We start from the raw sequence: 288,358 nt of genomic DNA, 5'->3' as shown, positions 1-288,358 counted from the left end.
CATACATTAAATGAATCTGGATTAAATAGTATTTTAGCAATCTTACTGTTTTCATTAATATGCAGATTTAATGAATTTAATAAAATCTCTCTGTTGAATTAGTTGTTAATTGAATGAATTAGTTTTTAATCATTTAAATGTTTTATAAGTTTTTTCAGCCAGTAATTAAGTAAATCGATCCGTCACTGAACTCTTGTATACAGTAGATATTAAATAAAGAAATGTCAAAAACTAAAATAATCGCACATTCCGTACGTGTTGTCACCACGAATAAATTGTAGTAGAGTACATTTGAATAGCGTCATCACATAAGTACAAAATTTTTTCAGATCGACATCTTTCTAAAAGGCAATATCAAAGTTCAATAATTAAAATAAAAGATGCAAATGATCATCAGGTTTATACAACGAATGAAAACGAATGGGGGAATCCAAACTGACCTTCAGTGCTAAAATTAGGAAATTAAAAGTTCACATTCCAGACTTAAGGTCATAACCTTAATTTGCATATAAAAAATAAATACATATTTTCTTTTTAAAAAAAACGTAAATAAATAAAAGCATATGTTGCATTCAATATATTGGTGAAATCAAATTCGCTGTAATTACTTAACATTAATGAAATAACACAAATAAGTTAAAGAGTAATCAAGGGAACCAAGGTTATAGCCGTAATTAAAAAAATGTAATCCTGGGACAAAGACCAGACATGGAAAACAGACATACACAACAAAGGACATAAAGTAACTAAAATCATACACAACAAAGAACATAGAGTAACTAAAATCATACACACAAAGTAACAAATTAATGGGATAATCCAAACTGACCTTCTGTGCTAACATTAGGAAATTACAAGTTCACATTCCAGGCTTAAGGTCATAACATTAACTTGTATATATGTTAATGCATAGTGGGAAATATAATATGTCTTTGACCAATGATGTTGTAAATCTTCACCTTGACGCAACATTATGTATGCATCGCTTCTAATACAGTTGGTACATTACAAACGGTCAAGATGAGTTGACATCGCTCTTCTTCGCTGACTGTTGTCATACAATGCAATACGCCATTTAGTATCTTTAGTTGGTTGCACTGCTTAATACGTGGCTTGGTGTTGCGCTTGCAATAGTCCACAATTCTATTTATAGCTGGATTTTCTTCAGTACACGGTATTCACAATTCCATTTCCTCGTAAATCAAGATCTTCTAATAATACCTCTGGTTACATGGTCAAACTGTAAATATAGGTGTTTTGTGTTGCCTGAATGGAAACACTGTCGAAGCTGAAAATGCCTAATGCAGCAAGTTATCGGTGTTCTGTTGCGTCTGACTTTGCTGTTTTATGTACGTATGTGATCAAATTATTATCAGTATGTACTGTAAAGTTTGACCATTGATATATTTTTTCTAATTATCACACACTGCCCATTGCTTTGCATGTGCTGAACATTAAATTTGTTACTCGTGTTCCTTTCCATCTGCACTAGTGGCTTCGGTACTATTTGTTTCGGTATTAAATGGTTGGGTGGTGTTCGTTATCTTGTATTTTTTTTATATCCAAACACTAAAACCGTAAACTAAAAATCAAAAACGAGCAACGTACTTCCAACGCAGTCTGTGTTCAAACTTAGTACCAAAACTCGAGCTAAACAAAGTATATATATATATATCAATATTTATACAACGAAATAAATGTAAAGTTCTTTAAACACTTACAAAATTAAAATTAATACAGAAAAAATCTTCAATGCAATAATGGAAAACTACAATGAATTCAATGAATATGAATATACTAACGGTTATGTTAAGTGTAATTACGTACCTTTCAGAGAACCAAAAGGACCAACAGAATCTGCTAGATGCAAATGCCGTTGGAAAAAACAAGCCAAAAATCAGCAATATACAATCTGAAATTAACGAAATATAAGGATTATCTCCACTGAAACAGACACAAAAACTTAATTTGAAATAGAAAAATGAATGGATTATCACCCTGTAAATAGACACAAAACCTGTATATATATATATATATATATATATATATATAAGGGTCTGAAAAATTCCCAACGATGTTAGAACTGTCAAATTTGCGAAGCAAATGTTTGGTTGTTCCCTCTGCGGGACTCGAACTCGTACCGCTGTGACATCTATGGCAACACCGCCTGCACTAAGTCCAGCGCCCTAGACCACTCGGCCAGTTAGGCTATATAAAAATATAGCTTTCGCTGGCCGGGTCATTTCTCCTTGTAGGATTAATCTAGGGCTGTAATTTAGTACACGATGTATGGTAGTACGGGACAAATTTGTTTTTGTTTCTGTTTTTTTTTTTTTTGAAAGATTTACATCTTGATTACGCAATGTTTACGTATTGTTTACGCATAGATGTCAGAATTTCAATTCAGACTATGTGCTTCAATCATTTATCATTAACTGTAAAAAGTATATAAAAAACAAAATGATTTTAAACAAAAAAGATAAAATAGTACGACAGTTGCTCGTGCCTTTATTACAATGTAAATATGATAATTGTTGAATGCGTCTGCCAATCAAGGTTATCTATATGGTCCTGATCAATATATAAACAACTGGTCTAAGGTAAATGTATAACAATCAGCGAATCACAACTTTCAAGAAAAAATTCAGTTGTTATTCTAATGCAAAATGGTTAGAATTTCTTTAATTATAAGAGACTGTATGAATTGATGACCGATACAAACATTAAATACACATTTGCGTGCAAATGACGTTTCCAATATGCATCAATCATTATTTTGTTACAGAGAAAACCTATAATCTACTTTCTATAACTTTTGTCAGATATTTGGTCTTTTGTTACCTGTTTGATATTTTAACGCCATTGCTTGGTTTCCATCATTAACTGATTGTTTTAAGTGTAAGTATTAGAAAAATCATAAAAAAAACATGTCAAAACCCCACTGGTCTGACAATAAAATATCACTGACGGATGCTTTCTCTATTTGAAAAGATCATTATCTCTGCATCATTGGATTTAGTCGGAAATTAGCAAAAGAATCGTAAAAAAATGAGGTTTTGGACAGAGTTATCTGCCCTTGAAACGTTATTATTCAGTACATTTTAAATGAAATTGTACATCAGTAAACAGAATGGCATGGAACATCCTGTCTGTCTTCCTTGATTGAAGTTGATGGTGCAAATAGTCAAATTACACTACAAATGATGTTTGTTATACCATGTTTCAGCTACTGCCTGATACTACAGGGACTGACACTTAATCCTTCCGCTTCTAATCAACAAATTGCTGTTATTTCAATATACTTTATACAAATTATTACACGACTATCACGTGATTTTTGTTTCTATTTTATCACTAAATTAAATTGTTTGATACCAAATTAATTTAGAAAGATTTATCAAGGGAACCAAGATTTCAGCGAAAATCATATGAGTGTAATCCAGGAATAAATACCAGACATGAAAAACAGACAAACACAACAAAGAACATAATATAACCAAAATATTAGTACAAAGTAACAAAAGTAAATGAGCAACTCGGACTCCACTAAAACTTAGAGCATGGACCAGGTGCATCGGTATGGTAAGTGTCCTCTGCTTTTCTATAAACACCCGCCGAGTTTCTCATAAAAAGTCAAGTCCAGGGTAGACGTAAGAGGAACGGACAATTATGACACGTTGAACTAATCAGTGTTCATGGTGCAGATGGAGTTCATGATGACCACCATAAATCTTCTGTAGTGATGTCTTCAATCTTGCAGCAACATCACCCTGTGCCAGAAGCCTAACTGTAAAAAGCGATACAAAAATCTAGTCATACTAGTACATTTACATGTTACCGTACATTTTCCGAAACATTTACCAGCTTAAGCTATCCATATATGCCGGGTTGGATCGCACTTAACCGCGTTTGTCAGTTTCCGGTATATTCTGGGTTCTACTAATTAAAAATATCAAACGCTATACAATGGACATAAAAATAAAAGTTGATTTAAGTTTGTCTTCAAATTTTGAAAAAGGATGAAATGCTGGACAAAATGATGAAACTTAATCTGAGACTTGTTCGGAGAATGATCTGCCTAACTCACCTTTTTGTTTTGTATAATATACAATAATTTCTATACTAACAGTATTCAATATTTTGTAATTTGAATCAGTGCATTTATATTCTTGATAGTGACATTTGTTGAAATTTAATAAAGAAAAGACTTTTAGGTGTATTTTCATTTAATTTCGACACGGTCGTGGTAGGACTCGAGACTTTCTTCGACAGCTGTGATAATAGAAAGTAAAAGTTTTGAAAGAGGATTAATGGTGCATTTTGCAGATCTAGCTAGGTAGCGTAGTTTGTATGGAACTCTTGTGGAGTTTTGGAATTCAGTATATAGACGGCAGATCAAAATTTTCATTGTCTTTGGTAGAGAGACCAAAAGCGGTTAGCACAGATGTATGGTTTCATTGGAGAGTGTGTTATCAGTATAGGTCTTATTTCTGCTTTTATTTTCTACGTCTACCTTAGATGATAGACATTGAATGTAATATGTTGTCAAGGGTTGTGTCTACTTGAACTACAACATAGGTTTGGTGTATAGTAGATTATGTTATTGCTACATCCGGGTCTTTGAAAATTGACATAAAAAACTTTATAGTTATAATCCTTATTTATTTATTGGGCATGGCTCGTTGCACTTGGGACCTTTAGAATGTACTTTACGGAGAGATTCGTTCTCGATGATATATAAAACTTAAGATAAACGCTTCAAATCTAACTATACGACCATGACGACCATGAATTAATGTATAAAGATAAGATAAACAATTACATGTACATATTTTACAAATAAAAACAAACAGATTACGGTATTACTTTCATGGACTAGTTGGTGTATTTTACAAACAAGTATTATCAAAAATACATAATTTGTATGCTCTTTTTTATCCCTCTGGAGAGGGGGTTGGGGGGTGCTGTTTCCATAGATATGGTAGTAGGACGTGCTGCTGGAATTGGTACATGTACCATTTCAAACTTTCAAAAGTGTGAATGGATGGAAGGTATCAACATATGACAAGGCAATAAAAGTTTACACTATGAATTATATAAATACTCAAAAAACCTTGTCCTATCATCTATCATTATTGTCGCATTTATAGAGTAATTGCATGATGAATATTGTTGTCATATGTCCTAGTGTATCTTTTTTTTTTTCAGACGAGATGTTTAAAAAGGATCTTCATATTTGTTAAAAACAAAATATATCAATAGGGTTAGGCTACATTATCCGAGGAACACACACTATCAAAGAAGTGCTGTGTTGGATCAATAGTTTTTTTTCAATATCTTACTTACATTCACATTGCCTTCCAAAAACTTCATATTCACAGACACAAAGTGGATCCTGGTTCTTTACAATACAATTCCGCCATGTTGACATATAAATGCATCACATATATTTTATGATAATAATAGTGATAATGATTATGAAGAAAACAACTGAAACAAAATATATATTAACAACATTATTATTTAATGGTGAATTAATTTTGAATGCTAAACATTGTTCAGATGGATATGATTTGTCTCAATTCCTAATCGTTTATGTTGTATAACATTACATAATAAGTCTTTATATTGTGTAAAATACTATGAAGTATGGATACTAACGCATGATATTTATAAAGTGTAAACAAAAATTATCGAGAAAAAGATTAATAATTTGAAAGTAAAAACCATAACACAAACATCGTGGGCTCAAGAATGAATGTTATTTGAACGCAGAAATTCTAACAACATAAAACCAGGAAAGGTGTGGTATATATAATTCAAAATGACAATAACCCCACCAGGGTGAACATGTTGGCCCAAGGCTATCAGTTGGTTTCAATAAACGACGAGGAAACTCTACAGCTGGCCCCTAAACAGCATATTATCCACAGGTACAGCGAAAGAGTTGCCCCTAGTAAATGCTCCAGTAATACAAAAATAAAGGTAAAATCGAAACAAGACATACAGTACAGCGGCTAGAAATTCATGACTTGGGACAGGCGCAATAAAATGCGGCGGATTTAGATTTTACTCTAATACGATTCCAAATATTCCCAAAAGTGCTTTTATCATTATTTAGTCGATAATGTATGTGTTAAGCAAACAATGTGAGTATTCCATATCACCTTTTAGTGGAAAATACAGATAGGTAAAGAATATAAGTCTAGAGAATCATAATTTGAATACAGTTGCGTATCAACAAAATCCGAAAATGGGGGAAGGAATGCTGATTGCTTTGAGTGACCCTTTCCAAAGAATCATGTTTTCTTTCTAACTGTATTAGTATAAACAGCTCCTGCCCTCTCTTATTGATCAGCCTATCAAACGGTATCGAATAACCAGCAGAAAAAAGACACACGCGACATAGAAAAATGAAATAACCCAACTATAACGTGCTTAAAAACAGAAGTAAAACAACATGACCGGACTCATAGCCGCAATACAATGCAAGTAATAAATCCTAAATCAATTAGTCAAATTTAAGTAACTTAATTGATTCATCAAGATTTGATCAACCTCCAAAATAATGTGACTTACTATTGTTATAATTGTTTTGATGAATACGAAGGACAGAAAATCCTACAGCAAACCGAACTGATATCACTGCTAAAACGAAAGATAAAACTTTCTATTTTGTCCCTTCCTGAATACAGGTTTTACACTTTTGCGTAGATTTTGCTTTATGAAGACGTTTCATTCCAAAGTGCGCATTTCTCAAAACACTATCAGAATGTGGAGTTGTAGCAGCATCTAGTTAGGGAGTTATATTGTCTGACGAGATATATTCATAATTCATACTTTTTATCATCTTTAGTTTTGTATGCATTGCTCCGTTCGAAGGCAAGGTGCATATAGTTATTTCATTTGCGAAGTTCACAAAACACAGTGTCGGTCATTCTCTGTTTCTCCAATCGAGTTTTTTTTAAGTCAAACTGCAAATACCAGATTGTCTAATACACAAATGTACACATGTATTTAAAAGAAATGCAAATAAAAAATGTATCTTTTTGTATCTGTATCTACGTTAACAACATAAAAATCTAATTAATTATAAACGATTTTTATTAGAAAATACTTCCCTGTGGAGTATGAACTGTTTGCTTTACTTAATAACCTAGAAATTATAATATTTCTTATAAATTGATGTATGATTATTCTGCGATTGGTAAATCAATTTTATGTTCTTATAACGCCATTGAACAATTGACAGTCGTATACCTTAATCATGTTAATAAAGTCACAAACGTCCTTTAAAAACGTAAATTGAATTCAAAATGCGTTTTATCTCTTGTCTTGAACATTTAAGTTGATCTACGAGTTAATTTGCAAATTAACTACTGAACTTTCAACGTAACAACTGATTATAAACAATTATAAAATAACACATCTTAATACATTTGTATGCCTCAAAACATTCGTCCATTTATTTAATTATGTTTATCATTTAGAACTTAGTCGCTGTTGAAAGAACATGTGGTAAAACGTATGGGCAAAACCCAACTAAAGATAATCATATTTAGTTAAAAAGTACAGAATAGATGTACGTCACAAAATGTGGTAAAGTATAGGAAAAATATCATGATATGTTTTTGTCGATTGTTGCTGTTATATGTTCAACCCTTTTGGCAAGTCAGTGTTGTCTTGTCTTTAAGTTGCATAGTTAGTATTGGTATTTATCATAGCCTAACTGGCCGAGTAGTCTATGGCGCTGGACTTTGTGCAGGCGGTGTTACCACAGATGTCACAGCGGTACGAATTGTTCGAGTCCCGCGGAGAGAACGACCAAAAAGTTGCTTTGCACATTCGACATTTCTAACATCGTTGGAAATTTTTCAGACCCTTCTATACTTACATTCTCTTCCCTGTATCAATTTGGTCCGATGGAGCAGTGTAGAGAATAGAGTCTTCACATTGTACACCGCAACTCTAGAATCGATGTAAGGTTGCAAATTTGTGATGCAAAGCCGGATTCGAAACTCTTCTCTTTTCTGACATCCATGGCAACACCGCCTGCACTACGTCCAACGCTCTAGACCACTCGGCCAACTAAGCTTTATCAAAATATATAGCTTTCGTTATCCGAGTAAGTAAATATAGAGTGCAAACATTAGCACATGATGTAAGACAACCTCTGATGGTATCGAATAAGACAAGATTTTGTCATGCTTGCATTTTTTTTAAAACGGGGGTATATCTGTTAATGAAATTCAGGAAAAGGTGATTGAAAAGTTGTGATCTACAATGTTGACCCTGGTAATGTTTGCAACAAGACATCTTTATGAGTTACTGTATACTTTGTTTCACTGTTCAGATTTGCTTCTTTTTTTTAAATTAAGGCAGGCCAGATATGGTTGTTTTCGATTAACTTGACGTTACAAATAAGTCTTAGGTAATCATGATAAGAACACACCTAATGCATTCACGTTTAATGTGAATGAATTGCCACAAAATTATTTTGGCCTGGTCACAATTTAACTAGTTTGATCACAATTTAACTAATTTGACAGAAGATGTTTATAGTTAATAAATAACGTTTTACATTTTAAACTATTCATGTAAACAAGGAAGAAAATTGTCCTTTTAATAGACATGTGGTTATGACGTGGTTACACCCGAAATGTCCTATGTAAACTAGGAAGTACCCAATGATCGTCATTGTACATACATATTAATTCTGCTTTAGTTGAAGGTGAGTGAATTGCGCATTTATCATCTGTCCAATATTATACTACATTCCCTCTTTCTTTTGATGTCGAATGTTCTCATTTGTTCGTATTTATAAAAGCAGTTACTTTAGATTGATCGTAATGGTCAAGATGGTTCGATATGATTAACAGAATATTCAAATGTTTTCTATCTTTTCAAATTAAACTTTTTTTTTTTTTCACGGGCATTTGTGTTTTCTTGCTTCTTTTACATTCTTGTCTTTTAAGTCAGAGTCCTTATAATTTGAATAACGTGGAAATAAACAATCATTCTAATGAATATTTTTCTGTTCAGTAATGTTATGAATACTTCATATTTCATACTGTTTATCTTGTTCTGTCTTAGTTTGTGTTTGTAATTTCACCTATGATTGATAGTACGATGATAACTTATTGAGTACATAATAAAATTCATTATTACTAGTGCTAAACAAGGCAAAGATAAAATGAATCTGCAGAACTTTTATACTTGCTCATCCTAAACGTTATATTGTTAACATTTACTTGTAAACTGTCCGCAGCGTTGATGATTTTAGGGAATCGCAAATAAGAAGTGTGAATTTGATGAGAAGGATCTTCGGAAAAAAAAAAATATTTGCCACTTCCTATTAAAATCTCTATATGTTTAAACACTTTTTATTCGAACAGAACAGTTTCTATTTTTTCATATCTTGACCTACACTTAGAGTATTTTTTATACATTGCATCTACCTCAAAATAACTTTAGATTAATGATACTACAGACACTGTGAAGTCAGCCTCAAATCTGGTCCTACACTTAGTGATTGACAGTAAATGAAAACATTTGACTAAACTCTACGACAAACGGGATGACTTTCATTTCGTATTGTCACTTTCTCTTTCATCTATGGCAACATCAGTTTGGGGATTTCATATCACAGCTCATACGTTATGTCAGGGCTTGCCGTAATTAGGCAGACTTTTTGTACCACGCTAGACCTCTTACGATTAGGCTTTTAGAACAGGGCTGTATTGCTGCAAGATTGAAGTTATCACTACAGAAGTTTTATTGTCGTCATCATGATCCTTCTGGATCCTTACGGTGTATCCATTCAACCTTGAAAACTTATTTGTTCAACGTGTCGTAGTTTTCCTTTCCTTTTTCGTTTACCCAAAGTTCGGCATTTTTTTAGCAACTCAACAGTTGTTTCAAGAAAAGCAGAGGACGCTTACACTACCGGCGCTCTTGGTCCAAACTACCAGTTTTTTAATGGAGTCAGACATTAGATTTACTTCTGTTGTTTTGTACATATTTTTTTTGGCTATTTCAAGTTCTCTGTTGTTTGTGTGTGTTTCCCATGTGTGATCTATTTCCCTGGAATACATTCTTTTGATTTACGCTAGAAAAAACTTGGTTTCCTTGTTTACTCTTTCATCGTTCAATGTTCTTTCGGAGATGATAAGTTTGATTTAGAAGAATGACAGATAAATGTACATGCAAGGTAATACCCTACAGATGCCTCAAGTTTCAATATTTCGTTTTTACAGATTACCCGGCTTTATTTAGTAAAATTAATAATAAAAGATCAAACTTGTTGTTTGGTACTTGACCATGTGTTCACAGATTTTTCTTATTGAAAGGAGTGTTTAAAGCGTGTATACATGTTTTATAGGTCATCCGAAAAAGATCATTGTCCCTACAAGATTTAGTTTTATTTTTTATTCCAGCGTATTATTCTTTAGAAATACATACTGGTGCATGAACTTTTTTCTCACGTAAACATTAACAGAAAAAAAGATATCTTATAGTTTGAACTCAATTGGTAATACCATACCCACTTATCCATCGTCTTGTTTTAACCTGCCTGATACTTTAAAAATCCTACTGCGGCAGTTAACTTACGTCCCACCACCAAAAAGTTGTCTTGAAACTGATAGAGTTTTCTATTTAGGTTAATAGTTATAACATTTTATCACAAAATAAAAAAAGATATATTACATTTTCATGGGTCTTTTGTATGTGCACATTATAAAAATCACCGGCAAATTTGGCCAATTTGCTTATGTGTATATCTATTTCGTTGACGTGAACAATCGAGAGCGACATATATGATTCACACTTGACCGTTTCATAAATGTGTTCTTTAAAATTACGTTTAATTCCAGATATATTCTTGCGTTTTATGCTTTTATATCAATACTTAGTGTATCCATTAATTCAGACGTTTTTGAAATGTTCATGATAATCATTTAACAGTAAATCTCTATTGTGTATACAACAATAAAATTGTTCGTGCAAATATTTTATTTGACAGCTTTGATCTAAATCTACACATATTATATTCAAATGGAAATGCATTTATCATTATTTCGAAGATAACAAATCGAAGCAAGCTATTCAGTATGCCGAACCAGGAAAGATATGGCTTGTTGATAGAAGGCAGAAAAACCACAGGTATATCCTTATAATAAATTATTTTAAATTTAAATTGTATCTATACATAAAGCGATGGATTTCATTTTGGCACATTGGAACATCGCCAACTGTATTAAGCACATAAATATTAATCTACACAGTTGCACGCAGAAACTTTATCATAGGGATTGTCCGAATAAAGCTTGTGTCATTAATTTTATTTAAGCACATTTCAGAAATTTTAGGCTTCCATTGTGGTGAATGTATATACAGTCGCTGTATGGGATAAACTTCCCACTTGCCCCATACCCCATTGCCCCATCCCAATCCCCCATTCCCAATAACCCCATTCCCCATAGCCCCATCCGGCATTGCCCCATCCCCAATAGCCCAATTTCCATTGCTCGATCCCCATTGCATCGACTTGTTTCGAATAAAAAATTAATTAATGTTTTATCAAAGATATATAATGAAAAATGTAATATTAGGATGCAAAAAGTTTTGTGCAATCAATATTGATTTTAGAATCTCGCCGCTGAGTTCGAGATTTACCGAATACGCGATATTTGCATTGCTTACATGTATTAACGCCACTCCGAGCTGCATGAGAATTAGTCATCCAAAATATTCTTAACAATATAGACATATAGATATAAATTGCACGTGAATTTATTTTTAAAAATGATTCTTAAACATTGATATTCTTGTTTTATTTCAAATTTAAAATAGGGAAATAGTATAGTATATTCAGTCCCAATTCAAAAAAATAATGTATATCTGTAAATTATATGGGTGCAAACAAATTCAATTTCAATGTTGGACTGATATTACTGTTTCAAATGTAAAAAATGTAAAAGTAAGCATCATACGTGCGGATGTGACACATTAATTTTAGTAAAATTTCTCAAAAATGACATATTTCTAAAGATTGTAAGGATGTGAACAATTTTAATTTCAATAATAGTCCAAAATTATTGTTTAAATATCAAAAATGGAAATATTAGTATCCAGTTGGTGGTTGCGACACTCATATTTCAGTCAAAAATTTTCAAAATGACATATTTTTTGCAAAGTGCATGTTTGCGAACACTTTTAATATACCTATTAGTCCATAAATCAAATTCTGGAAAATGAGATACGTTTGCAAATAACATTAGATAGAACACTTGAAATTACCTTTATGATCTGATATGATTGTTTCAAATGTAAAAAAAAAGATCAAAATAAGCATCATATGTTGGGCTGTTACACATTGAATACAGTCAAAAATGACAAATTTCTGTAGATTGTAAGAGTGCCAACAAGTTTAATTTCAATAGTGGTCCTAAATTATTGTTTAAAATATTAAAAATGGCAATATTAGTATACGGTTAGTAGTTGCGACACTCATATTTCAGTTAAAAATCTTCAAAATGACCTATATTTGCAAAGTGTATGTGTGCGAACACATTTAATGTCCCTATTTGTTTAAAAATATTGTAAAAAATGTTCAAATTGTCTATATAAGTATTATGTTAATGGTTGTAATACAGATATTTCAAATCAAATTTTTGAAAATGAGATATTTTTGCAAATTAAATGAGTGAGATCACTTGAAATTATCTTTATGGTCTGATATTATTGTTTAAAATGGCAAAATTGTCAATATAAACGTCATATATGTGGCTGTGACACATTAATTTCACTCCATTTTCTCAAAAATTACATATTTCTGCAGATTGTAAGGATGCGAACAATTTTAATTTCAATAATGGTCCAAAATTATTGCGACAAATGACATATTTCTGCCAATTGATATTAGTTCAATCCAAATTTGAAAAAAATGACATATGTTTAAAAATCGTATGGGCACGAACATTTTCAATCTATAATGAGTGGACATTAAATGTAAATATTTAAGAAATGTCAATGAATAATGCACCGTGATCATTAAATCATACTCTGAAAAAAAGAAATTGTTGTCATAGAATTATTATAGCTATGTTGCTTGCGGAAAAAGGAAAAACAATTATTTTTGATTGACCAATCAGAATTATTCTCTCGCCCCATTGCCCTATTTATATACCCAATTCCCAATGCCCCATTCCCCATTCCACATTGTCCATGCCCCATTGCCCCATACCCTATAGAATGGGAAGTTCATCCCATACAGGTACTATATACATTGAATCAGTATCCATGAACAATGAATATAGTATGATTGAGTGTCGAAGCATGTATACGTGTGTAATGGAGTCTGCATTATTACATTTAGGATGATTTGGTGCATTGCAAATATTACATTGATATATCGGAGACACCCTGTCCCCAAACCCCTTTGTCCAATTCAAATGCATTTTAAATGGGACGTTTAATCCATACAGGTATAGCACATATTTGATCTATATTACAGTTCCTTTAAGGCAATCAAATGTTGAAGTTACAATACAAGGTTTCATTGCCAGTGTTAAAACAACTCTCGTGTATAGAAACGAGACGTCAGATGCTTTAAAAACCACTTACTGTTTCCCAATGAACGAAATGTCAGCTGTGTACAAATTTGAAGCGCATGTTAACAAGAAGTACGTTGTGGCTGAGTGCCAGGAAAAGGAAGAGGTAAATGTTTTCAATATAGATATATCGATGATCAAAATGGAAGGACAATACAGAGATATAAAAATCCATGGATATGACAAAACGTAAAAAAAAACAAAAAAAAAAAACAGAAAGCAGATAATCTAAAGCTACATACTCAATGTAGCGTTCCGAATAAGGTATAATTACATACAAAAACTGGAGATAAGCAATACGAACAAGAAACATCACACAAAAAACTGAAACACTATAAATAGCTCTTGGCTATGCGAGATATGTTTTTGTCATTCAATGAAACTAATCGATTTGCCTATACCATATATTGATATTCCTCATAATCTTTTGTTTTTTTTACCATAATTAATTCAATTAAAGTAAATCTACAAATTGGTTTTCGGTTTGTGACGGAGCAACTCCGAATATGTACTTACTGGCTTTATTTCATATGTGAATTATCGAAATTGATTACACTAGAAACATTCAATAAGGAGATATATATATATATATATATATATAAAGCAAATTACACACTTCATTGTCCAATTACTTATTTACTTATGACCTTACGTGTGTGAAACGGTGATTTACAATATAATACATAGTTGATAATCATATGATATTTAACTTATGATAGTCATACGATTATCACATGATTATCACATGTAAATTTGTGCTTGAAAACATATGGTAATCATTCGATAATAATTTGGTAACTGAAACATATAATTATTTTTTTGTGCTCGATACACGTGATAATCATGCGATGCAAACCAGAAAATTATCAAGTATGACACATTTGCCTGTGTACATCCTTTGCACTATACACGACCTAAATCTGTGTGTTAGACACACACGAAGGCCTTCATAAACAAAATGTTATAGGTGAAAATAATGAATGTATCAGACATAATAAATCCTGCTTGGGCGATGTGTGAACTCTTTTTAGGCAAAACAGACATATAAAGGTGCCATTGATCATGGCCACACAGCAATTTTTCTTTCTGAATATGATAAGGCAGCTGACATTTTCAAATGTTCCCTTGGCAACTTACAAGCTGGAGAGAAGGCAGTGTTGACAATGTCATATGTTATAGAACTGAGTGTCTCAAACGAGGGCAAAATAAGATTTAAGTTACCCACTGTTTTGAATCCTGGATATTATGAAGGTATGTCAAGGTTGTTTGTTTAAACTTTTCTACTACTTTTTCTTTGCAGTTGCGTAATTGTTTTAAAGCTTGAACTTAAAAAAAAAAACTAAATATATGGCAGAAAATAAAAAAAAAACCAAAAAGCGGGCAATTCGAAAAAAAATCTATTCTTCTTTTTTTTTTATAATTTCCTAGAGTGTTTCAGTGTGTCAAGCTTAAACATATATTATGGTGATTTTTTTTTTTTTCAGACGAACAAAATAATTGCAGTATTAGACAAATATGTATACAAACAAAATAATGAAAAGAAAAACAAATAAAATAAAATAAGATATAACTGAAATAAAGTGATTGACATTTATTCAAAATGATATGATCACAATTAAATGTGTTGGTCATTAAACTTCCAGTAGTATTGTTATATTAAAATATATCAGATGCGTCGGCAAACCAAAATTGCGACTTTCAAGTCCAGTTATTTATTTGATCAATTATTTCCATTTTCTGCAGGAAATTTTATACAAATGTAAAATTCAAATACTTGCACAAATTGCAATGCATTATTTTGAAATAACGTCTATGCACGTTTAAAGCATTTGTGCAAAATGCACTGATATTTGCGACTTTTTTTTCTAATTGAACGTTTAAACTATTGCAGGATTTAAAAGTAACACTCCTAAGTACTACTAAAACTGATATTAGAATACTCAGTTGTTATTGACTATTTACTACCTCCTTTTATCCATCGATTGCTTTATAGATCCAGAGCATGATCCATCACTTGGTCGAGATCAATTGCAAAATTTACTAACTTTAAGCGCCACGGTTCAGGATCATCGTACAATTGATACCATTACAAGTCCAATCGATGCAATGACTGTTGACTTTGGGATGGACAAACGAACTGCTTCAGTAAGTTACTGTAGAAAAAAAAATATTTTGGTCGTTAAATTACATGTGGCGACCTTATTAATACCATATTTTCTGATGCTTTTTTGGGGTAAGTTCAAATATCTTCCTTCTTGTAGATAAAGTTTGCAGAGAATTTAAACCTCCAAAACAATATCAGTTTTGATGTTCGATATGACCACATGGATTATCCAGAAGTATTGTTAGAGCTTGGCAACAAGGAAAAGGGTGAGGTTCCTTAAATGCTCCTTTATCTTCACTGTTCGCATAACTTGGAGAAGTTACTAATATTTTAGTTTAAGTTTATTTCAAATTTCTTTTGTATCTTAAAAAAAGTTTACTTTCAGCTTTTTACTCTGTCATTCTTACTTAAGTCTTTCATTTTGCAATCAATCTTAGTGACATTTTAGTTACATAGAGAGGTGAGATTCAGATCAATCATAATAGATGGAATTATTTTCCTGCTGAAATACATTCGGGAAAGAGGCTTAGGTATATATTTATAAACATCAAATTGACAAAAAAAAAGAAAAAAAAATATATTACAGTCATTTATGCAATTTAAGTATCAATATTTTACGGATGTATCAAACAGGTTGATAGCGTTGCCGCCTATTGAAATAAAGATTTTTTTTTATTTTATCCTCTCAAAAAGTGTAACTAAGCAAATTTAAAATTTAATAGATGGTTTGTTAAAAGAAGATTTGTTGATGCTGAGTTTTGTTCCTGATTTTAAACCAGGCAGAGAGATAGAAGACTGCAAATATGAATTTATATTGGTTATTGATAGATCAGGTATCAATGTTATATGAAATAGAAGAAAAAATGCATTTCTTTTTTATTGATCCTAATAAGTGTCAATTCCTTGCGACAGAATTTCTTTGTAAAAGGCAGAATCTGCTGACTACAAAACCCTATTTAGTTTGGCTGATTTTATCGCACATGCATGTTAATGATGATTTCAATTTGTGCTTGTTTTTAAATGAGTAAACCAGGAGTCGATAAAGGTTTTGGGAGAGCGTATAAGAGCCTAGGGTGTGCTCATCGAGTCTTTTTCATTTAATTCTTTACATTTTATTTACCCCGACACACGAAGTTGTGTGTCCGTCCGTCGTTTTGTCTGCCAATCTGTCCTCCACGGATCAATGCATATCTCCTAAACTTTATTAATAAAAGACAGTCTAAGTTTAATTTTCAGCATAATTCAAGACATGTAGTTTAGTTAATGAAAAGTTTGTAATCCCACCTTTTCCGATATTTCGTGACGTGATATTGATTAATTGCTCCATTAATGCCATATTTTGTATTCTATCTAATAGGCAGCATGTTAGGTGAAAGAATGCAGAAAGCCAAAGAAACTTTACTGCTCTTGTTGAAAAGCCTACCAGTTGGTTGTCTTTTCAACGTTGTGTCTTTTGGAAGCAAGTGTAGTAGTTTGTTTGAAAAGTATGTTAATTACAAATGCTTGTTCGTATGGGTTAGAAAGATTCATATTTACAGTAGCTTTCCTACAACCATGGCACTCTTTAGTTACCAATCTGCTGATCAATACGAAGGATTGAGAAATCTATTGGGACGTTTAAACTGACCAGTTGTTATTAAAAGAGTTGATGAATACTTACCTATGAATCGTTTCATGGCTTGTCCTAGTTATACAAAATGAAAACCGTTTGAGGTTCACGTGAATTATATTTTTTTTAAATAGTGCTTTGAGTTTATTTTATTCAATTTTGAGTATGAGTAAGCTTAAAAGTGAATTAAGTGCTTAATATATTGTGAAGGATTTCCATTGGAATTAAGATGTTCCAGATTAAGTGCGCAGGTTTTCATAGTTTAGGATTTTTAGTGCATTGAGTTTGATAGAAATTATAATTATAAGAGCAATGATTTTCAATGACATTTAAAATTTGGAATAAGTGTTATTTACACTTGAACTTCTTTGGATAGTGCAGTTCATTGAATTTATAGCTCTGGATTTAAATGCTACTTTCCTTGAAACTTGTGTGGATTTTTAAAGTGCAATGATTTCCATTCAAATGTAATAATTTGGGATTTAGTGCATTTCCTTAGAGTGCAATGATTTTCATTACCGTAAAATGTAGTTTGGGACCTAGCGCAATGTTTTTTTTTTGAAATTAAAGATTTGGATTATTTTTTTTTCATTGGAAGTACAGCTTGGGATTACCTGCAATGATGTACATGTAACTGGAATTTTATGGAGAATATCTTAGTTACAGCTCTGATTTGAGTGTTTTATGTGAAAAATGATTTTATTGGAATTATACTTATGGCAGAAGTGCATTACATTTCATCAGCACTATATGTACTTTTTGTACATGCATATTTTAAATAATATGAAAACATGTGCAAGAAATTCATTAGAATCCGAACTATTGTTAAAGTAGATACTTTAAAGGAGAATATGTCAATGCATATATTTTAATGGATTCAGCTTTGCGATGGGACGATTCAAATAAGTAGTAGCATAACATTGTAACTTTCAAGTTATTGTTCATTCCATGAAAATGTTACAATTTAATTTACCAGATTGGTAAGAAAACAGTGTCATGGCTGTAGGAACGTCACTGTAAGACGTTTGATTTTGGATGAAAATACCCACGGTACAATGAACCATGCAATAAACAACACTAATGAAATTTTTAATTTAAATTTTGAAACAACGCAAAGTGTAATGTGATGTGAATTAATTTTTTATTTGTTATGTTTTGTTGCGACTGGTTTTGATAGTTTTATTTAGAAGTACGATTTATTTCGTTGTGGTTCAATTCCGATTATAAAAAAAATCAAAATATTTTTAGTAGAAATATCGACAGGTAAAAGATTTGATTTTTCAACATTGGGCTGAAAATATTACTAAAATGAAAAAAAATAATATGACGAGTTCACGATAAGGAAATATATTTTGACATGAAATTTATTGTTTTAGTAGGAAAAAGAATAACATTTAAAAACATAATGATACGATTCTCTAATTTAAAAATACACAATGAAGATGGAGTAATCAAAGATTCTAGCGGAAATGAAAAGAACGCAATCCAGGGACAAATACCGGACAGATAAAACAGATACACGCAACAAAGAATATTTGAAAACTTGTCGAATTGATCAGGTGCACCGGTAGGGTAAGCGTCCTCTACATTTCTATAAACAACGGCCGAGTTGCTCATAAAAAGGGTAGATATTGTACTAAATATTGATTAAGCTAGACGTTAATTTCTCTATTTCTCACCAGGAGTAGGGAATATTCAGAAGAAACTTTAAAGGAAGCCATAAAGTTGCAGAAAAATATGAATGCTGATATGGGAGGTACTGAAATTCTGAACACACTTAAATATATATACAGTCAAAGCTGCATAAATGGATATCCTCGACAGGTAATTAACATATTTCACCTAGATTATTACATTTTTAACAGTTGTGTTTGTCTTTCAATTTATCTTGCATAGCTTAACCTATATCTGACAAACTTTGTTTGGAGAAAGTAGGCATGGAGAGAATATCCCTTAAAAGTACCCAAGAGTAATCAAGGGAACCAAGGTTATAGCGGTAATCAAAAGAATGTAATCAAGGGACAAAGAGCAGACATGGAATACAGACATACACAACGAAAAAACACGAAGTAACTAAAATCAAACATACAAAGTAACAAAAGCAAATTAGCAACTCGAACTCCACCAAAAACTGGGATAATGAACTAGGTGCACCGGTAGGGTAAGCGTCCGCTGTGTTTCTAAAAACACCCGCCAAGTTGCTCATAAAAAATGAAGTCCGGGGTAGACAAACGAGGAAAGGAAAACTATGACCCGTTGAATAAATCAGTTTTCATGATGCAGATGGATTCACCATAACGATCCATCAGTTCATGATGACGCCCATAAAACGTCTGTCGTGATGACTTCAATTTTGTAGAAACATAACCCTGTTCCTGAAACCTATTTGTTAGAAGTCAAGCGCGATACAAAAAAATCTGCGTAGTTTCGGCAAGCTTTGGCATAACGTAGGTGCACCGGTAGGGTAAGCGTCCTCTGCTTTTCTAGAAATACCGATTTATATAAGAAACGAAGACTTAGCGGGTATAACCATTTTCTAAAGACATTTCCCTAAAACTTCTTCAATGTTAAGAACATATTTGATATACTTCCTATTAATTTCAAAGGAGAACTAGTGTGATTTCATGGATTTTTTGCCGGAAGGCTGTTTTTCAAATATGTGTCTGATTTGCCAATAAAAATATCCGGTATAACGCATCTACCATGCTTAGCATTGCAATATTTCGGCTGTCATAATTCATAATGTTTATCAAGCATCCAGTATGACCTAAATTTTTACCTTTTATGACTAGGTTTGTTAAACATTTTATGTACTTACCGTGAAAACATACAAATGTGGGGTTTGGTGGCCACTGAAAAATTCAAACGAGCATCGACTTGCGCGGTCAAACAAATTTGACAACATGGCTACATTAACAGACCAACAATGCCAGATAGGACACAACTGGAGAAAACCCAATGACAGTATCCTTTAAATTATGAGAGTAAAATGACACTAATTACACTTCCAAATATGACGACTTGTTTTTAGCATTACACTAAGCAGGTATTGCCATTATATAAAATAATTTATAAGTACAAGTGTTTTTGCATGCTTTAGATTTTTCTTTTAACTGATGGTGGTGTTGGAAAAACTGCAGAGGTTGTTAACTTGGTCTTCGAAAACAAGAAAAACACAAGGTATTTTAGCATCACCATGACCATTAGTACCTGTCATTGTTAGTTATAATAGGTCATAATGCTGTGAAGAAAATACATATAAACGAACTAAATGGCAACAAGTATTTTCTGCTGTCATTTGTTATTTTTAGTTATTAATGATTTATTGATTGATTGTTGGGGTTTAACATCCGAGCAGCAATATTTCAGCTATACTCAGACGATGAACATGCAATGGATGATAAAATGAACATGAAATGATGATGAAATGATAAAAAGGATGGGACACAAGGATAACATGTTCGACAACTTGATTGCCTCTTGAAAAAATGGAGGGAAGGATAGGGTCGGGCAATACAGCCTCCTGTGGCGGCGCGCAAAGGTTCCTACTCCTATCGAATATCACAGTAAGGTTCTTTAACGTGCAAGGAACGTGGCATCTTTCCCAACATGATGCACCCCTATGGTTTGTGGTCAGGTTTTCCGTATTATAGCCTGACAATCTCAGCATGTAACACGCCAGTGGTATCCCATTCCACCACCTGGGGCACATATCCCACTTGCTCTGTGGGCAGAGCTCCTGGCCCCCGGCTAGGTTTCTGAGTACTATTTAGTCGCCTTTTACGACAAACTTAGTGCTGCTGCAAGCCTATTCTTTTAACACCTTGACCTGCACGGGGCTTTAGTTATTGAACGCTAGCAAAGGTTCATCAAAGATACAATAGCATTGTAATTTAGATTGTATGAAGTCGTGGCCCTGTAGTCGTACCATATACTATTGAACAGCTCAGATATTATCAAAGACACAGGCAAGATACACAAATAAATAATTCATAACGAACAGATTATAAACATGCATGAAGTGAGCCTATTGCGATGAGATAGTTCGTGATATTTTTCCATTTTAGCCATAGCGTTGAAATGATGAATACACATATTTGACATAATTTGTTTCATATAAGTTTTGGTGTCATAAATTGATTTTTGTATAAAATAATTGTGAATGAATGAAAATCGACAAAATGTATCCACATTGTATCAACAAAAGATTAAAAAAAATAATAAAAAAAATAAACACGACGGTTTTCAAAAGCAAATAAACCATCAGCTACTACGATCATCTACTTGCTCTTGTTGAACTCATGTCGAAATGTAGTTAATACAAAGTAATTACAGGACAGTTTAAATGTGTTTTCCCCACTTTCAGGGTGTTTTCATTTGGGATCGGGCAAGACATATCCACCAAACTGATAACAAATGTTGCCCAAGCGAGCAACGGCAAGGCAGTATTTATAAAAGATAATGACAATATGCAATCCAAGGTAGGTGATAAGGGAATGAGTATATGATTCGCTTGTCAATGCATTACATAAGCTGTCAACAGCATCACTATTGACAAGCGTGCTTTGGGCATTGTTGTTCCCTGTATTTTTTATTTAAACACTGTGTCTATATTACTCTACTTATACAGTAACTATGTAGTCTATCATAATCAAATATCCATTGAAACACTGGTTTCAATTGAACTAAACTTGTTTTTACATGTTCACTGTTTTACAATTTTCAGGTAATAAGTGTATTGAAAAGTTCCTTAGAAGTGTGCCTCTCTGAAGTCTGCTTAGATTGGAATATCTCGGGTTGTGCTTCCGTCTTTAATATACCACAACAGCCTCCATGTATTTACAATGGAGAAAGAGTGATACTGTTTGCACTTATTAAGTCTTCTGAGACAAAGGTTTGTGTCAACCTACGACTGTTTGTTACACTGTTTGTTAATTACATAACGCTTATTACTATCGTGCTCCAGGTATTAGAATAACAGGCAGAGGTTATTAACCTAAAGAACGACTTATAATTAAAAATTCAAAAGTGAACAGATACCTTTTTATGGATAAGCTATATCACATATAATTGAAATTTCTCTAATGGTGTTGATAATGATAAAATGTTGTGATGAAATCTTATATACCATGTACATGTTTTGAACACTGAACACACTATTCATTCAAATTTTTTTTTATTAATGTTAGTAAACTTTAGCTGTAGTCCCGTTACTGATTCTCCTAGCTATTTAGAACTATCTTTACTATATTTTGTTTTCTGTTGTAAATTGTGTCTTCTTATTTTTATGGAAGGCTCAATCAGGAGAACTCAGGCTCAATGGTATTTTAGGAGGTAAACAGGTTTCGTACAATGTAAAGATAAGTCCTCAAGACCGTTTAGACCAAGAATTACCGTTGCATCGGGTTGCAGCTAAATACCAAATCAAGGACTTAGAATGTGATGATGAAGGTAAATATATTCTCTGATCTATCGCTGTTCCATAAAACCTGAGTAGCCATGACAGTATGCTGTACTTCCACATAATTTTTAATTAAAGTGGAATTCTCGGATATTTGCGAAGATGTAAAAAAGATGAAGTTTGAATTATCATTGCACAAGTCATGCATAATAATATTTTATGCCCTTATTTAAGCAAAAAAGTGTTTATTTTTTTCCATATAACCTACTAATATTTTTGTTAAATACATTGTTATCTCTGCAAAAAAAATAATAAAAACAGACGCCAGTCCACTTAAAACATATATGAATTTCTACATCCTACCGGTCTCACAAATCTGTTGTAATTGTGTATGTACAAAAATTATAGATTTATAGGTACATTGACAGCAAGTCAGGATGAACTTAAAAGGAAAAATGTAATTTGAAGGTGAAAATTAATTCATATACATATGTTAAATATAAAAAAAGTTCAATATTTAGAGGTATATACTGTTAATGGATAAAATGGAATTCAACTTATAAATTATATGTGTTCATTCACCCGATCTGGTTCAGAAGTGTAGTCCGGAAAACAGTTTGAAGTTGGGTGTTTGTTTCTTCCACATGTTTCTTAATGTGAACTAAGATGACAATTTGAATTTGTTCGCGATGAACTGTCGTTCTAGTTCGAGTTGTAAGTTTGTCCTATATACGAGTAAATTATATCACATCCACTACAATGGTTAACATATAAGAGTTTTTATATTGCTACGCACAATAAATATGGCATCTGACCTGTATTGCTATGTGTTTCCCTGTATTAATTTGAAGCATTTATTCCACAATTCGGTCGCCAACAATGCTTGTTTCCATTTTTGTGTGGAATGCTTGTAGATGTTGAAAAATATTCAATAATTAAGGTTGTCGTTTATTTTTTGTTTTAGGGTTGTAGGTAAAAAAGATAAGGTTTTACCCGTTGTTTGGTGGTTCAACGTTTATTTATTAAAGTCTGTAAAGTGGGTAATGCCTTGAAATCAGTACAAATTCAAATAACCGGGTATCATTTACTGAGCTTTTTTACACTAAAGTGCAAATTATATTTTTTCTGAACTTAACGGAATGTGTCATGTCTGTGTTGGATGATGAATTAAAATGTTAGCATTTCTTTTAATCCGTTTCTTTCCAATATATTTCTGGTTTCAATATTTGTGCCAATTTTATAAATCAATATTTCAATGAATGGTATTTTCTCCGTATTGTAATTCATTGTGAATTGAATATAGTTATTTGTTATTCAAGCTATTTATGAGGTTCTGAAATTCATAATGCCTGTCCAGGTTATATCTCGATATAATGACGCAAATATCAAGATCTTTTTCCCAATTTTCTAGTACGTAATTTCCATCATTGCTGCCGTATCTAAAACTACATAATTCTGCTGTATCTTTAAAGTTCGCACATGTTAATGTCATTTTGTTGTTCTAATGGCATTTTCCGGTCTGGAAGTTAATTTGGATATTTTCCAAGCCAATATTAAACTGCTTTTGTTCTAATTCATGAGTGATCAAAGTGTGAACTGGTACTTACAAAATGGCGAAAAACACCTTTTTTTGAGGTTGAAGGGTCTAAACAAAATCCAAAATGTGTATCACCAAAGTTGACGGAAATGAAATTGCACGAATATAATGTTAACATTTTTTTGTTTGTTGTTATCTGTCAAATTTGTCGAACCGTGTTAAGTTAGGTTTTACCCTAGTTTCGTCTTGTGGTCTTTAACAGAACTATATGATTTATTGAATATTTACAGAAGACTACCGCGGAGCAGGTGGACAAAACAAAAGTAAAATTGTATTGCTCAGCAAATCTGCAAATATTATCTCGAAATACACAGCCTTTGTTGGAGTAGAAAAAGAATCTAAAATTATGGTGTCTATAGTTGATAGAGGTCTTGCTGGTTATACAAGAAACTTCAGGGAACTTTTGTTAGCCCGGATGTCACGTTCATCTCCTGTGGTAAATTTAAAAAAAAAAGATCATAGTCGTAAATACTTTGTACTTTTAGCAGTATTTTAGGATAAAATGCTTCCTTGTTATTACCAATTGCTTACTCTGGATTTGTTCAGAATTCGAATTATATATTTTAATTGTTATCAATGCCTCGTACATAGAGCAAGTTGTTCCGTGATCAAACGTAAGGTTGCCTTAAAACAAAACCATTATTATGTGTATGCTTACTTTATTTTGTAGGTTCCTGTACATAGACTGACATATGGACAAAATGTAACAATTAAACAAAGACGAAGTAATATTTTGATCTTTAAGTGATAAAAATACTTTTTTGTACTAGAAAAAACAAAACAAATCATTCCTCCATCTGAAACAATCGAGTTCGAATTCCCTTTACTCAAAACAACACTCTCATTTCCTATTACTTAACCTTCTCCACATGCCCTTTTTTCATTATTTCCCAATCTATATTATGATTCCATTATTCATACCAGAAAATTTGTTTTATAAACATTCCCATGACGTATTAGTTATTTTCCATTTGCGTTTTTTTCTTCTAATTTCCCGTTGCCTTTTCCGTAACAATTTTTTCTTGTATTTTAAAACCCTGATTTCTTTATTCCTAGCCTTATTCCCGATTTTCCTATTCCTAATCCATTGCCACATTTTCCATTCATCTTTTCTCCAGATCCTACATATGTATTACTCATCCAAATCCCTAGTTTCCGTCCTATCGTCAGAAGCATGATGTACTTATTCTCCGTGAATCTCCATAATCATTTTTTTCGACATGTTAGCAAAGCATGAAGATCACAAATTAAAAGATCTGTGCATTCAACATGTTTTCAAACTGGAAAACTACGTGTGTAAATTGTATGAAATTATGTGTAATTGCTATGTTTTATTTCCATTTTTTTATTTACCGAAGGCATTTCTTACATTCTAAGTTAACAAAGGTAATACCTGTAACACGGAGCCTTTCTTTCTATCATTTTGTAAAAATTACCAGTTTTTTTTATAGTATGCGTAATAGTGAAATTCCTAACAAATGTCGCTCACTTTACTCTAAAACAAATTTGTTGACGTATGTTTTTTTAAATTTAAATTTTAATTATGTTTATCAGAGAGTAATCAAGGGAACCAAGGTTATAGCGATAATCAAAAGAATGCAATCCAGGGACAAAGACCAGACATGGAAAACATACAAACACAACAAAGAACACAAAGTAACTAAAATCATAAACACAAAGCAAAAAAAGCAAATGACTCCAATAAAAACTGGGAGAATGGACCAGGTGCACCGGAAAGGAAAGGTAAACGGCCTCTTCTTTTCTTGAAACACCCTCCAAGTTGCCCGTAAAAAGTCAAGTCCAAGATAGACAAACGAAGAAAGGAAAACTATGACACGTTGAATAAATCAGTTTTCATGGTGCAGATGGATACACCATAACGATCCACGAGTTCATGATGACGAACATACAACTTCTGTAGTGATGACTTCAATCTTGGCAAGCTCTGGTAAAACGTATGATTTGTGATATGAACACTCCATAAGCATGTCTGAAGGGATGTTGCCAGAGATGAAAGGGAAGTTGACAATTCTGAATAAAAAGTCCTCACGTTTGTCGTAAAGTTTGGTCAATAGTTTTCCTTTACCATATATGTCTAATTGTAGGTCAAGATATGAGGCTGATTTCACAGTGCCTGTAGTATCCTTTATCTCAAGTTCTTTGGGTAGATGCGATGTATCAAATCCCCGAAATTAGGATTGTTTAAAGATAATACGTCATCTTTATAGCGGAAACTGAGATTAAAGGATCTAGCCAAACGATAGTCTTTCTATCGGATAAGATCAGCTATAAAGTCAACCCCATAAGAGTGAAGGAATAGGTCAGCAAGTAGAGGATGCCATCTTTGCGAAATACCAGGATAATGTCTATATTAGAAAAAAAACAAGATATGATCTTCCTTTTTGTACATAAAGTACGTATTTGTCTTCAGGTGCATGTCCTGTATCACAGTGTTTTGAACAAGGAGTGGATATATGGTAAGTTACTTGAAAAAAAAAAAAATTTTGTCTAAATTAGTGCAAAATGAATCGCCCCCACCTTAATCTAATGAAGATGTTATGAAGACACTTAAATAGAATGACTAAATACTACCCTATAACAGTTGAAATAAAATTAATTTGCTTGACAACTTTATTCTGTATGGTATTAAAAGTGAAACTTTTAGCATTTTATGAATTGCCTGAACAAATGAAGGCCAGTTCCGTTGTGCGATGATAATTTTGTATAAACAATCAATGTGAAAGTATATTGGGGTACCAACGTTTGCGGTTTTCGTTGGTTTTGTTAATCACAAAATTTAAATTTAATACCCAAAAGAAAAGGGAATTTCCCTTTCGTTTGTATTAGAGTTGTCAATTCCTGAATTCAATAATCGACGAACTGAGCATTTTCCCTTAATCCACGAAAAATGGTTCCGACGAATAAAAGTACATTCACAGTTAATGACAACATTGTGCGTATGTTCCTCCGTAATTAGTATCGTTTATATTTTTTTTAATATCAGGGGATTTTCAATTTTCCTTAATGAAACCCTGTTTCCGTATACTTGTTATTTAAACGTTTTGAAAGATACTGGTGTCATTATGAAGACTTTCTATAAAGTAAGGCTCATGTCTTGCACAAAACAGGAAGTACTTGCACTTAAGAGCAACTAATGTTATCCTATTTCCATAGGACAATACCTATAAAAACTGAAAATTAGTAATCCGTAAAAATTGTGGATTTTTATTTTTTTGTTTTATTATTTTTCATTTAACCGTCTTGGACATTGTTTTAATCTATCGACTTAAAAAAATGGAGTTGCTTTTATAAAAAAATAAAATGAAGATTACCAAGACAGGTAAGCGATTCAGTTTGATAATATGTTAAAATCACACTTATTAAAAAAATCTAATTGTTTTCATTGAAATCATAACTGTCTTCTCGATGATGCATGCAATCAATAAAATATTGAAGGGTACCCTTGTAATATTTGTAACACTAAGCGGTTACCTAGGATTAAAGGGATCTTTGAATGGATTATGAAACGTATTATTTTGCCATGTCAGTCATTTTACTGATAATGACTGGTGGCATATCTTATCCGTTACCGTTCATACACTACTGAATGGAATTGTATGAAACTTTCACAGAATCATCATTACATTACATCCAACTACTCTTTGAGAAGTTGATCAAAATCGGTTTTTTGGGTTTCACAAAGCATAATTTCCCACAGATGACATAGAATAAACATATTGTGAACTTAAGTGTAAAAACATACGTCAACAAATCTTATAAACAATGAAGTGAGCATAAATAAGGCCAATTTGTAGGAATTTCAATGTTACGCATAATTGTCATTTGTGAATATGGGGACATTTGGGGACCAAATTTGTTTCCGTTACTCCTGCACCACTGAGTGTAATCGTTATTGTTCCCATTGTGCACCTCCAATTTAGATTTTGATCTAAATCTTAATGGAGGTTAAAAAGTGTATGTTATCAGATGGGGGAGTTTGGGGTATCAGATGGGGTAGTGTGGTGTATCACATTTTTTTTCTAGTTTATTTAGCCTTTCTTATACATTTTTATATTTGTTCAAAACACAATATAATGATATATGGTGTACCTATAAAATCAAAGGAATAAAACTTATAAGACTTCTCGTCTGTCCTGATATATGAGATGTTTTTTTTAAAATCAATATGATTTTTCAAAACATATTTCTATTTGGTAGCAATAACGCGACATTGAAGTGTAATGAGATCAGAGCTCACCATTCAATAGAACATGTATATAATTGTCGTGGTACGGAGGTTGACAACAAGAGACCTTCCGACAGTGAAGGAGAAAGTCCTTACAACCAGCTTAATAGATCAGAAATGATAAGACTCATCTCTCTTCAACATTTCGACGGATCATGGTCTCCTTCGAGAGAATTAGAGAAAATACTCAAGCTAACAAAGGATGAACTCGTTATGAAAAATCAGGTGTGTAATTACCTTGTAGGGAAATGATTTGAAAACAATCATGTTTGGTCTGGTTTATACATATGGTCAGGTTTTGTAACTGTTTTGGCAATAGGTGAGTACAGGTTACAGTAGAAAAGCTACCCAAATTTGTTTTTGTAATTTGTTTTATTTTCACAAGAAACTGACGACAGAGTTTCGAATTCTTGTCGTGTTAGATGTTACTACAAATCATTTCTTAATGTTCATATGTAAGCTGGATATTGCGTATTTCTCAACTGAGAATTTTTTAACATTTACGATCAGTCAAGACTGTTTTGCAATGAAATTTATAATGCCAAACTACATAATTTATTTTATTTAATGAACCCTTAAAGTCTTTGTTTTTAAATAAATAAATAAACTGTTATTGATGAATGTTTGAGTTTTGAATTGGTTTATACACAACTTATGATATGGAAATAAACCCTGAATAGAGAATAGAAATGTTGACAAATTGCTGTTCTGATCTTTGATATAGTTAAAGAGTAATCAAGGGAACCAAGGTTATAGCGGTAATCAAACGAATGTAATCCAGGGACAAAGACCGGACATGGAAAACAGACAAACACAACAAAGAACATATAGTAACTAAAATCATACATACAAAGTAACAAAAGCAAATGAGCAACTCGAACCCCACCAAAAACTGGGAGCATGGACCAGGTGCACCGGTAGGGTAGGCGTTTAAAAAGATTATACCAATTTCTACTTATAGAGATTAGCAAAGAAATGCTTTTCCACGTTCATATTCTTTTGACTCTATGACGTACATGTATCTTTGTGTTATATTTGTAATAAGGTGGAGTAGTTTTTTTTTTTTTTTTTTTTTTCATTTATGATTTTGGCATTTGTTTTTATGTACTTTAATACAGAACATTAAGATTGCATGGATGATTGAAACATATATTTCAAATACAAACCCCTTGAAAAACTCGATGGGCATTGTAGTCAATTGTTCTTATTGTAATACCCATATAATTAATTCTTTTACAGATTCATACAATTTGTTCCGAAAACTTGAGTTCAACACATAATCATTTTTTTCGTAGATTGTATTTTCAAGGAAAGTCATATCTACAGTATTTAATCTTCAGTTTCGTATTGTTTCTGTTGTGTTCCTTATTTGCTACTTTGACTAACTCATGTTATGCATTGTTACTTAGGGTAATATCTGGTGTACGGCTGTTTCGGTTGTCTACCTGGAAAAGAACTTTTCTACTTATAAAATGGAATGGGAAATGATAGTCAATAAATCTATTAAATGGATCACCTCAAGTAACAGAGGCGGAATAAGTGTCGAAGATATTCTACAGCAAGCTTCAGAGTTTCTAGTGGCGTAGGCCATTCTGTTATTAATTAGATTTGTTTGATAAAGGATAAAAAAAACAACGAATTATCAAGTTCTTCGTGTCACACGATTTTTTTTTAATATTAATATGCGTTTGATTTTTGTTAAAGTACAGTGAATACAACATTCATCTCTACTTTATGTATAAACCTATTATAAACTATCACATAGAGATTGCTTTACATTTATGAATATACTTATTGTTGTTGCCAGAAAGTCAAATTGTAATATTTTGTAAGGTCAGTCTCCTTCCACACTAGTAAAATGCTTTTTGGAAGCTTGATTAAACCTGTCAAAACAAGAGATAACGTTCAGTTTAGAAGCAACCGCGGATGAATGACAAAACAAAGGCGGGTTTCCAGGTCAGTTTGTTAGCTGTTGCATTAATTCGAAAGAAATAATATCAAGATTATTAACAGTATACAATATCATTAAAACCTGTTATTTTTTCAACTCTTTATACTTCTATTCCCCATACCAAGATCAAATCCCGACTCCAAAACATTATTTATGGTCGTTACTCCAAAAAACAGAGTGCACCTAGATACAAATACATGTATGTAGTTCTTGGTAGGGATTCCTCATACTGTGATCACAAATCATTTTGTTAATATACTGAAGAAGATGTTTTAAAATGCTGGAATTGTTTATCGACAGCATATTTGTCCTGTGTGGAGGATGCGTTTTCAACAAGCCATTGGCATTTCGATGGGCAGAAATTGTGCTCTTCTACTTGCTGACCTTTTCCGTCAACTCTATGAGGCTGACTTTATAGCTGATCTGATCTAAAAGAAGGAATATCGTTTAGTTAGATTATTTAATCCCAGTTTCCGCTGTATAGATAACGTAGTATCGTTAAACAATCCGGGCATTTGATACATTGCAAAAAACTTGAGATAGGAATACTACAAACACTGTTAACTCAGCTTAGTATCTTTTCCTACACTTTAAGATGGATGGTTAAGGAAAACTATTGATTAAACTGTACATGAACTCGTGGATCGTTATGGTTTATCTATCTGCAGCATGAACACTGGTTTGTTCAACGTGTCATAGTTTTCTTACCTCTATCGTCTAACCCAGACTTGAATATTCATGAGTAACTCAGATAGTGTTTCTAGAAAAGCTTACCCTACCGGTGCATCTGGTCTACGTTTTTTCTGGAGTCCGAGTTGCTCATTTACTTGTGGTACTTTGTATGTATTATATTGGTTATGTTTTGTTTTTGTTGTGTGTTTGTCTGTTTTCCAAGTCTTGTCTTTGTCCCTTGATTACATTCCTATGATTTCCGCTAGAATATTGGTCCCCCTGATTACTCTTTCTAATAATGTGGCAGACACAACTTTAGTTTAAAATGCATCCTATATTTATATAGCATATTCAGCATAACACAAAGGTATAAAGTATTACCTCAAATATCAGTAATCGTTTTAGTAATGCAAAAAAAAAAGAAGAGAACCAGAATGGTAACGAAATAATAAAAACATATAACTTTATTACAAGGACAACGAACAGACAAGGGCAGTAGACACACATAGCAGAAGCATGAAATATCAAAAAAAAACATCACGTAAGAAGAAACAAAAAAAAAATGAGTAATCCGAATCGGGATCATAAACTAGCTTCATCGGTATGGTTAGCAAAGGTAAGCATCCTATGCTATTCTAGGAACATCCTCTTAGTTTCTCATAAATTGCACCTCCCCGGTAGATGAAAGAGAAAAAGAGCATTTGACAAAGTGGTTGGCTTCATTTTATTGATGCATCATAACGATCAACGAAGTCGTTATTAAGGCCATAAAACGTATAAAGTGACTATCTTTATCTTTAAGCAACACTGTCTAGAATTATTTTTTAAAGAAATCCAGCAAGGTACAAAAAAAACGCATAATTAAGGCAAGTTTTGGCATTATATTTTAGTGGAAATATTAAACGCTGGTACTGAAGGGCTGTTTTTAATTCACAAAGAATTATCTTTTGTCATCAATGGCGTTCAAAAACATTTTTTTTTCAATTTTGCTTTGAGATAGTGTAGTGTTTTGTACAGGAAAAAAACTTTGTGAACGCATGAAGAACCAAGCTTGCTTTGCTTAGATGTCATGTTCAGTCTAGAAGGTCGAAATTTCATTTTTCTTCTTACCAACTTTGTCACGGTCAATTGACGTTTCGTTGTTATTGGAAATATGTCGAATGTTTTTTATTACAAAGACGGGAGATTGAAAAAAAAAAGATTATGGCAGAGGACAATGAAAAAAGTGATAAAGGAAGAGGAGCGATAAAGGCTATCATTTATCCAAAATAAAACTGAAAAATAATCATAAAAATTGAATGATTTAATCATAAATTGGGAGACTTGAATCTATCACAAAAGAAAAACACCAATATTCTTATAATAATTGGATTAAAGGGAAAAATAATTATTTGACATTTACAAAATATCATGTCAATTTTGTCAATCATAATCTGGGAAGGAAATAGTGTCCACAGCCAAGAGACAACTTCATGTGAATAATGAAGACATTCATATTACATTACATGGTTTATTTGTCCAGTGTGGTGGATACGTGTTTCAACAAACAGTCGGTATTCCAATGGAAACAAATTGTGCTCCTTTACTTGCTGACCTTTTCCTTCATTTTTAGGAGGCTGATTTTATTGCTCATCAGATCCGAAAGAAAGAATATCGCTTAGCTAGATCCTTTAATCTCAATTTCCGCTATAAAGATGACATATTATCTATAAACAATCCTAATGTTGGAGATTTGATATATCGCATCTACCCCAGAAGAAATTGAGATAAAGGATACTACAGACACTGTAAAGTCAGCCTCATATCTTGACCTACACCTACAACCTAGAAATCGACGGCAAAGGAAAACTATCTTCAAAACTCTACGACAAACGCTATGACTTTTCATTCAGAATTGTCAACTTTCCTTTCATCTGTGGCAACATCCCTTCAGCACCTGCGTATGGAGTGTTCATATCACAACTCATACGTTATGCAAGAGCTTGCCAAAACTACGCAGACTTTTAGTTTCGCAATTTAATTCTCTCAAATAGGCTTTTGGAACAGGTTTATGATGCTACAGGAGTAAAGTCATCACTATCAAAGTTTTCTGGTCGTCATCATGAATCGTTCTGGTGTATCCATCTGCGCTATGAAAACTGATTTGTTCAACATGTCATAGTTTTCTCTTTCGACTACCCCGGACTTAACTTTTTATGAGTAACTCGGCGGTTGTTTCTAGAAAAGCAGATAACGCTTACCCTACCGACGACCTGGTCCATGCTCCCAGTTTTTAGTGGAGTCCGAGTTGCTCATTTGCTTTTGTTACTTTGTATGTATAATTTTAGTTACTTTATATTCTTTGTTGTGTATGTTTGTTTTCCATGTCTGGTCTTTGTCCCTGGATTACATTCTTTTGATTACCGGTATAACCTTGGTTTCTTTGGTTACTCTCTCTAACAAGACAACAGACCAATAATGTTACCTCCTGTGGCTCCAATGCTTAAAACACTAGGTTCAATCTTTAGTTTAACCCAAAGAAGACTATATATCACCTAAGAGCTTCATGTTTAAACTAATAAGTCTAAAAAACTTTTGGAATAACTAACATGCATGGCAGCATTGGCTCATAGATGATAACGTGATAAAAAAAGAGGAGTTCCATTTAATATATGATGCACATTGTGATATGTTGTATGCGTAATTCTAAAAGTAACCTCTTATTAGCAGCAATAGAACAAATATATATGAAGATCTAAATCCAAAATTAAATTGTATACAAGATGTACTCAAAACCAAGACCATCAAAAAAGTCAGATACTCTCAGGTCAGCCTCATATCTTGAAATTCACTGAAAGACCGATGGAATAGGAAAACCATTGTCCAAACTATACGACAAATATTGATAACTTTTTACTCCATAATAATTTTATTTCAGCTATTACAATTCCCTTCAGCGTCAATACTAGGGCTGTCGTAACTACGCAGATCTTTGTACCAGACTACACTTCATACAATTATGCTTCTTAGAACATTGTTTCATCGCTTCAAAATTGTTGCTATCACTACAGAAATTTTATGATCTTCATCATGAACTGTTGGGTCGTTATGGTGTACTCATCTGAACAATAAGAACCGACATGTTCACTTTTATGAGCAGCTATTTCGGTATTTTGTGAAATGGAGAGGGAGCTTAGCCTACCAATGCACCTGGTTGATTCTCTCAGTTTTCAGTAGAGTCATACTTGCTCATTTCCTTTTGTTTCTTTGTTTGTGTTGTGTCATATTATTTGCTGTGTGAGTGCATTGTCTTTATCAAGTCTTCATACTTGATTTTCATTCTTCCAATTAGAAACATTGGTTCCTTGATTACTCTTGTCAAATATCGGGGTGTTCAAATATTGTTGTCCGTTTTTAAGCTAGCCAATTTAGCAAAATACTCACTCCAATACGACAGCAATGTGCGAAAAATAACATTCTTATCAGTGCATTGTTCACTTGATGATGTTTGCACGCACATTTGTGTCGCTAAGTATATATGCAAGTTAACGGGACTACCTTATTTTTACTTAGTTAAAGTACAGTTTGAAATCTCGATTAACGTGGTACTTTGATGTTAATAGGTCCTTGATTAGAGTTAATGATGCAAAATACTAGCATTGGCGTGTTTTTCTTTATCAAAGATGCAATGGTATTAGTTTAAAGCTTAAAGTTGTGTTTGTGTGTGTGCGTTTTGTTTTTGTGTTGTTTTGTTTTTGTTTTTTTTTTTCTTGTTTTTTGTCCAACTTAATCGTATTCGTAAAAATAAATACTCGAACAGTCTTAATATCTATTATGCAGAATGGATCATCGCACTTTAACAAAAAATATATTTACTAGTTCCCTCTCCTGGCTCCCTTGATTACTCTTTCATATGTTTTTTTTTTATTCTAAGAAGACTAAAAAGAGAGCTACTGTAATTTCAATTAATGATTTGTCAATTATTTTTTATATGCGACCTTCACGGTTTACTATCTGAACAAAATGTGGACTAGTCATCAATTGAACGATATGTAGACAACATACATAACCCTTTGCGCCCAACTGTCGTAGTTCGTGCTCTTATGATCATTATGCACTGAAACGGATTCTAATGTAAAACTCCATAAAGTTCGTCATGCGCACATCGTTTTACAGTATAAAAACGACGCGCACATTTTTTAAAATTTTGTTAACTTAGCCGTGCGTTAACTAGTTGGTACAACTTTTTGAATATATCTATTACATCATATGTTTTTTCGTAAGCTTGATATGGCAGTATTTTAAGTAATACATATAAGGAAAACAGGATCATAGAAATATTTACAATATATTCTTTGTTTACACATTATATGTGCAGTACTTGTAGCAGTACCAAACCGATCTTATCGAAAGTTATCGGTGAAAAACAATAAAGTCTGCTTATGATCTTCCTTCAGATTGAAGAGTTCTGCAAGAATGCTATCCACATATATTTCAAAGATTTCGAATTTTACAGAAGCACATGATTCTTAAAAGTTTATTTATTTATTTATTTATTTATTTATTTATTTATTTTTTGTTTTGTTTTTACATGGGTATGTTTGATCGTAAGAGTCTAATCTAATTCAAAGGTGACTTTTCCTTTATAATACAAACAAGGGAAATGAAATCATTTGAAAGTATAAACAAGACAAGTTTTACGAAGAAAAAAGACAGCGGTGATCTCACGTATACATCCAAACTGAAACGTCAACATAACTGACCGCAAAATTCAGAATAAAAGAAATATATGAGATAGGCTTAGGTTAAACATATTTCGGAGTAAAAACATATATTGAATAAAAATGTTATCCATAATTAAACAGGAAATTTATAATATTGTCGTGGATAATTGGTTATTTTCTTTATTTGTATATGCCATTTTAATCCCTGTAAAAATGATGATATATGTATGAGGACAAGGAGTGCCGGGTATTTATGCCAAAAATATATAATATGATACATTTGAGTCTTTTGATGTGTAGTAAGCATGTACATTTGTGAGTTTTGACGTATGGTACACACATGTACATAAATATAAACGTCATTTTTGTACAATTTAAACTGCACCTTCCATTTTCATATATTCTTTTATTCATATTTTTAAAGAAATCGGCAAAATGAATTGCACGTCAGAATATGGTTTGATAAAGCAGTGTTAATTCTTATTGAATCACATGTAATAGTTTTCTATAACGATTTTCTGTCAGTGTATAAATGTCCCGATGGATGGTCTTTACACTCTCGTAAATGTTACATCATCCCAAATGATGCATGCACTTGGTACAAGGCAAGGATAAGGCACCCAGAACGCAATAAATAGATCGATTTGCAAAATACATTCAAACTTGATTTTCGCAAACATTTCAACGTAAGTATTTTAAATTATCTTTGTTTCTTATCTGAATAGAAATTAGTTAATCTACGCAAGAGTGTTAATGTTTTTTTCATCATTTCAATTAACATTTGATGTTGAATGCATATATGATTTTTAATCAGCTTTAATTTAGTTCAAACTGATCAATTTTACTCATTTCCACGTTCTAACGTTAGTATTGTGATGTGAAAATATGCTGACATATTTATTTACAAACACCACTGTCAGGAGCGCATCACGTGATCATCATAGGCACAACGCCTTCGGTAACAAAAAAATCCAAAAGTCCAGGTGGAAGCCGACACTTGATCTTCCTGATATTTTGTATGAGTTGAGATACTTATGCGACATATCTGAAAAGTGCTGCGCCCAATTTTTTTATGAAACATTTTTACAAGAAATTATTTTTTAAAGTCACGTTTCAGTGCAATTTAGCACATTTGCAGAGTTTAGACCAGATAAACTCTGCTTACATCGAAAAAAAAAACTTAGCGCAGCACTTTTCAAATAAACTGACTTATCCTCTATCGATATCACCTTAAATGAAGTAGGTCTAGATAGGTCTACCACCTTGACTTTCAATTTTTAAACTAGTTGTGTCGTTTTATCATTTTATAAATGAATGGCCGACGTAAATAAAAACGTTTGAATGAAGTGAACTACATATACTTCGCATCGTATACGGAAGGCGACACGAAAAAAAAAAACTAATCCGTATTCCTTTTCGGAGGGAAACCAGAAGTTGTTGAAGCGGGAAAACATTGAATTGTCGTTATCATGATAATAATGCAAGAACGATTAAAAAATATTTCCCTACTTTTATTTCTAATCCATACTGGCAAGCCTTACACAAGAAGAGTAAAATAAAAATAAAACAGTGAAAGCTTGGTATAGTTTACTTTCCGTGTAAGATATTAGATAAAATTTCACGTCTGTATTTATAGTTTTGCATACACTTAACGTATTTTAATGCGGACAATTTAAATATGAAGATTATAACGACGAATTTCATCTTATTTTTCTTGATCGGCAGTTTACTTTCCAATTGTGAACACCCCAAATTTTCAACTCATCCACTTCCTTTTTGCTAGAAGATTTAATCGAGTAGGTTGAATATTTTACTTGTCCATGCATTTTACCCATTACCCCAATTAAGTACCCGCTGACATTGAAAATTTTAAATTTAACCAACCCTTTGTGTGTAGTGATTCCATTCCATTTTTATAACAGTAACACTTATCTTCCTTTGGTTTCATCTTATCTTTCAAAACTTTTTTACCTGCTCCCCCTTTTTTTGTCATTCTAACAAGATACTTTTTGTATACAAGACAATACCTGTTTTTTGTAGTGTCTCAAAACTATTATCCAAATCACTGTTTTGATACCAATGTGTTCCCCTGTCTTTTTACATTAGTACCTGTATTCTATTGCCAGGTAATATTTCTTTGATCTGCACTGGTTTGCCATGTGCAGTCAAGCATGTCTTGACTAAATCTAAATATTCCAAAACATGTCTACATCAGTCCCCTATAATTTCCATAGTAAACTGAATATTGTTCTAAACAGAACCAACTCCAAAACTTCACAGTGAAACCTTTACAGTTAGTAGCTTTGTCCCAAAACTCAAGTTGACTGTTCATTAAACCACTAGGCCAGAACAAAATGTTTATATTACAATTATACATAGAATGCTCCAATAATCAGATTGTATATAGTATACCTTTTTTTGGCTTTTTATCAAAATATATTTCTTCACAACCAAGCCATATTTTAAACATAATAAACATTTTGTTGAAGATAAATAAAAACAAAACAAAGGTTGAATAACTCATATAGCAATGTAAAATAATGATAATGATTTGTTAATGTAATAAGTACAAATCACTATACAACTTTGAGACACTGCCTATAAAAAAACGATTCATGATGAATAGAAACCCATCAAACAAAGACTGCTTTTTCAGTATATATATATATATATATATATATAGAAAGGTCTGAAAAATTCCCAACGATGTTAGAACTGTCAAATGTGCGATGCAGTTCATTTAGATGTTATTATGTAGGATAGAGGATCAAATTAATGATGCATATCACAACAAATCAATGTTATACAAACGTCTCAGAATGTGAAGACTCTATTCACTACACTGCTCCATCGGATCATATTGTGTAAACTTATAGAAAGGTCTAAAAATTTCCCAACAACTTTAGCACTGTCAAATTTGCGATGGAAATTTTTGGTCTTTTATACATTAAGTTTTTAGTTTAAAGTTTTCTCATTATTTGCAAGGTTTGAGTGGGTTTGTTTTATTGTTATTAATTTTAATATTTTGTTTTTATTTTGATGTTATTGTTCTAGTAATTTATTTCGTGTTTTGTGGTTGTTCGTTTGTTTTAGATCGTTTTGCATTATTTACTGAATGTCTGATATTTATTGGTATAGATAATTCTCATTCTACTTTCTGGTTGTGTAATCAATACCAATGTGTCGTTTAATGTAAACTAAACAAAAGTAAAGAAACCAAGTGTCGTCCTCTGGTCTGTCATCAGATATCGTCCTCTTGTCTGCCATCATATCGTCCTCTTGTCTGTCATCGGTTATTGTCCTCTTGTTTGTCATCGGTTATCGTCCACTTGTCTGACTTTTTTTTTCTTTTTTTTTTTTTGGCTGGATGTTTGAAACATATATTCGTTCTTAATTGCATTTTAATTTGTTATAATCTCACTGTTGGATGTGACGGATCTTCGTAATACCCTGTAAGAGAAACGTCTAAGAATGCCAGGAAACCTCACCATTCAATTCCTACACTGCTACCACTCTCTCCAAAGAAGAGATGGTGGAAAACCATAAATCTGTGCTATCCTCTTTTGGTCTCTCTACCAAGGACGATGATTGTGATTTACCGTCTATGTGCTGGATTCCTAAACTTCACAAGAATCCATAGAAACAACGTTTCATAGCTGGATTTGCAAAATATACCACCAAACCTCTTTCAAAACTTCTATATTCACAACTGTCAAAGAGGGTCTGCAGTCCTACCACAACACTTGTTACTCCCGTAGTGGTATTAATTCAATGTGGATCCTGAAAAATTCGAAAGATCTTTTGGACAACCAGTTCAAGGCTATTATCTGAATATAATAGCATTAAAACCTACGAGTTTTCAACATTGTATACTTCTATTTCCCATACTCAGTTAAAATCCCGACTTAAAAACATTATACATCGTTGTTTGTCCAAAAAAAATATGGTACACCTAGACACAAATATATAGTTCTTGGGAGAGATTCCTCATACTGTGTAAGAAATAATGCCAAATCATCTTCCAAATATACAAAGGAAGATGTTTACAAAGTGCTGGAATTTTTAATCGACAACATATTTGTCCAGTGTGGTGGACGTGTTTTTCAACAAACGGTCTGCATTCCAATGGGAACAAATTGTGCTCCTTTACTTGCTGACCTATTCCTTCACTCTTATGAGGCTGACTTTATAGCTGATCTGATAAGAAAGAAAGAATATCCTTTGGCTAGATCATTCAATCTCAGTTTCCGCTATATAGATGACGTATTATCTTGAAACAATCCTAATTTCGGGGATTTGATACATCGCATCTACCCAAAAGAACTTGAGATAAAGGATACTACAGACACTGTGAAGCTAGCCTCATATCTTGACCTACTCTTAGAAATCGATGGTAAAGGAAAACTATTGACCAAACTTTACGACAAACCTGATGACCTTTCATTCAGAATTGTTAACTTTACTTTCATTTGTGGCAACATCCCTTCGGCTCCTGCGTATGGAGTGTTCATATCACAACTCATACGTTATGTCAGAGCTTGCCGAAACTACGCAGACTTTTTGTATCGCGCTAGAAATCGAACAAATAGGCTTCTAGAACAGGGTTATGTTGCTACAAGATTGAGATCATTACTACAGAAGTTTTATGGTCGTCATCACTCGTGGATCGTTATGGTGTATCCATCAGCACCATGAAAACTGATGTATTCAACGGGTCATGGTTTTCCTTTCCTCGTTTGTCTACCCCGGACTTGACTTTTTATGAGCAACTCGGCGGGTGTTTCTAGAAAAGCAGAGGACGCCTACCCTACCGGTGCACCTGGTCCATGCTCCCAGTTTTTAGTGGAGTTGCTCATTTACTTTTGTTTCTTTGTATGTATGATTTTAGTTACTTTATGTTCTTTGTTGTGAATGTCTGTTTTCCATGTCTGGTCTTTGTCCCTGGATTACATTCTTTTGATTACCGCTATAACCTTGGTTTCCTTGATTACTCTTAGTACTATTGTTCAAAACTATAAAGCTTTTATTTAAGGGTATGATATTACTAATTAATTAAACTTTTACTGATCATATCATACTGATCACGCAGTGTGTATCGAAAGGTTCAATCAAACTCATAAATACAATCTGGAAACACAAATTTTATTCAAATACAATCACATTAAATTTAAACTGGAACAATAAAAATTATAATTGACGAATATCTAACATGGGTATCTTTTTTTTCTGGTAATGTCAAAGGGCACCTTATGAGTACATTTAATTATACAAAAATTAATACACTATGCATCAAAAATGCAGAATATAAGTTTGAATCAATACTGCATTTTTTTGTCTTTATTATCATGATAAGGAGAATTTAAAAAATCATTTTTTCTATTTCTTTATAATGAACTGCAAATAGTATAACGCATCCACATAGCGTCTTTCTTGTTATCTCTTGTAATTGATATGTTAAACACAAGAAAATATGTAATTTGTGATAGTTTTATCAAATTAATCATGAGAGAGGGGGGAGATAAAGAATTTATTTTCAATCGGTAATTAATATGCAGGACAATACAAATGAGTAAGGAATGAGTGAGGAATATTTCAGAAGTAAATTTAAGGATTCACGAACGCAAATGGGCTCATTGGACAAATTTCCATGTTGACAATGGCTGGATACCAATAAAACGTTACTAGTTCCGCGATCCTAACACAATTTAAAATCAACATGTCTAAGATATGATGTCTTCCCGTAATCAAATGTTTAGAAACGAAAATAATATCAAACCAGAGAACAGACGCGTAGCATTGGTATTTCGAAAAGCAAAAAAATCTTATGCGTTTCCATTAATCAATTAAGCAACAACAATTAAAAAAACTTCCTAGATTGGAAAAAAACGTATATATAAGCGAACAATATAGTAAACTTATGTATTACTTATCACATTTTTGACAATATCGCACGTCAAATTGTCGTCACATCAATGAAATTGGTCGATGTTAAGATATTTGGGAACAATGCAGGGAATAGCTGAAAAAATCAAATGATTTAAATGATACAAAATGATCACCGATAGTTGATAAAGTAAATATGTCATAAATTATGTATTTCATACAACATTAAAAATAGATTTTACATTATACTAGATTTATGGATTGGTGGAACAGACAGTGCAAATGAATCACATTGGATATTGGCAACAAGTCAAATTCTGATTCCAACATCGCTAAAATACTGGCTTTCCTGTGAACCTGACAATAACAATGGACAACAGCACTGCCTGCTCATGGTTATTCGCTTTAGCTTTGTTTGGAGATATACTGTTTGCTCAAGAATTAAAAGTCTAATAAGTGAAACGGAACTATGTGATCCTTATGACTTTCTTGAATTATTACACATCCAAAAAAGAAATTTTCTGTCCTGCAAAAAATTAATTTAAATTGGCATTCAATGTACATCAAAATTTATTTTCATTTAAACTTGTTTCGTGCCTGTATTCAATTTGTTTGTGTGTGTTTATTTATTTATTTTTGTATGAAGTATACGTCCTTAGTTGACACCACTCATCTCCACGGAAATAACAGCTGAATCAAGTAAAATTTGACTTCATTTGAACAACAATGTTCACTAATAAAAATAACTTTTATGTTGAACACGACAGATTTATCACTAAATTTCAAACCTTCGTTGCATTGTTGAATGGAGTAACATATAATCGGTTATTTTAGGAATTTAAGAATAGTTAAGCAACGTGTAAATGCCTACCATCAATGACATGTATAAACAGGTTTTCATTTCCGTTTGACTTAGTAACTAAAAACCGTACGCTATGTTCTCCCAGCAAAATCATGTTGTACAAAACACAGATATAGTTTGTCAAAATTGAGAACGGCTGCCATCTACATCTGCGCATCCCTTCAAGCAAAGTAAATTTGCTTAATCAATGATAAAAGTTCCCCGTTTAGATCAATACAATTTTATGTTTAAGAGTAATCAAGGGAACCAAGATTATAGCGGTAGTCAAAAGAATGCAATCCAGAGACAAAGTACAGACATGGAAAACAGACATACACAACAAGATATTTAGGAGCATTCCTTCCACTTTGTATTTGATATTTTTTTTCTCAAGCGAAATTAAGTGGAAAATGCTGCTTTTTTTGTTTTGAACGTGGCTGCAGCAACGTTAAACTGTGACCCCAGAAACACTAAGAGCCTGATGTCAGTCTGACAGGAAGTTAACTTGCAATACCAATGGTTATTTTTACTAAACCTAAAGGCCCATTGCTGTATGCTTCGTTATTTATATATTGACGAGTAAGTAAATGAATTTTTCTATTAGGGAATATCCAACTTAAAAATGTCCTTGCTTGTTACTTGTCAAATCCTTCCAATTTTGTGGGTTGAGGGAATGGGTGAAATATATCGTGTTCGTATTAGAACAAAAAAATCCTTCCAATATCAGAAATAACTGATAAAGAAAAGGGCTTTAAGTACTTCTCTGTCTAAGAATCAGGCAAAATGTGTAAAAGAGTAATCAAGGGAACTAACAGATGTGGCACATGAAAAAAAAACGCAGAGTTTTTATTGCATGATCTAGATATTTGTATATCATAACTTCCAGAAATTACTGCCAACGTTTGCATTTTAAAAATATTGATAGGTCAAATTCAGTTAAAATGTACTATGGAAACATGGCTGGAAAATCTTTCGCACACATTTCCTATATAAGAAGTAAAAATAACAAAGTAAGATGCTTCAGAATAAATTCAAATTGTTTTTTCAATTGTTTTACAGATGCATTTTATAAGTTTGAGGTAGAACAAAAGACCAAATTGCGACAAATGATGTGACACTTATTGCCTGCTTCTTAGAAAACATGGTACTAAAGACATAATCATTATATTGATTTGATTCTCACTTTTACTTTACATGAATGATTTTTTATCCTGCTGCAATTTGGATTTTTACAGGCGTAACAATGATTTTTATCAGCTAGTTTGAAAGGGATTCCACTCACAAAATTTGCCGAATCATTTGTATAAATTTCAAAACTCATTATCAGTAAAATCAAATGTTTGATTAATATGTTTAGTATCAAGTATTTGCATTTGCATAATGCACTCAAAAGTGTTGAATGGGTCGCCAAGTATCAACAATATACACAAGCAATATTTAAAATAAACTTAAGCCTTGAATACACAATAAAAGAATCATGATTTTCTTCGATTCGCGACAAAAAAAAAGTAAATAAATAAATTAAAAAAAAAAACGCTTTTAAAATATCTTATTAACTTCTCAGACATCACGCATGTATAAGTTATTCATGAGTAACAAAGACTATTCACGAAGTTTTTAATTACTTTTATTGACCCAGTAGAAGAATCTGAAACTCATATGAATCAATTCTAACAATGTGGAATTGCGAAATTTGTTGTAGAAACAATGTGTCTAAAAAAAAGTGCCTAGATTTTAACTGTATTTTTTTATTACCTATTATATTGCCACAAGACCAAAATCATCACTTAAAAGGTTTACAGTTGACATTATGAAGTCATTGATGATTATGTAAACGTATAAGTGTATATACATGTAAACTAGTTTTTAGATCTGTTGCATACAAAATATTTTAGTCTATATACCAGAAAGAACATGATACATACTACATCCATAATTGTTCTTATTCAGAAAGACATGTAGTCACATACTACATCACGTAACCAGTCCTAGTTTGTAATTCAAAGTATATGAGCAACTCGGACTTTGTTTGGTTTTAAGCTTTCTGCAAATTAACTGTTTAATCTTTCATATCATCCATTATTTTAATGTTCTGAAAATCTATATGAAATCACAACTGTTACGATGTCCTATCATCGAATTACTAAAACAAAGTACGTGAATCATTTAACACCACGTAAAATGACTAAACAGTATGAATTTCTCATCCACAAAAATGACACACTATTATATTTTTGACTCGCATGTGGAGGTCATTCGTTCTGATATGAGCTATACCTTCCTACCCACTTATTTTCTTATATTCATAGGTTCACATGATATATACAAATCTCACGAAATCAAATCAGACAAGGCTATTCTAAAGAAAGGTTGGCAAATTTGAAAATATCTCATATTAAGGTTGTAAGAAGCTTTACACTTTTTAATTATATTTCTTTCACAGTAAAGGGAAATTCTTTGGCTTACCTGAAAAAGATAATAAAATTAAACAAAATGAAAAATAAAAAATAAAAAATAAAACATTGACTAATGTTTTCATGGCAACGCTGTTCTGCCTTTTTCTACAAGTGAAAATTGTGCATGTGGTTGTTAAGCTTTGTCTTTTACAAGAAACTACATGTATTTGCTAGAGATTAGTCTTAATATTTTTTTATCAAATTTAATTTCAATTCTTTTTTTCAAAGCTGCATTATTATGAAGATAAAAAGGCTGTAATGCATACTAATTATTTTGACTATGTTCTGACTTTTGATATTTCCTGCTGTTATTCAGACTACCACAACCGTAAGAAAGAATTTGCCATAAACTCAATGGATGGACTGGAGATCCAATTGTATAGCACACTATATCAAAAAAGCATTAGTAAAAGTTTCACAAACTATCTTAGTTAATTCAGTTTTGCCGTGTTTAATTTTAATGTTTTTGCATAATGTAATCAGGAAGGTTGATTGGGTTATTTAGTAAACACGAGCAGCCTCTCAAAAGTGATTTTGGGTATGAATAATTATACACATAACAGGAATCATGACGTTCCTTGATTCGCTAAATAAATCGTTTTTAAAATATTCCACTTTTAAACACACTGGTATAAGTTGTTTAAAAAAAATATACCTTTCAGTGGATTATTATTATTATTATTATTCATACTAGTTAATGGAAGATCTGAAACAAATATGAGTCAATTTAAAAATTGGACGAGTGCTTAATTTAATGTTGCAAAACAACTGTCTACAAAAAATTAAAGTGCACATTCCCTGATTCAAGACTGCAATCCTTTACATATTTCCAGTGTCTGTAACAACATTCCTTCAGCATTTTCCAATTGTGTGTTCATATCAAACACTCATATGTTTGCCAAAGTCCGCTGATGATACGCGGATTGAAATACCCTAGCTTAATTTCTTACAACTTTTCCTCTTGGAATAAAGTTATATATCTAGAAGATCAAAGTCCTCACTCAATCTGCAATATGTATGATATGTTTGTATTAAAAATAAGGACAGGAAATTATGAACTTATCGTTATAAAATAGCTATCACAGCGTTAAAAAAAATAAGAACACTCTCCAGATACATTAATTCCTGCTCATATAATTATGTTTTGTCCATTTTCCTTAATTATCCTTTAGCTATTGAATATGCATGTTTTCGTCTTATTCATGTTTGACACAGTTGCCTTGTATTATTAACAACAAACATATCGATTGTCTTAAATAAACTTGAACTATTAAAAAAAAGTAAAAGAGACAAAATTTTCTTTGATCATCCACAGAAATCGCTTTTAAATCATGTTATTTGTCTTTAATCATCCATGTATAGTTTATTCAAGATTATCAGAGACATTTAAATAAATGTTTTAGCTATTTCTATTTATATACATAATGAATCTTTCAATGTGCATCAATCAATTTATAATTATTTTTAAACAAGTATACAAAGTAATAAAGTAAACTCAAAACGAAGCTCTTATTTCAAGGTTTTGATGAATATTAGAATAAACGATCTTAACCGAAATGACTCAATTCAAACATTGTGGTGTACATTTTAATGCATGCTTAGATACAGTAATAATCCACTTTAACAAGTTTATGTAATGCACATGCCCTGATTCGGATCTGCTATCCGGTAAAATTTTCTATTAGTCCGTGACAACTTCTGATGGTGTTTTTATATCACAACTCATACAAAGTCTGCTGATGCTTCATGTATTAAAGTTTAACAAATAAGATTTTAGCACAAGGTTTCATTGCGACAAGACTTTTCCATTCTATTGTCTCATTAAAATCAATCTATGAAGTTGGCCTGTGGTGGAAACGTTTTCAAGAAGAGATACTACTGACATTAATCAATGCCGAAATCAAAACGTGTTCCTGGTATTGATGTTATCCTGACCGAATTGACTATATTGTTTACTCGTATGCAATGTCCTAAATAATAATTTGGAAGTTGTTAAAAAAAATATTCCAAATCGGCAATATTAGATTAAGGTAATAAAAATCATTTACAAAATACGGTGTTATTTTTAACCACAGGAATTTGATATTAGACTTTATACCAGAAAGCGATTATTCATGGAATAAAACAAAACATCATGCCAAACATTTCAGAAGAAACTAAATGTATTTCTCACTCAACGCACTAACACGGTATACAACGTGTCCGAATAATAGATAAAATGAGATTAATCGGAAATATCAGTATTTATTTTAGCCGGATGTGCGTATGGATATTCGTGTTTCCTCGAATACACGATTTTTTTAGAACATTTTACATAATAATGTATAGAAAAAAAACCCTAATTAAACAGCATTTGAAAATCCAAAGCTATGTATATTGAAGTGTGCAATGATTTAAAAAAAAAATCTATATAAAACATCTACTTCCGATAAAGGATAAAATAAATCTTATCTCTCCAGGCGTGTAAACTTCAATAGAAACAATTTTATAATGCCAACGCACTTGGATTGTTCATGATCACAGACAATACATTATTTTTTTATAACGGAAACTAAAATTGGAGGATTGGGCTACTCGATTCTCTTGTTTCTGAGAATTTTGTGCTTCGTATCAAAGTTTCCCTTTCCTCTTTCGTCTAGCCCAGAATTCACATTTGATGAGCAACCCGGTGGATGTTTCGAATATAAGTAGAGGAAGCTTACCTCACATGGGCCCCTGGTTCATTTTCTATCCATCAGGCTTCAGTCTTTGTTTAACATTTGCAATTTTGGATTTGGTTTCCTGTTTCGATATTATTTGTTTTCAACATATACTGTTTACCATATGTTTTTGATGTTGAACTGTCTAAGTATTTGGTTATAATGCTTTGATGAGAATTTAACCATTGCAACGTCCGAAAAAGCAAAGAATATACCGCATTATGCGATTTAAATATTGAAGGTATTTTTAGATTCCATGAAAAAAAATGTACTACATAAAATTACTTACCATGTTTAACCTGTACCGGTTTATAGTCGCATACATTAATTCCTTTATAAAAGTTTATATTTTAAGACAAATGATTCATGTTATTCAAATTCCTGTCAATATAATGAAATACGCATAAGAACCCGGCGTGCCGGACCTTTTTTTTTCGAACTACTTTAATAAGATAACATTTGGTGCACAGTTTGTAATTGAAATGTACAATGTATATATGTATAAAATTATTCATACATAGAAAAACATGAAAATGTCTTCTGATTATTAGTTTGTCATTTCACAAAAGCCTTTTGTTTATAAATTTTCAAGTTTGTATATCCCTAGATAAAACGATACAAAAATGCACATAATATTGTTAGATGAGGAAATAATTTTAATTTAATTCAGTCACGTGTCTTCAATTTCTAAAACGGTTTTTCTTTCAGTAAATCAACATCTCGTTTGATGGTCTGTACATTCTGATAAAGGTTTCGTTATCCCAATCTACGCAGTAACTTGGGAAAATGAAAACTGTAACTTTGTTATTCATATTTTTAAGTGCAAGTTTTTGTAAAAATCAGGCAAAATGGAAAAAAAAATAAGAAACATCCATATCATAACCCCACTGATCTGAAAATGTAATGTCACTCAAGGTTGCCGTCTTTATTAAAAAAAAAAAACAATTCGCTTCAAGTGCATTGCAATGAAATTGCAACTCACTTGTCCAACATGATATTGAAAATTTGTGTTTGTCTTCTTAATTCTGATGGTGCAAATTGTCAAGTTACACTATCAAAATTATGTTGTTTTTTTTTCATACCATGTTTCACAGAATGGCTGATTCTTACAGGGACTGACACTTAATTGTTTAATAAAACCTGGGACAATCTAATGAACGACATTTGTAGCACAGGAACAAATACTTAAAAGCAAATAAATCAGTCCATACAAAAATATTATAAGGCATTTAATAAAAAAACAAAAACAAAAAGTAGCAAGTCAGGAAAGAGCGGGTCCAAAAAGATAGATATGAGCAAAAAGTCCAAAGGTAAACCAGTCCTTCTGAAGTTATGTTTGCACCACTGACATGAGCTAGTTCGTGCATTGTTATATTGTGATAGACACTTTTGAAAGCTAATGTTCTACACAATATATCAACTTTGGCATCAACCATGGCTTATAGCATTGTCGATAGCCAATATCTTATGAATACATATATTTGTTTAATTTTTCGAGACTAGTCATAACCTTACACACAAGTACAATCATTCTAGTTGAAGCAGATTTAGACCAACTTTCAAATCATTCCCGCAAAGGTTTCTGAGAAAACATTTTTTATAGTAAAGAAAATTTACAGGATATTGATATTCCAGCAAAGGAAATTATAATACATTTACATGTAGGACAAACAATGCAGTGATTAAGATAAGAATGGGGATTTATAATATACACGCAACTCAATCAAGAAGACGTTAAGAGTTTCATATGGTAATAAGGAACGCTCACAACAAATGGTTGGATTTTTATGTCCCATTACCTATTTTGCAGTGCATTGTAATCGCATATATTATACATGTACACTTTGTGCATTTAGCAGGAGTGTATAATGGCCTTCATAAATTTTTTTTGTAACAAGTTCACTGCTTGTATAAATTGTACATTGTAGAGTCTATAAAAGTGTAGGTGTCTGTTAAAGTTGTAAACGAAGAAAAAACTATAAAGACAATATTGAAATTTTGAAGACAAGCAAAGTGGCAAAAATTGTATAAAATATGAATGAAAGTCAAACGTTATAATACATTATAAAGGTAAAGTTACAATACATGTATAAAGGTAAAGTTATAATACATGTATAAAGGTAACGTTATAATACATGTATAAAGGTATTCAGTTGGGTTTGACATGTTGTTAGTTTTCCTTCTTGTAAAAGTAATCAAGGGAACCAAGGTTATAGCGGTAATCAAAAGAATGTAATCCAGGGACAAAGACCAGACATGGAAAACAGATATACACAACAAAAAACATAAAGTAACTAAAATCATACATACAAGGTAACAAAAGTAAATGAGCAACTCGGACTCCACTAAAAACTGGGAGCATGGACCAGGTGCACCGGTAGGGTAAGCGTTCTCTGCTTTTCTAGAAACACCCGCCGAAAGCATTTGAAAATAATTTAAAGTATTACTTTGCTATTTCACTAACACAGTTGGTGTCTTTGAGTTCAAACATGCATTCACACAGGAAAATAAAATGTTATTGTACTAAACTATGCGAATTGACAAAGAATTGTAAAATTTGATTTGAATAAGCTATTATCAATATCTGAAATATTTTTTTCCTTCAGTAAATACATGTCCTGTTGGTTGGTCTGAACACTCTTAAATGTTACTTTATACCAAAAAACATCTCAGTAACTTGGGACCGAGCAAAGGTATGGCATCTCAATTACATTAATAGATCTATCCACAAAAAATTTAAACATGTCTTTTTCGTACACATTTAACTGTAAGGGTGCACCATACTTTTAAACTAAATATTAATGAGTTTTTAACAGCTAAATTAGTGAAGACTTTTAATTTCACATATCAAACAAAATGCTTGTTTTTTTATAGATTGAATCCTCGTTATTACTAAACATATGTTTTTTATAGAGGTTATTTCGAAATTGTCCTTGCGAGTATAACCCTTCGTATAACTCGATTGTATGTCAACGTTAAAACACAACATATAAAACACATTACAATCGGAAGTCATTTTGTCAAGGTTTCTTTTTGTTGAATTCATACAAGTATGTTATTTAATGAAATCTGTTTGAATACATTATCTTATTTTTTCCTAAATTTTAATCCCCATAACACATTAAGGCATACTGTACACAAAAAAAAAGGTGGAATCTTGCAGAACGTGTGAATGATGCCCAAAACACCTTTATAAAGACACTTGTGAGAAATAAAGGAAGAAGTGGGTATTATAATTAATATACTGGGAAGAAATAAAAGAGCATGTAGGTAAACTTAACATATAATTTATGGTAAAGCTATTTTATGATAAACTATTACGCAAACATATTTTTGAGAGGAAACACTACCGAAGGCCTAAACGATTAGGTTATTAGTTGGAATGTGAAAGTTATGTCTAGTATTTCACTTCCAATCATTTGAATAAGTACGAAAAACTTCCTACTACATAGACGATGTCTTTTGGGTGTTCTCCGATGAAGAACATAATTTGATGTCTTTCATCAGATTGTTTTGTTTTTTTGTTGTTTTTTTTTTTTGGTATTTTTTTTTCATCCAGCCATCAAATATACCTTTAACATCACCCAGGACAGCCTTTCGTTCCTTGACATCAATTTCAAAATCCAAAATGGAAAAAATTCAAGTACAGTTTTTTTATCAAACCCGTGGATGAACATTGTTACGCAAATTATCAGTTCTGTCATCCTCACTCATGCAAAACTGCCATTCCTGATTCGCAATTTTTGATACTTCGCCGTATTTGCAACAATGGCCAATATTTCAAGGCTCAATGTGACACGATGAAATTTTTGTCAAAGGAGGCTATCCCAAAAAAGTTTATGTTAGTTTCTCAATTTAGAAATGTGAGTCTATGAACAAGTGAAAAAAACAAGGGACCGTGTTCCTTTGGTCTTGAGATATCATCCTCATAACGTTGAATCCAGATATCCTGATTTGCAACCCTAAATCCGTAGTTCCCAGTGAATCCCTAGATTTCAACTGTTCGCATCCAATTACTGCCTATAGAAAAGTAAATAGTCTGAAAGCGCACCTTGTTTCAAGAGCGCCACTAGACGCTACCCTGCCATATAAAAACGCACATGGTACTGTAATCGACCAATGTTTGAAATGTCCTTTTACTTTGGAAACCGACGACTAACGTCTTAAAGTCATAAAATGGTTTCACCTGTACCACAGAAATCGTCGTTTACGCTGTGGTTTGCAATTGCTGCAAAGTGGTTATTATTTAGATACCATAACATAGTTTTCATTTGCTTTTCGCCAGCTCAATAACAATTTTACAATTTTTTAATCTTGACGCATAGTGTACATTGATTAAGATCAATTTTGAAGGGAATCTTTGTTTCTGAGGTAGGGATAGACAGTTGTTAGTTTACGCCTCAATACGTTTTTACACCTTATCATGACGGAGGCTGGAAGGCTGAAAATTTCGGCTCATATTCTATAATTTTTTTGTTACTTTTTATTTATATTGTATTTGTATGTATTTCGTTTTTTACTTTTTAAACTTGACTATTATTCACCAATTCATTCGTTATTCTTTTGTTCTACCAAAACCAGCATTTCTGGTTTGTCTTAATGGTTGTTAGATATATATTGCCTCTTAAGGGAGGGTTAAAAATTAAAAAAAACTTTGAATCAACCTTTGAGTGATTTTGCAATTGTAAAAATCATAGGGCAACAAGGCATTCAAATGCGCTCGATGACGTTTTTATTTGGTGCCACACATTGTCATTTCATCTTTAATAGCCCAAGACAACCCAAAAGAAATAATGCAAATGATTAAAGATTCTCGCTTTAAAAAATTCAACTTTAAAGAATGAGTACAACTAAATAACTTAGTATCGTCAATGGCAGGGATATGTACGTTTACTGTGTTTATGCATCACTTATAACTTAAGAGGTACTTCTCTGTCTAAAAATCAGGATAATGCGTATAAGATGTTGCACATAAAGATAAGAAACGCAGGGAATTTCTTGCATTGTCGCCGTATTTGTACCGCATAACTCCCATAATTTAAAAAAAACAACAGACTCCCAGGTGCCTGAACCGCTCACCTGCCTAAATGTTTTGCCTTTCAAGGGCAATACCTCTAATAAGGAGTTGTCCTACAATTTCGACTCAACGAAGTCTTTGGTATGACTGATCATTTCATCAATTGAAAGTTTCTTTTCTTCTTTTATAGTTTTCAAAATATTGGCTGAAAATTGCTTAAACATTATGTTTTCGCCTTTAATGGACAATAAGTCCAACAAAGAGTTGTCCGACAACTTTGATATCCGCACACTTTTGTAGCCTCATCATAAGCATTATTTCAGTGATTCAAAGTTTCTTTCTTTCTGTAGTATGTTCAGGCTATTGGCTGAAAACTGTAAAAAACCAACACAATTTTCTCCTTTCAAGCACGATAACTCTAACAAGGAGTCATCTGACAACTGTAAGTTTTATAATGAGGATCATTTCGACAATTGATAGAATTCGACTACACCCAACCTTTTTGAGATAGATGTTAAAAACTTTTGTCCAACCCTTATTCTCTATTTCAAGTTACCGCGACCATGTTTTTCAACATATCAAAAACCCAATGTCAGTTCTATGTAGAATACCATAAGGAACATTCATACTAAGTATGGTTTTGATTGGTCTAGAAGTTTCTGGGTAGAAGTTTTTGAAAGAAATAACATTGAAAATGAGGGAAAAACTTCGATAAAGGTCAATAACTCCAACATGGCTTAACAGATTAAACACAAATTTGATAGGAGATAGATCACATCATGCTGAACACTTTACAATAAACCTACTGATTTTGGCGATATGTGAAAATATTCTGTGTAACCCTTATGTTCTATTTTTAGTAACGGCGGCCATGCTTTTTGACGGATGAAATATCAGATCTACGCAAAATACATTAAGAAACATTCATTCCAATTTGGTTCAATTTGGTCGTGTAGTTTCAGGGGAAGAGATTTTAGAAAAATTATTAACAACGACGACGACGGAAGCCATGAGAAACCAAGGTTATAGCTGTAATCAAAAGAATGCAATCCAGGGACAAAGACAAGACATGGAAAACAGACATACACAATAAAGAACACAAAGTAACTAAAATCATACGCACAAACCAACAAAAGCAAATGAGTAACTCGGACTTCCTAAAAACTGGGAGCATAGACCAGGTGCACCGGTTGGATGAAAAGTTTTTGACAAGTGATTGCAATAGCCAACATGGTCTATGGCCAGGTGAGCCAATACAAATATTTTTTTTTCTTCTTAGATATTGATAGGTACATTATAAGTTAGTTTAAATGTACCGTGTAAAAAAATACAGGAAAAATATTATTACACTTTTCACTATATATGCAGTAAAATATATCTATGTAACATATACTGCAGGATGAGTTTTGTTTTTTTTTAATATTCCTATTTAGAGAGGAATAAAAGATTTGTATATGACCAACATTGTACAATCGAATTAGTAATGACTAAGAATGAATGAACATGAAATCTGTCAATACATTAGAAGACATACGTTCGCTTGTTTATTTATTTAACCTTATCAAACCAATAAGCAAATGTGGACAAAAAACATGAACGGAGAGGGTCGGCTATAAACTTGATTAAGCGTAGAAAAAATGTTTTAAAAAACATTTAGCAGCGAATAACGAATGTACAATTAATATTTAGAACATAAAAATGAGTTATAATTTAGTGATAAATGTAAAATAAAAAAAATCAGAATCAAACTATTAAGGTTAAAACAAATTAGAACAAAGATGCACAAACGAAAGAAGAGTATATGGTTAGTAACCAAACAATTATAATGAAGTCGAACATTGCATGTGTACGGTTGCTAGAGTTGACTATGCTTGGAATTATTCTACTTGTTCAAGACTTTAAATGGTATTGTGCGAAAGAGAAATTTGGTTCGCCTCTTGACTTCTACATCAGCAGTACTTGACATATTTTTGCATAACGTAAAGTACAATGGAAGGCCAATGTACCTTTGAAGGCATTTATATTTAGACTTGTTTTGACCCTTGAATAAGTTTGTGTTTTATTTGTACGCGTTTGTGTTATTTTAGTGTTTTACCTATAATTTATTACTTACTTTTACAAATGCATACATGTTTTGCAGGCACTTGGAAGTAATCCTATTCAATTAACACTATCTCATTCATTTCACCAAAAACACATCTGAATCACGTACATTAGTACAACACAGTTTATCAAAGGAGACGTGACACAAAAGGATTTATTTGATTTATTACACCTATTATATATAATCAAAACGCCCTTTGTAGTCACTTACGCCGGTTAATTGAGGATAAATTGATTCAAAATCGACGATGAAAATGCGTGGGGCTTCTGAATATATAGTTTCAATTGCATTAATTTGAACAACGTCAAAAAGAAAATGATAAACAATTACATGTATGAAGTCTAGACTATCCACAGACAGACAACACCATTTCCTTTCGAAAATTACACAGAAATATTTTATTACGCGCGGTCATTTAAGATTGAAATTTTAACTTTTTTCATGAGCAACTCGGCGGGTATTTCAAGAAAAGCAGAGGACGCTTACCATAACGGTACACCTAGTTCATGCTTCCAGTTACTGACACGAGTACCAGTACCAAAAAGTGTAATATACATCACTGCAAATACAACGGATAATACGAACATTTTTTATTGTTATTTTTTCTTAATAATTTATTTAGGTGCTAAAGCTTTCTCGAGTTCAAAAAAAATTGTTAAAATTAGCTGACCTTTAAAAATATTGTTAGTACAAGAAAATCTCCCTTAAAATCGTTAAGGGTCACCTATTAGATCCTGTATCTTGTGCCAAATTCTCCATGTAAATTGTTTTACTTCAAAATCGGTAAGAAAAAAAGAAATTCAATTATTATCTAAGTCATACACAAGTCTTACAGATCGCTGAACCATGTAAAGATAAAAGAAGACACGCTATTTATTGGTCATAATTGAGTCTACTGGGCTTGTTTGTTAATATAACCTATCGCAAAGTGACAGAGCGTCACTATTGTAGCTGTACCTTCCTGTTCAAGTCATAAAAATAGTGTATAAAGTAGATGTGTATTCACCACGCAGAGATGTTCGCCTAACAAAAATGAAAAGCTGACAGAAAACGAGAAGAACTTTATTGCTCTTGCTTTCCAAACACGATTATAGCACCCTTAAACAGATCAGTGGACCACTTTGCATCTTATACAAAATCTAATTTCGAAGATCTATTTTGGGGGGGGGGCACCTGAACAAATTTTCAATGTACCCAAATTGGAAATTGCTTACATTTGTCGTAGTATTTCCATATATGTTAATTGAGCGTTACTTCCGTTTTTTTATGCATATTGTTTTGGTCGTCGAGAAAACACAAATAAATCATTCTAACTTTATTAATTGTTAAGCTGATGAGAAAACGTGTGTTACACTCGTATCTAAACATACTTTAGTTTTATAGATAAAAACGTTTATAAAATGATATTTTTGTGTCATGTGTATTAAAAACGATAGAATTTAAGTTTAAACTTATTGCATTGTTCAGATAAGTGACCAATGCTCAATTTATTTGAGCACAGTTATGAAAAGGTGATTGATAACGCAATGAAATAACAGGAAATGAAAAAGATAAATAAATGATTGGTATGCATGGCATTAAAACATGTTCATTCCTGTTTGACTCTCTAATCATACACAATACGCCTCTGCCTAATCTCCTCGTCCATTAAAGCCCCGACGTCCGTAGCACATGCAAAATGGATGGTGTAACTTCATAATTTTACCAAGTTCAACACAGCTTCCATCTACATCTCTGCATCCTATCAAGAAAGGTTAATTTGTCTCATCAGCGAAAAAAAGTTTCACCCGTTTAAATCGACAAAAGATACCGTTCTTAGTTAATCACATTACTTGCCGTAGGACCATTAAAATTAATAAGGGTGCTTTTAATTCTGTGTGTGTTTTTTTTTTTTTTTTTGGCCCTGTCAAATGACTGTTATTGTGTTATTATTTGTACCATATGATGTGTTTCAGACGGTTTTCCAGACGAACCGGAGATAAAATTAATGAAAGTCGGTTCGAAAGAGTAAATGGAAAAAAAAACATCTTGTTCATGAATTCCCATTAAGAATACAAACGACATCTACTTGTTAAGAGAAATATCATTTGGTAATGGAAAGCATATAATCTGTAATCATCTTATCTGTCGATGCTTTTTGCTCATCCTTTAGATGTACAATTATGAGAAATAGATATATTGCGATTATAAATTTATCATTACTTTAAGTACTTACGTAAGGTCCATGCTCCCAGTTTTTAGTGGAATCCGAGCTGCTGATTTACTTTTGTTACTTTGTATGTATGATTTTAGTTACTTTATGTTCTTTGTTGTGTGTGTCTGTTTTCCATGTCTGGTCTTTGTCCCTGGATTATATTCTTTTGATTACCGCTATAACCTTGGTTCCCTTGATTACTCTTTGATTACCGCTATAACCTTGGTTCCCTTGATTACTCTTTCATATAGATGATATGATCGTAATATCTATTTTGTTTTTAAGCTGCGGACGGGATGTTTCACATGAACAAATATGAACATTATATCAAAATTTGCAATATTTATTTGATATTTTTTATTATTTAAAAATTATTTATTTTTATTTAGTATTGAACAATTTCTACTTCATGTATATGTGAACAATTATTGCTGGTTGGTTATAATATCATCCTCATCTAAAATAATATTTAAGTTGGAACGCAAAATAACTTACCTAATTTGACATTATGTATGTATCTATACCCAATCTCTTTATAAACGATACATTTTAAAGTGTTGCAAGCGTCAGTAGACCACTCTTCAAGGTCACTCCTGCAGATTTCACCATCAAAACAGCCTTCACATTCAGTATTATGACAATCTTCATCTTCACAGTCACCATCTGGGAAGAATTACACATACTGAACACGATTTAATTGATAAGGTTTGCTAATGTTTCTTTTGTTGTTGGTGGTTTTGTAGTTTTTCTATAAAATTGTCTGCATTTCATTTTTTTTTTTATTTTTTACTTCAAACTGATTTGTTTAACCTTACGCTATGACATATGAAGGAAGTTCCTAAATTCATTTAAGTCATTTTCATGAAGTTTCAAACAATTAGTCATATCATACTTACTATTTTGGGGCAATGGATTGACTTTAAAGCAAGTCATCAGCAATATTGAAAGAAAAACTATGGTCTGTCTCTGTCCCATATGCATATTATCTGAAATGGGATGATTTTGTGTATGGCGAAGGTCAGTGTGGATTTAAATCGGGTCAAAATGACGTTATGATGACTAAATCCCGAACTTGCACACTTTTGTTTTTTTTGTATTTTTTTTGTATTTTTTTTTTTTTTTTAGGGGGGGGGGGCATTTTTTACCATATCTCAGCTAATTTAAAACATTAGTCAATAAACCTTAATTTTGTTACATGTTATTTTGTATTGTTTCGCTAGTATTAATATTCACCAATGTAATACTAAGTAGTGTCAGTAGATACATTTTACATATCTATTAAATATTGAGCTAGTTCAGATATCGATCAAAATAATGTTGTTAACAAGAGCAATGTACTTTTTACTTCCTGTTTTCATTCAGCTTAGTTTTTTAATACAAAATGTATTGCTCATAACTTAGTCTCCGTCGTATAGTTTCAGCAACAACAAAAATGCATTCCAATTGGTTGATATTCTGACATTTTGAATAGGTGGATAACTTTTGTATTGATTTCTGACAGCAATGCATAAACATCGAATTCAACTTCTCAACTTTCATTTTTTTTTCAAAAATGAACCATCTTTCCGAAACAAGAATATGATGCAAAGTTATTTTTTCTTGTCTGTGCTATTGAAATAAACAAGTGTATATTCATAAACATATGGTTATAGCCCTTATTGTGTGAAAAGCATCATGTCTAAGGCGGTTGGGGAACGAATGGTTGCAGCAAATAAATATCTTTAACAATTGCAGTATTGAAGGAGTAATCAAGGGAACCAAGGTTATAGCAGTAATCAAAAGAATGTAATCCAGGGACAAAGACCAGACATGGAAAACAGACACACACAACAAAGAACATAAAGTAACTAAAATCATACATACAAAGTAACAAAAGTAAATGAGCAACTCGGACTCCACTAAAAACTGGGAGCATGGACCAGGTGCACCGGTAGGGTAAGCGTCCTCTGTTTTTCTAGAAACACCCCCGAGTTGCTCATAAAAAGTCAAGTCCGGGGTGGACAAACGAGGAAAGGCAAACTATGACCCGTTGAATAAATCAGTTTTCATTGGTGCTGATGGATACATCATAATGATCCACGAGTTCATGATGACGACCATAAAACTTCTGTAGTGATGACTTCAATCTTGTAACAACATAACCCTGTTCCAGAAGCCTATTTGTTAGACTTCTAGCGCAATACAAAAAGTCTACGTAGTTTCGGCAAGCTCTGGCATGGCGTATGAGTTGTGATATGAACACTCCATACGCAGGAGCCGGAGGGATGTTGCCACAGATGAAAGGAAAGTTAACAATTCTGAATGAAAAGTCATCACGTTTGTCGTAAAGTTTGGTCAATAGTTTTCCTTTACCATCGATTTCTAAGTGTAGGTCAAGATATGAGGCTGACTTCACAGTATCTGTAATACCCTTTATCTCAGGTTCTTTTGGGTAGATGCGATGTTTCAACTCCCCGAAATTAGGATTGTTTAAAGATAATACGTCATCTATATAGCGGAAACTGAGATTGAATGATCTAGCCAAACGATATTCTTTCTTTCTGATCAAATCAGCTATAAAGTCAGCCTCATAAGAGTGAAGAAATAGGTCAGCAAGTAAAGGAGCACAATTTGTTCCCATTGGAATGCCGACCGTTTGTTTAAAAACACGTCCAACAAACTGGACAAATATGTTGTCGATTAAAAATTCCAGCATTTTGTAAACACCTTCCTTTGTTGATTTGGAATTATTTCTTACAAAGTATGAGGAATCTCTACCAAGAACTACATATTTGTATCTAGGTGTACCATCTTTTTTGGAAAAACAACGATGTATAATGTTTTTAAGTCGAGATGTTAATTGAGTATGGGGAATAGAAGTATACAGTGTTGAAAAATCATAGGTTCATATAATAGTCTTGAACTGATTGTCTCCAAAAGATCTTTCGAATTTTTCAGTATCCACATTGAATTAATACCACTATGGGAGTAACAAGTGTTGTGGTAGGACTGCAGACCCTCTTTGACAGTTGTGAGTATAGAAGTTAAAAGTTTTGAAAGAGGTTTGGTGGTACATTTTGCAGATCTAACTATGAAACGTTGTTTGTATGGATTCTTGTGAAGTTTAGGAATCCAGTACATAGACGGTAAATCTCAATCATCGTCATTGGTAGAGAGACCAAAAGAGGATAGCACAGATTTATGGTTTTTCTTCTTTAGAGAGAGTGGTAGCAGTGTAGGTCTTATCACTGTTATTATTTTCTACGTCTGCCTCTGATAATAAAAATTGGATATAAAACGTTTTGCAGACAAAAACAATGTTGTTTTGGGCTTTGTCTGCTGGTACGACAACATATTTGTCATGTATAGTAGACAATGTTTTTGCCACATCAGGGTCTTTGAAAACTGATTTAGCTTTGGCACTCATTGACCTATTTAAAACTTTCATTCACTTCAGAATTAAAGACCTCACGGCCTTTAACGGAGGTATAGAATAAAGTTTGGTTCTAATGTGATGAAGTCCAAGAGGTTTTTGTATGAAAGGAAGGAGACCATCTATGGGGACATCATGTAACTTAGGTGACGTATAGTGGCGATGGCCATGACTCCTTTCCCGTCTTGGATTTTTGTCAAATAAATTCATCATATTCATGCTATTGTTATATTGGCTTGAAAGGTTTCCTATACTTTTGATGTTGTCATTGCATCCGTAAGGTACTGCAGTACCTAGTCTGCGTATCCAATACTCCTCTCTTTCCCTACGATAGTTTTTACTTAGAACGGGAATGTTCGTAGGATGGTAATTTTTTTTTCTAAAATACGAACTTTCATGGAGAGGATTGAATGATCTTGTTGATTAAAGTGTTGATAAACTGTCGGGAATTTGGTGGTGTTAATTCCAGAACGATGACCGCACATTTTTTTATTTAATCGTTCTTGCGTTTCTCCGACATATATTAAACCACATAAGTTGCATTCTAATCCATATATTAAGTTTGTTGATTTGCAACTTAAATCATCGTGACTTCTTGTATGGAAGGTTTTGTTTGTAAGGGAACTGGAGATGTAAGGGTCGGTTATAAGAATGTTGCATGTTTTGCAATTTTTAATACCATATTTTGATATGGTACAATGTGGTTCGTCATCGTTGTAGTCAAATATATCGTTTAAAGTGATGGAACATGGTTTGATTATTTTAAAATAGTCAGAATTTTTGTACTGGAATAGATGGTCTGCAGACTGAACGTGTGATTAGGTACTTTTAGTTGAATTGGTCGGGGCACTTTCCATATCAGATGTGAGTGTGCTAAGATTCCCATCTGGGGACACCACATACTTACAACAGAGTGTCCGATCTGCTGTCAGGTTCGGACCTTTTTATACTGGGCGACGTCCGAGCCAGTTTTTCTTTCATTCCTCTTGTTAAAACTATTAATTTAAAAAATTGTATTACTCGGTTGATGATACCCTCGGGGACAAAATCCACCAGCAGAGGTATCGACCCAGTGTTGTGAAAGAGTAATCAAGGGAACCAAGGTTATAGCGGTAATCAAAAGAATGTAATCCAGGGACAAAGACCAGACATGGAAAACAGACACACACAACAAAGAACATAATGAAACCTGCAATAATATCTTATTATATCTGCTCTTTGAAAATTGAGTCAAAATTGAAATATTGAAAAAAGCAAAACATGACATACATGGGAATAATTAGTACAATGTTCCAAAAACAAAAAAAAAGAAAACAGTAAACCAGTAAGAATGTACCAAAGTCGTACTCGAAACAGTAAAGGGATCTTTAACAGATACATGAAACTAATTTAGACAACGGACCCTACATTTGAAGATTTTTTTTTACTTAAATGCATCAGCTGTGTACGTCTACGATAAAATATTAACCTTATTGCTCAGCTAGACGATGTGAAATGAATGTTTGAGTGGAAACGGAACAATGGTTATTGAACACAAAATCAATTATAAAATCAAACATTACCCAAACGCATATCACAAAAAAGCTTTTTTTATAAATTAAAACAATTTCGGTTTCATATCACCCATATTTATCAAAATTATCTTGCTTTTACACTCGTATTCTACGAATATCATTCTGTTGTGCTGGCAAATAACATTAAATACTGTATTGTTTACATGGTAAATTTAAAAGAAAAAAATAAATCTACGCCCTTTTTCATATCATTCGTGTGTGTTGACTAGTAGTTTGAGATCAAATACTGTCCATTCTTTTTTGACAAAATAGTCATGTTACATTACTAATCTTTTTAATATTTTGCATAAATTCACATTTTTCTTCCTATTAAACAATATTCCAACCCCTACCTATCCGTTGTTTTCAGTTGTCGACAACCCAATTACCCAGAGTACGAACTTCCTTTGCCTTATTTCATAGCATTATAATACTATACTTATATTGACGCTATCAATTTTGTTATGGATTATTCATCTAGATCTTTTTTCAAAGATCTAATTACTTGTACGAAACTGTACTCCCTATCCCCTTTCCTGATTCCTATAAAACACACAACGGCAATCGATAGACCAAAAAAAAAAAATACCAGGCTTTGGATTGAAAATCAAGACTGATTAAAAGAAAAGAATGGTGGTTGCCCAGATTAAAGGTAATATCTCTTACAAAGCATTGGTACGTAGTGCGACTATAAAGTTCGCGGTGCGAGACATTAACAAATAATCAAATTCGAATAGCTTAGTGCCTGGTTCTTGTTGTTGTATTGACCATTATGTTCTAAGACCAGTCATTTACACATATAAACAAATATAAAAAAGCATGTGTTTTTGTTTGTTTTTGTTTTTTTTTCTGTTTTTTGTTTTGTTTTTTTTTTTTTTTTTGAAAGTGCACGTGTTTATAATATTCAATTACACCATCTTGAAATGCACAAAACATATCATTCTTAACTACAAAATTGTATCTGTATTTAATAGGAAATCTTTTAACGGTAAAATACATGAATAACAGTATATATTTTGTTCAGTACTTACATGATATTTGAGCTCTTACATTCAAGGGTAATATTTCGAAGGTATGAACAGCAAACTACAACGTATGGCTTTATCCCAGTGTTGTATAGCTTAAAGGTCAAAAACATTTTAAAATCATTATCTAAATCAAACTTTACTTTTGTAGTTTTTACGTGTATGAAATAGACATAATTATTTTATTAATTTTATCATATTATATATAATTGCAACTACTTATGCACGTTATTTTATGGAATGAGAATAATTATGGGTCTTTTCATTTATATAATAATATTATTGTATAAGGTTTTCCATATTGGCTGAGTTATTGCTCCGAGGCTAGTCATATTGGTCTTACGCCAATATTGATCTTAACCAGGCCAATATTACGTTTTGGAAGGGTAAAAGCTATTTTCGACGGCTAAATCTCGTGTTGGCAGACCTTTTATATTGTATGTTATTGGCAGTTTGATCATATTCAGGCTAATATTCGAACGTAAGTATAGTATTATTGCGTAAGATTTTCCACATTTTGCGTAGTTATTTGTCCTAAGCTATCAAATATGGCAGGCCAGTAATTAAGACAATATGGAAAACATTACGTGATGATACATTAATTGACTTACCAGTCAAATACGTCATATTGGCGAAGGCTAGTGTGGATTTAAATCGGGTCAAAATGACGTTATGATGACTAACTCCCGTACTTGCACACATTTGTTTTTTGCATTCTTTTGGCATTTTTTACCATATCTCAGCTAATTTAAAACATTAGTCAATAAACCTTAATTTTGTTACATGTTATTTTGTATTGTTTCGCTAGTATTAATATTCACCAATGTAATACTAAGTAGTGTCAGTAGATACATTTTACATATCTATTAAATATTGAGCTAGTTCAGATATCGATCAAAATAATGTTGTTAACAAGAGCAATGTACTTTTTACTTCCTGTTTTCATTCAGTTTAGTTTTTTAATACAAAATGTATTGCTCATCGATGCTTATTTTAACCTAGTCTCCGTCGTATAGTTTCACCAACAACAAAAAAATGCATTCCAATTGGTTGATATTCTGCCATTTTGATTTGGTTGATATTCTGTCATTTGACTAGAGGGATAACTTGCCATTTGTATTGATTTCTGACAGCAATGCATAAACATCGAATTCGAATTCAATTTCTGAACTTTCATTTTTTTTTCAAAAGTGACCATCTTTCCGATACAAGGATATGATGCAAAATTATTTTTGCTTGTCTGTGCTATTGAAATAAACAAGTGTATATTCATAAACATATGGTTATAGTCCGTATTGTGTGATAAGCATCATGTCTAAGGCGGAAGGGGAACGGATGGTTGCAGCAAATAAAAATCTGTAACAATTGCAGTATTGAAACCTGCAATATCTTATTATATCTGCTTTGGAAATTGAGTCAAAAATGTATGTTGAAAAGAGTAAAACATGCCATACATGAAATAACGAAAACAAAAAATAGCAGTAAACAAAAAAATGTACCAAAGTCGTACTCGAAACAATAAAAGGTTATTTAACAGATACATGATACTAATTTAGACAACAGACCCTACATTTGATGATTTTTTTTTTATTTTTACTTAAATGCATCAACTGTGTACGTCTACGATAAAATATTAACCTTATTGCTCAGCTAGACGATGTGAAATGAATGTTTGAGTGGATACGGAACAATGGTTATTGAACACAAAATCAATTATGAAATCAAACATTACCCAAGCTCATATCACAAAAAAGCTTCTTATACATTAAAACAACTTCGGTTTTACATCACTCATAATTATCAAAGTTATCTTGCTTTTACACTCGTATTCTATCAATATCATTCTGTTGCACAGGCAAATATCATAAAATACTGCTTTGTTTTCATGTTAAATTTAAAAAAAAAATTGAATTTTTCATATCATTCGTGTGTGTTGACTAGTAGTTTGAGATCAAATACTGTCCACTCCTTTTTTGACAAAATAGTTATGTTATATAACTAACTTGTTTTTGATATTTGGCATAATTCCACATTTTTTCTTCCCATTAAGGTTTAATGAATTCAATTTGAAAACATCATGTCTTCTTAAAAATAGATTATTTTTACTCATTACCAATTTACGACATCATGTAATACAACGGTTATGGTAGTTATTCTTATTTTGTTGAACAGAATATGAAAAACCTGATAGTTTTGTTATGATACATGTAAAATGTTGATAGTCGTCGGTTTTCTATTCACTTTTCATTCCATTTGTGCAGACTTGAAGTCGGGTATTATTTATATAAACAAATTCAACGATATTCCAAAACTACAAACAATAGACAAAATAGGATTTAAGTCATGTGCACGTCGCTGTATATACCATAAGTTTTGCTACGCATTTAACTATTGGTCAAAGCTTTTGATTTGTGACCTTTTTGCTGATGAGGGATTGACAATGTTCCGAAATATCGCTTATGCCGACTTCTCTAATATTTCATCTTGGACACTGGTAAGCACTTTTTACCGACTTCTCTGTAATCTCTACTTGGACACAGGTAGGTATTTGTTAGATTCATATATTCAATTCTCTCTATTTTATTTTTTATTTGGTTAAAATAATATATTAAACTCGCAACTATTTTCATAGAATAATTGACGGCAACATCCCTTCAGCACCTGCGAATGGAGTTTTCATATCACAAATCATTCATTTTGCCAGAAGTTTTTGTACCGCGCTAGACATCTTACAGTTTGGCTTCTTGAAAGGGTTATGCTGCTACATCGACTCTTGAATTAGAACATATAATAAAAACAATTCAATGATGCGTCATGTAACTAATGACCACTGATTGTCATGATTTGTGATACGGTACCCTCAAAATTTAACATTTGCATCACATTGGTGCAGCGATGTAACAGTGGAAGGTTGGCATACCACAAAATTAATTTGTTAACATATGGTGTGCATTATTTTAAAATACAGTGGTGAGTTTTGGTGAAATGGTGAAAATAAGACACTCCCGTGCATGTTGTAAGTTTAAAGCCCAAAGGCTCTGGTTACTATCCATATGCTTTGTTTTATTTTAAAATAATTTTTTTATAGTAACTAGTTTACAAGATTAAAATCATCTACAAACTCGTAATAGCATCATGGTTTTTCCATATAAGAATGTAGCAAATCTTAATTGTGGCTTTCGAAAAGTATACCGTATTGATTTATAACACCATTTTAAGGATAAATGTTAAAGAGATTTGTGATTGTTAATATTGTACTTGTACCTAATTTCTTTTGTTTTTGTTTAAAAATATTGTTTACAGTAACGGTTTCAAGTACAAATTTGCCGGTCGTAGCAAAGTCAATATAAAACCTAATTGTATTGGCCTCTCCAAAAAAGGATCTTTATGCTGGTATTTGGTGCATGGTTTTTTGCAAACTGACCTTACAATTTCATGTATCAAGTCAGTTTGCCGATCCAAGCATTATCAGCAAGTACAATTTACAGGAATTTTGTTCGAATTAATATAAGAAAAAAGATAATGTGGTATGCAAGAATATGGATATCATTAACTATAAGGGGGGTCGAGGAGTGATGAGGAATTTTCACAATAAAAGGTTATTTAGTCGGTAATTGCTTGGTGCATACCATTATTTAATATTATGTTTTTTTTGTTTTGTTTTTTTTAAAAATTGTTACGGTTTGTCAGTAATAAGTTTTCGTCGAAGACACCCATGTATTTCAAAAATAAAAAAAAATAACATTCTTTTACTCAGAACAGTTATAAATTATTATTTCAGACTGAGATTTGTGACGAGTAATATCTTATTATTATTTTTGTAGTCAGCGGTTTGCTTAAAACAAAACGGTCGAGATAGATTTTGCTCCCATTTCCCATCACTACTACATCTGCTACAGGTTGTTTTTCAGGTGTAGATTCATCATCAGAGATATGGCATGTACTCATCATCTTGGAAATTTCAATTTCATTCCGAATAACGTGTCCAGTGTCTGATAAGTCATATACATATATTTTACCATCTACCATAAAAGTTGACTTGATTTTCTTCCTACTCACTAACTGCCGTCTAGGTTTAGCTTTCCCTGTACGATGACTAATCATTATGTCATTTGGCTGCATAACAACACTTAATTAAGTGGCGATTTCTACAATTCTTGTATTGGTATTTTCGCCCATAGTATACGGCACTCCGCTAAGCCTTACTCATTGCTTTTTTGATATCTTCTCCATTGGAGAATTCTAATTCAGTTTGTTTCGGCTAGTTCAACGAAAATAGGCCTCTGTTGTTCTTCAATAAGGGTTTTGAACTCGTCAGTCACAATTTGTTTAACTGCTATAGCTATAAGCAGCTAAAAGTTGTGTGAATGGGTTAGAGTCAGCAAAAATGCGTCATTCTCCTTTGTACATAAAAAAATGACTTGTACCTAAGCCAACGGATCCCTTTGAGTGGAACATTTTACAAACTGTTCAATGTTCTTAAATGATACAGGCATGGGTCTGTTAGTTCATTTCATAGCTCCAACTAGATGTGTTCTCTTGAAAAAATAAATATTGTGATGTATAGAATTGATCGGTATATATTCTGTAACACTGATGGTAGAGGTTTTTGCAGAGCTTCATCAGAACAGTTTTGCCAAGCCTTTACTTTTCATGCATATATTGTCCTTTTTTGCTTAAAAACGACGAATGAGTATGGGTTACCTGAAATCGCATCAGCCAAAACCCATAACTTGATTCAAATTTGTCTTGGCTTATCAAGAATGAATCGTCCAATGCCTGAATGCTGTTGTTTGGAAGATAGCAATCTATAGCTTCATATGGGTGGTATAGATTTTTGGAGGTCTCCAACACATGGTTCAGAATCGGCAGAATTCTGGTTAATTTGTTGTCTGAAAAATGAAAGTAAAGGTATAAAGAAAGATGAGTTCTATTTATGAACATCTTAATAAAAGTGTTCAATATCATTGCTAGTTCATTGAAGACAACTGGTTTCATGAAGATTTTAGCTGCTGATATGTAAAATAAACATAGTATCATAAATCGATTCTTATATCTTCAGTTTATGTTATAATATTTTGGATATAGCCTGGATAGTTTTTGCATTCTGGAAGTTGAAATGTATTCCATTTTATTACAATTTATATAATTGGACTTGATGGTATGAATCTTTTACATAGACTGTAATACATGTATTAAGGAAAACAATGCGTAACAAATCATGCCTTGTAATATCACTTTTCAATACTGAATTCAAAAAAATTAATTAATGGTGAATTGAATAATAAATTATGTTTAATCCTTGATTTCCATAAATTATGCTTTTGATTTGTAAACTTCGGTTTTATTAAAACCGACATTTAAAGGACTCTCAGCTAGAGCTAATGCAGTGTCGTCAAGAATATGAATTCATTGCATGAGTGTGGCTTACACAAAATTCAATATGACATAAATGTAACAATATACTTTATTATATTTTTAACCTAAGTTAGTATTGAATCCAAGTTGAAGGCCAGGTTTCCTCCCTGTTTTAAATGAAAGAGTCCTTAGATCACTCATGTCATCATCATGATATTGTTCGTCCCTCCAGTATATTGTTGTTGCTAAAGTATCTGGAGATGATAAGGTGCTGAAGGACGACTGTGAATCAACTGATCTGTAATTACACATGAAAATAGAATAAAACTGATAAAGAAATAAAGAGTAAATCAATTACAGTGTATTTTATCATTATTTGGAGAGTCACAATGATATGTTACTATGTGAAATTGGGATGTTTTTTGACTGTAGGAAGCTGGTTTATTCAATGAAATATTTCGTTACGGTATACATCTGGTAGCATTATTTTCTTCCTTAATTGTTACATGTGTTGAATAAATGCTGTTTATTGTATACATTATTTTAAGAAATTGTATGTATCTTTAAAACTTCAATAGTTTTAACTCGTTTTTGAAAATGTAATTACAGATGTATAACATAATGATCAAATTGTTGATTATACTGTAAACATGTACAATGTAGGAAACAAATTTTAGTATCACCCTACATAAGATCAGGAAAGTTAAGGTATGGTAGTCTAACTTATTATTTTGGTCATTTGTGATACAGATCTAAGGTATATACGGGTACCCACATGCATTTACTGTAAACAATATACATCTTAACATAGACATAGAGTACGTTTATTGTCTGAAGTATGGTGGAAATTGTACATGTATACAATATTTTTAATATAAATGTGAAATTCACACACAATCAAAATATATACAAGGCTATTGATTGTGAGTTTAGCCTAGAAACACTAAGGATGGCCATGACCGTTATTTTCTCTAAATTCAAACATATTTCTTTTTTCTTTTTTTTTTTTTTTTTTTTTTTTTTTTTTTTTTGACTATCCGCTTTTTTTTGGCTACCGAAAGCTTAAAATATTAAGGGAGACAATATCAAATGTTTTCCACCTCCATATTTACAACAAATTACCCGTGAAATGCTTGACTTGCAAGGGTTGGTTGAAATCATTCTCCGTTTCGTGCTCAACTAGTTGGCTATTTAACACCATATCTAAATAATCTTCCTCGTCCTCTGACATTATTCTTTTTGAAGATACAACAGTCGAAATAATCAAGAAAAGAAGGAAACATTTATTCAACGGGTCATAGTTTGCCTTTCCTCGTTTGTCTACCCCGGACTTGACTGTTAATGAGCAACTCGGCGGGTGTTTCTAGAAAAGCAGAGGACGCTTACCCTACTGGTGCACCTGGCCCATGTTCCCAGTTTTTAGTGGAGTCCGAGTTGCTCATTTGCTTTTGTTACTTTGTATGTATGATTTTAGTTACTTTATGTTCTTTGTTGTGTATGTCTGTTTTCCATGTCTGGTCTTTGTCCCTGGATTACATTCTTTTGATTACCGCTATAACCTTGGTTCCCTTGATTACTCCTACTGTTCTTGTACCCTTTTGAGGTAAATTCGTCCGGACACTCTGATTAGACAAATTGTGTGGAAATTCAAAATGATTATTAAGTCAAATCTTACATTGTTTTACTTTAAAGAAATGCATTATGTTTTTTGTAAACAATTTTAAAAGAAATATTATGATTTCTTTTAATTTGTGTGCCTTCCGCAGAACAAGGGGGAATTTCGACAACAAAAATCATCAAGAATCGAGATTTGTTTACTCCTTGATAGACATTTAGACACAGTTCTAAGATATTTCACAAAATATGCTTTCTTGTTTTAATGAAATGGTTTTATTGTTGCATACAACGCGTCTTAATTTGCATATATTTTTCAGGTCAATGATCCATGTTATTCTAATCCCTGTAAAACGTTTGAAATATGCATGAGGACAAGGAGCGCTGGGTATTTCTGTCGAAAAGATGGTAAATAGGATATTTTCTGAATTATTTTCATGCCATACAAATGCATGAAATATCATTATTCTTTTTTTAAGTATGCATATCTATAGTGAAATGAAAACAAAATATTAACACAGTTTGAGCTCAGCAATCAATCAGAAATCCAATCGTATTACCGGTTATCAGCTTTTAAAAATACTTTATTTCAGTGAATATGTGTCCTGTTGGATGGTCTGAAAACTCTGATAAATGTTACTGGATCCCCAGAACCTCAAGAACATGGCACAGGGCTAAGGTATGGCCTCCAAAATCGTACTACAAATCATTTAAACAAGTGCTGTATATCCTTTAATATCATCTGTAAGCATTCACTTGAACCATACTTTTAATTTCAATGACAAAAAGCTAGACCAAATTAAACCATAGCTTAATCAGTCAAACCGTAGCATAGTTGAGCTTTGCAGTAGTATTTTGTATGTACAGTGTGCAAGCCGTATAACAAATTTGTTCAAAGGGGGCAACCCATCATTACACGTCAATCTGGTTGGCGGTTTCATTGGAGAAAGTAATCAATATACATTTTTTTCTTTGAATAAAATAAAGTAATTCAAATTATGTATGTGCCTTGATGAATTTAAATAAGTCACTTAACGTATACATGGACTTACAACAGCTACAAGTAATACGTACAATCGGACTTTAAACCAGTCTCTCGGGTTGGAGAGTTACTTAATTTTAAAGAAAAAAGTTTAAAGAAAACGAAGTCAATGTCGGGAAATGATTGAGGTCTATTCAAATAATTTTTCGTCTGTAAATAGTATATTTGCATGTAATTTATTCATTCATTTCAATTAATTAAAGTCGACACAGTAGTCATGAATGGAAACCTACTACTTGGACAGAAATTCCACACCATGGCACGTTGGAGACACGTCTGAAAAAAAGACAAAAACACATAACAAGGAAAATCTATATAGTAACTGCGGTTTATAAGAATATAATCCAATGATAAAAGCCATGAAAGGAAAAAATACACAACAAAAACATAAAAAAACTAAATCAACACATACAAAGAAGCAAACGTAAATGAGCTTTGCAACTCGGACTCAAACCAATAAACCTTAAAAAAATAGGCATTATATTGAAAATCTTTGAATACATTATTTTATTCAATTCTTAAAATATATAGTGTTTAATGTTTGATTTGTTCATAGACATTTTGTGCACTAAAAGGTGGAAAACTTGCCGAACCTGTAAATGATGCCCAAAACACCTTTATAAAAACACTGGCGAAATCTACGAGATGCTCTTGTAAGTATTACAATCGATATATTTGGTGCGAGTATTTATAAGGACACCTACGAGAAAAATATAAAACGTATGTGAGTATTCATAAAGACACCGACAAGAAAAAAGGAAACATACAGAAGCAACTCATAAGTGGTTAATACATATCTTATTCACTAAACCTTTTTTTTTTTACAGGTAACCTTTTAGAAGGTTTAGTAGACAGACATTTTTATACCATTTTACACTATGGCTAGTCGAAAATCATACAACATATCATATCTAGAAATGTTATTTGAAAGGCTTATTTGGTGCATCTAGAATACTTATGGTGTTATATCAAATTATTTTGTAACCAAATCACCCTTTTTGCATGATTTTGCCGGATTGTCCTTAATTTGACATTTTTGCCAAACTGTTTTGGACATTTGTGTATACATATTCAAAGGCAATTTTCAAAAAAAAATCAATATTCATATACATGGTTTTGTAGAACGATTTGTTAAGTGATCAGTATTAAAACTTAAAAATAACTTTTACACATGGATGCAATCAAGGGTCCAATATCCTGGTTTACTGAGAAAATTTGCAAAGAATTGAAGATGAAAAATTCATTTTTTTTTTGTTTTGTTTTGTTTTTGTTTTTGTTTTTGTTTTTTTGGGTTTGTTTTGTGTTGGCTGAACAATTTGTTTCATTGGTTTGAAACCTGAAAGTGTTAATATATATTTTTACATGTATCAAAGTTTTATCAGTCAAAAAATCTCCTTCGAAACTTTCCTCTCCGTGCCTCACTTGTTAATAACAAAATTGACAATACAAATTGGTATAATAAAACATCGGGATATATGCTGCTCGACTTTTACTGTCTCATTTAATCAGGTCTGTTACCATATTTTATCTAGTATACATGTAGAGATACTCAAGTCAAAGTTACATTAGCATATTGTCTCTCTAGGATTAGGAATACATTAATTGAGATAAAATAGATTAGAACTTATGCACTCATACCCATGCTTCACTTACATCTTGTTATTTATTTTATTCACCTACGCTAGTCAATCAGTTGTTTTATAAATGGCTTAACCATTTTGCCTAATTAAATGTGGGTTTTATATCATTCCAGATGTGTGGATTGGTGGAACAGACATTCCAGTTGAATCACATTGGATGTGGGCAACAAGTAATATTCCGTTTTCAGTATCACAAACATACTGGGTATTAGGACAACCAGACAATTATAATGGATCCGAACACTGTTTAGGCATGGTTGCTCGCAGAGGATATGCCTGGATGGATTTTAAGTGTGAACGTTACACACCATTTTTATGTGAAAGGGAAAAATGGTATAAATCTTGATTATCTAAATCAAAAGGTCATGAATAAATTTCATTCATAACTTAATTTTCAAAAAGGGTTCAATGTACCTTACATTTACACTTATACTTTTGTGTCTGAGCTTTGCGTTTCTTCTTCTGTGTGTTTAAATGTGTATTTTCATGTCATTTTAAATAACCATGATCTTTGATATTTTTTTCTTTTTTATCTATAATTAAAAAAAAACAATACCGGTAAATATCTACGCAATGCTTAAATGGTTAAAACCGGTAAGTTGGAAACCAACATATCTAAAATTAAAGCGTTATTTTTCTAGTTGTGATTAATACCCTATCAATCTATTCCAGATAACCGAATGTGTAGTTATTTTTGTTACATCGTCTTAATGATGTGAACATAAACTACGTCGGAATCAAATTGAAATCATTTGTACAACACGCTTCGTAAAACAGTGCAAATTTTGACTGCCTAACCTTGTATTTTCGCTCTTCAGTTTTTCATCAATTTTTGCCGCCAACAAGGGAGGAAGCCGTCGTGTTCACCAGGTGAACTCGGATTACATGATATTGAATGAAAATATTCTAGTTTTGTTGAAACAGCTACGTACTTCAATCAATAGACTTTCATGAAGAGATAATTAGGAAAAAAATCAAACCCCAAAATTAATTTTTGTTTTCATCCTGTATTTAATACACTTCATGTCAGTTCAAGTTCATATATCACAGGAACAAATTGCTCCCAGTTTTTGGTAACAATTAATTTTTGCCATATTTGTAATGGAACCTGTATTATGTCCGCAAGTGTTTTATCTGTTCTTTTTATTCTAAAAGAGAGATTTATTAGACTCATATTTGTTGAACATAACAAGAATGAACTTGTTGAATATGTCGGAGAGATAATAACTCAATCAGAGTCAACAGATCAGCCAGAGGAGGCCATTTGATCTTCAATGTATTTCTAGGACACTCATGATAGCCTCAGAAGCCTATGTGACATACATTGTTACATTTAAAAATAAAAAAAAACTATCCCAATTTTTCGAACCTTTTCATTAGCAAAACTAAAGGACCACAACGCCACATCTTCTTTTTTGCTTTGTCATATAACTTACAATTACATTTTGTAAAACACTTTAGTCGGTGAATTGTTACAAAACTTTATTAAAGACAAAGAGCGGGATAAAGTTTAAAAGCAATAAGGATGATATGCAGAAACAAAACAATAATACCATTTAACTACCTCACCGCTGACAAATCTACCGCACAAATGTTGACAGAAAAACAATCGGTTCAAACGAGGAAAGACTATTTTACAAACAAAAGTTGAAACGAAAAATTGCAACCTATTATGAAAAAAAACGTAGAACAAAAATCACTGGAAGCGGTTCAAATGGACAGTAAGTTTCAATAATTGAAATTTCAATGAAACAAAATTGCATCGATATCAATCAAGACAATGCTTTATAATAAGCTTTTTCAGTAGAACAAACTTTGTCTTAATACAAGACAACACCAAACGTGTTTATATAGTATAAATTATAGCAGGCATTGCATTATATCTAAATCCCTTGAAAGACAATACTTTACAATTATAGCAGCACAGTACATTGTGTATGTTAAAAATGTCCGTATGTGTAATATAAGGAACATTGAACACATTTTCTTATGACTAAAATACCAAACTTTTATAAAGTATTAATATTATATACGCTGTTTGACGTAATAAAGCTTTTTCAACTAATGCGATACCATATTATTTATCTAAAAAAGAAAAGTATTCCATTTTTGATATAAAAATGTCAATTTGTAGATCAACTCGAGAAAGGGCATGAGAACTATTATCATCACTTGGCGTTTGTCTTCCTCTTACTCTATGTGAACCAAACTTGGTATGAATATTCCTTTGGCCATCCAGCATATAATTTATGTAAGTAATTTTGATCCATTTTGGACCAAAAATGCACTTCCGGTTATCCAACTGCTGTTAAGAATGTAAACTTTTGATTAAATTATTTCGCATCACAATATCCTCTTGTAGTTTAGGAAAATCTAGATGTTTTCACGAGAATTATAACATTATACACGATTATCTTATGTACGTTTACTATATTGGTCGCTTATATATACGTTTTTTTTTTCCTTTCCTCGTTTGTCTACCCCGGTATTGATTTTGTATGAGCAACTCGGCGGGTGTTTCTAGAAAAGCAGAGGAGGCTTACCATACCGGTGCACCTGGTCCATGTTCCCAGATTTTAGTGGAGTCGAAGTTGCTCATTTACTTTTGTTACTTTGTATGTATGATTTTAGTTATTCTATGTTCTGTGTTGTGTATGTCTGTCTTCCATGTCTGGTCTTTGTCCTTTGATTACATTCTTTTGATTACCGCTATAATCTTTGTTCCCTTGATTACTCATCCAATCTTAGAATTTTTCTCTTTTTTTTTATTGTTGTTGCTTTATGATTTTAAAGAAGAGAAGTATGATGTTGTTGCGTTTCGAAATTCCAATGTTATGCGTCCGTTCTCTGGTTTAAAATTGTTTTCGTTCCTGAATATTTAATCACGTAAAGGCATTATATCATATATTCATATAACATATTTTGTATATGCATAAGAAGTGTTTGTTTAAAACCTATATTCTACCCTATATCGCATACCCTATATCACACCATAGCCATATATCGCATACCTTATATCGCACCCCTTCTTTACCTGAAGCATAGTTAAAGTATACGGTATAATGAACATGACATGTTAAAATATATATCACATGTGTATCTACCCAAGACTCCTACATCACCCCGCAGGCCGGTGGTCCTTGTGGGTGATATAATAGTCTTGGGTAGATACAGCATGTGATACAGATTTTGACATGTAATATTTAGTATATATCGTAGACCTGTTTGTTGTAAATTGTGTTAAATTAAGGACGCGAAACTAGTAACATTTTATTAGCATCCAACCCTTGTCAACATGGTTATTTGTCGGATATTCCCCTTTTCGTTCATAAATCCTTAAATGTATTTCTTTAATATTCCATATTCATTTGTAATTCTACCTATCAGTTAAACAACCGGATTCAAAAGATAACAAGAAAAACACTATCTGGATGTGTTGTACTATTTGCATTTCATTACAAAGAAATCAAATAATGATTTCTTTTAATTGTATGTATCATGATAATAAAGAACAAAAAATGATTGTTGATTCAAACTAATGTTTTTTTGTTATTTTTTATCCATAGTTTATTCATTTTCATATGATTAAATGTACTCATAAGGTGCCCTTTGACATTTCCAGAAAAAAAGATACCCACGTTAGCTATTGGGCAATTACGATTATAATTGTTTCGGTTGAAAAAAAAAACACGTGTTTACCTTTTGTAATTGTATTTGAATCAAATTTGTACTTCCAGATTGTATTTATGAGTAGGATTAAACATTTCGTAATACTGCGCGTCATAAAGTATATATATAACGTCTCAGAATGTGACGACTCTATTCTCTACACTGCTCCATCGGATCAAATTGATACCGGGAAGATAACGTAAACTTATAGAAGGGTCTGAAAAATTCCCAACGATGTTAGAACTGTCAAATTTGCAAAGCAAATTTTTGTCGTTCCCTCCGCGGGACTCGAACTCGTACCGCTGTGACATCTATGGCAACACCGCCTGCACTAAGTCCAGCGCCCTAGACCACTCGACCAGCTAGGCTATAAAATATAGCGTTAGCTGGCCGAGTGATTCCTCCTCGTAGGATTAATCTAGGAGTGTAACTTAGTACACGATGTATGGTAGTACGGGACAGTTCATCTAGGTTTTATTATGTAGGATGAACCAAACAAACAAAACAAATGACATAAACAATACATGTAACAACGAAAAAAAAATAATTCAAAGAAAACTTTAAAAAATAAAACAACCCCACCCACACTCTGCAAATAATAAAAAAAACTTTTAACTAAAAACTTAATGTATGAATAACATTGAAATTTTTAAATAAAGATGTCTCTGAAAATTAATAGACTAATGCTGGATTTGGTTGAAATTGCAAAAAAAAATAAAATTGTTATTCACGATAAAACGATTAATTTATAATATTTTCGTGGATCATTGATTATCTCCTTCATTTATCCATTTATCAATGATCCAAGAAAATAGTATAAATTAATCGTTTTATCATGAATAAAAACTTTATTCAATATATTTTTTGTATTATTGAACTATTTTTCAACCAAAGCCTAACTCATATCTTTCTTTTCTCTTACATTTTTGCAGTCACGTTTTTGGCTTTTCAGGTTGAATGCCAATGTGAGGTCGAAGCTTTTTTCCTTCGACAAGCGTGTCGTCTTGTATATACTTTTAAAGAATTTCATCTCCCAAGTTTGCATTTTAACTATGTCTTCTTTAATCAATACTCAAATCAGTAATCATAAAAATCAAAATCAAAAATCAAAAAAAAAAAAAAATGAAATACACATGTCTGAAAAATTATAAATTTGGACATAAAATGTTCGCTCATGTTTTGTAAAAGTATTACATTATGTAATATGAAAGCTTAAATGTCTCACTTGTTATTCTAATCAAAGCAAAACTAAATAATTAGTTTAAATAATTCAAACTAAACATTAATGAGACAAATTATTTTTGTTGCTTTGAATATAGAAGCCGTGTTTATCTCCAGCATAACGCCATCGTGTTTAAATAGTAGAACAACACATTATAGTAACATTCTTAGCAAATTTATTGTGCGATTTTAATTCAACATAAGGAATAGATAGAAAAGTTTAAATACTTCAGAGTTTAAAAAAGCACGGCATATTTTGAGCTTTGTATATATATTTTTTAAACATTTTTTTTGTATTTCACAGGCTTTGTATATAAATACTAAAAAAGACACCTTTGAATTGAAAGTAGTTACTCCTTATTCATCATGTTTTAAATAAGCTTAACTTAATCATCAGGAGTTTTCTTAATCAATCATACAAATATATGAAACAGTTTCTTTTCGATTTCCAAAAAAACTCATACTCATACGTTTGTATACAAACAAGCCGGGCTTGAATACAGGCGATTGAAGTCACATAATGCATAATGTACATGTAGTTTGAAATTGCACGTGAATGTTGTCCTAGATTTACAAGTAGAGATATAAGAAAAGTCCGAATTAGCTAGATTTTGGGACATTGTAAATTCCTCAATGAGAATGTCACAAACCAAAATTCCCGAGTAATAGTGCATTGCATAACTTATTATATAAACTACGCGGTACATAGTTGGCTACTTCTCTTCGAAAATCCCCGTAGAATCAGATTAAATATTTCAGTGGACATGTAAACATCATAAATTGTCTACAGAAGTTAAAGAGTAATCAAAGGAACCAAGGTTATAGCGGTAATCAAAAGAATGTAATCCAGGGAAAAGACCAGACATGGAAAACAGACATACACAACAAAGAACATAAAGTAACTAAAATCATACATACACAGTCACAAAAGCAACTGAGCAACTCGGACTCCACTAAAGGTTAACACATAATAAGATCTGCCCTCTTGTAGTTCAAGTGTTGGGTAATCAAAATAATAAGTAATAAATTAACATTATTTTGGGATTAAGATAACGAATATATTTTTGATTTAAACATATCTTATTCAATAATGAATAAAACTGAGCAGCAGGCTAGGTATATTCAAGCTCTCTTCATAGAGTACAATGCACCAAAGCATAAAAACACATGAAAAAATAATACAGATCATTTATACATGGTCATATTGTTTGTATGGTGTCTAAATAAAATCAATGAAAAAAAAAAGAAAACAAAATGAAAACAAAGGATACGATATCTTATAAAAGTAAAGTAAATATTTTGAGAAAACTTTATTTAAATATGAATTGGAATAAATGATTATCAACATATTTAAAGGTATTTTTAAAAGGGGTATACCTAGAGTAAGGGATACAACTTTTACATGTATAAATCCATGGAACGTATGTATTTAGCATTTTACTTCAATATCATGTAAGCATCAAAACAACTTGGATTGATTTCATTCTGTTTCAAATAAAAACTTGATAGGCTTTGGTGGAATTGAATATGATATAAACATATATCTGATTTCAAAAGTTATATCCCTTACACTAGGTCTACCTCCTTGACGACAAAAAGAGAGTAGGGATTATTATTACTAATATCCTTTTTGAATTTAATTACAATAAAGTGATACATGTAGTACAAATGTATTCATTCTGAAAAAAAAACTTCCCGTACAATTTGAGATAGGGAAATTAACGAAAACGAAAAGAACAAGAAAGAAAAAGAAGAAAAAAGTACGTATGAGGATCTGGATAAATGTAATTCACAAAACAGAATTTTTTATAAAATTCGAAATGAACATTGTAAAATTCAAGTTACATGAGGGGACGATTTAAAAATGGTCCTATGACTTAAAGTTCAGTTATAGCTTCCGAAAGGTCATGTAGAATGAAATCACAATATGTCTTGAAATTTAAAAAAAAAACTTTGTGCGTGTACTGCAAATGTTGCGCAGCCTTATACATCTATACTATTATTGTTGTCTTCTTATATACTCGTGAACTTCTTTAACTATACTAACATCTTCATTTAAACTCTGACTAATGTCCCTGAATAATTCCAGATTTACTCTAAACCATGAAAACTTATTTGTTTAACGTGTCATAGTTTTCCTTTACTTTTTCGTGTACACAGGCATGACTTTTTCTGAGTTTCTAGGAAAGCAGAGGACGCTTACCCTATCTGCACACCTGTTCCATGCTCTCAGTTCTTAGTGGAGTCCGCGTTGTTCATTTATTTTTGTTACTTTGTATGTATTATTTTGGTTAACTTATGTTCTTTGTAGTGTTTGTCTGTTTTCCATATCTGGTCCATTTCCCTGGATTACATTCTTTTGATTTCCGCTAGAATTTTGATTCCCTTAATTACTCTTTGTGAAGACAAACGTGAGAAATTCATTCCATTTAAGTCTTTTTACTTCGTGTAGTTAAATGATTTACTTACTCCATTTTTGTTAGTCTTGATACGTCCTTGAGAAAGCTTGCAATTTTCATATTGCCATTTGCCATCTGCCATTCTTCTACGATAGCGACCCCTATTCGTTTAATTCTTGTATTCCGTTTATTGATTTTATGTCCGATAAAGGCCTTCAAATGTTCAATCGGATTCATGTCCGGTGTTATTGCTGGTCATGGTAGTGTTTCAATGGCTTCTGCCTTAAAACATTCCCTCACAAAACCGGCTCGATGAGGTTGAGCATTGTCGTCTTGAAACATCGATATGTCAACAAGAGCATGATTATCAAAATGTGGCCTTATAGTGCTGTGGACAGGTATCAAAAATGCTTTAGTTTTCGATTTTAATGGGCCTAGAGGGTATACGGCTATATCATATGTCAATAAATAGATACATAAATGTAGTTTTTGAATAGCGTACTTTTCAAAGTGAAAAAAAACGGTAAAGTTGTCTGCTATTTTACCTAATTGTAGGTATTGGGGAAACAAGTAACATGTAAAGATCACATGTATAGAATTTCAGAAATGTAAAACAGATCTTTTTCAATAAAAAATTGAATATTTAAGTAGCAGTCTTTATAAAAAAGTAGATGATCATTATTTAAAAATGAACTCAAATATACGTGTTTTTTTATTATTTTAAAGGAGAAAATCAGCTGATTAAAAAACGAGTAGTTTGCATTGAATTATCTCCCCCTGTACAAAAATGACTTAATTTAGGAAAAACAAAATGAATAACAACAAGCAGACGAACATATATTGCAGCTTTAAATACTTTACTAATTCAGTTTGCAGCAATTTAATAGTTTTCCTACTAGTCTAATAGTGGTCCAATCAACCAATGTAACAACAATTTTTCCTTAACTCATGTGATGAACCATCTGAAGAACATCTGATATGTTACCGAGCTGGCTTTTTTTTTCATTTTCAAACCATTATGAAGTTTGCCCATACCACCGCTACACTCTTAGTAAAAGGTGCCGAAAAAACTCTCTTTGTTCCTTCCCACAACATAATGGAAAAATCAAAGCCAGACAGAACCATAAATTTAAAAAAATGATTAAGTTCTTGATGGGTTCAAGGGGACATTTAATTCCGATTGGATCAAGTACGAAATGCTAAATAATTCTAGATATAATTTGTTATGTTTGTATATTCATGGACATCATTTAAGAGGCATAGCATCAAAACATACGAATTAATTCGAGGGGAGGGGGTTAACAAATATTATACTTCTTTCAAAGAAGGTGCTGCTTATATTATGTAACCCCACCCTATTCATACATTTTACTTTTAAAAGAATTAGACCGTTTCATATCTTTTGTCAGAACAAAATAAATGGAATTAGGATTGTTCCCTAGATTATGGTACACCAGGACATACAAATGTACGGGTAAATTAACAATATTAATCATGCATTTATAATACAAATACAAAGAATAATTCTACAAGAGATCAGTTTGATAAGGATATTTTTTTAAAGTTATTCAGATAATTTATAATGTAATGACTTACATGTATTATATAATAATGTTTGGTTTTTTTTTTTTTTTTTTTTTTGGTTTTTTTTTTCACCTTATTATATACATTGTATTGTTTGTAAAGCTGGAAAATGGTACCTATTCCAGCGGCACGTCGCACTACCTTATACATGTATGTAGGAAGTGCCTCCTCCCCCTCAGAGATTTAACCAGGGAAATGTGTTATTGAACTGAAGATGTGCCTTGGCTGTAAAGAATGATTGGCTCTGACAGATGGTACCAAAATAATTCAAATTAGGCATTATTTTTTTCGCCGAAATGAAGAATTTTTATTCATGTACATGTACATGTACAAATGTATATACATTTATTGTATTCCCATTTATTCAAATGGGAAATGGTCAGATATCAGATACATTTAAGTTGACAGTTGGGTCAGAAATACAGGCTCAAGCGTCTTAAACCTCTATTTTTACTCAGGGTTAGATTACAGAATTAGTTGTTACATCTAACAGTAAATCAAAAATGATATTAATGAAACTAAATTTTTACCATTATATCTATGTGAAAAAGTTCACTTTTCTTCCAGTTCCAACTGCGTAACTTAGAAACCCAAAGACATGTTTATGTGTTGCACGAACAAGAGATTAACCTAACAATTCAGAATAACGATAGTGGTGTAAGTACAAAATGTATCATATGTGTACAATATTTGTTAATACATCACTATGTATAATTATATTTTTAACTAGAATTTACATTAATTAAGTAGACAGGCTAGAAGGGCTTTCTTAATCTTTTGATGTATTTGTTGGTTTTATATTTAAAAAAAAAATAACGAAAATAATCAGTTTACACAAAACAAAACGAAGACTCATCTGCACTTCACTTAATCTAAAACATTTCTTGAATTTAATTTCTGATCTTTATCTTACAAAAAAGAAGAATATGGGGTATGCATCAATGAAGAATAGATTTCATGGATGTATTCAAAGAATTGAAAAATGAGGGTCCAGCTTTTATTTGCTCCTTTTTGTATGAAATTTGCAAGAAAGTAGGACAAGAATTTCCAACAAAAATTAGAGGTTTAAACTTTTGATTCCTAGGATCCACTACAAATAAAAATTAAAAACAGAATATGAGCATGATCTTGATACACAACTAAAGTTACATTAGTTGACGCTCTTTGTCTTGAACTTTTCACCTGAATTCATCTCAATTCAAGTTAACCAATTTGATAGATAGTTTGCAGGTACATGTAGTTCTGCTTTCTTTAGTTGACATGTATTATACCAAAAATCATGTTGACTTAGGCAGCTCTATTTTTTAATTGATGAAATTGCTTTCATTTTTATGGCATGTTTTTGCATTTTTATTTCAAAATGCTACAAAAACCATGTGTGTCAACAAATTAACAGAGTAGCATAACTGTATTTTTTATTTGGACAGATAAGACAAAAAACAATTCATCCAAAACAGGACAGTTCATCAGATCGAAGATCAGTAAGTTTAACCCTAAAACATTTTACTTCAAGAAATTCATGTATTGTATTATAAACTTGACTCTTGGGATATGGTGATCATGATTACAGATTAGAGCCAGTTGTAGTGGAGATTGGTGGTCCTCAATAAAATGCGGTGTAACAGGGTGGTCATTGGATGGCATTCTGCAATGAAAATCCAATGATGAATCCATTTTATCCAAAGGGAGAAATAACTATTGGTTAAGTTGTAGTGACTGATCAGTTTAATCATTGTTTGCATGTTAAGTCATACAGTAGACAGTTGCTGAATTCCGCATCCGGACCAGGAAAGTTTATGAAGAGGGGTTACCTAGCATGACAAAGTGTGAAACATAATGTTTAATTTACCCTTCTGGATTTTCTTTTTGCTGTATGGGGAGTTTTTATTCCCCGGAAAATAAAGTTTGTTTTTGTTTGTTTGTTGTTGTTGTTGGTTTTGTTGTTTTTTTTTTTTTTTTTTGTTTTGTTTTTTTTGTTTTTGCTTTTTTTTTTTCTTTTTTTTTGGGGGGGTGGTTTTTGTAAATGTTTTTTTTTTTTTGGTTTTTTTGTTTTTTTTTTGTTTTTGTTGGAGGGGGTTGTTATAAGAATTATCCACCCATATATCTATATGATATATATCTTCTCCTTAACCACTTAAGGGATATTGATAAAATTTCAATAAAAGTTTGGGCATGATATGTAGATGTGCATGGAGAATTACAGTTGAATGTAAATGAGGCTAGACTCAATGATGCAAATAATGGAGCCGGTATACCATTTCTCTTATATTTTTTGGTCTTTTTGTCACCCCCTTTTTTATGCATGTACATGTTTTATTAATACTGTCACATGAAGGCAACAGCTTTTCAAATTTGATATGAAAAATTTTGAAGCAAACTTCAGTAATGAATATATTAGTATAAGAAATTGTTAACATTGTACCACACATAGAAAATAAAAGATGTGTAACATTCCTTTTATCTTTTTTCAGGTGCTCAAGTTCAATCTTAAAAACCATCATTCCGTCGCAAAATGGACATCGAGAAATTGAACCATGCTGTAGTCTTATTCTTTAGTCAGAGTTTCCGTTAAATTAGTACCGCACATATATTATCATCTAGTGTTAATTTATTTCAAAGATGTAGGTTCAGTAAGGACCTGTTTTGGTCTAATAATACGGACATTTTTCTCTCTAAATTTGATTAAAGCTTATTTCTAGGTAGTAGTAGTAGTAATAGTAGTAGTAGTAGTAAAGTAAAATAATGAATACAAGTTAGTTTTGACAAAATTTTGGATGTTTTTCCAGACATGATGGTATGCAATCATGCTTTTACAAAACCCTCAAAATAATCACATCTCTGCCATTTGAAAATGGTTTTTGTGTGCAACAGAAATTGCTGTAAACTGGATACAAATCTCGCGTAAAAACCACCAAATTGCAATATGGTATATAGTGTCATTGCTTTACATGTCACGATAAACATAGCCCTCATATGCTTTAATTGAATCCGTCGGGGTTATTGAAGTAATACACATTATTAGAAATGAAGGAAAACCAAGTATATAGTTAGTGCCACATAACCACAATATACAGCATAACAAAAATACGATAATTTAGGGATGGCTGTTCTTTGTAAACCTTCGTTTCATTCAAGAAACATACTTTCCAATAGAACAAAAAAAAGAGGCTATGTAACAACTGTTAATTTACTACTGAATTTGTTTTCAGATAACATCATTTTGCACTAAAAACATGAAATTGCAGAGCGGAGAAGTTGTCAAAATACCTGAAGTAGTTAGGATTACTTGTCACTCCACACTTGTAACTTTGTATCAGTCTTTTTGTAAAGAATCGGGCTTAATCCCTCTATCAAGATCATCACTGTTCCATGTACTCAGTGGTTGTCCTGCATCTCATCGCACCAACCTTAGGGGTCTTGACAATATTGCAGCTGATGGAAGTATGGCCTTCGATATATTATTGTCGACAATTACAGATATCAAAAGATACATAACAGATGAGAGAATATTAACAGAATTACAGGAGAGTTGAGATAACTTAAGTGCAAACAAGATCTACATGAAGCCCGGCTATAAGTTACATCTGCAGAAAGAAGATAATGTGTTTCCCTCAGTGACAGTGACCTACAGCTGCAATCAACATGCAATCATCAGCACAACATGTTATGTAATAGCTGTGAACTTCTACCTCAAACACTCACAGCTATGAAAAGAATAGTATCTAATCTAAGTAAGTAAAACTTTTTGCATCAACAGCCACAATAGAATAGAACATTATTGTTTATCGTTATCGATCCGTTTTGATAACAGTAAAATTACCCTCAGTAGCATCTATTACCCTCCGCTTTGTCTCCAGCTAATGTGGATAGATAGATTTCAGCATTTACTCGTGTTCATTCAACACAGATATATCTATTTTATTATTAAAAATTTAAGGAAAACCTTGTCCAAATAAAACAGTTCATGATGAAGACATTTAATAAAAATATAGATTTCTTCAAAACAGTGGATACCAACAGCTGTTTATGAATTGCCTAAGCATTCAGTTTATGCTATCTGTTTACAGTATGTTTCCCATTTGTAGGTTTTCTGGACGAATTCATGGATTGATACAAGTAAAGCCCCCGCCACAAAAGTAGTTGAAACCGTATAATAATCAACCTGTCCATCTTTTCAGGCTTTTGGTGTAGGCTTTTAAAATTTAATTTGAGGGTAGATCATTTGAAAGTTATGGGTTGAATTTCGTGGTTAGTTTCATCTGACATTGAAGTTTAACCTCCAGATCATATAATGATTTTATGTGTGGCATTGTAAGGTTTGTTTTCTTTTCATGAGCATGAATATTAAGTGTCTGACACAGGTAATGAATTTGTATTCAATGAAATGAAAAATTTATTCTTAGAAATAATTAAGACTCAAAAACAAGTGAACAAAAGAGTTATGACTGGAAAAAGTACACAGTAAGAACATTTAAGCACAGATCTACAGAGTTGAACAATTTGAAGGATGGAGAGGCTCTACAAATTATGGATTGGGCCATGAAATTTTTGCCCTTTGCATTTCGAGAGAAACCGTCAGACTGGTTTGGCCAGAAGGACATAACTTAGAATGTCATTGTCTGTATCTATAAATGCACAGAAATGAATTTGAAGTTATAATAATATTATTGCTATAATACTTTTATAAAACTTCGGTGAATTATTCATATATAATAAAATAAGCCCCATTTCGGTTTGTTTAAATGTCAAATTTTACGTTTCCGTGTCCGGAAACAGCCAAAGGAATTAATTCGTTGAAAAATCGGACATTTTGTTATGAAGATCGATTAATAAATATAAAAGGTACTTTATAACCTTGTCAGAAAAGTGTGATTTTAACAAGATAGAAATGTATGGGTGAAAAATCAAAACAACAAACTTAGTTTAACTTGAGGTAGCCTTGATAGTCCCAAATGTTTTGTGTATTTTCTTTTTTACTTTCTTTTTTTTTTTTTTTTGATGGGGAGGGGTATTTGATAGGGCTCACAGCAGATCTAGTTGATTCTAATGATATAAATTCATTAAAAGCATAAGGACAAGTTAAAAGAGCAACGGGAGTATCATGTGCTTTAAGCGCAGCTCTTTATTTAATAAAAATGTTGTCTATTCTCTAGAATTTATGCATTGAGCACCCACTTTATATACTGTATATATAATTTTTGATTGGTCTTTTTGAAGGCATTGAAAGATATTGATGCAAGTTGTTTAATCACAATGTATCAAGAAAGTTACATCAAAGTAAAGTTATAGGCAAGTTTAGTTGTTCTATTATGCTTTAGTATTATTTATACAGGAAATTTCAGGATATTTATTTTACACCCGTTTCACAGTGATTGGGGTTAAAATTTTGAGTAAGGGTCATTTTTTATCCATATTCAGAATGAGCTTCAGAATTTTAAAGGGCCATTCATAAACATTCTTTGTAAAAATTTCTGATTTTAATGGGACATTTTCAGCAGGAACGTGATAAAAAAAAACATATGCCCCCTCTAATTCCTATCACTGGTTTCAAAATGAATGCCTATAAAGTACAAGTAGAGTTTGCAAATAATAAAATTTATAAGCTTCTTAAAGTATTAACGTTTCATTAACAGAAAAAAAAACGTGACATTATATTGCCTGTATCTTAACATTCAGTTTGTACACACCTGCAAACAATGTCTGCCTTTTTGTTTGTCACAATTTCTTGTATGTTTAACTCTTCTTAAACTGATCGAGGGGCTTGGTTGAATTTACATAGAAAGATCGAGCATCATATGTGGATGTGCATGAAGGAAGACTATTATTGTCAGAGGATTACAATGTGAAATAATAGTATTGCTGGTTTTCAAATGACAGAAAAAAAATTAAATAAATTGCATTGTCGTAGTTGTTTTCATGTAATAACCTAAATTTTAATCTGTTGATCTTTACATAATATCATAAGAAGATTCTAAACCACAACAAAAAGCGCAGTATTGATTTTAGGGATTATTACCCCAACTGTTTTAGATTTAGTGGTTAAAAAAGAGGCCAAAAAAGCATTTCCCCTATCATTTAACAATACAACTCCAGTAGAGCATAGAAATGTCTATAATAATGTGTCACAATACTATATACCACAATGGTCAGAATGGGATGGAATTTAGGGGTAAAGACTTGGAACATTTTAGAAATTAGAGGTCAAAAATGAGGGGGGTTCAGACAAATGCATTTACTTGATGTCAAGACAATAATTTTACTTCTTGTGAATGGATCTCTTTGAAATTGTATTACAAGGTGCCATACCAACAAAAAGAAAATTAGGATTTGAATTGAGGGTAAAGACCTTTTTGGAATAACGGGCCAAAAAGGGGCATGAAACATACATTGTCCTTATGTTTGAACAATAATTTTAGTAAAAGTGAATGTAAGCAAAATTCCAATGTGTATCAAGAATGAATGTTGTGTCCATACTTGCCTAACCTTTTTAGGGTTCAACCTCTTCAGTCTCATCAAGCTGCGCTGTGTGAAGTATTTATATTGCATTCAATCCATGTTTAATTTCAGTCTGTGGTATGCAGTAAATATATAGTCATTATGAAAAATAGAATTATTAACTAAATATTGGAGCAGTAAAATGAAAACAATGACAGATTAATTTGTAGTGTTCTGAATTGCTGTTTTAGTGTTTTTAGTTTATTATTTCATAATTTATTATCAAAATAAATATCTTTTTTTTTCAGGAATCAACATTGTTAGATAAGAATTAAGTGAAGCCAAAAGTGGGACATCATACTGTGATGTCATGTGCGGGCAAAGATAAGGAAATCTGTTTCATCGGAAATGGATGTTCTAAATGCTAACGAAATGAAAAAAGCAATTGATATGCATGGCGGTGTGTCAGGATGCCAGGTTGCACACATCCAAATAAAAATCCACCTTCTACACAATGCAGCAATTGTTCTATCAAAGGGGTAAGTAAAATGTCAAATGTAAAATTTGAGGAAGATGGAACCTTAACTACATGGAGGGTATTTGAGATTTGTGTTGGGAAGAAAATTTAAATAGTTCCATCAGCATATTTGCCTAATTTTGGGGTTATTACAGATTGTATTGTTCCAGAGAAGTCAGAGGGTCATATCAAAATTCACAATACATGTTTATTATCAGAAATAGATACCATTAGCTGCTCAGAAAGTGGATGCACCAAAGTGTTCGAATCCGAAGCTGATATGCTATCTCAATGTACACTTGATGACCATGAATGTATGCTACAACTCAAAAGCACAAATGTTGAGGTGAAAATGTGATAGAAGAACAATTGCTTCAACTTTTCTGCAGATTTAAACCGTTATAAAACAGAGGCAGAACTAAGTGAAGGAACAGGTGCATTATTAAAGGGATGGACACTACAGACGGACAAAAAGAGTGTAATATTTTCAGATAAAGTCATGGATTAGTTATCTAATTTCTTTACTTCTGGAGAGTTAACTGGGGGGAAAATCCAACGAATGTCTCCAGAAATATGAAGGTGGCAAGGGATGAAAATGGAAAAAAAACTTCCTACTTTTCACACCTTTCTGTTTTGAAGAAAACTCCTACCGTAAGAATAAATATTGAAGAACAATAAATTCAAGCCATACTTGCTGCCATTACCACAGCTGAGACAGTTGCAGAACTTATAGGTTGAATCAGTTACAAGTATACTTTTGCACTTATAACTCATTTTAACATTCAAATTGCGTTGAATCTAAGCACTTGTTTCAAACATGTTTCATCTGCTGTTCGTCAAAATGTTTAACACTAGTCTGGCATTCAATCTCCACCTAGTAGTTTGACAAAAATAGGCCGCGTGCAGGTCCGGATGTCAAAAGAATAGGTCTGCAGCAGAGCTACGCTTGTCGTAAAAGGCGAGTAAATAGTGCTCAGAACCCTAGCCGGGGGCTAGGGCGCTAGGCCCTAGGTTGTTTGCCCCAGATGGTGGAATGGTGTGCACTTGGCGTGTTACATGCTGGGGTTGTCAGACTATAATACGGAAAACCTGATCGCAGACCATAGTGGTGCACCGTGTTGGGAAAGATGCTAAGTTCTTCGCACATTGAAGAACCCTACTGTGAAATTCGATAGGAGTATGAACAGGAGACTAAATGCCCAACCCTTCCAATCCCTCCTTTTTTGTAGTGACAATCGAAATTTGTCGACCCTATTATCCTTGTGTCCCATCCCTTTTACATTTCATGTTCATTTTATCGTCCGTTTCATGTTCATCGCCTGAATATATTTGAGACATCGCTGCTCGGGTAAAATCTGGTTTTAATCAACTCGATTAATATAATCCATTCAGAGCAGCGGTGAATCAAGAAGAGGTGCAGGGGGGAGGAACCCCCCTTTTTATTGGTAAATTTGTCATTTTCATGTGTAAAATTGACCAAAAATGGTTAATTATTTTCAAGCCCACTCCCTCTTCTGAGGAACCACTACTGGCACCCCTCCTTTTCACAGTGTGGATATATACTTCTATGCTAAGGTTAAAGTTCACAGTTCACAAAAAAAATAATAAAAACCTACTCCTTAAATTGAGAATACTGACATCCTATCACATATATACTATCATCAAATAGTTATTTATCGTAGACAACATTCTATTTAACAGTAGTATGTTTTGACAATTTGTGCAAGACGGCAGGAAACATCCATTTAAGTAACAGTCTTTATAAAAACCAGACAGATGGTGATTCATGAATGTCAAACATCCACCAATTTCAGTTTTATTTCTTGTTCAAAAACCGTTATAGATCACAATACCAATATTAGTTTTTCATTGAGGATTTGTGCTTTTATGATAAACTTTATATTGATTGTACATAAAATTAGCATTTTGCAAGAGTTATTGTTCTTGATTTGGTCTGAATTGGTTGAGAGACTAGTGGGAGACTAAATTTAGTTTTCTCGAAAGTACAGATCTAAATACAGAAATTTATTTCATATGTAGACCAAAATAGCATCATCTGATCAATTGGTTTTTCTATACTATGAATCACCTTACCACAGACAGTATCTGAATTTTATATGGACTGGAACTTAAAAGGTGTAAAATTATCACTGATACCTATTATTCAATATTTTATAAATCTCTTAATTACATGTAATTTTGCATTTTTCTTTTTTCAGATTTATGGATTGGTAGAACAGACAGTGCAAATGAAGCACATTGGATATGGGCAACGAGTAAAATTTCGTTTTCAACATCGCTAAAATACTGGAGATTAGTGGAACCAGACAATTACGTGCAATACGAACACTGTCTCTGTATGGTTGTCCGCAGTAATTTTGCTTGGGCGGATAGGCACTGCTCACTAGTTATAAAATTTATATGTGAAAGGGAAATATGGTATACTTGTTGAATCGCTACATCAAAAGGTTATGAAGAAAATTTCATTCATAACAAAATTTCCAATGGGGATTTAATATACCTTACCTTTGCATTAAGATTTAGTGTTTGTTGAGTGCGTTAATGTGTGTATTTGTGTCTCTGTGTGTTTGTTTAATTTTATTTGCTTTTTTTCTTTTTTTTTTTATTTTATATTTTCTTTTTCTATGAAACATTAATAGCCGTATCAGTCTTTTCCAGATAATTGATCCTATACGCTTTTTTTTTTTTTTTTTTTTTTGAAAACATGACCTTATAAATGTTTACACAAACCACGTCCGAATCATATTTGAGTTCATCTGTACAACGCGCTTTAAAAAGGGATTTTTTGTTATACACGACAGTGTCATAACTAAACTTCAAACCCTTGGTTCATTGCCACAAGTGATTGACTAATGCTCAATTTATTTAAGTATGGTTTGGTAGATACAGTACCCACAGTATAATTCTGTTAGATTAGTATTTTAAAGCATAACACCTTTGTAAGGTTTTTTTCAGTTTTTCTAACATATATGATTTTGTTTAATATATTGATAAACCATTATTCAAGGAGTAATCAAAGGGAACCAAGGTTATAGCGGTAATCAAAGAGTAATCAAAGGGAACCAAGGTTATAGCGGTAATCAAAGAGTAATCAAGGGGACCAAGGTTATAGCGGTAATTAAAGAGTAATCAAAGGGATCAAGGTTATAGCGGTAATCAAAGAGTAATCAAGGGGACCAAGGTTATAGCGGTAATCAAAGAGTAATCAAGGGAACGAAGGTTATAGCGGTAATCAAGGAGAAATCAAGGGGACCAAGGTTATAGCGGTTATCGAATGAATGTAATTCGGGGACAAAGAGCAGACATGAAAAACAGACATACACAACAAAGAACCGCCGAGTTGCTCATAAAAAGTCAATTCCGTGGTAGTCGAAAGAGGAAAAGAAAACCATGACACGTTGAACAAATCAGTTGTCATAGCGCAGATGGATAAACACTAACGACCATAAAACTTTTGTAGTGATGACTTCAATCTTGTAGCAACATAACTATGTTCCAGAAACCTATTTGATAGAATTCGAGCGCGATACAAACAGTATACGTAGTTTCGACAAGCTCTGGCATAACGTATGAGTTGTGATATGAACATTTCAGATTATTCAATCTGCTAAGGACAAGTTAAATAAGGTCTTAGCAACCCCCTAAAATTGGAAGGTCAGATAAAATTAGAATGAAAGAACAAAAAATGCACTCAGTGGTACAATCAATTCTTTCCATGAAAGAAATCAACAATCTAAATATGCACAGAATGAGATTAATACTTTTATAGTTCAATGTTATAATTATTGAAAGCCATATCAAAACGTATCAAAAGAGGCGAATTCAACTAAAATACAATCACTACAAGAATGCGCTCAATACATATTCAGTGAAGTGGGTTTAGAGTAGCAACATCAAGCACTAAATGGACAAACTTAATATAAAAAAAAATTGGATCGAATTTATTTTTTGCGAAAAATTTATTTAAATATTTGACAATGATTTGAATGACTTGTCTTTTCGAACTATTCTATTTTTGGCAGTTGATAATTCTATCAGATTTTGTTTGAATTACAAATTACAGATTATAAAACGTAATTATATTCATGAATTTAAGCTGATTTTAAGCAGGAGTACATTCTACAAGTATTATTTCATCAAAAGTCAGCAGTCTTAATAACTTCGAGAGGAGTTTATTCATGCAGGTCAAAATCGCATTGAAATAAATTTCCCTGAATAGGAAAATAGTTACAGACTATATAGCTAGTCTTTGTAATCTTATTGTTGTTACAATTATGAAGTGTGTACATATATTTTGTCACTTGGCAAAAGTTAAGGTTTGTATTGTTTTAAGTTGGAGATGAATGAATGAGTTTATCAAAACAACAGATCTGTTAAGTTTTTGTACATTAAAAGTCCTAGGTCCTGAATTTGGCGTTATGTTTATGAATTTCTGTTTTTATTTAGTACTCCATGCCGTTAGATTTTTTTTCTACATATATACGTTCTAGTCAGAGTTATTGGGCGCAACAAGACGTTCTACAGTTGGCACTATTCATACCATAGTACACAGTTCGATTCCGTATTGATTTATATACTAATATCATACTTATTTTTTATTTTTTTTCATTTTTTTATTAAATGTTCGTCATTTTTCAATTGACATCTTTTTTTTTAATTTGTACGGACTTTACACATACATAATAAGAGATGTGCAGCTGTGAACAAAAAACGCAAAACTCTCCAAAAAATCTTTAATGTGCACGTGAATTCGTACTTTGATTACATGGATTCATGGAAAACTTTTTTTTTCACAATTTCAGCTCTATTACAAAATTCGTGACCTGAACCGGAATGGCGCCAAAGTTGATACCTTTGCTTTTTTGTCCCCCGCCACAACGCGGAGCGGGGACATAGAAATGCTGGTGTCCGTCCTAGCGTCCGTCTATCCGTGCGTCCTAAGCTTGTGGATGCAACTCCTCAGAAACAGCTGAACGGAATTAGACCAAATTTTGTAGGATTGTTTTTCACTATATGTTGTTGATCATACTTAACCGCTATTTTGATTTTTATGGTAGTTATGGGACTTTGTTCATTTTTCACATCATTCGCAATAGCAACACATTGTGGACGCAACAGAAACCACTAAACGGAATTTGTTCAAATTTTGTATGATTGTTTGTCACCATATGTAGTTGACCATGATTAACTGCTATTATGATTTGACAATTTTTATGGGAGTTATTGGACTTTTTTCACGTTCTTTTTTGTGGATTTTTTTCTGTTTTATGAAGAATTCTTAATCTAACTTAATTTGATTCATTAAGATACATTAACCTTGAATCCTCACATGGACTTATGAAAGCACATAAGTTTTGAATCTGCTAATTAAACAAGTGTCAAACATTTGTAATTCAACTCTTTCTACAGCGGCGGGGGACATATGGCTACGCGTACATTCTTGTTTTAAACTTTCAACTTCAACACATGTTTCTCTGCACTCATTGATGGTAGGATGATAGGATGGCTTTCTGACAATGATTGTGCACAATGTAGTACAATATATCAGGTAAAATTGGTGTAAACGTGCCAGGAATTTTATAAAATGTTGCGACAACCTAGTAATAGTTACCTTAATGATAGTTGAACATACAGTATATCATATCATATACTTTGATTTCCGAAATAATGTTAAAAATCATTCTTGTGAAATTAAGATTTCAATGTTTAAGCTGACGGAAATCAACGCTATAAATACAGCATAATTTCAAAATTTACCTCAGTGCAGAGGAGGAAGCATAAAATGGAGTGAAAATGACTGAACTTTGATGATTTTTTGAAGTCGGTACAAATAAAATTTGAAATGAAGAGAACGTTTAAAAAATTATGTCTGTGATTGAACTATTGACACCATGTGTTTCCTTGACCACAACTATGAAATATAAATATAAAAATGATAACAAGCTACTTGGAATATTTTAAACGTATGTAGGCTTTTTGTGATTAGCACATTAGTAGAAATTTAATGAGCGCGAATACAACACGGATGTTGCAATTTTGTTTCGTTAGCTGTAAATACCCTTCATAATTACCTTTTACAATCAGGCAATTCTGCAATAAATGATTAAGTCGAGATAAATAAAAATTCCACACTTGTCTATTTTACTTGTGTAAAGAAGAGTTTTTCTTTTTCATGATGCAATTATTCCCATATAATTTTAATTAGAAAAGTTATTTTCTAGGCATAGCTCTCTGACGATATAATTCGACAATTTTCTAGTCAAATACGATGTTTTATCTATATTTTTTCTTAAATATCCCGCCAAAAATGAGTGTTAAAAATCAAATTACAGAAAAATGCAGAACGTGACCCCTATTTTTATTCCATATTTCAATGTAACTTTAGCAAAATGCAACGAGTTAGAAATGTCTGGATGTAGTCTATTTGGTATCATTTATTTCAGTATGATCAAATCTTGCGGGAAGTTTCACTTTGATCTAAAATTGTCTGTAAACTTTCCCGATTTTATAGTAATTTCTCTTTATCAATTATGCAAACACTTCGATAGACAGAATCTCAATGCCATTATAATCATAAATCGTTCTTTATACTTACTGAAACTTGTAACGAAATATTTGATGGTGCGCACATTTTTTCTAATCATTTTTAAAGCAATTATGTACAATGCTATGACGTAAACGCAAAAAGACGATCTGTTTTCATGGTTTTGTTATCAAGGAAAATAATATTTTGAATCCATTGTTTGTAATAGCTATGCTCTTAGAAACAATTCTAGCGAATCTAACTTGAATTATTACACCACATTTCCGACAGTTTATCAACAAGATCATTCAATTCTCTCTATTAAAGTTAAAAATATACCATCTAAAGAACAGTCCTGTCCTGAATAAAAGCTATCGTATGGAAAGAGAGGAATACTGGATACGCAGACTAGGTTCTGCAATACCTTACGGGAGGAATGACAACATCAAAAGTATAGGAAACCTTTTAACCCAATATAACAAAAGAAGTCATAGCCATCGCCACTACATATAATCTAAGATGCATGGTGTCTCCATAGAAGGTCTTTTTCCTTTCATATAAAAACTTCTCGGACTTCATCCCATTCGAAATAAACTCTTTTCTATACCTCTCACTTAATTACACTGCCTTTACTAAACAAGTTTTGAAACTCCTATTTCTGTCATTATACAGACTTGTGGTTATCATTTTAGATGTAAGTTTCCACATTCTCTTTAAACCAGTTGGTGTCAAAGGTCAAGATGAAGAATAACAATCATTTCTGCCACTTCTTGCCAACAAAGGTATAGGTGTAATTAATGCGGATAAAATTCTCAATCACAAAAACATCACGAACAAAATTCCCCTGTATTTCAAAGACAAATCAATATCGATTATTTCTTATTTCTGTACTTCATCTATTGCATCCATAATTTTCAATTATAAAAGACTACTGCGGGACCTCGAGATTTATCACTGCGAGTCTAAACCATCTGACTATTCTTACAAATTCTCTCCATTCAAATATGGTCCTTCCCGTCACGTCATTAGGAGATATTTAAATACCATTGAAAACAAATCCAACCGTATGGTTCTTCTTTCTAGAGGTCCCAAGTATCGTGAACCACGCTCCATAAATTACAATTATAACTTTAACGTAATTGTTGATGCCATGGAGGATTACGCAAGAAAACGAATAAAGTGAAATTCAAGAGGACATCGATTCTCTGTCAGAGTTGGTAAAGGTTGAAAGGTCTTTAATTTTGAAACGTATGAAAGTTCTAATTAGATCGATGAGTGTCAATGCTACATCAGTGTTTAAAGAATTCGCTGTAGCAAAAACATTGTCTACTATACATGACAGATATGTTATCGTACCAGCAGACAAAGCCCAAAACAACATTGTTTTGTCTGCAAAACGTATTACATCCAATGTTTATTATCAGAGGTAGACGTAGAAAACAATAAAAGCAATAATACCTATACTGCTACCACACTTTCCAAAGAAGAGATAGTCGAAACCATAAATCTATGTTATCCTCCTTTTTTGGTCTCTCCGCCACAGACGGTGATTGTGGTCTGTCAACTATGTCCTAAATTCCTAAACTATACAAGATTCCATAAAACAACGCTAAATAACTGGATCTGTAAAGTATACCACCATACCTGTTTCAAATTTAACTTCTATACTCACAAGTTCAAAGAGTGTGTTCTGAACTACTACGACACTTGTTACTTCCGTCAATGTATTAATTCAATACCCCAAAGAAGTTGAGATAAAGGATACTGTAGACACTTTGAAGTCAGTCTCATATCTTGACCTAGAATTCTTACAATTCTGACAAGAGATTGAAGTCATCACTACAGAAGTTTTATGGTCGTCATCATGAACTCGTGGATCGTTTAGGTGTATCCATCTCCACCATGAAAACTTATTTGTTTTTTATTTCTTCTTCATCTCTTGATTACTTTTTCTGACACGAACTTGTCCTGGTTTTGGTTTGTTACGGCATTAATTGATTTAAACTTACCATTTACACTATATATCATCCCCTCTTTTGCAATTTCCCAATGTCCCCATTTTAACTTAAATAGTAAATTCCAATTCCCATCCCGTAGAATTCCATGGCAGTTTTTTTCTCTTTTTGTATTATTACATTATTAACTTAAGCTATTTAATCTTTCTTCAACATTAAAACCAATGATCTTATTTTACTATTCTTTCATTAAATTATATATTTCAATATTTGTATATATTTTATCACGCTTTTATAATCTTCAAAACCCCAAACGTAGTCCACCTTCCATATTCCACCCACTGAGTCCGTATTATTTTCCAAAATTTCCAAACCCCAAAATACCTCTCATAAATACTGTGTCTTGTACCTTGCTTATTAATTATAATACCATTTTCTGTCGTAAAGAATGATTTAATTACAAATTGTTTTCATGCAATTGTAATTTAAACCCTCTGATGGAACGGTTAAGAACCAAATGTATGGAATATATCATTAAGCCATAGGATGCCTTGTAGAATAAAACAACTTTATTCAATATTTTCGCTGGGTGTTATAAATCTAGTATTTTATTATATAATAATTAAAATGAACTGTCAGAAAGCCATCAATTCCTCATCAATGAATGTATGAACAATTAAAAATGCAACTTGAACACACAAAATGTCATTTGAAGACTAATCATTGTAACTCATTACCTATTCACTCATATATGTTATACATCGTTTATAGCATCCACGTTTGATTCAGTTGAATAAAATACATGACACTTATTATCGAGGTAATGAGAGAAGTGGTGTTGTTCGTTGGTTTTGTATCCATGTTTTGTTACGTTTATTCGGAGTTAGGTGTTATTCAAACAGGAATATTCAATTATATTACAACACTACAAATTATAGATAGAACTGGCATTAAGTCATGTGCACGTCGTTGTCTGTATGACAGATCCTGCTTTGCCTTTAACTACCACTCAAAGATTCTGGTTTGTGATCTTCTTGCTGATGACGGATCAACAATGTTCCGGAGTCAAGCTGATACCTTCTTCTCTTACATATCAAGTTGGACATCGGTGAGTAAATGAAACCTTTTTTTTTCATAAATTTTGAATTGATGTCATTTAAAAACCAATATATATGCTTTCCTTAATTAAATTTCTTAACCTTTAGTATTAATTAAGATGTGGTAATACCAATGGTGATCAAGAGAAGACGTCTACCAATCCATTCGTGTCTTTCAGTAGAGCTAAATACAACATACCAATCATATTTATTGCAAATTGTGATGATGTGCACGTGTTTCAATGAGTAATTTTTCGTCAGCAGCATAATTATAAAATATATAGAAAGATTTAATTCCAAATATTTATTGTCAATAACCGAGGGGTTACACAATAACAATACAAAATCAACCTCACTCATCAAAAGACTGAACTTAACTAAGGCGCTCCGGAAGTGTCTTCAGTACTTTGAATTTATTACTGAAGTTAGAAAATTTCAGAAAAAAACAATGATTGGTTATAAAGTGATCTATAGTGAAGAAACGATGGGAATATTTTGGCTATATTCAAGTTAATCCAACAAAGATATATGAAAAGGAAATTGACACTGTTGCAATTTCCATTTAACAATTTTAGAATCATTGTCTGGTATATGGAAAGGCTTGATATGCACCCTTTTTTACACTTTCCTTTTTTTCAAAGTTTCAAATGAATTCGTAAATGCAGGTAGATACACGACAATATTACATTTTCTGTGAATGATCTGAAAATTGTTAATTTTTGCCGCAAATAAGTCCAATCAAATAATTGTTAGCTTTTATAATTTAACTGTCTATGAAGAAATAACCTCATTCACGTGGTGTAAACTAAATATCCTGCGAAAATGAATGACGGGTATTTAGGTATTAAGGCTAAAAACCACTAATTCCACTTTCCATAGGCTTCTATGCTAATTTCACAATATTCAATGGCTTCTCTGGACTTTACCTTAACTTTAACCTGCAGAGGACTATATATCAGCATGATTCTACATATGTCAGCTCACAATCCTCAGAATGGCATGTGGGGTTAGCAGACTTGCAGTGCAGTACTGGTACCGGAAGTGAAGGGTCTATAAATAGCATGGGAAATCCCAGTGTTTTCACAAGATAGGGGTATATTTAAAAATCATTATGGAGATTAGGCTTCACATCACAAGAAGCAAAATGCACCTATAAAATGTACAGAAATGTTTTTCCTTTCAGAAACTGTTTAAATTTTTTAAATAAGATGAGAACTGTTTTCACAGCACTATGAGGAACAGGGGTAATTTCTGCGTAGGACTATTTTTGCGTACGTTCCAAATGCTCATTGGTTGAATTGGTGGTCTGTAACCTAAAGGGTCACTTTTTGTCTTAGAAAAAATAAATAACTATACAGGTATCTTCCTACACACATACTGAATGCATTTGCAAAGTTTCAGTGAAATGTGACAAGCACTTTTTTAAATATTTGATTTTTAAATATAGGGTAACCAAGTTGTGCGAGCAAAAAAGTGACAATATTCTACCATACTTAAATGTATTAAATATTTGCAAAGAACTTTTTCTGACTTTTCAAATAAAAAATATCAATCACAACTTGTTTTTTAACAATATTAATGAAGAAATAGTTTTAAAAGTAATCATTTTCTGAGAATTTGGTCTTTTTTAAAAAATTATTTCTGACATGCCTCCCCCTTTTTCTTGATCACATGTCAAAAATCCTAAATCTTTAAATTTTCACAAAAGGTGATATATTTGGCTTTAAATTGGTAAATACAGTGTTTTCACATTAAAACATGACCAGTAAAGGGCACCTAAAGCAAAAAAAGTACTCAATAATGGATTTTCCATGTTGCCATAGGGGAATGCTGATATGGCCTTATCCGCAGTAATGAAAGTGAGTTTTTCCTCATTTCTAACCTAATTTTTGCTCAAATCTACACAAAACTTGATTTCAAGTGCTTATTACCACCATATTTAGGTAAATATAGCCCTCAAAGTTTAATATTTGATATTTTTACTAAATTTTCTACACTTTTTACAAGATAGGACATAAAAATCAGCCAAAAAGACCAATTTTCAATAATTTGGACCTATAACTTAAAAAAATGCATATTTTGAAGGATTTTTGTAGTGTATTCCTCTCATGGCAAAGTTAACAAGATCTTCAAGTAGTTTAAAGCTATTTCAAAAAACTTTTCATTTTGCCATGGCTTCTCCTTAAGGCTAAAAACCACTAATTCCACTTTCCATAGGCTTCTATGCTAATTTCACAATATTCAATGGCTTCTCTGGACTTTACCTTAACTTTAACCTGCAGAGGACTATATATCAGCATGATTCTACATATGTCAGCTCACAATCCTCAGAATGGCATGTGGGGTTAGCAGACTTGCAGTGCAGTACTGGTCACCGGAAGTGAAGGGTCTATAAATAGCATGGGAAATCCCAGTGTTTTCACAAGATAGGGGTATATTTAAAAATCATTATGGAGATTAGGCTTCACATCACAAGAAGCAAAATGCACCTATAAAATGTACAGAAATGTTTTTCCTTTCAGAAACTGTTTAAATTTTTTAAATAAGATGAGAACTTTTTTCACAGCACTATGAGGAACAGGGGTAATTTCTGCGTAGGACTATTTTTGCGTACGTTCCAAATGCTCATTGGTTGAATTGGTGGTCTGTAACCTAAAGGGTCACTTTTTGTCTTAGAAAAAATAAATAACTATACAGGTATCTTCCTACACACATACTGAATGCATTTGCAAAGTTTCAGTGAAATGTGACAAGCACTTTTTTAAATATTTGATTTTTAAATATAGGGTAACCAAGTTGTGCGAGCAAAAAAGTGACAATATTCTACCATACTTAAATGTATTAAATATTTGAAAAGAACTTTTTCTGACTTTTCAAATAAAAAATATCAATCACAACTTGTTTTTTAACAATATTAATGAAGAAATAGTTTTAAAAGTAATCATTTTCTGAGAATTTGGTCTTTTTTAAAAAATTATTTCTGACATGCCTCCCCCTTTTTCTTGATCACATGTCAAAAATCCTAAATCTTTAAATTTTCACAAAAGGTGATATATTTGGCTTTAAATTTGTAAATACAGTGTTTTCACATTAAAACATGACCAGTAAAGGGCACCTAAAGCAAAAAAAGTACTCAATAATGGATTTTCCATGTTGCCATAGGGGAATGCTGATATGGCCTTAACCGCAGTAATGAAAGTGAGTTTTTCCTCATTTCTAACCTAATTTTTGCTCAAATCTACACAAAACTTGATTTCAAGTGCTTATTACCACCATATTTAGGTAAATATAGCCCTCAAAGTTTAATATTTGATATTTTTACTAAATTTTCTACACTTTTTACAAGATAGGACATAAAAATCAGCCAAAAAGACCAATTTTCAATAATTTGGACCTATAACTTAAAAAAATGCATATTTTGAAGGATTTTTGTAGTGTATTCCTCTCATGGCAAAGTTAACAAGATCTTCAAGTAGTTTAAAGCTATTTCAAAAAACTTTTCATTTTGCCATGGCTTCTCCTTAAGGCTAAAAACCACTAATTCCACTTTCCATAGGCTTCTATGCTAATTTCACAATATTCAATGGCTTCTCTGGACTTTACCTTAACTTTAACCTGCAGAGGACTATATATCAGCATGATTCTACATATGTCAGCTCACAATCCTCAGAATGGCATGTGGGGTTAGCAGACTTGCAGTGCAGTACTGGTCACCGGAAGTGAAGGGTCTATAAATAGCATGGGAAATCCCAGTGTTTTCACAAGATAGGGGTATATTTAAAAATCATTATGGAGATTAGGCTTCACATCACAAGAAGCAAAATGCACCTATAAAATGTACAGAAATGTTTTTCCTTTCAGAAACTGTTTAAATTTTTTAAATAAGATGAGAACTTTTTTCACAGCACTATGAGGAACAGGGGTAATTTCTGCGTAAGACTATTTTTGCGTACGTTCCAAATGCTCATTGGTTGAATTGGTGGTCTGTAACCTTAAAAATAGACGGATTTTTCCGATTAAATGTTGATGACGTCATATACACATTTCAAAATTCGGTCTATTAGATAATGGACAAAATATATTATCCAATCAGAAAGCTTTTTTTTTTTTAAATTGGATATTCAATAGACTTGTAACGAACATAAATCGCAATATTTATTATGCACCCTGTAAAGCCAAAAACAAAAATAGTTATACGATCAGGGAGGAAAGATATATTGCTAGAATCACAATATATTGCAGAAAGTGACATGGATTGGTATGACGGAATTTGTATTTGTTTTACGGTTGGGTAAATTTGTTTTGAAATTTTATCTCTTTTTGTAGGTGAATGATCCATGTTTTCCGAATCCCTGTTACAATAATGAAATATGCTTGAAAACAAAGAGTGCGGGATATTTCTGTCGGACAACTGGTAACTATTATAATTGGGTGTTCAAAACTTAAAATTTGACGATTTGTTTTGTTTTACCAATATAAACTTATAAGCAATATATTTTTATTATTATTATTTTGGCGTGTTTTTGCGAATATTTTCCATCTTGATTCGGTTTGTGTTGTGGTAGATCATGTTTTCAATCCACTGCAGTGTCATGCCAACAGATAGGTAGTTAATGTTTCCCCAACAGGCACATAAAATGACACGGGGTTTTTTGATAAGTGTCTGCAGGCTACAGATTTTGCAATCTTTCATTTTATAATTTTGTTTGGCGCAGCAGACTAGTACAAATTAAGGTAAAATCAGGTCAAAATTAAGTATAACGAAATATATATTAAATCACTGGAGTAACTGGTACCGCAATGGACCTGACTTTATACATTATCTAAAACGAAATGTTGGGTTAAATCAAGGTTTTACAGCTCGCCAAACCTCCGTCTTCCATTCTGGGGGGAATATACTTTTGATGAATAAATAGCATTTACATGATATTGTGTCAAAAGCGGTAAATCAGTGGTCCTATCAGCACAGAGAATAGTTTACCAAAAGTAATTATTACTCATTTTTTAGAAAAAAAAAACTGAGCATTTTTTTAACCATGAACTGATATTTGAAAAAAAAACTGGTAAAAGAATTATGAGACACATTTTCTCATGCCCATGATTCAGCCTGTTACTCAGATATATATGACCATCAAGTAAATCAGAATAGAACTTGCTGTATCGTAGCAAATTAATTTCGAAATATAAACACAATATGCAAGAGTTGAATGTATTTTTCAGTATAGGTAAGGAAAATATATCGTATGAATACAGAAACAGGTCGACTAGGAGAGGAGCACACACTTCACGTCCAATTGAATGCCAACTTGTTGTTGAAATAGCTCCTTAAAATGTGACAAATATTTTATAAATAAGTGAATCAATCATGCTGCAAGTCTGCTTTTCTGTGTGGCACATTTTACTCTTCTGAGATTTTTACAAGTCAATCCGTTGTTTATCTTTGCGGCTGGATACATATCTATACTACAATCAATCATCTATCTTTTTTCTGGACTACAAAGTTCTAAAAGAATGAAACAGATTTAATATTAAGTACATAGTCCGATTTTCCCACACCAGTCTTGCAAGATCTCCAAAAATATTTGGAAAAGTGTCAGTAAACAATAGTGACGTTCCAAAATACTTAGGAACACTTTAAAAAATCAACAAAATTTTCACTTACTAAAAGCATATTCTTTATGATTATCATTGCATTCACTCATTAGCATAAAGATGCAATGTAATAGACAGTTAACACGAGCATTGCTGACAATTAAATTCAATAACTTAGATATTTTTGGTACTTAAAAATATTTCTATCATTCTGCCCTAACTGCTACCCCTTTTGTGTCTTGTTCATTCTATAACTGCTTCTTGAATTGTTCTCAAACTACTAAGTTTCCTGAAAAGTATAAGCTGGTCTAATTTGAATGAAATTGATTTTAATCCACATAAACAGAAGATGTCGGAAATGAAGTAAAAAAAAATGTAACGCTACTGTTTTACGCTTTTCTTTCAGCAAGACAATGTCCGGTCGGATGGTCTGTTCAATCTGGTAAATGCTACATCATCCCTAACGACGCACGAAGCTGGTTAGAAGCAACGGTAATGAATTCAAAACGGGATTACTCGATAGTTTAGTTCGAAAAAAAGACCAAAACCTACTAGTAACGTTAAACATTTGAAATAGAAATTATTTCATTTCAAGCACCACATGTGTAGCTGTTACAGCTTACTGACTTGTTACTTATGTTATACCCAAGTTATAATCAAACAATAAATCCGTTGACGTATATAGCTCTCTTAATTATGGTTCTAATCTACGTATTTCTTCTTCTTGTAAAAGAATTGTGTAATTATTTTTGTTATTTTTTGGTTTTTTTTATCGTTTTATTTTATTTTATTTGTCTGTACATGCAAGACTTATTGTGCACAAATTGGTGGAAAACTTGCAGAACCTCTCAACGATGACCAGAATAATTTCATAAAGACTGTTCAAACTAATAATGCAGGCAAACGTATGTATTGAAATAGACTAAAATCTTATCATTTTTTTTTTTATTTTTTTTTTTTTGTAATTTTTTGATTTTTAAATGTTATAGTAAACTTAAATTAACATCTGTAAATTTCAAAATTATGGAAAATAACTCTCTAAATGACATTGGAATGCAATAGGAACCGTTAGAGTTTTTTTTCAATAGGGATCATCCAATTAGAGCCGACAGATTGGAGTGAATAATTATATAACATTTCATCATATAGACCTATAAAGCAACATTGTTATACAAATAGAAATGAGTAACCTTTTTGGGGTGAGAATTTGCAGGATTCTTACCTGGAGTGCTACTTGATTCTTAACAGACAATAAAACGCGTCACCTCCAAAACAATTTAGACGGACATTACCATATTACCGAACTTGGGTAAACATTTCTGGGTTTGATTTGTAACGCCACTTTAGTAAATCTTATCTTCATAAATCAATAAAATAACTGATGAAGAAGCACGAGATTTTTTAAAATTACATTACAAACTGTATTCAACCCTCTTGTACGAGTCTTTTTTCATAGCATTGTTAACTTTGAGTCGACGAATTCGCCTCTGAAATTCAAAATACATCAAACAATGGTGAAAGCAAAAAAAAAACGTCCAGTGGAAAACGTCAGCGTTAACATAGGAAGAAAACAACGAAGAGTAAGTCGAAATTGAGTGATAACTAGGGAATTCCAAAATTTGATTTTTAGGTTTGCTTTCTTTTTGTCTTGTTCGAATGGGGGTTTGTTTATGTTTTTTTTTTATAAAAAATGAAAATGATAGCGTTATCAAATAAAATGAAGGTGATAACGTTATCAAATTTGATACAAAGGCAAGAAAAAAAAAAACAAATACAACATCTTTTAAATGAAAACAAAATCCAAAGATTGTAGTGAGTTATAATGTTCAATTTTACAAATTGGTTTATGCATCTAAAATATGGTTTTAACTCAAAACTAGCTTTATGGATTGGTGGAACAGACAGTGCAAATGAGTCAGATTGGATATGGGCAACCAGTACAATTAGGATTTCAACATCGCTTAAATATTGGGCTTCCGGGGAGCCAAATAACTTCAATGGAAACGAAGACTGCCTCAGTATGGGTTCCCTTGGTTGGAATGATAATACTTGCTCCTCCAAATTCATTCAAGTATGTGAAAGAGAAACTTGGTAATATGTGAAAAAGAAAATCGATAATGTGTTAAAGAGAAACTCGGTAATGTATGATAGAGAAAACTCGGACAGCTTGAGCCATTTTATATTACAAATTCCAGGAAGAATAAATGAACTTTAAAGGACGTTCAATGATCCCCAACAAAGTGTTTAACTTTTTACAATTTTGTGTGTGTGTGTGTGTGTGTGTGTGTGTGTTTGTGTGTGTGTGTGTCCATTTTGTGTTTGTAAGCGTTTTTATGAGCTAGAATGTGTTTAATTTTATTTGGTCACTTGATTTCACATTCCTAAACATGCTAATTAGTGAAAAGGAAACCTTTGTAATATTTGAAAGAGAAAGTAGTTTGTCATCGAACTTTATTATAAATATCAGTTGATTTTCTCCCCTTCTCAAGAATTTTCCCGCAAATTATTTCCCTATTAAAAGGGCAAAAATATATATGTCTGTATGATTTTGTAAGATTACAGAAAAGAATAATAAAAAATAGGTCAAAATAGACAAAATAGAATAGACAAAAGTATTTTTCAAGGTAATTCAGAATCCTATCTTACTAAGTTCATTCACTAGAGTATTGCTCTAAAAAGGACAAAATCATTAGCGGAAGACATGAAATAGTTAAAACAAAGAAGAATATCAACAATCACATTCGTCTAAGGCGTCAGTAACGATGTCGATGGTTCGTGTTTTAGTAGGCTTTTTAAACCATGCAGCATTCAGGTAAAAACTAATACGAACATTCATTCATACATTGATGCAACTCATGTTAAACCGGTGATTGTCTTCTAGATTTGGATAAGTACACGATTTAGCAAAAAAGCAACATCAGGTAGTTTAATCCCTCTACTGCATGAAGTGCTTCGATATTCACACAAAACAATTACTTCACTATGACAACACACAAAACAAATTTAAATAATTCAACACTGCAACTTATTTTTCCATATTTTGAAACACGTGATCAACATCTTAATAAAATATTAATGTTTATTTCTTCGGTCCATTAGAACGTGTTATATTATGTTATTGCAAGGATGGGAGAGTTGTTAAATTACAGAATCTTAGGTTAAAGGAAATATGTTGGTATATTCAAATTAAAATCAGTGAGTGACTTTAACAAAACATATCGCCGTCATATACAAATAACTTATTCAATTTCAACTTGAACTAGGTATATTCTTGCACACAGCGTAACAGATGTTCCCTCAATTTCCCGATTGCCACAGTAAAAACATTATTGTTAACTTTGCCTTTTTGACAGTGCATCGCGAATTTGTATTGATTTCAGAGTTTAAATTTGGCTAAAGACTTTCCATGTACATCATTGGAAAAACATTGAATGCTGATCAAAGCTATGTGTGTCTATAGAGTAATGTAATAGAAGTAAGATGGTAGTGTCCAAACATCAAGTTCGAAATTTTATACGTATAGTACTCGGTCTGTCTGTATCTATACAGCATTATGGATCATTTTTCCCGATACTATCAACGGTTGTCCTCTCGAAAACGCTATGAAGTTTTATGGTATGAACATGTCCTCTGAAGATTTCCTTACGAGGAAGCATCAATCAGTAAATAAAAGCGACGCATTATATAGCCTAGATGGCCGAATATTCAAGACAGTAAATGGTGTTGATAAAGATGTCTGAAACCGCGGAGAACGGGATTGAGCCCAGCTGATGGCGCAAATACATTTCCAATACAGAGTTTAGAAAAAAAAAAACCTTTGACTTAGTATAGGCGTTGCAACCATAGATATCAGGAACAATTAGGGTGTTCCAGTCAATGATGATATTTGGTGGGAACTTTCGTACATGTTCATACACGTATTAGTAGAATTAATTCAATATTGTTTTATTATATCAGCGAACTTTGGGGAATGACACTAATTCCTAATAAATCAGACTGTTCCTATCCGCTGACAGTAAATCCTCGAATGTTCTGTAATTCAAACATTTTAAAAAAGAATGGCAATATATTAGAAAAAAAATATATATATACTTCACCATAATGCCCGTGGCATCGTATCAGTGTGCTATTAGTGTAATATATAAAGTTTTGTAACAAGTTTACATAAAACACCTCTGATCAACAGCCTGTTCAAGTGAACTAAAACCTAAAAGTTAGCTTTTGGATTTCCTGGTTTCCGGATCTCTGTCCCAATTAAGTGGAAGCTTTCAACCAAATCATATAACCTTAGTTATGTACTGTAACAGGGCGGGTTCGGACAATATGCTTATCCGTACCCCCTGTGTACTGAATTGGTCTAGAATTGCTTTTTTTTAATACCTGTATATATCTGTCTGAACAAATAGAAAGAAAACCTGTAAAGTATCCTCCTCACTGGAGAACCATCCTCTGGATCCGCCACTCCCGCATTATTATATTTAGTCACTTGCACAATATTTATATAATACCATGTATCCATGTTAGCTTCAGCATTTGAGGATATTGTTATATATGTGGCTTTCAATTTTCCTCACACAAACGGTTAAAACAGTCCGATCTCACAACCAAATACATCTAAATTCCACACGGATGCAAGTTCGTCTATTTTATTAACGCGTGTAAATTTGTAAATGCATTCGGGTGTTTTCCTGATTGATTTCTTGTGAACGAATTGCAAAATTTGCATCCCTCCTTTACGACAAATAAATCGAGAATTCGGTGCAAACTAAAACAAACAAAATGATACAATTTGACTCTATTTATATTCTATGAGTAATCAATATATATAATTATTTTACGAGGAATTATAACTCTGTATAGGGAATGATGGTGTAAAGGTTTGAAAAATCAGAGGTGTTGCTGCTATTATGTGCTAATCTAGCATTGAGGGTTTCCCGAAAATCGTTCGAATTGTTCAGGTTCCACATTTTCATGATAACCAAACTGCAGTGATTAGAGTTGTAGCAAGACTGAAGACAATGCATGACAGCTGTAATTATGGGAGTTAATAATTTCGAAAGAGTCTTGCTAATAAATCTTGCAACTCCAACTATGAACCGTTGTTTGTATGGATTTGTATAGTTCTGGAGTCCAATACATGCACAAAAGATCGCAAAAGTTGCCTGTAGGTAGAGTGATCAAAAGGTGATAGAACGGATTTATGAACTATCTCTGCTTTGGAGAGGTCGTAGTATAAGTCTTGCTACTATTATTATTTTCTACTCTACCTCAGATAATACAAATTAGATGTAGTGCGTGTTGAAAACAAAATCAATGTCGTTTTAGGCGTTTCACCTGGTTCAACAACATATTTGTCTTGTGAAGGAGATAATTTTTTGGCTACATGTTTGAAAACTGTTGTAGTATTGACACTAGTTGATTTACTCAGAACTCTCATATGTATCAAAATAAAAGACTTCACAGCTTTAAGCCACTCTGATAGCGAATCATGGTCTTCTTGATTTCGTTTTATCCATTTTCTGCATATTTTTCTGAATTATTTTAGCGACAGTATGGGTATGCAAATCCGTACGAGTCTGCCAATTCATTTTAAAATAATACATTCGGGAGAAAATGCTTTCTGAATTTGTAACCTAAATATTTTCATAAATGTATATGACTTTAAAAAGTATTTTGAAAAATATTTTCTTTGTAATTCCATGCTGAAAAAGGATTCTTATACAACACTACGGTTGCGGGGCTGAGTTATTCCTTTTTTGCGTAACCGGCGACGCACTTTTCTGAAGCACTTGTGGGCAATGGGCGCTAAAATGAGTTCATAAATTTATGATTTATTTTGAACTTTATATCGTGAAAACCACACATCACAATAGTATAAATGAAAAGGTAACTGTTTTACACCTGGATACAAATGTCGACAAGTCTTGTCAAATGCTTTTACTGTATCATGACGTCACGAAACGAGTCATTCATGCATGGAATTCGGCGGTGGATGCATGTAAACATTAAGATAATGGAAATTCAATGTCGGCGACCAGTCCATGTTAAATTGCGATGCAGCCTCCATTTCACTGTCGAAAGACATTTGTGGACGACTACCGGTCGTCTGCAGTGGAATGCGCAACGAGAAGGATAGACCAGCATAGGGTTAATATACAAAATAACACAAAAAATACTCAGACATCATTTATTTATACATCACATAAAAACAAGTCACGATTTCAATATTCAAACTTTTTATTTCCAATGAGGAGAAATGTTACATGCAGAAAACGTACAAAATGTATGACTGATTTTCTAAGCGTCATCGACACGGAGGCCGCCATATTTTTTACAGTTTCCAAGGCAAAAAGTAGTTCCCACGTTATCCTAAAAATAACTGCCCAATATCGATTTACAATATTGGACAGGCAATATTGGCAGAAAATGCGTCCTTTGCAGGATAAATCGTTGTATAATTGTTACATGTAAAAAGAAGTGTGCATATTTAATTTTTTACATGAAATAACACACACGACATGTTTTATTATTTAATTATCCGATTCGATATTATTTTTTCCTATGTTTTGGTCAATTAAAATGATCAGATTACATCCTGATGTTGTAAATAGTTTGGCATTAACCGCTTAAAAATGATTTGAAGGAAATTTTTCCCTATGAGAACTATATTTCGTGATGCGCTAAAGAAAAGTAAAACACCCTCACTAAAACAGAAACCCAACAAACCTACAAGCAAAAAAGTCAGTATCCCCCTCCCGGAAATCAAATTGTGGAAGCGTATAAAGTGAATTTATTTCTTTCCTATTTGGTTTTATATCTCTAATGTAGAAGTATTTCGATACTTCCGAATACATGTACTCGTTTCGGAATTCTAAGGTCTGTTACTAAACATAAAACATAGCTAAACATTTCGAGAAAACAAAACCTTGGCAAAGCTCCCTCTTTGAAAAAATTTGAGAGCGAAATCTCCCGTTTTAATTATACGAAAAAACTTGCGGTCGTATAATATTATGGCGCAGTCGTCGTAACCAGCTGCGGCGCCGTCGTCCGCGTCGTCGTCGTCGTCGTCGTGTGGGGATACTTCGTTTCCGTGCGATAACTTTAGTTGTGGTTGACGAATTGTTCTGAAATGTTGATATGATTTCACCAACAACTAGGAAGATTCCTATTTAATTTGGACTTTGTTGCCATTGCCGCTTTAGAAAAAGGGGCCAAAAGGGTAAAAATACGTGTTTTATTAAAACGTAGATTGTTTTTTTTTTTGAGATTTTAATTATTCTATTTTAAAAGTGTTCTTTATTTAATTCGAGTAAACAAACGACAGCAGATTTTATGTTTTTTGGAGCGTTTTCAAGTTATAGGGGGTCAAAAAGTTGGGCAACATTTTCATTTATCTTTTTCCTGTTTTCTTTTCAACATTTCTTTCATTATTTTATCAGATTCGCTAAAATCGTTTTTTTTTTTAATTCAGTACATCCACAGTCGTATTAATTCAATCTAGTATCGTAACTACAAGATTGAAGTCATCACTACAGAAGTGTTATGGTCGTCATCATGAACTCGTGGATCGTTATGGTGTATCCATCAGCACTATGAAAACTGATTTATTCAACGGGTCATAGTTTTCCTTTCCTCGTTTGTCTACACCGGATTTGACTTTTTATGAGCAACTCGGCGGGTGTTTCTAGAAAAAGCAGAGGACGCTTACTTTGTATGTATGATTTTAGTTACTTTATGTTCTTTGTTGAGTATGTCTGTTTTCCCTCTCTGGTCATTGTCCCTCGATTACATTCTTTTGATTACCGCTTTAACCATGGTTTCCTTGATTACTCTTTCAATACTTTTTACTGTTTTTAAAATTGACGCTAAAAGAGTTTTTACGTCGCAAAACAGAACGTTACTTTGGAAACGTCAAAAAATGCGCTTTGTGACATTTTTGTTAGACACGGTTTTACATTATATATATATAACCCATTTGTTAAGAAAAAAGTAAAAATGAAGTGATAAAACCTTAAATGAGGATGAATACATTTTTAAGTATATGAAGAAATCGACTCAACACCATTTGCCTTTTTGAACAATTCGTTCGAATTTCGCATGGTGTACGCGTGAATAAATGAAATATACAAATTTTAGATGTTGTGACATTTTGGTTAGACACAGACAAAATGCTGCGCTAAGATACTAAGATACATGTTCAACCAAGTACCATTATTTTTAGAATATACTATCTGCAACATATATACATGTCAAACTCAAAATTTCATAGTTATTAGTTCACTCAAGGCTAACGAAAAAAAGCTTTTGATAAAGACAGGGTAGCACGCAACTTACAGAAAACGTCGGGAAAAAGACAACGTGACATCACGTGCGTATTTATCTACTATTAGACAATAAAACTCATTATTTTTTAGAATAAACATGATATTCTGAATATGTATACAGTCCTTTAAAAAAAGCTGTTCGCATAACTTTAAAAAAAATGTCTTTAACATTTTGTCTTCAAATCGATATCTTTCCATTTTTACAATGTCCACATCAAAGGGGAGATATTTGTGATATTGTAATACGCTTTGATCTTATCATTACGTCATGAAAAATATGACATCGTCTGCATGCAGCACAAACTGCTCTTCCCAAAAAAGTTTGTTTTATCAAAATACCCCAAGAAACAACGTAGATATATTGGTGAAATGGAAAGCAGGCATTTCTTAAAGTTACCCGTCCACAAATGAAAATGGACGTTCTTGTGATCGAATAGTGCTTTCCCTCTGCAATTAATGGCATCTTTCAAATATTTATGATTATAATCCTAAAACAACAACCATTTTCGAACATTTTAATATCTATATTGCCTTTGATAACTCCACATTCCAATAGCAATATTTAAGTTTTCGTAACCAGCTCCGGTTCAGTCGAATGTGACATCAACAACGTACGCAACATCAAAGCAAATACTAGTTTACATGTAACATAATCCTGCTAAAAAGTTGTTTTTCCGACGTAACTATAGAAGTTTGGTCAGTGCTTGTGTTGTAATTAGAAGATATATAATTACTCAATGTACAATATATATGTACGTACAAGAGCAAAAAAAGTGTTCTCTTACATGATTGTAAAAGTCACTATAGGCGCTTCAGCCATGTTAAACAATTTCCTGCTTTACTGCATGTTATTATCATTCTGTTAGTTTATAAGTTTTGCTATAAAAGATCTGAAAAAAATATTAATATGCAATGCAGTCGCTCCCACACGTTTTGCTATTTCTTTTTGTTTTGTCTGTTTGTTTTTGTTTGCTTGTTTGTATTTAATTTTGTTTTTATTATAATTGTTTTCGCGTAGTTTTAATATAGTACAGTATCGACAATGCACTACCGGCGGAAAAAGTAAGTTTGTAAGTTTTATATTGTATGAATTTTCTTTTAAGCCTCGCATAACAAATAAAAGAAATGCGTCCTTATAATGTGATAATATCGTAAGCATCAATATGAAAATAAATGTGATAATATCGTAAGCATCAATATGAAAATAAATAAATTCTGAAGTTACATGGACAAGTTTGTAGAAAAGTCAGTAATTCAAAAGTAATAAAAAAGTGATATTGCATGTATTAGATGCAACCCCTATATTATCGAGGATTATTTCCTAAGTGACGAGACCATTATATATTGTACCGATACGACAGGACATTACGTTATAGAAAACATTTCAGCTGAGTACCTCCTGACAACGATTTGTTAAATTTGACTGAAAAAGATTTTACCTAAATCTGCCATATCCGTAATTGCAATTACATGTATTATTATCAGTTTAATACATGTACTATTGAATATAATATATTTTCGTTTAAATTTAACTTAATAAGCACATACTATATAATGATAAAAAATTATTAAATACTGAGAAGTTGTAATTTGTTTATTTTTGGTTCTTTTAATTGTTTGCTTTTATAATTTAAGGAGTTTATTTTTTTCCAATATTTATAATGTGTATCTATTTATACTTATTGTACATGAACTATTTTCTGCTGTTTATCGTCAGTTTGAGCAAATGCATTTGTTTGAATGTTTCTCAATGTGCAATAAAACTTATATGGTGTTTCTCTTTACCATCTAGACATATTGGCACGTGATAAGGGTATATTTAGACATATTGGCACGTGATAAGGGTATATTTAGACGTATTGGCACGTGATAAGGGTATATTTAAGTGTGAAAACCAAAGAAGATGTAACTAAAACGAATATCTTTGATTTGTGATATTTCAAATGAAGTGTAATCTAATTTTCTCTGACTTCTTTTCTTCTCTAGTTCCCTCCCCCCCCCCCAAAAAAAAAAGGATTTGAAGGTCATGTTTGGGTTTTATGAAAGAAAATTCAAAATAACTGGATTATATTTACACATGAGAATTTTAATGAGGAACACCAGCTTTTTTCTTTTTTTCGGCGGATGTTATCCTACAAAGAAAAAAAACATTTTTTTTTCAAATATGAGTTAACATATTACCATCAATGCTATCCTAAATAGCATTAGGACTTACACTACCAATAGATTGCTGACCATCATAAAAAATGTGCTATCATTTATCCATTTCTCACTGCAAATAAAGGTATTAAGTATAAAAAGTAAAAGGAAATAGTTGTGGCGTTGTTTATAACTTTGCCTACACAGGATGTTTATGTGAATTTCACTTGACTTTATACTGAACCTAGTACATGTTTATTTTTTTTTTTTTTTTTTTTTTTTTTATTTTTTTTTTTTTTTTTTTGGGGGGGGGGTGTTTCTTTGTTCAATCCAATAACAACATGCTGAACGTTTCACCCAGCCAGCCAATAGGCCCTGCAACACACGAAAACAATCGTTATATGCAGATATATGCACAACTTATTATAAATCTGTGAAGCTGTTTACGGTGTACAATAATACTAACTTGCATAAAGAGGCGGGGTTTAGAAACAAAGTGTGGCAGATGTGTCACACCTTTGAAATGGCAAACGCGCAGAAGATTGTTTTCAATCAAGTAAACTCAAAGAGAGACGTTACGACTTTCAAAACATGAAGTGTACAAATATATCACCCTAAGCACACAATGTTGAAGCCAACCAGACATCATTTTTTTTTACGTCAGTTTTTATTTTCAGTTGTAAATTAAGTGTAACATTTTAACTAATTACTCCTCAAGGCCTTGATTTTTCTGTTTCCCAGTCAAAACTTTTGAACATTGATACTAAATAGTAATATTTAAATATCGTTAAAACATTCATATACGGCCATTTAGTCTTTGTTTACAGCGCATCGCTAAGTTGCTATGTGCGAAGTCTCATCTGTGACACTTTCTTCTAGTAAAGCTTAATACATTTCTACACAGCCAATAAATTCCAAATGATTATTAGATAAATAAATGAAAATAAAATCGTATCAAAAAAAAAAAATCCTCGGAATAATAACACTGCTGTTCCAGTTATGACTACAGTACCTAACTAGGCCACTGAGCAGTTGTACAAATTCGCTTTTCTAACTTGCTTTTATAGTATTGCATTTCTTTCATACAGATCTGCCAGTGCAATATCATTATACATGCTGTGGTTTTAGAAACAATCCCATCACTAACACAAGAATTTTTTAGACTCAATTGTAATGTGTAAACGGTAATTTTGGTAAAGGTACATATGCCCTGGTTAATGTTTCAATTTGTGTTTAAAAATTCGACCAAGTGTGATTTTGTTTAGAATTGTTGGACAAAAGGTTTGATAAAACTATGTCAATGTTTATCACGACATATATATTCATTAAAAACATTCAAGTGTGGAAATCCTTACATTACTCTAAGGTAATGAGACGGAAAAACTTGACATTTATGACAATGAAGTATTTATATACTACCCGCAATAGTTTATTGGGACAAATGCGTGTCTATTTCATGAACTTTGTTTCGACATATTTTAAACGTAACTTCTTAATGTTCCAAATGATAACTGACGTAAACCTTTCGGAATTATGAGTATTCAAGGGAACCAAGATTTGAGGCTTAATAAAGTATATATTCAAAGGATAAACACAAGACACATACACACACAATAAAGTACTAGAAGTAACGGAACAACACGAACAAAGAACCAACGTGAATGAACAAGCTGGCCTCCACTAAAAACTGAAAGCATGGACCGGGTACACACGAATGAAAAGAATCCTCTACGTCTCTAAAAGCACACACAGAGTTGTTAATAAAATGTCACGTCTGGGGTAGACGAAAGAGGAAAGAAAAACTACGATATCCATACATTTGTATAGCGGAAACGAAACTGAGATCAAAGGATCTGAGTATCAAAACAATGTTCTTTCTTTTGATAAGTTAGCTTCATAAGAGTGAATAAACAGGGCAGCGAGTATCGGGGAAAAAAGTGTTAATATTGGAATGTTTACTGTTCACCATATACATTTTCTTTCTTTTCAATACATTTTAATCGTAATAGTTTTGTCGAATAAATGCGTAACTTTCATATATATTTTCGCCACCACATTTGAAACATGACTTCCATGTCTTCCTTATAATAACATTTTCAGCTTGAACAAATAAGTACTATGAACACATGTATGTACAGTATAAATTAAAAATTCATTATTAAAATGCGAATACCAGTGTAGCATTATCCTGCTAAAATAGTTCCGAAGGAACAGAACTATGAACAGAGTTAGTGTGTAAAGTAAAAGTACTAGTTGAGATATTATTGCTATACGTACAATGTACATGCAAGTATATGAGCGAATGGAGTTTACTCTTTTAATATAATAACCAATGTCCGGGTTCCTCTGAATACTGGGATTTTTGGGGGGAGGGGGCTGAGCGGCTTACACAAAAGATACTGGGCTGTGATATGCTGAACCTAGATTAAAGGTCGTCACTTAAAATGATCAAGAGTTCGTTTTCAATATTACAAACTAACTCAATATTTCATAGATTAAAGGTCGTTAAAGCTAGAGTACCGGGTTATACTCACTTGCAATATGGCGGGTGCCGATTTGGGAGCAGGACATGCTTACCCTCCGAGGCACCTGATGTTACTCCAGGTCTTTTGTGGGAGTTCACATTGCTAGTGTTTTTGTTTTTCGTGTGACGTCTTGTTTGCCTTATCTTCAGTTTTTTGTGTAATCTTTTTTATTATGTTTGCTACATTATGTATGTAGATCGTCTGTGTTTTATGTGTTCACATTTAGGCCATGTTTTGGGATTTTGACGAATCATCCCCACCACTGCTGACGCTTCGGATTTTTTAACAAAATTTTGGCCGATATTCAGTGTTGCGTTTCCTCCTTATTAATTCATTATTTTAATTTTATTTTTTATATTGTCATTTCAAAAAGTCTTTTGTTTCTGACTCATAAGTTCAATCTTTTCTCTTGTTTTCTTTAAATATTCCAGTTTCTTTTATGTGATCTAGTGCTAATGCTTTCATTGAAAAAATGATTACGCAGATGATCCCCAACTTTTAAAAAACACTACATGCCTGAACTAATCTTTGCTTACGTATTAAAATAATATAAGGCATATGTGTTTTTTCATAACGTATATTATTCACTTAGGTGAACCTTAACTGTCTTTAATTAATTAAACTGTACGTTTTGATTCAAAGCAATTCTCGCAAAAATGGACCACGGAGTTACATTGGAAGATATTGTTGCAGCGAGGAAGAGAATAAAATCGTACATTCATAAAACGAAGACTTTTACGAGCGAGAAATTCAACGAACTGACTAAATGGACTGTATTTTTCAAAGCTGAAAATCTTCAAGCAACTGGTTCGTTTAAGGTCAGGGGAGCCCTGAATTGTGTAAGTTATTATTTTAAATTTATTTCGTTTTATATCAAATACTTCAAATTTGTTTAATCCTTGAAATATATATTTAACTTTTGAAAGAACATCATTCTGAAATTTAGCCCTACTAGATGGGTTAGGTGTGTACACGCTTGGCAATTCTGCCTGAGTTTTATTTACTACCACGATATTAGCTTAGAATAGGACATTTCCTTAAATTAACGTTTTGCTTCTTCTTTGGTAGAAGATATATGTATTTCAAATATAAAGTGAATGCGAACGCGAATGTTTAATAACTTAATGTCCATGTATTGCATACTGGCACTTGTGTATTTGGTTCATGATACTCAGGTTGTATACAAATTGCATACTTTTTCCAGCACAGAAATAGTTCACGGAAGATATTCGTCCCTATCTTGCTTCGGTTTAGGAATTAAATCGTCACGATCGTGAGACTTATATTTATTTGATCTTATTTATTTATTTATTTATTTATTTATTAAAAGTTGGAGAATAGCCGATCTGAATTGTACGAATTTGTATTGAGAAATATAATGTAGGGTTGTTATAGAATGGCTTTTATTTCAATTCCCGTGATGTGCCCGAAGCATTTCGTATTTGGTCTAGGATAGTTGTATTAGGAGACAACGCCGAAATCCCGTATAATGGCTTGTATAAGGACAGTATACTTAGCCAATGTGAAATAAAAACAACTCTATCACACCGTTATTATATGAATAGAGAAAATATAAATCTTGATAGGATTTCATTTTTAGACGATTTCGGTATTGAGCCTATTCTACCGTATTGAGCCTGTTTTTTCAGTATTGAGCAGTGTTTTGTTTGTTGTTGTTGTTGTTGTTGTTTTTTTTGGGGGGGTTTTTTCCGTATTGAGCTTGGATATTTTAGTACTGAGCAGTCATTGTGTTTTTCTTTGTATTGAACTTGTTTTTTTTAGTATTAAGCCGTGTTTCACTATTGAGTTGTTTTTTTTTTTTTCAAGAGCTTGTATTCCCGTTTTGAGTCTGTTTTTTTTATTTTTTTCGTATTGAGTTTGTTTTTCCCGTGTTGAGCTTTTTTTTTATTGAGCCAGTTTTTTTCGGTATTGAGCCAGTTTTTTTTCGGTATTGCGCCTGTTTTTCAGTACTGAGTATTGAGTTAATTTTTCATGATGAATGAATTCATAAATATCTCTAATTGTTAAACTGATTTTCATACCAGGTCAGAAATTGATTTTGTTTCTAATATCGTAAGGTGTTGAAAGTACTGTTCAGATACGGCTTTTCATATTGATAATTTTTTCCAATTACCATTTGTCTTTTTACGACATTGGGGAAAAGATAAATTATATTTTAGTAATTTACTAAACTTAGGTTCAATAATATTAGCATTACGCTAAGTAGGTACTTTAATTTCGATTTAGACACAGAGTGACACATTTGAGACTATTTTCTAATTATTGACAATAAACTCTAAGTGTGTTTAATCCATGGTGCTAATCTGTTATAATCTCATGTTGTCATGCTAATTAACTTTGTAATTTGTCTTTGTGTGTATTTTTTGGTAAGGGAGATTGGATCAGGTATGAATACTGTCCATCTATAATATAAGTATTCCACGCTGAATTCATATTCTTCGCGATACACACAGTCAAAGCATCGCCAGTAAGCATCAGGGAGGGTATGTTAGCAGGCACCGACTAATTATCAGTCACTGTATGTCCATTGTCACCAGTGGTGTGGTCGAGGGCATCACATCAACCTAATAACCACCAGCCATTACTCAGGCTTCCCAGGTTCCACACAAACCAGTACACAGCATCACGATTATATTACAATGTCCCTTCCTTTTTAACATTTAGTTGAAGACAAACATATTGTTTCCATGCTTTAGGAATTACACTTCTATTGAAATACTAAATCTAAGAAAAGTGAAATTAACCATTTCAACAGTAGAAATGGATTTTACGCACAGCTCTTTGGTAACAGTAACACAGACTTGTGAAGTGATTCATTTAACACCTACTGATTTGTTGCAGCATAACATTTTGTCACTTGGAAGTTAATAAAATTCGTATACAAGAAAAGACGTAGGGAAAGATAAATGTAGCTGGTCATCTTTTGCACTGTCAGAACTTCATTTACACTGAATGAAAATTTAACAAAAATTATATGATATGAATGCCATATCCTAAAGTAAGACATTTTCTGTCGGTATTTTACCCACAACAAGAAGAGTAAAATTAACCATGTCAACATTACTAATGCATTTGGTCTCGATTTTCATATTTCCTGCAAAACCTTTTTATTTTTTATTCACTTTAAAGGGGGACACCGGGTCAGCCCATCTATGAATTAGCGCCAGGCCTTATCTTAGAATACACTAATTTTTTTTCATGAGAACGTTTCTACTTTAGTTGTTGTTCGAGTATACAAATGTAACTTGTCAGAAAAGTGTAAATATTCAAATTCTGAACGCATATGTAAATGTGTTTCGTTCTGGCATTTACTATAGAATCTTGGGTTTATTACACTAGGGTGCTGTTTAGGATGTATGAATTATTTATGCACCTACTTAAGTAGCAGTCTTCGTAAGAATCATGCAAAATCTGTAATATGTGATACACCACAAAAAAGGCTGCACATTTTTATTTTTGTTATTTACTTCATAGGCCTATATGATGAAATGTACAATCGTTCATTCCAATCTGTCTGCTCTTAGGATATAATCCACATTTAAAACCCAACAGTTTCTGTTATATTTTAATGTCATTTATAGAGTTATCTCCGTTAATTTTGAATTCTACAGTGCATTCTAACTATCTTTATCTCCTACAATTTGTAAGACCACGTGATATATGAAAAATCAAATGTTAATTTCTGTTTACTACCGTCACAGCAATTTAAACAAAATATAAAAAATAAAAATGTGTTGGCTTTTTACCCATGAATCACATTTTGTCATGATCAGTCGCGTAGCTGCCGTTAGGCAAAAAAGCTTTTGCCTGCACTTAATTTTGCCAATTTCTTGATTTGTACACCTTTTATCCAGACACTTTAATCGAATCAGAAATGTGTTTTTAAAATTATTTCAATTTTTCTTTCAATCTAAAATATGACATGGTTGTGACTTTTTATTTGAGATTTATACACCTTTAACTTCATACAGATACTGTTAATTGATATTTTTTAAATTGTTTTAATTATTATCATTATTTACAGATACTTCTACTGAAAGAAAGAAAGAATGACATCAAAGGCGTGGTAATGTATTTTTGCATTCTTATGTCTTTACTCCAAATAAAATAGACAGGAGATATAAAGCAGATAACTGGATTTTACGGTTTAAAGAACTTTTGCATCGCGTTTGATTTATTTATTTGATTTAACTGAAAACTTTAGATTCACAATGACTCTTCATATGGTACCGTTTTTCAGGAATGGTTTATAAATACTATGGAACAAAGAACGAGTATGGTGAAAGGCAACAAATAAACCTGTAATGGATATAACTTAAATCCAAGTAAATACTTTCGGAAATTCAACAAAACTTTTTTTATGATTAAACTGCACACGTGCAAGTTCGAAAATAGAGAGGTTCAGTTATGAATAACGACTTTTTTTTATTTCTCATTTCGTATTATCGACTTCCCTTTCATCTGTGTCAAAATTTCTTCAGCACCTGCGTATGGCGTATTTTATATCACAACTCATACGTTATGCCAATGCTTATCGAACCTACTTTTTTTACTATGCTAAACTTCTTACACTTAAACATCTGGAAAAGGCTTACATGTATGTTGTTACATGATTTACTACTGAAGTTTTATGGTTGTCAACATGAACTCGAGAATTATTATTGTGAATCCACAAGTACTATGACAACCGATTTTCCTTTCTACTTCTGTCCACCCCGAACGTACATGTACATTGTTTTTTTTGTAACTCGGTGGATGTATTCAGAGTAGCAGAGGATGTTCACCCTACCAGTTCATCTGATTTATGCTTCCAGTTTTAGTGGAGTCCGAGTAGCTCTTTTATTTTCGTTTCTTTGGACGTGTTATTTTGGTTATTTCAGGTCCTTTATTGTGTTCGTTTGTTTGTTTTTGTTTTGTTTTGTGTTTGTTTTTGTTTTGTATAGTCTGTATCCTTGGTATTTTTTTTTTATTTTACTCATGTCTTGGTTTCCTTGGTTACTCTTTCAAGGTGAAGTGTTGTTTCGTTCATTCCAATTTCGCTTTTCTAGATTTTTATTCAGACGTATGTCTACTCATACATGTACTTGTATCTTGCAGGTGACTCACAGTAGCGGTAACCACGGCCAAGCGGTAGCATGGGCAGCCAAAATATCAGGCTTGGATTGTTGTGTTGTTGTACCAAGAACCGCTCCTAGAGTCAAAGCGGAAGCCATTAAAGACTTGGGTGCTGAATTAATTTTTTGTGAACCCAACCCAACTGCAAGGTACATGTATGAACACACTACTACCGAGCTTCTATCAGTTGTGATTATCATAATTACTATACAGGTTAGGTGTTTTAAGTGCGAATCTCTGTAAGAATCAGGCAGTGGGTGAAACATGGTATGAAAAACCCACCATTTTGAAAGTTTAATTTGACTATTTGCACCATCAGAATTAATGGGAAAAGATAAGAAAATCCATGTCATGTTGGTGCTCTAAGTTAAAATTTCATTTAAATGCACTGAAATGAACTTTTCAAGGGCAGATAACTGTGTCAGTCACCTCAGATTTCAAACATTCTATTGAAAACTTTCTGGGAAATGCAGAGATGCAGAAATCAGAGAATGATCCTTTCAAACAGAGAAAGCGCTCTTGAGTGTAATAATATTGTCATATTGGTGGGTTTTTGACGTGCATGTTTCTGATTTTTCCTATTTTGCCTGATTCTTACAAAAAACTGACACTTTAGACCTTATTAGTTAGTGCGATCGAGACGTAACCCGTGTTGAAGGCTAGATAGTGAACTTTATTATTCTTTTTTGTACCTGATTATTCAGGTTGTGGAATCGCAGGTACTCCCTCACCCACATTTTTAACCCAATTTTAACGTTATAACATTTATGATAATTGTGTGAAGCGTGAAGCTTAAATAATACTGAAGTGACTTGTAAGCATTGAAAAAATGTAAGGTTCTTAAATTTTACTTTAACATTTAAAAATAAATGCTGTTTAAGTAAGTAAGTAAGTAGATTATTTATTATAATGACATGTGTAAATTCTATCAATGCCATGTAATACATACAGTGTATATTAAACACGTTTAAGTCACATTCAAAATTTTTTGTTGGTTTTTTTTTTTCAGAAAATTTTTATTTGAAAAATTTGAGCAAAAATATAATTTAGAGTTAAAAAATCTCTGGTTTTCTCTAATTGACATTAAGCTTAGTTGATCCAAACAAAAAATATCACGAAGTTCCTTTGACCGGTTCTACCATACTCTACTCGTAACGGAAGTATACCACTTCTTACCCTGTAGCTGTGCCAGAAGTGATCGTTAAGAATTATTCAAGTGTATATGCGAATGTTGATTTACATATCATTTGTATGTTCCGTTTTAAAGACATACAAACATAAGCTCGATTTAACAACATGTACAAAAGATATTTTTTTATTAATACAATCACAGGTCAAATACATGTGATCAAGTTGTCCAAGAACGAGGGTACGAATTTATTCCATCCTCCGACCATCCCGATGTCATTGCGGGACAGGTAAGTCCGACCATCCCGATGTCCTTGTAGGACAGGTAAGTCTGACCTTCCCGATGTCATTGCAGAACAGGTAAGTCCAGCCATCCTGATGCCATTGCAGGACAGGTATATCCGACCATCCCGACGTCCTTGTAGGACAGGTGAGTCCGACCATCCCGATGTCATTGCGGGACAGGTAAGTCCGGCCATCCTGATGTCCTTGTAGGACAGATAAGTCCGACCATCCCGATGTCATTACGACACAGGTAAGTCCGACCATCCCCATGTTATTGCAGGACAGGTAAGTCCAAACATCTCGATGTCATTGCGGGACAGGTAAGTCCGACCATCCGGATGTCCTTGTAGAACAGGTAATTCGATCATCCCGATTTCATTATATGACAGGTAAGTCCGACCATCCCGATGTCATTATAGGACAGGTAAGTCGATCATCCCGATGTCATCGCTGGACAGGTAAGTCCGACCATACCAATGTCATGGCGGAACGGGTACATACAGCAGAAGTGTATGTTTTGATTGCTTACCAAAACACTGAAACTAATCAAAATTCTTACTTCAGTGAAAACATTACGAGATATTTAGTTAGCGGCCGGAAAGGTCCCAGTGTAAAGAAGGTTTTTAAAAGGTTGGGGGAACAGCTACTGAAATGGTTTTACTTAATAATTTAGTGACATTTTTTGCTGAATTTCACGTGGTGAAAATTGGGTTATATTATGATGAATGTTGTTTGAGCGGGCGGGAAATTATTTTCGCAACACTTTTCTCGGCAACTGCTAATCGCATCCAAATGATATTAAATATCCAGCATCATTAACAAGTCCCATATCGTAGGATCCGATTTCATGGCTGTCGAACATCTACTTCTGTCTTTGACCCATTTGTCTATTCTCTATCCATTTAAATGTATCTCCTTCTGGATCGGAGTCTGGCATCTGTTTTGTATTGTACAATTTTTAATAGGTATTAAATCATTTTTCCGTCATACTCTTCATTATCTTGCACTGGCAGATCCAGAAGGGGTGGTGCAGGGACTGGCACACTCCTTGTCATGTGTAAAATTGACAAGCAATGTCAAATAATGTCTTTGCACTCCCCTTTTTTGAGAAACCTCGGCTGGAACCCCTCTTTTTCAAAGTGTCTGGATCCGCCCACCTTGTATTGCAGCTATATTGTAAATCTTCATATGCAGAGCAAATCAATGTGCATTGATTTTTTATATATATAATAGGGAACTATAGCTCTGGAACTGTTAGAGGAAGTACCAAATTTAGATACTATAATAGTATCTGCTAGTGGTGGAGGCATGATATCTGGCATAGCTATAGCAGCAAAAAGTAAAAATAAGGACATAAAAGGTGGGCATAAAGGGTTATCATGCACAAACTGTATAGATAGAGAAAAAAAAAACAAATGCAATTAACTGCAATGAACGTAGGCTATTATACAAATAAAATTTTATTTCAAAATGTGTCATAATACAACTGGTAAGAAGTTATTATAATAATAGGGGGTGAAAAAAGAGGTCGTTAAGTATATTGTGGACCATTGATTTCAGGTTACGATATCCGAAACGCATGAATATATAAAACAAATATTGTCAATGTGCAATAAAAACTTCTCCACGAAAAAAAAAAATGTTTAAAAAAAGTTTTCATATATAACTACCTGAAAAAGGTATATGTATCGTATATATAAAATTCCTGTATTTCGTTGTTTTCCAGTTTACATGGTTGAACCGGATGGAAAAATGGCAGAAAAATGTATTCGTTCAGGTTGGCTTTTATAATAATGTATGGTATAGGGAAAACCAGTGACCCGGATGGGCAGGTGACCAGGATCTTTAAATGAAATGAAGGTCACTAATTGTAGTTTTAATTGTCAGTATCTGTAAGAATCAGGCAGTCGGTGAAAATGCTATGAAAAAAAACACCATATTGATAGTGCAATTTGACTATTTTCACCATCAGAATAAAAAAAAAACAGTCAAGATTCTCGATATCATACTGGATTATTGAGTTACACTTTCATTGAAATGCATTGAAAATGAACATTGCAAGGGCAGATAACTCTGTCAAAAACCTTATTTTTCTAACATTCTATTGAAAAATTTCTGGGCAAAGCCAGTGATGCAGAGACCAGATAATGGTCTTTTCAAACAGAGAGAGCATCCCTGAGTGATATGTTATAGTCAGATCTGTGAGGTTTGACTTGCATGTTTCTGAGTTTCCTCATTTTGATTGATTCTTACGAACACTTACACTGAATTGTCTAGCTTTTTGTTCCTTAGGAATGATAAAATTGGTCCCCATTCTACCCATGAAGAAGAAAGGGATTATGTGATACCCTACGAAAAGTTGCTTGTCCGTCCGTCCGTTCATGTTTCCAGATGAAAACTAGAGAACGGACCATTTCGTTCACATTTTGAAACTTTGCACAGTCTTTTAGTACCACATTATACAGGTTAAGTTCAATTTTCAGCAAAATCCATAATGTAATTTTCGGCCATGCTTAACATTTTGCCATCCCATTTTTTTCACTATTACAACGTTTTGGGGTATCACTTGACTTTCGATTTATGTCTTATTTCTGAATACTTAGACACTGAACATGAAGGATTTCACTATGTGCAGCTAAGAAATCAGGGTCAATCTTGTAAAATGCTGTCACAGTACCGTTACAAAAACAAGCAACTCGTCTCGTAAAACCCTGGAATATCAAACTTCCTGTTTTTTTTGTTTTTGTTTTTATTTTTATTTTTTTGTTTTTTTTTTCTTGGTTTTGTTTTTGTTTTTTTGTTTTTGTTTATTCTTTGAGATCATTCGTAATTTAACCCAAATTTACACACAGACAAGACTTTTAGTTCTATTCACATGAAGCTTGCGTGAGTCGAGCTTCACTTGAAATTAACATTACATTCTTGTAATTTTCACGTGAAATTCACTTCAACTGGCATACACGTTAACATTAAGCGCCAAAATCATATGTATACTCGAATTCGTCCAACACAAAAATGCACGATTCAAGTGAAAATTGTGTGCTATTAATGTGAAAACCACGTGAGAATAGTTTCCCCTTGTAGTTTCAATTCTGTAATCATTTTAGGCAAACGTTTGTGGCCAAATCCGCCTCAGTTCTTGAACACTATAGCTGATGGTATAATTCTGCAGCAGCTTAGCCATCTGCCGTTTAAAATAATTTGTGATTTGGTGGAAAAGGACGTCATTACAGTGGTAAGTAAAAGTAAAGACTTACCTCTCTACACCGTTTGTGTGGTACATATAAGTGTAGTTCACTAATTGTTTTAATTGAGCATTGAACACTGAATACAAGACTGATATATGATTTTAAAGAACCTTGATTAATACATGCTTAGATGCATTTCAATGATCTCAAGCTACATGTACGCCAGAGTAAAGATATTAAGAATCTGATACCGATGAGACCGAGAAATCTCAGACACCCAAAGGTAAGATTTAAAGTTTTCTGACGGGGCTCAGAAGTCTTAACAAAGGATGTCTGAGATTTCCTTCTTTTGCATTTTATAGCGGTGTTTGATTCTTTTTCCCCACTTTTAAAGTTAATTTGTAATTAGTGCACCAATTCAGAGAACACTGCTTGCCAAAATTGCTTTGAATTTACAGGACGTCATAAACGTCGCGTGTTTTATCTTACCCGTAGGTGAGATAAAGATATCTCACATATCTCAAAAAATAGGATTGTGCTTGTCTCTTTAGTGAGAAAAGAATCTCTAATTCACAGGCTTTCTTTTCTCACGACCCCTCTCATACGATTTTTCAAATGACAATTGCCAAAAGGCGGGGCGGGAGGAGGTGGAAGCCGTCAATGGCTTTCAGTAATTCATATACCAACTAAATATTGCGTGTTACATAGAGCAATTCTAATTAGCAGAATAACGGAGATTGTATTATTTCTATGAGCATTTATAACTGGCACCAGTTCGTAATTTTCTATTTTTCTTCCAACATCATCTTTTCAGAATAATGAAGATATAATCAACGGAATGAGATTCTGTTTCCAACATATGAAGGTAACAAGTATTTGATATGTGGTTTGACAAGTCGTATGTTAATGGAAGGTCTTTGTTTTTTTCTACGGACTGTAGTTTCATGTATATACAGTAACCGACTTTCAAATTTTAATATAAAAGTCTTTCATTCAATGGAGAGAAGATCTAAACTATCCCCAGAGTATCTTCGTCGCATCTTGAAAACACTCATCCACACTCACCCACCACTCCACCCCACATACACACACTAAACATGTCATTCGATTTGAATAGTTTAGTCGATAAGAATGTTAAATATGACCAAAAGCCATAAAAGTGACACTGGTAACCATGATATTTCATGTGTCCCCATGCTGGTAATAAATGTATGGCACCATGAACAGATTAGAAATATTGTTCATCTACTTGTAGCTGGTTATAGAGGGTGCAGCAGGGGCCACGGTTGCAGCAGCAATGTCAAAAAGATTTCAGAAAATAGCGCCATCAGTGAAAAATCTCGGTGTTATTTTATGTGGAGGAAATGTGGATCTAGACAAATTACCATGGATTCTTCAAAATTGATACGCTCCTGCATGATAGTCGAATTTATTGTAAGCTTGAATGACTTTTTTTTTGTCAGGAGTGATTGCATACCATAATCGTTGATAGATTTAGGTGTCAGTCTCTGTAAGAATCAGGCAATGGGTGAAACATGATATAATAAACACCATTTTGAAGGTTCAGTTTTTATATTTGAACAATCAGAGTAAAAGGGAAAAACAAGATTCTCCATATCATTTTGGTATAATTATAAGTTATTATGAGTTATAATTTCACGGAAATATACTGAAAATAAACATTTCCAAGGCATATAGCTCTGTCAAAAATCTCATTTTTTAACGTTCTATTGAAATCCAGAGATGCAGAAATCAAATAATGGTCTTTCGAAATTGGGAAAGCATCTTTATATATTATATTGTCAGACTGGTAGATTTTTGACATGCATGTTCCCACTTTGCCCGATCCTTAAAATGAACTATCACTTAATACATAAAGTATGTTTTTGTAACATTTTGAATAACTTGGTGGAGGGTAGATAAAAAGACATGGATGGCTGTCGACATACTCGCTTAATTATGAAGCACAGTTACTGAATTTATATTTCACATAGAAGAATGGCGTTGTTGGTGAATTTCTTTATGAACTTTATTGCCTTTTGGTGCTGCTTGTATTCGTACAAGTTGTTATTAGCTGCACGATTTCAACGGTATCTAGTATTGTAAATGTCTGTCTGTCTTGTGCAATATACTAACGGCTCTTTATTTTCACAAACATACAGCGAAATATGTTTTTTTTGTTTTTGTTAAATGACTCAGTCATTTTTTTTATTCCATTTAGTACTTTTCCAAGATTTGATGAACATTTCATACACATGAAGTTTTTAACCATTGTTCATGACGCTGCACAGTGTATTACAAACATCTTAGTTAGAAGTAACGGTTGGTACTAAAATCTATCATTGAAATGTTGAGTAAATCATATTTATTTATAATTATGTCTCGGGATTGTACTTACTTATTTATCGTTTATTTCTAGTTATATATCAATTGTTCTTGTTAATACACAAATGTACATGTAAAGATACATTTATATGTAGTTGTTTTGTGTCCATTAAGCTGTGACAGTTCATTTGTTTAAATTAGTGTATTTATTCAATAAAGCAATATATATGTTGTCACAGTACTCTTGTTTAAAAAAAAACAAAACAAAACAAAAGAATAATTACAATAATATCAGGTACATGCATAACTACTTTAAGTATATACCAGGTCACAATATAGACGAAGGATACACCTGCACTCTTGGTGCTGTTCGGGTTACACCAGGGCCGTAGCCAGTTTTCTGATTGATTGATTGTTGGGGTTTAACGACCGAGCAGCAACATTTCAGCTATATTCAGTCGGTGAACATGAAATGGATGATAAAATGAACATGAAATGATGATGAAATGAAAAAAAAAGAATGGGACACAAGGATAATAAGGTTGACAAATTCTGATTGCCACAAGAAAACGGGAGGGATGGGTAGGGTCGGGCAATTTAGCCTCCTGTGGCGGAGCACAAAGGTTCCTACTCCTATCGAATACCACAGCAGGGTTCTTTAGCGTGCGAGGAACGTGGCGTCTTTCCCAACACGGTGCACCACTATGGTTTACGGTCAGGTTTTCCGTATTATAGCCTGACAACCCCAGCATGTAACACGTCAGGGGTATCCCATTTTACCACCTGGGCCACACAACCCAGTTGTTCTGTGGGCAGAGCGCCTAGCCTCCGGCTAGGCTTCCGAGCACTATTTAGTCGCCTTTTACGACAAGCTTAGCGCTGCTGCAGGCCTATTCTTTTCACAACCGGACCTGCACGGGGCGCCAGTTTTCTGAATGGGTGTGAGAACTGATCACTAATAAGCAATTTTACTTCTTTATCTGGTATGTTTTCTCTTTAATAACAGGCTAAGATGTAAAAATCAAAGTAGTTTTTTTTTTTTTTAAATGTGTACACACAAGTTCTTCCGTAATATGACGTCTTCTTTCAGACTTGATCCGGAACTACTCAGCCTTCCGTTTTTCATAGAAGAAAACAGTGCTATAGCAGCGGAAATGACCGACAGAAGTTTCGAGCGTACACGGGACTCTATGACTTCGAGGGGGTTTAACGTCGACTACCGTGTTGGGTCTCGCACACACGGTGGAAGTCTGCAGCAGAGCTATATTACCGCTTCCTGGTCTACTACACATCAATCAGCTAGCTAATGCTTTGCTTACAGAATGTGAAAAAAAAAATTCACAAGGCATGAACACTACTTATTACAAATCCCCGAAGCTGTTTCCGGTGTACTGTACTAATTTACATAAACGGGTGGGTTTTAGTACTGAGTGTGGCAGAGGTGTAACGCTTGGAAATAGCGAATATAACCTCTGTGCAGGAAATTGTATCGGGAATAGTCCCCAGACTTGATCGGTACGGTGAAGCTCATTGGTTGGCTGTTACACGTAATTTTTAATGAGTATGAATTCATGGCACGGTAAAATGGCACCTTGCAAATGGTCTACGTTCCTTGTTTTAATTGAGTCTGTGTTGCTCATTTACTTCTATTTCTACATGTATGTGTGTGTGTGTGTGTGTGTGTGTGTGTGTGTGTGTGTGCATTGTGTAAGTCTACTTTCCTTATCTAATCGCTATCCTTGGATTATTTTTTTTTTAGAATTATAGCCTTCGAACCTTGGTTCCTTTGATTCCCTTTTCACTTAGTTCAAGTGAATTTGCCTCGATCACAAGTATACCAATCAAAAACAGGTTGTATTCGATAAATGTTCCTAAAAGTGTGCAAGTTATCTAAAAAAAGAATGTGTATTGGTAGAGTCTCAATGCCATATAAATTCATAGATTATTAAAGAATCTAAGTTAGCACACGCACACATTTGCACTCATCAGGGAAACTTATTCCTAATGCTCAAATATAAAATGGTCACTTAACGGATTTCTGTGAAATCAATCCCATCTAAGATTTTTGCTAGTAACCATTCACCTAAGTGCGAAGAAAATTGGTAAAAAAGATGAAGGCACTATCCATGCGACAAGCCTAAATCACTGATTTTGAACTTAGCCCTCTTCGAAAAAAAGTGCCGCCCTCAGCCCGTTTTCTGTGAAAACCATTCTTATCCAAGATTTTATTTTATGCTAACCATTCACCAAAATTTGTAGGGATTCAGTCAGAAAATGAATGCACTATCCATGCGACGAGCCAAAACTCATTACAAAATTTTGTAATAAGCCCAGTCCCCATAAAAGTGCCAAAAAGTACTCTACGAAAACTAATCCCATCAAAGTTGTCATTGCGACTAATCATTCACCAAAGTTTAAAGAAAATCAGTCAAAAAAACGAAAGCGCTATCCAGGCATTTATTTTTACGACGACCTCTGGCAAAAAAGGTTCCTCCCCTAAGGCTTGTGAAAACCAATCCCAGCCAAGATTCATTGCTAATTACTATTAATCGAATGAAAGTTGGACGGGGATACGTAACAGAAATAGAGGCACTATTCAGACAATAAGCTGTGACGGACTGACGGGTCAAAAACATTATATAATTTCATGCTTGGGATACCTTAACGTCTTGGCTTCAACATAGAAAAAATTTAATCAATGATTTGATGATTTGTTTAATGTTTGTGAAGGTAATATGTACAAATCAAAACAAAATTTCGTACAAAATAGCACTTTTTACACAAACTTTGACTAGTCGACAAAAGTACATTAATAGCAATTAAAAAAGACGTCACTACTTTTTTCAATGTACAACAAATCCACACAGGGCTATTGCAAACCAGCTTGGTTTAACGTATTAAAATATGGATACATGTAAGATTGAAAAGTAATTCTCCCATTCTCAGGATGTAATTGAAAATGCACAAGTCAGTAATTAAATTCATGAGAGAGATTTCTCGCCATTCTACAATTCTAAGTTTTCTACAGCTTGCAAGGGGAAAACCGACTCTCCTACAGTCTTCATTTAAAACCATTTCTCCACTCTCTACGGTTTTAACTTCACTGCGTTGGGTGCAGAAATTATTTAAATCACTGATTACTAGAGAATTTATATCTAAACACACACACCAAAGCAATTACATATACATGTATCATGACAATTGCACGTAAACCCATAACTAGCAAAAATTACTTTGGGAGTGAGGGCCGTCCCACCCAGATTTCTTACATAGGTTGTTTAATTCCCCCATAATCAAGGTCAATTTTATCAAAAGCTGTTCATAATATTTTTCAAAAGACTTGAACATAATAATGTTTTATGCAAGAGTACTGCACATCGAAAAACATATACACCTAAAACTGTATAAAGTATAAGTTAAAGCATGAAGTCCGAGTGATTTTCATAAAATACTCTTCAAAATAATTACACAGATTTCTTTATACACATTCAATGGAATTTGAGGGAAATGCTAAAGCTCTCAATATGAAACATAAACAAAGATGTGCTTGTATTTCTTCAATGCAAAAAAAAAAAAAAAAACACAGCTGGTGTATAAACTTTTGAATCTGAAATTGTTCTGATAATATTTAGACTTCATGTTCGGTAAACCTGTCTTAACCCAGCCCTGCACAACCTTGAACATTCCTTCTACTAAGTGTTCAATATTCAGTGTATCTTCTGATGTCTTTTCTAAAACTACAGGCGTCAATGTACCACCGTCATCTCCATCCTCACCTCAAGCTTCCAAATTGAAAAATAATGTTTTTTTTTCCATGAAACCTTTATTTGTTTACAATTTCTACCCCTAAAACTTTCTTGCCTCGCCTTCTTCTGCTTTTAATTTTATTCACACGCCCCTCCACCTTAAATATGAGATCCTGTTAAACTGAAATTTTACTGTTGTAATTTTGAACCAGTGTAAATGAAATACCTTCCTATACTGAATACGACAACAGTCATTAGTCTTAAAGGGCTTCCTAATACAGGTCTGGGATTCATAAAATAAATCTCAATTTGAGAAATTTCCCAAAACTTTCAATTCTAAGTGATGGGTCAAACTTTGAGATCAGATCAAGGATTGGAGGAAAAAAATATTTTTACATAAAAAGTGAGCGTTAGGTTTCACAATACAATGTAGGAATGGTATTCAAAATGAGACGACGACAAATGCATATGCTTATGTAAATAATAAAAAAGATTGGTAGAAACGTGTGTACAAAGCGATAAATGCTGACTTGTTAATAGGAATACATGTACATGTAGGCAAAACAACACTGAAGTCCCGAAACAATAGGACATGTACAATGAACACAGTAACTGTATACACATTAACATGATATACATGTAATTTTATATTCTAAGGTGTTCTGTCAAAGCAATTATTTTGTGGAGTTTTTAAATAAAATGTTCACATGGCACTGCTTGATATGACCGCAAAGGTCGAACCCAGAACAGTTTGGCAAGTATGGTCACATCATTCAAATTTGATTTGAATTTTGATAATGATCAAATATTTGAAACAGGATAAGAATATAACTGGAATTGAAGTGGTCCTTTTTTGGGTCCCTTGTTCCTAAATGGTTTCAGTCATAACCTCCAAAATCAATCCTACCCTTTCTTAGGAGGTATAGCACCTCGTGGTATAACTTCAAAGCAATCCATTCCCTTGTCCTTTTCCTCATGTTATCATACATAAATCAGACAAAATACTTGTTTCCGACCCCTTATTTTTTACTTAGCTGATATCATAACCCTAAAAATCCATCCCTGTCTTCCTTCTTGTTGGATGTCACATTGTAGTAAAATTTATATGAGATCCATTAATGTTTAATAAGATTTGTATCCTGATTCACAAGAAAAATGCCAGTTTCAGGCTTCTTTGGTAAATATGTAGAAAAAAATCAAATCAAAGCACTGTTAGCACTGGATGTTTTTGATCCTTGAAAATAATAGGATACATAGTTAATTTCAAAGACTATATGAAAAAAAAATGTAATCATAACTGTACATTTTCCCTATAATTTAGAATTGTTTTTGTTTTCTTAAATGTTAAAACTGAATGTTAATCTTTAATACTGATTTCAGGGATATGATCTGAACATCAATAATAAAACAGTCTCCAATTTTATACAAATTTTGTTTCATTTCACCTTTTCCACAAATTTCTAAACCTAACCAAAAATTAATTTGAAATTACATTAAAAAACTATTTTAACTAAGTAGTTATTCCTAAACTGTGATAATAATCAAATAAAACAAATATCAGCATTAGAAAAGAATGTCAAATATTATTTAAGATTTCTTAAATAATTAAGTACATGTATACTTTTTGTATAAAATTACTCCAAACATTTAAACAGAACATGCTTAAAAAATTTAATGTTTCTTAACACATTCTGCAAAAAAACTTAATTTCTAAATGTTTTATTTTTATCTGAAGGATAAAAAAACAAAAGGTCACAACCTGTCTCTCTGAAAGAATGAAAGAGACTATCCTACAAACATGTGCTTGTACAATGTATGATACACAATGAAATTAAGGAGGTGGACCTATGCTAAGGGACACAACTCTTAGAAATCATTGGAATGTTTGTATTCAGCATTTTACATTAATCTCATGTAAGCACCAAAGTAACTTGGACTGATTTCATTCTGTTTCAATTGAAAGCTTGATAGGATTTAGTGAAATTAATATGTTACAAACATATCACTGATTTCAAGAGTTATGTCACTTACCCTAAGTTTACCTCCTTAAGACAGAAGTTAAATGAAAAGTATATTATACACCATGAAAATGACTTTAATGGGAGGTAATTAAAAAAAATATGTACAGTGTCTCTTAAAAAAGATACCGGTTTAATGCATACATATGACACTTTTGGAAGAAACAGTTAAGTGGGTTTTTGTTAATGAATTCCTTATACAGTCAAAACTTAAATTTTCATTCAAGACTTTCAACCATAACATGACACAACACTTCTAATGAGTTTGCTCTACCAGCAGGTCTGGCTTTTTTTTTTCAAATCCAAACTCCCATTAAAATTTTAAGTTTCTCTCCATTGGGGTGACTGGGAAACTTCTACTATACTTTCTATAACCTTATAACCAGAAAGAAGAAATTTACATGGTATTTGCCTGAAACTGAACAACGATACAAATCTCGTACATGGTGCTATAACAAGTAAGATATCACATTAAGTCAAATACTTATAAGTCCACAATAAATACAACACCAACTAAAGATTGTCAAATACACTTAAAAGATTTTCATTTGTTTATTTTTTAAGACATATCTGCCAGTCCAAATTACATTATATGGACTGGCAGGACAGTATATGGACCATCTGGCTTTCAAATTAAGAATGTGATGTCATAATTTTTAAAAAGTGGTGTATGTTTATCTCTTTTCTTCTGCACAAACTATCCAGAGTAAACTACATTAAAAAAAAACTAATATAGCAAATAGTTCATGATATCTAGGGTCGAATTGCAATATAATGGACGGGTTGGTCACCCCCAAAAAATTCAATAGATATCAGCTACGCTTTAGTCCATATTATATTTTGGGAGTGACCAACCAGTCAATATACATGTATTGCTCAGTATCATGAACTATTTGCTGAATAATGATTTTACAATTCCTCCATTTAGTGAACAGGTGTAATTACATGTAATGAGAATGGTTCTGATTAATACTTCTTCCTAATATTATTCCTCTCTCATTAATATACATATACATGTACATGTATGTTATTTGTGTCAATTGACATGTTCATGCTATTCAAATAAAAAAAAATAAAATAAACTTTTAAATTTGCAGTTAACATTGAATCTGGTGTAAGCTGGTTTACAAATTTATACCTGGCAAACAAAGGATATTGGATTTTAATGTTACAAGAACAGTAGTAGTTATACATGTGACAATACTTCTCCCAGCATAAAAAAATATTTGAAATAACTCTTTATAAATGTTTGATTTAAAATTCTTTGTAGCAATCAAGTCAAGTTTCAGCCCCCTTGGCTCCCATTGTAATGTCTTCTGACCTTTTGTCTGTTGACCCCAACTGATCTCTGTATAATTGAAGAAGTTTTTTGGAATGGGAGTGTATAACAAAACATCTATTCCTGTTCTTATCCAAAACAAGACAAAGTTTAACAATTAATCTTGATCATATAAAATGAATGTGTTAATGTACAGTAACAAGACGTAAATCGTGTGTTGTTAACATTCCAGCAGTTTGTACAAGTTGACATTAGAATCATGCAGATAAAGAGAAAAAGACAAGTCTAAAATATTTCTAAATAAACCTAAAACAACTTTAAATCTTCAAGAATACATTACAAATACAAGTTAATCGAAACTACTTACATGAATACACATGAAATATTGCAAAATATGTTTTTCATAGGTTTAGAATCACCATGAAAAAAACAATTGATTTTGACAATTAAACAAATTAATGAAATACAAGTAAAAATAAATCTTATGGAAAATTTATATCTTCCATTGGCCTTACTATATTTCTTTAAGAGAACTGTTTTCATATAATTTTAAAAAAAAACTGTTTCCATGTGATTATATAGGTACCAAACTAAATATTTCAATTTCAGTCCTAAACATATGTTTCCGTATGTTTCAAAAAATATGAAACAAATGTCACAATTTTTCCTGTGCACTGACCAGTTTTTTCACTACAAATCACATTATCAGTAGATTTTTTCTCCACTTTCCTATTTGAGTTGTTCTTAAGTCCATAATGCAACATACTGGATGTATTGTTAGTTTTAAGAAAATTAAAAGAAAATATGAACATTTCACCATCAATCTGCATGATTTGTAGGTAAGCCTGTGCATTTAAAACTATTCTGATTTAAATTTAAATTAAAACTAGTACTTGAAAACAGCAAAATTTATTGCATCATTTAAATAAATAAATAAAAAAAAATAAAATAAAAAGCAGAGCATTTTATATTCCAACATGTCTGGACAATAACACATAATTCATCATCACCAAGACAACTACAGTTATCTCCCTTTCTGCCATCTACTTTTTTAAAAATGCAAGTTAAGTTAAATCATACCGGTTACATGGAGCATTCCTAGCAAAATCATACAGTAAAAATGTTTGAAATTATGTAGAAAAATTGCCTTTAAATTTTATTTAAATGGAATAGGAACCCCTTTCAACATATGGAGTATATTGATAGTCTTTACATAATAAAAGAAGAATCTGACGTTTATTTTCCTATATTGCAATTAATTATTTAATTAGAGAGGATAATTGCTCTAAATCTATGGTTACAGGGGGCAGCCATCTTTGCTATAAGATTAAAGGGAATAGGAACCCCATTAGTGATTAACTCTAATTTATTAGTATCTATGTAAACATGCATAAAAATATGCATGTTTCTTTAATTTCAAATCCTCACTAACTAGTCTTAATTAACTGATAAACATTGACACAGAAGGTTGACATTTATTCCCAGCATGCATCATGATTATGACATATCTGTGGCATCAATTTATCATATAATGCTTTATCTTAACAAATGGTCACAAAAGAAACAAAATCTGTGTAAAGTAGAAAATATTATTCAAAACAAATTTTTAATGAAAAATACCAAAACTTGAAATTGTTTTAAAAAAATCAACATTAGGTGTAAAAAAAAAATAAAAATAAAAACTGAGAATTGAAAAAAGTTTTTCAAACATTCAATATCATTTGAGACAACACAGCAGGTCTTTAGAGAAAAAGTAGATGTAAAAATACTACACTGTTTATGACAAAAACAAAAATGAAAAAAAATGAAAAATGAAAAAAAAATTGTTTAATTTCAAATTCAAAAATATAAACTTCTTTAATTTATAAAAAAAGAAGTCTACATCAATTCTATTAAAAATTACTTTTCATTTTGTTTTTAATTCAATCCAATTGTCTCTAAAATTAAGAGAAACATATTTATATTGTGTGATTGAGTAATGTATAAAAACAAATATAATGCATCAGCAGTGTCAATGACTAGAATTAAAAATAATAAATAAATGTCCTTTTGTTCTATTATCAACTTTTCTACATTCCATTTTTCAGAAATTTAAACTTTACTTACATGTAAAATAAATTTTCACAACCATATTTGTGCAACCTGTACATTCTTCACAGTTATAGGGTTGCTTACTTAATACTAAATCAGATAAAGCGCCACATTTACATCATAATTAGTGCTGCCATCTGGTAATTTTACAGTAAGGGAGATTATATTTTAGCAAAGATGGCTGCCCCCTGTAACTATAGATTTAGAGCAATCATCTTCTCTAATTCAATAATTAAGTGCAATATAGGAAAATGAGCATCAGATTCTTATTTTATTATATAAAGACTATCAATATACCCCATATGTTGAAAGGGGTTCCTATTCCCTGTAATGAATTTTGGCATAAAATTTAATGTGGTAAAATTACAAACATTTCATAAAGACTTTCTAAGGGGGAATAACTGGTGGGAAAATCTTCTATAGAAATGTAATGGAGATTTTAGTACAGGTACCAATAACTGGAGACCTACACAAAAAAATTAGTAGTCGACCAAAACAAAATGGTGTTTTAGTCTGCTGACCTTACCCTTCTCAGTCTTCTGTACGCTTAAAATAACATAATTCATGAAAAATATCTTTACAATTATCAACTAACATACAACAAATTGCTTTTCTGTCTGCTTAATCACCAGTTTTTGTAAGATCAGGCAAATGGGAAAAAACTGAATCATGCATGTCGAAAACCCGCTGATCTGACAATATAATTTCTCTAAAATAATTGATTGATAGTTGAAATGACTGCTATAGATCTTTGCTAATTTTTTCATTTGAATGTTAGAACGCTTAAGTTTTTTGATAAAGTTATCTCCCCTTGAAATAGCATGTCAATAGAGTCATAACTCAAACAACATGATATTGAAAAAAATTGTCTTTTTTTATTTCTTGTCAAAAAAATAGTCAAGGTACTCTTCAAACAGTTTGGTTACTTCATGTATATTGCCTGACTCCTACAGAGACTAATACTTAATTAAGCAAAACTATGAAAGAAACATGTACTCAAAATATCAAGTATAAGAAATAATTTGAGCACACTCATGACATGTACAACAGATCTATCTGATCATTGTGAAAAAATATCAACACAAAGATTTAAACAAAAAATAATCCTAACAAGTACATGTAACATACAGGCATGATGTATATTGGTAATATTAACTATCAATTTAGTTAACATCCTCATCTCCAATTTCACTAACATCCTTTTCAGACTGCAATATTTTCATATCAGTCTTATCTTCTTTAGAAGTACTTCTGTCAATAGAATTAGAACTACCTGTATCAACTGTTTTACTGTCTTTACAACAGTCATTTGCAGTTTCTTCACTACAGTCCTTCACAATATTGTCACTACAGTCTTTCAAAATGTTTTCACTACAGTCTTTCAAAATGTTTTCACTACAGTCTTTCACAGTATTTTCACTACAGTCTATGTCAGTTATTGAACTACAGTCCTTTTCAGTCTTGACTACTTCTGACATGTCTGAGGCAGAAATAGATTGTAAACCAGGGTTTACCTCTTCTCCTTTTTCATCAGATTTTTCATTCACACTTTCATCATTTCCATGTTCCCCAATAATACTTTGACACTGACCTGTGTTTTGAACCTTTACCTCTGTATCAATATTGGCTTGCTTGCATGTTTCAGAATCAGATTCAATTGATGTTATTTCTAAACTTTGTTCATCCTTCCCAGCTTTCTCATCTACTGGTTGATCTATAGACTGGTTTACTTCCTGACCCACCTCTTCCTCCTCTTTTGAAGAGTTTAATCCTTCATCAGTACTTAAACGAGCCTGCTTATTAAGAGGAGAGCTTAATCTCCTCATTCCCCCTCTACCTCGTTTTCCTCTAGAAAACTTTGTTGCTCTAGCTTCCTCGAGAGTGGCCATCATAAGGGCTACATTTGGATTCATCTTTACCCATGTAGGGGACACAACATTTCTTTGTGGTGCATCCCCATCGTCATTATCATAATCAGAAACACTTCCAATTTCCTCATCAAAATCATCAAAGTTATCTGCCCCTTGTTCACTCATAGCTTCCGACTGGGCCATTGACAACATCTTATCACCAAAAGGTTTGGAAGTGGGTTCACTTTCTTTGCTTGCTGTAAGTCCTTCCTCACTTCCTGTTCTTTTCCTTTTCCTACACAACTTGTCATCTTTAGCAGGAGCTTCAGTTGAACTGTTAGTGTCAGGGACAGCAGTACTTTGATTCAGCTGTTCTTTACATATGTTTTTATTAGAGGGACCAGCGTTTATTGGTCTAACCTCTAGTTCAGAATCTCCATCTTTAACTTCTTTTGCTGTCTTATCTTCACTTTCATCTAATACTATAGCAGATTCCCCTCGTGACTGTCTAAGACTAGTTCTTCTAGCTGGTGCTGCAGCCTTTGGCTTGGTTTCAGGCTTCACTTTTGCAGAGTTTTTCTTTTGAATGGTTGACTTTTTCTTTTTATTTCTTATGTTGGATGCCTCTTTATTCAAATCAACAATGAATGTAGACAATGGTGATCCTGATGTTAAAAGTTTCTCAGCATGCCTTCTTTTGATATGGGAGTTACATTCTGATTTGTTAAATCCTGTATAGGCACAAAGCTTGCACTTATAGCGTTTCCATCCTAGATGACGGACAGCATGTCTACGTAAACTTGAAATATCTGTAAAGTCAACTCCACACTGCAAGCATTTATTATTTTTGTAATCAACCAAATGGTTAATACGGCTAAAATCTAGACATTTTGCTTTATCACCATCTGTGTCAGTAGAATCAACTACATACATTCGTCCAGCTTTTGTCTTCTTTGGTGAATCAATGATGGTCTTTTTATGCTTGATACTTTGCAGTGGTTGTCCAGGCATCTTGCTGACCCAAATTTCCTCAATGACCTTGATCCCTTCACCTTCAGATGGCATTCTACGCCTGTGTTGATATGTAACTGCAGCTGGTATAACAGGAGACTTTAATGTAACATCTTTTCCCAGATTTTGTTTCTGTATCTCCATATTTCCCGATATTTTTCTTGCTTTCTCATTTACAGTCTGCTTACTGGTTGTTAACATTTTACTATCAGTGGACGTATTTGTTGTATCGTTCCCTCTATATCCTTTCCTTGTTTGACATGAGGCTTCATTTTTTCCAGCTGTATTTGAGGCAGGAGATAACTTGGTGACAATGCCAGTGTTAGTTTCAGTACTTATCAATGTTGGAGATACTATTATCTGAATTGCTGCTTGTGTAGTTGTTGACACTGCTTTCCTACCAACTAATGTTTTGCCAAGTACATTTTTCTGGTTTTTATTCTCTGGTGGTTTTTCATTTGAATCATTCCCAGAATCCTCTTTTAATTTTTTCTCAGAAATTCTTGTTATATATCTCTTTTTTAATTCTCCTACTTTCTTTGCAGCCTGCACTTTAGCTTTCAGAGACCGTGTGCTGTATCTAGCTTTACATTTTGCTATCTTGGGTTTTGAAACACCTTTCAAAGTTTCAATTTTTTGTGCATTTTTCCCTTCAGATTCATCTATCTTATCTTTCTTTCCACCAATTTTACCACTTTCTATGATTACTGTTTTTGGAACTTGTCTAGACTCATCTTTACCCTTTTTCACGGATGCTGCCTTTCTAGTCTCTCTAGGGGTACCAGTGGACCTGGTTGAATAGTCCTTACTAGACCATTTTGGCTTTGATTTTTCCCTTTCGTTTGATTTCCCTCCGTCTATTTCATCTTTACCTGGGCTGCATTTTGAGTTTTTCTTTCCACTTTGACTAGTAGTTTTATTTGACGGAGATGTTTTAGAACTGCCATCAACAGAGGCGCTTGGTAATATTTTTGGGGTTTTTGGATCAGCTGGAGCCATCATTGAGGAAGATTTTAATTCTGTAACATCACTTGATCTAGTTCTTATACTATCCGTACTAGAATCTCTTGACTGGCTAACCCTTCTAACAGAATGGCGGGATGGTCTTTCAACACTTGCACTTTCAGCTCTATTCCTACTCTGGTTACGAGACGAGCTTCTTGAACTCTCAGCTGATGTGTCTCGAGAAACAGATTCTCTGTTTGATTCACTCAGATCTTTTTGTTTACTGTGCAATTTTAGTATCTCACTAGACTTAGTTCTACATCTTGTTCTCTCAGTAGATGCTCCAGTATTTGACCTTGTGCTTTGCCGTGACTTTATGCTATCAACTGAAGAGTCCCTTGAGGGCATAAACTTATCATCTTTTTGGTTAGATCTCTTTGACTCAACAGAACTATCCCTGGATGGTGTTTTAAAACCTCGAGTAGTTGACCTTGACCTTCTAGTGCCCGAGTCAGAACCACTAGATTTCTCTGCAGTCTTTTCAGTATCACTTTCTAATTTTTTGTCCAATTCCTTTCCTGAACTTAATTTACTTCTTGTTTTGATAGGTGATGGCTCCTTTTCTGAACCACTGTCAGAATCCTTTTTTGTTCCTTTTTCTAAAGCCTGTTGAAGGCTACGCCTTGCAATTTCTAACTTTTGCCTATCTGGAGAAGTGTCAGGCAGCTGAATTGGACCTGATTTTGAGGCATCAGTAGATTTTTTTGGTGATTTACTCTGCGATCGACTATCTCTCTTAGGACTGTCAACAACAGCTCTTCTTTGATCATGAAATCGAGTTCTTTGAGCTGGTGAGTGGTAAAATGCTGTAGATCGTCGAGTGTTAATGAAACGCTTAGGTGGAACATATGCACATGACTTTTCTTTCAACTTTTTGGCTAGTCTACTTTTTGATTGTGCTTCAGAGGCAGCTTTTGTATCAATAAGTCTCATAGCTTCATCATTTGATACAAATCTACCAAGCACAGTCCTGTATCTTTTTCTGGCCCTTTCACTTCCTAAGCTTCTATGATTTTCAGAAGCTGATTCCTCTTTTTTCTTGGAGTCTTCCAAATCTTTATTTTCCTGACTTTCCTTGCTTTTCCCTTGTGTCATAACAGTTGATGGAAGTCTAGCATAAAATGAACACTGCTCAAGATGTTTTTCAAAGTTTGACTTTTTCCAAAATGACTTTTCACATCCAAGACATGTATGCATAGAAACTACTGTTTTATGAATCTGTCGCCTTGTTGATTTCCCAGTGCTGTCATTAACATTTGAGTCGTTAGCATTTTCTGCAGAACTGCTTTTTTTGTGTTGATCTGATTCATTAACAGTATAGGCAAGAGCACGTAATTCTGCTCTCATACTTTCAACTTGTTCCTTGCTCTTCTTATGATTTAGAATCAAGTGCCTTGTCAACCCCCAGAAATAATCAAAAGTTTTTGTACAAATGTTACATGGGTATTTCTTTTTTGTACCAGAGTGTATTACATGCATGTGTTGAAGTAATGTCTTCTTTTGTGAATACTCAAGATTACAGATCAGGCATTTTAAGCTTAATAAATCACAATGTCCTAATTGACTCAGTTCTGATAATTCTGATCCATCCTGTGTTTTAACTGGCCTAAGCTGTGAAATGACAGGTTTAGACAGAGGAGGTTTATCCATGTTCTTCCCAGTCTTTAAAGCATAAGCATAAGTAGCTCCTTCCAATTTGTGTGTTAAACCATCTTTTGATTTATTGGTAATTTCATTGTCCTGTAATTGAACTAGAACAACTTTTGCCGATTTTATAGAGGAATCATTGGATCTATTGCCAGCCTGCTCACTTGAAGACAAGATCTTGTCTTGTAATTTAGCATCATTAGTCTTTTTATCTTCCTCTTTCTTTGGCTTTTTATCTGCGGAATCAACTTTAGTTTGTGTTACTTTTTTAGGTGATGGAGCAACAGGGGTCTGAGTAGCCATTCCTGACTTTTTGGGATTTTCATTTCCATCGTTTGATTTTTTCTCCTTTGTTTTTCTCCTGCTCTCCCCATCCTCTTTGGGAGATATTTCTGCCACTTTCTTCGGAGTCACTTCAATTGATTTAGAGGGCTTATCTGATGGTTTTTTAGATGAGGTCACATTTAAATTTGTAGTCTTCGCAGTTTTTTTCAAACCATCAACAATCTTGGTCAATGGAGGTTTATGAGATTTTTTTGCCTTAGCAATTACTGATGAAGCATTCGATGCAACACTCTTATCTAAATCTGATGGCCTCTCCACAATAGCAACGTTTACTGCTTTTTGTGTGTTCTTAATAGAACTTGTAATAATGACTGTAGATGGTGGATTCAGTTTTTGTTTTTCTACATTTGTAGCAACATCCGTATAATGTTTGTAGGCATCTGAATTTCCCTCAAATGTTCCTGTTAATATTTGTTCCAAAACAGTCTTATCTCCTTCTTTTGGAATTTCTATCGGAACTGATAAAGATGGTGACACTGGTCGAACCACCACTACTTCTTCTCGCTTCTTCTGCTTTTTCTTTGGTACATTTTGAAAGAACGATTTGTCACCACAGTAAATTCTCTTGTGAGCAACAAAGTTCGGAATCGATCGGAAAAGACTCTTGCAGTGTTTACATTCAAATATGTAGTCACATGATTCCCGTAATAGTTGTCTTACTTCCGGTGATCCATAATGAACAGCATTGAGAATCTGATCAAGAGTATTCCCTCCAGCCTCAATGGCAGTACTGATCACAGAGAAGTCAATATTATCTATAGGGTCCTCTTCATCACTTGACTCAGACATCTTTGAACCTGAAATACCAAAAAAAATAATCATTTTAATGGACATTCAATTATTTTCTTATCACCTCATTTTGGAGGTGGCCAATGAATTCTGATTAAATAAAACATAGTGGACCGTGACATGTTCCCTGCCCAGAATATCAAAGATTACATGATGTAAAATAAAACTGCAATCATACATTTGGGCTTTCCATATCATTTATAAATGTAGAAACTGAATATCAATATTTACTACAGATTTCTGCCAAAAATAACTGTATAGTTAAACAGTATCCAACTTCACAAACATTGACATTTTTTTTTCCATTCACCTTTTTCCCAAAATTTTAAACCCGTCCAAAAATTTATATGCATTAACTTTAAAAAACTATTTTAACTGCATTTATCCTACATCCTAAATATTTTCCAAAACTAAATACATTTTATCAACCTGAATTTTCCCATCAATTCATCAAATCACTCCTCTTCACTTCCTGTTCACTTATTCATAAAATATTGAAATTTGTTTTGTAAATGAATCTTTACATAAAATATTTTCTCTTACATAAAAATCTCCCACATAGACAGCATGTGTCAATCGGAAGAATTCCCAGCATGAACTGTTTCAAAGGTTTACAGGTACATGAATGTATCCAGAAAGTAAACAAGAGGCTCCTGGGAGCCTGAATCGCTCACCTGGTAAAATTTTGCCTTTCAAAAGCAATAAATTTAATAAGAAGTTGTACAACAATTTTGACTCAAGAATTTAACTAAACCTAATGATTTGGAGATATAATATGCCAAAAACTACTGTCTGACCTCTGTGTTCTATTTTTAGTAATGGCAGCCATGTTTTTCCACATATCAAAAATCCCCAAGTCAGTTCTGTGCAGGATATCCCAAGAAACATTCATACCAAGTTTGGTTTGATTGTCAAGCAGTGTCAGAAGAATTTTGAAAAACAGTTAACGCCAATGACAATCAACAAAAAGGGATGCCAAGTGATGGCAATAGCTCACCTGCATGTTCTGAATGTACATATATGTTGTCAAAAATGCTTTTTTACTAACATGTACACTCCTTGAGACATTTAGGTTCCCCGCACGCATGATACCCAAACGCATGATAAACAAATGCTCCTATCGTGCGTTTAAACACATGATAGACAGACGCTCATATCTTGTGTTAAACAAACAATAGACGAACAATGAAAAATAATAGTATTGACATATTATGAAGACAGGAAAATAGAAAAGAAAATTAATGAAATCATATAAATTAATAACAGCAAAAAATATAAAAATAACACTTAAGTCAAGGAAATGATCAAAGTACAAAAATAAATGAACGCTTCTATCATGCGTTTAAGGCCTTTTAGGCAGCCTTTACATAGAATTGACAAGTCCACACAAATTCTATAAAGTGTACAATTTACTATGTTTTGTTGTGCACCTATTCATCTACTTGTATTTTACTTGTTATGTATATAAAAACTTTTTAAACTTAATTGCTTATTCCTTTCATTGTCATTATTCTTTAAGCACTCTACTATTGTAAATGTCAACAACCAAAGGAAGTTGAAACATATTTGCCTGAGTAATTTCAGAGGAGTTGAATTTTCGTCATTGAACTTCCAAAACTCTTGTTTAATCAAAAGAGGATTATCTTTAGAAGACATTCCAGTCATTATTCCCATGAAGTTTTGTTAAAATATACCTTGAAGTTTCTGAGGAGTTGATTGTTACAAAAATTGTCAACAACAGATGACAGACAAGGAAAGAAGGATGCCAAGAGATAAAATAAGCTCACAGGAACCTTCAGCTCAGGTGAGCTCAAAAGATTCACTGCTACCAAAAAATAATAGTCTTATTTTCTGCTAAGAATAGGGTATGTAGGTTAAGGGAAATTATTTTGTTTTTCAAAAATACTATACATTGAGTTAGTAGAGAAATAATCTAGATATTGACAGTGCTTGAGCCATAATGGCCATAAAATGTTTAGGGTAGGCACAAAAAAATAGGGTAGTGAGGGTAGTAGGAAACAGACACATTATTTTTTTTGGCCTAACTATAAGAAAATTAACCTTGATAAAGCCCTAGCACTCATACAGAGGATCAGTTAAAACTTTCATTACTCAATATTGCATGAATGAAGGTAGATAAATGCATTCTATATTATATCAGGCAATGTGGAGTAACAAGATCAAGGATAATTCTATAGGAAACAAAATGGAAAGGGAAATTGGCAAAACTGCAGGAGTTCAAATTTATTTTAAAGTGTGGAAGCTTCTCCACTAAGAACTTAGTTCACATGAAGAAAATCATAAATCCCGAATAAGTGTCAATTTATAAGTTAAAGGTCGACGACCCAAGTAAATGAATTCTAAAAGGTCCTAGGTCAGACATTTAGGGTCCTACACCTAAGACCATCACTAACTTGGACCCCCAAATTGGAAGTACAAGTAAATATTCAGTAAAAGAAATAATCTAGACAATAAAAACTTGCATTAAAAAAAAGAATAACTTAGCTAAAAACAGAAGAAAATCGTTCCTTCAATGAAAAAGACAGAATTCACAATATTAAGCCATATTAATACATTGAATATTTACTTCAAAAACTGGAAGTCTATGTACAATTTCTAGAAGATTTCAACCATTTCAAAGTAAAAAAATATATTCAATAGGTTTTTGAATGGTTAACAAAAACATTCATGCTACAGATCCAGAGGGGGAAACCCTTGAATTGCCCTCTTTTTGTTGCAAATTTTGTTGATTTGGTGCAAAATTTGGGCAAAAATGAACAAATAATTTCCTGGAAGCCCCCATTTCCAAAGTCTCTGACTCTGTGCCTGCTGAGTACTTTTTTTTTGTTTTTAATGGATCAGCAGTGGTCATGGTGGAATCTCACAAGTACCTTGACAAATTTCACATCACAAATGTTCAAACATTTCTTAGAGTCACAAACCTTGTCAATATTTTCTATGTCTGTAAACTTCAACTGTTAACCATTTATTCCACTGTGAATCTGAACAGAAAATATTTCAATACAGTTTGTACATTGTACTGAACAAATTTTAAATATAAGTTTTTTTTATTTTAAATCAACTTTTTTCAAATTATTTTTGTTTTTGTTCTGGTGCAAGGTTTTGATATATAATATCCCTACAATTGGGTTTGTTTATCAACTTCATGGACGGCTAGATATTTTTTGGATATCCCATCATGGGACAATGTGATATGGAAAATTTGCTGTTGTGACTGAATTTTGTGTTATTGGAATACATAGTTGATAAAATTTGATTGGTCGAAAGCAATGTTGTAACATTTCTTAAATTGTCCTCTCATAACAATTGGTGATTTCATAGGCTGATGATCGCTTAAGATTTCCACTAGGGCAGATGTGGAATGTCAAGCCGCCAATTTTTCCAGAAGAATCATAGAAAAAAAAAGGTTTTTCAACTCATGAAATTTGAAATAATGCAAAATATCAACTTGCTATTCTCAGTTTCAACATCAAAACAAACTTTTGCTCCTTATGAAACCTATTTCTCTATGATTTAAAGGGTTCATCTGCTTCTTGATATTTTGTGATATGATGTGATATGAACTAGTGATATGAAAAATTTGATGATGTGATTATGACACATTTAGTCAATAAAATCTTACTTGTTGTTTGGAGAAAAACCAAAGTGCTCTGAAATTAATAAAATTGACAATTGTTGTTCAGTGTCAGTGTAAAATGGGAGGGGGCTCTGATCATTCCAAAATGCATTTTATTTGTTGAAACTGGCCAACACACAAGCTCAGGACAATATTCACTAAAAAAAGAATGTAATAACCCTTTTACTATATAGTAATGAATATTTCAGACATCCTTATGTGCTTATACAGATTCAATGCATACTTTAACAAATTCATTTCATATTACATAATATTATACCTTTAATATTTTGATTTGTTAACTTTCTTAGAAATAACTTCCAGTCCATATACATGTATGTAACATCACATGGACTGGTAAGATATTGTAAGATATTGTATGGACCACCTCGCTTTCAAATTAAGAATGTGACATCATAATGTAAAGCCCTGTGCAGATAAGGGTGTCAAAAGAATAGGCCTGAAGCAGTGCTCCGCTTGTCGTAAAAGGCGACTAAATAGTGCTCAGAACCCTAGCCAGGGGCTAGGGCGCTCTACCCACAGAGCAACTGGATTGTGTGCCCCAGGTGATGGACTGGGGTACCCCTCACTTGTTACATGCTGGGGTTTCCAGACTATAATACGGAAAACCTGACCACAAACCATAGTGATGCACTGTGTTGGGAAAGATGCCATGTTACTCGCACCCTGCTGTGGCATTCGATAGGAGTAGGAACCTTTGCGCTCCGCCACAGGAGGCTAAATTGTCCAACCCTACCCATCCCTCCCTTTTTCTAGCAGCAATCAAAATTTGTAGACCCTATTTTCCTTGTGTCCCATCTCATTTTTCATTTCATCAACTTTTTATGTTCATTTCATCATCCATTTCATGTTCATCGCCTGAATATATCAGAAATATTACTGCTCAGGCATTAAACTCCAATAATCAATCAATCAATCATAATGTACTTGTAAGAAGTTGTGTATGTTTTCTTCCACATGAATGATCCAGAGTAAACAATACACAAAAAGTATAACATAGCAAACAGTGCCATGTGAACTTCAGCATCATGAACTATTTGCTAAATTTTACAAAAAATTCATACACTGAATGATGCAGTAATCAAGTGGCTCAAATAAAAAATCAAATAAGACACAAATAGAGACTTTTCTGCTCCATACATTTTAAGAAAATTTTTCATGGATTGATATTCCAAATTCTGGAAATCCAAATCATAACCTGCATAACCAGTAATGTTACAAAGGAATTGATTTCTTAAGTCCCACTCTATGAGACCGGGTCTAAAAGTGGGGTCTAAAAGTGATCCTCATGTTTGCCTGTTACATGTATTCTAGCTGTTTCAAAAACTTAGTCGGTCATACAAAGTGAATGATTTTTTTTTTTAAATTCATTACTTTGCATGCACTACTGAGCTGTGCTAGATATACCCCAACTCATACGGGATATTGATATCTGATAGCGACCAAAATCGGTTTTGGGGGTTACCCCATCTACATGAACCGGTATATAAAGCCACATATTACATTTGAAAATCAATCTGTCAATTGAGAGCCAAGACTTTTGTGATCAAAATTTTCTTTTATCATTCTGTATAATGATAAAAAGAAAAGTCCTAAGAAACAGGAAATTGATTTCAGACTGCAATCAAAATTGTTAACATAAGCCCCATCTACATGTATATAAGACTACATAACAAATTTGAAATCAATGCATAATTTGGAATTGAGAAACATGTCATAGTGGTGAAATTCTGATGGGGCCAAAAAAAAAATGTATTTACCGTCACATGCTGAAAAAAAAAAAGGTTGGTAGGTCAGATTTTTTTTTAAAACACACATATTTTTTTTGCCTGGATGGAATGATAGATGAATGGACAAGATGATACCAATATACAATGTACCACCTACACATTGAGTGGAAAAAAATGTCTCAAAAATTACTATTGTCTTCTTATCATTCTTACCTCATGTATATGGTCCTCTGTTTAACATTCTTGTAAAAACAGTGAATATCTTACTGAAAAAATGTAGGAGACATTTGACATCAAATTACAAAATGACTAGGGTTCTAATTCCCATTTCCTGTTATCTGCAGCAAGTAAAATTTAGTCTAAAAAACTTCATAAATGTATATTTGACAGGCTGACATCACTTTTTATGATAAATTTGTCATGAAAAGCAGGAAAGTTCTGAAATTCTGTACCCTATTTTACATTATGAGAGGATATAATATTATTATTTATTTTTTATTGTTTTGGTGTAAATAATGAATCCCATAATTTTCTTCTGACTAGTAGTATATAAACAGAACACTATAATACAAATAGCACAGAAGTATAAAAAAAATTCTTATTTACAATAAATTCGGTACATCCTCTCTCCCACCAAAACGTCACAATATTTGTCTCTTGCCATGTTAACTTTATTTGGTGTCATTGACAGCAAGCCAACTAGTTTTTACATCTCAGGGTTAATGCACGCCCTGACCTTTGAAGTTAGGGGTTCAGGTTTTTCAGGGTACAAATGATCAATTCATTTTTTTTTATATTTGCATTTGACAGGCTTTCAAGTGGGTTTTGGATAAAAATTAGTGCTTTTAATAGAGCTACATGTAAATTTCTTGAAAAATAGGGCATTATAGGGAAAATCTGATGAAATAAAGGGATATAATACAGTGATTTTTCTAAATTTTGCAATAAATTCATACATACAATGTATTCATCATGTTCATCTCATTATAATGAAAACTCTTACCAAATGACATCATATCAAGGATATACACTTAAAACATGTCTTGTAAATGACTGTACTACAACAACTGGGAAACCAAGGCAGCTTTGGAATATCTTGAGTCTTCAGGAACCACAGATCTACAAACTGCCAAAGCTTTCTTGGTACCATGTTGTTGAGTCCATCAAAAAAACTTGAGTGTTGTGTATTAGATGAAATGACAAAAAGAAATCAGATTCTGAGAAAAAAAAATATATATATCTGTAATTGTCTCCAATTTGTAGAATTAACTAACAGGTCATATATACATGTAGAAAAAGTTTTTACTATTAAATCAAGGAGAAAAAAACCCAACTTCTTAAATTTTATATTTATATTTTAATTTTATATTTAAAATTTATAGGGATAAGATAGGAAAAAGGGCTATTTTAAAAACATAATGGGATAATAGGGCATTGCCAAAAAGATAGGAATTTCATAGGAAATATAGTAAATATAGGGCCAATTTGAGGATATTACTATGTGAGAGTATAATGTAGAATATGTGCTTGTAAAACACCGGTATGTTTTGTAATGTTGTAATGCTGGTCTATGTTTTATATGACACATGTAATAATTATAGAAGTTGAATAAAAGCGACTTCAACAATTGGACACAGAGATCAAATGCTACATGTGTATTAATCAAATTATACCAGCATACTCAGAATTTAGCACTTTCACTTTTGACATAAATAAATACATGTATTATTCTTGAATTATGACTCATTTTGACAATGAATGGAAAGGTTGACTAGAAATTCAAAGACTAAAATAAAAATAGAATATTGTGAAATATGTGCATGGAAGTTTTGACTTGTGATATTGTACATACAAATAAAAGTATTACATGTAATAGTACAAAAAATATATTAACATGTATGTATATTTTTGTTTGAAGGTGGACTAATTGTATTACTCCATATGAAAAATAAAACAAACTTGACCTTTTTTTCATACTTTTTTCCTCATTTTTACCACAGGTTAATATCTCATGGGCTTTTGCCCCATACTAGTATTATGGCTTCCTACCCCAGTGTTCCAATTTCTCTCTTTAAATTTGTGTTAAACAACAGACAGACCTGTATACCTGAAAGCCTTGGTTTGGTATCAGGAATGGTATCTAACTACAGAAAATGTAAAATTTAGGGTAAACATCTACAAACAGGTTGTGGATTGTTTTCCACATCTTAGTATTTACACTTAATGTAAAATATGTGGTATTGTGCACAGGACTTACATTGGTGATGTTGTAGTTTTACTCAATCTTATATTGAAAAGATCCAGAAGCTTCATGGTGTTTCAAAGAAGAAAACTAAAAAGAATGTCAACATTTTTGCATGTAGTCTGAGACCAAGATGGGAGCCCACTCAAAGAAAACGACAAATTTCATGTCTACAAAGAGTGTAAAACTGGACAATCTTGGATAAACTGGACAGTCATGTCTTCCAAAAGGAAGTGTAAACAGATATGCGAATGACTCGTATTCCGTTTTTCATGGGAAAACGAAAATTGAAGGGAACTGTTGTGCCGACACAATTTGGTCACAACAAAAAGTTGGTTTACAACCGTAATATATATGATACGGTGATCATTTTATGTTATTTCGAAAGACTTTTGCACTATAATAAATTAAATTTTACCACCAATACCTTATTATATCTCTTTATACTGTAAATTTTGAATTTTCTGACCGTACTGAATTCCTCAATTTCGGCCTGGTGACTTTCATAGGTGGCGCACTGAACCATGGGGGAATTTAACATCCGGGGAGTTCTCGTGGTAGACCAGAAAATGTAAACAGAGAGAAAATTTGTCTAAAATGGAATTTAAGTAATACTTTGCGATCTGATATTAAATCAATGGCTATTATATACATTTCAATGCATTCACGTATTCAAATTTGAGGTGAAACAACCACTGAAACAATGTCATAAAGAGAAATTGTTTCTAAACGCGATTATCTCCCCTTGAACAGGTGCCCCTTGGGACTGCAGCTTATTTATAAAATCAAGTTATTTTAAAATGTACATCATCCACGATTGAACACAACATTCAATTCATTATTATCATATAAAGAATGATCAAACAACCTTACATGTAATTGTAAATGCAAAATTGTTTTTAACTCAAACTCTGTCAAGGGAATGATACTGGCATACCATGTTCCATACAAAAATTAAGGCATTGAATATGGTATGGTCTAAAATGTGTAACCCGTACCTGTACCAACTTTTCCCTGTACCCAAATACTATTTTTACAATTTCTCCATTATTACTTGTTATTTCAAGCTGGCAAAATAACATGATGGTAACTGGCTAGAATTAATGATTTGTAAAATGTTTGTCAAAAAAATTGATTTTATCCAATTTTTCTGTTTTCGAAAGCTCTAAAGTGAGTAACCCGAAATTCCTGTACCCAAAAATCTAAGTCCAGTATTTTTGTTATCTTTGCCAGTTTAATGTGTATTTGACATTAAAACATAATAATATTATTACAATTTTCATTGACAAGAAATTAAAATTGCATCAGACTCTGTTTCTGAGACTGTTTTTCTTTCAGGATAAGATCGTATACATGCATTGCTGGCACAGGGATTAATGCTAGGTGTGTAGAAATCAAACTCAGTCACTACTTTTCAAAAAAAAATATCAAAACTTTATCCAGAGTCGTAGGTGAAGTTTTAACCTCTTAACGATTTTAGAAAAAAGGTAGAAATCAGACAGAATAATGGAGATGGTCAATAAATAGTTGGATAGGATAACTTCTGGTTACATATTTTAGACTTTTTGACTTCAGGAAACTGATCAAACAAGAAATATCAGAAAAATATACATCATTTTCTTGATGAGAAATGAATTGTAACAGCCTTTTTCACATCTCATGCAATTTTCAGTTCTTAACATACTGTAAGAATGAATATTTTAGCAAAATATTATTTAGGTATTGGGAAAAGTTGGTACGGGTGCAAGTAACACATTTTAGATTCTACCATTGAATAGGCTAACATGCTAAATGGAACCCTAATGCAAATTTTACAGTAACAATTTATTCCAGAAATTTAATCAACTTCATGTAGGTTGTTGATGTACCCCTCATTTCATAGATTATGAATTATAAATTTAACTAAAATAGAAAAATTGAAGATATTTCATAGGTTATACAGAATCCTTGGTATATAATGACTATGAGGAACTTCCAAAACTGCACCAAATTTCATAATTCTCGTTACTTAAGCCATACATTGTACATTCGTACAAGTCATGTACTTGTACATTAATAAATTGTAAAAATGCATAGACATTGTCTATATATTTACATGTATTTACAATTTATTAATGTTATTGAGCCTGTAAGATGAACCAGACATGCAACTGTTTAGAATATAAGACCATTTATGCTGCATTATTTTACCGGAGAGGGGTAAAATATTGGCATAAAAAAGTCAGTTTTTGGTAAAACAATATTAAGATGGAGTTTCTGTGATTTATTTCTATTCTAATAGGACAATTACAATACTTTTTACATTTTCATGACCTTCATGTATTATGGGAACCTTAGACCCGCCTTATTGGTCCATATTTGGCTATATATTTTAGGCTATGTCAGTTGAAATGGTCACTAGTGAAACTTTGCCGTGTATTTTTTTATTATGAAGGAAAGGACGAATTTAGTAGTATGGCAATAGCTGTTTGCATTATGAGATGACAGTGTTCACACATGGACAGGTACACTGTTTCATTCATTGATGATTGTTATTGTTTGTTTTCATACACGATGGCACATGTGGCACGTGCCGAGTGCCACAGTGTATGTGTGTAAGTGATTTTTACGGAATATTAATATAACTAGAATTGTTGATGAAAATAATGCAAAATTAGAAAATTTTGCTGAATTTTATTGAAAAAGCTTATTTCATGTGACATTTTTATGTAGCAAATATAGAACACATTTGTTGAACTTTTTGATATTTATACAAAAATAGCCATCAGTATCATAACAACACCTGACAAAAGATTTTCTGGTTCTTAGCTTGCACTCTACATTTTGGGAGTAAACGAACTACCGATAATCCTCTCATTGTTTTGTGAAAATCCTTCAAAAACTGTGTAGAAGTAGAGTTTTGTGCCTTCCTTCTGACAAAATTATCAAAGAACATCTTGTGTTGTTTATATATATATCAGTATTCAGATAGTATTCTAGCTTTAAAATAAGCAAATAGAAAATTTCAAGTAGTCAGTTGAAAGTTCGTCAAATTAATAGGCCAGAAACAAGTGTAATTGAATTAACCCGTTTTGGCTCCCTTGATTACTCTTTACATGAGTGAACAGTTACAGTATACACAAGGTATATTTTGTACATGTCAACTGTAATTTCCATATTTAATTTTATTCATCTATATCTATTAGAGATCACCAAGTTATATTTCTCGAAAATGAATGTTGTTTGTAATTGGCTGAGAGTGATATAAATAAGTCACACAAAAAGCCTTAGAAACTTAAAAAAAACGGAAATAACTATTCAATTAAGTTGATTTTTTGGGAAACTCATCCAATTCTGAAACAGAATTCCTGTTCTCTCTGATATCAACACAAGTTTTATATTTAATACATGTACATTGAAACAACTTGATGGGGGAAAAATGACTATGCCATCTATATCATAGATAGTGACTTTTGTTACATAGACAGTCTCAATACAAGTATTTTTAATATTTACTTAGTGCGTACATTTATGTTGAAATTGTTACCCAATTAAAGAGTGATGTACATGTACATTATGTATCATTCTGAATCCCTTGTATATAGAAAAATATCTTATATCAATATGTGATCATTTTCAATGATCATTATTTTATGACATGTCAGTGAGTTTGTCCACTTTATACAAAGTAATACCTGGGAATTTGTGCAATTGACAAAATCTGCCCAAGTTAATAAATTGATACATGACTCAATTTTATTTTGTAGAAGTGATCATACAATCTGAGGATGAACACAGTTCTAGTTAAATTATAATCCTGAGAGAGTTTGTCGTCATCTTGGTAATGGCGTCTATGAAGACAAATATGCTAGCGGAGTGGGAAATCCTATGTCCTATTGGTCCATGTCTTGCACACCATGTAGGAGCTTGTATAGGTATATCTGTTCTAAAGAGGTGTTTTACAATAACATGTTAAATACACATAGAGCTGCATTAAAGCACATACATGTACTGTAAAAAAACTTTAATTCATGGATACCAATTTCTGTGGATTGGGGAAGAAACACAAGTTCGTGGATTCTTGAATTCACGGTTTTGAGGTTATCAGTGTATACATCAATGAAAATCTTTTTTTCAGAATAATAATGTGTCTGTGTGGGGTAACATGCCTACCTTTGTATTGTTGCTTTGAGCTTACACCAAAAAAATCCAGCTCGTCTTGTTAGACTTATACTAAGCTGGGTCTGTCTGATTGGTCGATTGTTCTTGTCCTGAACTACATAAAATATCTGGCATAGGAACCATATTCAATCAATCAATCCATAATATATCAGGAAGAATAAAATTATTCACGCCTTTTTAAATAAAACAATTGTGTGTGAAGCTACACACATTGATATACTATAGAATATCCATCAAAATAGGGTGTGTAAAAATTAATATTCATAATTATCATGATTTTACATGATTTTTGTTAGTGTTATAATGCTTTGTACACAAATTCAACTCCCTCCCTTAGTTTTCTTCCCCAAAAAATACTATATACTGTAGTAGACTATTTATACCACTAGTGTCATCTAATTCAAAAACAGATCTGCTTTTGAGAGCATTATTAAAGTACCTTAAGTGTTCTGTAGTTTCATGGCAGTTTAAAACAATCTCATGGTTTTTTTTCTGTTTTGATAAGGAAGGATTTTAGAAAAAAAATAAACTGTAAGGTTTTTTTATATATCAAATCAAACTATGTAGTATTATTTTTAAAGAAGTATTTACATAAAAGGTCCACATGCATGACATGTACATGTAACATGTATACATACACTTGTTTTTACACACTAGCTTAAAATTCCTGATGAAAAAGAGGTGTAAAGTAGTTTACTTTTGTCATGAAACTTTAGGTCTAAATGCCAGAATGCAGTAATTTTTTTTCATCTTTAACATAAACAACTTTCTCAGAGATTACACATGTATATACAATGTACATGTACTTAGCAAAAATGTTCACTGAAAACTACACATAAGGAACACATTGTACACCAGGGATGATTTTTTTCTGGTTTTTAGCAGAATTCCCTGAATTGAAATCCAGATTTTACTGTTATGATTCTTTTTTTTTTTAACTGTTTATTTATTTCCAATTTTACCAATTTCCACTTTGTTTGATGACCTCATTAAATCATTCCCGGTACATGTATGTGGAACATTGATATTTACATGTATTATGCTATGTTTGTGTATGCATATTTAACATGTGTAACTCATACATGTACATTTTTCCAGATAATTGCCTGTATGTGCATGGAGGCCTCCTTGAAAGACAACAAACTCAGACTTCCAATAAACTTCACTACCTCAACCTGGAAACAATGATCTGGAATGAGATTAGGGTTCCAGGTAGTCCTTCATTGAGTCATCATGCCTGTGTTACCATTGACAACAGATACTTGCTTCTGATTGGTGGATGGGATGGTAAAAATAGAACATCAAATGTTTATGCCTTTGACACAGTTGAGAAGAAGTGGTTGTATCCAGTGGCTGAGGGGTTTCCATCTGATGCTGGGTTGAGTTCACATACTGCTACACTACTGAGTAGTGGAAAAATTCTAGTTTTAGGTCGTGAAGGTCCACTTCGAATGCAGCCAGATGATAAGATTCACGGGAATGCATACATGTTAACTGGAAGTATTGAATCTGGTAGTTTTAGGTATAGTGAATATAGTAGAGCTACAGAATCTAGGTCAGGTCACACAACTAATTTCATTGGCAAAACATTATACATTCTGGGAGGTCGTAATGACCAATTACTAGAAGTACACAGTGGATACCGCAGTGGTAGTCCTGAAAATGAAAAATTTTCTGAATCATTGAAGAAACTCACCCAAAGGCTTAAACCTATGGCCAAATTACCTTGTGGACGCAGGCATCATGTTGCTTTAGAATCTTCTGGTGCAATATTGATTCATGGTGGGGAAACATTTGATGGACGTAGCAAAACCGGAAAACCAGTTGGTGACATGTACATTATGACAAATAAGCCGAATATTAATTTTTACAAAATTGGTGAGAGCAAGGTAGGCAGAGCTGGCCATATTTGTTGTATGACTGAAAATGACGAAGTTTTAATCCACGGAGGTTACAGCAATACCATAGTTCATGGAGATACAAGACTGTTAGAATTTAGGATATAAAAGTGCTTTACTACCAAAGAATTATTGTACATTATTGTACATTGATTGTTTTTTAAATATTTACTGGCTATATATGTATAATGTACATATATTTTTTTAAGGTACTTGTAAAAGTAATTTTTATCTTGACTAGATAATTGTTTTTATCCGATGTTTGTGTGGTAGAAATAAGTGATAAGATTTTTTTTAAATGTTTTTAAGGGAGATTAAACAAAGATGAATCCTATTGTTATGAAAAATTGACAGAATGAAAAAGTCACTTTTTTTGGCAATACATACCATATCTAACTTTGTTGACAAATGATTTTAATTTTAGTAGTGTACCAATCCTTCTTTCATGGGCATGATCAGATGTTTTAGATTTAGCTACTGCACAAAAAAATGAGAAATATTCCAACTGAAACATATGTAAAACAAAAATATGCAAGTATTCATGTACATTGTGAAGTGAGTTGACTCTGGCAGCTAAATGTATAATAGTCAAATTTTGTATTGTTCAGATGTTCAAGTATCATTTAGTTGACATTTTTCTTTTTATTTCTACATACAAAATACCTATGTACATGTACATGTACATGCTGAACTTTTCAGTATGAGAGATAAACCACTTGCACATGTTGTAGGCTTGTACCTAGTATCCAAGCAAGAAAAAAAAACAGTGCATGTACATGTAGTTCAATAAGTTTGTTGTGTACTTATGATTCACTGTATTTTTCCTGTTTAAGTACAGATCATTGTAAGAATCTGGTATGTTTTGTGGGAACAGTCAGAAAAAAAAATCTGCTTTTTTTTTTTACTGCGGAAATACGTAATTTAAACTTGATTTTGATACACAAAATGTATAGTGCAAAACCATTCAGTATTGCAACCAGTCAAAACTAATCATTCTTCACCTTGACACATTGGGGATCTTGGGGTGCCTGAATTAGAACCTCCCCTTTTTCTGTTGAAAAAGTTTGTTAATTTCGTGCATTTTTTGGGGGACAAATTTACCAAACGTAGCCTTGAACACCCTTCTTGTTTCTGAAACATTAATTTCTGGCCCTAATCCTTCCATGGTATCAAAACACTAAATGCACGTATAGTTTTTGTAGACCTCTTATAAAACAACAGGTCAAATTAGGTGTGTCATCAACTGTGTACATGTACATGTGATTAACAATTTATCTGTGATATATTTAAATGTTTTACAATATTTCTATTTGCTAGTGATTTCTGTAGGTAAAAGGGTGCTTTATTTTTATTTTATGTGACTCCTTGGAATGTTTGTTGTGTAGATGTTTACGTTTACAATCAGTATGTGGATGTTTTGTGTTTTTTTTTGTCAGTTTTTAGAAAGGATGCTCTTCAATATAACTAGTAGGTTCTGTATACATTTGTCATGTTTACATGTACATGTATTCTTACTTATACATGTACACTGTACATGACAAACAAATTATAGTTCAAAATTGGCAAATTTTACACCTGCCCAAAAATAACCTGGTGTACAGTATTGAGTTATATGAAAATTATAATAAATAACACTTGCATTTTACAATTTAAAAACAACCCATATATGACATTTCTCTAAATTACAAAAGCAATTATACCATTATAATTAAAAAAACAATCACCAGGATAAAAGTATGGAATAATTTCTACATGTACAGTATACATGTACATTTAAGTATTGTATTAGTGTTTTGAGTGTAAAAAAGGTAATACCCGTACATTACAGTTATGTGTTATATATGTGTGCTGTGTTTCATTGTACATTTGCACATGTACATGTTTTGTGTTTTATATGTGTGCTGTGTTTCATTGTACATTTGTACATGTACATGTTTTGTGTTTTATATGTGTGCTGTGTTTCATTGTACATTTGTACGTTTTGTTTTGTACTAACAGATTTGATTTGTATCTGTCAAGAATTATATGGTATAAGCATTGTTTAAAAGTACTTACAAAATATAGTTCATAGGTCTTTATGAGGGTGTGTATCAATATTTTTTGTTTGTCAAAATTCTTTTTCATTGGTTTTGGGGTTTTTGAGTTGATGAGTTTAGTAAGAGCTTCAAAGTTTTCAATTATAGCTTTTTAATTTGGGATTAATGTGAACAATTAGAACAACAAAAATTGATACCGTACAACAACTTTTTTACAGCTTAGATTATAGATAGAATCTTCATTTACCAGAATATGTTGTTTTTTTTTTACAGAATAATAGTTAACCATATTTTCCTTGCTTTCTTTTTGAAGTTTAGGACTTGTCTCCATTGAACGATTTATGTCTTATGATAAACTTTTTATTGTAAACTTCTGTCCATCTGTAAGTCCTTTGGTTGTCCTGTCCTACATGTACATATTGAAAAGAACTAAATTGCTTGAATAGTTTTCAAAGTGTTTCTTTTCATATTAACTTTGTCTAGAGAAACAAGTCCACTTTTATCATGTTTTTTTTTTCATTTCAAAGTTTTTAATGCTTTAAACAATTAAGTTTTTGTAAGAATCAGGCAAAATGAGAAAAATCAAAAACCTCACCGATCTGACAATACAATTTGACTCAAGGATGCTTTCTCTAGTTAAAAAGACCATTATTTAATCTCTACATCACTGGATTTCCTCAGAAATTGTTCAAAAGAATGTTAGAAAAATGAGGATTTTGACAGACTTGTCTGTCCTTGAATTGTTCATTTCTAGTGCATTTGAATGAAATTATTACTCAGTTTACCAAAATGATATGGAAAGTCTTGTCTTTTTTCCATGATTCTGATGGTGCAAATAGTCAAATAACACTTTCAAAATGGTGGGTTGTTTCATACCATGTTTTACCCTCTGCCTGATTCTTACAGAGACTGCTACTTAAAGGTTAAGTACTACTAGAAAACAAATTTATTTACTTCTCACGTTATATCCTTAAGATTGGTTGATCTTGAGATTTACATTGGTTGGGGCCCTAACTTAGTAACTGTAATTTCCACTCAAAAAATACTTGATAGAAAATGCACCATATTCAGTTGTGTTTATAGAACAATGATCAATAGAAAAATAATATATTGTTTATTTAAATATATTGCTTTCTTCAATTTTTGTTAATCTATCTTAGAAATACATGTATTTTCATTGATTTAAAAGAAAATTTCAATTCCAATAGGGGGACCAGGTTTTGAGTCCCCTTGGATGCATGTTTTCTTAAAACATGCCATTTAATTAAATGTATACCATCGCAAACTAAGTTTGGGGCTGTATTTTGGAATCACCTTGTCTATCTGTCTGTCTGTCTGTGCCCTTACGTCTGTCCACATTTCTTGTAAGCTCAACTCCTAAAGTCTGCTCAAGGGATTTTAATGGAATTTTATAGTAAGGTTGAGTATCATATGAAGATGCGCATGAAGGAATATAAAGACTGTCAGTAGACTCCATAGGGGGATAATCCAAATTATAGGTTACATGCTGAAACCTTGTAAGTGCAACTCATCCTAATTCTTCTTACGGGATTTTGATGAAATTTTATAGGAAGCTTGAATATGATATGTAAATAGATGTAAATATTGTCAGCTGACTTCAAAGGTGGATAATCCAAATCAAGGGTTTCTCATGTTAAAGCCTTTTAAGCACAACTGCTTCTTCACCACTCAAGGAATTTTTATGTAATTTTATAGGAAGATTTGGCATCAAATGTTGATGTACATGAAGGAACACTTTGCTTTAAAGGATATTAATGGTTTTACATGTCAAAACCTCTAAATCACAACTCCTCCTAAACCCCTCAGTTACTGTTGATGTTTTAATAAGAAGGTTGGGTATCATATGAAGATATGCATAAAGGAATATATACCGTTGGATGACTCCAAAGGGAGATAAATCAAAATGAAAATTTTACAATTTTGTCCATTTGAAGCAGGGGATATTCTCTTTGTGAGCTTGATTACAGTATTTCTAGTTTTGACAACTTAAAAAGTTCATAGCAGGGCAACTGTGTCATGTTTTCTCATTCCTCTGTCTTTCCTTCATTATTTTACAATGACCAAGATGAAAATTTAAGCCCAAGAAAACTTACCAGTAGTACAATGAATATTACCTGTAAATGGATAGAAATGTTATATCAATCAATTTTCTTAACAAAATATTTCCAGATAGCAGAACATTTACACATACCTGCTAACCATTGTGAGTGGGAAGGGAGATCTCCTACATTTCAACTATTCTAAATTTTAATGTTTATAATCTATAATCTACTATGTCATTGTATAAAATTTGATAGTTCTGTCAATGTCAGATTTAAGTATAAAACAGACAATCAACTAATTCATGACTGTTGTTAATGTTCTTTAATCAGGGTTTGTTACTGTTAGTTTTGAAATCACTGAATTTTTTTTTATTATTGCAGAAAAGGCAATTTGCTTGTAATCACAATATTCAAAACTTGCATTATTATTTGTACAATAGGAACAGATTTTTATGAAAATTAAAAAAAAAAACTTTAATCATAATTAGGCTTTAAATGACAATTTCCCCATATGAAATACATACAATAATTTGTTAATTTACAATACCTTCAATATCAGTCAGTTTTTATTATTATTATTTTTTTCAATCTAATGTTTTATTTCACTTTTTTAACTTTGATGAGTTAGAAGAAATCAGATAAATAAAAACTATGGTATTATCAGTATGATTGATCATGATAGTTACATAACAGTATAAAAATCGGACAGGAGCTGATTCATGCCAAAATCCACCTAACTTGCTTCCATTTCTCATTCAGTAACAGTTACAGACCACATAACAAGTCATTGTTATACAGTTGTTACACTGTTGAGCTAAAATGGATATGAAATTGGCTCTTTGCAAGAGTTATTGTTTTTGATTCAGTTAATTATAGTGAGAGATGAACCATCATGAAGGCATCATTAGTTGGGTGGGTTTTTCAACCCCTTGAATTACCTCTAATCACTTCTAGTTTCAACACTGAATGAATTATATACTGTATTAAATGGGTTCTAAACTAGTATTTAAGTGAGTTAATATTGTATTATATTTGGATAGCTGGAGACATTCCAATATTATATTGTAATATTGTTTAATTACATTTTACTGTGTTGTTGAGCATCCAATTGAGTTGTATATGTTAAGGCCTTATGTTCATTAACTATTTTATATTTTTGCTACTTTCTGTGATATTTTTTTTACAATCTAGAGCCTGTTAATAAATTAGTGTTTTAAATATAATGGTTTCTGTTTTGGCCTGCCTTCTATAGCTAGTCAGACAAACATGTATTTATTTATTCTACCCTCACTGTAAGTGGGAGCTACATGTACATGTATATAGTGATAAGAATGTCTGTCCTTCCTTCCTTCCATTATGGAGAGGGTTACTCACCTCATATTAGTTACTCTTGTGTAGCACGGAATGGAATTTAATGAAACTTTTGCAGAATCTTCACTACACATTTCAAAAGAATAGGCCTGCAGCAGCGCTAAGCTTGTCGTATAAGGCGACTAAATAGTGCTCAGAAACGTAGCCGGGGGCTAGGCGCTCTGCCCACAGAGCAACTGGGATATGTGCCCCAGGTGGTGGAATGGGGTACCCCTGGCGTGTTACATGCTGGGGTTGTCAGGCTATAATACGGAAAACCTGACCGCAAACCATAGTGGTGCACCGTGTTGGGAAAGATGCCACGTTCCTCGCACGTTAAAGAACCCTGCTGTGGTATTCGATAGGAGTAGGAACCTTTGCGCTCCGCCACAGGAGGCTAAATTGCCCGACCTTACCCACCCACCCATTTTCCTGTGGCAATCGAAATTTGTCGACCCTATTATCCTTGTGTCCCATCCTTTTTTTCATTTCATGTTCATTTTATCATCCATTTCATGTTCATCGTCTGAATATAGCTGAAATATTGCTGCTCGGACGTTAAACCCCAACAAACAAACAAACAATTGATCATCTCTTATATTATATCTTGATTCAAGTCACTTTGGAGGTCAAAATTGGGGAAGGGACGGATGGGGGTATTAAATTAGTAAGCATTGTTCACAGTTTTCTAGTTTTAGCTGAAACAAGGCTATGAGTTTTAATGTTGTCAGACTGGATTCGGAGACACAAAACTTCATTATATGTGATTGAAAGATTACAAGTTAGTGATTTACTAAAGTTAGTTACTACCATACTGAGTAGACCAGGTCACGATTCTCCTTTCATTCAAATTTCATTTCCTGATAGTTAAGGTTAATGTGATTGACTAAAGTTAGTTACAACCACACAGACCAGGTCATGATTTTCTTTTCATTCAAATCTCATTTCCTGATAGTTAAGGTTAATGTGATTGAGTATTTAGTTAGTTACAACCACACAGAGTGGAAATTTAATTTGATTTTAGTAACTCCAGTTCTATTTCTATTTTCAGAATATCTATTCTAAACACAGGGCCAGACATTCTGACTCAGAATCGAATTGCTTTCCCATTTTTAAGCTTCAAATCAAGTTCTTGAATACTATACCATGGACAGTAAATTTACGGAAATTTGGATATACACACGTGTAAAAACAATAGTGTACACAGATGTTTAGACATAAAAGTATGGCAGTACACTGGCACTACATTTACAATGATTGTATATGTACATAAATAGGTAGAGATAAGCAAGTAGCCTTTATCAGGCATGAAATAAACTCCCATGGAATGGACGGCATGTGTGGATCATTAAGGCGTGCCTTTGTAACAGTAAGTAATCACACATAAAATTGATATCTTCCTTGTTTTGTAATTATATAATTTGTACAAGCTAATTTTCCTTGTGTTCTCGACACCAAATTCAATAATTATAAAACGGACGGATAGAAGAGGACGGTTGTATGCACTTAAGGTTTTGTTATTGTGTTTCCTCTCGTTTGATTTAGGGCAGTCTTTCCTCGTTATACCAAGGTTGCATAACTTCATTATTTCTGCGAAGTTCTACTCGCATTTTAGACACCATGCCTTGAGGAGCTGAGGCTTTCTAATTCTATACATGTTCCACCGTTCGTTCACATCTTACATGACAATCTGAAAATTAAACTTTTCTCGCCGGTGTCCACGTTAATTAAAACTTTATGTCGTTGTTTTACTGGATATATCCAAATGAACTACTTATTTATATAGCATTTGTGCGTAAGGTTTTCCATATTGGCTTAGTTATTGGTCCGAGGTTAGCCATATTGAACTGAGGCGTAACCGAAGTCCAACATGACTAGCCGAGGATCTATAACTCCGCCAATATGGAAAACCTTACGCAATTATACATTTATTGACTAACTAGTCCATAGGCCAATATGATGTATTGAACAGCTAAATCCCGTATTGGACGGGTAAAGCCGTATTGAACGTGTTAAAGCCGCATTGTCCGGCTAAATCCCGTATTGGCGCAATTTTTTATTTGTATTGTATTGGCAGTTTTGATCAAATATTTAAGCTAATATTTGAACGTTAGTCAATAATACTAGATATGCTGTTGCATTAGCATCCCTACATTACAAGTTTCATGCATTGTAACGGTCCAACATAGAAATTGTCGACCATATACGACAGCGGAGACATGTATCTGCTAATATATGGTGTAATACTCTAAACAGTGATAATTGTAACCATCCTTATCAAAAGAATAAATTACGATACGTACTTAACGAAAATTTAATTTTTTTTTCAAATTTGAAAATTATCTTAATACTAGCAACAAACACCAGCAACAGTTGCTTAAAAAAGTCTAATTAGTGCACGTTAGCTGAATAATGAAAAGGGTCGGTATATCGGATTAAAAGCCGAGAAGAGAATATGTAATTTATGCAATTGTGGCAGGACGGCCTACCTTCGTTATAGTAGGTAGTGATATCTAAAGAGCCAGTTAATTGACTTGGCTAAAGGATTAATATTTTAGCCAAATCCGTTTGTTGCTGGCTTGTCACCGAGCGGTCTAGGCCGGGTTCGATCCTTGTGGCGGAGTGTAATTTTGGGAGTCAAATTATGCTATCCCTTTACACAATGAAGAGGTGAAGGATGATATACATTTTCTGCTCAAATATAAATCTTAAGAACAGGAGAGAAATCCTCTTCTTAACATTTTAGATAAAAATTACAAAAAAATACTACTCTTTCAATAGAGTATAAATTTATATGGTTATTAAGAAATGAAGAGACCGATGTCATTAATATACTTTATAAACCTTAATGCTCTCTTTAATAAAAAGAGATATTTTATTTTTAAAGTGATATGGGTTGTCTCCCTCTATATTGAGATCGTGGTGTGCCCCTTCTTGTCAATGTCATAGTAATGTTAGTATAACTCCTCAGTCCATCTCCTTTGTTTTATTTGTTGTATATGCATGGATATTATATGTAACAAATAACATCAATGAACCTAATCAGTTAATTTATGTTTATTGATATTAATGTGTTCTTTTTTACATTGATTGTTTGTAATTGTTTTGCTTTGCCTGCAAAGGCACCTTAATTGGTAAATAATGCATTTTTGAATTTGTATTTTTGTGATTATAGCTTAGTACGATGTATTTGGATAATTATTTCTTATAGAGTTATACTTGGGACTCCGGAAACCAGAAGGAGTGGATGGGGTATCATCTGATTTAGTACATCTGTTTTTCTTTTTATATTTCAATCCTTTACAGGCACTTATCCTAGCATTTGCTCATCTCACAGAACAACACAGTAAGTTCAATTAATTTAGTCAACTTACTCTACAAATCAATTGGAACATTCGTGACTCTGACCAAATTAAAAACAGCAAAGTCACGTGTATAGTTTGTACTGGAATCAGTACCATCTAGAATTATTTACTTTTGAAGAACTGCATGTATACATGTACGTGTACAGATACAGGTCTTAAATTAAGCTTTCTGGGTACATGTAGATGGTGATCCCGTGCCCTTAGATATACGGATTACGCTTTCCGGGCACTGCAGCGGTTATACATGTAGATGGTGATCCCGTGCCCTTAGATACACGGAAAATTAGTAGCACACTAGAACTGGTAGAAGCTAAAAATGCTTCTCATAGAAGACGACTGATTGTCAACGAGTACATTGTAATTATTAATGTTAGGAGTTAATACATGTACTAAGTATATTTAATGAATTTCTGATCCTGTCCGGGGCGTCATTCAATACTGGCATATCTCATAAGTTGTGTTTGTTTTGTACGAGTTTATATTCCCCTCGCTGTGACATTTATGGAACAATAAATTACTCTTAGTCTTATTCTGTGCTTTCGGGATGGCTTCTCCTATGTTGGATTGGACGAGGTAGTAGCAATACCCATCTCCTTCATATGATTCAAACTTTCATACGCAAATGATAGATACTAATACTCCCGTTTCTCAATCGGCTTACTTCTAGATCTGGACCCAAGACCTGTCCACCACTCTTCTAATAAATACTAATCGAGTTTGTAAGTCTCATACTAATTCATCTTCATAATTAAGTTTTGACAGTACAAAACAATCGGCGAATTTTTCAACTTACAGGCACAAGATTCATTTTTGTCTGTATCCAATCAATCATACCCCTGATATTTCAGCTCCAATCCATTTAGAAGGAGGAAGAAATCGTTATGAAGGAAGGGTAGAACTTTTCCAGAATGGGGCTTGGGGAACAATATGCAATGAACAGTTCGATGAAAGAGATGCACGTGTGATATGTCGAATGCTTGGAAAGGAAAATTTGTAAGAAAACTGCAGGCAATATATATTAATGTTAGAAAGGAAAAAGAGTGTCCATGTGTATTTTTGAATAAGAACACAAATTGTAGTTCAAGAAACAGTAACATGCATTAATTTACCAGACACTTCTGAAACGGAAATTCAAGCAGAGGACTCTTACCCTACCGGTGCACCTGGTCCTTGCTCCCAGTTTTTAGTGAAGTCCGGGTTGCTTCCCTTGATTACTTTTTCAATGAAAGAGAAAGCAGTAAACAAAGGGAATAATCTTTTTCGCAAGAAAATTCAGCAAAGGGACTTAAAAATAGGCAGGTGGAGTCAATCTGATGATGACATACGTGAAACAAACTTACAATGTATGTCAGCGGTAAAAAAAATTCAGACACTTAAATTGCTTCACTCCTAGGAAAAAAATATAAAAAAATATCAATAGTTTCAAACTACAGTACGACAGTACATATCAGCGAAAGGTGAAGAAAACCTGTATAACTTCGTCAATATACAACTATACTACAACACATGAATGTCTATAATGCTTTATTCCGTTACATGATTTGCTTCAGATAATACATACACTAATTTTTTTACAGACACCCGATAATTTACGATTCATCAAGATTTGGTCCTGGAAACGGTTCCATCCTGTACAATAATGTTGACTGTATTGGTGACGAATCAGACATTTCTCTATGTGCCCATTCAAGTATTGGGTCTTCAAGCTGTCATAACAAAGACGTCGGAGTCAATTGTGGTTTGTGCAATTATACTGGGTTATACTTAATGAGTTAACTATTTAGCAAATTACTGAGCAATTAAGTCAAACTGAGGCAAAAAAAAGAGAGGATCTCATGTACATGCTACATGTAGTAGATGTACCATAATTGTTGTTGATGCATGATAATTTTGTGTAAACAAACCAACATTACACAGTAGCATGTAAGTAAAGAAAATGCAATGTCAGAATTTTTGTTAATGTTCTAGACAGTCTAAAACACGTGGGGGAAGTTATATTAATGATACTGAAAAACTGTATTATCTGTTGTATCTAAAAATAAACTGATGAAATAAGTTAAAAAGCTGAAAAAAAGTCCTAGCCATGTTTTACCAGCGACCACTTTATATTCGGCAACCCATACTTTCCAAACCTTCTTCATTACTTTTGATTGTTTTCTAATCACTGTTGTGATCTAGATGTTCACTATTAAGAAAATTGGACTAAAGATACGGACTTTTCACCCTTCATCCTCTATGATTCTTAGATTATTTTAAACCTGTACTTTAAAACAAACGCACAACCAAACCAGTGCATCATATAATCAATCTCATACAAAAATGTCAGGCAACTACAGTAGTTCTACAATCATAAACCGTGTTTTCTGTAGATATTATGGTTCGACTAACGAATGGGTCAACTACAGCGGAGGGGCGTCTAGAAATCAACCATGACGGTTATTGGGGTACGGTCTGTGACAGCAACTTCACAGTCAACGAAGCTAGGGTTGTCTGTAGAATGATGGGATATAACGAAATGTAAGTCAAGAGATGCTTACCGACAACCAAACTTTAGAGTTGTCCAAAATATGGCCTAATATCAGGATATGCAACTTCACAGAACCTGGCCTACAACGAGGCTAAGCTTACATATAAAATGGTAGGGTTACTAAACTTTGTGTCGGAGAAAAAACACGAAAAGGGAAATTTATATTAATATATCGATGGCTGAGATAAGATGTAGTGGTTCCTTAAAACTACTTGTATATACTAAAATATCGAATATAGAAATCTTCTTCAAGACATGCTATTGTCTTTTCTTATAGCATAAACACACATGTACTTTTTTTATTGCATTTTTTTTAAACTCTTGTTTAACGAAAAATATAGTTTCATGCGTACTGCCACATGATAAAACACTGAATGAAAACTATGTGGGCATTGAAATCTGATGTAGGGTTTTACAAATAATCCTAAATTTTCTAATGGAATGCTTCATATGGAGATCTGTGAGAACAATGTTCAAAGAAATGATTTTCTCTTTTTTGCAGAACACCGAAAGTTTTCTCTAGTCAGAAGTTTGGCCTCGGTTTTGGGGATATTTGGATGAGTGGTGTGACATGTAATGGAAACGAAAAAGACATTAGCACGTGTTCATTTAATGGTTGGGGTAAAACAGTTTGTCACCATGGGAACGACGTTGGAATATCATGTGGTGAGTATATTGTCCTTAATAAGCAATTTTACTCCATTGCTTGGAATAAAGTAAGGTGACATTAATCAATTCCATACATAAAAAACACGAAACGTTATTATTAAATGGAATAGTAAGAAAAAGTAACCCACCTTGTATACTTTCAGCAACAAAGCTTCGCCTCGTAGGCGGCAAAACTCCAAACGAGGGCAGAGTTGAAGTTTATCACAATGGAACTTGGGGTTCAGTACGTGATGATATGTTTGATATAAGTGATGCACAGGTTGTGTGTAGGACATTGGGATTATCTACTGCGTACGTGTGTTTATATGTATTGTCAGTATCATAAATAAACATGGAAATGTAATTCGTAAGTAAAGAGCGTAAAAAAAACCTTTCTGGTTTGTCCATACATGAACTATTTCTTTTGTTTTAAGCATAGAATGCGAATGAATTCATGAATTTCTCTGATATATCCTTTTCTTTGAGTTGCTCTTTGAATATTGAATAGGAATTTTACTTCACTAGAACAGCAAGTAGATGTTCATATATATAATAAAATCTTTTAAATATGTAACAGCATTAGCTTAATCATTTTACACTACAAAATAAAGAATAATACACAAACAGGTCTGTTCATTGATGTTTGGCAAAAGTTATCTTTCCTTATTTGATTTCGTGTATTACGAAAACCAAAATATGTACGTTGTAAAAATAAAATGCTCTTCCCACTAGCTACCCAATTGTTCACAAGAAGAGTCCATTCGGAAGAAGCTCTAGCACTATGCCTGTTTTGATTGACGACCTAAAATGTAACGGCGATGAGACAGATGTAACAGCTTGTCACTTCCGAGGCTGGGGAATCTCTAATTGTGACTACACAGAGGTTGCTGCTATCACTTGTGGTAAATACTACTCTATATTAGTAACTAGACAGCAAATTTGCAGAATATGGAGATCTGATTTATTCAGTTGAATGGAAGGTTCCGAAATTTTAAAGCAAAAACAAGTAAGCCTTGATTACATGTACATATATATTAATGATTACATCCCATTTCGCCTTGGCTGTCAAATTCGTAACATTTAATTATTCCTATTTCGCCTTGATAAGATTTGGTGTGAACTAAGGCGAAATGGGAACTTGGGTAAACATCAATTAAGTGCTTGTTCAAAAAGGGTGAATATGACTGTATTAGACGGGGTACATGTTTATCATGTAAGTTTAAGATAAAAACTTTTATTCAACTCATAAGATTAACACAGTTTTATTTTACAGGACTAGACATAAGACTAAGCCAATCATTCTCCCAGGGGAAATCAGGACATGTAGAAGTTCTTCAAAATGGTGCTTGGGGCTCCATATGCATTGATGGATTCGACGATAACGACGCTGTGGTGGCTTGTAGAATGCTTGGTTACAGGACTGGGTATTTACTATTTTATGACACACACACGCACATATATATATATACAAACGTCTCAGAATGTGACTATTCTATTCGCTACACTGCTCCATCGAACCAAATTAATACAGGGAAGATAACGTAAACTTATAGAAGTCTTCAAAATTCCCAACGATGTTAGAACTGTCAAATTTGCGATGCAAATTCTTGGTCGTTCCCTCCGCGGAACTCGAACTCGTACCGCTGTGACATCTATAGCAACACCGCCTGCACAAAGTCCAGCGTCCTAGACCACTCGGCCAGCTAGATTATAATAAAATATAGCTTTCGCTGGCCGGGTCATTCCTCTTCGTAGGAATAATCTAGGCCTCTAACTTAGTGCACGATGTATGGTAGTACGGGACAGTTCATCTAGGTGTTATTATGTAGGATAGAGGATCAAATTAATGATGCATGTCACAACAAATCAATATAATACAAACTTCTCAGAATGTGACGACTCTATTCGCTACACTGTTCCATCGGATCAAATTGAAACAGGGAAGATAATGTGAACTTATAGAATGGTCTAAAAAATTTCCAACGATGTTAGGACTGTCAAATTTGCGATGCAAATTCTTGGTCGTTCCCTCCGCGGGACTCGAACTGCTGTGACATCTATAGCAACACCGCCTGCACAAAGTCCTGCGCCCAAGACCATTCGGCCAGCTAGGCTATATTAAAATATAGCTTTCGGTGGCTGGGTCATTCTTCCTCGTAGGATTAATCTAGGGCTGTAACTTAGTACACGATGTATGGTAGTACGGGACAGTTCATCTAGGCGTTATTATGTAGGATAGAGGATCAAATTAATGATGCATGTCACAACAAATCAATATTATACAAACGTTCAAGAATGTGACGACTCCATTCGCCACACTGCTCCATCGGACCAAATTGATATATGACTACAGCTATAAAAGTTATATAGCCTAGCTGGCTGAGTGGTCCCTGTATCAATTTGATCAATAAACATTCGTATTTGCACGGGAAATCCCTATCTTTAATTTTGCGTTGTTTGTTTTTTATTTCGTTTTATTTTTGGACCAAGTGTTCGATCCTTTATTTCAATTTTGTTTGTAAATTCCTGGGGCATGTTGCTGCACATACATGCATTTTCGAAGGAAATGATAGGGTAAACCAGGTTTCATAAAGTGCTAAACCTCCCGCTTCCATTACCGTTAATTATTTTAAGAATATTACATTATACAAGTTCAATCCAGGGTAGACGAAAGAGGAAAGAAAAACTATGGCGCGTTTAACAAATCAGTTTTCATTGCGCAGATGCATACACCGTTACGATCTACGAGTTCATGATGACCACCATAAAACGTTTGAGTGATGACTTCAATCTTGTAGCAACACAAACCTGTTCCAGAAGCCTAATTGCAAAAAGTCTAGCTATAGTGCAATACAAAAAGTCTGCGAAGAAAATATGAACAATAAATAAGTGAAAATAGAAGGAACTAAATTAAGTTAAATTATAAGTAAAACAAAGAAGACGTCAACTTCAACATAAGTCTTGAAGTTTGCTAAGAAGACGCGTCAAGTTCAAGATGAAAATAATGAGATATAAGGAAAGTATATGGAAAATAAACTGTAGATATATAAGGAAATCAATCATCTATTATCTGTTTGTCAGAACCAGAATATTTCTCAAAAAGATAAGGAAATCGGGAATAAAACTGTATGAGACGTATGTTTGTATAACCTCGGTCCTAAAACCTGTCTGTCAGGCAACCATGGCGCATTTATAGAAGTCTGAATATTGTAATTTCAATATGTAAGCAGGTATATGACTGCACAAAAGGGAAATTTAAAATTTAATATTAAAATCAAAATGGTCTAGTTTGTCATATATTACGCTCTGGAAGGAAGCGTAAATGGCTGTATTTTCAACTGGGACCTGCCTTTTTTTGAGAAATATTACTTGTGGGCAGAAAAGTATCAATATCCGGTTTTAGGCTTGTAAAATCGGGGACCTAAAAACGGTATAATGCAGCTTCATTTTCATGTACTTGGTAAATGCGATTGAGGACCACACCAGTCTAGGAAACATAAATTAGCTTCGATGATTAAATACAAATTGATTTGAGCTTTTTCTAAGATAGGGATGGTCAAAACATGGCACCCGAATGTTCACGAAAATTACGTTATCGATACCGGACAATTCGACCCAAAGACATTTTGGGCCATGACAACCCATGCACAGTTCTTAAAACCAAAGCTGGGCATTTCGGCCCAAATATATTTCAGACCATGACAATAGGAGAATGGAAAAGGACAATAAAATAACATAATTATGTTATTACACATTTTACCAATTACAAAAATTATGACAGGATTTAGGTGTTTGAATTCATATGATTTTTCGAGAGCGTTTAAGGTTTCACCTTCCTCATATTAAAAGTTAACATTTTGTTACATCCCTTTGACAATGATTTCAAGTACTGAAATTAATGGGTTTTTTTTCAGTGTCCATAACTTTTATGGACGACCATATAACCAAAATTATACCAAAATGTCAATGTATCACGTTGAATGCCTTGGTTTGGAGTCAGACATCCGGGATTGTCAGTATGATCTGCAGCCACTTGGTCATTGTAGCGGGACAGTAAACCTCAATTGCGGTAAGTATAAAGTTCAAAGTTTATTACGCAAGGAAATATTTCTCAAGTGAAATTCATGTAAATTAAGCTTCGCATGAAATTCACATGTACTTTAAAAATGAAAATTTGATTTTCACGTAAAATTAAATTAACGTATTTTTATCACATTTTTGACATGGAGTTTACGTAAAAATAATTTGCACTTCTAAATGTGATTAAGTTTAATGTCAGATTTTACGCATACATCTGCAGACGAAGTGCTTTTGTCTGTAAGAATTAGGCAGTGGGTAAACCATGGTGAAAAAAAAAAAAACAAAAAACAAAAAACAAAAAAACAAGTCTTTCTATGGAATCTTATTCTAAATGTTTTCTTAAATGCAGAAATGGCAGTTATTTCTTTGTAAGTGTCAGTAATTCGAGGTATATGAAGGGAACTGCAATTTCACCATCAACGTGAGACTACTCACTTTTCTCTTATCATCCCATTGTAACTTCTGCATCATCAGATATTTAAGCGTCGATCAAACTATCAATTCGTCGTCAATAGACCATAAACTATGTGCCAACATTGTCTTCTTTTTTTTTCTGAGCATGATCATGATTTTACCCGATTCTTACAGATTCCAACACTTTATGAAATATACATACATTTCGTACTATTCGTTCTCTATCATATAATCACTAACGGCATGCCTATGTCATGTTCACAATTTTATGGAGGAATTAAGTCATTCGCTATTTTAGACTCCCAGATTTTCCTATCTGGAGGGAAAACTTCCAATGAAGGAACGATCAATATCCTACACAACGGTCAGTGGGGGTCTGTCTGTAGTACGAGATTTGACACGAACGATGCAAGAGTTGTGTGTTCTATGCTTGGTTATGGATACAGGTATGGATGAAGGTTACAAAGAATTTTTTTTTTCAATTGTAATGTAAGTGGTATTCAGCAGCCATTAGGTTAATGCTAATGCTGGTGTCTTCAATGGTATTCGCCAGTCCAGTTGACAGATTTGTCTGGCCAGATTTTTATACTTGAGTATTTACCGACGTAATTCAAAAGTGCTGAAATACTGAGGGTTCATCCCTTGTATAAGACTTTATAAAATATCTTGATGCTGGTTTGGTTACACCTTTCGATGTTTTTGGTTTGAATACGTCTTCTTGTATGCAGTTCACTTTTTGATGCATTTGGTTGTAATTCCGTTGATGAGAGGAAACACTGTACAGCTATCTAAAGAAGTCATGTTTATTTATAGCGAGTATTGCATTTTATGTTCAATACTACCTATTAATGAATAATTTGTTTTAATCATATAAACGAGTGGTAAAGATTAAATGTAAATATTATCTAGTGTCAACAAATACGTACACAGTGTATAATTTGGTTTTCAAATGATTCCAGTCACAATTTATCTACTGTAGCACTCCTAAAGTCTACCTTAACTCTGACTTTGGAGAGTCCTCTGGCCCTGTATGGATGGATAGATTAGGATGTTCAGGAACAGAGGCAGATATAGCATTGTGCTCATTCTCTGGGTGGGGTAACACTAGATGTAGTCACAAACTTGATGCTGGAGTATCTTGTGGTGGTATGTTATGAACCTTTCCTTTTGACATTTCGAGGGTGTATTTTTTTTAATCTTGCAGCATTTGATTGGCTAGTTAAACGTTACATCAGTTACTTTGTTTATGAATTTGAAAAATTAGCCTTATTAAAATCAAGGGTAACCATTGTTAATTAGATATTGAAAACCTACATTAAGATCAAGAGATAAGATATACTAACAAAACAAATTAAGTGACCTACTCGGCCCATCCTGTCAGCAATCAAAAACAACAATCGGTATCCAGACACCAAACGAAAAGCACACCAAAAGACTGATTGTACATTATTAACAGTGCAATTTCCAAAAAAACTGTAAATATGGATCCCTAGACAGTCGTACTAGTTAAAGCTCAGATAGTTACACGTTCTTACTGAAAATGGGTTTAATACAGGATGTATAAATCAACACATGAGTTTTGTCGAGGTTTGATTGTACGCGTATTTAGCTAAGTTAAAGTTCCATTATAAATATAGACATTTTCAACTTTAGATTTGGGTTCAACCAACAGTATAGTACGTTTAGTCGGAGGCACTGCAACTGAAGGACGTCTAGAAGTTTTCTACAGTGGAAAATTTAGACCTGTCTGTAACTATTATTTTGGTGCATCAATTGCAAGACAAATGTGTAGGCTTTTGAACCTCGATGATACGTAAGTAGTATGGGCTGTCATGTTCAAGACTTCGAAACCGTAGTTTTTTCTAGAAAATATGCACTTACGTTAATTAACCTGACTGGTTGACTCATCTTGGGATTCTCCATTGCACAAGGTACAACTCACCTAATCTAGTAATGAATATTCATTTACAGATAAACAGCTAAACAAAACGATGATTTGTATTTAATACGGCGATGTCACTCCTCCGCCCTACATGTGACTAACTACTGAACAACGAATATTGTGGGATTCCATTTAAATACCAGTGAAGTGCGGGTGCTCATGTAGTTAGTGTATACCGTTAAATATAGTCCGTCCATAAATTAAAGTCCATTTCTTCATACTGTCCCGTCGAATTTGTCAATATTATATAATAAATGAATGAATGAAAGTATCATCCAAATCAAGTCGGTGACAGTTTATAGTTGCGTTTGACTACATATCATATCTGTCGACATAGCTACAGTGTACAGTTCTTGTATGAGGGAAACTTCCCATTCTATGATTAGGGATGGGGATTTTGAATGGCCAGGAAGGAGAAAAAAGTTTTTAAAGTTTGTATTTATATGGAAAATTTAAATTTTTTTTTTTAAATATACAATATATTTGTTAATGCAAATATTTGATAAAGGAAAATGCAAGGGGGATTCTATGGGTGGATTTTTTTATGGAGAACGGCGAATTTTCTATGAGGAATGGGGAAATGGTAAATTGTGTACTTGGAAAATTAATTCCATTCAAGAGCTGTAACCACACACTTGCATAGACTGACCACGAACCGCATTATCTTGATAAATAATCCTGTACTTATTTCATCATACACTCTTAAATTCATTTCAAAATATGGTTTTGTAATGGTTTACTGTGACATTTTCTACAAATACACTACATTAGATGCGACATGACATGATCCGGTTTACATTTCTAGAGGATTATTTATTCAAATTTGATAACAATTAGATCATCTAACAATTTCATTAAACAGGCATGCGTCATATTATCCAACTACGAAGTTTGGAGTTGTTCGTGAGACCATGTTGGAAATGCACAGTTGCCCAACCAATATGTACACACCCAGGCAATGTTCCTTGCGGTACAACTATTATTCCCGCTGTAGAAGTACTTATTACAGAAGCTACCAACTCGCTTTACGGTGTGGTGTGTATTTTTATTGTATTTATTATCTTTTTGTGAAATGAATAAAGTATATTAACACCATATTTTTAAATAATTTTGAATACCAGTAATATTGCATGTACTCTATTCTACAGTAACTATTGTACATATTATTTAATGATAACCTTGTACGGTGTTTAATTACCGTAAATCACACTTACGGGGATATTAAAGTTTTAAAAGTTGCATACAATAACAAAGGTATTAAGCTTTGAGACAGAAATAACAAAGTATGCTAGAAGCTAAAATCAAACGAACAATTATAAAAATTCCACATCAAACTACATGTATAGCTACAACTACAGATGAGATAAATTCTAAACTCACAGGAAAACTATCAGAAGAGTCGGCTCTAGGACAGTTCTAAAAGTGTCATAGAACAATTCTAGAAGCAGCTTTTATGACAGATCTACTAGCAGAACCGACTCTACGAGCTAGAACATTTCTACTACTAGTAAAACCGGCTCTGCTATAACTGTCAGAAGAGCTGGCTCTGGAACTGTCCGAGAATTGTTCTAAATTTGGCATAGATCCGCTCTTCTGACAGTTCTAGGACAGTTTTGTGAGAGGTTAGAACTGATCTCATTTGTATGCAGAAGTACCCTTCTCTGTTATTATAAAAATAGTACAATTTTCTTTAATGTTGCGAACACCGGTATGCTGTACACGTGTTTCAATGAGTAACTGATCACCAGCAGCATTATAACCTAATATTAATACATAGGAATATCTAAATAAAAAAATGACAATTAATTCCATATAAGAAGAACTTAAAACCAAAATTATCCAAAATAGAAATCCAAATACAGCACGGAGAAATTCTACCAAAAACATTCAATTGTCTCATGTGGATATCTAAAAACGAAACCGATAACACTTAATTCACGTTTGGTACAAATAAACGGTACATATATTTCGGAAAATTACTAACATTACAACTGTTCTTAATTAAATTCATGATATTTGAAGGATCTAGTGACCAGGATACCCGATTAGTCAACAATACAACACCATACAGCGGTATTGTAGAGGTTAAATACAACAATATTTGGGGTCATGTTTGTGATAGTACTGCGGATTCTAAAATGGCGCAGGTGGTCTGTAGAAGTCTTGGTTATACATCTGAGTAAGTTACTCATACTAAATGATATTATAAATGGCCTTATATTCTGTAACACAAGCTCACAATTAGTCATTTACTTATTGTAGTTACTTTATGTTCTTTGTTGTGTATGTCTGTTTTCCATGTCTGGTCTTTGTCCCTGGATTACATTCTTTTGATTACCGCCATAAACATGGTTCCCTTGATTATTCTTACATATTTTCCACGTATCAGGCTACTAATTATATAAACGATGTTCGTGTACTGGAAGTATTTAAAGCTGGCATTGTACGAAAAAAAAAAAAACACACACAAAATAATAAACCACCGGGATTTGGGATACTTTAAGAAATATTGGTCAATAGAAAAGTCTAGGACTAGGACTTTACATACATTTCATTCACGGGAAATCTCGAAGTTAAATTCAAATTGTAATGTTGTTTGTCAAATTTTGTCCAAGATGAAATACTATTTTGAAGTTTACAGTATGTATCATCTAGGTTTGCTGATATCTACAAAATTAAACAAGAGACTAAACTAAAAAATAACCAGTTTATGTACAACGTCCGGTGTAATGGCAATGAGCAAAATCTTCAGAGCTGTAGCAGGTCGTTCGGTCCGAGAGTCTGTACTGACAAAACTTACGTAGCAGTGTCATGTGGTAAGTGTTAATTCGTAGATTCACTTGCTTAGTTGTAAATTAGTATTTTAGCTTTGAAATCTATTAAGTTATCATCTAAAATATTTATGTTAATAGATATGAAAGACAGATTCGGTTTCGGATGTGTTTAGGATATTGCTTCCAAATAGTCATTTAATTGAACTACATTTGTGATTATGTCAAGTAAATGTTTACGAGGTATTCTTGCTTTAGGCACATACTGTTACTGATGCGCAGCTCACTGTTCACTTGACATGGTTTTAAAAGCACAGGCCAAAATAGTGATATTTTTAATTGTAAAAAATGAATATTTATTCCAACAGAAACAAGACTTAGGCTTGTTGGAGGTACAAGTGTTGCTAATGGACAACTTGAAGTTCACTATAATGGGCAGTGGGGTACAATGTGTTATGACACATTTGAAAAGACGGAAGCAAAAGTTGTTTGTCGAATGCTGGGGTTTGAAGGGAGGTAAGTTAATTTTAATTTTTTAATTGCTGATTTTTCTCACTTAATAAAAAAAATAATAGCAGTGTTGGAAATACTTATATATTATGTATAGAGCATCGATTTAAATTGTTTTTTAGCCAAAAAAAAAAAAAAAAAAATTCTACAGAAAAATGTATTAATACAGTTAAGTAAGCTTGGTGCATGCAATATCATGTTTTGTGAAATATTTAATAGAGATATTGTATGCAATGAGCTGCCATTATTGTATATAATTGTCTTGTTTAAGAAATGCCGAGGTTAAAAACTACGGACTGTCGTCAGTTATACCAATGATTAAAGACGATCTCCACTGTACTGGTACAGAACATGATATCTCGCTGTGTAATTATAAAGGACGAAATCCGTCATCATGTTCATCGAATCATGCTGTTGGTGTTGAATGCCGTAAGTACATGGGATACAATCCAACATAATTTGTACTAAATTCTTATTAAGTTGCAAATTGCACCCAATCGATTATACACCATTAGAAACCCGTTGATCTGGCGCCAGAGATATACCTCTATTCACGAGTATAGTTTCTTGACTTCAATATTAATGATGATTTGGTGCTTTTCCTGTTCTTAGGTTAGTTACGTTTCCTTTCTGAAGGTTGCCTTCAGGTTCGTCTATTTTTTTTTCATTTAAATAGTTTGTTGCGTTTTAAGTTAGTATTTTTTGTTATTGTCCATTATTACACCAGTCTTACTTGTACCTTATAATAATTTCAATGCAAATATTCAAAGTCTAAAAGAAAAAAAAAAAGCAAACTAACAAACACACAATATATAGCCTATTACAAGATGTCAAATTAACAAAGGCGATAATGTGCATACATGGGTGAAATAGACAATGAACAAACACAGAGCTTATTTTGGTAAATATGTATCACAATATAAATATAAGTGACAGGCGTTAGATCTTCCTCAATAGGACTATTCGAACACCTTTAAAACAATTATAGAATTAAATTAATTTAATGCAATATTTCATTATTTTCCATAACGACAGAGGTTCCAGTCCGACTGGTCGGAGGAGATAGACCTAGTGAAGGAGTTGTAGAGCTATTACATAACGGTGAATGGGGACGAGTATGTAATACCAGCATTGACCACAACGATGCTGTTGTTATCTGTAGATCAATGGGATACAACTATGCGTAATATATTTTTGTTACTATCTTAAACATTTTAAACCGCATTTAAATTATGAAAAAAAAGTCTTTTTGTGGTGTTCTGATAATGTTGATATACCCCGCCTTTAAAGCTGGTAGTATATAGTAATCATGGTGATAGTGGTAACTGTTTGTTCGTCCGTCAGTTTGTCCGTGCGTTCGATCGCACTTTTTTCGTTGCAGTTTTTCTAACAACTACTTCAACCAGCACTTGATATTTTAATTACAGCTTAGGTATTGTTTTTTTTTTGGATGGGGAGCACGAGTGTATTTTATTGAACTTTACTCAGAGTTCTATAGTTTCAATCGTTTAAAAATTTTAAATTATGTTTTTCAGAAATCTACATCTTACATCATTTGTACCACAATAAATTAATGAGCACAAGTATGTGTCTAGGGCATATTCTTCGTATTGATTGTCATGTTTTTTCTACAAATCTATAACAGGACACCCGAATTTATTCAACTACAAAATGTTTCGACGACTACTGTTCCCGTTGTAGTAGATGAAATAAAGTGTAATGGAACAGAGACATCTATTGGAAATTGTAACCTGCTTGGTTGGAAAAATACCACCTGTTCTGACTCTAATACTGTTGCTATAACTTGCAGTAAAGTATCAATTTCGTTACATTGGTCGATGCCTTATGTTTGTTTTTAACAGCAATTGAATATATTACTATTTATCTAGCATCACATTTCGTGAACTAAGTAAAAAAATATTTAAGCTGTAATTGACGAATACACTAGTTTTTCTTATTTATACCACGAACGGGTCGGTAATTGGTCATATAATTCTAAGGCTATTCCTAGACCACCTCATTAATTTTGCTTGTATTAGAAGGTACAAATCAAATCAGTCTTAATGATTTCTAATATGAGTATACCTGATATTACCATTAACTTCATTAATCAAACAATTCCAATTGTTGACACTCATAACACTGATGTGTAACATTTAATCACAATTGCAAATGGAATACTCACATTGACAACACCATAAAAAAGAGCTATGAAACATATAAACGTGATGCGAAAGCTTAAATACAAATGTAGCGATACTTTAGAAAACCGTTACCTAGTTTACATATATACGGCCAATTTTAGAATATGCATGTGAAGTATGGGACTACTGTGGTGTAAGTTTATGCGAATAAGTTAGAAAACTTAAAGTTGCTAGAATTGTAACTGGATTACCTATTTTTACCAAGATAGATCTAATCTACCGCGAAACTGGATGGGAAACATTAAAATCTAGACGGTGAGAAGAAAACTCCAAATCATATATACACTTAACCAAATTGCACCTCAATTTCTATGTGATTTTCATCCTCAAACAATTCAAAATACTACTAAATATCCCCGAAGAAGCGGTCCAGATATTATATTGCCCTTCTGAAAACTTTCTATAACGGCAGAACCAATTATTCCCTCTACGATAAGACATAGATCAATCAACAAGAGATTTGGCTTCGTTATCAAAATTCAAAGCAAACTAAAACGTAAAGTAAAAACCAATATCACCAAGTACTATGCTTTTTAACCCAGACGACTTAATATTGTTCTAACACAAATGAGAGACGGAGCATCATTTCTTAACTATGACCTTCATAGAGTAAACATTGTTGGTAATCCAACTTGTAGATGTCGATTTAAAGTAGAAACTCAATACCACTATTTTTTCGAATGTAGTTTATACATTCTCTTAAGACAGAAATTGATGAATGATCTTGCATGGTTACCGGGAAATTGCCAATTAATATAGAACTATTTTCATATGGGCATGAGTATCTATCCAACGAATAAAACGTTTTATTATTGAAGTCTATTTTTGAATATATACTAAATTCAAAGAGATTAGTTGTTGCTTAAGTTTCTATTACTTCCGTTGAACAGACACACCATGACACAAAAGCACACGTCTCATTTTGTTTATCCTTTCTCTTCCATATTAAACCTTTTACATCTTTTTCTCCATTTCTTCACCTGTAATTTTCAAAAGATATATTTCTGTACGCGCATACTCATAAGTTTATTGCATATTTCTTTAACGAGGAAATTACTTCATAAGTAAGATATACTTGTGTCTTATCTCTTTTGTACGTTATTCGACAAATAAAATGTTTAAACTAAGCTACAAATCATTTTGTAGCAACAAACGTAAAGTTAGTCGGAGGTAGATACCATAACGAGGGTCGTATTGAAATACAGCACCAACATGGATGGGGATCGGTTTGCAGTAATGGGTTTGATCTCAAGGAAGGACGAGTCATTTGTTCAATGCTTGGTTACAATAATCCGTAAGCCTTTTTGAGTGTTGTTCTTATGGAAGAAATGTAGATAATGCTATTCCCTAAACTTGTTTAAAGACAAATAACTCCCTCAAATTGTTTTAAAAGAACATGAGAAATGATTAACAGTAAAAAATCACAAGACCACTTTCAAAATCCCTTTCTCATCTTTTTTTCCGTATTAATCTAAGACCAAAGTATATCTTCTCACTTTATTGTAATCGCAATCATTTTCGGATTTTCAAAACTGATGTAAAGTTTTAGTTTGGTTGTATTATATATGTTTTGTAGGTATCCAGAAATTTGCACAGATTCTTGCTTTGGCTCTGATGACTCCAGTACGAATATGTATACAGTAAACTGTAATAGTGATGTAGCTGATATAGCACAATGTATTTCTAACTGGCAAGACACAAACTGTTCAAGTAACGTTGGAATACGATGCAGTAAGCCCTTTTTTTTAAATTTTGTCCCTTTTTGTGACGTTAATCTTTTCACAGTTCATGTCAAAATGTACGGCATTTTCATCTTTGATAGATAAAGATTTATTTTATCACTGGCAGATCTAGAAAACTGCAATGAGTATGAATATTTGTGTAACTTTAAGAAAATAAAGATTTTGTACTGTTGAAACTTAACGTTTGTAACACGAGTGTTTATGTTGTTATGATTCTATAAAACTTGGTTGTCTGTACACATCATAATTTCCTACTTTGCAATAATGAATATGCTTTTACGAAAGAAATAAATAATGTTTTTTTTTTTTATTTAAGGAACACATATCAGACTTACAAATGGAGCTAATCCATCAGAGGGTCGTCTTGAGATACTACACAATAATAAATGGGGTACTGTATGTGCAGAGGATTTCGACGAATCGGACGCCAGCGTTGTTTGTCATATGCTTGGATTCGACAATAAGTAAGAAATAGTAGATTATTTGCTTAATGTGATTTATTTCATGATTCATTGCAGGAGAAAAGGATAACTTAACCTATTTTACAGTGTAATATTTGCAACTTTAAGGGAAATAAAGTATATGCATTTTACACTTTCAATCTTTTACTATGTCAATGATTCGTTTATTAATTGCGTTGGTTTACGATATAATCAACGAAGAAACGTCCATACATCGAAAGACATACAACAAAAATCGTTTTATTTCAATCTAAACAGACACCCTACAATAATAACGGATGGCAGATTTTTACCTGGCCAGGGATCTATATGGCTGAATAATGTCCAGTGCTGGGGAACCGAGGAGGATATTGCTGAGTGTGAATTCAATCAATGGGGACAGAACAATTGTAGTCACTCACAAGATGTTGGAATTTCATGTGGTAATTAAATTATACATGAGCGGTCATCTATAATTTGGTTGACAGAAACAGAGGATTTCTCGTTGAGATTTTCATATGGGGAATAATTTTTTTGGGCAGCGTATGAGACGCATTTTTTTATATCCTTGTTCTAAAATCCTGTTTTTATGCAAAAATGGCACAATAAGAAAACAGATTAGTCGCTACTTGCTCTGAATATCATAACAATAGAGAAATGTAAACATCATATGCAGGGGACGATGGTATATTGCAGAAAAGAAAATCTATAATTTTCACGTTTGTCATATATTTTTGTACTGCGTTGACTACCGTCGTCAAATTCGAGGTTATCTCACTCGTGGTTATAAGTTACAAGTGTAGTATATGTAACTACTTGCTTTAAAGATCTTATTGTTCAATCAGTTCCATAACACTTGTGCTAACACTGGAAAGAAGATGAATAATCTTCCCCAGTACACTTAATTGTTTTCCATGCTGTTGATATTGAAGGATCTAGAAATTTTTCAACATATATTTTAAGGTAAAGCGTTAATCATATTAACAAAACAAACCAACAGTTTTCTTTTTCTGGATTCTGTGCAGCTTTACAATTATTTCTGACCTGATACATTTTTAGCAATTTCTCAATTTGTTATCTCCAGGTATCGGTGTTAGACTTGTGAATGGATCGGCGTATAATGAAGGTACAGTGGAAATATTCCACAATAGCGAGTGGGGTGCGTTATGTGACGAAGACTTCGGAGAACAGGAGGGTATAGTTATATGCAGAATGCTAGGACTTGATACGGCGTAAGTCGGTCTTCAATTATCGGAAATTATTAATGGATTTTGAAAACATTCTCTATTTGAAAGAATTTAGAATAAAAATGCACACAAGAAAACAAAGTTCAATTGTCTGGATAATAAAACGATGAATCATAAAACAACCTGTTTTATTGTGCCACAATTAACATCCGTACATGTTTTCCTATTGCATACAATTATCGACAGTACAGAATTTACGCAAGTGTCCGCTAAAATGCCGACGCATCAACACAGACGGACAATTTATAAAATGATATCATGGATATCAAAATAAAAATACATGAAATAAATGGGAAACAGAGAGACAAAACGGAATAAAAAGAGAACGAGACATCACACAAAAATAAAGCACATACAGTCTGAAGGGCCTCAAAAAAAGGAATGGCGTTGTCATCATTTGGTCAATTTCACAAAAAGTCGCTCGTGTAAATGTATTATTAGTTTTGACGTTATAATGTATTTTCTGTTATGAAGTCCCATATAATTACCATTTTTTTGCATATGAATATTGTATTGATTGGCGACTAGAATCCGAGTGGCAGAAATATTCGCACTATTTAACATGATGATCGGAACTTCATTGTTTGTCTGTAAAAGTCATATAAAGAGCGATGTTGAATATCTGATCGTATACCGTAAGATCGCAAATGATATAAAAACTTTGTTATTTGGTATTCTATAATTAAGCCAAAATTTGCTCACAAACTAAAAGAGATAAATATTGTTTAAATTTATTTTCATATCGCCAGAGTGGTAGAAATATGTTTTATAATAAATTTAATGAATAAATGTTATGAGACATGTATTTTTCATTAAAGGAATGTTACTATCGTATCCTCGTCAAATTACGGACTTGAGACAAATCAGGTCAAAATTGAAAGTTTAAATTGTACTGGTGATGAACTCCACATGGCAGCATGTCATTTTACTGGGTGGGGACATGCCAACTGCAAAAAAGAACATGCTGTTGGAGTTATTTGCGGTTTGTATGCATGAAATATATTCTTGCAATTTTGAAAGGCTCATAGATTCTCTTATTGTTGAATCGTTGTGCAGTTATTAATTGATACATAGGAAGTTATGTCATATTGCATCAGTTTATGTATGTATTTAAAAAGTTATACTAAGTATACATTTATGAATGTATGACTTGTATAAATATAGCAATACAGATGTTAACAAATAAACATTTTATTTGTTGTGGTTCTGGTAAAGCAATTTTATCTGTTAGTATAAACTATGACGATTTTTCGGTCGACATTTCAATAACCAGCGTGGTTTGTGATACGTAGATTTAATTTAAGAATATTTTGAAACTTAATAAACCGAAAACCTATGATCTTTATTTAACATTTTAATTTAATTTGACTATACTTCCACACAAACAGTCGTTTTTAGAGGAGATTCATTCTAGTATTTCACAAAAGAAATTTAGCGTTGAAATGTATGTTTTCTGAATTCCTGGATGATCAAATCTGCAACTGTTTGTTGGGTACCTATCATCTAATAAGAAGTTGAATAAAAATTTAAGTTCCATGACTACTAAGTATCCCTCGAAGGTTAAAAAGGATCTGTATTTTCCGAATATTTTTTTTTCTAATTAGGTGGAACTCAGATGAGACTTGTTAATGGAGGCAGACCATCTGAAGGTAGATTAGAAGTTCTACACAACAATGTATGGGGAACGATCTGCGATAGAAACTTTGATTTTACCGACGCTGCGACTGTGTGTAAAATACTTGGATACAACACAAGGTCGGGATTGTTTTTTTATTGCTTTTTTTTCTATTTCGATATTTTTGTTATTGATTACTTCTTGTATACAATTTATTTATTGATCCCGATCATCTTATGTATTTAAGATTAATACTGCCGATAAGAGGTTGCCTCATGAAACACAAGTGTACATCATACTTGCTCCCGAATTCAACGCAGTTATGTTATCACTTTTTCGTACGTCGTAAGGACGACTCTCCTGGTCTGTGTTTATTACATAAGTACAGCAGGTATTGATATTTTCGGATCTTGCATTTTCTAGCTTTCCCCAGTTTTTGAGAGGAGCATATTTTGGAGAAGGTGCAGGAAGGGTTTGGTTAGAGGATCTGTCATGTAATGGTACTGAGGATGATATCGGAAAATGTGTCTCTTCTGGTTGGGGCCTGTCTCAATGTGGCCATTCAAGAGACGTTTCTGTAACTTGTGGTATGTTGGCCATAAAGTAATAGATAACCAGTCTTTATCGTTTCATTTGGACGTATGTAAATTTCATAAGTTTATAAGCAGGACGAGAATTACATAAGTATTAGAAACTCATGAGTGAAATTTATAGTCAAGTGATTTTCATTTTAAACCATACTTGATGGTTTTTATATACATCTATATAAAATCGAATTTCCTACATACAATAGGCAATGATAAGACAAATAGACGAAACTTACCGATCATCTTAAATGCATGGTCACTTTTCTGGTTAAAATAAAATAGAATAAAACAAGATGCAATATTGAAAGATAAAAACATTTGTCTAATTATCGTTTCTGAGAATTATTAGTGTCCCAAACAAAGAAAGTCATATTTTTTTAACATTACCATGACATCAAGATCAATTTTTAATTCTTATTTAATGGCATGTACAACTTGATTCTTTGTCAAATATAACCGAAGTTTTAGGTTTAAGTTTGCATTTTTGTTTTTTACTCTGCTTTTGTTATATGGACAATTGCTTTTGTACATATGCGTCTACTCTATTGTTTACTCTTTCCTAAATATCTAAAAAAAACATACTATCTTTATATTGAATAGTGATGAGTAAAAGAACATCAATCCATTTAAATTAAAAAAATGTACACTTATCAAAATGTGTATATCCTTTTGGTTGAACTTTGTAAATTTTTGGGTTTTTTGTCACTATAAAAAATACAGGTAGGTTTTTCAAAAGATATTTGGAACAGACTATAGAATTTTCATCACCTAATAATGTGAACAAAGTATATTGTAATTGCAATAATAGCAATGTCAAAACCCGAAGTTGCAAATTTATTTGATAAGTCTGGTCATACACAGTGGATAGTTTCAAATGTGATGTATTTTAATCTTTCAATTATTTCAGAAACTATGTTAACCCTAGTTGGTGGTACTAAACCGTCCAATGGGAGAGTAGAGATATTCCACAATGGTGAATGGGGAACACTGTGTGATAGTTCCTTTAATGAGGGTGATGCCACGGTCCTATGTACGATGCTTGGCTATAATAACACGTATGCACTAACATAATGTTTGCAATAGTTTTATACAGGAACTCATGATCCTACATTTTTGTATATTTCAGTGACAAAGCAATACCGGGAAATATACGACTTACATTGTATTTTGTCCTACTCTTTTTATATCTTACTCGTTTTATATCTTAAGGAAAGTCGATGATCTGTAATCTGTTTTCGTGGTTCTAGACAACGTTTTTCATTTTTTTGTAGCATCAGATTACATGTAGAAAGAAAAGTGATGACATCATTTTAAAGTTGGAATTTCATTTCCTTGTAAATGATTTTGAACTTGGAAAATTACACGTTTTTGTCTTTGGCAAATTTGATGAAGAAACTAGTACATGAGTTGGCTTACCATAGCTGAAGCAGGCATGAACTCCTGGCGGTGGATGTTTGAGCACTGCAAATTGTTTTGCAATGGCATTTTATCAAAAAAGGGGCAATTATCATTTTTAAATTCACGAATGACCGTCCTTTCAATCATATCTTTGTTATCGTTCAGCTTAAGACAAAACATTTCAGGAAAGTGGAATGTCGAAAAATACTCTTTCTGTGATCCCCATAAATTGGATTAATTTTGATAAAATTTCATTTCAATTAATTGTATAATTTTGCTATCGTTTATTGATTCAGTTTGTTTCATTCATGTAGTTGTATGTGTTGTTTCATACAGGGATGCTGTCATTATGAAAACACCAGCTATTGCACCTGGGACTGGAAAAATCTTCATGGAAAATCTAAATTGTAAAGGAACTGAAAGTGATGTTGAATTCTGTGGCTTTAGGAACTGGGAGAACAGACACTGTACTCATGGCAATGACATTGGAATAGACTGTTGTGAGTTTGCGTAAAGTGAAATTACCGTTTACCTTTACATTGCACATATTATACCCCAACTCAACGAATTGCTAGTATATTGGAATCATCTTAATTACAACGCAATTATCTTGGCTGGCAATAGATGGATTGATTTCAAATGTTATATATGATATGTATATATCTATTGGGTATATATTGCATGCGATTTTGGATGCTGTCCCGTATCAAATTTCTGCACGAAGCAGGTATATCATTCTGATGTTACCCACTGTCTTCCTGTGGGGTTTGCTTTAAAAGATCACTTCGCTGTTAGTTATCCTGTTTTCTTTGGTTTGTATAGATCTGTTTATAAGGTTTTGTGCTTTGATACAAATAAGAAAATGTATAGTCACATAAATAATAGCTTGAATTTGGTAGAATTGATATCTTATCTCATAATAAACTTTTCATTCTAATGTGTAACTGTTTTAGCAACACAAGTAAAGCTTCAGGGCGGACGCGGGCCGTTTGAAGGCACTGTTGAAGTGTACCATTCCGGACAATGGGGCGAAATCTGTCCGACAGAATTTGACATGGATGACGCAAAGGTCATATGCAAAATGCTTGGTTATACAAGGTAAGGCTGCGAACCATCAGTAGTTTGCGAGATGCGTAATATGTTTTATCCTATTTCACCCATTCAATTGCCATAAATGCTCGCGTTAAAAAGTTCTAAAAGAGATGAACCGGATAAAAATCTTTTATTTCAGCATACATACACTCGTCTTTTGATATAGTATATCGCTATCTGTCTGTCCAAGTGACTAAACCTTAGTTATTTATAACCCACTTACATTAAGGTGGTCTATAGGATTCATATTGTCCGTCCGTTCATCCGCCAAAATTTCGTCGTAATTATTTGCCCAACCTATAGATTGAGTGATGTCAAATTTGTTATGTGGTTTAATATAGTAGGACATACGTTGAAGCGGTTTTTGTGGCTGTCCGATATCAACTTACTGTTGTTAAACATTGCAATTAATTGTCCACGATATGGAACGAGAGGGATATACTAAGCATGAAAACGCTCTTTTGCCACCGGTCTATCCGTCCATTCGGAAACACGTCTGATAATCTGTTTTGCTTATTGAAAAATTATTCAAAGTATTTAATTGATTATAAAAGAGGGGTTTAACGCTACCATTTGCTCATATTTGCACAAATTGATGTTCAAAACTAGCAAATTCCAAACTCTTGAATCCTCTGATTGTGCTGTCGATAATAAATAACAAGTGACAACAGGGCATAATCAAGGGTATTTAGACATAGAGCAAATTATTTCCTAATTATAAGGTTTATCTTGTTTATTAAATATACACATATAGTCTTCTTTATTTACGAGGTTTGTTGTTTGCCGTTTTTTGTTTGTTTGTTTGTTTGTCTCATTGAGGATTACGCGTTTCATCTGCGCTATTTGATTATACAGTTGTAAAGATATTATTCCTATATATTTTTTTTACTCATAGCTAATCTGATTCAAAAATATTCAAATTCAATTTAACATATATATTTATATTTATATATACATATATACCAGTTATAAAGTTGTAAGATAAACAAAATGAAATGTCGTCTTTTTAATTAACAGCTCACCACAGATATTTACAAATGAAACATTTACAAATGGTTCTCGTGTAGCATGGCTTGATAAACTGAATTGCAAAGGGGATGAAACGGACATTGCCCTGTGCGAATCAGATGGATGGGGAATTAAGAATTGTTCTCAGCAAAGAGTGTCTTTATTTTGTGGTAAGTAAGTTACTTACAGTCATAATCTCACCGGATACATACAACATCATCGATTTTACCACAATACAGCACTGTAAGAGGCAAGCTGATGTAAATTAAAACAAGATTTGTATAGCCATTTATAAAAGAGGGGTTTAACGCTACCAGTTGCTCATATTTGCACAAATTGATGTTCGAAACTAACAAAATTCCATGAAATATGAATGTGGTTTCCAAACCCTGGAATCCTCTGGTTGTGCTGTCGATGATAAATAACAAGTGACAACAGGGCATAATATACAGTTATTAAATGGGTTGGATGCAATAGACCAGAATATTTGTCCTGAGGTACTGAGAATGATCAATTGTTCTATTGCACGAGGCCAACGATCATTCTCAGTACCAAAGGACAAATGTTCTGATTTATTGCATCCAAACCCATTTAATAACTGTTTTATTTCCTAATTTGTCTATGAGATATAGTAAAGAGTAATCAAGGGAACCAAGGTTATAGCGGTAATCAAAAGAATGTAATCCAGGTACAAAGACCAGACATGGAAAACAGACATACACAACAAAGAACATAAAGTAACTAAAATCATACATACAAAGTAACAAAAGTAAATGAGCAACTCGGACTCCACAAAAAACTGGGAGCATGGACCAGGTGCACCGGTAGGGTAAGCGTCCGCTTGGAATGGAAATGGGGAATATGTCAAAGAGACAATCATTCGACCAGGAATAGGAAATTGCCCGCACCATGTTCACGCATTGGCAGACGAGAGTCACATCCACGTTTTTACACACGAGTTTTTTGTGTGTAAATTCCAATTCAATGAAGCGCTTAAAAAGGTTCAACCAATCAAAAGGCTTAGATAAAGGTCATTATCGGGTCAGTGCAATAGACTCCTCATGGAGACATCGACAGTGCAATAGATCGCCTTGTCCTGAATAAATTTTGAAAATAGAGAAAAAATATTTGTATATTTAATAAACAAGATAAAACTTTATAATTAGGTAATAATCAAGGGTATTTAGACATAAAGCAAAATAGTGCATAGTGTAGACAATGTAGATTGAGACAAACATGACTTACACATAAATGTAAATGATAGACATACAGAAAACTTAAAAATAATTTAGCATCATGGCTTTTACACTCGAATCATGTTTCAATGAATGGAAAAACCGCCGCAATGATTGCACGTCTCCAATGTTAGGGACTAAAAACCTAAAATGGTAGATATTTTAGTGATTATTCGAGGCAACACTACAATCATATACCTGGAGAATATATGTAGGAAGTATATCGCGATATTCATAATAAAGTAACTTTGGAATTTTGCGAAAACGTATGCTTTAAAAGAAGATAAAAAGGGTTCTTCAAAGGTGGTATACAATATGGGGAGCTGATATAAGTTGAATGCGCAATATGTCGCATGCATAAATGGAAGAATATGAACATATTATCAGTATTCTCTATGAAATGAGTGTTACAGTAGTTCAAGAGCAATGAAGGGAACAAAGATTCTAGCGGAAATTAAAAGAATGTAATCCAGGGACAAAGACCAGACATAGAAAACAGACACACACAACAAAAATGAAATAACTAAAATAATGCATACAAAATAACAAAAGTGATTGAGCAACTCAGACTCCACTAAAAACTGGGAGCAAGGATCTGATGCAGCGGTAGTATAAAGTCCTCTGCTTTTCTAGAAACACCTTCCGAATTGCTTATAAAACGTCCAGGGTAGACGAAAGAGGAAAAGGATATTATGACACGTTGAACGAATTAGTTTTTATGATGCAGATGGATACAATCGTAAAGATCCACGAGTTCATAATAGCGATCTTTGTACGAGTTCATGATGACGACCATAAAACTTCTGTCTGTAATGATGATTCAATCTTAAACCAACATTACCTTGTTCCAGAAGCCTATTTGTAAGAAGTCTTGCGCGATACCAAAAGCCTGCATAGTAACGGCAAGCTCTGGCATAGCGTGCGATTTGTGATATGGAAACTCCATTCGCAGGTGCTGACGGGATGTTGTCACAGATGAAAGAAAGTTGACGGAATGAAAAGTCATCGCGTTGGTCGTTTGTTTGGACAGTACTTCTCTTTTATCATCGGTCTTCTAAGTTCAACTTATCATCACGGTATTATTGTAGGTAAGGACCCTGCTGTTCGACTGGTCAACGGCCGTGGGAAGAACGAAGGCATTGTGGAGATTAAAAGAGATCACAATGACAATTGGCATACTGCCTGTGCGAACCAGGTGAATCTGGAGGCTGCTAGAGTGATCTGCCACACACTTGGGTTTCAAGGAGGGTAAATACGTTGAAACTATTTATATGACATTCCCCTTTAGTGAAAAGGTTTCAGCGATTATAAATTTGAAAAAAAACAAATGGAATAGATCATAGCGATTCAACTGTATGCTTTGTCTTATTAAATGTCGATTATTTTACTTTTTTTTTAACGAATCATACAATGCCTTTTCTTCTGTAACAGCAGATATAAGCAAAGATCTTTTACTCAAAGATATCAAGGATAAATGAAAACAGACCTGAATTATATGTCCAATCTTTTTCTCACCCAAACAGGAAATATACCTTAGATAAAGACATTGCTTTGTTTTATTAATATTTTAATGGCGAACTGTGAAGAACTTGACGTTTATGAAAACACATGCTTCCGTATGCTTATACAAATTGACAGAAAAGATATGATCTATCGTAACAACCTTGTACGATAATTATATGCGACAAAAAATTCGAAAGTATTAGAAATTAAATTATTTCTGTGTGTTGTTTCTAGTATTGCTATTAAAAATAACTCAAAGTTTGTTTTATAATTGAACGTTGCAAACGTTTACGATATTAGTAGCATATTACAGACAGAAAATCTTTAGCGCATTTGTCCATGTTGCTAAAGGAAATTAGAACAACATAGTTTTTGTTTCTTTTTTCATATTTGTTATTATTTTGCCATTAACAGAGTTGATCCTAAACTAATGCTTAGCACGGACTTAGTTACTCCACAGCGCATGAATGGAAATCCTGTTGAAGTTGTCTGTTCCGGTCGAGAAACCGATATTGGATTGTGCAACATCAATATGATTGAATCAGCATGTGATAATGGAGACGGACCTTACAGATATGCAGCTATACATTGCAGTAAGTTTAACAAATCTAGAAAACAAAACAACTCACAGACAGTTTCGTATCAAAGTAAAATATAGTTGGTTGTTTCTTGTCAATATTGGCGCGGATTTGTCGAAATTCAAGTTCGCCGTTACCATAAAAAAAATAATATTTGTGTTTTCTTTCTAAAGGACGACTTTAATCGCTGATTGGTATTAGTTTCTTAGAGGCTCAACTTGAGTAAAAATCTGAAGTATTTAATTCCCTCAAACTTTTATGTTGTCTTTTGAATCTCCACTTTCATTTATTGTAAGGAAGTACACCTGTAAAATTAGTTGGTGGTCAGCTGGCATACGAGGGACGACTAGAAGTTAAACATAATGGGATATGGGGAAGCGTGTGCGGAAACAATTTTTCATTGAAAGATGCTGACGTAGTATGTCAAATGATGGGATTTGAAAGAAGGTAAATTTGGGTGATTTGGGTCAAAGGCTTCGCAACAGTATCGTATTCAGAATAACACAAAGACATGTAATAGTAAGACAACTGTCAATCTTAAAAAAAATGGACTCTTATCGGAGATATTACACGACGGACATTTTGCACTTATCTGCCCATATATTAAATCCATTCTATATGACGAGTTCTTATACTCTTCATACACTACTGTGCAGTTTAAAATTGTAAATGGATTACGTTCTTATACTTTAGCTCCAGAAAATACATTGTAAATGCTACTTTTATGTTGTAATTCCAGCAAAGAGATATTCAATGATGATAGATTCGGATCTGCCCCAAACAGACTCTGGCTAGATAGTTTGTCATGCACAGGAAATGAAGCAGATATTGATGCATGCTTACCGAATTGGAAAACAAATTGTGTAAATGGTACAAGTGTCGGCTTGTCTTGTGGTATGTTTTTTTCTGGTATAAAGATATTTTAAGTTAATGCTGATAATAACTTTTCTTGCTAGTGTGAAAGAGTAGGATACCGATAAACTCCAGTCCTGCTTCTACTGACAAAGTGCTCAAATGAGCGATTTTTAATTTGGTTTTAGACGTTCTGTTGCACTTCTGCAGACTTCATAATCAAATCTTTGTTTAGTGTGTTTTATTTGAAACTTTTACGCTCGTTTCTGTAGAGAATGTATACGATCTTAAGAACCGATGAAGCCCTTTACACTTATGTTGTATACATAAAGAAATGGCGTTTAAAATTTAATATGAAAAAGGTATAAAAGCTTTGAGATAACGAATACTCATATGTACAAAACATTGGTTGTATTTGATCCTTGACAATGTCAAGATGTGTTTTTTTTTCTTTTTCACCCGGGTCATTTCAAAATATTAAAAAAAAACAAACATATATTTGTCAAACCCATGTTGATGTAATCCAATTTAGTTCATGGGCGGTTTTGGTTCATTTCAGTTGCAACTCCACTTCGTCTTGTCGGTGGTGGTGGTCCGTGGGAAGGCAGAATTGAAGTTCAAAACCTAAACAATGGGCAATGGGGTACAGTTTGTGATACCAATTTCGGAGTTCCAGAGGCATCTGTTATATGCAACATGCTTGGCTTCCAGTCTGGGTGACTACCTATGTTGTTTTAATTTGAAATGACGTTGACAAGCTAACACAACTGTACATGTAAAGCTCACAATGTCAAACTTATACATTGACACTCGTATCACTAACTGAAGAATGTTATAATTAAATAATGCAAAAGTATTAATTTTCGCATGCTAAAATTTTGTTATTTTCTTGGTTGACTGAAAAGCGCGAAAAATATTACGCAAGAAATTGTTTTAAGACACTTTGTATCACTAATATTTTTATGTGAAAAAATGAAATAGAGATGCCAATTTACTTAAGAGTTTGAGTCAGTGGGTGGTTAATTAAGGTTAAATTTCAAATGATAAAGGTGAAGATATTCGTTAATAGATGGTACACTGTTAAAATGTATTAATTTAAATGATAAGAGCCGTTAATATTGATCCCATACTTATTTTGTGGTTGTCTTGTAAGCAGCTACTTAATGACCATTTTAATTTTAAGATCGATAAATGCACAACCGAGGAACGGATCTTTCTTTGGGCCAAGCAAAGGTCAGATACTTCTCGATCAGCTGTCCTGTGATGGGAATGAGTTAGATATCAATAACTGTAGGACAACTAATTGGGGATTCCATCGATGTAATAATGGTAACGAAGCTGGAGTCGTTTGTCGTGAGTTTTATTTTATCTATTCTTCACAGTGAAACCTCTCTTAACTGAACTTGGATATAATTGTCAATTTTCGTTTCCAGGCCTACTCTGTAATCGTTACATACATTTCATTGACTTTCATATGTGATCTGAACTGCAGACATATCTGAAACACTCTAACAGTTTATGCACAATTGGTTTAGAAAGGTTCACAATAAGGCATGATGGGTAACTTTTTTCTATTTTTGAAAGTGTATTTATATCTACATCAAATGTGACATTGGTGAGATAGGAACACAAGGAACGGGAAATCATTAACCCTGGCTGACACAAAAGAAAACAAATTAAACTAGTAAAACGAACAAAACTCAATAAATATCGATGCCAAATATGTTTGAATTATGTTACTGTGCATTTGGCACTAACCATGTTTCAAATACCTTGCAATCTCTTCACATTAAGTTAGGGTCAAGTGAAGAAAATGCCTGTTTAGCAAATTGTTTCCTTAAATTAAAATAAACGAAATTAATAGCATATGCTTGAATATAACCGATGCAATACAAATCTATTTTTATACACTGTTCCATGGTTTTGAGTAAAAAGAAGGCTTTTGATGTAGAAGAAGTTCTTCAACGGAAATTTATATATATACAGATTCAAATAATATTCGATTAACTGGTGGTGCCCATCCATTGGAAGGACGACTGGAAATTCAGTCCAATGGCGCTTGGTCTACTGTATGTGATGATGGTTTTAATAATAAAGATGCAACAACTGTCTGTCGAATGATGACATCATATCCTATAAACAAGTAAGGAAGTAATAGCTTGTGATCAGTTTCACCAAAATTTTCGTACCGCGTGTTTTGATACTACAGACACTGGGAGGTCGGCCTCATATATTGACCTACACACTGAGATCGATGGAAAAGGAAACATATTGTCCAAACTATACGACAAACGCGATGACTTTTCATTCAGTATTGTCAACTTTCTTTATATCTGTGGCAACATCCCTTCAGCATATGTGTATGGAGTTTTCATCTCACAACTCATACGTTATGTCAGAGCTTGCCTAACTTTTTGTATTGTGCTAGACTGCTTACAATTAGGCTTCTGGAACTGTTATGATACTACATTGAAGTCATCACTACAGAAGTTCTATGGTCGTCATCATGAATTCGTGGATCGTTACAGTGTATCCATCTGCACCATGAGAACTGATTTGTTTAATGGGTCATAGTTTTCCTTTCCTCTACGTGTACCCTGGACTAGACTTTTCATGAATATTTCGGCAGGTGTTTCCAGAAAAGCAGAGGACGCTTACCCTACCGGAGCAGTGCACCTATTACATGCTCCCAGTTTTTCGTAGAGTCCGAGTTGCTTATTTAGTATTGTTACTTTGTATGTATTATTTTGTCTCTTTTTATTTTCTTTGTTGTGTGTGTGTGTGTGTCTTTACATATCCGGTCTCGTACTTGGATTACATTCTTTTGATTTCCGCTAGAATCTTGGTTCCTTTGATTACTCTTCCTTAATGTTAATGGAACTTGTGTACTAAATAACCCTGGGCCGATGGCTCTGCTGGTAAACCAAAGGTCTGTGAGGGTATTCATCAACCCAGTAGTCAAAGTCATCATTCACCGAATTATGTATGTTTTATTTATCAAAGTTTGCAGTATGACAAATTTATGAATACATTAAACACAGAGACTTCATTACTTGTATAGTACATGGTAGAACATTTAAGTAGCAGATTTGGCTTCCTATTTCGATAGTTTTGAGTACTTCGTGTATACGATTAGTATCTTGATTAATATATTTCTATGTATTTGATTCTTATGCTGCGCATGACTGGTTACTCCTTGAAACACGTGTACAGCATATTGAAATTTTCAATATTTATTTGTTTGGTAATATTTTTGTATTTCTTCAACTCATCCAATGTCATCAGTTTATGATATAGCTCTTCTCTGAGATAAACTTCACCCTTACGCTCCCTCCGTTCCCATCACCTTTAAAGCGAAATATTCTGGTAACAATTGAGATGGTGTCCTGCATACCGAAGACATTTTGTTTAATACTGCAGGGATGTCACCGGAAAAGTCTACCACAATAGCTTCTTTGGAATAGGAAATGGACGTGCTAGTATTTCGGACCTGCACTGCAACGGAACGGAAGTAGATCTTTTACATTGTCAGAGAGTTGCAGGTGGCCCGCCAGTTTGTGATCATTCAAAAGATGTAGGATTATCATGTTTTGGTATGTTTTCTGTATTTGAAATCCATTTATTTGTTTTTGCAAAATGTATGGAACGATTTTTCACTGTTTAGAAAAAATACTTTGGCAAAAACAATTATCCACGAGGTATCAATTTTTGTGATGAAGGGAGAAAAAACACGTCACTTCGTAAAATTGTGAATTCATGGTCAGACAACTTAACCATACTATTGAATTCAAAATGTTTTTTTTTTCAATTGGAACCCATTTTGCGTTTTGGTGAATTCATAAAAACCCCACGAAAACCAATACGCCGTAATTGTAAGTGCTTCCCATTGTAAAAAAAAACAAACAATAACGAGTTAAATTGTGAAAGCAGATTACAAATACACTCACAAAAAATAAATCTGTCAAAATTCAAATAAATTACATCCATCAGCTGGAATAAAAACAGAAAAAAAAACTATCATCAAGACTTCATAGAATTTTACGACTTGATTATTAATAAGCAAGAAAACACAAAGATCACTGTCGGCGAAGTGGACTCTAGATCTAGAGTTACAACCCGTTTGTCAGCGATACGTATAACTTTTGTATGTCTCGGTCCTTTTCGTAATAATACAGTGTGTAGCAAATGTTTATATTATTTATTGCTACATATGAAATTACATTGAAGGTTAGAAATCAAATTTAACTGGCTTTTACTTCAAAGACGCTTGGTAAAATATTGATCATAGACTTAAAACAAGTTTTCAAATTGGAACTTTTAAAAACTTTCACAAACTTAATAGACATAAAGATTACTTAGTACATGTAAATGGTAATTATTAGCTGTGTCAACAGGAGTCGCAAATCATGTACACGTTGGTCCGTTGCCATAATTGAAGACGTTTTTTTTACTTATAAAAAATACCGTCCATGCTTCTCACATTCTGCGAATTCTTTTCCGTTATTTTTTTTTAGATTTGATTTTCCTACTCAATTGATTTATTGCTTTCTCGGTATTGCTATTTTTTATCATAGTATAGTTTTTGTTCAATTACATTTTATATAGTTAATAGTAAAAATACATTCATTGGAAATAGCCAGACCCAGGGTACATATGCGACAGAGTATTCTGGTCAGTGGGGAAGCATATGTGAAGATAATGTGAATCAAGAAACGGCAGCTGTTCTCTGTACAGGCTTGGGTTTTTGGTAGGTTACATTCTTAACCATGCGTTCGGTCATCATATATAAGTGTTTCACTGTCGAAGAATCAGGCTAAATTCGTATGTGTTGTACATGAGGAAAAAAAAACACAGAAATTTTATTGTATTATCCAAGTATTCATAGCTCATTACCTCCAGAAAAAAATAAATTGTTAGTAAAGATTGCATTTTTAAGATATTGATAGGTCAAATTTAGTTGAAATGCACGATGGAAAAACGGTGGGAAAAAAGTTCTGCACTTTTCCCTATGTAGGCAATCAAAACTTTCTACGTCACATACTCTTTAGAATAATTTAAATAGCTTGTCGGTTGTTTTCCAAATGTATTTAATATACCTGAGGCAATAAAGACCAAGTTGAGAAAAATGAAGTACCACCCATTGCCTGATTCTCATACCGAATGGCACTTTTAAAAATGTCAATATAGTCCTTCCTGACGTTATTACATTATGTACAATAATTTATTGTGAATGTAGGTAAATTAATTTTATTCTACTCCTAAAGTACTGTAGGGCAATTTGTGTTCGCTCTATATGTTATATGTTTGTCTGATTACAATAATGTTAGTGCAGTACCAACTAAAGTTTACAAAAAAAAAATAAAGTTTACTGCCATTAAAATTCAAAAATTCTGTGTATATGTTAATATAAGAAATTATATGGACGTGGGTTTTTTTTTTTTTATCTGGCCTTTAATCTGAAAGTTTTAAATTATTTTTCTATTACTGTATTCGTATTAATTTTCGCGGTGGACAGGCAACCGCGAAAAATAGTACCCGCGAAATGCATTTGTAAACACTATATATCGCGAACAATTTTTTGATACCGCGAAACTCGATACCCACGAATATGTTCATTTAACAGAATCCGGGAAAATTAGGAAACGCGAAAATGAATACGTTTACAGTATCACAATTGGTTATACCACCATTTACATACTTCTTGAATGATCCATGCTGGTCTTTATCAACTTGATCAAATAACACTTTTTCTTCAATCAATTAAAAAAAGAGTGTTTGTATAATTTATCAATTAGGAGTAGCAGTGCAACGTTGTATACACATTCATGGTTTGGACCTGGAAATGGTACTTCGTATAAAATAGGACCACAGTGTCGAGGGACTGAAACAAATGTACTTCTGTGTCCACTAGAATACCCCTGGAGTAAAACGAATTGTTCACACTCAGAGGATATTGGTGTGAAATGTATAGCTGAAGCTATAGGTAGATTGAAATTTGTTGTATAAAAATATATAAAACAGATAATCATTGCTATTTCAGACAGTAATATTTGGTCTGTAAGGTTCGCTTCAGTTAAAATTGGTTTTTCAATTATAGGAGCGGTTTATGTGTGTTCCTTTCAATCAAGGTAGATCAAACTTATTGCACAGAGCATTCTTTTCAGTCATCTTGTAAAATCATACTGACATACATTTTCAATAACTAATAGCCTTTGAAATGATGTAGACATGATATTTAATATGACATGAATCAGTACAACGGAAATACGCTCTATCTATGTCGAGATTTTTAATTTGGCTTTAAGTCTTCAATACTGCATTGTTATTTGGGATGTCAATAACAGAGGCGATGGGATCTCATACACAACCACAAACTCTACTATTGAAGTAAATATTTATAATCAAGAATACATATATATTTTAAATAATGTTCAATGCAGGCCGAGACAACATCAAGCTCATTGAAGGAGCATCAAAGGGCATAGGAAAACTGGTGATTAAAATAAACAATAAATGGGGTTCAGTTTGTAACTCTCAGTGGAACCAACAAAACACACAAGTCGTTTGTCGAATGCTTGGATTTATGTAAGTGTTTTGTAAACTTATTTCTTTGATCTGTGGACGGTTTATGTTTTTGTCACGTCATGAAAATGTATATGTTTTACATATATTATTACCTCTTTTAAAAAAAAAAAGAATTCCAAAAAGAAAATCCTTCCTTGCTTTTTGCTTTGATGTTTAAATGAAAATCATAATTAATACAAAAATACTAATAAAGATGAATAATAGTATTTTTTTCAGTTCTGCAATTTGCTTAAAAGCTTAGATAACAATCATACAATGAGAGAGTTGATTACATTAAAATTTCTTTTTATGTAGTAAATGTTTCAACATTTGACAATGTTCCGGCTGTTGTCGTTTCCTCATTTATTTTTTCTTTTATTTTGTCAAAGAAATGTAGTGATATCGGTATCCGTCCGTCATTCGGTCCGTCCATCCGTTTGTCATTCCGTCCGTTACAAATATTTCCGTCACAGATTTCTTGGCTTCTGCTGGAGGGAATTTTTATATGTTTGGTACATGGCTTACGCATGACTTGTAGCGTGTCTTCCTTTTTCAGCTTTCTAGGTCATCTACGTCCTGTTTTTCGAGCGACTTTTTACATGTGTGGTATTTTGAATTTTTAAATTTTTCGTCTAAGATTTCTAAGCACCCATTCGAAGGAATAATTAGATTTGTGGTACAGGGTTTAAGCATGATGACTTATACCGTGTTTCCCTTTGCAACTTTCTATATTATCCGCTTCCTGTTTTCCGAGTTTCAATAGACTCTGTCTATTCTACGATTTTTTTCAGTAATATTCCTGGGAAATTCTTTTCACTGCCTAGAAATTCTTCAGCAGTATTAGTAGGAAGTTTGCAGTGTAACGGGAGTGAGACGGATGTAGGAAACTGTAAAGGAAGTTTTGATAAATCTGGATGTACTGATGACATAGTTGGAATTGATTGTACAGGTATAATGATGAAACAGTTCTACTTTACATATGCATAGATAATTGCTACATTTAGTCGGTAAAAAAATACAATTTTCAATTATTTGTTCCAGGAAAGCGATTTACCTTACTCGCGAAAGTACCAAATGAGCTTTCTCATAAAACAAACATGTAAGGGTCTGTTTTAATTAGATATTAAGAAATTGTTATTAAACAACAAATCACTTAGTAAATTAGAACAGCTATGGACGAACAAACAAAATACAAAATACAAAATTCAAAATGACAATCGCGGGTGTGTATAACTCATTCAAAAAGAAATAGTTCAGAAAAAGTATTAGTGAGAAGCGTTTTTAGATAAATATTGATAAGTTTTGAATGAATGCTTTAGACAAATTAGATAAAATATCTATCAAAGCTGCATGAATTATTCAATTATTTCAGGAGGAGTTCAAGTTAAATTGAGTGGTGGTAAAAATCTTGCCGAAGGCCGTGTAGATATACTGGTAAATGGAGCATGGGGCAGTCTGTGTGACAAAAATTTTGGATTTGCCGAAGCCAGAGCGTTATGTGGTGTCTTAGGTTATCGGTACGTTATTATATTGTTAAGTAATGGTAAACCAGATGCTCCAGAAGAATAATTTGGTTATTGATTAAGTGATGTACGATGGTAGGTAAAGATGATTTGACGGCGGCTAAACTTATCCATGCCGACATGTACCTTTTGCAGCCTAAACGTCTTGAAACTGTCTTTTCAGAATCACATGTTTGTTAAATAAAAATAACAGTAGGTCAGTGTTAATTTTCCTTGTTTTTTGCTATTATCCCTTTTGAGTTATGAACTTTTTTAAATAAACAATGGGACTTTGCTGTTTGCTATAAATCTGTTTAACAGACCGTTCTGAATTGATACAGCCTTCTGATTACACATTTGCTTTTTAATAAGTTTAGCATTTCAGTACCTATTAATTATCTTATGAAGATATCGTGTCTTGTATTGTATAAATTTACATGCATATACACGTGAACAAACGAGCAAGAAACACAATTGGAAATAAGTATAATAATTATTTTGGTTTTATTCATTTATTTGCATGTAATGATATTTTACAACAAACGGTCGGCATTCCAATAGGAACAAATTGTGCTCCTTTACTTGCTGACTTATTCCTTCACTCTTATGAAGCTGACTTTATAGGTGATTTGATCCAAAAGAAAGAATATTGTTTGGCTAGATCCTTTAATCTCAGTTTTCGCTATATAGATGACGTATTGTCTTTAAACAATACTAATTTCGGGGGTTTGATACATCACATCTACACCAAAGAACTTGAGATAAAGGATACTACAGACACTGTAAGGTCAGCCTCATATCTTGACCTACACTTAGAAATCGATGGTAAAGGAAAACAATTGACCAAACTTTACGACCACCGTGATGACTTTTCATTCAGAATTGTCAACTTTCCTTTCATCTGTGGTAACATACCTTCAGCATCTGCATATGGAGTGTTCATATCACAACTCAGACGTTATGCCAGAGCTTGCAGAAACTACGCAGACTTTTTGTATCGCGCTAGAACTGTAACAAATAGGCTTCTGGAACAGGGTTACGTTGCTACAAGATTGAAGTCATCACTACAGAAGTTTTATGGTCTTCATCATGAACTCGTGGATCGTTATGGTGTATCCATCTGCACCATGAAAACTGATCTATTCAACGGGTCTTAGTTTTCCTTTCCTCGTTTGTCTACCCGGACTTGACCTTTTATGAGCAACTCGGCGGGTGTTTCTAGAAAAAGCAGGAGACGCTTACCCTACCGCTGCACCTGGTCCATGCTCCCAGTTTTTAGTGGAGTCCGAGTTGCTCATTTGCTTTTGTTACTTTGTAGCATGATTTTAGTTACTTTATGTTCTTTGTTGTGTATGTTTTCCTTGTCAGGTCTTTGTCCCTGGATTGCATTCTCTTGATTACCGCTATAACCTTGGTTCCCTTGATTACTCTTACATGTATTTTTGACAAAGCAATGCCTGCATAATTTTTGGACAGCTTACGCTTGTTCATAAACGGCTTCTCGGTAATTTAAGCACAAACTGCCTTAAAATTAGTTATTTCGAATAACATGGTCAAAAATTACAAACAATCCTGATCATATGATTTCTAATGGATTCCAGTCAATTTAAGAATTGTTTCTTCATCAGAGCCTTTTTCTTATATTTACGAATTATTTGAGTTGCGGAGTGCGAACCAACCGACGTTAACAGTCTCTGGAAAATAACCTAACAAGCCCGTAAAGAAATAACCTATAAAAAAAGCTGATAACAAATTAAATTTAATTATTGTTAAATGAATAGTCTGAAAGAAAGTTTTGAACAAGAAATAATTATTACATTGAAAATGTCCAATGTTATTTATTATTTCAGCGACACCCTCCCTTACTTTTATCACCTAGCAACATCAGAAATACACACTCCTGCTACAATGATTGACCAACTGAAATGTAACGGATGGGAGTTTCACATTTCACAATGTACCTTTACCACCACCTCAGGGTGTAACCATCGTTACTCACACCTACGATGTTTCGGTATGTACGAACTCTTTCAGTCGTTCGGGACCCTAAATGCAAGAATTTTAAGCAGTTTTTGTATTCGTATAAAGCAACTCCAAATATTTGGACCTCTAAATTATACAATTATTTGTTACCAATGACCAAAATCAGCTCCTTCTAATCAAAGAAATTTTATAACACCCAATATTTGTTTAACTAAAATTAGTACTGCACATAAATTCATGCTTTGCAATGAATATTAAATATTGGCATACAATTGAGATCCTTTAGAAAATAATGTATTTTAATCATTCATACCTGTTCAGTATAGTAGATAGAACGCTATTGCCGTATTTTTTCAATGCTTTTATTTAAGAAAATGCATATAGAATTGTTTCTTCATCAGTGATAAATTGAAGGCTTTTCGGAAATAAGACATATTTTGCGGGTAAAATAGTAATATCTAGTAAGAATAATAGATGGGAATCGTGTTCAAAAGAATAAAACAATTTCATTACTTTTCCATCCTTTAGATATGAGAGGACATGGAAATGTCGGGCGTCCGTCCGTCAGTCCTGGTTTTCCGCACTTTTTTTTGTAATGCTCCAACGAAATAAGTTTGCTTTGATATATAACTTTATTACGAAGAATTACAGATTATGTTCGACTATCGTTATGGTTGATTGATTTTACAGAAGTTACAGCACTTGACTTAGAAAATTTCAATGAATTAAAATATTTACAATCTATACAGATTGCGTTCAAGAATATCGCACAACAAGTGGCAGCATTACATCTGACAACTACCCTGGAGCTTACAATAGTAATACAGACTGTCTTTACATCATCAAACCTCCACCAGGACTGTACTCACTAAAAACCGATGTATTTCAAATGGCTGACTCCGGTGATTTCTTAGAGGTACGTTTAGTTTAATTACATCGAACGTTTATTGAATAAAAACAAATTTAAGTATCTTCACTTTTTACATTTTCCCTTATACTTCTATCAACAGTGTCATGCTTTTGATTTTATAAGCGATAAGTATCTGCTACTTAAAACATGCCGTCCATCTTAATACACGTGTTTCTCGATTTACTGGGACCTTTCTAAATTGGTAAACTTAACATTAAGTTTTATTCGTATTGACTGTATTCGTTATTTTATAAACACTATTTTGATAATAGGAACAATACAATTATTTTGTTAAGTCCTCGTTTAAATTAGTAAGATACCTATAAAGTTAAATAAACTTGCATTCAAACGATTTCATGAAACACTTCTTTTTACAAAAAAAGACAGACACCCATTCAATAGACAACGAATTTCGACACCGTTTTTGTCCGAGCGTTGGTAAAACGGAGATTTAGTAGTAGCAAAACGTCGGCCAAAGAGTAATCAAGGTAAACAAGATTCTAGCGGGAATCAAAAGAATGTAATCCTGGGACAAAGACCAGACATAGAAAACAGACAAAGAAAACATATAATAAATAAAAAAAATACTTTCAAAGTAACAAACTTGAATGAGCAACTTGGAATCCACTATACAACATGGAGCATGGACCAGGTGCACAGGTAAGGGAAGTGTTTTCAGCTTTTTTAAACACCCGCCGAGTTGTTCATAAAAAGTAGGTCTGGGTTAGACGAAAGAGGAAAAAAACTATGACACAATGAAGAAATAAGGGTAACAACAGAATTACCGAACACTAATCCGATTATTAATTAAGTCAGGTACAAAATAAATCTGGCAAAATAGATATTACACCACCGGAGCAGCTGCTACCGCAATGGTCCTGAATTGGTACAGGCACTTTTGAGGAATTGGTGGGTTAAATCTAGGTTTTACAGCCCGCAAATAAGTTGTCATGGTGCAGATGGGTACACCGTAACGATCCATGAGTTCATGATGACGACCACAAAACTTCTGTAGCGATAACTTCAATCTTGTAGCAACATAACCCTGTTCCAGAAGCCTAATTGTAAGAAGTCTAGCGCGATACAAATCATTGATGTGTTCATTCCATATCTTTTTAAAATAGTTTTGTTATTTGATTTTGTCGGACGTTTTGTGCAGGTGAATAATATCAATAAATTCATTTGTTGTGTTTAGATAAGACAAAGTCCTTTTGGAACCCATTTAGGATATTATTCGATGTCGTCATTTGTACCAGTTGCAGTTTCAGATCAGTTCTGGGTTAGATTCAAAACAAATGGCCAGGGTAGTGCTAGAGGGTTTAAATTCCATTGGTCACGTGAGTATATAGTAATTGTTAAGAGAAATAGGAAACATGCTGAAAAAATGAATTTACATAAGCTGCGATACCTATCAATAAAACAGTATATTTAGAGTCGGCATGAAAAAACATACCCGTCTTAATACAGCTATCAATGATGTGATATATGCAAGAAAAATTAGAGAAAAATATCATATTTTAGGCATTTGGGCAGAATATAGATTCTGGAGAAATAGAGTTTTACATATAATTGAGGAGTCTAAGAGAAAATGCTATGGTAAAATGGTTATAAATTTAAAAGATCCAAAATGTCTATTGAAGTGTATTCACAGTCTAAATCCATCAAATAATGTAAGACCATATGAACTGACCGTCAAAGAAGGTATTAGGACAACTGAAATAAACGTAATGACCAATGAATTCAATGATTTATTTCACAACATGTGTTCAAAACCTTAGAGATGCCAGTCCTAATTCCAAATTAAACCCACCTACATTATTTAACTTAAAACGTTTTGTGCAGGAAAAAATAGCAAATGAAAAACTTTGTATTCCGCATTTAACAATCCCTGATTTGTTTTCGATATTAAATAAACTAGATGTAACTAAGTCTTCAGGAACAGACAACTTTGGTCCTAAATTGCGTAAACTAAGTGCACCTATTATTGCACCATCTTTAACATGTATGTTCAACAGATGGATAGATACTGGTACTTTTCCATATAATTTAAAAAAATGCAAAAGTGACACCAATTTTCAAAGCAGGTGATCGTACTTTTTCAACATATTATGGACCGATATCGGTTTTACCAACTATCGCAAAACTTATTGAGCGCCATGTTCACTCCCATCTTTATGATTATCTCTCTAAATTTGAGTTACTCCACCCTGCTCAATCAGGTTTTAGACCTGGTCATTCGTGTCAGACATCCTTGATTAATATAGGTGATAAATTTATTTATTTTTTTGACAACATAACAGTTTATTGCATTTTGCTGTTTACAATCATCATAGAGGTACAGCATTCTCTCTATGAGCCCTATAGAAATTAGTACTTCTAAGTTATAGGGAAACATATAAGCATGAAACATATCTCTTAATGTTAGTTTTACAAAGACTATAGTTTTACAATATGATATGTAGATGACATGTTAAAGTTATATGGTATCAAAGGCTAATAAGTCATCATTTTTTCTGTTATTTAATCCTTTACTGTAACTATTTTGCTAGACTTAAACTTTTTTTTGAAGATATTTAAACACATTAACCTCTTTTGTTTTCTTGTTCAGATATAGAATATGCTCTAACAATAGAGTATCCAACCAAAGTAGTTAAATAGTTAAAAGGAAAATAGTTTTTTTTATCGGAAATTTTATACCCAAAAACTAAATGTGTAAGGCTAATTTGCATATCTAATTTTATAAGTTTGAGTATTTTAGATGTCTTTTCCCAAAAGCAGCATAAATATGGACAAGATATAAAATAATGAAAGTAGTCTTCTTCCTGTCCACAGTTACAGTTGACATTTTCGACCATTCTCCATTGTCCGAGAAGTTTTTTTGTTGGAATAATATATTGCAGTAACTTCCACCTAAAAGATTTTAACTTCTACTCTCTAAAAAAGTAAAATACCAATTCAAGCAGGTTATTTTTGTCTAATGATGACATGTTCAACAATTTCATCCATTTCATAATTCGAATGGATCTTTCAAACTTTTTTGTTATTAATATAATATACAGCTTTCTGTTTGACAATACAGAAACCTCAATATTATTATTGCTTACAATGTCTTATCTTTACAAACATTTACAATACGATGAGTTTTCATTCAGAATTGTCAACTTTCCTTTCATCTGTGACAACATTCCTTCGGCATCTGCGTATGGAGTGTTCATGTCACAACTCATGTGTTATGCCAGAGCTTGCCAAAACTACGCAGACTTTTTGCATTGCGCTAGAACTCTAACAAATAGGCTTCTGGAACAGGGTTACGTTGCTACAAGATTGAGGTCATCACTACAGAGGTTTTATTGTCGTCATCATGAACTCGTGGATCGTTATGGTGTATCCATCTGCACCATGAAAATTGATTTATTCAACGGGTCATAGTTTTCCTTTCCTCGTTTGTCTACCCCGGACTTGACTTTTTATGAGCAACTCGGCGGTTGTTTCTAGAAAAGCAGGAGACGCTTACCCTATCGGTGCACCTGGTCCATGCTCCCAGTTTTTAGCGGAGTCCGAGTTGCTCATTTGCTTGTGTTACTTTGTATGTATGATTTTAGTTACTTTATGTTCTTTTTGTATGTCTGTTTTTCATGTCTGGTCTTTGTCCCTGGATTACATCCTATTGGTTACCGATATAACCTTGGTTCCCTTGACTACTGTTTGACTCATCAGAACGAAGCAATATTAACCATTCTTTGGGTATCGTTTTTTTTTTTTGTATAATCATATACTCAGACATCCGATTACTTTTTAATTTATCTATAATTTTATATTGCGAAATATTACCATTCTCGTCGATAATGTCATTTATGTAAATAAGTCCACTTTCAATCCAATTGTTGAATATTAAAGTTTTTGCGTTATATTAATTGAATTTAGTTTTCCAAATTATTCGCATTCAAACTTCTCTAAAATTTGTAGGTTTTTTACATTGTCCCCCGCCGATAAAGTTCCAACATTTTAAGATTTCTTTGTAAAATTCCAGTATATGACTTAACTGACTGTAAATTTTGTTTCCTTCGCTGTTTGTTTCAAATATCAACCAGTTTTTACCTAATGCATTGAAATATTTTCTAGGAATCAGTTTCCAGTTGGCGTCTGAGTCATTTTTGAATCTGGTCACCCAACTAGCTTTAAGAGCATCAAAGTAACTTTTGACGTCGATCATTTTTAATCCCCCTTGTTCATAGTTTCCAATAATAGGATTTTGTTTAACTTTGTCTGGTTTTCTATCCCATATAAAATTAAAACATTTTTTTTCAAGTTCTTTGCTATATTTTTCTGGGACTACGCAACATGTACCAACAAATGTAAAGATTGGTAGGACTAGTGTTTTTACAATTAATATTTTACCTAATATTGTAAGTTATCTTTTTTTCCAAGACTGTGTTAATTTTTCTACTTTTTCAAGTTTTGTCTCCCAATTTAGTCTTTCACATTTGGATTTATTATGTCCGAAATGTATACCTAATACTTTTATCGGTTCTTAGGTCCATTTAATACCTGCAACCTTATCTTTACAAAAGTTCAATTTTCCAAGCAATATGCCCTACATTTAGACGTGAAATCTGTCGATAATTATTTAATGATAAAGGATCACCTTTTTATATAACAATTTTAATACATTTGTTCGTTGTGAGAATGAAAGGTGATCATTTTCGAACCCATTACTTAATATTTCGACAACAATATGCTTCAATCTATTCCAGTATTTTCTATAGAATTCAACTGTAAGTCCGTCTAATTCTGGTGCGCGGTTAAGTTTCATTTTAAACATTGCATATGTACATTCCTGAATTGTAATTTTACCATCACATTTTGATATGTCTTCATCTGATGCCTTTTTATCTAATCTTGTATTTGATACATATTCTTCGACTAAATTATCATCTGCTGAGGATGAAGTATAAAGGTTTTCATAAAAAGTTTGAATTGTTTTTAATATTTGTCTCTGTACCGTTATTATTTCGCCATTTTCTGTTTGCAGTTTGTTGATCGACTGTTTGACTTGTCTTTTTTTTTCAAGTCCTAAAAATAAGAGTTATTTCTTTCTCCAAGTTCAACCCATTTTTCCCATGATCGCACCTGTGCCTCCTTTGCTTTTCTTTTGTATATTTCTGATATATCATTTTCAATGTTATGTATTTTTTTCTCAACTACATCATCTCTGTATTCTGAATTTTCTAGTATGGACATTGTGTGATCTAACTCTAAGTTCAATGAAATAAAATAAAATTGAAGTTACAGTTATCTTTCTTTTCTTTGTCTACTTACTTCAAAATTTTCTCGCACGCGTTAAGCGATACACAAAGATGTCTAGTAACCATAAAAATATTCATACATTAATTAACATGTTACATCTTATAGACTTGTATAATAAACATATAAAGCTATGCAGCAAAAATTTACTACCAAAATACAATAACATTCAATATAACACGTGTAACTATTTACAATCGCCCCTTCTAACAATGAAAAAAGTGAAGTCACGTGATTAATTTGACCGTACTGGCCAATGAAAATTTACCTCTATAAATTTACCTACTAATTACGAAAAGAAGATTGTAACACGGATTTTCCATATTCACTCTGGAATTAAGTATTATTTGTGGAGTGTTATTGCTCTCAAAGATATTTTCGTTTTTGTGTCTAAAGTAAACTATAGTGAATATAATATTATTCATGTCGAAAATTAAAGTCTGATGGGATTTAATGGAGTCATTTGTCAAGGATCTTTTTTGTAAAGAAAAAAAAAACTGTTTCATTGCTGCGGATTATGGACCTTCGGTAAATAATCTATTTGAGTTGATTTTTTGAAAAGAACCTTTCTTTATCTTTTGCCGCTATGTGATATGCAAGTATTTTGCTTTGAAATATATTCCGAAACCCGGGCGTAGGGCTAAAGAGCTTCGTGTAGAAAGTTGCAATTATCCTTATATCCGAAACCTTATATTTAGGTACGTTTCCGTTCGCATGTTCCAGTATTACATTACTATACCTATCATATGCATGTATTTTTAACAGTATCATTACATGTGGTCCTGACACTTGAAAGTGTTATTACCAAAATACAAAAAACTTTTTTTACCAAATTCACACATTACAATTTACATAAATAGAGTTGTTTTGGTTTTACCCGTAACAAACTATTATTTATAATATAGCATATACATGTGCATGTAACATGTCTGAAAATGAAACTACATGAATATATACCAGAATACCAAATTCTTATCAATAAAACTATTTGATTAGTATTTGAAAAATGTGAACTGAACTTGATTTTTTTCGATTGTAATTCGGTTTCGAACATTTCTTATATCATGAATTATATTTTCACGATTTTCTAAAATTGGTCTTTATTATATGAATTGAACTTGTTTAAACAAAGCACGTGATTATACCGTTTAAATTGAACGTAATAACAATTCTGGTAATTGGGAAGATAAAAGTACTTGTACCCAAATCCGTAACAGTTGTTGTGTTGCTATTAATAGTTTCAAGAAAACCAAATGAAAATATTTTTAGAGGAAATTAATTATTAACAAATGGCATGCCATAGGACCTGATATTATATTTTTAATGCACTACTGTCATAGCTTGAACGTTCGTTTTCATGACTTGAAATTTTCACACAATTTCTGATACTAATATTTTTTCTTGCACCAAATTTCTTCTCACCTTTGAAGTTTATACTATGTTCAAACGTTTGTAAATTTGTACTTATTCCACACCTTTCATATGAAATGAACATTAAATTTAACAGCATATTAATGATCATTTTCAAATCATTTTTTAAAATAATATTTTTTTTCTTTTAACAGCATATTTTCCACTTTTAAAATTCATATAATTTTCATAGTTTTCTAATCTTCAATATACAAACGTAAATTAAACATTACGATTATTAGCATACAAACGATCATTTTCCTTTATGAAGCATTTATATTTTGACATTTTGTTCCCACCTCTATCTGTTGGTTATGGTGGAGTTTTTGCTGTTTTGCTGTTCTCCCTTTGTGCATTGTTTGTCAGGAATTTAGATAAGTCTTGTTGGCCTTTAGAGCTCTGATTCTTGTTAGAGTCATTTATTTGTTCACTTTTTGTTCTTTTTGTCTTTTCCTTTTCCATCTCTTTCATTTACTTGTGGATGAGTTTGGTCATTTACAGTGTTCAGTATATCATCACTGTTTTTATCTGTTGATTTTCCTTGATTCTTTGATGGTGACAATGATATCTGACCTTTATTTTCCTGTTTCTCAGAATCTTTGTTGTCATCCTCTGATCCTAAGCCTGCTGCATCTGTTTTTTCTTCAAACTCAGACTCTTTTTTGCTTTCTGATTTTGACCTTTCATCTTTGTTTCTGTTTCCGTTCTTTAAACCTGGGCAGTTCATCATTCTGTGTCTAGATTTTGAGCAAAATCTGCATTATCAATCAGTTGGGCATTCCTTGATATTGTGACCTTTTTGTATACATTTATTACATTGAAATACATCATTGTCTTTTGGTTGCCCCTGATGATAAATGTTAGCTGTATATTTTTCGATCTTAAGGGCCTTTGGGAGTGGTTCAGCAAATGGCTGACAAATAACCATTCTCAATCCTGTCCAACAGTTTGTAAGTTTGTTGTCTACCCTTAGGTATTCTCTTGTACATTCAACTATTTCAGTGTCTCTAAGTGTTAACTCTCTGATTATCTGATCATCATCAGCTGATAAAGGGATATTGTATAGTTTGACAAATACAATGAGGTCATCAGGCTTTCTAAAGGGGTTTTGTCCTACTAGTATTACAGTCTTTCCGCGGGTAGTGATCCCTTCAGTTAGTAACTTGTCCCTGTCATCTTTTTTGTCTAGATGCGAAAGTAATAAGATGTTTAAAAGAGTAATCAAGAGAACTAAGTTTATAGCGGTAATCAAAAGAATATAACCCAGGGACAAAGACCAGACATGGAAAACAGACATACACAACAAAAACATAAAGTAACTATAATCATACATACAAAGAAACAAAAGCAAATGAGCAACTCGGACTCCGCTAAAAACTGGGAGCATGGATCAGGTGCACCGGTAGGGTAAGCGTCTCCTGTTTTTCAAGAAACACCCGCCGAGTTGCTCACAGAAGGTCAAGTCCGGGGTAGACAAACGAGGAAAGGAAAACTATGACCCGTTGAATAAATCAGTTTTCATGGTGCTGATGGATACACCATAACGATATACGAGTTCATGATGACGACCATAAAACTTCTGTAGTGATGACTTCAATCTTGTAGCAACATTACCTGTCCTAAAACGGAAAGTATGTTAATTGGAACTAGACAGAAAATCTTGCCACAAAGTGATGCTTCATCATTTACAATAAGCTCTAGTGTTATTCAAAACTCCAATTGTGAGAAATTACTAAGTGTTATGATAGATCCTCAATTATGCTGATCAAAGCAAAAAGATTAATGTCTAAAATATCCAGTCGTATTTATCTGCTATCTAAGAAAAAGAAATTTCTAAATATTGATACAAGGAAGCTTTTTTATTCAGGCTACATTTTACTTTGTATTAATTATTGGGAAACTGTAGTCTGGAAATCTGACTCGCATTTCTAAACTGCAAAAAAGGGCTGCACAACTAATCCTTGATAAAGATTTCCTTGCACCATTTGCGCCTTTGTTCAAACAAATAGAATGGTTGACGGTTGAAAACAGGATGATATATTACAAATGTGTTACAATTTGTTAAAAGTATAAGAAGTGAAGCTCCATTTTATCTCTCTAATAAGATAAAATATATATCTGATAACAACTCTTACTCATTACGAAACACATTCAAGGGTAAATATTTATTCCTAGAACGAAAACTCAACTCTACAAAAGATCTTTTAGTTACTCTGGTCCAACTCTGTGGAACAACCTATCAACAATAGTAAGAAATTCCAAAAAAAAAAAACTATAAATTTTTTAAAAACAGATTAAGATGCTATTTACTCAGCAAACAGAGTTGATGTATTTGTTTTTGTGTGACTGTATGTTAACCTGTATTTTGAACAGTATGTATTATTGATTTTTTGTATTTGTTTACTGTTGAGTGCCTCAGGGAAGATTAGTGTATTTACTAACTGTGTTACCCTCTTGAAATAAAGTATTATTATTATTATTATTACTATTATTGTTATAGAACTGTTAAGTAAACAGTTAAATCTTGATTTGTCCATACGACACCTTTTTTTAAGAGAACCATGAATAAAATATACCCTTTTAGCATGATATCGTTTGAAGTCTGTTTTGATGGATATCGATTATTAAAACTTTGATAAGACATATCGTATCGTTGTTCTAAATATTAGTACCAGAAAATGTCCATGACAGACCGTTTTGGACGTATTAACATGCATCAATTGTTGCTTTTTGGCCACGTTGCAAACTTTTCAAGGAATGTATCTATCATGCATGAGGTAACAAAGAATTAATCATCCTTAGGATTGAACCTTTTATAACCTCATTAGTGGCAAGTACCTACTCCTATCACAAGACGGAAATTATCTAGAATTAACTGACAACGGGAAATTCACCCTAAGGAATGAATGTGTTTTAACATCGTTAATATGGTACTGTAATAATGAAACAAGTACCTACACATATCACATTACCAATATTTATTCTCATATTTTCCTTCAGCATTTACTCTTAGTGATGTAATAACCGTCAACTGTGAGCCAGATAGATGGGGTGTCGCAATTAACATTACTCTTTTACAAATGGTGAACAAGAAGTTAAACTATAGTGACATCATTCTTTCGAACAGCAATGGTTGTTACGGTCAGATACTTGATGACCTGTTACTTTTCGGACAAAGATATAATGAGTGTAACACAACATCCCAGGTAATAGATTAAAAAAATTAATGACTTGTTTGGTATTGTATGGAAGCCAACGACATGACACTATTGTGATACAGTACCTTGAAAATTAACGGCAATGTTAAATGTATAAAGTGACATGCACGACGTGACACGTCAATGCCCAGCTCTTCTTTTTCTGTTTCCCTTCTGTATCAGAAATGATCAAAAATATTTCCTATTTAGACACATTATCCCGCATTCAGTAGGCTTTCGGAACGTCATTTATCACTATAAATGAGGTGTGGTTTAGAAACCTAATTAGGAAACTTATTGTTTTATTTGAACATTTTATATCAATGATGTATATTTACATGTACTTAGTCGTTTAAAGAACTTGTTAAAGTAAATCTTAACGCACTATCATAGTAACGTAGATACTTTCCATCCTATTTGCCGCGCATGTTTTCAATCAACAAAATGGACTATTAAAATGAAATGTAGCCAAGCTCCTACTATGAACTTAAATGTAAATAATCCTAGTATGCTCAATAACACATCTGGTTCTTACTACTTTGGCCCCAATGACAAAACTAAAAATATCCAACCAGTTGATTTGATAAATGTCTTGTGTGTTTTTTTTGTAGATTTCTAACGGGTACATAACTTATAACAACGCTATAACATATACCTCACCTGGAGCAAATAATTGGACTCTTCCACTGAATTGTAAGATGGTTAAACGGAGGAGAGATATTATAGATACAATCTGATACAAAGTAAGTTCGTTTAAAAGTGGAAGGTGAAATATATTTAAGGCCCAAATAGTCTTCACCTGCTTACGATTTAACGAGGCGAGAAAATGTGTTCATATACTCTTTTTTCTATAATTTTTATTAAAGGCACTGACCAAAACAAAGGAAAGAAATATAGCAAAAGCGAAAACACTGACATAACAAATACAATATATTAAAAAGTAAGGGCGAATAGATGCATATCCGAAACACCGCTTACCAGCTAGAATAATGAAACAGTACCAGTGATCACAAATGACATAACTGTACTTGTACAATACTGTAAAATAATATATGTTGTTTGTTCGGTTTGCAATAGCCGTGAATTAAAAGTCCAAGCTTGAAGTAAAATGTCAATTGAATATAATGATGTTCTTATAAAATTATAATAATACAATTTTGATATACCACTAAAACCTCGTATGTAAACATTGTTCCTTAATAAGACAGTTCATATTGATGATGTGGTATGCTTATGCTCATCAAGTTTTAAGTAAGCAGTTTAACAGGAATCAGCACTTTGTTGAATTAGTTGAAAAAGCATCTTCTGTTTCTTTATTATTAACACTGAAAGACAATTAAGTTGTAGTCTGTAAGAATTCTTACAAATTTTGTAATATGTGATACACACCAAGAAAGGCTACGCATTTTTATTTTTGTTATTACGTTGCTTTAAAGGTCGATTTGATGAAATTTATAATTGTTCATCCAACCTGTCTGCTCATAGGAGTCAATTCTAATTGAAACCAGATAGTTTCTGTTCACCTAAGTTAATTTTTAATTCTACAGTCCGTTCTATATGATTATTTTCTCCTTAGAACAAGAGCTTTTTGAAAATCCACATGGTTATCGCTGTTTACTTTAATATTTTAAACAAAATATCAAGATTAAAAATAAGTAGGCTTTCTAACCATGAATTACATTTTGCATGAATCTTATCTGGAGTGTTACTTCAAATACTTCTTTTATTTTCCAGACTTAATCCATCCTTAATCATTGGTATCAGTGAAGAAATAAAGACAATAATTTTCTAATAAATACTCTCTTACACTATTTGTTCTTGTCTGATATTCCTAACATGTAATTAGTTACTGTATAATTTTCGTAATGTTATAAGTACACGACACATTATTTTACGGTATGATAATGGATAAAAATGATGGAAAATGTAGTATAAACAAATACTTCCTCTTTAAATCTTGATACATTGTAGTATTGCCAACCTGAACTATAAAAAAGTCGATATTTATGAAAATGTTTACACTATAAATGTAACACTTGTCCAAAATATTTGTATTACTTGAGGAATGACTATTAGGTTTATTGGGACATAACATGTTACGTAGTGCACACTCATGAGCATTGGGGTTATTTAAAAAAAGTAGAACAGTCTTTCCTTATAATTTAATTTTAGTATCAAAATTCAAGGAATAAACCAGCAAAAAAATTTGATGACACAACAGCCACATCACATAACTGGGTCTACTGAGATGACGGACAAAAAAATTTATCGAATCAGAAAGCCTGTTAAGGAAGTTAAATCATTATGCAATTAACATGGCTAGCGATGCGAACAACCAAGTCTCGTAACTGAAAAAATGTTGGTTTTTATCATGGCCTTTCCTGCAATGAATCCGAAATATTTCGATCACTTAAACTGAAGAGACAACGTATTTTAGTTTTATCTACAACAAATCACGTCCGTTAAAAAGACATCGTCAATAAGAACAAATGTAATATGATTCTTGTGTAAAACCATGCAGACACGTGCACACATTTACGCATGGACCTTTTTTCTGTAAATGAATAATATAGGCATTTGTGTTGTCACCAAAGTTTATATGTAACCTTCTTCACGATGGTGTAGCATTCCACGGAAGATTAATATAAAACACATAAGGAAGAAAATTAAGAATTAATGTGTGGTATGAAAGAAAGGAAGTGTGTTTATGATGTATTGCTTAAGTATACTACATGTACACATATGTCACTCAACACACAATATGATTCATGTGTAAGTGCTTTTAGAATATTTCTAATTCAAACGGGAAAAAATATGTATAAAATTCAAATTTTATTGAAAAATTATGATGAACATGTTTCACTTTTCACTTTTGTAGATGGTAAAATTTTATATATATTGTAGTAAAATAAAAGTATACAATATTTAAAGAACTTTAATATTGTTAACAATTTTCTCCACTATATACTTTTCTTTACCATTTATCCGATTTTGGAGGTGATTTATACAGTTTTCATTTTTTTTCTGACATACAGGGTCATCGTGAGTAGGTTATTTTAATTTACCATTATAAGCCAGATAGTACAATAAACGTGCCTTTTGAACAATAGGGCGGCAATTAAAGGCACATTTTTTGTTTTTGTTTTTGGCCGTAGATATTGACTAACAAGAAGTTAAACCTATTTCTAAAGACCCTGCATTTATCGATAGATTATGTTCTTATAGTCTAGATTGGTCTTTATATCAATGTGAACTAAACGACCCCTATCCCTTTTCCTCTTGCGGTGTAGGAGTGCCCGTCTTTCATTCCACACTTCCGTTCAATGTAACCATTTCTTATCCGTTACTCCTCCGACAATTCTGAATGGAATTTAATGACATCTTTATTCCTACTTCGCACCTCTTACGTTTAATTTTGAACTGAATATTTTTGAGGTCTTTCATTACCAAATGATTAACTATATGGAACTACCCATCTCATACTGTAACATAGACAATTTATTACACATTTTCATTTTGGACTATTTTAGATTTTGAAACAAATCAATTTGGAGGTGAAAAGTTTTTGAGGGTGTCAATTTAGTCTACATTATTCACATTTTTTCTAGTATATCTTAAATTTTAATTGTTTATAAGACGAATTATATAGCTTTGACTAGACAGGTTGATACTCGGTTACGTATAATTCATCAAAACCTTTGGAAAAAATAAAAAAAATATATATTGGCCTACAACACATTGTTCGTGGGGGCGGGAACTGTAAACAAAAAGGGGGGGGGTTAATTTGTGACTAAATGTTATCCCTTGTTTGAATTTTAACGTACATGTAAATTTTACCTATATATAAAAAAAAGCAAGAGAAGATCATCCGGACTGTCTTTACATAAATTTAATTTTAATGCTTTTATTCGGTGAAGTGAATATACGTGCATTTTAACACTTTAACACTTAAACCATTGACAAACCCAACCGAAACCGAAAGTGTAATAGAGAAGTCCACTTATTTTATTATGTTTATATGTTTGTCAATAGAACAAAATAAAATACTTTCAAGGGTGCATCTATCATTGTTTGTAGAAAAATCACGTGAATTTACTAATCAACTAGGTAAGTGTTTTCGATTTTGGATGAACTTAAAGGATAAAAATAACAGGAAATTTACATTTGTTTTAAACTTCCCTGTCTGTTCATATGCATACTAGTTTCTAAGGTAATGTACCTAACTCGGCATGTAATTATATATCATTATTAGAATTTTTATAATGAATTTGTTTATTTCCCATTATTTAAAACCTGACCAATAACTTCATTATGTTGATTCATAGAAACAAGAGAAGGACAAACATTAAAAAATGAGAAAATCCTTATAGATTTCAGAATTCGTTTTGTTTTGTTTTGTTTTGTTTTGTTCTGTTTTGTTTTTGATTTTGTTTTGTTTTGTTTTGTTTTGTTTTGGTTTTTGTTTGTTTGTTTGCTTTTGCTTTTTTGTTTTTTGTTTAAGTATTTTAATTTTACCTCTCAAGATTAATGGTAGGTCATCAAGACTACTAAAATAATTTCGTGTAGGTAATCCGTAATAACAATGTATAATATTCTCTATGAATACCCCACTAATCATCGAGAGTATTTCTTGTTTTTTTTTTCTGTTGTTCGTTTAACTTGAGTTAAATCATCAGTCATAAAACAAACCATTGCTTTTAATAAAAAGGTAAAAGTAAAAACATTATGATCGCGGAAGAATTAATTGGTTTCCCTTTTGGGGAGTATATCTTTAGACGGAAGAAATATAATCTTCTCCATCAGTTTCCCGTTGTTACTCTTTTAAGGGGAAGTTAACAAGGAAGTGTGTATTAAAAAACATGTTTCACACACTTCATATCACATAGAAAGCATTAAAATTAATTGGAGAAAGGGAATTAACTCCTTAAATTGAGCAAAATTTAGTTCATTTTTTGAGCCTTCCATTGTTCATTTATAAGAAACGTTATAGTATTTGACATACACATGGCATACACATTGCAATTTATTTTTAGTGTATTGTTTTTTTTTTCTTTCATTTATGGAGTATATGTTGCATTGTTAATGTAGTATAAACCTTTGTTTCCGGATTATTTACACCCGTTTTGCTCTACTTGTTTAAACTTGTTCAATGTCTTTCAGTCGACATTACAACTGATTAAACATGATGAAGTTTCAATCGCTCAGATAAGACAACATATCTTCAATTCGACGTGTTTCTGGATTGACTATCCACATTACTTCATGTGGCAACAATGTAGCTCCTTTGACACAAAACGCTTCGGATCTCTATAACAATTATTAATAATTCCGCTAACCTGAGAGTAAGCATGTACATGTCTGGAGAGACAAGAATAATTTTATCCTCTCCCGGAAGTGGATGTGTTTGATATTGATATTTTTGTAATCATAGCACACTTCAATATTTTAATAACTTTGCTTTGTAACAATATCATAGCTTTTCCTTATTAAAACGCTTTTTATTTTGAGTTTTAGTCAATATTTAATTAAATGCAATGCTTTTTTAATAACTTAAATATTTCAGGTATACTAATATCCATTTGCTGGTTTTGCTTAAATAAATGTTAATATTTTCTATAACGTTTTGTAAACTCGTTTTATCTTTTATTTGGGAACGTCGTGTTATCATGGTAGTGAATGTAGAGAGATATACGTTTCATTTTCTTCGAAATCTTCAAGTAAAATTTTGCCCTTATGTTAATTTTTTTGCAGGAATATCAAGTTCAAGATCAAATTCACGAATTTCAGAATATAAGTGATAATGTCCATATTTCATGGTGTTTTTCCGTTACCTCAATCTTATTTTTTTCATTCTCAATTAAAAAAAAACCTATTACCAAGTTATTAAGCTTACAACATCATACTTAGTTAAAAATAAATGGTTCAGCCCCAACGTCGATAGTGTTAGACAAGTGTCGCTAAGTTGCATTATTGTTGCTAGATTATTACCGGATTGTAATCACTTGCAATATTGCGGGTGCCGCTGACGAAGCTAGACATGCATACCTTTCAGTAGCACTTGAGGTCACTCCCGCTTTTTTTGGGAGTTCATATTTCTAGTGCTTCATTTTTTTGTCTTGTTTCCGTTATCTTCAGTTATTATGTGTATTTTATATCCAGGTTCGTTACATTGTGTATGTAGATCGTCTCCGTTCTGAAACACCTAGATGCATGTATGTTGTTCTTGATAGATATTCCCCATACTTTGTAAAAATCCAAATCATCTTTCAAATACATCAATTTTTTTTTCAAAACGCTGGAAATTTTGATCATATTTGCGGCTGACGTATTTTTTGTTTTTTGTTTTTTGTTTTTTTTTGTTTTGTTTTTTTTTTTTTTCAACAAACGTTCCAATATGAACTATTTGTTCTTTTTAGATAGAAATTAGGAAATAAACGAACAGGAACAAATTTGTATAACATTATTAATTTTGCTCTGTTTTCAGGGGCATAGGGATAATCAAGTTACGGAAATGATATGGGGAATACCATATCTTCGGAAAACAAAAAACCAATAAGTGAAAAAGAGGTGTTTGTTAACAAAATCACAAATGAAATTGTTCAGCAGTCTTCCGACGTCATTACGGCGTTTGTCGACACGAGTTGGGACCAGAACGATGAGATAATAAAAGGCTTGGCTAAACTTGGTGGAAACATTTTTATATCTGAATGGCAAAAGCTACGCCATACGCATGCAAATCACTGTCAAGTCGGCGATATTTTTCGAGCGACATCTCCTTGTGGTCTGAAAAGTCGTCATATTTTATTCGCTGTCTGGAAAGAGAAAGATGCCGAATCTTCAAGTGACGAGCAAATCAACTTTGTCGTATACAATTTACTTTGCAGGGCAAAGGAACTTGATGAGTCTGTCTACACAATAGCAATGCCTGTTGGTACTACAGGTATGTGTAAATTACAGTGAAATCTGTTTCAACTGAACCTCGAATTCACCGAAAACTGCCTTAACCAGACAAGATTTGAAGTCCCATTGTTTCAGTTTAAATGTATTTTGAACCTAGATAAATCGTACACCTCTCCAAACCAACCGAATTCTACAGTCCGAAAGGGGTTTGGTTTAGAGAGGTTTTACTGTATATGATAAAAAATAACCGAGACATATGCATTGATCGGTCATATCAATTTGGGTTTTGGTCTAAATATTGTATCTAGTTTCAGCTTCATTGTAAAATTAATCAATTTAATATTTTCAAGCCACATCGGGTGCGGCTTCATCCAGTGCCAGCATTGATGTTCTTTTATTACATCATAATATGGAGTGCAATCATTACTGAATTCATATTTTATTACTTTATTAATAAAGGTGTTAACCAAACTTTATTGCCTCATTGCCCAACATCCAAATGGAAAGTACAATCATTAAATGATTGACATTTGATATAAGATATGATTTTAGGCTTTACCTAGCTAAAGGGACTCAGAATACAATAACATTAATTTTGACTTCTTTAATAATGCGCCTATGAAATTTCGTCCATGGGAATATGCCTGATTTCCTATAGCACGTTTTGAATCTGCGTTAAAAGTTCAGACAATCATTTCCTAATTACATACACCATTTCCGGAATATGTCACTTCGGACAGAAAAAAAAATTGTGTCAGAACGTTTTCATTTATAGAACGCCACTAATGCTCCGTCATACTGAAACCTTTACATATTTTATGTTGTTTTGTTAAGATAAAATAATCACTTTATCCTTATCTTATTTTTATTTCTTGATTCATTACAGTTTCAAAGTTGCGGTTAATTTAATATTGCGTTTTTTACACAGACACTTAAATTGGATAATTGTTTTATGTTTTAGGAATGGTATTCGAAACTCATGTTAAAATAATAAACAACATTTTCATTTGGCTTATACAATTTGAGCAAAAGACAACAACGCATATCCATGTTTTAGCATCAAACGACGAAATTACAGAAATTCTTAGAAATGCACTCAAACCTTTCAAAGACGTCTTGTCGAAGCAACCAGCATTAAAACCAGAGAGTGAGGACCCGAATTCAGTTGAAAGGGAGGACCTGTTACTTTCCACAAAAACAAATGGTTGTGGTTTTAATAGGTGCTATGATCTTGGTTCTGAAACTCCACGTTACTCATTTTCTTCAGAAGAAAGCATCTATGAAAAAGTAATTGATACCTTTCCGGAAAAGGAAAGTATCTGGAAGTATTATACTGGAACAAATGAGGAATTTCAATCAATCAACAGAAAGCGAAAATTGCGATCTGTACAATTTGATGAAGTTGCACAAGAATACTCCAGACTGACAGGGAGGCCAGTTGAACGAACTTTATCACAGTCTAGTCTCGACGAAGTCGTACTGACATACACTAACTTTAAATCAAAGAAAAAACGTCGAAGGCGGAGAGATGAACGATTTTTCTGTAGTATTTGCCAGGATGAGAAAGGCCTAGAAAATAAAGAAATTCTATCAAAATGCAGACATGAATTCTGTCGGGATTGTATAAAGGTACATTTTGCTGAAGTATCCCCTTCTTGTCCCGTTTGCAAGAAGTTTTACGGAAAACCATTGGGAAATCAGCCTCACGGCATCATGTATTTTGAAGAATTGAACAAATACCTCCCTGGATTTCCTGGAACAGACACAATTGTCATCAACTATGACATTCCTGACGGAATTCAAAATGTAAGTTAACGTAAATGTTAACGAGATATGCCATGTAAATATTAAATGTGGGAAGGGGATAATTATCCAATCTCAATTAATATCTTAACAAACCTTTTAATGCATTACATTTAGCTAAGTTTAAGTTTCTTTAAAAGATTGTTTATCAGTCAGATAATAATTTCCGTCAGATATTTAAACAAAAAGTAAATTCATTCTTCACACAAGATTGTTATTTCCAGTGTAAGATGACACGGTCGAGTGACTACTGTTCATGAAAGATGTTCTGTTGCTTTTTTTAACGATATTTTCTATCAAATGTTGTTCGCCTTGAAGCTTTGCTACCTTCCGCAGTTCTTAGCCTCATGCATGTGTCGGGTTATTTGTAAAGTCAGTGCACTGTTATTGTCTTTATGATTTTTGTAATTATAGGAGAATCACCCAAATCCTGGTGCCCCATTCAAAGGCACTCATCGAACGGCGTATTTACCTGCTACTGAGAAAGGAAGAAAGGTCCACCGATTGTTGACTAAAGCTTTTGACCAGCGGCTCATCTTTACTGTTGGAAAGTCAGTCACTACAGGGAGAGAAAATGTGGTCACATGGAATGATATACACCATAAGACACGTCCAGATGGAGGACCTGAAAGGTATTTCTTATATGATCTGCTTTCCAATTTAGTAATGCAAGCATATAATGATTCTGTTTGTCCCGATAGAGGATTTTTAAAATTTTTGTTTTGATTTTTCGTATTTTATCATTTTAATGTCAAAGATTCTATCTTATATTGAAATGGTAATCTGAAAAAAAAGACGTCTTTTTGAACTTTTCTTATTTATTATTTTTAGCACCATAAATAACTATATCTCAAATTTCTCCCACATGGTAATTAAGATTTTTTTCTCGGCAATAGTAACCGGTGTTATTGTACAATATCTTACATATATTAATGGGAAAAAACGTACAAAAACGTCTTAATATATTGTACGATTGCATGTTGTACTGAAAACTTGAATCGTAGGAGCTGCCCTAAATGTGTTCCAGTTTGATATGATTGAGTAATCTATACTGTCTAAAAAACGCAACATATAAACATAGTTGTAAAAAGACGTTAAAGGTATTCAGTAGAAATTATTTAAATTTGATCAACTGAGAGCTGTTAAGGCCAAAATTTGAAACGCGTCACAGATGGGGCTTTATTTAACAAAAAACGACTTAGATGATCGAATTATGTGTTATTAGATTTGTAATTTGAGTGTAAAAACTCGGTGTTTATTTTCCTGAACGCAGTCGTTCAGTTGAATCCTGATGAGGTGATGCTATGTTGAGGTTAGACGCTGCTACCCGTAATATTGCAATTGGACGACTCCAGGCCGGGGAGTGCCAGGATAATGTTGCCAGACGTTACAACCTTCACCGCAGTTACACACCTTGTCTTTGGGAACGATACCAGCAGCAGGATACTACAGACAGAGTAAGACAGACACCGTTCAGGCTGCCCACTTATCACAACTGTAGCCAGGATCGTTATATCTGGTTGTTCTACCTGAAAAATAGGACTGTCGCTGCAACAACAACAGCCTATAACATTCCTGGTACATGTGTTGGAATCTCAGCACAGACAATATGCATACGAAATCACGGGTTGCACACCAAAAGACCGTACTTGGGAACCACCCTGAAACGCCAACATGGCCAGTCGAGGATTCGATAGTGAAACAGGGTTCGTGCCTGGAACCTACTCAACTTGAGACGCGTCTGATTAAATGAAGAATATCGTTTTCAATTAGGAAAAAGAGACGACAGAAAATGTGTCTACGCTGGGATGAACGTTTCGCCTGGAATTGTGTCGAAGAAGTCGACAATGTCGGCGGAAGCAGTGTCATGATGTGGAAAATCATCTCATGAAGAAAACAGCCGGTACACTTTCTAGGCAACTTGAATCCTGTCCGGTTTCGCGACGAAATTATACACTTATTGCCAGCGATCGACGTTAACAGAGCGGTTTTGCAGCATGATAATGCGCGTCTTACAATTAACTATTTGGAACAAATAAAATGTAAATTTAATGCGCTGGCCATCAGGATCATCGGATCTCATTCCTATTGAGCATCTGTGGGGTGAATTGGATAGGCGCTTACGCCAACGGCAGCTACCACCGCAAAAAACTAATTCTGCAGGTTCAAAAACAGCATCTGCTTGAGTCTATGCAAAAACGAGTTACAGATGTATTTCGGGCAAATGGAGGGCATAACAAAAAATTACATTTATGCTCTGTTAAATGAAATTAAAGTGAACAAATGTTTGATCTTAAGTGACACTTTAAAAATAATTGTGCAAAAGGAAGAGGATACATAAGGCTTTTTAGCATTTACTAGAAGAAATGAAATTATCTCCCTTCAGTAAACTCAAATTTTTTCCATTTTTTGAATTAAAACAATTTGTTTTATCTTTGTTTTTATCAATATCAAAAAAGAAAAAAAATCGTTTACAAAATAAATAAACAAAGTAATATGCTCTGCGTATTCAATCAGTATATGTTGAATAAAGAGAAAAAAACATTTACATCTTGGTATTTTACTTTACACTATTTTTTTTTATTTGTATAGTAAAAACTCGTTTTAGTTTTGTCAGAGACGCATACAAAGTATGATACTGTTTTTTCTTCTGTTGAGTGTGGATCTCTTGGGAATTTTTTTTTAAAATTAATACAATGCTTATCTTCTGTGCCCGACATCAATGTAAGATTAAAAATTGTTGTACAGTCACGATTTGGTACGGTCACGTATTTATCTAGTTCATCTTTACTTCTTCGCATTAAATTCCTAAAAGGAGCTAATAATATTTGATTCAGGTGCCGTAAAGTAGTGTTTTAACACATGTAATGACATAATTAAAAAAAAAATGTTTATAAAAATTCGGTGATTATCGAGAGAGAGTGTGTTCCGCTGAAAACCGAATCAATTAAGATGGGTTCAATATACAATCCATGTGTTGCCATTACATCCTAAGCTTTAACTTCAAAGTCAGCAGTTAAAAGTCACTGATGTTTCTTGTGTTTATATACAGCTTTGTATAGCAGCCACTATATGGGGATTGTAGTACTTTAATAGGGTAAAAATCGACAGCCAACCTATAATCGATTCCTAAAGATTGAAATCGAAATCGAAATTGAATATGAAAATGAATGAAACTTTTTCATTAAAAGTTATGATTATGAATAGTAGTACATATATGTTGGAATGTTTGAAGTAAGTGCATCTATTAAGGTGTAAACTCTATCGATAGTTCATCGTACACTTCGTAATCTCCCACTATCTTGGCCTTCTCTCAGCGGGAGCTTAAAACATGCCGCTTTCGGACTTATCGGTAGTCACCAAACACAATGATGGGGAGAAAGGGGAAGTCATGAAGCTTAGAAATGATACATTTCAAAATAATAAAAATACATCTTGTTTAAAAACCTCAAATAGTTCGCGGCAATCCCATGCTTATATAACCTAATAAAACTTAACAACAAACAATGCAGAGTCGCATCCACTCCAAATTTATTAGCCGGAACGCACCTTCCTTTGTTTTTAAAGATTTTCAAGAGAAGGATAAAGAAGGTGCGCTTGATAAAAAATACTAAAAGTACATGTATATATTTAATTTACACATGACCGTTGAGAATCTACAAGTACATCTATGCACCTCATGAACGGTGCGACCATGTATAATTCAACAAGTAACAGCTTTGATATAAATACGGATCAGTTTTTATAACATTTTTACCGTATTTAAAAAAAAATGGACGTTGGATACGAAAGGAAGGTTGGAAATTTTACATTATATACAGGAAATTCAAGTAAAACGATTTAAAAAAACACACAAATGCGTAAAAATTGAATATACATCTTGTGTATAAAAATTGCAATATCGAATACATGCTGGGACATGTTCGATATGTGTACACTAAGTATGTGATGGTGTAATTAGGTTACACGGGTGGCCAGGTTGGACTTGGACATTTTTGAAGCGATTTTAAGCTTGATTTAAAACAAAAATAATAAATTGAAATAGAGATCCAGCGTAAACAAAAGAAAAATCCTTTTTCCTGCAGAAAGAAAGGATATTGTTATTCAGTTTTCCTCCGACTTTATGATATTTTTTACCGATTATTTCAGTAGGCAGAATAAGGCCTTATGGTCACTCATCCTTTCATATTTCTATGTGATAAATGATGATTGTTATTTTTGAAGTAAATGTCATTTTCCTATGTTTCAATTTTTTAGAGAGTATATATTATAGAGCTACCATAAACATTTGTGTATAAGTTTCCCCACGTACAATTAACGGGCACATTCGAGCGATGTCATTGGGGTATATTTTGTTTGATAAATATTTACGGTTTTAATACGAAGAAAGTTCACATTGATCATTATGGATGTTAGAAAGGTGTGCGTTTTAATTTCAAACTTCCTATTGGACATAGTGGGATCACGTGTCTAAATTAGAATTAAGAGCTGAAAATACCAACAAAATATACAAGTCTTTATACTAAAGTGAATATGGAATTATCACAATGATGAATATATCCAGTGTTGAAAGGAGAATTCTGGATTTTGCAAATTAAACATCTACTTGTAGGGTTACCAATTGTATGGATATAGGGTATAATAAAATCTAGAGTCAAGGACGAAACAAGCTCCAGTCGTAAAATTATAAAAAAAGGTACAACGGGGAAGTCATGAAAGCAGTGAGGGTTGAAGGTTATCCGAGCACTGGAGAAGAAGCTTGTTTTTGTCTCAATTGCTTGTTCCTCCTTTTGTTGAGATTGATTATCACTACAATCATGATTATTTGCTGTTTAAATTTTCTAATTGTCTTGCTATTTACAAATGTTTAATTTTTACAGATATGGATATCCTGATCCAGAGTATCTTGACAGAGTTTTAGATCAGCTTCATAGAGCTGGGATTAAAGATGATTAGTTGTGCGCATATCTATTGGACAAAACAAAATTGAAAAGAGAGTTTACTATGATTTCGGAAAAAAAGACGGATTGATATCATTTAAATTGATGCTTTGATGATAATGGGAGATTTATGCCAAGAAGGATATAGACAAACGACAAGAAACTACCGTAATTTATTTTTTTAGTTTAGACTTCACGAAGCAAATTAAGTGCTCAGTGTTTTAGTTATATCAAAACAGACAGTATGGATATTGTTTCATGCTTTTGCCAGATCTTTGATGAAATTGTACCGAGGGTCCAATGGAAAATTGACAAAACCTAAAGCAAATGCATATGTCCTCACATTTTTATTTTATAGTTACATATACTCAGCTAATCTAAAACAAAACAAAAACAGGCCGATCATGTATGATTTTAGTTACTTTATGTTCTTTTTTATGTATGTTTGTTTTCCATGTCTGGATTTTGTCCCTGGATTACATTCTTTTGATTACCACTATAACATTGGTTGCCTTGATTACTCTTTGGTAATATACAAATGATTCTACTTAAATTTATACAGCACATATTACCTAAATTGTAAAAGAAGGTATTCAGTATGATATTAAATACTATATTTCATTGTTTTTGACTATTTCTTATTTATATTTATCCTTTATGTTCCCATTTAATTTGATTGGTGGTTTGTTTTGGATTTTCAGTACTTAATTGGCTGTTGTTAATGGCAGATTCATATACATTTTTTGTAAGATGCGTGTAATCAGTTTGGAATAACTCTAAAATTGTCTTAGTAATTTTGAATGACATCTACTTAACTGCTTAAATTGTTTTTCATAGACTGTCATCAATTAAGGTAACTATGATCTTGTAAAATATAACCTGCAATGTTTATTTTTCAATGCATTTCTGAATGATTTGACCCCACCACTTGATAGGCTAATTTGCGTACCATGTTGTTATGAAGGAACAGATACTATTTTACAGTGGTAGTTTATAAATAGAAAAAAAAAACGCGCTTAAAGCAAGGAGGATAAGGATACCTATGATCCGGGGACAAAGACTAGACCGGGAACTTATGATCCGAGGACAAAGACCGGGAAAATGAAGAAAACACTAGAACTCTGAAAAATAGAAACTAAAAAAACATTATGCATTCCGGTTTCCATTAAAAAGGTAATGTATATAAATTTTATGGACGCAAACTCTGTTTTTTAGAATCACCCTCCGTGTTGATCATGCTTCAGATGACCACAACATTATTTAAAGTAATGACTCTTAATTCTGTGGTAACAGTACTTTTTCAATAACTCATTTGTAAAATGTCCAGTATTGTGTAAAAATCCGTTCAGCTTCAACACAATCTGGATAAACATATATATTTATGTTATGTCTGTGCTGTGATAAGAAAAACAACTCCACACGAAAGAGTTTGAGGAGCTAGACCTAGGGTAAGGGGCATAAGTCTTGAAATCAGTGATGTGCTTGTATCATATTCAATTTCAACAAACCTATCATGCTTTTATTTGAAACAGAATGAAATCAGGTCCAATGTACTTTGATGGTTACACGACATTAATGAAAAATGCTGACTACAAACGTTCCAATGATTTGCAAGAATCGTGTCCCTTATCCTAGGTCTACCTCCTTAAAACAGGATGAATAACCAAGTTTCTCCCTTCCCTGCATTTAAAGAGAAGAACCGTGATTACATATATGTGCATGTACAAGGTAACTGTAGTACTATTATTCATTACTTTCATAGGGCATGTCATTTTAAAACCGCGAGTAATATAATGTAGAAAATGACCGTAAAAAGATCCTTTACTGTAATAATGTTACAACCTAATAAATTTCACAGATGAGTTAGCCATTATCTTGATTTGTCGTCGGAATCGTGATAAATTTTGTTCCGTCATATCTCTCCTTCACTTTGACCTCCCGTGGAGTCTGAAATCTACAAATCACCAGCTGACTATAATTTTTGAATTTGTAACATTTTGTAAACATTTATATGTTCAGCACTTTGGTAAAATTTCAGTGTTAAATTTCGTGTCGAATTTAATTTTGTTTGAACCCTTTTTCTAGGTTTCAAACAATTTAGTTATCTGTCCCCTCAAATATTGAACACCATATTACTGCAATGGGTTTCTGATGTGCTTCCTCATATTTTTTTTGTATTTAATGAAGTGCCAATAATGCAACATATTTATATGCATTAAAAAATCAAATAAACAATTGAAATATACTTATAAATGTCCCGATGAGGTTTTGTGTTATCGTGTACGTTTAGTCTTAACTGTTCTTTCATTCTGGGTATAAACCTTTGATTCCGCTTGTCCTTTGAAAGTAAGGATGACGCTTTATTCATGGAAAACCATGATCAAATGGTGCGTAGGACGCATATTTGATTCTTAAAGATCGTGCGAAATTTAGAATTTTGAAAAATAGCCATTTGGTGCAAAGAAGTGAACCTAATCCGGCGAGGACGTGCCTCTCAAATAGTCAACTGTAGATTATATTGTTCAAATGATTTTCTTGTTTAAATTAAATTCCACCATCACATCTAAGTAGTTATCAACTTAATACTAAATGATTACCCTTCTTGTATAATAGAAATGCTTTCCTCGACGCCATTCTTTGATAAGATCAGGTTACACTGTTTAATGTTTAGTTTGTCACATGGTGTTGATGGCTCCATTTTAAAAACCGATTTGTCAATGGATTCATCTTTTCTTTCCATATTTACATTGTGATCAAGTAAAACCTCTCCTTTGACCCAATTTTGATCTAAAACAAAAGGAGGAGTAACATCAAATAAAGCTCTTGCCCAAATTTAAAATTATAATAATATCAATTTCCAAAAAGCTTACAGACCTAAAAATATGCAATAAGTAAAGAGTATTGTGCTACTTTAAGTTCCGTACAGAGTGTGTGTATTCTTTAAAAAATAAATCCAATTGCTTCAAGCAAATAAGTTGTTAACCTATAACAGCAACAACGGAGATATATTACCTTTATTTTGTTAATGTAAAAGGGATAGAAAAAAATAGCACAGTACTTATAATTTACTGTTGAAAAAAATCTTTCAATAATTAACACAGTACTTATAATTTACTGTTGCAATTGTAAAAAAAAATCAATAATTCTGCGATTTCATTTGTTTGCGTTAGCGGAACAATTTCATACAAGTATAAAATAATCAACAGTGTGCAATATACATAATGATTATATGTCAAAACGGCTTAATCAGCTTAAGATTTTGTACTGTAATATACTTAAAGGTTAAGATATTATGCCCACCAAACTCAGTTCCACCATCAAGTTGAAGATGCCGCCTTTTATCGTCTTTAAATATTTTACATTCTAATGGAAATTCATGTCTGGTTCCATTCACAAAGTATGTCAAATTATTCGTGTATATGCTATAAATAGTAGTAACCTGCAATAATACAATTCAATTGAAATACATGTGTTCATTTTAAAAAAAAATCCTGTATCATTGACATAGACGGATATGAACATACAAAAAGTGAATTTGCACAAACAAGAATCAACCATTTTTAAAAAGTGTCTGTGACAGAATTTGTTTTTTTTTTTTTTATATATTCTATGTATCGCCCTTGTTTTTACCAATAATTGAAAAAAAAACGGTTGATCAAGAATGAATTATTATTTGAGCGAATCAATTGGTTTAGATAGTGTTTTAACTATTTTTTGTCTATATTGTACAAAAATAGAACCGAAATAATTCAGGGGAATTCGTGTATTTATATTTTTGATAGTTCCACATTCATCATAGAGCTTGTCGAAAACCAGACGGTCACCAATTATTTGTCCGTAACAGTTTGGATCATTGATATAGATATCCGAATAATTTAGAGTCAGGTTAGCTAGATGGAGGAGAGTGATATTGATACTAGCACCCCACCTATCGATTTCACAGTTGAGAGCGACGACATCTTTAACGCTGAAGGCTGTAAAAAGATACAACATTGAGTGAAACTAATGGATCAATTTGTGGAGGTACAAACCGAAATTTACCTTCTTTAAACTCTTAATTTCTTTATATGCGGTCTTTAACAAACTTTATTTTTTTAAATCGAAAAACAATAAAAAATAAAACGTAAAATTAGTCAGTAGCAAAACCAGGTTTTATTGCAGGGTTTGTCTTTTTATTTAACACTTATGTTAACTAAGTGTTTTAAGAGTAATCAAGGGAACCAATGTAATAGCGGTAATCAGAAGCATGTAATCCAGAAACAGAAACCAGATATAGAAGAGTAATTTAAGGGAACCAAGGTTATAGCGGTAATAAAAGAATGTGATCCACGGACAAAGATCAGACATGGAAAACAGACATACACAACAAAGAACATAAAGTAACTAAAATCATACATACAAAGTAACAAAAGCAAATGAGCAACTCGAACTCCACTAAAAATGGGAGCATGGACCAGGTGCACCGGTAGGGTAAGCATTCTCTGCTTCTAGAAATACCCACCGAGTTGCTCATAAAAAGTCAAACATTCATCTATCAATACAGTCGCCATCATGCAATTAAAATAAGAAATTTAAGGTATGACTTCAGTCATGGCGCAAATGTATGTATCAAAAAATGCAACTAGCTGTATTACTTGTATAGGGAAAATCCCATTCTATGTTATATGGGGGAATGGGGTGGGGATTTGCAATACGATTTGCAATATTTGCAATAATGAATCTAATTAAAAGTAATAGTTTGAATGTTGGAGACAAATGTAAAATTCAATTTGATAATGTAAATATTTTATAAATAAATATGCAACAGGATTCTATTGGGGTATGGGTTTTTTATTGGGAAAGGGAAAATCATAGTAAATAATGGGAAAGGGATCAATGGGAAATATATGGTATAAATGGGAAGTTTGAACCATTCAAAAGTGGTATTAACCATTGTTGTCTAATTGGTAACAACATATAACTGCACATGTTAAAACATATTTTAGTGTAAGTCATGAAAATTTTCATACTACACATACGTGCCCAGTGAAGCTTAAATCCTCTAGCACTTCTTTGTCCATTTGTTCTAAATCGTATCCAGTATTCATTAGAAATAGTCACCGCAATATATGATGAAACTGAGTACATTCCTAACTCACGCCCCAAAGGAGAGTCTTTTATCTACAAAAAAGCACAAACAATGTCATGAACAGTAAAAAAAAAAACGTGAAAATGTTTAAAGTGTGATTAATAGTGTCTCATGTCAAAATTTCTGACAAGAAATAAGATTCATGTACAGATCTGATTGAAAAAAAGAAAAAAGGGCATTATTTATTATAGGATTGAACAGCTATTTTCGGTCGTTCATACAAGCATGAACGATCGAAAATAGCTGTTCAATCCTAATAATTCTATCCGACAGTCAAAGTTACCTTCTGAAAGCCTCAGTCGGTTATATTGATACACTGTGTTTATGTTTACGCTTCAATACACACACATTCCTTTGCATTAGTATGGGAGCGCGGAGGAATATTTACACATAAACGGCTGCACAACGACAGTGAAGGCAGCATGGACAAAGTGATAGTTGGCATTAAAAAATGTAAACAATTCAACAGGAATATAATTATTAAGGAAATACAACAAAGAAGAAAGAAAATTACAACAACGTGTTTTCAAGGGTTCAGTCTGTTATAAGTTTCTTTTTTCCGAGCTGAAAATTACTCTCTGTAAACAAACTTGATCGGTAAAATCAATGTGCATGTAATAAACTATTCTTACGGCTATATTATGCCGTTCATTTCGTTGCCACACTTCGTCGAACTACACGGCCGCCATGTTAGTGTCAAGTTCACTGGCGTTCATGCATGCATGTATGAACTTTCTGGCAACGATGTCCTCGACCGATCAAAAACGGCTGTTATCTGAAGAATGATCTGACGAATCTCATGATTAGAATTATATGATCCGTATCATCATTGGTTTAAGAAAGTTGACGTTACCTGTAAAAAATCTCCAGTGTCTGCCATTTGAAGAACGTCAACAGTCAATGTATACAATCCTGCTGGTGGTTTTATTATATATAGACAGTCTGTATTATCATCATATCTGCCGGGGTAATGGAGGGATGTTATTGTACCAGTCTCAGTAATATATTTATCGACACAATCTGAAATTTTGAAACAAACAACTGTAATCACCAAGAAGGAGGTTTAATTTTGTTTGGATACTAGAAAAAATATCCAACGGAAAGACCATCTATGTGATGGAACCTTTCTCCTTTAATTCTAAGATTAATGTAAAATCTAAGTTGCCCGGAGATATTGCAACAGGTGCGATTTGTCATGTCAATTATTTCACCCAGTTTTTGCTGTCTACAAATAATGATTAATAAAACATTACTTAAAATCAAATTCAGTTGAAGATATTGCTAGTATGCTTCGCTTCTGTTATGTCATGTTCAAGGAAGTGGTATATTTGTCTTTTAAAGGGAATATCAAAGGCAGATTTAAATTGCCTTTGGTTGTAATTGTTTACATTTCGGAAGGATTGTTGTTTATTCTACAGAATATTTATAACTAGATGAGAAATGTTGTGTCTATAACTTAAGACAAGCCAACACATACCTGGTCACGTTTACGAGAGTAAACAGTACATACCAAAACATTTCAAATGAGCATATCGATGGTGACAGGACGATGTATTTGTATATCTACACTGGGCTATACTATCCTCTAATCCACTACAACTGATGGATGTTATACCAAAATCTGACCGATGAGCTTCGGCTGACGGTAGGTGGTATAGGTAGGGTAACGTGTCTCTTAAAAGAAATCACTCATGTGTAGTTATACATCAAACAATAAGTAATTTATGATTTTAAGCTATTACTACTTAAATAGTTTAAATTCTGAGTCGCTCATCATGTTTCTAAATCATGAACGTATTTGTTTTAGAACTTCATAAAATTGATTTATTTTCTTTGAACAGCTTAACTATCGTCTCTTACTTGTAGCCAAGCATTTTACAAAGAACATCTTGTTCAGAAAGTCCAACATTAACATCACATAAACTGCCCCACTTCCCATTTCCTTTTATATCAACCCGTCCGTCCATAGGAGACGATCCACCACTCAATTTGATTCGCATTCCACCTAGTGAAAAACAACGTCAAAGTATAATCGTAAGCAGGACTTGGCAAATGGCCATTCAACACGTCTCCTACCGCCAGACAGTTGTTCAAGTATCCAAACGAAAACTCACATTTCAAGAAAACATCGTATACTTATATGTTTCAAAATGTACCATGCATTAGGATGTATAACTTGTTTTTAAAAATGACATAAAAGATACATTATATTTGTATCTGTTATTGGGATTTTAATACCAATGCCATTTATCCTTTTTTATGTTGAGTTTTGGTGTATAGTAAGCTTACAGTAGGTGTGTTCAGAGGATTCGGTGGCAAACGGATAGACTTGAATACTTGAGTAATTATAATACATTTCTGAAATATTGTTTTTACAATAATATGATGTATCAAATGTGTTATTTACATATAAGAGTTTAAGAATGAGCCAATGCCGTTGTGCACGCTACCTTCGTGCGAGTCGGAAGTAGTCAATCTGACTATTAAATGAAAAATCGTATAATAGCGTAGGCTAAAAATATTACTGTGAAAGTACTATTGTTCATGTGGAACCAATTTTCGTGGTTTTCGTGAGAATGCCAACGCACAAAATTTGGTACCCAACGAAAACCTCAAAACCACGAATTAAATAATCCACGAACTTTTGTTCTATTTTAATCCACGAAAATTGGTATCCACGAATACAATTTCTTTTCACAGTAATACACTGAATCTGGATTAATGTAATTGAATTGCTATTGAGATGGTGGCATTCATCTCGTTAAATTTAAAAGTAACGGCAACATTTGATAATGTTTGATTGAGTACTGATTTGTACATGTATGTTTTTTCCAGAGAGCGACGGTAAAGCAAACGGCTTTCTAAAACTTCGGTAATCTGAAAAAAAGATTACAAGGGTTATAACAAAAATATTTTATTACACTTTGTTTTCAAAAAACTCACCAGAGCAATCTATATACACCACATTGTCTGTACAATTTGATTTATCTACACCACCTTTACAAAATCCAATATCAGTTTCATTTCCCAGACACGCAAGTGACCCAAGAATTACGGACAAGCTGTTTCGGGACACAAACTTGGCTTGTATGTCATTTTCACTGCAAATTTATGGTAATAAAATACAATGTATTAGGTTAACATTTTGAGCACTTCATACAAATTTGATGAAAATTAACCCTATATTTGTATAGTATTTAATGATTGTGCTACCTTGTAAAACATTATTCAACGATAGAAAGCGATTTCGAAGTCTTAACTTATTACAAGTTTATTATTCTAGACACAGCAATATCATGGTCGCGTACACTTTCCAGTAGCATTAAAGTGAATTTACAACTTTAGAACATGAACAAATCAAAATTATTCAAGGGTACACTCATACTTCAGTGAAACGGCATACTTTATCTATTACCAAACAATAGCATCTCAAAAAATTCATATTTACTCATTTGCTGAATTATATTTATCTTCGACAAACCTATATCCTAACATTCTGCACACAACAGCCGAATTAGCGTTTGTCCATTGGTCGGAACAAACGGCGCCCCATTTACCGTTATGGCGAATTTCGAGACGGCCATCTCCAGTTGATTGTCCAAGGGCAAGGCGTATATTTTGCAAACCTGAAAGGTGGATACATTGTTAATATATTTATAACTTGATTTTTTCTGAAGATTGTGGTAAACATGTTTAATCAATATTAGAAACGACGAACACAGACTCGTAGAAAGTATTGAAACACAAGATGCTAACCACATGCATTGCCAAAGTGAGAATATAATTCTAAACATTTTAATTTAGTAACTTAATATAATAGCTAGAAATACATACACTACCATGAAAAATCTTTATCTTTAATATAATTGAAAGGTTTTAAAATAGTATTTTTATTTAGAAAAATATGTTTTCTTTGAACAACTAGACGAAAAAACAATCCAAATGTTTGAAACATAATCAAGAAAACCAGTATTTGAGCAAAATAATATAATACATGGATAACAACTAGACACTGAAAATAGACAAACACAAAAAAATAATATAAAATAAACAAAATAGCACAACGTACAAAAATATCAAAGGCATATAAATTAGGTCTCACAAATCTAACCTTTTCGGACATAAAGTGAAACATGCTTAAACCAAATCCCAATAATTATGTAACACTTTCTAAATCAGACTTCCCTTTATCAGTTTATTTGTAGTTTGAACAGTTGTATACCGACCACCTGTCTAAACTGGTCTCATTTTAAAGTACAACAGGATTTCGTTATAGACAGATTTCACTGTGTACAGAACTTGTTTTGTTCAATGTAAGTGCAAGATATCGTAAATAAATTTTAAACATTAAAATTCACCCAGTGGATTCGCTGTACATCTCACTCCAATATCATGGTTGTGGGAACAGTAGTGTTTACCAAGGGTTCTACCCATCTTGCAGAAGAGAATATTTGACTCGTCACCTGAACAGAGAGGTTTTATATCGAATGACTCACCCGATCCCTGACCAAACCATGAGTTAGTAAAAACATTTCCAGTATTACTCCTGTAAAAATATATTTACCCTCTACATTGTATTAGTACTCGTGTAATGCATCATAAAAAAAATCCAATTAATTAATTTGTTTAACTTGCTCTTTCGGTAAAACATAAAATGGTAGGAAAATAATGTCTTACATAATCAAATAATGAATACGTTAAAAGTAGCCACATTTATAAAGAACACAAAGTAAATACAGATAAAATACAGAATGAATTGATAAGAATGAGTGGTCTAAATTTATGCCAGACTGGAATGACAGCTTTCAAAAAAGGGAAAATATTAAAAAAAAAAAAAAAAAAAAAAAATTAACTTTTATTCGATTATTTTATTCATTGTCTATTTTAGTCCCATTTTTACTATCAGGTAATTATTGAAACTTGTGTACCAGTAGCCAAGACCTTTACATAGAACATTTGCCTCGGTCATGGTGGCATTTTCAACACAGAACGAACCAGTGAAATTTCCGAAGTTCATTTGAACGGTCCCTTCAAACTTGCTATGCCTTCCTCCTAGGTAAAATGAGGAGTTAGCTGAAAAAAATATTATAAACCTTTTTGAATGAGGAATTCATAGTATGATACACTTGTTAACTTAAAGCTATAAAATGTTGCACATAACCTTACAAATGTCCATTAACATTGCAAAACAGTACTGTTATTTAGATTTAGAAGCATCAGTAGCCAACAGACAAACAAACAAAACGGAGAAAAACAAACAATACAAGTTATCCTAAGTTACTCAGTTGCAAATGCTTGTATAGTCATATGGACATACCACTGCAAGAAATTCCAGCATCTTGTGAATGATCACAGTGAGGTCGCCCTCCAATATCCATTGAGCAATGTAACAAATCTGTTTCTGACCCATTACATTTAAGATTTGATATAGCTGCTGTGCCTTTTCCAATTCCATAATAGCTGTTTGTAAATGCCTTACCAGTAACCATTCTAAAAAAGGAAACATGATGGAATGCCCACCCAATACTTTAAACAAACCTTCTGTTTTCTTATTAAAAAAAAAGTACAAAAATTTATATACAATCATGTAAAAATAAAGAAGATCTTAGGAAAATAAGTTAATGTAACACTTACGAAAATTTAGTTTTCATATCTTAATGCCATTTCTTAATGCCATTGTATACTAGAGCTTAAATACGCAAGAAGTTTTGACAATTGAAAAATAAGTCAATTTAAACGATGTATCGGTGGGATAGGGTACATATTTTACATATAATAAGTAACAAGTGTCATCGCAATATATTCAATACCATTGAAGGGCTTAGACATTGACCTACATGATTATTCCTATGTATACTTAGTTTATTGCTTCTTGATGCTGCGAGATGACTTAAACGCTTGAACACAGAAGTAAAAATATCGTGACTTTTGGAGATGTCCAGGCACTTTACTTAAAGACGTTTAGGTTTAAATTAAATGGTTATGTATTAAAGATATATTTGAATTGTGAAAACGTATATACAAAACCTATTCAAAGGAAATGGTGTCAACATTTTGCACACTGTAGTTGCTTCATCGTCAGACCAGTTTCCATCACATATTGTTGACCATGATCCGTTTACTAGTACTTCAACTCTGCCCTCCATAGAATGTGATCCACCAGAAAGTCTGATATTGCTTGTCCCTGAATATAGAAATTTACTGTATTGGTACATAAAATATGTTTCAAGAATTGAAAAAGATAAATAAAGTCAAAAACAAATATTAAGGTACCAATTTTCATATTGCCCACAAATGCAAACCTAAAAGATATTAAACCCATCAATAGCATGTACGTCATACAAAGAAAGCTAAGTTAAGGAGTTTGACCTTTTAAAGTTGAGTTTTACATCAACGAAAGATTTTAATTACTAAAAACGCACTTACTACACATAACTCCAGCCTCGTGTGTTGTGTCACAAGTGTGATATCCCCAGTCCTTGGTCCTGCAAGCATTTATATCAAGCTCTAACCCAGAGCATGATAACTGATCAAGTAAAAGAGAACCCTGGCTCGGTCCAAAAAATGATGAATTTCTTGCAAAGGCATTCACATTCCTATCCAAATAAAGGAACTCAAAATACAACATGAATGATCATTTAAATTCGTTTATGTCATCGTTGAAGGTAAGACAAAGTACCTGAAAAAGGTGTAATCATGCGTTAGTTTTAAGAAAAATGATAAGAGTAGAATACACATTACAAGCTTCGTAACTTACTATTTCGCATTTGCATGGCTCTCATATTTTTTTTTAAAATATTAGATGCAACTTACCCATCTTCAAACCCTAACATTCTGCAAATAACAGCGGCTTCAACATTTCCAAAGTGTGTATCACAAACTGCACCCCACAATCCATTATGCATAACTTCCACTCGTCCTTCCCAGGGACCACCTCCACCAACCAGTCGAACCGGCGTAGGAGCTATCAAATAATTGTTTGTGCACAAAATATAGTATATCAATTGCATGCATAGTATAACTTGATTTTAATCTTGAAATATTATAATATAAGTCATAAATCATTCTAAACCAAAATTATACATATATATATATATATATATGCATTTGTATACTAAACGTCTCAGAATGTAACGACTCTATTAGCTACACTACTCCATCGGTTCAACTTGATACAGGGGAAATTAAGTAAACGTATAGAAAGGTCTAAAAAACATTCCCAACGATGTTAGAACTGTCAAATTTGCGATGCAAATTTTTGGTCGGTCCCTCCGGGGGATTCTAACTCCTACGCTGTGACATCTATGGCAACACCGCCTGTACAAATTCCAGCGCCCTAGACGCGGTCATTCCTCCTTGTAGGATTTATCTAGGGTTGTAACTTATGCATGGTAGTACGGGACAGTTCAATTAGGTGTTATTATGTAGGATAGAGGATCAAATTAATGATGCATGTCACAACAAATTAATATTATACAAACGTTTTATAATGTGACAACACTATTCGCTACACTGCTCCATCGGATCAAATTGATAGAGGGAAGATAAAGTTAGCAAAGAAAGGTCTGAAAAATTTCCAACAAAGTTAGAACTGTACAAAGAATCTTTTAAGGCAATGATAATCATACACCAATAATTAAACAGAAACAAGCTTCAAGAGAACGCTCACATTTTCTTTTGTCAGTAACTCTGAATAGAAGATATTTGCACTAATAATATTTTCAAGTACAATAAATGTTTTAAGTTAATTCAAATCTGATTTCAAGTTATTAATCATAAGTGTTATCAAACGCATTAAACTAACCACATCGTAAACCGACGGCAGTCTGATTCCGGCTGCAATTATTACTTTTCCAGTTTATGAGGCAACCAGATATGTCATTTTCATGTCCACCACAGGATAAGTTTTCAAGCATCACTGGTCCTTTTGATGAACCAAACTGATTATGTGTAAACACCTTTTCTCTGAAAATAAGAACACAGATGTAGTAATGTGTAATTTGGTCAAAATTTCATTTAAAGGAAACTAATATTGGCTATATAGAGAACCTTTATATTCATTTTAATATTTCTATATGCATGTTATAAAGGTTTTTTTATCCGATGTTCAACCGATACATGTGTGTGACTCAACCCAGCAAACCTAATATCTTTACAAGACAACATTTGCTTAACAATGCAGTGGCTTGCCTCTCGAGAAAAGTGCTAGTCATGTCTGAGTTGCAAACAAGATGGCCTAATAATACAGAAAAACTGCTTTCAATAGTCAATGATGAATTCAACTTGAATGTCAGCACATATTGTTAGGTTATTAGGTTAACGTAAGATATTAATTGCGTCACGTTCGCAGTGTATCAACGATGACATAGATTTGTACAGATTCAACATGAATTTTATGAATCGCTTGAATTCAAAACAATTAGCCATAACTCTACACATACACATTTTGTAGACCAAGCATCCTGCAAATTACCCGACCATCTTCAATTTCAAACTTTCGTCCGCAAATAGTACCCCATTGTCCTTCATGATAAATCTCGACACGTCCCGCATTTGGTCGCTTGCTATTGACAAGTCGTACACCGAGTCTTGCTAAAATTGATAAAAGAAATATGAAATTTCAACAAAATATAACGTTTAAGGTTTCAATGGTTTAATCATGCTTGATATTTTGAATACATGTATCACTGTTTTCTTTTTATATAATCTGTTTGACTTATTTGAAATAACAACAATAAAAGGTAAGACCTGTTGATAAAGCAAAAAAAATGTACCAAAAGAGCCGCATAATCTGTGTCTACAACAAGTGAAGACTTACGACATCTTATTCCCTGAGGTATACAACGCTGAGTGTTCGATATTTGACAAAGTCCAGCATCAAGTTCGGACCCTGTACAAACCATCTTCTTTCCAATTGAATATAAAGTTTTATTAGCTGACCTCAAATTGTACAAAGCGGGATCTGTGCTGAAAAGTGTATATCATAAAAAGATATGTATCATAGAAATTTCTCCACCAAAGTGTATGCATGTTATGTTCATTATCTGTTAAATTTTGTTAAATCCATCTGTTGTATTGTTTGCTTAGTGAAGGCATTACCTAATATTTTTCTCAATTGGTCACTGCTAATAGAATATCGCAGCAAAATGACCTTCACTACATGTAGCATTGTAACCTTTTGCTTTTGCATTTCTGATGTGCTTACGATCACGTTAAATCAATCAAAATCCTCTTTTCTACGTTTAGACATAAAAATCTTTCGTTTTTTTTTTACTTTTATTCATTCATTGTAAAACATAATTCGAAATCCAAAATCAAATTTACAAGTATCATTTCTCTTTTTAAGCCATTTTGATATCATATCTGTAAATATTGATCGATACGGGCTCCGGAAAAAAGAGGTATTCCGATTGGCACGAGTTTCATCTTTACTTGCTGATCTATTTAATGAACCATGTAATGAGCAACTCGGCGGATCTTTCTTGAAAAGCATTGGACATTCAACATACTGTCCAGTCGTGATCCGTACATTATACTTTTTTTTATTATCGTTCGAATCCTTGTTCCCTTGATATCCGATGAGGAATAAATAATCCAAAACATACTTCAGTAAAAATTACAATTTAAGTCAGGCCATCAATATCAGTTTTCTCTATATAGATGGTGTCAATGGCTTATCATTGAGAATTAATTGACAACGAAGCTCTACGACAAATGTGACACCATTGATTCCCCATTGTCAACTAGCCTTTCTACTGTTGTTACATTTCAGCTAGTCTAACGTATCGAGTTTTGTTCCCATTTCAACCTCAAATAGAACCACGATTATAACACTGATTCACTGGTAAGGACATCTCAACTTTTACAAGAAATGTAGGGAAAAAGTAACGCTGCTAATATATCACATGTATAACCAGATTTGCTAAGTGCTTCACTTTACCCTAGTTGGCGTTGTTTTGTTTTTCCTTTTGTTTCAATTTTTAAGATTTTTAGTTGCACGATGTATCCTTCATCTGTAGTGTTTGTTCAAGGTGTTCATTGTGAATTTCCACTTTTCTTAACATTTATATTAAACAATAGGTTATAAGCTTTGTATTTGAATTATAAAAATGTAATTATCAAATCTTAGGTTACCTATCTGGAAATCCTAACGTTTTACATACAACTTTTGCTGAGCCCATGCTAAATTCATCACTGCATACTGGGTACCACTTGGTTCCATTATTTAATATTTCTATATTTCCCTGGTATGATCCTTTTCCCCCATGAATCCGCACTTGAACATTTTGACCTTCAAAAAGCGACATTAAAGTAATAGTTATAAGTATAGAATTGCATAGAAATATATTAACGAAAAACCTTTTTTTCTATTAAACCCCATTAGTTTGAAATTTCTAAATCTAAAGGAATAATATTTCCCGAATATTATTCTGTTGGCTTATTGTTATATCATATTATTGAAAATTTTGGTATGTTTTGCATATGTATCTTTGCGAGTGTTAATTATAAGGTAGTCGATATATTTATTAATAATTAAGTGATTTGTGGATATGAATGTCAACATAATATATATGACTGAATACAATAAAGATGACGTACAGGTACATATATCTCTTTATCGTATAAACTCAGTATAAATGATTAAAAACTTGATGAATTGGTCATAATTCTTTGCATAAATACCACAGTAAATAGCTGCATTTCTTTGATTATGACACTGTTTTGGTCCAAAACCATCAGATTTGCAGAGAGCAACATCCGTTTCCGTACCGTCGCAATGAAGTTTATCCATCCAAGACAGTCCAGTACCTCGGTTCGTGCTGTTCAAGACTTGTGGAGTCCTAATTATATTGTCATATTTAAATGAATGATTACAGTAAATTAACAAAAGATAATGATATACCACGAATTAATTATAAGGATAAAATATGTGGGGCATCAGAAGCAATTAGTTATGTCATAAGGCTGGAAAGAATTTTTGTTGTTTTTTTTTAAATTAAAATGATTAAATAGTAATAGAGTTTCTGAAAATAAGAACTGCTTAGTTGACAAAATGAGGCAACAAATTTTCATCAGACATAAATAGTCCAAGCGATAGTCGAGATCTTTCGGGATATCGTAAGTAACACCATTTTGCTCTAATTGACAAGATATAAAAATCTGAACAGTGGCAATGGATGTTACTATACATTTATTAACTTTATGTTCTTTGTTGTGTATGTCTGTTTTCCATGTGTGGTCTTTCGATTACCGTTATAATCTTGGTTCACTTGATTACTCTAAAAACATTAAGTTAACATAAGTGTAAAATGAAGACATAAAGACCATTTTGCGCTGATCATCTGATAGCAGTAATTAGCTAAGACAAACCCAGCAATAAAACTTGGTTTTGCTACTGACTAATTTTAGGTACAAAATACTAGAAACATACCATGTTAAAGGTTAAGAAAAATCTTATTCCTGAAACAACAGTAGATTTGGGAAAGGACAAAAAAATAGATCTGAGAAAAGGATTCAAAGAAACATTCAGAGTAATCAAGGAAACCACATGGAAAACAGAAATACACAACAAAGAACATAAAGTAAATAAAATCATACATACAAAGTAACAAAAGCAAATGAGCAACTCGGACTCCACTAAAAACTGAAGCATGGACCAGATGCACCGGTAGGTAAAGCGTCCTCTGCTTTTCTAGAAACACCCGCCGAGTTGCTCATAAAAATTCAAGTCCGGGGTAGACAAACGAGGAAAGGAAAACTGTAAACCGTTGAATTAATCAGTTTTCATGGTGCAGATGGATACACCATAAAGATCCACGCGTTCATGATGACGACCTTAAAACTTCTGTAGTGATGACTTAAATCTTCAACATAACCCTGTTCCAGAAGCCTATTTGTTAGTGTTGTGGTAGGACTGCAGACCCTCTTTGACAGTTGTGAGTATAGAAGTTAAAAGTTCTGAAAAAGGTTGGGTGGTACATTTTGCAGATCCAGCAATGAAACGTTGTTTGTATGGATTCTTGTGGAGTATAGGAATCTAGTACATAGACATTAAACCACAATCATCGTGCTTGGTAGAGGGTCCAAAAGAGGATAGCACAGATTCATGGTTTTCAACAATCTCTTCGTTGGAGAGTGTGGTAGCAGTGTAAGTCTTATCACTGCTATTATTTTCTACGTCTACTTCTGATAATAAACGTTTGATGTAAAACGTTTTGCAGACAAAATTAATGTTGTTTTGGGCTTTGATGAGCCGACAACATACTTGTCATGTGTAGTAGACAATGTTTTTGCTACATCGCGGTCTATGAAAAATGATGTAGATTTGGCACTCATTGACCTACATAAAACTTTCATTCGTTTCAAAATTAAAGACCTCACGGCCTTTAACCACTCTGACAGAGAATCAATGTTTTCTTGTTCTCGTTTTATCCAGTTTCTTCCATTGTCCTCAACGACATCCATAAGAACGTATATAATTCCAATTTATAAAGCGTGGTTCACGGTAATTGGGACCTTTAGAAAGGATATAACGCAGAGATTCGTTTTCGATTATGGTTAAATCTCCCGTAACGATGTGACCAGAAGGACAATATTTGAATGGAGAATTTCTGCAAGAACTGTCAGGTGGTGTAGCCTTGAAGTCCTCAATCTCACGGTTCTGCAATAGCCTATTATAATTGAAAAGTTTGGATGCAATGGGTGAAGTATTGGAATATGAAATATTTGGTATGGATTTGTCTTTTAAGTATGGGGAATTTTTTTGGTGACATTTTTTGTGATGCAGGATGTTAGCCAAATTAATTGCATCTATACCTTTGTTGACAAACGGTAGTGGAAGAAATGATCGTTTTTCGTCATCTTGACTTTTCACAGACATACACAACAAAGAACATAGAGCAACTAAAATCATACATACAAAGTAACAAAAGCAAATGAGCAACTCGGACTCCACTAAAAACAAGAAGCATGAACCAGGTGCACCGGTAGGGTAAGAGCCTGTCTTTTCTAGAAACACGGCGCAGATGGATACACCGTAACGACCCATGCATTCATGATAACGGCCATAAAACTTTTGTAGTGATGACCTCAATCTTGTAGCAACATAATCCTGCTCCAGAAGCCTAATTGCTAGAATTATTGTGCGATACAAATAGTCTACGTAGTCTGCGTAACACTGCATATACGAATCATGTAACATACGATTCAATGGTTTAAAGGCAACATATTTTATATATATATAAACATAATGGAAATTAGTAAAGTCCTGTGTGAGTAACATTTACAAAGTTTTAAATGTATTTGTAATTATAAGTTGTAATTTTGAATTCATTTAAAGAAAGATTACTGAAACAAAGAAATGTTATATTTATAACAAAAGAAGTTGTGAATTTCACTAAAAGTAATCAAGGGAACCATGACATTAGCTAAAATGAATGTAATCCAGGGACAAAGACCAATCAACATCAACAGTTCAAGGCAATCAGGTGTTCATCTTGTAAACGACATGCCTTCTCTGTACTACAGAGTAGGGAAAATGTGTAATTCGCGATTTGTCCTTCGACCATTTGATCAAAATTAAGCAACCTACCAAATTTATAACAACATGAACTGTGAAGTAGGTTCATCTGGTAATCTTGAGTGAATCTTTTAATTCATACATCAATTCATTTTTATAATTGAATTATTCATAACTTGCTTTCATATTGTAACAAAGGTAGAGCCTGATAAACCTGGACCAGAATGATACATTTCTGTAAATTTCCAAGAGTCCTATTCCGTTAAAACATATACATTATCCCCCTGTGACAGCAAAAATGAAAACAAGATATGAAATGAATATAGTATTTAAAAGTTACAGAATCACTTATATCGAAACATTTATTGTCTGTGTAAGTTGAATTACGTTGGAGTTCAAAACTTCAAATGTGTGCGTATTTCATTATATGAATAACATTGACTACGCACACGAGTAGAGATTTGGTAGAGAAATTTATCCATGTTTCAAGTGTAAATAATTATTATGTAAGTAAATGTGAAACTTGGTGAGGCAACAGCTTCTTTGAGACGAAAATTTAAAGTGCATCATGTGACGAAGTATAATAAGAAAACCAGGATGGCTCAGGTATCAGGTATTTCTAATAATCGTTTTTTTTTTTTTTTTGCTACAAAATGGCCAAGTCAAAAAGACAACTCGTTCACGTTTTGTCAATAAAAAGAGTTGTTCTTCTTCAAAATGTATTTTAAAATCCCCATCCATATCCCTTCCCTCAAAGTTGTTAGATTTTAAAGATCGATTACTAGTATTAGGTCCGTATAACAAATGACAATATCAGAGAAAATCGGAAAGTCGGAAACCATTGCAATGATCCTGACTTGTTACATGTATATTTCTATGTCCAGAAAAAGAGAAGTTAGGGAAGCAGAACCTGGCATGATTGTGACTTTTTTAGATTTTAGGTGGTAATTGACGTTTAAGCACCCTCTGTATAGCATTATTAAAAAGTAAATATATATTCTTAAAACCCATGAAATCTTATCATTTCAATGTGAAGACATTCATGAAATATATAATCGTTGCTTTTTTACTTTATATGCTTAGGCGTATTAACTCAACATATCATATATATTTCATCATATTTTGTAATAAATTAGGGTTGCATTTGTAAGCAAATGGTTAATAGAACGAACCTAACGTTTAAATCAACACTCAATATTTGGTTGAAACTAAACTTCGTGTGTAGTACAACTTCCATTGTACTAACTTTCATATACTAGCAGTTGTAGTATTAAAGTACGCAAATACCTTGAAATATATCCAAGCATTCTGCAGATAACGGTTGCATCTTTTACATCAAAGTCTCTATCACAAACTTCACCCCATTTCCCTGAGTGAAACACTTCCACCGTTCCTTCAAACGGTCCTCTACCACCAATTAGTCGTACAGGTGTCGCTAACAATTTACATAAGATATATATTTATCCACGAACTGGCTAATTGTTTAAGTGAAGCTGCGTGCTAATTTGTAGAAGTTCCATATTTTTTGTTTATTTTATTTTTGTTTTCCTACAGCTTTATGAAATTTGTCTGTGTTTTGATTTGTTTTTTTTTATGTGTATGTATATTGCGTAAGTACGTCTGTGTGCCACAAATTTCGGTTTCTAGATAAATGAACGTATTGTGTTGTTTGCATACTGTTTATTATAATTTAGGTAAACATTGTGTCGTTTCCTGACCACTTATGTTATTTTTCTGTTTTACAATATCAAGATTACTAACTTCTACATTTCTTACCACAGTCTATTCCAACATCATTTTTATGGGTACACTGACTGTTGTCCCAAGAGGTATATAGACAATCTTCCAAATCAAGTTCTGTTCCATGACAACTTAGCTTATGAAAGTATATTTTACCCCTTCCAGTACCAAAGTAGGCATTAGCGTATATCGTCGCATCCCTAAAGGTTAGAATATGTAATCGATAGAATGTTGATAAGGGATATGGTACATACTATGTCACCTGTATATATATCCATACCAACTTTTCTCAATACCAAAATACCATTTGGCTAATTTCTTCACTATTAAGTGATATTGCTGGCTGAAAAATTTCATACATTTACAACATGACATGTTTTCGACTCTACAATGAATAATTTCAAAACTCATCTTTATTTTCATTTATATTTCAATTTTCTGTTTACAAAATGTACAAAAATATGTAACACAATACAAGAACCAAAAAATTTCCATATCCCTATTACCTGTACAACTTCATATATATATATAAACATTACATTAAAACATCATAATATCATTAATATATCCATCTACAAACATTTAAAGCACGTAAAATATTCTGCACATGAGACCTTCTTTATCATTTCTGCATATAATTTTATCTATTTTTTCAAACATTTTAAAATCTGTCTAAATTTCAAAGTGATGTTGAAACCTCGAAGGGTTTTCTGGATAAAAATGTTCAATTCAGCAAGGAGAGTGAAATATTGCCGATTTGTAGTTATCCTTTTATTAAAAAATATTATTGAAAAAAGAAATTTGGTTGAACAAGAACTACTCGATAAGTCCTCACGACTTGGGATTGACTGCATAGTTTCAAGCCAGGTTAGACAATGTAACCCGTTCTGTCAAAGAGAACGATAACAAACCAATGAAAAAGTTTGACACAAATCGAATTAAATCATACGTGTATGTATTATAAATTACACGTACGTATTGTTATATCCTAGCATTCTGCATACTACTTTTGAAGAGCCAACACCAAAATCATCGTCACAAATGGTTCCCCAAACTCCATTATGAAACAGTTCTATTCTACCATTTGATGGATATGTTCCTCCTACAAGTCTTACCATTGTATCTTTAAAAACAGAAAATTATAATTAAATTGTCAAGTATACTCCAGTGCTATGGATCTTATTGGATTATCAATAAAATTAGGTTTCTAAAAAAGAATTGAAAGACTGGTTGATATTTATTTCAGTTTGTGAGTTTGGTCTAACGTTTTAGGCACTGTTGCATTTTTTGTTGCGTTTAATCTAAAACGTTTATGAAATAAAACAATCATTTTGAAAACCATCTTGCAATTGTATTTTTCAAACAGATCATTCATTACGATCAATGTTCTCTGTTGCAAAAATTAATGAATCAAACATTACTTACTATCAAAAAAATAATCGATTATGTATTTTTATTCAGAGTTTGTGACATACCACAAATAACTGATACATCTTTCGAATGTCCACAATCCGTTCTACCCCATCCAATATTCCCGCATTTGTAAATGTCATCCTCTGTACCATTGCAATTAATTTCATCAAGCCAAACCCTACCAATGCCTTCGCCAAAGTAAGCTTGTCCAACAGCATATGGATATCTTCAGATATTTCAAATGCGTATTCAAAGGACATATTGACGACGTTTTCTCTATTTAACAATTAAACAGTGGATGATATTTTGACATTTCTAGAAAAAAATAAATGACATTTTCGAAAGGGAAAACAAAAGAATTATGTATATAATGCGAATTCGTTTGATGTCTATTTAAATCTTCCAAATATTACGGATAAATACCTGGTGTTAAATCCTAGTATTTTGCACACAGTCGCTGCATCAATAGTGTCAAAATTATCACTGCAAACAGTACCCCATGTATTGTTGTGGAAGACTTCGAGACGGCCTTCTGATTGCCTCACACTGTCCACAAGACGAATCTTAGTACCACCTTGTAATAAATATTAACATATTTTAAATGTACATTTTATATGTATACATGCATAATTTTTTATTATTTATTATTAAGCCTCTCAAATATATTCTTTTTCTTCAGTGCTCGACACTACTAATATGGCTGTTCCATATTTTGGATTACCTGGGGACGCTGTCACAATTAACACTTCATTGTATCACTATTTTTATTTTCTGTCTGAAATCATATGTATCTCACCAAAAGTGTTTTGCATGACTGATAAAACGTACTGAACTGAATTACTCCAATCAAGAAGCAGATCGATGTAAAAAGTCCATTAAGGAGGTAGACCTAGGGTAAGGGACACAACCCTTACAAATCATTGGAACGTTTGTATTCAACATTTTGCATCACTGTCATATAAGCATCAAAGTAACTTAGATTAATTTCATTCTATGTCAAAAAATGAAAGCTTGATATCCTCTGGTGAAATTGAATATGATGCAAAAATATCACTGACTTCATGAGTTATGTCCCTTACCCTAGGTCTACCTCCTTAATCATTATATGCCATAACTTTTGATAACATTTTACTAATGAATAAGTTTCTTTCCACACTAAGTTATACGTTAAAATTTTGATTGACGGATAGTTCCTCTTTACATTTTTCCTCACTGGTCAATACCTAGGACATTGAATATCAGCTTATGTTTCAACATTTAAAAATATATAGAACCATAAAAGTTTGCAAAAAGGTATTTTTTTATAACATGTTACCCTTTGGCTATGCCAAATGATTATAGATTACTTTATACCATGGAATTGGTCATGATTTTTTGTTATTTTTTATTGTCAGCATATTAACTAATCATAAAGTTTTGAATTTCTTTGCCAAACATGTTTGAGCCTTATATACTTCCGGAACAAAACATATAAAAAAGTATGTTAGGGAACTATGAGATATCGCCCAGTTGGTTGAAACAATAATGAAAAACTTTTATACCACAGATAACACCTGCGACAGCGTTTGACCAACAGTGACTGTGGTCCCATCCATGAAATTTACACGCTGCAATGTGTAATTCGTTTCCGCTGCATCCAAGGTGTTCAATCTTCACTTCAGTATGATTATGCTGGCCAAACATTGTTGAGTTCACAATAGTTACGTTTCTGCAAATAAAAAATGCATTTAATTTATGCTTTAAAACATTAATTGTCACTTATATCATTTAATGTTCGTTTGTATTCTGTTCAAATGTTTTCAACATGTGTGCATGTAGAATAAGTTTGTAAGATAATGACCTGGTTGTGATTACAAATAAACAATTTGACATCCTCATGTTATTTGAAGGAGTATTTAGGCAGCTAATTTAAACAAAGAGATGTAAAAATACATTTAAAAAGCTGATAAAAAATAGAATAATGAAAATATACTCCGTGTTAAGACCAAGCATTCGACACACCACTATGCCATCCCTCTTGGTAAATGAATCACGACAGATAGTACCCCATTTCTCGGCATGAAACACTTCAACTACTCCGTCGTTGTAAGATGTACCACCCACCAGTCTTGCACCAAATCCTAGCAGAATCATTCAAAAATATTTACTGCATTTGAAAAAAACAATATGCATTGCAATTTTAAAATAGTATTTTTTTCCTCTATAAATATTTTTTAAAACTCAATGTTTTGTATGGTTATACAAAGGGTTAAAATGCATAATTATTTCAGTTCCCCTTTAACCGGATTACCAAAGAAAACTTTTAACCAAATGCAAAAACAATGATTGGATTTACTGGAAGACAATTTACGCTAGGTAATTTTAAACAGAAAATGACAAAATATATGCACTTGGACATAAGTCAATAACCCTTTAGTTTGTTGACTCAATAAAATTTGTTTATCCAATATTTTACAAATTATTCGTCGCATTAAAAAATGTCTGTAATGGATGGTGAAACAATTGAAAGTGAAAAAGGGCAATTATTGCATTCATTTGTCGAATTCTATCTAAAAATAAAGAAAAACATGTCAATCTGTCCAAAATACATTAACAAAAATTAAAGTAATAAACATGCTGGATAATGTTAATAAGTATTCAAATCTTAAAAGTTTGAGTTAAAAAAAGAATGGAATCACTTTTTTTTTCGATTCCGAAAAGTCAGTTATATGCGTAACAACCGAGGTTCCAGTACAACCGTCTTCAACCAATGAAAAGGAATTTTGGCCTCTTCACAGAAAATTGCTTTTATTTAATAAATAATTTGTGGCTATTGTTGCATAAAAATTAATATGTTGAGACATCCGAGACAAAGGATTTTATAATAGGCGTTTATTCAATTTTTGAATATGTAACCTTGTGATAAACTCCAGTGGTTTCTTTCAAGAAAATTGGGAAACATTCAGCGCTTGATCGGAAACACGGTTGGGGACATTCCTTTTAACTCTATGTTTACGTACGAGTCTTCTTTAATATTAACACATTTCTATTTGTTTATATATTGTTTTTTACGTTGAACTCGTTTCAAACTCAAACTTTTTGACTGTATCGTATACATACGTAACTCACTTTTATAGAGAAACAATACATTTGCCGGATTCATAGGTTTTGAATTGAAATATTAGTTTTTAATCTTGAAAGATTAAATTTATCAAAAACTATTTACATCTGTTAATACTCAATCAATAGATGAGGTACATATCAGGGTAAAAGAATGATAATTTATAAAATATAAATATTAATAACGACTACCATGTTATTTTGAAGATGAAAGTTGCGAATTATTGTGTAATACATTTATATAGTTGGCGATATGATTATGAAATGAAGCTGATGAAATATTTGTTTTTTCAACTTATGAGTATGCTGCATAAACTCCGTTTTCACTGTACGTTCATTTGTTTTCTTTTTCTTTTCAAAATGAAATGGGGAACCAAAAAATAAAATTACCACACGATAATCCAACATCTTGTTGGTGACTGCAATTGGTTTGGCCAAACGGTCTGAATTCACATTGACCGACATCTTCTTCTGTTCCCCAACATCTAAGATTATCTAGAAAAATTTGTCCTTTACCGGCCTCAAATTGATTCGAGTGGTAAATTGTGATGTTTCTAAATAAAATAAAATGGTGTTACTATTACTTAAAACCTTCAATTATAATGTCAAATTTCATTGCAGTTTTTATCAATTTGAGATGGCATTTCAAAAGGATGGAATTTAAAACCGTCCTTGTTTATTATATATAGAATTAAAAAATGCATAAAATCCCCACGTATTCCACATTGTTTTATAAAAAGTCTAAATTCCGTTTAAACTGATCATGGAGATATTGTGAGATATAATACCGAATCAGCCGAGATTTTCAAAACCATTTTTTATACCTTCACAATCAGTAACAATCGCACAATAACAGAAGTTTAACAGATATGTTTGTTTGTTTTCTTTTTTTAAAGCATTAAGACAATAACAGGATACAGTTATTTTTTAGTAGTGCATTTAATTCCCAATTGTTTGTTTTTAGTAGAAATATAATATTGTTGTCTCTGTTTTGTTTTGTTTTGTTTCGTTTTTGTTTTTGTTTGTTATATTTTGTTCAGTTTTTGTGTTGAGATTGTTTGTTTGATTGCTTTTGTTTCTGTTTTGTATTGTTTTTTTTTCTGTGATTATATCTGATTAATTGCTTTTTTTATTTTATAGATTATAATATAATGTTGCTAGGCGAAATAAATGAAATACCTACACCGAATCAAAACCAAGCATTTTACATATGACACGTGCGTCGGAGTAATCAAAGTTATTCTCGCATATAGTTCCCCATTCACCATTTCGCTTAATCTCTACACGCCCTTCAGTTGGATTAATCCCATTAGCTAGTCGAATCGGTGTTTCTATAAAGTGTAAACAACAATTTTGATATTGATATTTAAATGTACGTATCTTTCACTTTACTCAAGCGTGTTGCGTGTGACTTTAAAGAGAAACCACTTTAAACATTTAAAAATAAGTAAACGAATAAAAAATACATTAAAATCAATTCATAACTCTGGATGTTGTTCAGTATATCAATGTCCATATTGTGCTATATTTTTCTTTTAATTTAAATTATAATAAAAATACACAATATTTAAAAGTAGTTGGAATCCCAAAGTCTATACTGGCAAACGCACTGCATAACAATCCTACGCTTCCACTGCAAGTTGAGTTAACTGTGTTGAACGAACATTGAGAAATATCTAACTCATTTCCAGTGCATACAACATCACGGATTAAAGGTTTCAGATTACTCTTTCCAAAGCAATTCTCACAAGCATCTGGAAAACTGAAACATTCAAAGCAATAATCGAAACGACCAAACAAATCTTTGCTTTCATTTTTTTCCTGTAAGACATGACAATTTTATTGTATCAATTTAACATCAAAATAAGTTGCAATCACAATTTTATGTCGCTACATTTATATCATGTTCGTATTACGAGGCCGACAAAATGATTTGCATATTATGATATAGTGCCGTCATATTCAAAACACGTGCATATCTTAATTTCACAAATAGAATCAGAAAACGGTATCTCTCTAAAACATAGCCATCGAGTGTAAATACAAAATATGTTTTTTTTTTCTTCTTTTTTGCATTTTTTTAAACATGACATATTTTTTAATTAAGTTCAATAACAGGCGAATATGTATTAGTGGCCTATTAGAATGTAGATAAAGCATTGCCACTATTTATGACTTACGGGTTATTAAAGCCTAACATAGAACATATTACACGTCCTGTAGATTGTTCGAATCCATCTGAGCATATTGATCCCCAACTATTTCCAAGCTGAATTTCAATTCTTCCTTCGCCATTATGGGTTCCATTTTGCAAACGCAAGTTTGTGGCTGACATGAAAAAAAACATCTTCTCGACGAAAATATTGATAAATATTCAAAAAGTCTGACAGACAAAACCTTAGCGGCTTTTTTGAAAATCTAGATTGTTCTCTAATATTCAATTCTATTATGTGTTTACATTTTCTACAAAATGGTTGCTTGGACAAGAATCTTTCATGATGAACTAAACAGTAATGATACAAACATTTTACAATACGTTAAAGTAATGAAATATGATATCAAATATATTTCCATATAATATAATTTAAGGAGTAACGCGCTTTCTGATTGGATTAAAAAAAATCATTTCATACACCAAGTTTTGTAAAGTGACTGTGACGTCATCATAAAAAATACTCGTAGAGTTTTGATACTAAAATCAAATTATAAGGAATGGGTGTTATGCGTTTTCGGCTTGTTTGAAATGCCTCAATACCTGAGGTACATACTTGAAAATAACCCGCTACCCAGATTATTTAGTGTGCACCACGTAATTGAAGTTATTTTGTCACATACTGAAAAAAATGTAACATTCATTCCTTGGATATTTTATCGGATTCATCTACCTAAATTCTTATTATAACATTTTAACTTACGTATTATTACACATACTTACAACAAAATAAGTCAATTGTCCCAGAACAGTTAGGTTCTTGCACTTTGTATACATTACATTCGCTGAGATATTCTTCATTCCCAATGCATTCAACCTTAATGATATTTTCAATATAGCTGGATGAGTGGTTAAAGGTTTTGGTGATTAATTTAGGTGCCCTGAAAAATGATTGTAGTTTGATAAATTCTTATTCTATTCAATATGCGGTTTATCAAATGGAAATTGGAAAAAAAACAAAACATTTAAATGTTAACTTTTCAAAATTCGTACACTCTCTATTTCAAAACAATTAGGTAAAAATACTTATTTCATCAGCAGTGTCATTAAAACGATTTACAATATCAGTTGAAATAGGCAAGAACAATACTAAAAGCAGAATATTTTTTTATTGATTCCAGCTAAAGTATTAAAACAGAGATGCATAACCTGGCGTAATTTTTTTAACAAAGTGTGTGTGCGTGCGTGTGCGAGAGAGAGAGAGAGAGAGAGAGAGAGAGAGAGAGAGAGAGAGAGAGAGAGAGAGAGAGAGAGAGAGTGTGTGTGTGTGTGTGTGTGAGTAGATGAACGTACAGAGACGATATTGTTCAAGTAAAAAGGGGCACTTATCGTGATTTTCCCGTGAAATTCCTTTATTATGATGTTCATGTTAAGAATTAAAATACATTTCACCTTAATTTTACGTAAACTCTGTCACATTTATTCTGTTAATTTGCACAATTCAGTAGAAAATCATGTGGAATTCGTGTGAAAAGTATATCAATAATTTTGCCTGGATTTAGCAGAAGCAGTTGTTTTGGCATTCTAATCGTACTTTACACTCGGATGTTTTATTCTCAGTGAAAAGTCAAATTGTGAAGGAAAATTGAACATATGAAAGAATATAGCAAAGCGAAGTATAAAATTGCATTAGCCGGTCATCAATTAACAGCGATAAAATTCTATCAACCGAAGGACCTATCAAAACACTGATTTAAATAACTGTAATATTAACTTTTTTTCTATTTAGCTTGTATGAAAAAACAAGGTGATAGTAGGAAACTGAAACGAGACACCAACCGAACATACCTTTATGAAGTACAAAATATTTTGGTCTTAACACCTAGAACAGGCAAAAACATATAGGCTTTTTTTATTTGTTGTCTTATTCAAATTTGTTTGCAGTTATTTATAAAACATATAAGCGATTGTGCACAGTTAAAGTCTTATTTCGTTCAGCAAATAAAAACCGTCCTTACTGAAAGGCATATCCAAGTGATCTGCACGTTACTATTGCTTCATCTGTTAAGAATCCGTCACTACATACCGACTGCCATTGTCTTTCAGCCCAAATCTCTACATTTCCCCAAATTTTAGATTTTTCTTGATTTAGTCTAAGAGGGAGTTCTTCAAAGTAAAGAAAAAAGCAAAGAAATCAATTGTTGAAACGACATTCAAATGATACAAGAAAATGAACAAAAGAATAATATATAAGACACACCAAACAACATATAACAATGAAATCAAGGCATACCTGATAGCATATGGAGCACTTTAAACAAAATATCCGGGCACAACGCTTCATCAACCCCGTAATGTAAAAAGGTTAGTTAATGATGTTAATTAAAGGTAAATAAGATTCCAAAACATTGAAACCACACCATATATATTGCTAATTCTAACTAATGACTCAACTGAAAGATGTAAAGTTTAACATACTACAGTTTATCCAGGCCACCCTTTCTTGTGAACACACATGTGATGCCCATCCAGTAAACTGACAAAGGGAAATATCGTCCTCATCACCAAAGCAATGTAAATCATCTTTTATCATTGGTATATTGCTTGAGTTACCTTCGTAGAAAAATGGTTTCCTAGAATAAAAAAATAATACAAAGTACTCATAATGTACTTTATATCAAGTATTGTCATATATGCGAAAATGCACGTATTAAATATGTGTTATATGTTTTTGCACTGTTTTAAACATTAGTAGGTACGGCTACTTTTATTTTGATATGACAACAGTTATTTGATTTTTAAAAAAAATAAAATTCATGCAATTAATTCTGGTAAAACTTTTATCCTTCTTTTAAAGGATACGGTTGTCTAAATATATTTCAAACTCAAGTTAGGCATTGTTTTGTAATTTTCATGGAATATGTAGGTAAAAGGTAATTAATGATTAAATAATAAATAATTTGCACCTGCTATCATAACCTAGCATTCTACATATAACATTGGCTTCTTTGATATCAAAATCGTCCATACACATCGTTCCCCATTCGCCATTGTACTTTATTTCAACGCGACCTCTGCCTAAAGATCCATGGGCGCCAGTCAGTCGTATTTGAGTTTCTATAAAAAGTGTTGATACATTTAAAACAGTTTTAGTCTTTTAATGCTTTTTTTGGAAAGAGTAGCCCGAACTATGCTTAAAAACAGATTATGATAAATATGAATGCCATGAAACTTATATTTCATGGTTTATCGACCAGGTATGGAACATTATCATGATGCTGACATTAATTTTACATCTTTAATGCGATATAAAACATAAATTTCCATACTTCACATTGAAGTTGTTCAATACATTCATACATGTAACATTAGAAGCTTTACTCATCGCTTGCCGGTGGTAAGTTGTTGTTCGACTTTCAAAAGTAAAGTCATTATATTTACTGATACCTACGGCACGATACTCCAATTGTGGAGTTTTCCGAACATGTATGAGATCCAATTCTTTTTGAACAGGAATCTATTCCGCTCTCTGTTCCTGAACAATGAAGGTTGTACATTTTTTGACCACTTCCAACCAAAGAACTGTTAATTTTGAACATTTCTGAAAATCTGAAGTAGAAAGATTCAAGCTGTTAATATTATGAAATAATAAAATATTGTCACTGTTTTATATTTACAAACAGTTAATAAATAATTCCGCTTGTCAATAAAATTCAAAAAGTGTCACGCATTGCCCATTTTACAGTTTATACTCAAGCTTTTATTTCAAAAGATTAAATTTACATCTGCAGTTTGATGGAAAGCTGTTTCTGCAGATAGAATAACCATACTACATTTTATAAAGAGAAAAAAATATCATACATTAGATCGGAAAGCCATGCTGTAAAGGGGTATGATTAAAGTTAGCCATGTAGTATAGGTTTGTGAAAAAAATTGTGACGTCATAATGTTTAATACGAGTCAAACATTTTAGACTTAATTTGATATTTAAAAGTGTTTTATTGACTACTTTATATGGATAAGTTATAAAACATACATGAAATGGATTTGCAACCATTTGTATGTTAAAAAGATAATAATTCTAGAAATTCTTACCAAAACTGGTAATTTTTACGAAAGAAAAATTAAACCCGTTCTCAAAATGTAGCTAAAGCAAAACTTATAAACTAATTTTATATTGATATATTTCAATGAATTACCATTCTAAGTCGTCAAAAATGAGGATCAATGTGTATTTAACTTTATTCAATATTAAACGGGAACTATCCAGAAAGGTATGTGAAGAATGTTGTTCATTATAGGGATATATCAAACAGCTGTCGAATACTAATACATTTTCTAAATTATCCAGCCACTGGACAAACCTTATGAAGTACTATAATGTAAGACACAAACTATCAAAAGGTCAACCATAACAGATATCTTTTACATTTAAAAACATAATAAGCTCTTAGTGCAAGAACATTCGAGATATTGCAGGCATAATATACATGCATTTTGTTTTTGTTTTACTTCCTTCTGTTTAAATTAAAATAATGACAAAGAGGGATCATACCTTTTATTTCTAGTATACAGATATCGATCAAATATGACATTGAACATGAACATACTATAGAACTTAATTACTTAAACATCCGTCACCTAAATTGAATCCGTGATAATTAAGCCTTAATTAAGATGCTTTTATATGGAGTCAGAAGGAACTTTTCACTTTTTGCACACTATTTAAAACCTGGTGAATATAATTTCTTATAAATATACACAAAGAACTTTTAACTCGCACTCTTTGAAAGAGTAATCAAGGGAACCAAGGTTATAGCGGTAATCAAAAGAATGTAATACAGGGACAAAGACCAGACATGGAAAGCAGAAATACACAACAAAGAACATAAAGTAACTAAAACCATACATACATAGTAACAAAAGTAAATGAGCAACTCGGACTCCACTAAAAACTGGAAGCATGGACCAGGTGCACCGGTAGGGTTAGCGTCCTCTGCTGTACTAGAAACACCCGCCGAGTTGCTCATAAAAAAGTCAAGTCCGGGGTAGGCAAACGAGGAAAGGAAATTTATGACCCGTTGAATAAATCAGTTTTCATGGTGCTGATGGATACACCATAACGATCCACGAGTTCATGATGACGACCATAAAACTTCTGTAGTGATGACTTCAATCTTGTAGCAACATAACCCTGTTCCAGAAGCCTATTTGTTAGAGTTCTAGCGCGATACAACAAGTCTGCGTAGTTTCGGCAAGCTCTGGCATAACGTATGAGTTGTGATATGAACACTCCATACGCAGGAGCCGAAGGGATGTTGCCACAGATGAAAGGAAAGTTGACAATTCTGAATGAAAAGTCATCACGTTTGTCGTAAAGTTTGGTCAATAGTTTTCCTTTACCATCGATTTCTAAGTGTAGGTCAAGATATGAGGCTGACTTCACAGTGTCTGTAGTATCTTTTATCACAAGTTCTTTTGAGTAGATGCGATGTATCAAATCCCCGAAATTAGGATTGTTTAAAGATAACACCTCATCTATATAGCGGAAACTGAGATTGAAGGATCTATCCAAACGATATTCTTTCTTTCTGATCAAATTCAGCTATAAGGTCAGCCTCATAAGAGTGAAGGAATAGGTCAGCAAGTAAAGGAGCACAATTTGTTCCATTAGAATGCCGACCGTTTGTTGAAAAACACGTCCACCACACTGGACAAATATAAAATAAAAATACCTGCATTTTGTAAACATCTTCCTCTGTATATTTGGAAGATGATTTGGAATTATTTCTTACAAAGTATGAGGAATCTCTACCAAGAACTATATATTTGTATCTAGGTGTACCATCTTTTTTGGGAAAACAACGATGTATAATGTTTTTAAGTCAGGATTTTAACTGAGTATGGGGAATAGAAGTATACAGTGTTGAAAAATCATAGGTTTTAATGCAATTATATTCAGATAATAGTATTGAACTGATTGTCTCCAAAAGATCTTTTGAATTTTTCAGGATCCACATTGAATTAATACTACTACGGGAGTAACAAGTGTTGTGGTAGGACTGTAGACCCTTTTTGACAGTTGTGAGTATAGAAGTTAAAAGTTTTGAAAGAGGTTTGGTGGTACATTTTGCAGATCCAGCTATGAAACGTTGTTTGTATGGATTCTTGTGAAGTTTAGGAATCCAGTACATAGACGGTATATCACAATCATCGTCCTTGGTAGAGAGACCAAAAGAGGATAGCACAGATTTATGGTTTTCCATAATCTCTTCTTTGGAAATTGAAATTCTACAAAGAAATTCGGGGTCATGCACCGAAACCTTTATCCTAGTAGTATGTAAAAACATAAACTTGTCTTATATTTCTGAAGAAAAAAAAAACATCAATCCCGCCAATTATCTCATCTTTGAAAGAACTTTCCCTTCAATTTTCTTCCCTTGAAAGAGGCATTTACAATCAATTGTCGTCTTACTATAACAGTTGTATGTCAAACACTTTTTTAAATGATTTTACCTAGCATTTTCACATCAAAGACATCATAATAACAGCTTAGAATGCTCATACAATATGTATGATATTGTAAGTAATAAATGTGAGTTTTGATGTCAACTATATGTCTCATTGCAATTACTTCGAAATGTTTGTTATAATAATAAAACAATTAGTATGTTAACTTACTGTCCGTTGTACCCTAATGTTTTACAGACAATTCTTCCCGTGTGTGTGTCGGGGTTACTGTCACATACAGGAATCCATGAATTTGAGTAGAATACCTCCAACGATCCCGAGTACTTTGACTGGTTAACCAACCGGAGGTCATAGTTTTTGTGCACGACACTGTGGTCTATCGTACTATTTTCTAATTGAAAAACAAACAAACAATCGCTTGAATTTTTCAGTGTATAGCTTCATTGCTTCAATAAGTAACATTTAACACATTTAACAAAGGCAGAAAAAAATTTAAAACAAATAAACAAACGAAAGGACAAAAACAAACAAATAAACATTGTACTTTGTAAAGCACTCCTTACAATAGATGCTAGTTCTTCAATAATTATATGTTTTTTCGTTAATGTAATTGCAATATAATATAAAATAATCACATACCACATCTTATTCCAACATCTCTTAAATGACTTCCACAATTGTTTGATGGGCTACTTATAGTGCACTGTTTTATTGAATTTTCCGATCCAGTACATCTATGCAACATTGTTTGACTTCCAGAACCTTCACCATAGTATGCATTAGGGTATACAGTAGGATTGCTGTAAATGAGTAATTTTAGACAATATCTTGACTGGAATGTAATATTATGGTGTTGTGTTGTTGTTACATTTTCTTTTTCTTTTGTTAGTATTTATCTGTAGTGTTTATTTTACTATTCCTCTATTTTCTTTTAAATATCGACAAAAAAAAATACCAAAGGGTCAATAGTGGAAGAATAATCAAGGGAACCCTATTCTAGCGGAAAGCAACAGAATATAATCCAGAAACAAAGATCAGACATTGAAAGCAGACAAACACAACAAAGAACATAAAATGACCAAAATAATACATACAAAGTAACAAAAGTAAATAAGCAACTTGGACTCCACTATAAACTGGAGCATGGAGTCCGGGGTAGACGGAAGAGGAAAAGAAAGGTATGACACGTTAAACAAATCAGTTTTCATGGTGCAGAGAGATGGATACACCGTAACGATCCGCGAGTTCATAATTAAGACCATAGAACTTCTGTAGTAATGACTTTAATCTTGAAGCAACATAACTCTGTTCTAAAATCCTAATTGTAAGATGTCTAGCGCGATATAAAAAGTCTACATAGTAACGGCAAGCTCTGTCTTAACGTATGAGTTGTGATATGAAAGCTGTATACGTAGTTGCTGAAGGAATGTTGCCATAGATGAAAGAAAAATTGACAAAACGGAATGAAGAGTCATCGCGTTTGTCGTATAGTTTGATCATTAGCTTTCTTTTACCATCGATCTCTTATTGTATGTCAAGATATGAGGCTGCTTTGGGAAGATGCGATGTATAAAATCCCCGAGGTAAGGATTGTTTAATGATAATACGTTATCTATATAGCGGACATCTGGCTAAACAATGTTCCTTCTTTTGGATCATATCAGCGTTAAAATCGGCCTCATAAGAATGAACGAATAGGCCAGCAAGTAGAGGAGGTCAATTTGTTCCCATTTGAATGTCGACCGTTTGTTTTAAAACGCGTCCACCACACTAGACAAATATGTCGTCGGTAAAAAAAATCCAGTATTTTGAAAAAAACTCTTTGGTACATTTGGATGATGAAAGTATGAGGAATTCTTTTTTGAGTAACAACAATGTATAATAATTGTGAGTCGGGATTATAACAGAATAGAAGCATAAAGAGATAAAAATCATAGGTTTTAATGCTTTTGTATGTTGATAATGATCTTGAATTGAGGATTTCAAGAATATCTTTCAAATTTTTCAGGATCCACATTGAATTAATACCACTACGGGAGTAACACGTGTCGTGATAGGACTGGAAGCAGCCGTGAGTATAGAGGTTTTGAAAAGGGTTCGACGGTAAATTTTGCAGATGCAGCTTTATAGTGTTGTTTGTATGGATTCTTCTGGAGTTTGGAAATCCAGTACATAGACGGAAGATCACAATCTTCGTCTTTGGTAGAGAGACAAAAAGAGGATAGCACATATGTATGGTTTTCCACTATCCCTTCTTTCGAGAGTGTAGTGGCAGTATAAGTAATATTACTGCTATCATTTTCTGCGTCTAACTCTAATCATAAAAATTGGAAGTAAAACGTTTTGCAGACAAAAACAACCAACTTTGTCTGCTGCTACGACAATATATTTATCATGTATAGTAGACATTGTTTTCGCTATATCGAGTTCTTTGAAAACTGACATGCATTGCCTCGTTTGGCTAGACCCTTTAGTTCCAGTTTCCGCTATATAGATGACGTATTATCTTTCAACTATCCCAATTTCGGGGATTTGATACATCGCTTATTGTTTACCTTTCCTCGCTTGTCTACTACGGACTTGACTTTTTATGAGCAACTCGGCGGAGGATGATTACCCTACTGGTGCACCTGGTTCATGCTCTCATTTTTTAGTGGAGTCCGAATTGCTCATTTGCTTTTGTTACTTTGTATGTATGATTTTAGTTACTCTATGTTCTTTATTGTGTGTGTCTGTTTTCCATGTCTGGTCTTTGTCCCTGGATACATTCTTTTGATTACCGCTATAACCTTGATTCCCTTGATTACTCTTTCATACCTTTTAAAATTAAATTCATTTTTATATGTTGATGTATAAAAATGAATTTTGTACCTTGAATCCAACTGCATTTGTTTACAAATAACTTTTGCTTCTGTCACATCAAATTCAGAGTCGCATACAGTGTACCATACGCCGTCACGCATGATTTCTACTCTACCTGAGTATTTGTCATTGCTGTTTACCAATCGTACGGCATAATCTGTTCAACATGAAAACAAATGAAGTTCATTGACGTTCGTGATTAAATATGTTTTATGCAATTCACGGATTTGATCTATGTAATAATTTGGTTAATATCTACTTTTATGAAAATATATATCCTTTCGTCATCATCTAAAAACGTATCGGCGTTTTGAATATGACAATTCAAGTTTATATGTGAAAAAAAAAACATTTAATACGACACAATACACTGAACTGGTTTTCTTCCGATTAAATGTTATATCTAAAATCGTTTAATAACTAGAGACCCAGAATAAACCATGAGGAGCATCGACATTTCTCGATACCCCAAAAAATACTCCTGTTCTAACAAGCCCTTTACTTCTGCCTATCCAAACAGCTGCAACTAACTACCAGTACTGCCCATTCATTACAATATGCAGGTCAACGTTCTACAGTGAAACACGGTCAAAAGCTTTGATGATATCAACAAAGATAATTCACAAATTTTGATGAGCTTCAATAAAACATCTTACAATTATAAAAGATGAAAAAATACAAAATAAAATCATATGCATTGCAAATTTCGATATGCTGTACATATATTTCAAGGACTAACCTTTTATCATCAGCATTAGAATCAAATAAAAAGCAAGATCTTAAAAGGGTAGAATCTTTGGTATAACAAGGGTTCCAAACAAAAGTCCGTTATGTCTCGTTAACAAAGTTTAAATCACATCTGTTGTAAAACCAAATACGACTTTTAAGAACTTTCCTGTGGCCAATGTTCCTGTGATATTATATCATTGTTTCAAGGAAAACACACAAATAAGATTTTTTGATGGCTCTTAGTATTAACTTCAAACCATAAACCCTCCAATAATTTGACAGGGAAGTCATAAATATGATAGAATTTCTCCTTAATGACTTACGTGTCGCTTTTTGAGAAGTACTTTTTAAAAAAGATATATCGCATTCCTATGTACATTAATTGTGCCCGAATCCTAGACGATCTGCTTCGTTATTATATGAATCGGAGTTTCTTCAAAATCTTGTGAAAACAAAAAAAAAAAAAAAAATAAAAAGAAGCTAAATCGTTTAATTACAAATAACATTATATTGACGATGTTTCTCGCCATTAATAATTATAAATTTGGAGAATGACTTTTTTTATTTTTCCATCAGAACTAATAATTAGTGAGCCTACTAAAATAGCTTCCTTCATGCCAATTTTAGATTTTTTCCTAGAATTTAACGACATTAGTCATCTCAAAACAAATATATATGACAAACAAAGCGATTTTAATTTTAAAGTTATAAATTCCCCTTCTTATTCGGTAATATTCCAGCAACACCTGCATTTGTTAAGGTATACCCGAGCTTATAGGTACTATTATGACTTCTTAAAGCGCATTGTTGCCTGAAAGACACCGTTATAATAAATACGTCTCAAAGGCTGCCCAAAATGTTATATTTCAAATATTCAGATCTTATTGAGAAATGTTCGATTTCTAACAAACATATTATAGGTGATGGCTGATAACAACAAATGAATTACCTTTTACTTTTATCTTATATTTTCACCGGTCTTTTTGCAAAGTATCTTCTATGTGTTCACTTTGACTTTATCTTAGTAAACAAGTTCGGAAATTATTTTTATAACAAATTATGTCTCGTAATGGCTACTTAGATTTCTCTAACACTTACTGCTATTCCTCTGCTCCTTCTGTCATCATCAAGTTAACATAAGTATTGTAGTAATACTCATGTATGTGTTCATAGCTTTATATTAATCACACGATAAACATACAGATCTAGTTTGAAAAGATATTGTAGTATAGAGTTATAAAATCATGGGTGCTACACCCCATTGTGATTCCGATGAAGCAAAGAGTAATCAAGGGAACAAAGGTTATAGCGGTAATCAAAAGAATGTAATCCAGGGAAAAAGACCAGTCATGGAAAACACACACACACACACACAACAAAGAACATAAAGTAACTAAAATCATACATACAAAGTAACAAAAGTAAATGAGCAACTCGGACTCCACTAAAAACTGGGAGCATGGACCAAGTGCACCTGTAGGGTAAGCGTTCTCTGCTTTTCTAGAAATACCCGCCGAGTTGCTCATAAAAAGTCAAGTCTGGGGTAGACAAACGAGGAAAGGCAAACTATGACCCGTTGAATAAATCAGTTTTCATGGTGCTGATGGATACACCATAACGATCCACGAGTTCATGATGACGACCATAAAACTTCTGTAGTGATGACTTCAATCTTGTAGCAACATTACCCTGTTCCAGAAGCCTATTTATTAGACTTCTAGCGCGATACAAAAAGTCTGCGTAGTTTCGGCAAGCTCTGGCATAACGTTTGAGTTGTGATATGAACACTCCATACGCAGGAGCCGAAGGGATGTTGCCACAGATGAAAGAAAAGTTGACAATTCTGAATGAAATGTCATCACGTTTGTCGTAAAGTTTGGTCAACAGTTTTCCTTTAGCATTGATTTCTAAGTGTAGATCAAGATATCAGGCTGACTTCACAGTGTCTGTAGTATCCTTATCTCAAGTTCTTTTGAGTAGATGCGATGTATCAAATCCCCGAAATTAGGATTGTTTAAAGATAATACGTCATCTATATAGCGGAAACTGAGATTGAAGGATTTAGCCAAACGATATTCTTTCTTTCTGATCAAATCAGCTATAAGGTCAGCCTCATAAGAGTGGTGGAATAGGTCAGCAAGTAAAGGAGCACAATTTGTTCCCATTAGAATGCCGACCGTTTGTTGAAAAACATGTCCACCACACTGGACAAATATGTTGTCGATTAAAAATTCCAGCATTTTGTAAACATCTTCCTCTGTATATTTGAAAGATGATTTGGAATTATTTCTTACAAAGTATGAGGAATCTCTACCAAGAACTATATATTTGTATCTAGGTGTACCATCTTTTTTGGAAAAACAACGATGTATAATGTTTTTATGTCGGGATTTTAACCGAGTATGGGGAATAGAAGTATACAGTGTTGAAAAATCATAGGTTTTTATTCAATTATATTCAGATAATAGTCTTGAACTGATTGTCTCCAAAATATCTTTCGAATTGTTCAGGATTCACATTGAATTAATAACACTACGGGAGTAACAAGTGCTGTGGTAGGACTGCAGACCCTCTTTGGCAGTTGTGAGTATAGAAGTTAAAAGTTTTGAAAGAGGTTTGATGGTACATTTTTGCAGATCCAGCTATGAAACGATTTTTGTATGGCTTCTTGTGAAGTTTAGGAATCCAGTACATAGACGGTAAATCACAATCATAGTCCTTGGTAGAGAGACCAAAAGAGGATAGCACAGATTTATGGTTTTCCACAATCTCTTCTTTGGAGAGAGTGGAAGCAGTATAGGTCTTATCACTGCTGTTATTTTCTACGTCTACCTCTGATAATAAACATTGGATATAAAACGTTCTGCAGACAAAAACAATGTTGTTTTGGGCTTTGTCTGCTGGTACGACAACATATTTGTCATGTATAGTAGACAGTTATTGCTACATCGGGGTCTTTGAAAACTGATGTACCCTTGGGACTCATTGACCTACTTAAAACTTTCATTTCAAAAGTTTCAAAATTAAAGATCTAACGGCCTTTAACCACTCTGACAGAGAATCAATGTCTTCTTGTTCCCGTTTTATCCATTTTCTTGCATAGTCCTCGACGGCCTCAATAACAACTTTAAAGTTATAATTCCAATTTATGGAGCGTGGTTCATGGTACCTGGGACCTTTAGAAAGGATATTACGTAGAGATTCGTTTTCGAACAAATACATAAATCACAACTTCAAAATACCCTGCGTGTTGGTCCACGTGCGACCCTCTGATTGATTCTAGTCATATTTTATATTTCTCGCTTCATCAGAGGCTTATTTAGTTTTTATTTTTTGTAATTACCGCTACTGAGCAATAGACGTTCATGACGTCAAAGTGCTAAGTTAGTTTATGGGATATAACCTCTCTTGCGTAGACGAAAAACATCAATTTAACATTTTACATACAGCGTTGATAAGTACTAGAGAGTACAAGAAACATTTCACACAGCTTTTATTATGAACTATTGCTGATTTTAATTAATTTTGTTCAGTATTTTTAATTTTGATTTGAATAGAAATTTAATGTTCATAATAGACTAAATAATCATCTTTACAGATTTCAAAGAAATGAAAGGAAGCAATGTGGATGTTTAAAGTTTGGATATTTACGAATTTTCCAAACTTATCATGCCCATTAAATTATAAGGATTCTGGCAGAGTAGCAGACGGCGTGTCCAGAAAACAACATTGTTTCCTACTTGTGAGTGCTACAATACATACAGTCTTTCAAATTTTCTGATGTTTAATTTAGTATAAATACAGGAATCAGACATGACAACATAAGCATCCTCTGCTTGATCTCTCTAAGTTGTAGTATTACATATAGCATTCTACTCATCCTCATAGACTATTAGCCAACTTTTATACCCCAGTCAATGAGTGAGTGGCACATGTATTATACACATACTGCCTGTAGTAGAGGGTGTTACGCTGTAGTATCACATGATGTAAATATATCACACAAGACGAAGTGTGATAAGATGCGTAACACCCTCTACTTCAGGCAGTATGTGTTATATTATACTGAATACGAGAGTGTGATACATTATGAGGGTGATTTATCCTAGATTAGGGTGATATATCGCGACGTCGAGGGTGATATCGTGTGATATATCGCTGCCGTCGGGGTGATATATCGCTCCCAGTTTGTAGTGAGGTCCGAGTTGCTCTTTTGCTTTTTACTTTGTATGTATGATTTCAGTTACTCTGTACTCTTTTTTGTGTATATCTGTTTTTCATGTCTAGTCTTTGTCCCTGAATTTTCGCCACAATTTTCGCGGCTCCAAATGGATGGATTGAATTCAAACGTGGTATTTTGCTTCATATAGATTGAGTATATTATGTTAGCAATTTTGGTGGCTCTCTGATATCAGTTTCCTGTATGAGTGGTATGTGCATAGCACAACAACACGTGCAAGTTTTTTTACCTTTACGTTGTCATTGGAAACTGCCATTATTTCTTAGTACCAAAACAGTAGCCAAAGGGAGAAAGATAAAAAGCAAACTAATAACAATTTATTTTTCAGAGGTCTTTTCTATATAAGCTGGAGTTATTTTACTCCCGATTTGCTTCTGGGGAGTTTTTGGACGACAAGTTTAAGGAATATTTTAATAGTAAAATCAACATGAATAAGGAGCAGAAAATTTGCAACAAGTTTCATTTTATGGTTCTCATTCGAGCAAGATAGAGAGGTAGGTTGTTTATAATGTAACCGTTCCATCTAAGCAATCAAAGTGCATTGACTGTACATTTGCAAGTGATATACGGTCAATGACTGGATATAACTTTCTGTTAATCGGAAAAATTTAAAAAAAAAAAAAAAAAAAAAAAGAACGCCGAGTACAATTATATTATAGAAATACAAGGAGGATGTGACAAAAAGGTTGCAATAAAGATTAGGTATGCAATAATGCCTGATACAGATGAATTAGTAATTGCTTTATCAGGTATACGAAACAGCTGTAATTAGTACTAAATATGAATTGCAATCATCTTATCTGTCATTCTGCCTGACTGTCTGAATTAAGTCCCACATATCTCGGATCTGAATGGGTGGGAGGATTTCATATTTGTTGCTGTAATATAGATGGATCGTACATTGTAAGTGATTAAGGACTGTTCAATTTATTGATAAATATCGTTTTATTAAAGGGTTGGAATGTTTGACTATGTGGTTAAAGAAGCGTAATTGCCCCAAAATCGATTAATTCACATAGCTTGATTGTCGATTTTTACAAAGAAAGCTTTTAAAAAAAACAATGTTTTGATAAATCATGGATACTTACAAAGAAAACGCTACAAATTAAATGTTTTGTAAAAAATTAACCAAATTAAAAAAAATCCAATTATTTGTAGATCTATGTTACTATATTTTGTCGTTGTTTATATTTTCAGTCAGTGTGAATCCTACAGCTGATGATTAATGACTTCGACTACAGGAAAATGACAATTATAGTTTACTTAATTAAATATATACTGTTTATTTCACAAGTTTTTTTTCCCATTTATTATCCATACCAACATGATGTTAAAGGTAATGTGTCTTGTCAGTATAATATACTTGGAAAACCATACCAATTAGTCAACAGTTCATACTATCAGCAAAAGATAAAAAGAGTACAGATATCTACTAACTGGTAGTGTTTTCTTTTTTAAAAAAAGGTATTTAGGTCATAAAAATATTGCCTTGCAGTTCACAAATCTAAATTGACATATGCCACAAACATGTCTAATAGGTTATCAGGTTTTGGAACACTACAATTCTATTATATTGAATAATGTCGTTTGAATGTCGGACACAAAAATTGATATACAGTTGAAATTAAACCTTTAGGTAGATAGAGATAAATATGTCTGAGTACATTTCTGTACATATTTTAATCATTGATCGAGCAAGTGACATTAATGTACTTCTTATAATGATTAATTCCAAACGAGAATTTTTTTTTCTGGCAAACTTTCATGAAGATCGACGCATGCGATCTGTTCTTTCCCTGCACCGGACTGTTTTTCCAATCGTTTTTCAAAGACGTTACAACGAACACAATATATGAAAGAGGATCGTACCATAAAGTGAACGAACCATCAGGGCATACTTGATTAAGTCATGTAACATCACAATATGTTTTCCTTGGTTATAGGCCATATACATACACCGTTTAATGTGGGGGTATGTATTCAAAATTGTTTCTATACGCAAGGATTTATCCCACTCATTTCTTTTCCCGTTCGGTTGTGCTATTCTCTTCTAAACAATTTCGAAATCTTTATAAACATTATTAAAAACTAATATAAGACACATTCAATGTTTTGGCAACTTACTACATCGTACTCCTATATCTTCACTATGACTACAATCATGCTGTCCCCATCCATTGAAACTACACTGGGATAAGGAGTCTTCTTTACCATTGCAAACAACGTTATCCATCCAAATAGTCCCTGAATATTGCCCGAAACTTGCAACTTCAGCTACACTAAAATGTCAAGAAAGGTTTTAAGATTTGCAGATTTTTTTTGTTATTTTCAATTCTTATATTTTACTTAAGTGTCTGAAATTTAGTAAGCTTAGTCAGTGATTCCTCGTGTGTTTTATATATTTTTAAAACAAGAATTCCACATTTATGTTGTTGTGTTTCAGGTTGTTTTGTCGTATTAAAACAGCAGTGTAGTGCTTAGGGAAATATTTTGGTCAAACATATCACCGTGAGTTTTCTCGGCCTAAAAACGTCTTTTATAAAACAATTAACACAAGATTGAATCCTGTCCTCATTTTTATATTAAAGAAAAAATCCAAGCTGACAAAATCTCCTTGCAGAAATTTCTTTTGTTTCTTTATTGTTATTTGAATGAACAAATAAACACAGATTCGCAGCATGTTACCATCGAGGTTGTGACATCTATACATAGTCTCTCCCTTTGCCATTTATCGCGTAACCTGTGCAAACTAGGAGCGCCAATTTATTTTTTTTTTTCGGCTTTCTAAATTTTGAGTTGTTTGATACACTTAGCCGTTGGAATTACTCTTAAATCAAATGCATAAGTGCCATTAATTACATGTTATAGTGTTTTCATTTCTACTGTCCAAAATTGTTCGAATCAATTATTGTAAAAAGATTATTTTGATCAAAATATATATCGCTCATTCTTACTTATTCGTCCTCTCGGTGCTAAATTTTTAATTGAATCACTCATTGATCCTTCCCATTTTAAAAATGCTACGTATAAAGCATCATTTATATAACCCTCTTATTATGCATACACAGCCAATGTTTGGCAATGTAATTTGATTTTCACATGTCTGTTACGTCGTAACCTCTGATGTCAGTTAAACTGAATGTGCGTCTGGTAAATAAATAAATTTAAATTACATAACATTAATTTGACCAATGAGCATTTATAATATAAGCATAAAATATTTCTGCACAATTGCAATGCATTTGCATTGTGTTCTTTCACTTTGGAAAACGTGTTCATGAAATATGCGCAAGTGAACCTGTTTTTAGCTGAGACTAATTCTATCCTTTTTGTACATAAAAGGGTCAGTGTAACGTACTGATTTCATTTGTTTTATGACTTCTGAATGGTGTCACCGTCTCTGTGAAATTTAATGGAATTTCCGTTCTATTCTAAGCTCATTGTCTTCTGGGATCTTGTGTCGCCCTGGAAGGTTGTATAATTCCTTTGGGCTATTAGTGTATATATTCAACATTTAAGTGATCAGTTGTCTTCTTCCTTAGATAGGAAATAGAAGACCCATAATATATCTGCCTTAAGCCCATGAAAAGTGAAATTAGTATTTTATAGCTTTACAAAACCCATTTCCATCATAATTTATGTTTCCTGAAAATCATTTTAACATCTATTAAAAAAAGGATAGAAATACTGACAGTGACATGTGTGTGCCAGTATATTGAACAATAATTTGAGTTAGGCACAGCCTACAACCGAGCATTGCACTTGTACAGTTTTCTAACGTTTGTTAAGTTAAACAGAGACGATAACTGACAGGGGCGAGATAGGATAGGTAAACGGTAAATACATGGTAATTAAGCCTACTGGACCAAGATTTCATAATTTACTTTTTCTTTGTTTATGTACTGCATATTTTAATTTTAAAACAAATTAAGAAATACTGTCATTTTAAATGCACTTTCCTGACCCATTTCTGCGGACCTATGTGATACCTATTGCGGTTGGCTGCACGTGTATCGTTAGTCTCGCATGCGATGCTTGGTATTAGTGTAATATAGTTTTGGCTTACCTCGTGTGATATCCAATCATTTTGCATGTTACAATTGCATCATTTTTGTTAAAACCATCATCACAAACGGAACCCCATTTCCCACTGTGACGTACTTTTATGGTTCCATACCATCCATTTGTTAAGGAAACTTGTATGTCACCAGAGCTTTTAGGTGGCTCTGTTAAATAAATGCGATTCTGGCTGAATAATTCCGTAAGGAATTTTAATCTACTGCAGAAAATTTATATTGCCCTTTGTCGAATGAAAAGTTAACGTTAACGCTAATAACGTGGTATCAAACTCTTGATATGTCTAACAAATGTTTCTTTCCATGTGAAAACTTTTTTGACTTATTTGTTGATACGTAATATGCATGACACAATGACAATGTGTTCACGGATGAAAACACCTTTAGTATCAAAACGAATCAGACTTTACTCTAAGGCAGTTAACTTGTGCAAAGAATTGGAATACAAGCAAATTTCAGTTTGATAGAAATCCAAAGCACCCAAGATTTTCAATGTATGTTGTACAAAATGTTTCATTACAAGATTATGTAAAACAAATTCTTCTTCAAAAGTGAATATTTTGAGCAGTCATTTGTGTGGTGGAAGTTTGGAAAATTCGAGCTGTATCGTCTTTAAAAGTAAACATAAGCATGTACTTATGTATGAAGTCCTAATGTCTTAACACTTTTATGCAAAACAGTCATACTTCCGGATAATTCGTAACGAGCATTCTCATCATAATTACATGTATAGAAAGATTGGTACAATTTTCATCTGTGGTGTCATACATAGTAATTCATTATCAAAACAGTTCTCATTTATCAACTAACCACAGCGTAAATAAACTGCATGTGTACATGTTGTATTTTCGCCTGTATTATAGATACAATCTCGCAAATCATGTTCTGTCCCTGAACAAATAACTTTTCTCATCACTATCCTATGTTGTGCAATCATTCTCTGAATGTCGATGGATCTACACGTAAACAAAACAACTATCTTTAAGGTATCATTAAAGAGGTGAAATTTGGCTATTTAAAGATATTTAGTGTTTTATATTAAATAAAATATATATGAGCGATATATATGAGCGTAATTTATATACGAATGCTGTTTGGCAATTTTCAAAAGAACAAAATTAAGGGATTCTCAGACGGGCGGTATATCATCCCTTTAATACCGTCTACAGGTAAAACAAATGCCTCGTTTGAAGCATATTTGTGAGTAAAGTTTGTATAAATCAGCTGGTTTTTGGGCTAAGCCACAATAATAAAAAAAATGGAAACAACAAGAACTGGTGTACAATACTTACTACGTTAAGAAGACCAAATGAAAGGCCTGATCTTGATTATTTCATACGCACTGTTTACTAAAGATGGAATTTGCAGTTTTGGAAACATATACAAAGGTAAGCATTTTATACTCTTATTGTTAAGTTAGTTCATCATATCTAATGCATTTAGTTGTTACACTTCTTTATTTGAAGATGAAAATTCAAAAAAAAAGATATCCATATGCAAATCTCCAAATCATTAAGATAGAAATACTATCGGATTCATATTCAATACATTACATGCAGTAATTACTCTTGAAATTAAAGAAATAGAGCTATAAAAGTGCTGATAAGAAATGTAATTTCGAATAGTAGAATACAAAATTAAATAGAAAGGCAATGCTGAATGAGAATTTTAACGAATTTTCAAATGATTGAAATGTTTCGTTACTGTTACAGATTCTCATATTTCAGGTGTATAAGGATTGTTTTTGCTGGAACTAGAACTAGAACTAGAACTCTAACAAATAGGCTTCTGGAACAGAGCTATGTTGCTACAAGATTGAAGTCATCACTACAGAAGTTTTATGGTCGTCATCATGAACTCGTGGATCGTTATGGTGTATCCATCAGCACCATGAAAACTGATTTATTTAACGGGTCATAGTTTTCCTTCCTTCATTTGTCTACCCCAGACTTGACTTTTTATGAGCAACTCGGCAAGTGTTTCTAGAAAAGCAGAGGACGTTTACCCTACCGGTGCACCTGGTCCATGCTCCCAGTTTTTAGTGGAGTCAGAGTTGCTCATTTACTTTTGTTACTTTGTATGTATGATTTTAGTTACTTTATGTTCTTTGTTGTGTATGTCTGTTTTCCATGTCTGGTCTTTGTCCCTGGATTACATTCTTTTGATTACTGCTATAACCTTGGTTCCCTTGGTTACTCTTTTGACGCATTGAATATGTTTCAAGGAGTAATCAAGGGAACCAAGGTTATAGCTGTAATCAAAGGAATGTAATCCAGGGACAAAAACCAGACATGGAAAACAGGCAATAACTACAAACAACATAAGTAACTTAAATAATACATACAAATACAAATATTAGACCCATATACAGACAAATACCTTTTTGATATTTTTACATTCCCTATGAACTACTTATGTAGTCTAGTATTTAGCAAATTACCTATATGATTTACTGTCAATGTAATAGAGGTTTATTCTGCTGAATCTAATAAAATTTTGAACAAAAATTTCGAATAAATACAATAACCTTTCTGCTTTAAGACAACAAGGTTTACATCTAAGTGTTTGATTTTTTATAGTTAGTTAAATCTGTTTCTAAGTTTTCTTTGCATATTTTCAATTTCACACTCGATCTGATAGATTCAGACTTATGTTACTATCAACATGTGGCATTAGCTCATCAATCACGCGTATTTTTTTAGATACGGGTGAGTGAAAACATCACACGAAAGCCCACATACCTCAAAATTAAGTATAACTTTCAAAAGAGTACTCGTGTACATGACATTATCAATAACAGTCGAATTTCTACTTACACTCGAAATTTTGCTAGTTACTCCCCAACTTTTATCATTTCCAAATTTACTTTTTAGATTATATGCATTATCATTCTTACAAAGTTCTGTAAGTTTGCTTTAACCAAACAGTTTAAGTCTCCTAAACACAAAAAATACCAATCGTATGCACAGATTCCATATTTACGTATAGTGTACACGTGTTTTAAGGTGTATTCTCTCATCGACAGCAAAAGCACTGAATACATACACAGCTCTTCATTCATAAATAAATTGTACACTAAACACCCAAACAAAAAATCCAAAAACATCGATCAAATACTAAGATGTACTACTGTACCGTTCGGATTTCAAGAACTGAAGCCTCGGTATTTGGGGCTAGGTGTATAGGGACTGCTTTCGGTGAATAACCAATGACATAATTGCGGGTAAAACATGTCTGAATACTAACCTGTAAATTCTCTTTAAACTTCCAGCCATAGCATTGACCTAACGGATCATCTTTAAATACCCCCATTCCATCACAAGCAAAGAAACAATTGAGTTATCTCGCTTTCATTGCATTTTCATTATATTATTGCTGATTTTTTATTGGAAAAAAGTTATTGCCGCCATGAATTTCAAAATTCCATTAGGGGTATTGGTGTATTGAATATGTTCACTCCGCTTTATATATTGAATATTAAGAAATAGTTTATCTGTTGAACCAAATATTTGAAATGCGAAACAAAGCCAGTAATAAAATTGGTATATAGAATAAAGCGAGCAAATGCGTCGCTATCTGGTACTTGTAAACGTTGTAGACCGTATTTCGTTTCATTTATGGGTCTACAGTGCAAGAACTTGAAACATCATTGGTCAAAGGAGAAATAATACTAGAGTCAGAATGTAACACAAAATATTACCCATAATATATAATTGTAGTGGACCCACAACTCTATTACACTCACCAGCCATCTCAAAATTTACATTACACAAACCCATTTTAATACAAATAATACTGATAAGATCCAAATAAGAACCAACTCAAACAGTTTTTCTCTTCATCCCACAGTTTTATTGAACTCGTTGTCTACCCTGGACTTAACCTTCTATGAGCAACTCAAAAGATTGCAATCCAGAGACAAAGACCAGACATGGAATACCGACATACACAACAAAGAACACAAAGTAACTAAAATCATACATACAAAGTAACTACAGAGGTATGGTAAGCGTCCTCTGCTTTTCTAGAAACATTCGCTGAGTTGCTCATAAAAAGTCAATTCCGGGGTAGACGAAAGAGGATAGGAAAACTATGACAAGTTTAACAAATCAGTTTTCATGGCCCAAATGGATACACCGTAACGATCCACGAGTTCATGATGACGACCATAAAATTTCTGTAGTGATGACTTTAATCTTGTACATGTAGCAACATAGCCCTGTGGCAGAAGCCTAGATTCTTGTTTAAGGTTAGTCATTGTATTATTGTGGTTATTTAAGAGATACTTACGGATTTATATATCCCATCATTCTACAAGCTACCAATCCTTCATCGACTCCAAATTCGTCCGCACAAACTGTGCCCCAGTGCCCATTTATGTTTATTTGCAGCAAATCTGAGCCATCTTTCCCTATTTTAACATCCAGAGCTGCAGAATAATACTGACTTTAGTTTCGATTTTCGTAATTCCTGTAAAACCTTTTACATTAATATAATAGGAGGATGTCGATGGCATGATATAAATGCAAACAAAAAACCAGAATGTCCGAAATTAATGGTTTTCTAACTTAAGTCCTCTTAAAATGAAGATGATGCTAAAAACTTACAAATTGTTATCGATTTCAGCACTGGTGAAACTTGCAAATCATTTATGAATTGAATGTTTCATTTCAATGCTTTATGGAGGGATGTCCAAAATAAAACACGTTCTGTGATAAAAGTGTTTAAAACTTACAGCATCTCAAAGAAACAAATTCTCTGTATGTACAGTCAGAGTTTCCCCATCCTTTAAAATGACAATTTGTTAAATCGGACTCTGTCCCGAAGCACTGTAAATCATCTATAAAGATTGGCTGGCTGCTAGAGGGACTTCCGAATGGCGACTGTTTCAATATCATTGGATGCCTTTTAATTATATATTGTAATACTTAAAATGGCAGTGAAATCTTACATATTAATTAAACAACTTTCACGATATAACCATTTGCTTTATGTTTTCTAAACAAACTGAATATATTGTTTATAAAATATAATACCTTATATGATTTAAACCTGTTTTGTAGAGTGCAGCGATGTATGAACAATTCATATCTATGAAATTTATTTTAATAATTTGGCTGCATTGTCTAGTTAAAACAACTATCACTTATTATAATTACACACCATGAATATTTTAATTTTTTTTTATTTGAATGAAGAGATTCTATAATCGCGTCACAAATTCATTGTCAATAATCGTTCTTAAAACAGAGAAAAAACATATCGTTTGTCAAATTATTCTTATATAATGGATTTACAAATCAATACTTGAAAAATAAAAAAAAAATAATTTCGCAAATATACCATCAATATCCATATCCTCGCTTGATACTCACGACACGCTAAATCCAAGCATTCGACAAACTACTCTAGCATCATTAATATCAAACTTGTCATCACAAACTAATCCCCATTTTCCAGAGTGAAATACTTCAACTCTTCCCTCTGTGGGTGCACGGCCTCCAACTAATCTTACTTTTGTTCCTTTAATTGGAAGCGTATATGTGTACGTGGTTAGCATTACAACACAATTCAATGAAATGAAATTCGATTCAAAAATAATATTGAATGTTGTTCCATCAGTGAAGTAGAAATGAGTATTTTGTGAAAAAATATTTGTATATATACAGTAATAAATTATTTCTTCGTTCGATTTCTGAAGCAAACACGTACCACATGTAATGCCAACATCCGATGAATGATTGCAGTTCGTTCGGTCCCATCCCGTGAATGTACAATTACTTATATCTTTTTCATTTCCATTACAATGTAAATCGTCCATCCAAATGTATCCCATACCTGCCCCGTACTTTGAAGATGGGTGTATCTCTATATTGCTTAACATGGAGTGAAAAAAAGATAAAATATTCCTCAACCGGTATAAACATACATGAATTAAGGCATTCTGTCTATTTTACAAAATATCATTCCAATAAACAAGCAAATGCGTTGGAAACAACAAAATATATGAAGTACACAATTGAGTAAAAGTACCTATGGTCATGTTTTTTTATTATAATATATGTTGCTTTTCATAATATAAAAGTAGAATAGTCAATGAAATGTAATAATATTGGTTACAGTTACTGAAAGGTTTTTCTCTGCGTAACAAGTTGTCCAATATTCTTCTTTTGTTATACATGTAGTACATAAATTGAAAGTAATCACGAAGTTAAAGTAAAGGTAAACACACACACACACACACACACACACACACACACACACACATATATATATATATATATATATAAACATTAACATAACATTACATAAACATCAGTATAAAGTGTTGCTCTTAACTTAAAATTCCACCTTACGTGTTTTCATAACCTAACATCCTGCAAATTACTTTTGCGTCATTTATGTCAAAATTGTTCATGCAAATAGTGCCCCAAATATCATCATGGAAAACCTCTACTCTGCCTTCAGATGGTAGAATGCCATTCACAAGACGGAGCTGGATATCTAGGAAAAATACAATTTTATGTGAAGAAAAAGACAAGTAAGATTTAGAAACAAAAAAAAGAGGACAAAAATCGAAAGCAAGTAGATATTAAGTCCGACTACAAGACTGACCAATATTTATTAACCTTACTCATTAGTGATCGATTTAAAACAACATTTAAGCAGCAGAAATGACGTTGAATAATTAGATTTATAGTGATGACATATCTACGTTAATTGTTTACTAAACTTATTATATTTTTATCGATTTATGAAAGGTAAGATTATTTTATTTTCCTATTTTATTTATATTTTCTTTGTTTATTTTCCTGTTTTTTTTTCTTGTTGTTGTCTGTATATATATACACACATATATGGATTCTCTTACGGACAGTAACAGCACATATCAGTTTAGGGAAGGTTAAGTCACTTTAACGAGATTTTTAGAAGTGGTAACTAGTAACTACGAACCTGCTAATTATTAACGAATTATTGACGTATATTAACGTCTTTATTTTTGCGACTGTCTATGACGAAATTGATATCCGTAAGAAAAAACATTGTATGTTGAGACGGTAAAACCTTAAAATCATTTTATATGTAAGGTTAGGACAAATGCAAATGTATTTTATTATAGTTCTTATAATTTCTTTTACTCTAAGGTTTATTATGTTTTACCACAATTTAGTCCAATGTCAGTATTGTGGCTACAATGTCCTTGTGCCCAGCCATCATTCGGACACAACGAAATATCTGATTCGTGTCCAATACAGTCCAAACCACTTAACCATACAGTTCCATTGCCTTTTCCAAAATGTGAACCGGGAAAAATGACAGGGTGTCTAAAACATCGGTCAGATTTGTTTAAATACATTCACCATATCTAAAAGCAGTTTTTTTTGGCATGACACGGTTGTGTCCTTATGTATGACTTCTGATGTACCTTGATTCTCAACGCCGCATAGATGAATTAAGATTGATTTTACATACGATTGGGACATAACTTTTTGTAGATTTAAACTGGCCCGAAGTTGGCATTTCATTTATCTATTAGTAGTCCTTAGTTTGCACATTTGTGTAATTTATATTCAGTTTTTTTTTAACTTCCTTGTCACAATAGACCCAGGCTTTTTTGAACTGGTGCGTTTAATTGTGTGATATTTTTTAAGGGAAAGGGTTGTAATCACACCGAGGTACTTTAACCCTGCTGAATTTTTGCGCCTGTCCCAAGGCAGGAATTTCTTTTTGTTGTTGTCTCTTTGACATACCTATTCTCGATATATTCTAATTATAATGTTCATGTATGCAATCTGCTAGAATTGTAGTAAAAGTGAAAGCTAACATGCAGTCTATCAATCTTTATAATATTTCTTTCATATTTTCTTTCTAAATAATGAAACTTTCGCAACAATATTTTTTTTTGGTTTTGAATGTCTAAACAGCCGTATATTGTACTCTGATTTCTGATTCGACATATATGATATAGGTAATAACCATTTTGAATTTCAGGAGTTGCACACTTACGGATTTGGCTTCCCTATCATCCTGCAAATTACTCTTGCATCTTTTTCATCAAACTCATTTGCACATATTGTGCCCCATCGTCCACTGTGAAATATTTCAACCCTTCCCTCATATCTTGATTGTCCTCCCTCGAAATGAACTGGAGCTACGGATAAACGACAAAAAATGGCTTCCCTTACTCTCTGTCTTTCAAAATAAAAATTTCGATCTTTAGAATTCGTTTAAAGTTTAGCATCTGATATGATTGAATACAGTTGAATACGATCTGTGAAATCATTGTAAAATATATTCAATATCGTAAATAATAGTCCATCTAATACATACTGAATACATGTATATATGCCAAAATCTGTTTCACATGTTATATTACCCTTATAGCCAAGGGCTACTGCCATCGGAGCTATATAGGTCGCGGGTTGATATGGTATGTGATAAATATTTTGACATGCAATGTTCATTCATCATATGTTTTAACTACTAGTATACTTCAAGTGTTTCTTTTTTAGTAGAGCTGCGATACTGGGTATGCAATAGTGGTCAAGAGGTGTGATATAGGGTATATGATATTGAATTTGTGATATTGGGTATGTGATATAGGGTGAACGATATAGGGTTTAAACAATCACTTATAATACACATACAAAAAAGTTTATTTCAATCTAAATACGTGATTAATATTCTAATAGTCACTTTCGTTCGAGGCATGAAAAAGGTAAAATTTCACAACTGTTGAGTTTACCTTGTATTTCTATGGGTGCATTTACTCGCAATGATTTCATATGCAAACACGATTTGTATGTGCAATTTTTACATACAATTCTTGTGACGGGTCAATGTATTTGCTCAATTCCAGTGACTATCATAAGTAAAATTCATTTGAAAATCATAATTTTAAAATGTGCAAGTATCAAGAGTTTGTCGATGCACAATTCAGGCAGAAGGTTACTCATGACAAATTCTATTTTTAAACATTTGAAAAAATGCATCTTTTCTCTAAGTTGAATGTTGGTTTTTGATTAACTGTAACGGTTAAAGAGAAATAAATTACATATAAAGCATTCAAATTCATTTTAAAAGGAGATAAATTGCTTTGCTAAGGTACTTTTAAATCGTTTTCCAAGCCATCCATGTCGCTTTGAAAAAGTAATCAAGGGAACCAAGGTTATAGCGGTAATCAAAAGAATGTACTCCAGGGACAAAGACCAGACATGGAAAACAGACATACACAACAAAGAACATAAAGTAACTAAAATCATACATACAATGTAACAAAAGTAAATAAACAATTCGGACTCCACCGGTAGGGTAATCGTCCTCTGAAAAAATCTTTTTACTATTTGACATATGATATAAACATTACAATAGAAAAAAAAATCAGTTTGATAAAATTTACCCCTTGCCAATTATATCATAGGATCAGTCTGCTTTTGAATTAACAGTCTCTTGATATTATTTACTTACTGTTAGATAATGATGAATGGCTCCAACATAAAAGTAGGAACTATGACAAAAATATAAAAAAAACAATGATTACATTATTTATAAATAATATCAAAGTGTGTGCATTATTCAAACATAAAGTATCCCATCCAGTACTGATGGTATAACTTGAAATGCCGGATATGGCTTAGAATTGTACTAGTCAAAAATGTTTACTATATATAACGATTATAATATAACGGAAAATTTGTGGAAACTCAGAAGCATGTTCTGTCACAAACATCGGAGGCAATGTTAGTAGGTGTGCGTAATATGCCGACTGATATATCAACTTTGTTACGTATATTTGATATAATGGTGTTTTCAATTCTTACATATGGATGTGAAGTATGAGAAATATCAAAGGTTCAGACATTGAAAAACTACATTTACAATTTTGTAAGCGAATTTTGAAGCTAAAACGCCAGCCTAATTCCTGTGATGTTTATGGCGAGCTGGGCAGTTTTCCTTGTCGAATTATTCGAATAGAAAGACTATTAAAACATTGAATTAAAATCATTTCCCTGGAAGACAGTAACATTTTGAAAATAGTTTATAACTACATGAAAACCGTATCTGACAGTGACAAGCAAAATTGGGCTAGTGAAGGTGAAAATATTTTAGTGGAATTAGAACCCTGTTACTTGTATAATAAACAAGACCAATCTTTACCCTCAATGCATGTCATAAAACAATGGCTGCGTGATCAATACATCCAGCGGTGGTTTGCCGAAATCAACAATTTGCCAAAACTAGAACTGTTTTCAAATATTTGAAAAATAGTTGTGTAAGAATCAGATGAAACATGTTACGGAAAACCCAACACTGCCAATGAAATTTGATTATTTGCACCATTAGATTCCAAAAGAACTATAACATTTTCCATATAATCTTTGGCAAACTAGACATTGGACATCAACACAGGAGTTCCAAAATTTAGCTTCTACATATGGCTCTATATTTTTTCAAAGAAAAAACCAATCGATTTTCGACCAACGCCAACTTATAATGGCGGTCATCTTTCATTGTTCAATACGGCCAACCGGAAACCATTGTGATGACCCATTTTTAATCTATGTATCAAAACTTTTCAATGTTTTCCCTATTCTTTATGATTTTTATCATCTTTAAATGACGGCCTTGTTTAAATATTCAGGTAGTGATTGCATATGGTGACCTATTTTTGTGTCAAGTTTGGTTCCAATCTGTTTGGCTGTTTTTGAGAAGATACGTGGACAAAGGTATACTGAAAAGAAGAACGATAAAATTATGTTCAACCACTGCGTTTGGGGACTATAATTACAATTTCATAGATATGCAGTGTAAACAGTTCTATAAACAACCTTCATGTCTAACATGATGAAGTAATATTTCTCTAGTGTTGGAGAGATAAAATAGTAGTCATCTCAAATAGAGTGAAATTGTCACATCGAATTTTTTTTTAAATGCATATACATGTTTCAGATAGTTCGTATATTGCCTGATTCTGTAAAAACCTAATACAGGTAGAATATGATTACTCTCTTTGATCATCAAACATATAAAACAGCTTAAAAAAAACTCACAAAATGGAAAATCTGGTTCATATCCTGGCGTTCTTATCGCCCACCTTTTTACGTATGATACGTGATACAACAGATAAGAACAATTTACTTCATTCATTTATATCTACGTGTAATCTTTACCCTCAATGCATGTCATAAAACAATGGCTGCGTGATCAATACATCTAGCGGTGGTTTGCCGAAATCAACAATTTGCCAAAACTAGAACTGTATTCAAATATTTGAAAAATAGTTAGAACCTTATTTAGACAAGACAACCAACGATTCGTATAGGATTGGCTTATGCAAGTTGAGATGTAGTGCACATTTGCTCGAAGTAGAAAAGGGAGATTTAGTTGCACACCAAGGGAACAAAGAGTCTGTAAATTATGTAGCTACAATCAAATACAGAACGAATACCATTTGTATTGATATGTCCTATTTACAGAAATATTAGACGTAAAATATTACCGAAATATTATTATAGGTGGCCTAATATTCACAAACTTAAGTTTCTTTTAGGTACAGAATTGAGACAACAAGCTTATTCTTGCCTCCTCAGTTAACTATAATGGACTGTAATTTATAGTTACTGTTATACTAGTTCGTAGAGACAACCATATATTTTTATTTATAGTGACTTGCTAGTTGTATATAGAAAGATGTAAATTAAGACTGAAAAAACCTTCCAAAATTCAGATGCGCTCTTTTCGTATATTTATTAGGGAATCTTCATTCCAATGTCTTTATTGTAAATATGCTATGAATATATAATAACTGTAAAAAGTTACAACCAATAAAGAATCTGAATCTGAATAGGAGACGCTTAAATAGACCTGTTCCAATTTCAATACAAATCTAGGTAGGCTACTATATAGCTCTAGGTAGAAATTTGCCCACATTATATCAATGTGTCCTACTTAATTACAACTGAAAACCTGTTTGATCTCTGGCGCTGTCTTTAAACTTTCTCTAGTTTTGTAGAGACAAAATATTGGTCATCTCAAATAGAGTGAAATTGTCACATTGTTCTTCATTGTTCTTATATTGCCAGATTCTATAAAACCTTATACAGTTAAAATGTAATTAATCTCTTTGGTCATCAAACATATAATACAGCTTAACAAACTCACAAAATGGAAAATCTGGTTCATATCCTGGCGTTCTTATCGCCCACCTTTTTACGTATGATACATGATACAACAGATAAGAATAATTCACTTCATTCATTTATATCTATGTGTAAACATAAGACATGTACTTACATGACATTTATAAACGGAATATCTTGCAGCAACAAACGATTACTGTAAATAACGTTTTTACATACGATTTGTTGCACTGGGAAATACAGAAGTTTAAATACTACTTCAAGATATATTGATAATTATTGTTGTTCAATATTTTCATCGTATTTGTTTGTTTGTCTGTTGTTTTATCTTAAATCTTTCATTACCATCGTTTTAATTACTTTCTAAATAAGTCGCTCCTTTCTTTGAGGTGAATAATTTGGTGCATGTTATATATATAACATGCACCAAATTATTCACCTCAAAGAAAGGAGCGACTTATTCAGAAAATAATTAAAACGATGGTAATGAAAGATTTAAGATAAAACATGTTTTATATATATATATATATATATATATATATATATATATATATATACACTCAGTTTATTTAAGGCACTGAACTGGCATTTGTTGACTGAACATTTTGCTCATTATATATTTTATTATAGTGTATTAAGATCATTTTCGGTATCGTTATACAATCCTTTAGACATATATTTTTTTTTGTGTGTGCTGCATCGTCATGATTGGACGATCCGATACCCATTAAGTTTGCTGGTTGGCAGAATCCTTTATACTTTGTTTAATTTTTTGAACTGCCTGTATTGTGTTTTTACGCGA

The 288,358-nt window shown here is 32.7% G+C and overlaps 10 protein-coding genes and 2 pseudogenes across 21 annotated transcripts; 8 read left to right on the top strand and 4 right to left on the bottom strand.

Annotated features, from left to right (window-relative positions):
- The first annotated feature begins 8,596 nt into the window (after window positions 1–8,596).
- LOC148598496 (von Willebrand factor A domain-containing protein 5A-like) lies at window positions 8,597–30,617 on the top strand. Of its 3 annotated transcripts, XM_088562569.1 has the most exons (18): window positions 8,597–8,731; window positions 11,085–11,163; window positions 13,517–13,719; window positions 14,645–14,864; window positions 15,607–15,758; window positions 15,875–15,983; window positions 16,440–16,550; window positions 17,075–17,201; window positions 19,009–19,150; window positions 20,427–20,506; window positions 21,693–21,807; window positions 22,053–22,220; window positions 22,621–22,777; window positions 24,555–24,760; window positions 24,995–25,049; window positions 26,756–26,801; window positions 28,543–28,795; window positions 29,980–30,617. In XM_088562569.1, exons 2-18 carry the CDS (start codon window positions 11,112–11,114, stop codon window positions 30,154–30,156), a joined length of 2,373 nt encoding a protein of 790 aa, XP_088418695.1. In that variant the 5' UTR covers window positions 8,597–8,731; window positions 11,085–11,111; the 3' UTR covers window positions 30,157–30,617. The 3 variants fall into 3 exon arrangements, 1 of the variants encoding a protein (XP_088418695.1); XR_015918771.1 differs by lacking the exon at window positions 24,995–25,049; XR_015918770.1 differs by lacking the exon at window positions 26,756–26,801.
- A 25,588-nt stretch (window positions 30,618–56,205) lies between these two features.
- On the bottom strand, window positions 56,206–63,171 carry LOC148598495 (uncharacterized). 2 transcript variants are annotated; one of them, XM_088561225.1, is made up of 5 exons: window positions 63,087–63,164; window positions 61,410–61,497; window positions 57,987–58,076; window positions 57,586–57,753; window positions 56,206–56,637 (listed from the first exon to the last, which is right to left on the bottom strand). In XM_088561225.1, the coding sequence occupies exons 3-5, from the start codon at window positions 58,069–58,071 to the stop codon at window positions 56,528–56,530; spliced, it is 363 nt and encodes a 120-aa protein (XP_088417351.1). In that variant the 5' UTR covers window positions 58,072–58,076; window positions 61,410–61,497; window positions 63,087–63,164; the 3' UTR covers window positions 56,206–56,527. The 2 variants fall into 2 exon arrangements, with proteins under 2 accessions (XP_088417351.1, XP_088417352.1); XM_088561226.1 differs by lacking the exon at window positions 61,410–61,497 and having other exon boundaries at window positions 63,087–63,171.
- A 2,132-nt stretch (window positions 63,172–65,303) lies between these two features.
- Window positions 65,304–74,864, top strand: LOC148598493 (perlucin-like). The gene is made up of 5 exons (XM_088561118.1): window positions 65,304–65,574; window positions 70,373–70,460; window positions 70,646–70,731; window positions 71,651–71,747; window positions 72,848–74,864. The coding sequence occupies exons 1-5, from the start codon at window positions 65,521–65,523 to the stop codon at window positions 73,078–73,080; spliced, it is 558 nt and encodes a 185-aa protein (XP_088417244.1). The 5' UTR covers window positions 65,304–65,520; the 3' UTR covers window positions 73,081–74,864.
- Window positions 66,858–69,669, bottom strand: LOC148598494 (uncharacterized; annotated as a pseudogene).
- Window positions 74,865–86,134: 11,270 nt separating the features above from the next.
- LOC148598492 (uncharacterized) lies at window positions 86,135–90,794 on the top strand (annotated as a pseudogene).
- Window positions 90,795–97,925: 7,131 nt separating this feature from the next.
- On the top strand, window positions 97,926–106,262 carry LOC148598491 (C-type lectin domain family 4 member M-like). The gene is made up of 5 exons (XM_088561657.1): window positions 97,926–98,166; window positions 102,482–102,569; window positions 104,154–104,239; window positions 104,556–104,652; window positions 105,628–106,262. The coding sequence occupies exons 1-5, from the start codon at window positions 98,113–98,115 to the stop codon at window positions 105,840–105,842; spliced, it is 540 nt and encodes a 179-aa protein (XP_088417783.1). The 5' UTR covers window positions 97,926–98,112; the 3' UTR covers window positions 105,843–106,262.
- An 11,127-nt stretch (window positions 106,263–117,389) lies between these two features.
- Window positions 117,390–128,195, top strand: LOC148598490 (serine racemase-like). Its single transcript, XM_088561159.1, has 9 exons — window positions 117,390–117,574; window positions 120,781–120,822; window positions 121,854–122,020; window positions 123,205–123,289; window positions 124,518–124,644; window positions 125,011–125,061; window positions 126,392–126,519; window positions 127,287–127,337; window positions 127,728–128,195. The coding sequence occupies exons 1-9, from the start codon at window positions 117,392–117,394 to the stop codon at window positions 127,875–127,877; spliced, it is 984 nt and encodes a 327-aa protein (XP_088417285.1). The 5' UTR covers window positions 117,390–117,391; the 3' UTR covers window positions 127,878–128,195.
- Window positions 128,196–137,103: 8,908 nt separating this feature from the next.
- Window positions 137,104–152,727, bottom strand: LOC148598489 (uncharacterized). Of its 4 annotated transcripts, XM_088559872.1 has the most exons (5): window positions 152,636–152,727; window positions 150,180–150,232; window positions 148,222–148,249; window positions 147,521–147,580; window positions 137,104–144,586 (listed from the first exon to the last, which is right to left on the bottom strand). In XM_088559872.1, exon 5 carries the CDS (start codon window positions 144,576–144,578, stop codon window positions 139,095–139,097), a length of 5,484 nt encoding a protein of 1,827 aa, XP_088415998.1. In that variant the 5' UTR covers window positions 144,579–144,586; window positions 147,521–147,580; window positions 148,222–148,249; window positions 150,180–150,232; window positions 152,636–152,727; the 3' UTR covers window positions 137,104–139,094. The 4 variants fall into 4 exon arrangements, with proteins under 4 accessions (XP_088415998.1, XP_088415997.1, XP_088415999.1 ...); XM_088559871.1 differs by lacking the exon at window positions 148,222–148,249 and having other exon boundaries at window positions 152,636–152,726; XM_088559873.1 differs by lacking the exons at window positions 148,222–148,249; window positions 150,180–150,232.
- A 14-nt stretch (window positions 152,728–152,741) lies between these two features.
- LOC148598488 (kelch domain-containing protein 9-like) lies at window positions 152,742–163,583 on the top strand. 4 transcript variants are annotated; one of them, XM_088559879.1, is made up of 4 exons: window positions 152,742–152,816; window positions 154,643–154,712; window positions 155,955–156,122; window positions 157,468–163,583. In XM_088559879.1, exons 3-4 carry the CDS (start codon window positions 156,032–156,034, stop codon window positions 158,373–158,375), a joined length of 999 nt encoding a protein of 332 aa, XP_088416005.1. In that variant the 5' UTR covers window positions 152,742–152,816; window positions 154,643–154,712; window positions 155,955–156,031; the 3' UTR covers window positions 158,376–163,583. The 4 variants fall into 4 exon arrangements, with proteins under 4 accessions (XP_088416005.1, XP_088416002.1, XP_088416004.1 ...); XM_088559878.1 differs by having other exon boundaries at window positions 152,760–152,816; window positions 154,584–154,712; XM_088559876.1 differs by lacking the exon at window positions 154,643–154,712 and having other exon boundaries at window positions 152,750–152,816.
- Window positions 163,584–164,985: 1,402 nt separating this feature from the next.
- On the top strand, window positions 164,986–218,155 carry LOC148598487 (scavenger receptor cysteine-rich domain-containing protein DMBT1-like). Its single transcript, XM_088562573.1, has 51 exons — window positions 164,986–165,085; window positions 167,023–167,062; window positions 167,930–168,074; window positions 168,659–168,819; window positions 169,451–169,598; window positions 170,111–170,274; window positions 170,421–170,568; window positions 170,989–171,158; window positions 171,530–171,680; window positions 174,171–174,325; window positions 175,049–175,196; window positions 175,730–175,896; window positions 176,404–176,563; window positions 177,555–177,727; window positions 178,715–178,871; window positions 179,348–179,508; window positions 179,832–179,979; window positions 180,245–180,402; window positions 181,009–181,156; window positions 181,619–181,782; window positions 183,324–183,471; window positions 183,754–183,908; window positions 184,236–184,383; window positions 184,639–184,802; window positions 185,444–185,591; window positions 186,425–186,588; window positions 187,211–187,361; window positions 187,645–187,808; window positions 188,716–188,863; window positions 189,543–189,706; window positions 190,160–190,304; window positions 191,316–191,476; window positions 193,630–193,789; window positions 194,459–194,637; window positions 194,919–195,069; window positions 195,362–195,516; window positions 196,034–196,190; window positions 196,658–196,827; window positions 197,461–197,617; window positions 198,895–199,067; window positions 200,080–200,221; window positions 201,270–201,457; window positions 201,915–202,059; window positions 202,830–202,987; window positions 203,411–203,555; window positions 205,391–205,554; window positions 206,273–206,439; window positions 207,629–207,770; window positions 216,148–216,353; window positions 216,956–217,087; window positions 218,079–218,155. Exons 1-50 carry the CDS (start codon window positions 165,044–165,046, stop codon window positions 217,079–217,081), a joined length of 7,653 nt encoding a protein of 2,550 aa, XP_088418699.1. The 5' UTR covers window positions 164,986–165,043; the 3' UTR covers window positions 217,082–217,087; window positions 218,079–218,155.
- Window positions 218,156–218,984: 829 nt separating this feature from the next.
- Window positions 218,985–230,613, top strand: LOC148598486 (uncharacterized). Of its 3 annotated transcripts, none has more exons than XM_088562576.1 (5): window positions 218,985–219,116; window positions 222,829–223,284; window positions 224,206–225,050; window positions 225,462–225,679; window positions 229,928–230,613. In XM_088562576.1, the coding sequence occupies exons 2-5, from the start codon at window positions 222,861–222,863 to the stop codon at window positions 230,001–230,003; spliced, it is 1,563 nt and encodes a 520-aa protein (XP_088418702.1). In that variant the 5' UTR covers window positions 218,985–219,116; window positions 222,829–222,860; the 3' UTR covers window positions 230,004–230,613. The 3 variants fall into 3 exon arrangements, with proteins under 3 accessions (XP_088418702.1, XP_088418701.1, XP_088418700.1); XM_088562575.1 differs by lacking the exon at window positions 218,985–219,116 and adding an exon at window positions 220,307–220,451; XM_088562574.1 differs by lacking the exon at window positions 218,985–219,116 and adding an exon at window positions 220,442–220,554.
- A 1,177-nt stretch (window positions 230,614–231,790) lies between these two features.
- LOC148598485 (scavenger receptor cysteine-rich domain-containing protein DMBT1-like) lies at window positions 231,791–286,531 on the bottom strand. The gene is made up of 52 exons (XM_088562572.1): window positions 286,468–286,531; window positions 284,885–284,924; window positions 283,424–283,568; window positions 282,578–282,741; window positions 281,773–281,920; window positions 281,129–281,292; window positions 280,792–280,939; window positions 280,152–280,321; window positions 279,707–279,845; window positions 276,227–276,372; window positions 275,407–275,566; window positions 273,465–273,619; window positions 266,381–266,528; window positions 264,149–264,309; window positions 263,720–263,900; window positions 260,490–260,647; window positions 260,005–260,155; window positions 259,517–259,671; window positions 259,057–259,204; window positions 257,822–257,979; window positions 257,067–257,214; window positions 256,497–256,648; window positions 256,070–256,217; window positions 255,277–255,440; window positions 253,760–253,907; window positions 253,329–253,495; window positions 252,211–252,361; window positions 251,850–252,013; window positions 251,350–251,497; window positions 250,411–250,574; window positions 249,922–250,069; window positions 245,799–245,956; window positions 245,250–245,406; window positions 243,934–244,082; window positions 243,557–243,707; window positions 242,920–243,080; window positions 241,929–242,079; window positions 241,542–241,711; window positions 241,143–241,299; window positions 240,433–240,605; window positions 240,044–240,188; window positions 239,474–239,661; window positions 238,597–238,741; window positions 238,059–238,216; window positions 236,976–237,120; window positions 236,626–236,789; window positions 235,969–236,135; window positions 235,006–235,147; window positions 233,759–233,961; window positions 233,288–233,426; window positions 232,585–232,774; window positions 231,791–231,941 (listed from the first exon to the last, which is right to left on the bottom strand). The coding sequence occupies exons 1-52, from the start codon at window positions 286,486–286,488 to the stop codon at window positions 231,851–231,853; spliced, it is 7,866 nt and encodes a 2,621-aa protein (XP_088418698.1). The 5' UTR covers window positions 286,489–286,531; the 3' UTR covers window positions 231,791–231,850.
- Between the last annotated feature and the right edge of the window lie 1,827 nt (window positions 286,532–288,358).

This window comes from Perna viridis, chromosome 14 (genome assembly GCF_037379345.1).
Source record: "Perna viridis isolate PV_CMFRI_1.1 ecotype Kerala chromosome 14, ASM3737934v1, whole genome shotgun sequence".
NCBI lineage: Eukaryota > Metazoa > Mollusca > Bivalvia > Mytilida > Mytilidae > Perna > Perna viridis.
The sequence above is the reverse complement of the archived record's forward strand: the minus strand, read 5'-3'. Positions and strand labels throughout refer to the sequence as shown.

What these genes read in the sequence shown, in the direction of transcription:
- LOC148598496 (XM_088562569.1), top strand. Translation starts at nt 11,112, where the DNA reads ATGCCGAACCAGGAAAGATATGGCTTGTTGATAGAAGGCAGAAAAACC. An exon ending in AGAAGGCAGAAAAACCACAG is followed by an intron (nt 11,164 to 13,516) that starts GTATATCCTTAT and finishes TCTATATTACAG; the next exon opens with TTCCTTTAAGGCAATCAAAT. An exon ending in CTTAGAATGTGATGATGAAG is followed by an intron (nt 22,778 to 24,554) that starts GTAAATATATTC and finishes GAATATTTACAG; the next exon opens with AAGACTACCGCGGAGCAGGT.
- LOC148598495 (XM_088561226.1), bottom strand. Translation starts at nt 58,071, where the DNA reads ATGCATATGGGACAGAGACAGACCATAGTTTTTCTTTCAATATTGCTG. An exon ending in CAATCCATTGCCCCAAAATA is followed by an intron (nt 57,754 to 57,986) that starts GTAAGTATGATA and finishes AATTCTTCCCAG; the next exon opens with ATGGTGACTGTGAAGATGAA. An exon ending in CATACATAATGTCAAATTAG is followed by an intron (nt 56,638 to 57,585) that starts GTAAGTTATTTT and finishes CTTTCTTGATAG; the next exon opens with GATGCAGAGATGTAGATGGA.
- LOC148598493 (XM_088561118.1), top strand. Translation starts at nt 65,521, where the DNA reads ATGTTCCGAAATATCGCTTATGCCGACTTCTCTAATATTTCATCTTGG. An exon ending in GTATTTCTGTCGAAAAGATG is followed by an intron (nt 70,461 to 70,645) that starts GTAAATAGGATA and finishes ACTTTATTTCAG; the next exon opens with TGAATATGTGTCCTGTTGGA. An exon ending in GAACATGGCACAGGGCTAAG is followed by an intron (nt 70,732 to 71,650) that starts GTATGGCCTCCA and finishes ATTTGTTCATAG; the next exon opens with ACATTTTGTGCACTAAAAGG.
- LOC148598491 (XM_088561657.1), top strand. Translation starts at nt 98,113, where the DNA reads ATGTTCCGGAGTCAAGCTGATACCTTCTTCTCTTACATATCAAGTTGG. An exon ending in ATATTTCTGTCGGACAACTG is followed by an intron (nt 102,570 to 104,153) that starts GTAACTATTATA and finishes CTTTTCTTTCAG; the next exon opens with CAAGACAATGTCCGGTCGGA. An exon ending in GAAGCTGGTTAGAAGCAACG is followed by an intron (nt 104,240 to 104,555) that starts GTAATGAATTCA and finishes TGTACATGCAAG; the next exon opens with ACTTATTGTGCACAAATTGG.
- LOC148598490 (XM_088561159.1), top strand. Translation starts at nt 117,392, where the DNA reads ATGGACCACGGAGTTACATTGGAAGATATTGTTGCAGCGAGGAAGAGA. An exon ending in AGAAAAATGTATTCGTTCAG is followed by an intron (nt 125,062 to 126,391) that starts GTTGGCTTTTAT and finishes TAATCATTTTAG; the next exon opens with GCAAACGTTTGTGGCCAAAT. An exon ending in AAAAGGACGTCATTACAGTG is followed by an intron (nt 126,520 to 127,286) that starts GTAAGTAAAAGT and finishes TCATCTTTTCAG; the next exon opens with AATAATGAAGATATAATCAA.
- LOC148598489 (XM_088559872.1), bottom strand. Translation starts at nt 144,578, where the DNA reads ATGTCTGAGTCAAGTGATGAAGAGGACCCTATAGATAATATTGACTTC.
- LOC148598488 (XM_088559879.1), top strand. Translation starts at nt 156,032, where the DNA reads ATGGCGTCTATGAAGACAAATATGCTAGCGGAGTGGGAAATCCTATGT. An exon ending in CCATGTAGGAGCTTGTATAG is followed by an intron (nt 156,123 to 157,467) that starts GTATATCTGTTC and finishes ACATTTTTCCAG; the next exon opens with ATAATTGCCTGTATGTGCAT.
- LOC148598487 (XM_088562573.1), top strand. Translation starts at nt 165,044, where the DNA reads ATGGACGGCATGTGTGGATCATTAAGGCGTGCCTTTGTAACA. An exon ending in AAAATGCTTGGTTATACAAG is followed by an intron (nt 190,305 to 191,315) that starts GTAAGGCTGCGA and finishes TTTAATTAACAG; the next exon opens with CTCACCACAGATATTTACAA. An exon ending in ATGCTTGGCTTCCAGTCTGG is followed by an intron (nt 196,191 to 196,657) that starts GTGACTACCTAT and finishes TTTAATTTTAAG; the next exon opens with ATCGATAAATGCACAACCGA.
- LOC148598486 (XM_088562576.1), top strand. Translation starts at nt 222,861, where the DNA reads ATGGGGAATACCATATCTTCGGAAAACAAAAAACCAATAAGTGAAAAA. An exon ending in TTCCTGACGGAATTCAAAAT is followed by an intron (nt 225,051 to 225,461) that starts GTAAGTTAACGT and finishes TTGTAATTATAG; the next exon opens with GAGAATCACCCAAATCCTGG. An exon ending in CCAGATGGAGGACCTGAAAG is followed by an intron (nt 225,680 to 229,927) that starts GTATTTCTTATA and finishes TAATTTTTACAG; the next exon opens with ATATGGATATCCTGATCCAG.
- LOC148598485 (XM_088562572.1), bottom strand. Translation starts at nt 286,488, where the DNA reads ATGAACCAGATTTTCCATTTT. An exon ending in TGAACCAGATTTTCCATTTT is followed by an intron (nt 284,925 to 286,467) that starts GTGAGTTTTTTT and finishes TTTTTGTCATAG; the next exon opens with TTCCTACTTTTATGTTGGAG. An exon ending in TGACATTGGACTAAATTGTG is followed by an intron (nt 281,921 to 282,577) that starts GTAAAACATAAT and finishes TATTTTTCCTAG; the next exon opens with ATATCCAGCTCCGTCTTGTG.